We start from the raw sequence: 243,586 nt of genomic DNA, 5'->3' as shown, positions 1-243,586 counted from the left end.
CTCTGTCTTTGTCCTGTCTGAAGGAGATGGAATTTTGTATATGACATCTATCAGTACACTCAGAGTAGTAGCTTGATACAGTACCAGGGAATGGAGATTCTGATTAAACATTACTTAACTTCAGTTGCCTCATTGCGCTCCCCATCTTATTAGCAGAAAGAGACTTGTAATGCTTTTAGCTAGTAACCAGTAATTTTCCTGACTGACTGCAGCCCAGCACTAAGTCCGCTGATGTATTTTGTTCATCCTAAGTCACGTTACTAGCATCTCACTCACAGTTTATATATTTAATCGGGCTCTTCCTAAGGTGGAAGTCAAGATATTAACAAAAAAACAAGCCACCCAAAAAAGAGAAAGTTTAGTTCTGCAAAATTAGTCAATACAAAACTAGGGCATGCTTATTACAAGCTCTTACCATTTGGTGGGATCAGACACCCTTACTTATCTGCATATGTGCTACAAGATACGAGAATTTCCACCTCTGGAGCTCTAGACTTGGAAGGACTAACCAAGAGAGCTGGAGAGCTGAAGAACCTGAAGACAGCTAAGACACATTGAAAGAAGTTTCCTGTTCATAAGCCTAACTTTATACTACAGACTTCAGTGGGAACAGGATCAGTCCCTATACTTGTAACAAACTTCTAGATCTTCACCTTAAACAAGACACAGCCTTCACAAGTCATTCTTTGTTCTAACTTTCTAAGGGTTTGGGGAGGGGGGTTAGATATATTGGCCTTACCCTTTGTCACAGCCTTGATTATAAAAGGGGAATAACATTAAGAAAAACAGTGTAAATTCAGGGATGGAAGCTGGAGCTATTGGTGAGAACAGTGATTTGTTTCTTTCGGTGGAGAGACACGTAATGATAGGCCCCTGTTTCACCAGTATACAACTGGAAAGAACCACAGTGATTCAAATAACTGGAGCCTGGTTAGCCTGGAAGGGGATTAGGCTTTGACAATGTGTATTTGTTGGTGTTTTGTTTGTTTGTTTGTTTTTCAAAAGGTACACTGAAACCTTCTTTTCTGATAATGTCAAGCTTTTCAGAAGATGAAGTGTTAATATTTTGTCACTAAATTTTTGTTACACTTGGGTTATTTGTCAAGTGGAAGTTGCCTGTTCCAATCTCTCCACGTGCCTTTTTTCCCCTCTGAGCTCAAGCATGTTCCAACTTCATGCTGCCTAAGGCAGACAAGATACATTTTTCTGGACTCCATCAACATTACTTGGGAAGCTCAAGGGCTCACAATTAAATGATGCAAAATATATTTTTTGACTTCCTCTATGCAACCTTCAAGTCTCTCCTAGAGAACAGGCTGCAGAATGAATCCCATTCTGTATCATGAGACAAACCTAGAAACAAACTCAAAAAGTTGAGATAAGAACTAACTGCATGCATTTTAAAAGCTAATCTTAACAGTTTTCAAAATCTGCAAAACCTGATCCCATCATGCTTATACTGCAATTAATTCACTTGAATTAAAAAAAAAAAACCACAACAAAACCACTGGGTATTTCATTCTGAATTCAGTTGCCTTCAGTATTACCAAATTTACCCAATTTATTACAAGTTTTGGAAGAACGTACTCTATCATGATGCCACAGCTACAGTGCTTAATACAGTTAACACAGCCTGAAAACTTAGAAAGCTGTGAATGAACTACAAGAGCAACTGAAGATGGCACTTGCTTCTGCAGACCACTTCCTGGGTATTACTTCTGTGTTCAACGCTGAGAGTAGAGTTTACTTAATGCACATGTAGAATCATTGCTGTCTATTTGTTAAGGACAGTCCTTGGATTTGGGCTTTATTGCTAAGATAGATGAATGGAAGTTGGTGGGACAAAGGAAGCCTCATAGAAAGACCAGGAAACATGGAGATATTTACAATATCTGGTTGAGGTACTTACAGTAGGTGCTCTGAATCATTTCCTTGGTGCTTCATTTGATTCTCTCCTTACCAGAAATTCTTCCTGTAGTGATCTGACTTGGGTTTGTTGGACTCGAGAACCCTTAATAAAGAGAAAAAGTTAATTGTTTCAATAAATACTCTATTTTTACCAAAGCAGTTGTCATGTTGGCCAAATTACTAGACTGTGACACAGAAGAAATCCCTAAAATGGTAGCCCTGGTGCTTCTCCTAAGGGTGCTGGGTAGCACTAGGCACAGAAAGGTAACCAACAGTTTAAACTTGGCACATCAAATCGTATCAGATTAATACGGAAATGGAAATGAACAACAATATATAGATTAATTGGCCCAATGCTGACATTTTAAAATGGGAGACCTCACCTTCTTAGGAATGCATTTTCAAAGCAGTTTGAACATTTTATGAAATGTAAATTTATCCTACTGTGAAGGAGGGAGGTTTGCCTCCCAGGATGATATAATCCCTAAATATCTATAAAATGATGTTATCTATCTAGTTGCATGTTCATTTGCACTGTCTTGCATATTATTAAACAGCATTGTTAACTGCAAAGTTTATAGCATGGATTGACAAGTGAGGAAGAGTTCTCTTACACACTGTGAAATAATGATACATTTTGAAGCACTTCATGACTTTTCTAGGTGTAATCTAAAGTGATCGTTTAAGTGTTATGCTATGTTAACATAAAAATAGCAAATAGGTACTAAAATCTTCTATTAAATAGATCTTTAATGAAGATTTTTACATATTTTTAACGTTTTTTTTCAGTAATAAAGATAGGTTTTAACCATGATTTAAAAAAAGGAAAGTTCTGAAGTAATTACTAACTGTGGGTACTCTGAAGGCGTATGTGATGATGCACAGTTTGCATTAAATAGGGGGAATATCCTACTTCTGGATCTGTGACTGGCTTGTATGGAAAAGATTATTTCCAGAAATTGAAGAGAAGCAGAGAGGTGCATTTTCGGACTGATATTATGCACCTTACTTTTACCTTCCATTTTGGTATGTAATTTTCTATAATAACCATCTGTCTGAGTTACTGTCTTCAAAATGAGGTGGAGAGAGAATGTTTGTTAGGGACTTAAATTTAAGAAGTTAAAAAATATATCCTGCTCCCTTTGGGACCCCTGCAGTTTTTTGAGAGGTCAGTTGTAGTACAATACTTGCAGCTGCAGTAACTTCAAAAAGAAAACACATACCTGCCCTATCAAGCTAGGAATATTGCTTTTGGTATATTGATTAAGAAAGAGAAAACTTCCTTATGTACATGAGGCTGTTTCATCACGTTAACAATTTTGAGAATAATACGAATGAAAACATGATTTGCCAAATGTTTAAACAATCCATCTACAGATTATATGTAACTTCCTGTAGATCTGTGTAAACCATACATGCATTACAGTTTATGTAATGTTTGAGTTCTCATTACCTTCAGCACCAAAAGCAGTCAAGTAATTAGAATATAGAAAGGGACAGATGAGAAAAGTCACCATAGAAAACCATGACAGCAAATAGCCTCTTAGTAGCAAATGGCTCCTCCATAGTTAGTGAATCTTAACAGAAATCTTAACTAAACAAAAAACAAGAATAAAAAACCCCACAAAATGGTGTTTCCATGAAGGGCCTTTGCATGTATATGGAATTTGACTCGGTGCTAAGCAACTGATAGAGCTACCCCTGGGCAAACAAAAGCACACCAAGTTGGACACACAGCTATTACAGTGCACATTGATATCTAGCTGACTGGAATGCAATGTAATTAACATTAAGACAGCTTTCCTCTTTTGCTATCATGAGAAAGATTACTTTTTATACTCAAAAATAGCTACAAGTCTCAAATTTGCATACTTATGAGCAAGTCCTGTCATAATTCGCCTAAGAGCACTTGATCTCACATATGTTCCTTTACATACAAAAGTAATCATCACCCAGCTGCAGTAGAAAGATCTAGTAGTTTCTAATAAAAGGCCTGAGGAACCAACTATGTTTATCATTCACTGTAAGAAATGTTCTTGGAGAAACCCGCTTCAATGAGCTCTTAAATATTACACATCACATCTTCCATTTTTAATCTTTATGAGGAGATCTATGTATTATCTGCATAAGGGCACAAAAATCATGATTTAGTCTCGTAAATCTGGCTGTATGATGGAACGTGACTTAAGTCCAGTGCTGTCCCCTACTGTAATGTTCAAATTTTTGGTGCTTAATTTGATTTTGTTGCACTGGAACACCTCAAGCAACGGAGGTCATTAACTAGCAGGATTACATAGCTAGCATCCAGGAACACGCTTCACAGAAAAACAGCATGGAAGACTCACATAAAACACCATTTGCTGTGTCCCACCACTGGAGCAGGGTCCGTAAGTGTACAGACTACCTGTGCAGGGCGGCCTCACCATCCGTCACAGCAGGGCTGGAGACCTCCAGCAAACGTACCTGCCCACCGCTGCTGCTCGAGGGGCTCCTGAGGGCAGCCGGGCTGAAGGGCTGCTCGTCCTGTAGGCCGGGGGTACCGGAGCGCCGTGCCCTGCGGCCCTCTCCTCACTGCCCGGCTACGGGCAAGCTCCTCCGCGGGCACCTGTGCCGCTGGTGCAGAGCTGCGCCTCCAGCCTTCTCTATCTGTGGAAGAACGTATTTGACAGGTTGGTCCATATCACCAAGCCACTCACTTTTTGTGCCATTTTTTGAGAAACTCAGGGGCGCACAAACACGGCCATCACCTCGCCGGCCCCCTGTGAGGCAGCTCAGGTTGTTCTGCCATTACCTCTTCTAACCTCGCTGGGCGCAGGCCGAGCAGGACCCTGCGAGCGGGGAACGACGCCCGCTCTTCGGGGCACGAAGGCCGGCAGGCACGGCCGGGGGTAACCGAGCGGCGGGGGCATCGGGCCGGGGCGGGCGGGCCGAGGCGATGCCGAGCAGAGGCGGGAGGCTCCGGGCCGCCCTGCCGCGCCCCGCGGGCCCGGCCCCCCTGAGGCGCCGCGGCGGCCGGGCTATGCGCCATGCAGGTTCCCGGGCGGCCGGCGGTATTCTCGCGCGCAGCTTCCCGGGCCCACCAGCCGCCTCGGTGTGTGGCGCTGAGGCAGGCACACAAAAGAGCGGCTGCGGCTGCCCCCCGCGTCCCCGCCTCGGCGCAGGGTGGGGACCGGCCCCGCTGCCGCCAGCAGGGGTAAGGAGCGGGGGGCGCAGGGCAGGGGTCCGGCGGCCGGTGTCGTCCCGGGGACCGGCGGCTCCGCCGGGGGTGGGGCGGCAGCATCCCCGCGGGTCCTCTCAGGGGAGCGGGGAGCCCGCGGGGCCGGGCGGGCGCTGAGGGGGCGCCGAGGGGGCGCCACGGCCACCCCTGCACGAGCGCGGACTTCGCTTCCCTCGAAATCGGGGCTGGGGGCCGCCCGCCCCGCGAGCAGCGTCCCCCGCCCCATCCCCATCCCCTGGCAACCGAGCTACCCGCAAGGGGACGGAGAGCCGGGGTGAAGGGGAGCCTCTGCGGCATGGCGTCGCCGCCGGTGTGGTCGCAGGCGGCGGCGGGGGGCTTCGGCACAGGGGGCTGCCGCGCACCCACATGTCCCCGCCGGCGCGGAGCCGCTCTTCGGTCCGCTGTGGCGAGGGGGCGGCGGCGGAGGAGCCGCGCCGCCACCGCCTCCTGTCAGCCGCCGGAGAGCTGGCGACGTCTCCTCGGAGCCGGGCTGCCGTGGGGGGCAGCGGCGCAGCCCGCCATCCCGACCGCCTCACCTCAGCGGTGCCTCGGCGCCTGCTCTCGGTAATGCGGGGACCGGCGGTGCTACATATGCGTAATGTCCGCGCTTGGCGGGGGAGCGGGAGGCTTAAGAGTCTGTTCGTTTCAATAGAGCCGAAAGAAACGCGAGAGGAGCCCTCCTGTAATGCAGCACCGCTAAGAGTTTGTGTTTGTTTCTGATTTCATGCCTCCAGTGTAGCAAATGGGGCAGAGCTTTTGATCTGCTCTTTTCCCGTTCGCTTCATCATGACATCTGAAGGCAAAAAGCTGCTTAATTAAGAATATTTGATTTTTTTTTTAAAATAAACAGCATGAGACATTATGGCATAGCCTGTTTTCCCCTTTTGAACAGTTTTTTGAATACATGAGGGTTTTTTTATATTGCCATAACAAAAGGGATGGGGGTGGGGAAGAGGAAGGGAATGCTGCGTTTGGAGCTATGTCTTGGAAAGGCGAAGGCTGGCTTATTTTGCCTCAGCTAGCAGTCTGTGCTTTCAGATTTACGTACTTCGCATCTTCAATGTCGTTTTGATGGTTGTAGCATGCTCGTGAGGGCATACAAGGAAAAAAAAATAAAGACGAGATCATACAGCGTTCATAGTGCAGAGATAACATGCATTGCAGTGATGTTTTAAGAAAAGTCTTAGACCACTGTGACCACTTTGGGTAAAAAATGCAAGTAGTGTTACAGTTGTATTACCTGGACAAGGCCACCCTATAATCTCCCAGGAAGGGCTGGGAAATACGTTTGCAGAAAAGATATTTCATATACTGTGCCTGTTACCTAAGAATCCCTCATTACTTAACCAGCAGAACTGAAAAACAGAAACAACTGCTATTGCAGTTTTATATGGTTGTAAGCAATAGTGTTTCCACATAAGGTGATTTTAAGAGGGAAGAATTTTAGTGTAATTCTTTATTGCCATTTAAGAAGTAAAAATACAGTATGTGCTGGTTATCTGTAAGATTGAAGTTTATGTTAAAGCATAAGATTGCAATTTATCACTGTATAGTCCAGATTCCCCTCCATATGGGATAGACAACGCTGAAAGAGCTTTTCTTTCTATGTATTGTTCTATGGGTACTAAACTACTAAAGGAGAAGCCCTGTCTTCACTTTGGGCTCCTAGGATTTCAGGCTGCAGACTTGTCCTTGTAAACCTTGATTGTCAGGCTTCCTAAACCTAAATTCTCAAATAGTTTAGCCTGTATCTGCACTTGGAAATATCTAAAGCTATTTTTAAAAATGCAGTGTTGCCTCTAATCAGCAGCTGCATTATTGCTTCCCCTTGATCCTCTTATCGTAAAGGAAGAGAGTTTTTGAAAAGGCCATAGCTGCTCAGCTCTTTTGGACAAAGTCTTATGATTCTAAGGAAGAATCTCGAAAACCATTTTTTGTGCAGTTACTTGGTTAATGCCGGATCAGGCTGGAGACTGGACATGAATTTAAAAACAAGAGCCAGGTCTTTAAAAAGTGACCTTTACTTAAGGTCATGAGGAACATGAGGAACCACTTCAAAAGCATAATTTTACCATCTCTCCAGTTGTTCTGATAAGAACATTTGCTAAGAAATAATTTTTGGAAATACCATGGTGTAAACCTCTTCCAGTTTATATTCCTGTGCTGAAGGTAGAGAAATCTAGCAAGAAGTGATCTGTTCCAGGCTATCAGCTCACGCAGAGAAATACAGAGGATCCTGGTTTTGTCCAGAACAAAATCTTGATTGTAGCCTTTGAACACGTCAGGGTTTAGGTCTTTTGTAGACTTTTTATATCCATTTCCCAGTGTTTAAATAAACAAGGCAATGCTTTCATGCTTTAAGCCATTGCAATGATAGAGGCTGGGGAGCAGCCCTGTCAAGTAGGCCCAGAGGTCCTGGTGGACAGCAAACTGCATGTGAACCAGCCATATACGCAGGCAGCCAGCAGCATCCTGATCTGTATGAACAAGAATGCAGCCCGTAGATCAGGTGAAGTAATTATCCCCTTCTACTCAGCATTCAGTAGACAACGTCTATAACACTATGTCCAGTTTTAGTCCCTCCTGGTACAAGGAAGATACTAATGAACTGGAGTGAGTTCCACAGAGGCCACCAAAGTGGTTGGGGCTGGAGGCCAGGAGAGGGTGAGGCAGTGGGGCTTGCTGAGCCTGCAGAAGGAGAGGCTTTGAGGAGACCTAACAGCAGCTTTCCAGTACTTACAAGGAGGTCTTCAGGTCAGTGGAGCCAGACTCATCACAAGGGTAAGTGGAAGAGAGAGACAATAGGCATGTGTTGAAATGAGAGGTTCAGATTGGATATAAACAAAATCTTTTGCCCCACAAGGACAATCATATATGGGAACAGGTAGCCCAGAGAGGTTGTGTGGTCTCCGTCCTTGGAGTTTTTTAAGACCAGACTAGATAATGCCCTGAGCAACCTGATCAGGCCTCACTGATGACCCTGGTTTGAGTAGGGTGTTAGGCAACAGACCTCCAACATTCTTTCCAACCTGAATTGTTCTATGATCCTATGAGGAGTTGTATGTTTGTGCCTATCCATCTGTGATCCAAGAAGCAGATATGTTTCCAGAAGTCAGTTTTTAGAAAGAACTAGAGCTTCCATTCTAGGGCTAATCCATGCATCTCAGCAAAGATGGCGTATAATAATAGTATGATACGTTGGCCTGTATTACCTGTGCAACAGTACATTACTATTAGTACAAACTAATACCTTACTATAAGCCTCCTAAGGAAAAGATATTTTATTAAAATATTTTTATTTTAATGTGGATATCAAGAAAAGGAAGAACATGCTTATTGCAAGCAAGAACCTTACTACGTAGTATCTTTTGACACTCCTGAGGGGCAATTGAAGCCTTGCAACATTAGCGCCAGAGACATAATGGTAGTTCTTTATATCTGGAGAAAATAAAGCACTGATGCAGTCACATGCGCTTCAGAAGTTAAGAGAAAGAGCAGAAAGCAGAATCAGAAGTCACTAGTTTATAGACACTCTACAAAACATGCAATTGCTGAGTCAAACGTTCATTATAAGTACTTTGGATACTTACAAATGCTTTTAGTCTACTGGAGAGAGCATTAAAATGTGAGACTTTTTTTTTACTGAGGACCCATTTTCCTTTGAGAGCTGTGTGAAAAGCAGATCGAGAAAGCACCATGTTTTTCTTGAAGTGTTCAGAGCTTTAGGCTTGTGCTGCCAGTGGGAGCTGAGCATGCCACACTAGTCTTTATCGTGGCATCCATGAGAAGAGCGGTTTCATTCCAATTCTCAGTTTTGTCTGAACTTAAGTCTCATCTTGGCTAATGATACTATTTTCCAGAAGAAAGGTCCTATACAACTGGTAAAAACACATATAAAATGAACTGTTTGTTTCTCATGCTGGTAGGTAAATGCACTGTCATTTGAGTACATGACATTACTTTCCTTTTTTGTTGCAGTACTTACTGTCTTCACCTGCTGCAGCAGAGGAGAGTGACTTGCACTTCAAGAGGAGTAAGTTAGAGCTGAGCAGAGACTGGTACGGAAAACGCTGGGATTAATAGGTACTTCCACCTGAGCAAAAGAGGGAGAACTAGAAGCCTTGGAGGTTGGGATGACGAGGAAGAAGTGTCATTGTTCTCAGATGATAAGGTTGCATGAAATACTGCTGGAGATGCATACTCGGAAGTATATGCGTGCATGAAGGGATCATTTTCTTTTGAAATAGAAGTAAATGAAGGAGAAAGTTGGCAAAAAGGATACAAAAAGTATTGGAATGGAGAAGTATGTCAATTATAATCAGTGTGAGGTTTGGAGTCTAGATAAGGATTTTCAAATAGCAGTACTTCTGCAATGCAGACACCCGCTGGTATCCACCTGGACTACCAGTGGGAGCTGCAAGGAGGAGTATCTTGAGATAGTTGTCTGTTTTGAACTATTAAGATGAAGTTTCCTTCAGAAAAGAGCCCTTCTAGTTACAGACTTAGTAATGAAGATTCAGCCGCATTAGAATAACTTGTTATTCTTTTATAAAGGCAAATTGACTATTTCCATTCTATTAATTGAATGAAGTAGGTTTTGAACTTAGTTTTGTACATTGATGTTAGGAATATTTGTGAGTATGTCACTAGCTAGTGTTATTCCCAGACTTCTGTTTTTCCTTTTACTTTCTGAAAGATCCTCACAGACGCATTTGTCAATTACACCCTTTGCAGAAGTTCATCTCAAGTCAATTGTGTCATAACCCTGATCATTTTCAAAGAGTGAAATCTGCTGGTTTTATTCCTAAAATGTTTCTACAAGAGAAAGGCCTGACCTTGCAAGTTTTTCCTAATATACATCATCTACCTTTGTGTGTTAAGGGTTCACAGGATCCAGTCCTTGAACAATTTAGTGAAATTCTTTCACCTGAGCACAATGGTTAGATGTAGCTAAGATTTTGTAATGTGTCCGTAGCAGGTAAGTTACTTCTTACTCTCACAAGTATAGCAACATCTTCTTAAAAAATACCAAATAAACAAACAGCTCACAACAGCATAATAGTTTTGTTGTCATGATTTGGCCCAGCCAGCAACTAGACACTACACAGCTGCTTGCTCACCCTCCACCATGCCCAGGGGATGGGGAAGAGAATTAAAGGGGAAAAGAGACAGACCTGTGGGTTGAGATAAGAAAAAAATAATAAAAATAATATATTAATATATATATGTATAATGATAATAATATATACAAGTGATGCACAGTATAATTGCTCGCCACTTGGTGACTAATGCCTGTCCCATCCCAGTTAACGATCCTGAAACAGATTAGTCCTGACGCCACAATTCCAGACGAGTGAGAGGCTCGAAAAGAGAGCGAGAGAAAGATAGCACTCCAAGAGTCCAAGAATGAGAGCCCCAGAAGAACAAAAGCTCTTCTTTCCAGTTAACCCTCAACTTTTATACTGGGCATGACGTTGTGTGATGTGGGATACTTCATTGGCCAGTTTAGCCTTCAATCCTAAGTCTAAGTTCAAATCGTGAGGGGAGTTGTGGACACTTTTTCCTGACCATGCTCCCCGCTATCCTGTTGTGCTCTTGCACACTGGCAAGAACACGGCAGCTGAAAAGTCCTTGAGGCCCTCAGTGCCAACCCTAAACATCAGTGTGCTGTCAGTGTTCTTGTCATAACGAATCCCAGAGTGAAACCAAAACACAGAGCTCTTCTAGCTGCTAAAAAGAAGAACTGTGTCCCAGCCAAAACCAGGACAGTAACACTAACCATAAGTGGTGACACTGTACTGGTGGGTGTGCAGCTCTAGATGCTTGACCACTGTAGTCCAGAATGCCAAGTGATGTTGTCTAACACAGGAATGTAGGGCTTTTTGGGTTCATTTCCATTTTCTCCAGTAAGGTGTTTTTCTTGCAGTGACTGTAGAAGAGTCATCTCTGCTTTCCAGTTGTTCTACTTTGGATTTGTTGTGAGTGACAGCCAAGTGATTATCTTAGCATGACACTGCAAGGTTCTCTGGGGGATTTAGTGAGATAGTAATTCCAGTAAAAATGGAACAGAAAATTCATATTTTAGCAAACAGAAATGGAGAATTCATATTCTTATGTATAGACTTTCATCATTCCATCTTATTGTGTTAAGAGCCTGAGTCCACAGAAAGAGCTTCATTCAGGAGCTGCATTCGTTTTAGGAATGACATCAGAATGATCCCCCGGGATCACTGTGTGATCTGCTCCTCTGGATAAAGAAGGAAACGTAGGAATAAATGTAGGTATTTACATATCATGGGGTTGTTAGAACCCCATTGATGTAAAAAGTTGATGTAAACCTTAGTTGTACTACAAACTAGCAACAGACAGTAGTGACAATATCACCTCAATCACCACAAACATACTGTGCCTATCTTTGGGAGAATCACATGGACAGATCTCTCAAGGGCCTCTGGAAGGGACTCCTTAGGCATCCTGCCATGCAAAAGACCACTGGTGTCATGCAAGGTGACCCTGCAGCACCCAGAAATCCTACAGATTTCTACTAGGTAGACCTATAGGTAGACCTGTAAGTGCTGACTGACTTTAGGAGTTCTAAGTTGATTAGAGAAATAAAATTAGCATATCAGAAAGCAAGAGAACATGGGAGGAAGGAAGGAAAGAAGGAGGAGGGGAAACAAGACTATCTGTATTGTTGTTGGTGATAGTGGTATGTCTGTATATGAAAATTCTCTGAGGAGGAAGAGGAAATGACAGGAATTTTTGAAGTGTAGGCTCAAAAAGAGTGAATGTTTAACTAGAAATAGGGAGCCTGAATGAAACATTGGCTGCAATTCCAAAATCAAGGTGATACTTGCCTCAAATTGTATGAAACACAAGACTATGAAGTCATCAGTGTGTTGTCTGCTATTCAACTAGGATAAACAGTTACCAAGGAACAAAAAATTCAGGCTCTGTGTCTTTTTTTGGTGCTCAATTATTCCAAAACCATTTAGACAAGTATTTCTAAACAGAATTTTTTTCCCCTCTATACAAGCTGTAACATAGAGTGAGAAGCCCAAGTTCCACAAGGACAGTACCTATCTGACCAGTATTAAAAGAGCCTCCCAGAAGGAGCAGCTATGCTTGGCATTCAGTGCTCAGGTTCGGTGAAATAGCTGATCTTTATGTGAGAGAAACATTAATAAAGAAGTAAGATTCCCACGCAGCGCTCCACATATTTACTGCCTTCATGAACTAGAGAGAAACAAAGGTACTTCGGTGGACTTTCTGTCACCTACTGTGCCCTTCAAAATCAGAAGATTGTCTGCTGTACTTTACTGGTTAGCCTGTCTTTCTAGGGAGTGTCAGAAGTGCTAGTTAACGCTTTTTTTCCTGCCCCAGCAAAATGGTAATATATTCCTGAGTGCCTGGTTACTGAAGCAACTGGAGCAACTGAAGAGAATGAGCGCTGCACAGACCAGATTCTGTTCTGGAATAACATACAATTTTAATATATCTTTTTTTTCCTATCATCAAGAGTGATGACATCAAGCAATTGACGTTACTCTCTGGAATCACTGGTTCCAACTACCACAAAAATATCATTTCAGTGCAAGGGCAAATGCACCCTTTTGGTTTAGTCAGATCTTAAAACAGGCCTCAAAACTTATACTCTAAATGCCAAGAGAGATGCCTTTTCAACACATCAGGGAGAGCACATGGAGATGGGATTGCTTGTTTCTCATTTGGAAGCAGGATTGCTTTAGAGCTGTTATACTCAAATCCACACCGGATCTCTCTCCTGGGAATGAAATCTTGTATTAAACACTGTTACTAAGCATATCCTTTTTTTTTTTTTTCCCCCCTTTCAATGTTTTCTTCTAATCTATAAATTTTCTATTAAGGATGGCCATCCTGACTGCTACCAGGTTTCACAGGGCTGCTTTGCTGTCTTGAGTTTCAGAGACCACTGCAACTACTAATGTAGGAATAGTCAAAAATCCAGCTACACAAAGAACACAAGTGTTTCTACTCATAAACTGATCCAGTATGGAAAAGAAGCAAAGACTTGTGTTTGTTCCAAATTCTTACTATGCAGCATAGCCGCGTTGTTGCCATGCTACCAGAATTGCTTGCCTTGATATTTAAATTTATCCTTAACAGATTTACATTTAAAAAGAATGAACTGTTAACAGTGCATTAAAATATAAACTAACCTGACAAGACATAAGCCTTCTCACCAATTAGTTAATGTATTTTTGACCTCTACAGATTTTTATTTTCTGTCCTGAATAAACCCCAACATAATAACAAATCTCAGAGATGAACAGACCAATGAAATATGGAAAGGTTCTGTTTGGTAGTGCAATAAAGGTTTATATCAAGGGAGGAATATAAATTATAGTTTCAGTACTTAACAAAAACATGCATTTTGCCTACCTCAGTAAGTGCCTTTTGCCATCCTTCGTAGTCTCTGATTTAGTACTACAAAGAGAAATCAGAGTATGATATTTTCTTGCTGTTTCTTGTTGTAGAGGAGAAAGGAATGTTATTTTTATATGTGTGTGTGCGTGTATATATATGTCCTTTAGGCACAAAATCTTATGTTACTGAAAGTGAACTCTTGATTAGAGATAAGGCAGCTTTAAAAAGAAACTTATCCCTGTGTTATTCTTAGCCAGTCAATCAGTGTGGCTTTAATTATGTAGAAGTATTTGACATATTATGGCCCAGGAGATAAGAGCTATTGCATACTGGATGTTAGAAAGGGAAGGAGTTCTGTTGGTGACTAGAAATTCCATGCTTAGTGCTGCATCAGAAGCATAAAATGAGCAGTGGAGTAATACTGATTTGCATTGCATTTCTGATTCCAATATTATGAAGGTTGTTGGTGGCAGAATTTGTCATTTCTGGTAAATGACTACCTGCTTTCTTGATGGAAGACTTGCCATGAAAAGATCTCTGTGGTATCAGGAGTGTGTCTTTAAGTCAATTTTGTTGGTTTTTGGGGTGTCTTTTAAATAATAAAGTGTTTTTCTTGTATTTTCAATGGCAGGTGGAAATCTCCCTCTGTTCTTCCTTAAGTAAAAGGCATAGAAGGTGTCTGTTTTGATACTTGCTGTTTTCAGTACTTGGAAGGAGACCACCTTAGGGTTTTTAGCACATCTATTCCACACTCATCTGCAGTGATAATAAATTATCTCTACAGAATGTGTTTCATCTCATGTTTGTCCTCCATTTATTATTCAACTCATACGCATCATAACTGGACCCACCAACTAGCAGACGATCTAATGAGAAATAATGATTTGGGGTAAAAAGGTGCTGTTAAGATTATATTACTCTAGGTGTAAATAACCTCGTGTCAGTTTCACTGCAGTATAAGATGTATGCACTCATACTGTGATTCTTTTGTACTGTCATGCTGGGTAAGATTTAGCATTTGAACTTCTTATCATAAAGTGTCAAAGCAAAGGAAATAAATTTGATGGCCCTGTTTTGCAGATGAGGAGTCACTGAAATGACTTGCCCAGAATCATTCACTCTACCCGGTGACTGAACCAGGAATAATACCAAGATCTTCAGAATAGTTGCCTAAAGGTTGATTCATGGTACTGTCTTAACCTGGTTCTTGGTTTGAAGAGTAGCGTTTAGGAGAATAAACTGTTAGGTGATCTGCTTTCTGTCATACAAACGTCTTTCTCACGTTTTGGTACAAGAATGACTTGCTTTATGAGAACGTACTTTTGTACAAAACATAGTAAAGAGCCTTAGTAATCAGTGCTTTGCTTCCTAGAGACTAGAATGAGGGAAAACTGAGTATTTTGGGGTGGGGTTTATTTGGAGGGGTGGAGGGGTTTATTTATTACAGCAATACTAGCCCTTTGTGACAGTATTTTTTCTTTCCTATGCATATCTCTGTAGTTGTTTTGGAGGTTTTAAATCACTATTTAGTAAAATCTCTGGCTTATTCGTGAACCAACATTGATTTAACTTAGATTTGTTAACACTTTTTAGTGTTGGGAGTCTTATGATATTTAATAGTTTAGTTAAGGCTCCAGCTATTGGGGTGTGAGAATTGCAGCTTTGAGTTTCTACTCACACAGGCTCCAGGAATGAAGGAACTGTGAATGTGTATTTAAACATCTGCAGACAATACACTACCTTTAAATAATTTTGGAATTCTTGTCATTGGCAGTGCTGTAGCTGTTGTGGAAATAGGTTCCTTAATATTAACCAGCACCTGTTTGAATGATATAAGCTTGAGTTACTGGTTTTCTTTGTGATGGTACTTAACATTTTTGTACTATTCATAGTAAATATAAGCAAGCCAAATGCCACCCAGAGTCTCTGAACCAGCTGTTTTATCAATAAATAGTCCATGGTGTTACATATTTTCATCTATATAATGATAATCCTAATTAAATTAATTTAGTAATTAAGATAACGTAGTAACCTACTATAGTACTGGTAAATACCATCACAAGATTGGGAAACATGAAATCTGTATACTGCTGCTCTAAGTTTCCCACCCTCCCCATACTCTGGCACAACGACTTGTATCTTTTGACGGAATGAAATCTGTCTTGCCATGAGAGAGATGATATCTCTCTCATCACTGGATGAACTTGTGACTCTGACTGGGTCTGACAACTGAGGGTGACCCTAGCTGACTGGTTGACGACTTGTAACATGTTGGTCCCATCGACAAAATTACTGTCATCTCCTCAGGCTGGACTGGTAGTAGTCCTTCCTCCTCCTCTCTTCTTCAGACCATCCTGTGAGGCTCAGGAGGAGTGGTTTCTCTTGCTGAGGTGCATGCCAGGCTCCATGTCGCAGGATGCATGCTGAAGATTGCAGAGACCCTCACATATCATGGAGACAAGCAATGGGTGAAGTTAAACCAGGAATTTGAAGTTTACCATTCATGTGGAACTACACTAAAAAACATTAAAGCATCCTGAATGAAATGGAGGTGCTCAAAAAAATTAAAAATCTTTATTGTAGTGGAGCCTACGAGCCAACTAAGTATATAGGACCCCTTTGTGGTAGGCAGTTACAAAGACAGTGGTAGACTTGTCATTGCTGAAAGGACCGACCTATCTAAATAGACTCAATGGTTTGTTACCTTCTGTTTACATTTATCTGATAGAGGAAAAGACTGTTGCAAGAGCATAGAAATGTGGTATAGCGCCAGTAAAACCTCATTTTATGGTAGAGATAGGGTGTGAAACACTGGATTTAGTAACACAGAGACCAAACGTTTACTGAAAACTTGGAATAATAGGTATGTCTATAATTATCAGTTAAAATAGCTTAAATGTGCTTAACTGGAAAATCTTGATTTGGCTTTGCTATTTAGTTGAATTTTGCTCTTAACCTTCTTGCTGGCTCAAACTATGAAGATAAAAATAATTACATTTATAAATGAATGTATTAAATAGTTTGCCTATGTAAATACGAATAGCATGTGGAAAGAAAGTTTGCTGCCGTGGAGACTATAAAAGAATGGTGTTGCAGTTATTACACTATTTCCATTGTTGTTGTTCTTGACTAGTACTGTGTCAGTGTGTGGGGTATGAGTGTGTTTGGTTTTGGCTTTTAAACAAACTCCCTGAAGTCTGCTTCCTTCATCTGTCACCTGTAGCCTTACTTACAGATTTGTAAGCTCTTTGTGGCAGGAACGTCTGCAGAATACTTAACATAATAAAATCGTGGTTAATGGACTTTTCCACAACACACATAATTTAGGATTTATTTGCCCCCAGCTGACAGTTGTTACTATAGCAAATACAAGATGAAGAATTAAATGGAAAGGAAAATATTATGTGACTGTTAAGGGCTTGAATCTGATGGACAGATATCAAAGGCCACAGAAGTTGATTATAGCCTTGCAATGCTAGGCTACATGTGACGGTACAAAGTTGTGTCCTGCAGGGAAGCCTTCTAAGTGCCTGCCAAAATCCACTGAGTAAGGCCAGGAAAGGTCTGCACAGTGATAGGTGGTTGTTGTTGTTTTACAGTTGTGGGCAACTTCTATTATTAAGGGACTGTGGTGTATTTTTGCAATTTAAGTGACTGGAAGCTAACCTTTGATTTGAACTGGGTGTAGCTCAGCAGTATTTCAAGACTTCAATTTTGCTACAAGGTACAAACTTCCCTGCAGTACTCTGGTCCCCTAGAATGTCCCACCAGCCTCAGCAGGACTATAGCTGTGTCTCTTTGTAACGTAGACATTCTGGTTACCACTAGTAGGCTGCCATGGTGTACTTGTTCAGACCATAATAAATACGCTTAGAAAGATGAAACCTAGTTGACTTAATGATAGAAAAATAGGAATTTTTCCAATAGTTAGAGGAATTAGTCTACATTTGACTTTCCCAAGGAGCACAACAGTTATATAACAGCAGTATTCTCTAAGGATCCTATTCTGCCAGCCATAATACTTTGTGCTGTATATATATGTAACTGTGGACAAGATATTACTTATTCTAAACCTGATACCAAAATTTATACACCTGCTAGCCTGAGCATCAGTTGGTGACGAACCCATCTATTTATGAACAAATAATCAAAACACTGAAGAATAAGTATTAGCAAGACTCATATTGTCGTTTACATTCTTGCCTTAGTAGCCACTTACAGCACATTTAGTGATGAGAGATGCAGAGTACTGAACTGGAAAATTCATAGATAAATACAAAATAGACTGACCCACAATGTACCAGTGTGATGCCTCAGGTAAGATGTTTCAGTGATCTGTCAGCTATTTCATTTTGAAAGAAAACACATTGAGTCTCAAAAGTGTTACCCCAGTTTATAGCTACATTTACTGAGAGCCTAGGAAGTGCTTTATTTATTTAAATGCCACACAGAATTATCTTAGGACAAATGAAATAAAATGCAGGGGAAATTCTTGTTTTCATACTAGCTTTTATGTATATCTATCTTTAAAGCTTCTTTAATATTTCCCTAGTCTTTTGATAGCCAGTATGAGACAAGTAAGGCAATAGGCAGATATGGAACATGAGGCTTCCTGTGTGTAGGTGTCTTCCATACTGCTGCCCAGCTATAACCTGCCCTTGCACTGGGGTACAGCATCCTCATACTGCAGGATTAACGCCTTTTATCTGGTAGATCTGTTACATACGTTTTTTTCCATGCGACACCATTATTTTACATGCTGCAGTTAGGCCAACTGCAGTCCAAAACAAATCTCTTGTTTAGGCCAGCTGTAGATCTAATTAACCCTGCTGACACTGCATCTTATTCAACTACAGGATATGCTTACAAATGAGAATGGCTGAAGCTGTATTAATACTTTTTGGAATATTCATGAGAGCAAGTTTTCAGCCTTCTTCCTGTTCCATGCTGCATTGTTGCCTACTTAGCCTGTCAATTACTGATAGGGAAAGTCTATCACATGTGTGTGAAGAAAAAGAAAAAAAGATCAACCCAAAACCCAGGCTTAAAGTCTCCAAATAATCAGGATTTTGGTAGATCACTAGAATTCTCTACCAGAGCACAGCATGACAGAGAAGACACAAGAGAGTCCCAGCTCTTGTCTCCTACGCTTTCCTGAAGTAGTTATTGAGCCTGGAGGACTGACACATGTACAGCCAGAGACTATTCAAGAGGCGTAGTCTAAAAAAGATACAAAGAGCATAGTGCGAACTGTCAAAGGCTCATGCCAATCTGATCTGCAATTTCAGCTCTAATATTTGTGTTTACTTTTATTTTCATGACAACTATGTTTCAGCTTCATCAGGCACCTGTAGAGGGCAGCATCTAGAGTATCCAGTGTTTGAAACAGTTGCTCTCCCTATAATGACTTGGCAAAAGTGAGATAAACATTCAGTTAGGGTCATGAAAGTCTGAAGGAAAATGAATGCTTCCTCAGACTTTCAGAAGACTGATGTTATAAGGGGAACTATGCTCAGAAATGATTCATCTTTTGGAGTTTCATCTCCCAGCAACAGACTCGTTTGATTTTTCCTTGGATCATAAAGATTCCATTGTGTTGTTACAGAAATTACATAAAATCAAGATGCCTTTTTCCAAAGATGGTCAGAGACTTTAATAATAAACTTCCTCTTACCAGAACCACCTAAGATCAGGCGTAAACTAGTGCTTTGTTGCCCAACTTTGTCTGAGAAAGCCTAGTTCTTCAATTTTCAACAGCTTCTCCAACTAGACAAGATCCACATGCCTCCCTTCTCTTTTACAAGCCGTTAGGGTGATAAGACTTGTGCATCAGAGCCTAGGCAGCTAATGATGTCTGACTTCCTGACTTTAGGTGGAGCCTTTTAAACAACAGAGTTAAAATGTACAGTTCAGCACAGAAAAGTCTGTTCGGTCAAGGATGTCACTTGAACTTTGCCTGCAGATTCCTTGAAAAGCATCTCTCCACCTTTACTGAAAAACTTTTTCAAATTAGAGTAGGCAGTTGAGATAGCCAAAGTCACGTTTTTTCAAAGAATCCTTTAACTGCAGGCCGATTGCATATTTTATTTCATCCACACACATTGTGTGTGTTGCATTTGAAGGCAATGTTCCTTTATATCCCAAAGGATGAAAAATAATTTTAAAAATTGTGCTTCACCCTTGATGTTATTCCATACCCTCAATTTTGAACCATTCATGAAGATATTTCATTATTTTCCAAAGAGCAGAGGTGTCTTTTGTAGCAATCGCTACTATTTGCAGAACACTTGAGTGATGGGTTGTCTCTCTGAAACCTCAAGACTTTCCTAAAACTGGTAATTGGATCTGCCTCTGTCTCCTTACCAAAGATTACTGTCAGAATCCATAAAGCACCACCAGTTGTCCCTGTGCTCCCCTCAAAGAGAAACAGTGGCACGTTTTGGAAGTTAGCAAGGACTTAAAAGTGTGTATTAACTGAAAGATGAATGTTGTTTGTTCTTTATGTAATGCCATAAAAGAAATAAAGCTTTGAAAGCTTCTGTTTCGGCAATGAAGGTATGGAGTGAGAAAAAAAATTGTAAAACATATCTCCGTCCGCCAAAATAAAACATCACTCTCTTTGGTATTGCAATTTCATGGGTAGAAATCTGGATAGAGTAGTCATTTGTTTATCTGCTCAAAGCTTTTACATAATTGGCACTTTGTCATCTTCTGTCTGTAAACTATAGGCAGTCATTGGTGAAGTATCTGAGTAACCAAGAAGAGGGTTAACTGCTTTGCATGTATGCGTAGCTACGTACCTGGATCTATGTGAATGTAAATACATACATAAATGCATTCTTGCTCTTCAACTAAATACCTAGAAAAAAAGGCCCTTAATGTTATGCATCTGGAGATTCTGGTATAAATATCAAGCAGGTAATAGGAACCTATTTGGTTCTTTTAAAACAGAAGGAGAGGGCGATTGATTTGGGAGAAAGATGTAAGTACACAAATATAGATAAATCTCAAAAACAAATACAGATTGTTACAACTAAGAATGAAATAGGCAAATTAGGTCCCGAATTTTGCGTCAAGTATTTTTGACTGACTTGGTGAAGAGAAGACCTTTTCCAAAGGTCATTCTTTGCATTGATAATATAATAGTAGAGAGTTTGCATCTTAGAAAACTCAGTCTGGATCGACCCAATTTCCATCTTCTCTAATGTGATACTACAGTAACATTTGGAAATAGATCCTCTCATAGAATTGGAAATAGGCTTTCTCTAAATATTCACCTTACTAATTAACTCTTCCTGATAGAGTTATAAGATCCTGGTCCTTCAATGTACAGATTGTCTACAGCTGTCATGGAAGATTTAAACATTTGTGTAAATGCTTAGTACTTTTTTTTGGAAACTGAAAGGTCTGTCTGTTCAGCATACAAACTAAGCTGCAAAGAACCAGAGCTCAAAAAGATCTACAACATCCTAAAGGTAAAACTCCACTTACCCTAATTCAGGATAAAAGGTGATATCCTCACTTCCACCATATTGGTTACTGTGGATGATCCATCCATAGCTGATTACTTTTCTTTAATGGCATTAAATAATGTGCTGAAATTTGCATTGCAAATTAGAGGATGGTGAGCCATTTTTCTTTACAACTAAATCAAGTCAGTTCCACCAAGGTCCTCTGTATCCAACAACCCAAGTGAAGAGCATTTTGGCCACCCTGTTTTTCATCCTTAGTTTGCTTAAATTGTTTTCTGTTGAGCATAAGGGACAGATATTTTTGTAAGTTCACTTTTAGGTTTCACAGATGTAGGTTTAAGGAGATTATTTATGCTTTAGGATTTAATACCTACCAACATGCTGTTCATTTGCCTGATATCACTAGGGACTAGTTCTTTCATTTGCAATTTATAAATCCTCATCTTCAGACATTCAGGTTTTCAGATAGCTGAATGTTTGAAACATCCTGCAGTTACCAATATTGTGAGTTTTGTCTCAAACTAACAGTGTTTATTTGCTGTTATGTTATTATGTTTATTATGTTATTATGTTTATTATGTTAGCAGCTTTCCAGTACCTAAAGGGGGCCTACAGGAAAGCTGGAGAGGGACTTTTTACAAGGGCGTGTAGTGATAGGACAAGGGGCAATGGCTTTAAACTGAAAGAGGGCAGATTTAGGTTAGCTATAAGAAAGAAATTCTTTACATTGAGGGTGGTGAGGTACTGGAACAGGTTGCCCAGAGAAGTTGTGGCTGCCCCATCCCTGGAAGTGTTCAAGGCCAGGTTGGATGAGGCTTTGGGCAACCTGGTGTAGTGGAGGATTTCCCTGCCCATGGCAGGGGGGTTGGAACTAGATGATCTTTGAGGTGCCTTCCAACCCTAACCATTCTATGATTCTATGATTCAATCAACACTATATTTGCTTTATATATGATAGGTCGAGGTTTCGGGGTTTTTTGTGTCTTTTTTTTTTTTTTTTCATTTAAATAGATTAGATAATACTAACCTAGTGGCTTGTTGAGGAGTCACCTTGGGAGTTCTCTCTTAGTTTTAGGTATGTTTGATGAGGAATGCTGTTTTCTTGTGCCCTCTACTGATAAATTTGGTGATTAGCCTTCTGAAAGGGCAACAGCTGAAGCTCACAAGCACATGTCCTATGCTTCTTCCTTGCAAAAACCTTGCATCTGGAATGAAGTCATCAAATTTGTGCCCTGTGTGCCTAATGAGACCCCAAGCCTTGGCAAAGGTTGTAAACAAAGATGTGACTGAATCTTGCATCAAAGCCTCATGGTACCTGAGATAAGTGACTGTAAATGGGCTTGACTGTAAATGGGCTGCAGTGGCTTACGCGGTCTTACACTCTGTGCAAGCAAGCTACTCATATTCCTGCAGGGGCAGCTCCACACAATATGCTTTGATATATAAGTGCTTTGTTCCCTATAGTGGTCTGGGTGTAAGCTGCCAACTGATGAGATTCTGCCACTTCCTTTCTATGCAATATTCTTCAGTTGCATAGGTCTAGCAGTCAGCGCTGGTAGCTACTGTCCACTGCCCCCATTTGTTGCGAGGCTTCACGTCAGCTCAGCTGTTTCCTATCAGATTGTACCAGTGACAGAACTGTCAGGTCCAGAGAGAACAGGAGCTCTCTGAGACTTGCCATGCAATAAATGATAACCTTTTCATAAAGCTCTATGCTTAAAACATTAAAATGCAAGAACAGAAGGTGAAATAAAAATGTGAGTCTTGCTTGAAATGTCTGACTTAGCTAAATCTTTATGCTGCTTTCAGATTACATTGCCTATTCTTTTATAATTAAAGCTTGAAATTATTTTATGTATGCTGCAGTGATTTATTTCAGAATGAGAAGGCATTTCAAAAATTCCTATGAGAGAAAGCTTCATAATAATTAATAATATTATGCTAGAAATTCGAAAATAACTCTGTTTCTTTCTAAGTGGTTTTCATCCTAGTCTTGGCAAGCGTTTTCCTACGCTGTATTGCTTGTGCTATGAGAGCCATTCTGGATTGCTGATAGGCTCAAAACACAAGCAGTTTGTAGTCAAGTGACCGGATGCCTTGATTTGATCATTCTGGGCTGGGATGCTGTGAGCTATCAAAATGCAGTCTCGCGTTTTATAGAGAGGCTGCAGTACCCCACTGTGGTCTTAGCAAGAGCTCATGCTGTATTCCGTTTTCTTTGAACTATGAAAAACTGACAGAGGACAGAATCTCCCCTTTCAAGTTTTATTATGTTTTCGGTGCTACTAAATGAGAAATGTGTGTTCTGTTATACTGTAATTTTGCAATATAATACATCTTAAGCGTGTTTTGGGTACTGCCAAGTGCCACAAGATTATTAATATTTCACGGAACTTCCTTCCCCCCCTATATTCAGAAAAATAATACTTTTTCTGTCTTGTCTGACATTCACACTAGAAAAATGCAGAGAAACCTTAAAGAGGACCATGGAAGAGGCAAATAGTTGCATATCGTTTCTGCACCTGTGCAAAGGTCATTTTCGTGCACTAGAAAGCTGAAAGACGCTGCAAGATGAAGCCTGCAGCATATAAGAGTGATGAAACAACAGGCAAGGCCGGAGGCAGAACTTCTGGATCCATCTGCTATCCTCACACATGCAGTGGGAAGCTTCAGTAGGTATCGCAGAGCAAGTAGGGGAAAAAAAATTACTTCCGTTCTAGAACGGGCAAATATCCCCATTACACAACAGACATACAGTGCTATACTCAGAGAACATAATTTGACCTTGAAAAAGTCAAAAAAGTGTTTTTCAGAAACCTCCAGAAAATACTAACTCTTTGCATGGAAAGGCACTTGGTTTTGTGCATTTAAAAGAGGAATTTATCCTTCCATGCAATGTCTAAATTTAATTTCTTATGTATTTCAGTGGTGCTTACTAAAATTGCTGATACAGGTATCTTCAGTTGCCATATAGTTGCAGCTGATCCTGACTAGATTTACTCTGTTTTGTTTCATAGTTCTACTAAAGCTTTGAATGAGATCCGTTCGTGAGGCATCTTGTACTACATACAGAAGTACCCCTAGGGCATTACATAAATTAATATTCCATCCACGAATGTAGCTAGTAGTTAATTTATCATTTGGCAGTGAGAAACAAGAGACTAGATTACTGATTAATTATAATCAAGCTGAACAGAATGCTCACGTGTATGCTGACGCGGAGTGTTAATATACTAGTGACGGCCTTTTGCAATCTGCAGTCTATTTTAGTAGTGTTAAATCTATCAGTTTGAGAAACAAATAAGAACAGTGGTAAATAGTACCAGTATTTTTAGTTTAGCTAATTAAAATTTTATGACTGGCATAGAAGATTTGACTTTATGGCATCTTCAAGTTTGGCATCGGGGAAAAAAAAGAATTCTCAAGAGTTGACTTTTGCTGTAACCCATCATATCTTATTATGCTGTTTCCAACTCTCTCTGATTTGAAACAAAACAAACTTAATATTTATTCTTCACTAGAAAGCAGAGGAAATAGAGCTCAGTAACTGCAGACAGCAAGTATATCTGAAATAATACCATGATTGCTGTCAGTGACTGTTTGGAGCAATTGCATCCAATGATCACCCTAATTAATTAGGTCTTGCCACCTGGGAAGAAGCTACAGAAAAATATTGATAAATTACAATAATCACCTGATATATAGTTAGTAAATTAAATCTAGATAAAGACAAGAATATGGCCTCTGAAGCACACATAGGCAAAAAAAAGAACAAACAAATCTCTTCTGTTTGTGTGCGTGCAAGGAAAAGAGATGCTTTTGAGCCTCTTCACCTGGGCTTCAAACATCTCCGCCCCAGATATGTCTCCAGTTATGTTTGTGAAAACATGGTGCGCTACATGAAAACTCTTTTTAGGTTTTATTTTAAAACAAACGTAATTTGAAAGAATGCTATTAGACTTTTCAGTTTTCCTAATAAAAAGGAAACTGCACTTTCCTTGTGCAGTGTCACCATATAGCCTGATGTGAAATATGTCATCCTTAATTGATGTCTGTGGCAAAGACATGCAGTTGTGTTAAGGACAACGCTGATTAGGGTTGGCTGTTAGCTTCAGGATGAGGCATGGACAGGGCCAGTAGTTAATTCCAAAAACCTCTGTCAGACATTGTGGATCTAAGAGAGATCATGGCAGAAAAACCTGACAGTTTTTCACCTAGTCATGTAAACCCATTTCACTGCCACTGTTTTTAGTCAAGAGTATTCTTGGAATCTTCTACTTGTGGGAAAAATGCTATCAAGAATTCTGATAAAAAACAGTGTATGAAATGATTTAGGATTTCAGTGATTTAGGAAACCTAAAAAAACCTGAAACCCTGTTTGGGTGAGCAGTGCTTGGGAAAGGAAGAGGCTCTGGGCCTGCCTCATGCAATTTCAGAAGGGATAAAATGCCATAGCGGGTGTTGATTTACAAAGCACTGTGCAAATTGGGCTTTTCTTTTGCCATTGTTCCACCAGTTGGGATTTACTGTGTTGATCAGTAGATTCAGACCAGCTAATGCTACATTGCTATTTTTGTTATAGAAACACCTTTACATTTAAATGGAAAGAATCCTTTAATTTTTTTCAGAGAGAGAAGAAGGCTGTGAAATCTCCCATATGATTTTGCATGTCCCTTTACCTTAAATAAACAGCTTGTATTGCTTTGGAATGGGAACATTTTGATTATCCTTAAGGTTTGAAAGCGGACCAAGAGCTGCCATCTTTCACTTCCCACTCTGATGACTAGCTGTAGTTTACTGTATTTTCTTTTAGAAGTCCCTGCTAATTACAAATTTCCTCAATGTACGCTTCAATCTATAGGAAGATAGGAGTTAGGTGCCTGCAGTGTGTGCCCCTGTTTTGGAATATATTTTTTTTCATTTGGTTTGCACACTGATACTTTGTACTGCTGGTTTTTAATAGTGTTTTTATTTTTTTGTGTCCTGTAATTTTCTCTTTAATTATCCTTGTGCCTTAATTCCACAAAACCCATTCATTTCTTAATTGATCTGTTGCAAATATATTTTAAAGATATATAGCTATCTTTTTGGCTTGTTCCTGATATGCTGCTTTATACGTATGCTCCATTTTTGTCTCTCCTTAATCAGATGCTCTAAGCCTGCTTCCTTAACTTCACACAGACCTCAGCGCTCCATACAGATATAAAAAATAGCAGTCATGCTAAAAACTGTCTTTACTGGGTTATTCATCTAATTCCTCTGCATCATGTCAGGATTTCAGTGGTAGAGAATTGAGGAAAAAGCTTAAATTCACTTGAGCTTAAATGAAAGGTGAAAAAGTAGAGAAAAAGAAATCTCAATTAGGTCAGGCTTATCCTGAACAAACAAGATATGCTGCTTAGAGGCTGCAGTTTTGCAAGAGTGTAGTTGTAGTCTATCAAACTGGCTAAGAATTGGAAAGAACGTTTTCATTTGTCCTGCAGTATAATCAAATCTGATGCAGATTTGCAGACCTGCCCAACTGTGATAAGACATGAACACTTAGTTTTATGCGGCATAGAGTGTAAACAGGAGTAGTTTGGGGTACAATGTAGTGGATTTTGGCCAGTGTTTCATTTATTGTCTGTAACTAGTGACATGCAATGATTTTCTATGCCGAGCAGCAGCTGTTTTACTTTCTTTCAACTACTTGCAGTAATTGTGTTTCTGGATGCAAAGAAAATATTTGTCAAGATGGCAACTAGCAATTCAAAAATAGAAAACACTTGATTTGATAGTTTAGGCCCTAGCTAGGTAGCTAATCCTCAGCCCTTTGAGCAATCTTAGCAGTTTCACTGCTTATATAGTAAAGGTGATAGTATCCATACAATTAAGGTTTTGCAGGATTGGGCTTTTTCATTACTGAAGCACTAACATTTATTTTTAATAAGGTTCTCTAGTCCTTTTATGCAGACCTATGAAATGTTTGTTCATCAGGCTGCTGCTTCTCAGTTTATGGTGATGTTTTTGGGCTGCAGTTGGAGAAGAATAGGAACATGAAAATAAATAAGAATAGATAGCTCTTGTCATTATGGTTTGAACTTGAACTGATGAAACTGAATTATCTTTGCCTAGCTGTTTAAAATCTGCAGTGTCTACAGTAATATGGATTACAGGCAAATAGGAACATTTTGGAAGGGATTTGGAGAGACATCTCATCATAATCCTAATAGGCTACAAAACAACTGATGATTTATTCAGAGCTACTTAGAACTGACAGAAAAGAATTACATGTATTTGAGATTTTACATTTTAATATCTGTTCTTCCAAATAATGTACATAGGCATCATTTACTTAGTGATACTTGTATGATGTATAGGAAGGTTTATTTCTTATTTCAGTTTATTTCTAAGGTCTCTTCGTGTTACTTCACATCAATCCCTTTCTCTTGAACTAAACTTCAAATCCATATCACCAGCATCACTTATGAAATAACTGATTTCTGGAAAATAATAAGCAGGCTAATTCATTTATCTTAGAATTTCGTTTAAATTCAATTATATGTTGACTTTGAGTCTTCTTTTATGTATAATTTTCTGTGTATGTGTTTTTCAGCAAGTCTTGTCTGTTATAAAATTGATGATAAAGGGATAGTACAAATTGCCCTAGGAAAAATGAATCATGAAGTCTAAGGGACAGACAAGGGTCTCTGTACCAGACTGCTGTGTTAACTGCAGGGAAGTGGAGTCCATGATTTTGTAAGAAAAATACTAAGCCATTTAGAAAGTGAGAATAAAGCAGGCTGTAAACTGTAGTAAGTGTCAGTAGCTAGCTAAACGTGGTCCCTGAAGAGTATGACGTTTGCTTAATGTTCCAACTAGGTCACTATGAAATTAAAGTTTTGTGGTTATGAAATTAGAAATGCTCAAAAAGAAAAGAGATTACGGTAAAATACATACTCCTTGACATGTTTTTATGCTGTTGGTATTTTTAAGAATCTTCCTAGGTAAGAGAATGTAATAGCTATGTTGTTAGAAAAGCAAGACATTCTTGACAGGCTCCAGACATTGTCTCAATGATTTGTGTATTGGGAAATAGCAGTTTAATGAGGAAATGCATTTTTCTACTAGATGTTTTCTCTAGTAGTGTAACAAATATGCATGTGGAGTAATCAGAGAAATTAAGAGATTGATCAGAACTTGTGTACAGTTAAAATTTACGTAAATTTACTATCTAGAATGGATGTAAGTCAAGTCGTAAATTGCTTTTCCTAACAATAGGAAAAATACAGGTTATCATTACAAGCATGCAATCTAGTAGACACAGTCAATGTCAGAATATGATAAGTTTGGGTTTGTTTCCTTTGTTCCTATGTGTGCCTTGCTTGGCAATGGTTTTTTTTTCGTGACTGCTGAAACGTGTCTCAAAAAAACTGCAGTGAAATGAAAGAAACTACAACTGGGAACTTAATGAATGAGCCATATACTCATTCACTGGAAATTCAAATTAAGTCCTGTAATTTCACTAATAACTTGGAGAAAATTAGTCCTCATCACCCAGGAGTAAATATTCTTTAAAAATTAAGCCAGTCTGGTATTCTGGGTTTCTGCGAACAGTTTTCTTCAGAAATCAAATAAACAAGTTGTTAAATTGCTGGTACAAGCGGGAAGAATTCTGTTCATGTCCCAGATATGAGAAATGCTATGAAGTCTGTCTGGTTTTACATAGAGGAACAAAGTTTTAAGATGATAGTTACAAGACCTGAGCTCTTTCTTTAAGAAAACATCTTCTGAATTTAAGCTGAGATGATATGTCAAGTAAAATTTAATAAATCCGTCAAGCATATTTTACATAAATCTATTGAAGAATTAATTCAGATATTAATTCAGATTTTATTTTATATATAGACAAGTAATTTACTATCATGTGATTTTAGAGGCTCATACAGAATTATGCTAAGGGAGGTTTTAGCTACTGCCAAAAATACAGAGCATTTTAAGGAAGCATAATTTATGTGCAATTTATAATCTAGTTTTGGACTACAGAAGAAGCATCATTTAAAATCCTGTAAATGGACAGAGGAGTAAAAGCTGTCTGCACATTGCTCTATGTGCATTTCCCTCCCACCCAAACACAAGTGGAGTAGAGCCTGTTTATTTTTTAAGAAAAAGTACGTCTCTGCTTATTGGAGACATAAATAAATACTTCCCTTGAAGATAACATGACAGTACTTAAGGCGTTTAGCTCCTTACATGATCAACGTAATTTATGTAGTACCAAGCATAATTCCTTCAGGAGACATTTTATTTAGTTCTTTTGATAATTCTTTTGAGAAAAGTCCACATAATACCCTAAGACAAGCAAGATCTCATGAAAACATGTACATACTTTAAGATGAATTGAAATAGGAAAACAGATATGTTTGTTTATTTGGGAGGAGTATGAGAATATTCCAGGGACCAGCTCAGGACTCTTGTAATTCATAAGGTCTTCAAAGTATACTTTTTTTGGTGATTCATCTCACAACTCCAATGGAGTAACTGATCAGAAATAAAATGTCTGCTCTGTCTACAGAATAACTAGGCAACAAGTTATCTCTCCCTGAAGCCCTTTGCTTCCCAAGTTACAATAATTAACCCATAATTTATTACTTATAATCAACTTGAGTTATATATTTGTTGTATGAGTTCTAGGGTACTCAGGACTGCTGTAAAAGCTCTGAAGTTTTTTTTTATATATATATTTTTTTTAAGAAAAAATCCCATGTACTCATTATCTTTACTATCCACTAGGCACGGTTCTTTTGAACCTTTTTGGAGAATGTCCTTTGTACAACATCTTGTCATAGTAGCCTCTATTTGCCCTCTATTAGCTTCCTATTGTAGAAGCAATAGTCATCTATTTTGGTGGTTCCTTTACAACTTCATGCCTCAACATGAGGATGAACAGTTGTTTTTTTGCCAACACAGTACAGTACAGCATAGGCTCTTCTTATTCCAAAAGGGAAGTTATTCCCTGCTTAACCTTTAAAATATGTACTTGCTAAAGCTTTATTTGACTGAAATCTGTGGGGTTGTTCATCAGGTCAGATTTGCTAGGAAACCTGGCAGTATTTCTGTCAATGCTTGCCCTGGAATGCTGCTTATTAATTCAGAGTACATACGTGGTTCTGTGGGTTAGACTTAGAAAATTGCTGCAGTATGGTGCAGTGGTACATCAGCTCACTGCCACCTTTTGGCATTGATCCCAAGTGCTGAATCTTATCACAGCCAAGTTTTGCAGTATTTTTAAGCCCTACTGTGTAAAGGACTTGTGAAAATTAACTGATCCTTAACTGTAGATCTCAAGGACATTATAATAAAATGTAGGAATAGAATAATGTACAGTGAAGTGTAAATGGCAGATTGTATAATCCTATTGTACAAGAAATGCATCTCAATAAGTGGAGAGAATGCGTTTAGAATGCTATGGAACCAAGTTATTATAGCAAGATCAATTAGACATGATTGACCTCAGAGGCCTATTTAAATTACTTCAGTAGGAAGCATTAATATCTTGGGTACAGCTTCTAGGAAACGTGCCACATTAGCTGTAACTTTCACAGACTTTTAATAACTGAACAGATAGTTTACTGAGTGTATTATAACAGACTGCATATCTTAAAGCAAAATAATTAGAATATTAACTTTTGTTTTCGAAATTTTCAGAATTTCAGTTTTAGAAACAGCTCTAGAAATTGTTTCGAGTCTAAAAACAAGCCACTTCCTCTAAAATTTTTAGAGTTTAATTTCTCATTTCTGTTGTTTAAAAACTTGTTTGCATGACTGCAGCAACAGTTGTAGAAGAACATAGGTAGAACTTCTACCAAGTTGCAGGTAGAAAACCCAGACACACTGAAATACAGACAGCTTTCCTTTTGTTACTTCCTGTTGCAATAGTTTCAGCTATTTTCATTATAGAAAGTTCAGAATTGACTTCTCAAGGTGCCTGTAGTGTATAATAAGAGAAGTAACACTATTTTGATGTACATTAGATGTCCTATATAACACCTTTGTAGTCCAGTTTCACCAGGTTTTTTTTTTCACCAGTTTTTTGAGGACTATTCTATCTGTTTGCAAGGCTAGTGAGGGAAAAAAAAAGAAAAAGCTTTCATTCCCTGCAGAGCTGAAGGGTCAACAGAGCTACAAAACAAGTTGGAAAATTTTTCTGGTCCTTAGTGAGAATTTCAATCTCAGCCACATAGTCTTCAGGCAAGTCACCTCAGAGATATTCAGACACATCTGCAAATACTGAAATGGTGGCTACAACTAGATCCCATCATTCCTCAGTCCCTTCTAGTCAGGCAAGGCAACATCTATAGGTGAAAACAGATTTAGCAGACCACGGTACTTGGCTCCCTCAGGGCTGGGAGGAGTCCCACCCTTACTCCGCTAAGCACAGCAGTGAGCTCTGAGAGCACGCAGGTGTCCCTGTACCTCTGCGTGCTGCTGTACCTCTAGTGCTTCAGCAGCACAGCAGGCGCAGAAGTGGCTCGCCAAACCCCAGTTCTGTCACCCTCTAGTAGCCCTATACCATGATGTTATTAAACAACGTGGATGGTAGTAGTTGCATGATTGTTCACAAAGCACTTGGAATACTAATAATATCACTTACTCTAGGTGAAGTTTCTTCATGATCTTAACCAGCTTGTGCAGAAACATAATCTGTCTTCCCTTGAACTGCAGTGTTTCTGCTACCCTTCTGCAGGGATAATCTTTTTAGTCTGGTCTAAATCCTAAAAAGAGGAATAATTCTTAATACAAAGTATTCAACTGCTAAACAGAAAGGGAACTATGCATGGAAAACTGAGATTAAAAGTAGCATTGCAAATAAAAGTACCTAATTTCAACTGCCAAACCACTTTATCACATCAGTTTATTTTTTATATCATTATAGTCTGATTTGTGTGATAAGGATACTTGGTAGTATAACATACGTTCTCTGTGCCTCCTTTTGCCATATTTTATCATACACTTTTACCTAATATTAATGCATTTAAATATGCATATATTGGAATGAGCACGTAGAGTTTTGATTCAGAAAAGAGAGATGTATATGAGCTCATGCATAATTTTACTATTAAAAGCTTGAATTGATTTGTGGGTTTTGTCTCTAAAATAAAGAATGAGTAACACAGAAGTTGGGTTGTCATTAACATAGTGGGTGAAAACACCATTTACAGGTCATTTTGCTTCTTATTTCAACTTCAAATACAACTTTAAGACTTCAAGGTGACCTGAGAAATGCATGTCGCACTGAGAAATACAATATGTTCAGTACAAATCTCACTAACTTCTTAAAATTAATGAATACCTGTTTATTTAATCAAGTGAGTTGTTTTTATTCCTTTTGAAGCTTTTGTTCACAGGAAAAATGCTATTACAAACTTTGTGGAAGAAATTAGATGTTACCACCGTATTTGCAGCAGCACATTGTAAATACTGAAGATTTATATAAAAACTTAAGGATATAGAAGTCTCTCCCTCCCACCCTCCCCAAGCTCTATTCCTCTGTCTTCTTTGACCTGTTCTACCAAACTGCAGTCTTCATACGACACTGCTGTAGAGCCGCTTTCTGTTGAGACTTTTCATTCTGGTGTCAAAGATCAGAAACATTGCTCTGTTCTTAAGTCTTTGACACTGCCAGCATGATTTTCTTCTTGAAATTGTGCCCTCTCCTGTCAGTCTTTCATTGCTGTATCTGTTTCTGTGGCCCTAAATAGTATTTCAAGGCACCTTCCCAAGGAGTCTTTTTTTTTTCCTGTAGAAGTCTGTTCTGCTCTGTCCATTTGTTCTGTCTTATTTCTCTCCATACCCTTTGTCTCAGTAATCTCAAACACAAATTCAGTTGCCCTCTCTAGACTGACAATTTATACTTGTAACTCTATTCCAGACATTATCTTCTAATCAAGATTTTAGATGTTCTCTAGATATTCCTGAAACAGAAATATCCCAGCAACACAGCTGTAAAACAGAAGTCTTTATACCCTGTACTCCTATTACTTCCTTCCTCAGTCACTGTAGACAACACATTTTAACCTATCATTCAGGCCTGCACATAGAATATACCTTTTCTTGTGCATTCTTAAATGCAGCATGTTCTTTCTGTATCATATCCATGTAAGTATACTTTTACAAATTCTAATTAAGTCATGTCTGATTTAATGTTCTCTCTGACCTCAGTGAATGCGATTTCTCTTTTCTTATATCCACTCAAGCTACCACTACAAAGATCATGTTCTCACACCTCTGGTGTGACCACATCACCTATTCTTTTATCAGCACTGCATCCTTTTCCATTACAATAATAATAATGATTAAAAAAACAAGCTGGTTGTTCAAATGAAAACATCTAAAGTTCTTCCTCTCCTCTTTTATTTACAGTTCAGCAGCCAACTAGAGATATAGGACTTCATCCATTTCTTAAATTTTTTAGTAAGCATTTTAGGCCTATTCCCATGCTGGCTCTTGCATCTAGGAGAAGGTGTTATGAAACACTTGAAAAGATTTATCTATATCCTGCAAATTAATTATAAAAAAAATTATTTTGCTGTACTACCTACCCACCCCAAAAAAAGAAAAGGCAGAGAGGCAACTGAAGGCTGGTGCTTACTGTGATTGATCTGGTATTACAGTCTTTATGTTCTACTTTGCAGAAGTCTATTGGCTTGTACTTTGCAGCTGAACCATGAACTTCTTAGGACATGGGAAATCCTGCTGTTCTATGTTTGACTGTCCACTGCAGCTATTATATCTAGTACTTTGTAATAAGAATAGTAAACTGCAGTGGACTCAATTTCTTCTGACTCAGAAACATGGAGGAGAAATGTGTAGATTGTGCTTCCTCTGCCAGACAGGGAGGAGAAATGTGTAGATTTCCCATCCTCCTTAGGAAGGAGAAGAGAGAGAAGTATGATAGAGCTCTTTACCAAATCTACTTCAAGTTATTCTTCTCATTTTTATTATATTAATAATTTCTTTTGTCCAATATGATAACATGTAATTTAAAGTTAACTTGTATCTTTCTCCAGTAAGAATTAGTAAAATGTTTTTAGACTGTAGGAAATGATCCACTTTCTCTAGAAGGCAGCACAATTTTTTTTTTTTATAAAATAAAAAATATATTAAAAATAATTGGATTCTACTGCAAATTTTCAGCTTCTGTATGCATGTCATGTCCATTTTCTTAACCTATTTAAAATTACTTTGGAGGAATGACTGTATGATCTCTAGGGAGATGAATGAGAACTTCAGTCCTCAGAAGTTAGTCAAGGCTTTTATTAGAAACATGGAAATGAAATAAGTTGAACATAGAGAGTTCCAGTGTTTCCTGGTGTGAGATACCTTGCTTATTCTAAGTTTTAACACTTCTGGAGAACAGGTGAGATAATCTGAAACTATCTAAAGCTCCCAAGTGGTTTTACTAAAATTTTTCCTTCTTTCTCATTTTCCCCACATTAAGCATTCAAGTTTCCCCCAACGTATTGCTCCAAAAGTATTTGTTACTTTTTCAAGGTCATGACATCTGCCTTGCTTATAGGCCTAGGTGATTTCCTGTCATTGTTCAGAAAAGATACATTTCTGCTTCTGTATGATGTCAATATAAGGAGTATTCACCAGCGACACAGCTATGTCAAAAGTGAGCAATTTAGCACCAAATTAAAAGGATTTTATATTGTCTGTACTTGAACAGATGGTACCCTTACTCATTTTGTGAGCATAAATTACTACTAAGCTTAAAATAATTTATTCACTCCTTAGAACTGTAGCCAATAGCTTACTATCTAGCTGCATGAGTTTTCACATCCATCAGCTCAACCAGTGATCCAAAAGCAAATCCCAGCTCTTGGAACATTATGTTCCTTTTGTGACACTCCTGGAAGGTCTTCAGGCCTCTGAACCAATGGATGAAGATTCATTTCTTTCATTTGTGAAATAATACTATGGAGGATCGTCTTACTATAAAAACTCCAAGCATGATTCTATATACATTACCAATGTAAATTAAATTTAAGCTACGCTTGTGGAAAAACAGTGTAATAGAAATTGCTTAATGCCACTTCCTATACCTATTGTCATTTCAAATACCGTACTGCTAGTTTCTAGTTTTCTATAATTTTAAAGTTCCTGTAAAGCTGAGGAGATATTTGAAGGAAATTACTGTGTACTTTGTTTTTTCCTGTTCTTGGGTACGTTTTGTGCTCAGCTGTTTGGACAAATTTCAGCTAAGGCGTGAAAATACAGTTGAAGAATGAGAAAATGCTGTTGAAGAATGACCGTAGAATAATATTAAAGTCTTTAAAATCTTACAGGTTCAGGATTTGATAAGCATACAGTAATAGAGGTGCCCTGAGGCAAATACATAGACAACGGACCATTGAAAAATCAAAGGCTACTAATTCATAGAATCATAGAGTCGTTTGGGTTGGAAAAGACCTTGAAGGATCATAGAGTCCAACCATTAACCTAACACTGCCAAGTCCACCACTAAACCATGTCCCTAGAACCTCGTATAGTTGGCCTTGGCCTATCAATCCAGTTTGACCCGATCTCTCTATAAAATCCCTCTGTCCTTAGGGCTCAGCCCACATAACCATCTCAGTAATATTAAAAATAAGCAAAGCCCTTCCTAAGAAAATTGTGGCTAAGATGGCATTTGGATCAAGACTGCAAGACTAGATCAGGATTGTTGTTACTCACCACTACCTCCATCTTCACACTGTGTCCCCACAGTATTTGAAAAGTAGGGCATGTTTGTGTTAAAAATGAAATAAAAACGCAACAGATTGGAAGAAAGCAAGTAATCAGTTTAATAGCAGTACAGGTTAACACTTCAGTGTTGCCGCAGGGGGAAGGAATAAAACCAGGCTGTCTTGCCTGTACAGAAGTGTCTTTCATCTCAGGGATATTTAGGTATGGAGGCTGCCCTCTCACTGGGTGCTACTTCTGGGGCAGTGAAGGAAAAACCTCTCTATTATTATAAATTTGAAATGCTACCCTTGGCCAAAATGAGAGAAAACTCTGCAGGTTCCATGTTAAAGCCTTTGGGATATTTGTGAAGCATATTGATATCCATCTGCCCTTCCCTTTGATTCCTTAGATCCTTCTGTACATTAGAGTATGCTCGTCAAGTTCAAGTGAGGTGTGTCCAGCTGGGTCACTGCCCACACTGTAACGTGCAGACTGATAGTTACTCTGAGCTGTTTTTTTCTTACTAGTCAGAACCTGTTGCAACAGGTTTGGTCAGACTTCTCTGTGAATGTTCAATGGTTGTGTGATGGAGTTATGTTCTTTTGGCTATTGTGGGTTAAATGAGAGAACAAACAAGAAGCTTTTTTTTTCTTTGTGTATGTGACTATCTATGAATCCTTACCTTCCTTAAAAAGGGGCAAATGACAGTTTTTTGTATATGCCTGTATTACATGAAGTCCAAAAGCCCAACCCTAACCCTAGCACATCATGCTAGGAATGGTCAAAATGTAATTAATGTTATTAATTCTTAATACAGAAATATTTTTACTTATGGATACTTCAAATTTCATGTAGGTTTCTCACCTTGTAATAGGCAAAAGCTACTAAGCAGATTGTATCCAAGATTTTCACTGATTAAAAATCACTAATTTGATTGAATTCTTCCAATTCAGGAGAAGGATGTTTGAAAATTACATTCTTTTTTTACCATCAGGCACTTTTTCTCTTTGTGTTGCTTTTTATTTCCATTCTTTCAAACAAACTCAAGAAGGATTGCAGCAGAGTATGTCAATTATTAGTAACAGTCTGTAAAGATGTTTTTGTGGCCATTTTCTATGAATAGTAGGTGGGTATCACAGTGTCTTTTAAATTTACTTTTCAGCTAAATATGTTCCATTTAATTAGGAAGCTGTACACAAAATCTGTTTTAAAAAAATTAATAAAGAAGGGTGAAACTAGGCATTAGAAACCAAAATTCCCAACAGCTTCTGAAAGGAGAGACCTCAATGATTCAGTTTTTCCAGATGCAAATTGAGAACATTTTCCTCAACATATTCTGATGATTAACAAATTAGTGTAACTCAGCATAATGATCGATTAGAGTTGCTTTTCTCACAGAGGAGACACTTCTCAAAGAGAGCCCAGAATAAGTGGTATGACCAGAACTAGATTGTAATGGAGAAGGCAGCCATTAGAACGTCTTAAGTTTGCACTCCTGCAGATTTGCCTAAAGCTTTCTGAAGCATCACGTCAAGTGGAAACTCTTCCTGAGTATGGATTGCAGAATTTGACAGTTCAAAAACCAGTTTCCATTATATAGCTAGAAATAGGAATTTCTATAGCAATTGATCATTTCAGGCTTATGCACTTGAAAAGTGAACAATCTCTTCCAAACTCTGTCATGTCAGTCTGGTAAAGTTTTCTGTCCTAGGAAACTTTAAATGACATTTAATAAATGTTTCCTCTCTCTGCAAATACAGAGCAGTGGGCACCAAGGCTGCTTGACACAGCTAGAACAATAGCCATGCTTGTGATCCTACTACTCTGAGCTGAACATTCCTGTGGAAGAGACCTTCACATTTTGTTTCGTGGAAAGAATAGAATTCCTTAAACTGGGGTAGATCAGAAGGTAACCTGCTGAGAATGAAAATATGCAACAGTAAGCAGGAGATGGAGAGATCTGTTATGATAGTGCTAACCAAATAGTCATAAAAATAATATAAGTAGGAGATGCTCAAAAAGGTTATAACACAAAATAGTAATATTGCTGTCCCTAAACTGTCCAGGTTAAAAATACTTCACCAGATTCCTAATTTGTTTGAGGTCAATCAACACAAGTTGTGCTCATCCTGCTTTTCTAACATTTCTGCTTATATAAACTGTAACTTCCTGCCAATTTATCTGCAAAGAGCACAGTGCATTCTTGCTGGTCTCCGAGAATGAGTATTTGTGCGCTGTGGCACTTTAGTACAGTTTTCTATCACTTTAATTTTGCCTGCAGGACTTGTGCAACTGTGCTGTATACCAGAACAGTCACTGATACTGTACGTTTGTAGTTAGAATTTTAACAGCTTGGGCCTGCCAGCCCCAAACAGCACTGACATTCAAGAGTGAGATTAGAAATATGGCATGGATGTTTGTTTTTCATCTTGGAAATGCACAGTGTGTCATGGCTTTACTCCGCTGAACAGCTAACAGGCAGATCTTCTAAAGATCCTACAGTACATAAATGATAATTTAGGACAATTTGTAGTGATCTTAACTCTGGGGGTTGAATTTGTGAGTTTTGCTAGTGTAAGCCTAAGGACGAGAACGAATGAATACTTTGGTATAGTCTTAGATTACCTGACGCTATAAAATTAATCTTCTACACCTCCTATCATTAGTTTCAACAGCATATTCTTTAATGGTGACATTCTTATCTCAGCAGCATGGGTGGGTTTTCTCATCAGTATCTGCCACTGCTCTTTGTCTAGCTGCAGATCTTTAAGCATTTTCTTTCTGCTTTGCTAGTCTCTACTCCCTATTGCATTTTCCTTTTTCTCTCATTTATCAAGTGCCACATTTTGAGGATATCCACTGCCACGTATCTGCACATAACTGCAATCCCTCTAAAAGACATCTCTGAAATGTAGCAGCTTGCTTACAAGTCTTCAGATATTGCAAGGGTCGCATTTATTCTTTTTCACTAACTTATTTAAAATATGTAAGTTAATGTAATAGAAAATTACAGGATGATTACTTTTCTGAAATACATCAGTATACCACTTTTCAGATATTGTAGGATTCTTAGAGGCCTGCAATTCAGAAAGTGTCATGTTTTCTGGAGCAGATTTTCCTTCACCAGACAAATCAGTAGTAGATTAAGGAGTATTGTAGTAACTATTTCTTGAGACATAGGAGCAAAAACTTGAACTTGCTTCAAAGTACCTGCTTGTTTTTCATGCATTAGTCATACTGACTTCAAAATTTCAGTATGTTTTTTTTCTGTGTGTTTTTATTGTTTGTGTGTGTTTTTTTTAATGAGAAAGAAAAGTTACTGTTTCACCTTAATAGGCTTATTATTAACATTTAACTTTTATTGAAATTAACAGATGTGAAAAACCATATCGTACATAGCTATAATTATTCTGAATGATTCAGGTCCTATTTAGACAGACATGCAAAGAGATATCCAAGAATATTCTCTTGTCTCATTTTGTGCCTGCCTGCAATGCATCTCCTAAAGCACATGTCCTGTTGCTTTGATCTAAAACATAATGACCATATAATGGAAGTAGAGAGAGAGATTCTTTTGTTAATAGGTTGATGGAGAAGGCGAGGGGTATTCTGCTTATTAAATGCTGCTTTATGAAATATGCTGAGATTAAAATTTGCCTATACTAATTGGCCTTATTTGTGAACTCATATCTTTCCCTACTTGAGAAAAGTAATGGTTTCCCATCTGCAGTGCCTGTTTGGAGATACCAAACTGGTGTGAATTATACTGTCTTTGCAGAGAAATGTTGTAATAGTGACAAAAATTTGTTTGCGTAGTGTAATAATGCAGCCTAAACCCAAAGCTAATCCAGCAGGAATGCTTTGATCTGCAGCTATGAGATTCTTCCTGTATGCAGTGTAAGATTAGAATTAAAATTTAATTGTGCAGAAACTTTTACTGAAATAACAATTTGAATAAGTATCCTCATCTGTGAGCGATCCTATATTGGCACTCTGGAACCTAAGTTGTTTATAACTCTAGGATAATGTATAGTACAAACACAATTCTGTCTTCCCACTGCTGAACTTTCCTTCTGCCTCTGTAAAAAGAGTTGAATTTCTGGCATGGTAATGGGCCTATTGAAGGGATAGTAAAACCTTTATCAAGATCGATCTTCCTGTGCTATTTACGTACATCTGTATAAAATTGTTTGCCCTCTTTTGAAAACTGGAGCTCTGCCTCTGTATATCTGAAGGTTATTAATGGATTGGAGCCGAGACTTGCTCAAGAGTGTAAAATCTAGGGTAGAGACGGAAAAAGAGCCCTTTTCAACTTGGTGTCTAAGACTGAGCCCTTTTCATCTTGGTGTCTAAGACTGAGCCCTTAATCTCTAAAATATTCTGAAATAACTCCAGAAGATGCATACTCTCATAGTCAGTGGCTATGCAGTGCAAATGGACTACATTTCCTCTTCTTGAACTGTTATGGATGCTGTGCTCTCATTTTCCCATTTGCCATTTCCCATTACTGCTGATTTGCTTCTGAGAATCAACAGTAGTTTAAATTTGAATTTGCAACCTCCTAGAAAAAGTCATGCAGTCTACCTGTTGTTCCCTTACTGAAGAAGTGGCTTTGAATTGAAGTTTTAATTAGTCTTAACTACAAGTTTTGAAAAGAGTTTTGAAAGATGTTAGAGCCTTTAAAGCTCTTAGAGTTCATTCTGCAGTAATGGAACTATTTCCTCTTGTACATGGATTCTAGTATAGATAAGGATTGTTGCTCATAGCAATCAAATAGCTGCTTTTGGGACTTTATTTCAACCTCTGTTCTTGATTCCTACACTTCTATTGGCACAGTGTCTGTTGAAATGTAACAACATTTGATATTTTTCTTTTAGTTTTTTTTAGGAGGGTTTATTTTAGTCTTTGAAAATAAATATATATCTACGCTATTTTGATTTTGAATGTGTTAATATAATTTAGTAAGTTATAGTCTATTTTAATATATATTGTATTTAAAGTAGGATATTAACGTGATGTATATGGAAGCCTTTTCCCTGGTTGGTTTTCCTGGGAAAGGTAATTTTAGAATGCAGTTACCAGTGATGGCTGCTATTAATGCAAGCAGTGAACTAATCTGCACTTCACACAGCAGAATCCTTTATCAGGCACAACACAAGCATGCACAGAGATAAGAGGAGCAGCAGGTCTCCAGACAGTAGGAGAAGGGTACAGATGGTAAAGTCTGAAGGAAGGTTTTCAAAGTAGAAATGACAGTTGACACATCTAACTTCATTTATGCATTTAAAGTGTACCCCATCTTCTCTAAATCTCAGACATGCCTGCTGTTTATATTACAGGTAACAAGAACCCAAAACTAAAATTGCAGATTTTTTTCAATGACATGAGGGTCAGCCTGAAGAACAGTATTAGTGAAGATCCTGTGGTAAAACTATGCTGATTGTGACTTTCACAGTTTTACTCTATTTTAAAAAAGTTTGTCCCAGTCTGTGACTGTCCTTATTTCTTCCCTAAAAGGTTCTTGTGGAAATCAAGAATAAATCAAACATGGCAGCAATATCTTTTTTCCTCTAGCCACCTCTCCTTCCTCTCTTTGGTTCAGTGCAACAGAACAGGACACACTGCAACTTAGCTGTCCCTGGATCCCACTGCTCAGGGGAACGCTGAGCTTGGTGATTAAGCCTAGCTTTCCAAATGCCTTGAACCAGGCTACGAGCTGGCTCAGGTTTCAAAGCCATTTTCAGTCCCTACTGATTTCTTTGCAGAATAATTTCTTGCATATCTTAAAAGTGCTCTGAATTCTTAAAGCGTTGTCTCTGGGTATAGAGAGGAGTCAGTTGGAACCTCATATTCTGATATTATTTCTAGTATTTTATTTCAGAATACTATATATTAAAATACTCTAAATAATACAACATATTTCTTTTATTTAAACCATTGTTAGTTTTTAACAAATAAGTAAATGTATATTTCAGATCTTGCAAATACTCACCTAGGCAACATTTGCTTGAAATTGAACTAAATTTTTCTCCAGTACAGCCTGTTTTAAGACAACTACATAATGAAATGAGATTCTTGTAGTCTTTCAATTGTAGTTTTTGCTCTGGCATTAAGAGTTGTAATACAGTTTCTGTGGGTAGCTGAAGGCTTCTGAAGTCTCTCATGTTATTGGGCAGCAGCAATGGAGTTTATTACATTCTCAACAAGAGGATTCAATCACACCTATTAGCGTAATATAGGGAGTACTTTTGATAAGAGAAATCCATCAGGAGAAGAGCAGCAAAGGCGAGCCTCCAGGAGGCTCTGAATGCCGCCTCAACGTTCTATCTTTATGAACGGTCTTTCACAAATTTACCTGACCACCAAGTCTTTCTACACTATCACTATGTTTCCACTGGAACAGTAACGATGGAAGTGCAACATTTCAAGTCCCAGGACCAGTCAGTGTTTCATCTACATTCCAGTCAATGTATACTAGATGAATACATATGTGCTACTTCATCTCTGCTCTGGCTTTATTGCAGTGTTTACCCATTGATCCTGAATTGCAGCAAGTCTTTTTCTGCCTGATACAAGCCACGAGGTTTGCTCACAGACAACCACGAGTGCTACACATTCTGTTGGTAATGATTACTCTGAAGAGAGACACAGGTAATACCGTGCCTCTCTTCACAAGGGAAGGGCTTCTTTGAATGTGTCCTGAGGTGAATTCTGAACCTCAGTGCTCAACATGAGACAGTATGATACTCTCTGCTACTAAGCCAGCTGTGACTCTTAACTACTGATGGGAGCACAGTAAAAATAAAATGTCTTGTCTTCTGTTTCATGACAAAAAGCTATGGCCAACAATAGCAGTAGTTCTTCCTACAAACAGTTAATGCGTGTGTGAATCACAAAATTTACATGCAGTACTTCAGAGATGCAATTCAGCAATACATATAACAGACCTTTGTTTTTGCTGATCATTTAAAGAAGAAAACAAATAAACATGCATTGTTTCTGACACACTGAAAGTGAAAGAGTAAGGAGAATACAACTAGGCCTTCTTTTAGTGAAGAAAAAGGTTGTTAGGGAGGGAAGGAGGAGAAAATGAAATCAGAGTTCTCCCATTTAAAAGCGTTGTTAGTCTTGTACAGAATTCCCTGTCTCTTTCCTTTTTTTTTTTCTACTGCAGTTGCAATACAAAATACTCTCCAGCATATGCACAGGAACCACTCGAAGGAGAACAAAAAATACCAACCTGAAATAGCCAACCCAATCAAAGTTTTATAGGCTAAAGAAACACCGGCAACATAGTTTATTTTAATGGACATATTAAGCTTTCACCATCTGCTCTGCCTCTAATTATGAATGCCAAAAGAACATATTTCACAGTTAAATCAGTAAGACGACATTATTCATGCGCTTATATGTTACTTCTACACTAACACTTCTGCAGTGTTCTCATACTGCCTACGCAATTCAGAGCAAGCTGCTCACATCTGAAATTGAACTTCTCGGTAAAAAGTATTTTTCAATAACTGTTTCAGTGGAAGAGTATTTAATATAAAACGTATTTTTAAAGAAAAATAGTGGGAGAATACTTAAGAAAAGTATTAAAAATCAATGTGCTTGAAGTACTCTTAAATACTTTGCTAAATCAAAGTGATCAGATAGGGGCCTCTAACTTTCAGTGGAGGAATAAAATTGGTTATGGATTAAGATCTAGATGCTTGAAGTGGTTTTCAGTATATACGCATGACTTTAGAGAAGGACAGAAGAAACAGAGAAACTAAGATGGAGCTGACTTTGAACAAGTCCGTTTTTCTCTGCTTTCTTGTGTTTTGTTCCCGTTCTCTGTTTAGATGGTGTGTATGCTCTGTGTGCATGTTTACAGTGTCTACTACAGCAGTTGCTTCAAGTGGTGTTGCAATGTACCCTCTCCTGCACCACTCCATAGCAGAGGCACACATTGTCCTCACAGGGGAAGGTGAAGGGGAGCAGCTATTTAAGAAAGAAAAGTTGAGCGATTTATAATGCTCACACCATCAAGTCAAAGATCACCTGAAACAACAACAACTCTGCAAGTGAAGCTTGTTAGTGGTTATGTGAGAGAAGCAAAGGTTTTTGAAGAGAATCAATATTAGCTTAGAACTTCATCCTGTAGATGTATTGAGGGTATGATACAAGAGAACCCTGAACTGTTCTCCCTGCATGAGACATCGCGGCATCTTGGTCAGCTGCAAGGCTCTGCTAGCTGGAACTGTGTTCAACGCATAAGATAAAGCATTAGCTTTATTTTTACTAGTATGATATTACATACCATGCGACATTTGGTATTGCAGATCATGCCATCCTCTATCCCACACTTAAGGAAAATAAAATAGAGAAATCTTCCCTTTTAGTCTTGATACACCATGCCTTGTTTTGGTTTAGCAATTTAGCCCTTAATATTTGCTTGGCTTTGAAAGTGGTAAGCATGGTAGTTGTGTAATGAAGAATCCTTGTTAGAAAGAGAGGAAAAAACATCATTGATGTTACGTGGTTTGCTGAGGCTGAACAAGAGAAAGAAACTTGGCAGAGCACAGGAGTCTTACAAAGAAGGATCTGAACTTTTCTTCTGGAATACAATTTATGTTCCTGAATAGGATGGAAGGGACCACCTCTTTCACTTAGTCCTCTGCAATGAGTCCACTGGATACAGGCGGGTTTTTTATACAGCCATCTAGAAACTGAACCTGTACAAGCTCAGCATCCACAAGCTAATTTTTTGTAACAGCATAACAGCTTATAGGACAAAATAATCAAAATATGTATATTACAAAGTGCTGCTAAGAGATCAGGAGAAATCAAAGAGAAAATTCTCTAGGATGTTGGAAAACTGGAAGGAGCAAGGTGATGCCAGGAAGTGGGTTATTTCCTATGAAATTAGAAAGGGAAGAGAAATCCTTGTTGAAACCTTGTTGAATGTATTTTTTTCTCTTTTTGCTGAAATCTGAACTACTCTGAATTTGAAACTTTACATTCTGTAGCTGTTGACAATGAACATATGGCTGCTATTTAAAAAGAAAGAAAGGATAATACATTCATTTTTCAATCTCACATATGCTTATACATGGACATATGTGTATGGGACTGTGTCTCTGTGGGCATACAGGAAACTATCCAAAAAGACTCCTATGTACATAAGTACATCTGACAGTAAAAAGTATGATGGAAAAGTGTCAGTGTCAATTGAAGGCAACAGAATAAGGTTCCCCAGTATCAATAGGGGCTGAATTAGGACTCAGTCTTAGATCGTAGATCTTAGCTGAACCAATGCACATTCAACCTTTTTCTTTCCACCCCATAATTTTACGCAGAAAAATGCAAACATTTTCAGTGGAAAAAACCCCCATTCAATGAGTGCATTGGACACGAAAGTCTAGATTACTCTAAATTTTGACACAGTATAGGCTCCTACCTTTTGGTATATAATTTTAGGGCTTATGTGAAACTAAGCCTTATGAAAAGCTTGTTCTCTGTGTGCTCCTCAGAAATTGTATGAAACTTTTTTTTTCCTTCCATCCTCAGTAATTTAAACATCAAACCAGTACATGTAACCCCATAAGTCTGGAAATATTATATATATTTTTTCATATGGATGTGGGCAGAAACAACTGGTCACAGAGCTTGTGGATTGTTTGCAATTGGTTTTACCTTCTTTGTATTCCTGTTGGATATTTTAATTTTAACTGAGAATAGAGTATTTAAAGATAAAGTGAAAGTTATTTAGAAGCAGTAGAGATTACTTGTCTATTCTAACTGTCCCTAGGTAAAAACTTTCAATTTTCTTACACCACCATTTAAAATATCCTGGTTTCACAAGTTTGGTTTTTTTTCCTTACAGTCATTATGTATTGATCAATTAAATTCTATGTATCTGATTTTAAAAAGGAAAAAGGAGATTGGTAGACAAAAAGCTGAATAGGAAATATAAAGGTTAAATTTTGTGCACAAAGTTTTGATATAGATACTGTATATGTGTGTTTGTATATGTTAAGTACATATGGAAATATGTTCTGTGTCATTGAGATAAAATATGAACACTGAAAAAAGGAATTGTATTCACTTTTCTAAAGTATCTTGCATATATATGCTGGCAATTATGAAATTGCTTAAATGAGACCTGTAATATAAAAACTTTGGGAAAATACATGTTTAAGTATATCCAAATCCAGTACATCTGTGAAGCGAAATTTCTTCTAACATGGGACAATACTGGAATGTCTTTAATTTCCCAATTTTCATTGTCCTCAGTGATCTGGAAGTCCCTAGTTCTCTTAAAGACACTATGCAGTATTCTTTGTACAGACTCTTAATTACAACAGTCACTAGGAAAAAAGTCTGCTGTCAGTGTGCTACGTTAGCAGGTCCTTTTGCTAGTCACGTAGTACTGAACTGACTGGTGTTCAAACATAACTAATTTACCTTGTGTGCTTTTGTTCCCTGTCTCATTTCATAATGTTGTAGGTGTCTGATACAGATTGTTAGCAAAGATAAAAATTAAATGTTATTAGGAGAAGACGACAGTTTATGCTTTCATTATCTTGAAATAACTAGTAAGGACAGATTTTTCCTTGGTATGTTTTTATATTGGTTTTCTGAAATCAGTGATACTACATTCTGTCATACCACCTAAAGATGCAGCTGAAATTTTCAGGCAGAAGGTGATCTGGAGATGCTGTATGTGTGCTGCACTTCAGGTTCTTCAGGGCAGCCTGTTACGAGCAGCCTATCTGCAGTCAGTTTAAGCCTGCATTGCTTCTGTTTGTCTGCTTTGTCAGCTTTGCTTTGTCAGCATGAAAAAATTCTTTTGATTTGGAAAAAATCGAAGTAGAAGGCATTCAGTGTGTGCATAGCACTATTTTGTGAGTGTAACATTTAAAGTGGTACCATGGCAGCCTATAAATGCAGAAGATATATTTCCCTTTTCTCCTCAAAAGAGTATTTCCTCAGTAGGACTGTACAACATTTATAGATGACTGAAATAAATGGAATAAAGAAGCAGCTTTGATTTAGGGTGGGTCTTTTTTTTCCCATACAAAAATTCTCATTTGACAAGTTCTTGGTTGTCAGCATACATTTTTCTGTAGTTTGTATTAACTAGCCTCATTGCTGCAGGTTCATGAGCTAGTGGAAAAGAAGCCCTTTCTCCTACCTCCTACAACAGGAGGATGCTTCTCTAATTCTCTTCTTCTTGCATATGTTCTTTTCAAGTAGCCCTTGCAAATAATGGAAATTTAAAAAATGAAAAATGAAGTGCTGCTTTCAGAAATACTTGTGGCTACCAGCCAGTCTGTGCAAGACCAAGGACTATGACTACAGTTGGTTAAAATTGGCCAGGAAGAATGTCAGAACCAAGCTCTATTAGAGTACACATTGATTGATAAAATGCCTCCTTTCCTTGTCAGCGTTGTCTCCTGGTTGGCATTACAGCAATAAGACTCAAGTAAACCACTTACTATTTATAAGTAATAACAAAGCTTTTAAAGATACTATGCATGTATCCTGCATTAGCTTAAAATAACATCTTTGCTATGGATATGTGTGAATTAAAGGAAATAAGAGATAAAAGAAGGTTTTGGGGTATTTTTAAATTAACACTGAAGGAAAATTCTATTTCCTTTGATTTATTTGTAGATAGCATTCAAATTAAAATAATTTATATTTATATCTGTAAAATAAATTAAGGACATCCTAACTAAATATTAAAACCGAATTAATGCAGAGGCATAGTACATTATCCTCGATGTTTAAGGAGCTGGAAATGCTTTTGAGAATGCATGTCAATATTCAGGGAAGTTTGAGAGCAAAATAATCATGACTCCTTTTAAACGTAGAGCTTGCAGGCACACTTTTTAGTTGGTATATTTTAGACATGCATTGTTTCAAAGTACTGGTTACTTCCATATACAGGTAGTTTTATATTATTTTAACATTAATAACAGTATTTATTGTTCACTGGAGACTAACATGTATCAGTTAGGATCAGAATTGTTTACCTGACAATAAGCTCATTTAACTCTCCCTGCCCCATCATCCTCACATTCCTCGCCAAGAAAAAAGCCCCCAAACCATATGGCTTCCACATTGCTTGGCAAAATAGGAAAGAATCAGCATGAATTTCCTTCTACTTGCTATGAGAATGTTTACACCTACAAGATATGTTAGGCAATTTGATAGCCAGGCCTTGGTGTCTATAAAGTTTAATTTGCTCCCACAGACCAACTCTTACTTGCTCCACACAATCTAGAAATGGATTCTCACTCTGTTCATTTATTACAAATAATTGTTCCCTTTTTTTGCCTTGAGTAATCATCTTATTTAAAAACTGATCAAATCAAAGAGAAATACTGTGATTTCTAGGTTTGGCGCTTTTTTTAGTGTTATTTCTTACTGTACTTTGCAAGGCAGAACAGAAATTCTGCCCTTTTGTTCAGAAAAAAGTAGTGAAAGGGCTTAGGAAGTCTACTGGAATGTGATGGATCTTATTTAATTTTTTTATTTGTATTAAGTTGGATGATCAGCTTCATAGATGAATTGTGCAAGACGTCCGATTCTCACACAGTATTCTGTGTCGATCCTGGAGTCTCCAGTTTGTTGTATCATAGGTGTGAACTCATGTACAGAGACCATGACAATTAAAATGAGACAAGTAGGATTTAGATAATACAAATTGAGAAACAAAATTAAATTGGAAGCGCCTTTTTCTCACCAGTCCTTTCATTGATATTTCAAGGAGGATCATAGTGGTAGTGTGTGTTTATGGATATTTTAAAAATACAAGTACATGTAAATTCGCTTCTGTGGCCAAAATATTAAACTGGAATTTCAGTTGAATCTTAAATAAGTATTTCTGATTTTATTTCTAATTTCTTTTTAGTTAAGTTTTTTTAGATGCCTATGTGAATTTCATTCAGCAGTATATGTTCTGAGAATACTTCATGTGTTTTATTTAGCTAGTGAAATTCTATTCTTTCTTCAGCAGAATCTAGGGGAGTGTTTATGACTGAGCAAGACTGACATCCAGAGCAAGATTACCACTGAAAGTAGATAGAGAAAAAAATAAGACATTTGGGTACATGTTTAGAAAATATTTGGGAAACATTAAAAGGAAAGAAGCTTGATAGCTAATAAAAAAAAAAATCAGCTTAATCTAGTTCATTCTTATTTCCCTCTGCCAACTTTGTCGTTTTGAATATGTAGCTGCTTCCCCCCACCCCACTGTGATATTCTCTTCTTAGCAGCTGTATGAAAGGCCAAGCAGAAATTGCATATGCTTTAGAAATAATTTCAGACCCAAAGCTGAAAAGATAAACTGAACACATGGGAGAAAATTTTTGCTAATCCTTTTTGGTTAAAGTATTCTTTTACAGGGTGGTAGTTGTAATAGCCATAGTTTTTTTTTTGTTGTTGAAATCCTTCTAAATAACATGATAAAAAAATAAAGACAGCTGTTTGTGAAAGCAGAGTTGTAACATTTCTTTCAGGCATTCCTATCTCTCATCAACAGGCAGTATACCCTGAACATAATTGCTGCTTTGCCACTTAAGATAAATGAATTGGTAAACACATTTTCTAAGTGAGTCAGGAGCAAGTTTTATCCATTGGTACAACATTCTATAAACTCACGGATGCATTATAGATGAATGGTTTTGATCCCTATGCTAAGCATCTAGGCACAAGATAGTCAAGATGTGCAACAGCTATGATTTACTTTGAGCCAACGAATCTCATTATCTTTGTGCTACCAAATGTTAAATCATTGGCTTGAGGCCTATTTTGAATAGCATGCACAACTTAATCATGTGAAAAGAAAAAAAAGATGGGTCTTATTTTGAAGATTTATATTTTGAGACAGAGACATAACTTCAGCAGTTTGGACAACTGTTGAAATTATAAGAAACTGAAGTACAGAAAAGGAAGATGTGTGATAGAATAAGATGTGGAAATGTAAAATCTGAAATTTAAAAACATCTAGTCCATAGCATAAATTACCAGCACACTACTCTTAAGCAAGAAAGATATGATATAGTATGAATAAACCTCACAGAATTCAATTGTTTTGCAGTGAGACCCACTTGTATAGCTCGATAACAAATTTGACAATGACAGAAATAGAATGAAGGATAGGAGAAGTTTAAAATATACTACTAAAAGAATAAAATAAATGTGAGACTGCTGCGTTTATATTTTATCTTTGCAGTGTGGAAGAAACATACTCCCCTTTTCAAAGTCATTAATTCAGAGAAGAAAATGTGAATGAGAAAGGATTTGCACTGAGATTGTTTAGATTCATGTGTCATCTGTTGATGGAATGGAATTACAATGCTTTTGAAAGGTTCTTGGTGCACTCGCCTGAGGACTAAAATACTCTACACATCTACAACATGGATTTAGTACAAGCACTTGAAATAAACTTTTTTTTAAACAGCAGTCTTCATAGATGGAGATAATTTAAGGTGTAAGATGACTGTTAGTGTGCCATACAATGACCATATAATCTTTAGCTTTTTTCCAGAAACTGACTTCAAAGGTTTCTAAGTACTCCTACATACTGATAAGATTAATGCAGACATGAAATAGGGTATCTGTAAGCTAGCAAATAGTACTGCTATGAAACTCTTGAAAAGTTTGGTTTTAATAAAAAATTAAGCCTACTTATTTTTCTGGTTATGTAGTCAATCATAGTTATTAAGGAAAAGATGGTCTACCTGTAACTGTGGTAGTAGATGGAGGATTTCTCCCTGAGAAACATTTTATTTTTCCTTGGTTGAATGTTTCTTGGAGAGAAAGCATGTTAAAGAAGCATTGCTTATGAAAAACAACATGAAATCCTGAATCAGTATAAAGATCTCTTCTGTGTTGTGCTTTACCAAGCAATAACAAAGAATTGCTGTAGCTGACGTTAACTTCTGTAGGGCCCTCATACTGAGTTACCAGATTCCATGGTACTCTCTGACTGCAGTGCAGCACTGCACTCAATGTGTTTCTCATAAGGTATTAGTGTTGTAGAAAGCACACCATTCTTATCTGTTTAAAAAAAAATGAATTTCAGAAAGATTGCTTTCAGCACCTTGACTCTGTAAACAACCATTACATTCTCAAGAGATATCAGAATTTTGTGGAACGTTTCCTTGCTCAGAAGTGCCTCATGTTAGTAGTTTTGTCTTTGATTACTAATTTGCATCCAAATAATTCGACCTCCTGATATATGAGGTGATTTTGTACAGTGACTTTGTCTGGTACATCCTAATGACAGCAGTGATGGGTTTTGTATCTGGCATTTTTGAATGTTAATGAATATTTTGAGTAGTAATTAACTATCCTCTACAGATAAAATAATCTTTAATCTAAATTGCGGATCTCTGCAGATGAGAGGTCAGATTCTCTATAGCGTTGATTAAAAGAGAAAATTTTGACCTAAATGTTTGGAAAACTAATGCATATGAACTTTAGTTTCAAATCAACCAAAATTCAAATTTATATAAAGGATTTATTTTAAAAATAGTCTTAGTAATAATCCCTGAATATGTATGACTAGAGATCGATATTTAGAACTAATACATTCCTCCACATTTATCACCTTAACTTATCTGAAAGGGTAGGACTATCTTAGAGCTCTTTGATGGCAGTTTGACTTAGGTAACACGCTGTGCTGGCTTGGAGGAAGAATCATGAGGCCCAGTATTCCATCTCCCAGAGTGGCCAAAAGCAGATGCTTAGAGAAGAGAACAGAGCAGTAGCTAATGAGAGTTCCCCAGAACTGTTTCCCAGTTTCTATGAGTTTGGGACTCTCTTTCAATTGGTTTTTGCTTAGGGCATCTTTTTTTTTTTTGATAAGAGAGACAGAATTGCTGTCAAAGTCTTCATTTTTAAAAGACTATTTTTAAATAAAAAGACTTTAAATGAATCTCAGAAATAAGTGGAACTTCCTGTACAGAAGCTGCAAGTATATTGTTTTACCTAAGAGACATTTCAAGCTAGCTCGTTTGTTGAGTATGCTCTGACCCCTGCAACATTGTCCGTTCTGCGTTTCTAGATGTTATATTTAGTTATTTATTTTCAAACTTATTTCTTGTAACTTAATAGAAATAAGATGTCTGTGGCTACAGTGCTAATTTGGGAACGAGGAAATATAGAACCAGTTCTCATACTTTGGGTTCTTTTGCCTGAGTCCTCCATGGATGTTAAATGTGCATTTCTGAAATCAGACAGGCAGCTTCATCTTCCAAGGATATGGGTCTTACATGCTGATGAACTACTCTCATTCTCAGAACTAAATGATTGTGTATCTAGTATAGGGATACTGTAGCTTTAAGCAGAATTTCTGCAAGACTGCAACTGAAATAATCCTAACATACAGAAACATGCATTTGTTATCTCAGAATTTTAATTTGTCACTCTATTGTCAGTTGTTAAACTAATAAACATAATGGTGAGTAATAATGGATATATAATTTTCTTTCCTGTTTGCCCCTTCAGTGATTTTTTTTTTCCAAATAAATATCTTGTGTGACTTGCTCAGATTCACAGTAGACACAGCTGAGTAACTGGTGAATGATAAGAGAATTATTTTTTTTGCCTTAGCTACACAGGAAGACCCTAGTGGCTACTCTTGAGATAAGTAGCAAGTCATGTATTTTAATGCCATCTATTTTTAGACGCTGCTCATTTTCACTTCCTCTACACGTTTTCCTTATTTCTTTAAAAATCATTCTTTCACTGTGCTTCCTATGTAAATCTCTTGCTGTTTTCTAATTCTTTGTCTCAATTATGTTAAGCATATTAAAATAACATTTAGATGATAAATTGAAGCTCTGAAACACTAAATAGCACCAAATTTGTAGTTGCCTTTAGCTGGTTTTCCTCCTGGACTATCCCAGCTGTGCTTTGAACAAAGCAGAAGGCAGGTGGAATAAATTAATATGTAATCATAAAAGAAAGTGTGTGCACACTGTGTGAGGGCAAGGAGCTAAGGTTAAAAGGAAGATCAGGAACTTAACATGTTGCTGCTACAATTAACAAGTTTAAGTAACTTCTATAGATATTTTTAATTTGTAACTTCCTGCTTTATTTTTTCACTTAGTGAAAACAAGGGGTTATACAGTTGGACACATGGTCAGTGTTGTATGAACACCAGCTGCCCTCAGCACTGCCGCACAGCCTCTGCAGTTCAACTACCCAACTCATGGAGGTTATTGTATGAGCTAGAGGCACTGGGGGAACACAGACCATCTCTGGTCTTCAAAGACACATTTGGTGGTTTTCTGGCTTGCCTATTCAGAGTGCAAAGTACTTTCTTTCCTTTGGACTTGAGGGAGCCCCAGCCTTACAGCTGCCCAGCAGGGATATTATAGGAAACTGAGTCTTGATAGAAGAGGCTAAGGAAAAAAATACCAAAAGACATCTAACTACAGTGTTGATTTCATAAAAATTTTTTGGACAAACTCTCAACGTTTTCTAAGGACACTCATGGAAAAGAGCAAGAGTCAGATTAAAATAGGGTAATTTTTAATGGAATTTCACAGGACAAAAGAAAAGGCATTTCTAAAGCCTAACTTGGTTCCTACTTGCTGCAAACAATGGTGATTTAAAATGTATTTTCTTACTTGAAGGTCACTGGATTTTATTTTAAATTAAGGAAAAAGATGGAAAATCTAAATAGCACGTTGCTGTTAATTCTATCCATGTTTTATGTTTGCAACTCTTATTTTTAGACCAATATCTAGAAGAGGTCAAGCATGTGAGAGTAGAAATATCTTAAATAGCAAAAGAGCTCATTTAAGACTTGTTTGGCTTCTGTTAGCCCTCTCATTCCTGTTGTAGGTTGGGCTGAAAATTGTCTTGGAAGGAAGAGGAAATAGAAAGGATTGTTTAGGGCATTTAGCAAGAGCCAACAGAAGCTGGAAATTCGTATCTGGTTAAGCTTCTACCTTTCCTTCATTAGAGATATTGTGCTCCTTCTGAAATCAGGGTTCACATACTTAGTCTGCTGTGAGTTACACAGGTGGATCAGGATTCCTGAGAGTAAGGATCCCATTTATACCTGCTTTTAGAAAAGTTGGCAGGTTATCTTGCACTCTGTTTTTGGAGCTCTGCATGATGAATTCTCATGGTCTGTAGAGTCATATCTGCTGCAAAGTGAACACGAAGTTAATGCAGTTTGGACTTGGTGAATCAAACAGATACAGAATCTGACAGTCATGGCAGGCTCATGTTCTGTAATCTGCTTATAAAAATTGTAGTTCCTAGTCTAGGATCAATCACAATTCATCTTGGCTGACTTAGCAGATGGGAGTCTAAGTCTTCTGTAATGAAAGCCTACTGAGAAACATTATTAGTTAGATATTAAAATTGTTTTGAAGAAATTGAAGTGCAATTTTTTTCCAGTTTAACTTATCTGCTTGTTGGAAAAGATACTGGTGTAATTAATGTAAAGTCCTGCAATCATGAATTTTCTGATGCAGTTCTGTTGGAAGATAATAGTATCTCAGTTACAGTTGTACTGAGTAACTTGATAAATACAGCATTTCTAAACATATGTCTGTGTTGAAAGCTTGGGTGGGGTGTTTTGGGGAGGTTGTTTTTTTTTTTACAGCATTCATTGATTATGGATGTATAGTGCTGACATATGGAGTAGCTTAAATCAGCAGTGCATTGAAAACACAGCTCAGCAGCAGAGAAGCAAGCCTATAGGCCGTATGTGCTATAATCTAGCCTCACGCTAAATTGTGTTGCAATGCTAATGTTCCACTTACATCTGAAGATGACTTATAAAGGATAGAGAGTTTTATCTTTTTAGAACCAATTTAATAGCAGCTAGATTGTACTGGATATTTGGGGCAAACAGGAGGTATTTGAACAATTTAAGGGAAGCAAAACTGGCATGGGAATTTTGTTGAAACTGACAAAGGGTACAGATATTTGAAGTGCAGGAGAAAGCAAACTGAGAAGTAGATGAAGAAAGGAACCTGAGCAGGAGTAAGCAGAAGAAAGAGGCCTTGCAAAATAAAGTGAGCATATCAAATTGAGGCCAGTAAAACTCTTAGCTTCACCTATAGGTTGCAAAAGCAGGGCTCAAAAGATCATTTGGCTGTAGAAAAGCATGCAATAGTACGTTTGTTGCCGAAAGAAGCTAACACCCCCCCACAATCCCTTCAGATCACTATGCGTATTAAATGAAAAACTGTCAGAGCTTGATTTGCTTCCACTAGAATGCTATTCAGTTTGTGAATCAAGTTCATATGTAAAGCAGTTCTTTAAATACAGCCAGGAATATTACACTAGGTATTGCATTCTATCACCATGTTTACAATTGTGTGCCATTTCCCATTTTTAATGCTAATTTAATCGGTCTTTCTCCATGTGAAGAAGGCAGAAAGATACCTTCACTACACAGGTGAAAAGATATAGAAGTGTTAAGTTCCATAAACCCTCTCTGCAGCTGTCTGGGATTAGGTGCAAGGGGAAAGCTAACTACTCTAATGAGCACTGATTAGAATAAATTCCAGCTGTAAACCAGTAATCCTGTTTCTAGGAGCAGAAGAGATTGGTTCCCCTATCCATACTCCTTTTTACTGCCACATAGAAATGCAATGTGTTTTCTAGAGATTGATTTCCTTTTCCTCTCAACATTGAGCTGAGGCAGGGAAACTTAAGAAAAATAAAGCAAAACCATTATTGAAAGCAAAACATTTTTATTGAGAACTCTGTGTAATTTGGCCCCTTAATCACTGATCTTGAACAGTGGTAGAGCTTTAGTAGTGTTCTGTATAATCCAGTATTTTCTCCCATTTCAAAAGCATTTTTAGTGAACGGTATGTGAATATTAGCTACATAACCTTCCAACACCATAGATTTCTTGAGGAAATTAAGAAAATTATTAATCCCTGCAGTTGATGACTCAAAAGGCTTCTACACAGTAGACCAAATAGCAGAATGTGGTATCTATTGTAGTTCTCAAAAAACATCCAAGTTCTTTTCTTTTAAAATATGAATACATTGGATTCAGTTAATTGTCATCCACATAGGTAAACTAAGATCTCTAGGTGAGAAGACAGAAGAGTTTTGACCTGTGGTCATCAGGAGCTAACACCTTGCTGTATGACATGAGGCAACTTAGAAAAAACCTACAACAATTTTAGGTTTTAAAAGACTCAGGTTATGGTAAACCTAATGTAAGACTAAAGTACTTTTCTGGAAAACCTAAGAGATATTTTGAAACAGTGGAAGAAAACTAGGCTGCCTTGGCTGTTCTAATATTTGAGCTAAAATACAGCTGTTTGTTTCCTTGACAGAAATGCATGAGCAGCTCCATAAAGAGCAATTCTCAGACTTGTGTTTGAAAACTGGTTAGTAATTCGGATGTGTCAGTACAGTTGTAAAGGTTACATTTCACAGTAGATGGTATAATCAGTGCACATTCAGTCTGCAATTCAGAGGCTAAGAATAATTGTTTCTTTTTATTTTAATGTGATCAGCACTTGGTTTCCTAAAAAGTAGTGCCTGGCTGGGAAGACGGCAACGGTAAGGAAGCCAACTAGAATTGCTGTTCCTGTGCAGAGATTGCTTTGCAACTTCAGTTTCCATAGCATTAAGGTCAGCCTTGCCCCTTATTGAAAAATCAGGCTTATTTTACCTCTACTGGGACCATGTGCCACCATTTCAGCATACAGGGGTAAAGCACTGTCTTCAGTCATGGGCTCAGACTGAATTAGCTGAAAACCAGTTTCCTGTGTCCTTCTAGTATGTCAGTGCTAAGAAGTATAGAAAGGAATTTCTCTCAAGCATGTTTATCACCTATACTCTAATAAGTTTTCAGTCAGCCACTATTTGTTTGAAGTTCTTCCCTTGTGCTCCCTCCCATAGTGCATATGCTGCACTTTCACATGCCACTGTTGGGTCAGACCTGCAGCTGCTGTCATTAATGCTGCCCAGCTGATAACTATTTTCTTAGAGCCCCCAACCTGGCCATTTCCCCACAGCTGCTGTAGCTGCCATGCAGCAGCCCTCCCTCCCTTTCCAGGCTCATGCCCTGTGAAGCTGCTGGCTTTTGGCTCTTAGAGGACATAAGAATGGCTCCCTCTGACATGCACTGTTATACATTATCTCAAGTGCAGAAGATTTTCTTGCAGGTAAGTAACCTCTATGAACATTCAACTACTGGAATTTGTAAAAGGCAGCATTGCAGCGATAACACTTTAAGGCAGTTTCAGGGCGTAGATACTAAATGAAGATTCTTAGATGCAAGTGGAAAAACTCCATTATGCTGTCTGGCTAAAAAAGGGTTCTTATCTCCTTATGCTTTAGGAAAACCTGAGTCATAAGTTTCAAACTGTGCTTGTGTTACATGCTTTGTGCTTCTTTATCTTCAGCTACACTGTAGTGACTTGTGTGCAGGGTCTCGTGCACTGTAAATCTTTAAGTATTATTAATATGGAGAACATTTCCAATGACTAGTAGACTGAGGCCACTGCAGATGAGAACAGCTTTCCTTGAGATACTCATTTGTTCTGTTCTTGACAAGAAATAACTTTCAGTTAAGATAGTTGAGGTGTCTGTAGTTTTCTTGCATTGCCATTCAAAAATGTCTTTTGTAGCACTCCATCTTAACTTGTTTTAGACATGTTTGTATAGTGTGCTTACCCACTCCTGATCTGGTCATACAAGCAATTTATTTTGCTTGTGGGCAGTTTTTTTGCAGCCTGTGCAGAGCATTGCAGTGTTGTGACTAGATTGCTATTTTAATCCAGTGTAAAATGAGTTTTATTTATACTGCAGTCACAGTATAGAAACATCCTTAGTTTGCAGCAAGCAGAGCTAACTAAATCAGAGGCAATAGTAGTGAACTGATGGCTTGTTGTTCTGAGTTTGTTATAGTAAGTAAAGACTCCAAAGTAAGAACTGATAGCTAGCTTATTAAAGGGATCATAGTGGGCATACAACTCATACAGAGAAAGTCTTCTAAATCTGCTAGTTCTAATAGTGAGAAGGTGCAAGTAATCACTGGGAAAGTTTTGCATTCTCTGATTTTCTCATTTAAAACTTCACTTAAGATATACTATTTACTTCAAAGCTTTTTGTCAAGACTAGTTCTGCAAGGCATCAATAACTAAGAAGAGCTTCACATACTGAGTTCCTTTCACGTCCCCTCATATGACTAATGTACATTTCTGCTTTGTATCCCAGAATCTAGAATCTCTGTTTCAGGGAGAGCATAGGTTTGCCATGTGGTACTACTGCACTAATCCACAGATGCATCATATTCCTGGATTTGTCGCAAACTAAGGTTTGGTGTTATCAGAAATTCTGCAGGGATATCCATGAGGTTTTAGGTTACAGTGATAGGATATTTTTGGTAAATTCATAATTCCTAGGAAATCCATCTCTATATGGCTCCTCTAGTCCTCTAGCTCCATGCTAGTTTTGTTGCTCTAGGTGTACACACAAGATTTCGGAAACTGGTTATGTCAAAACAATCATGTGGTTGGCTGACATGCCTTTGTTATGTGCATATAGGAAAGCATGCAGTGCGTGGTGCATTTCACAAGCCTATGTCTGCGCTCACTTCACCCCAATTAAGTAACTGCACAGGTCAAGTTTATCATAAGCATGCAACAAAGAAATACAGAGAAACATATGTACTAAAAGTACATTGCTTCCCCCATCTGAATCACATGCAGATCACGGTTGTCAAGCCTGTCTAGAATTAGCTGGTTTCTTTATTTACACTGTTTTTAATACAGTTCATATAATCTCTGCTTATTTATTAGAAATCCAGGATGTAGACAAAAATACGTAATTAAGAGTAGCACAAGTATTTAAGGGGAAGAATTAATGAGCTTTTATTGTCAATGTGTTTTTTCTCTGGCATATAGATTAGATTGTTTGAAAAATGATCTTGCAGATGGATCTCGCTAGATTGGAACATTGAGCTACGAGTAATGGGAAGAAATTTAACAAGTTGAAATGCCACATTCTTAACCTGGGATGGAGTAATGCCAAGCACAGGTATATCTTGTGAGAGGAGTGGCTGGAGAGCAGCCCTGCAGAAAGGGATCTGGGGGTGCTGGTTGACAGCAGGCTCAGGATGACTCAGCAGTGTGCCCTGGCAGCTCAGAGGGCAAACTGCATCCTGGGGTGCATCAAAGTATAACCAGCCTGTCAGAAGAGATAATCATCCAGCTGTGTTCAGCATTGATGCAGCCTCACCTCAAGCTCTGTGTGCCCTGGGCCCCACAATTTAAGCAGGATGGGAAGGTCCTTATATGTGTCCAGAGGAAGGCAAAGCAGCTGGTGAAGGAGCTGAAAGGAATGTCCTATGAGGAGCAGCTAAGAACTTTGCTCTTGTCTAGTTTGGAGAAAAGAAGGCTGAGGGGCAACCTCATTGCTCTCTACAGCATCCTGCAGAGGCGAAGTGGAGAGGGAGGTGCTGAGCTCTTCTCCATGGTATCTAGTGATAAGACACATGGGAATGTTTCAAAGCTGCACCAGGGAAGGTTAAGACTGGACATTAGGAAGTATTTCTTTACCAAAAGGGTAGTCAAACACTGGAACAGGCTTCCTAGGGAGGTGGTCAGTGCCCCAAGCCTGTCAGTGTTTAAGAGGCATTTGCACAATGCCTTTAATGACGCGCTTTAACTTGGTCAACTCTGAATGGGTCAGGGGCAGTTGGACTAGATTATCATTGTAGGTCCCTTCCAACTGAAATAGTCTATTCTATTCTTAAAAAAATATTTGGTTTAAGAATGAGAGATACTTAATGGCATCCAGCTAGTAAGAGCTAATAAACCAGTAAATGATTTATTTTTTTAAATACTTTTAATACCAGTGCTTTATCCTTTAGTGCTGTATGTGACAGCCAAGTTAATAGAATTATTTTCATTTAGTTTTGGTAAGAGCAGGTGTTTAAGTTAGATTCTAAATGTATTCTTTCAGTACACATTAAAGAAATGCTTAAGCTGACAATTGAAATGAGCTCCTGTTTACTACATAGCAATCAAAGCATGACCCCTTACTGGCAAGCAAAAGAAATTGAAAACTAATTAAAAGGTTCAGGATTAATTATCTGTCAAATTATTCAAATCTGACAGAAGAGATCCTACACTAGAATACATTTAGCATAAATGTAGAACTTTCTCTTTACCTGTTCCTTTCAGTGTGCAAGTTATTACTTTGATTTGATGGTTCCATAACATGAGCATTTTAAAAGTTAGCTGTCTGTGAATCTGGTGTACGTATCTACGAGCACATCCTTTTTATTTGTTAAATCTATCAGCTTGTGTCCTATTAACATCACTGACCTCTACTGATGACTTTTTCCTGAATTTGTGTTTTTTCCATCTTCCCTACAGTAATTGCTTAGAAATGATTGCCATATAACAAGTTGGCTATGGCAAACAGGAAACGCCAAAGCACTACAGCCAGCATGCTGGATCACAGAGTTAGAGCTTGCCCTACTTCGTCTCACAACAGAGAGCCTAAAAATGAAGAAAGTGACCTTCCTATTGAAGATTATGCAGCAAAGGAGGCAGAACTGGCAACAGTCAGACAAGGTAGTCCTACACCTGTGGAACATGAGTGCAATGATCATAGTGGAGATGGTGACTCCAGCTCTGACTATGTGAATAACACCTCTGAGGAGGAGGACTATGATGAAGGCTTGCCAGAAGAAGAGGAGGGGATCACATACTACATTAGATATTGTCCAGAGGATGACAGTTACCTGGAAGGAATGGACTGCAATGGGGAGGAGTATGCTCCCCATGAGGAACACCATGTTGAAACAGATGAATGTCAGGAAGCTGTAGAAGAATGGGCTGAAGGTAAGATTCAGCACCAAGAGGAAAATGAGGTGATGGACAGGCAAGAATGGCAGGAAGGTCAAGACAATGGTGTTCAGATTTTGGAGGATGAAGTCTCATCTTTGGAGATTCAAGACCAAGAAGAAAACATACAGTATTGTCAAAGTGAAGGTGGCTATCTGGACTATTACCCTGCAGAGGCTAATGGAAACTCGCAAGGAATATCACCATACCATTCTAGAAAAGAGGATGCAGAGCTGGAAGAGCAGGAAGAGGATATTGACCAGATCGTAGCAGAAATCAAAATGAGTATGAGCATGAGCAGTATTAATAGTACAGCCGAAATGAGTCCAGAGCACACTGGGACTGAAAACATGGCACATGACTACAAAGAGACTTGTTCAAAGGGAGAAGCTGTTCACAGTGCTAACAGGCATGAGGGGAGGCCAAAATCACTGAATATCCCATCTGCCTCTAAGCACAGTGGAGATGTGCCTAGAGGTTTTAAAGCAAAGTCAAGAACCCCAGAGGACAGACAGAAGTGGCCACAGGAGCAGGTATGCAGTTCTCCATTTAACTAGACTGTCAAAAGCATTATGCAAATATTATGTTAGTAAGTTTCCAAACAGAAAACAATATTTTCATGGTTTTACTCTGTATTGCATTCATAGCTACATAATCATATTGTATGTTTAGAAAAAGGTGCTGAATGTAGTCAATTTAGGTAGAGAACTAGGAAAGAGGTTTTGCACAGAAAACAGACAATTTCAAATAAAACAAGGTATTCCAGATGCATGGGCAAAACTAGTTATTTACATTATTTTTGTTCTGAAGTGTCACTCTAGATAAAAGTCCACCGAGGACTCCTGCTCCATTGCCTTAGTGAGTGATTAGTTTTAGTTTCTTTTGTTTTCAATAGAACGTACATCAAGGCTAGAGTACATCAAGGCTAGAGACTGCATATGTTAAAAGTAACTGCAAGAAGTGCCTGCATGTTGCTGTCTTCCTGTACTAGCCAGACATATCTTGACCTTGACAAGAAGGAAGAAATAGGAGCTTTACTTGTACCAAAAATGCTTTTATCATCTACACCATTCTCACGATAAAACTGCTTAATTTAAACCATGCACGATCTTTCCTTGTTCTAATGTTGAATGCCAGAAAAAAACTGGGAATGAAGCTCAAGCCTTTATAGAGGAACAGAGGAATGAGGTTTTCTTCTTTTTTTAAAGTTTCAAATTGAATGTGCTTGCTTCCTTCAAGAGACATATCTAATTCCCTTTGCTCTAAGGTCAGTTTAAAGCTTTGACTTTGCATCTGTGAAGTTATTTGCAACTGAGTATTAGTTATTTTCTGCAATGAACAGAGATCTAACTAAGAGGTAAAACATAACGTATTTAGATGACAGGCTAGTAAGGATAAGTGAATTATTCTGCCTTATCTTTAATTAAAATGCTTTATTAAACTTCAGAGGTATGTTTCCTGTTTCAGCTTTATCAATTCTATGATTTAGGATTTTTTATAAGTAACTGCCCCACGGTTAAACAATTTCATCTAGATGATTCCATTAAAAACAGACATTAAAATATGTCAATTCCTTTGAAAATCAGTAGAAGGAAATCAGACATTTCAGTATGTGCTGATGAATCAACTTGACCTTTATTATAATCCTGAACAAAAAAATCTTAGGGAGATATTATCAGATTTCCCATACTTACAGCAATTTTTAATACTCATTTCTACATTCTAGTTTCAGAAGTATAATTAGAACTAAATTGTGTAACTTAGTATGTTCAGTGCCTTATTGCCAGCATAAAAGTTCTAGCTTGTGTGAATAAGCTTGATAATCTTGAATGGCTTGAATAGTTACTAGGTACTGGCTAGGAGCAGAGAAGTCTGGTTAGCATGTTGGAGAGTAATGGTGGTCTTTCTGGCACAGTACACCAGCAGCTGCTACTGGGAGTGTTGCTGTTTCTAAGTTTTGAAAATATTTGCAGAACAAAAGAGAAGAGCTCTTGAATTAGAAAGTGAACTCTTCTATGTGCTTAAATAAGAAATTGTTGGGTTTTTTTCCCCCTGAATGATTGCTAATTCAAAAGAGAATTAAACAGACTTTCATTTCAACATCTTTTTGTTCTCTTCCAAAGTTTATTTAGCAGAGGTTGAGCTGAATTGCATTGTACCTTTATTATTCTTGCAAGACTGCGAACAACTTTTTTTTTAAAAAAACAGGATATTGATATAACTGCCACTGATGTGAGAATAAACAAAGGGACTAAGTGTTTCTGAGATGCCTGTTCAAGCTTTTACTGTTATTTCCAGTCAGTCTTTGGCCAATGCCTTAATCTTTTTCAGTAGTGGAGGAAGTGCTACTGTGATAGGTGGCCACTGGCTGGCATGTAGGCATTGAGTTTCTACAATCTCTTTTCATAGAATTCACAAACTGTTGTCCAATGGATAGAGCCTTAAACAATACATAATATTTCATTCCTTCAAATATGAAGGGAGATAGGGAGGTAGAGCTACAGCACAGGTATCCATTTCAGTTCAGCATGAGGGCATAAACAAACTGGGTGACAAGATATGCCTTTTATTTGTAAGAAAGAAGACGGGGCAAAGCTGCTGTGGGCATCTTCACTGAAGAGCACATAGACCTTCAAGGCATAAAGGTGTGAAGCAGCATTTCTTATGGAGATAGAGGCTCACAAATGGAGACATGAGGAGATTCCCCAAACCTCCAGGGATATAAAAGATTGATTAAAAAACAAGTTAAATAATCTTTGGCAAGCATTACTTGACTGTTTATCGTAACAAGACTGGTCTTGCTGTGTTTTGTTCACCTGCTGCAGGTTGCTTATCATCCTCAGCTTTGTCTAAAAATCAGGCTCATTGTGGGGGCATTAGAATAAGAGTCTAGTATTCATTTCTGCCAAATATATACATTAGCAGGAGGTGTGGCTAGACCTTTAACATAGCTATTGGACTCAAAGGATTTAGATAAAGCAGAAAGGATTTTTTCTTTTGGGGTATTCAATTCTTTTAGTATTTACTATAAAATGTCTAAGGGATGGATGCAGTTAATGTACTGTCTAAATGAACCTGTGTCTCATTTGTGAAACTGAGGTAGTCATTATTTTAATTACAATAATTAGCGTTCTTGCATAGTGAAAGGAGAAAAACCCAAGGCCATTGTCAGTCGATTTGCATGCCAAACATTGGTTGCAGAGAATTTTCTTGAAAGATCCTCGATTTTGTCATCTTGCTAAAAGATTTCAGTTACTGTAAGCATGCATCACATAGTACAAAACAACAGGGTGAGAGGGATGACACAGAAGCACACATGTTGCAAATGGAACACTTTTGCCCCAATTCTTTAAGTAAATGTAGATTTGAATGCTTTTAAGTTAAACCAAGATACTATGTGTATGTCAGTTTTTGTAAAAAATAAGCAAACAGCAATGTTTGTGTGCATTGCATAAATGTGTGTGCATAAAACACTGTGGTTTTATGCACACACTGTGCTGTCCTTAGCTTTTTTGCGTTTCTGCTCCTTGCCTCCTTTCCTGCTTCCCATAGGTGGTGATATGGCTGCATAAAATTTCAGGTTACTTAACAGTAACCGGTCACAATACATTTTTACATACCTTTAAAAATATATAGCGATTAATTATTAGCTCATGATAAATGCTAGCAATTATCTTGCATATGAAATTTAAATAACCAGTAAACAAATGCAATTTTAAAGGTTCCAGTTGCTAGGATTGCTTTCAGCAATTAATCCCCAGAGAATAGTAGTCCGTTTAAGAAAGATCCAACAATCTACAGAGAATAGAAAACAAAGTAAGCATCTTGGTTTACTTTCAACATGGTCAGTCTCCAGTCTTAAATATGTGTTCATCCTTGAAAACTTTGGGGATATATGAGCTTGCCTGTATGAGCCTTTATTTGTAAATACCTCTAGGTAAGTGGAGAAGAGGATTTGCACTAGACAAGTCTGAGGGAAACCTAGAATACATTTAGAATCTAAATTTGCTCTAACTCATTGCTTAGCACAACTTTTATTTCTTGCAGGTTTTCTATGCTTACATTATTTAAGAAAGGCATTACATCTGTGAAGTTGAAACTGAATATTTCGGGCATTTAACAACTTCCTTAAGCTAGGACTTTCTGCCACCCCCATTTGACATCTTAGTCATCTCAGACTGAGCCAATTGCTAATGTATTTGACACATGAAGAAACTTTCTTTTTGGTTTATAATTTCATTTTATATGTTTCAGCTTCATGCAGAGAAGTCAAATGTGGTCAGACACCCTGTTGATGTAATTATCCTGAATTATCATAGTTTTTATTGTAAAATAAACATGAATTAACTGACTTAGGTATATCTTTGGGTGGAGTAAGGAGGAAGAGGAACTGAATGGCTCATTCAACTGATACTAGCATACAGTATGACTAGAAATTTTCAATTGATGTGGTGTTCCTGTGCAAAAGTAGTTGCTATTGACTTGAAGTTTTTTTTCTTTTTGGAATTCTATTACATTTGCATAGCTCCAAGTTTAGCTAGCATAATGTTTGGCACACTAATAATCAACCCAGGAACAGGTTTACTAGGAGGAAAATGATAGTAGTCTCCTGTTGCAGATGAGTGCTTGTGCTCCATAAAATATGAACAAAGGCCTGGTCTAAATCAAAACTTGAACCACAAAAATCTTGTCTTCAGATCAGTTCACTGCAACGTATCCTGTCTTGCTTCCTTCCAACAAAGTATGGTATGGGGCAGTTGCAGGCCCATCCTGCTGCCCCCCGACTGCGTTTGGAACTTAAGATTCTCCTATTGCAGCCATAAGACAACTGCAGAGAATGATGGCATTGTCTTATTTAATTCATACTAAGTTAATGCTAACTCTATACAGTCAAGAAGCATAATTAAAGAATGGTAGAAGCAGTGAAGAAAAAGTTAATAAAATATTGGACAGTAGCTGAAATAATACTGATGGAAGATGTCTTTTGCACTAATGGGACTCAAATAATTGCTCCTCTCTGGAATCTCACATATGGCAGAGTTTACACTTTTCATCCCACCCAGAGCCATACTTTTATGGACTACCTGCATTGGCATGGCCTAAATGCTACTTGAGATGAGTAGGGACTAAAGGTGACCATAGTACTCAACACTTGAGCATTGACCATCTAAATCAGCCGTTTGTTCATGTCTCATCTGTTTAGATTTCAGACTGCAGACTCCTGAGCATGCATATTCTCTCCTACTCTATTTAAATGGATCTATTTACCAACAGTAAAAGATAAACAGCATCAACAGCCTACCTTCACCTATGCTCTTTTGGAGAAAGGGATTTGCCATAGTCACCATTAAAAAGGAGAACCTTAGAGGGAAGTCTACTTTTTAATGATGCTGCCAGTGACACATGAATCCTATTGCTTCTCATTTCTCAATCATACTGTTATATCACTAGCATACATTTGAGAATCTAACCAAATATGCTTATACAAACTCCCCTGGTAGAGACCCAACAAGCTTCTGCAGTGTTAGTCTCATTTCACAACTTCTATATAGGCTACGCCCTTATACTTTTTCAACATGGACAGAGACAGATAAAATATCACTAACAAAAAATTTGTTGAAGAAATTTTTACAAAGTCTTCCTTTTTGTCTCAGTTTGTTCTCCAACAGCTTTGCATACATCAGTGCTGCAACTGTGTTTTGTTTACCTGTACCTAGTAGAGCTCAGTATTGACAAAAATAATTGAGGTTTATTCCCTTCTCTTGCCATAGGCACAGTGCCCTTCTGCTGTAAAGAGTCCAAATCCAGGAGTCTTTTGCCCATAAAAGATCTCACCCTTAGAACAGTCTGAAGCAGCTAAGATAATAGACATTTTAGAAAACCTGTATCTTAGGAATGCCCTAGTGGAATCCAGTCCAAGTATTGTGGGACACGTTTCATTTGTGGAAAACACAAATGAGTGTAAATAAAGAGCATTCAAAAAGCTTGCTGCATTCTCCCATGCATTCTAGGCAGCTGGGGGGCAGGAATATTAAATATCTATTACTGAGTGACAGTTGCCAAACTTAGTGAGTGTAAGTACTTGCTGAAAAGTGCTAAACAGTCCAAACATTCAGTCCTGGTTTCAGCTATCACCAGTGTGCTTTCAGTATTCTTCTTACAACAAACTCTGTACTAATCCAAAATACAGAGCTATTCTAGCTACTAAACAGAAAAAACTAACTCTATCGCAGCTGAAACCAAGGCACATTATCAAACAAACTCAGTTTCTCTGTGCTAATTGGCTGAGTCATGGGGTTTAGTGATAAACTCTTCACACCAGGAGACAGCAAAATCCACACCTCTTACCTAAAGATGCATTACTGACAGAGTCTTCTCTGGGAAGTGTAAAGCAGAAGGCAGCACGCACTCCAAGTTACAGCTACGTAAAACCGCACCATTCAGCACAGCTATTTCTCTGAAACTCATGGCTGGTTCTCAATTTTAATTACATGCAAGGACAAAAACCCTCTTAGTTCTTTAAGACAATAAAAATCTATTGGTAACTGTTTTAATGCTTACTGAAATTGGATAGAGTATTGAAATTCTTTTGTGGAATGCTCAGATCTCCAAGCTTACTTTGACTCCTCTTTTCACAATGCCAGTTCCGTACACTAACTTACTTGAAACTACTCCTTTCTACAAATATTTTCCTCTTGAGTTCTGACACATGCTAGGACTACTGCTAAATTAGCATGTAGGCAATGGAATAGAATCTTTGTGAGAGAACAGAGTGTGAATTCTGGCCTTTTTTTCCCCGTGATCAAAATCAGAAATCCTTCAGCTAGTCAAGAACCACCTCATTCAGATTCTGTCTTTGTAATTGTATCCTGCTGGGTCAAAATGCTCCTACTGACAATCACGTTACTGATGTTACATCAACTAACGCAGCAGCTCAGTAAGGGTACATTAAGCCATTCCCACTACACATCACCAGCATCTATGAGGGAAGTTATTTCAGTCATGTAGTTTAATAGGAATAGTACTGCCATAATAGACTTGTTACTAGGTTACCATCTCTTGATCTAAAAAGATGTTTTAGATGCACCTTGATGTGTTTCTATAAACGCAGTGGTATTTAAATATCAGGAGGACGCATGGTCCAATAATAAACTGTCATCGGAAACCAACAGAAGACCACAGAAGTTGAAACTAGGAACTGAAGCTTTGTCCTTAAGTAACAAATAACAATACCCATCTGTTTTACCTTTTTTCTAGAGAGAGACAACAAACCTGGATGAAAAGTCAGTTAAATTGGTTTACTTGTGCAACAAGTAGCTTAATGATCTAGTCAACCTACACAAAACACTTTTTTTCCAAGAAGGTTTTTTCTTCTTGGAGCCTACCACAAGGAACCTCTTTCAATTGAAACCTACAACAAAACATCTCTTTTCTAAGAAGCTTAGTAGTCTTCAAAATGAGTTTCAAAATACATAAGCCAGTACATTGCTTTCTCAACACATTGTTTGACAGTATTGGACCAGTATTGCTAGTAAAGAGATTGACAAATATGGCTCATAAGCCTCATTATTGAAATGCTTAAACATAGTAATAAAGCCTTACCACACCTGTGAGCTGCACTCAGTGCTTGCTTACTAATTCTTTGCCAAAAGTGTTAACAATGCTGAAAAAATACTCTTTCATTCCTCTCTCAGACAAATTATACCTCTGAATAACTCAAGAAAGGGACTAACCTGTCAGTTTCCAGCAGAATGTTCTTCAACGGGAAAGTGCTTCATCAGCACTGAGCACCACAGCAGCATTCAGGATCACAGGCAGCAACTTTGAGGAGGACTACATGGATGAGATGAGCTTTTGACTGAAAAGCTAAATAGCTTTTACTGGAGCATACAACCAGTAGCATTAAGAAACAGCAGAACTCAATCATCACCAGATCTCACCTCTAGCTAAAAGGGCCTTCATACTGAAGGAAGGGGTGGTTATAAAGAGGAGCTGATTGGCTGGGAGGGGCCCTGCAAGATTGGTGGGAGGAGGGAGGCCCAGGTGGCCCCAGGTCTGGCAATTAGCCATCAGGACAGAGCTGGCCAGGGCATGGGTACAGCTGTAGGCTTACTTTAAAAAAAATACATCTAGATGCTTCAGTGACCTCAAGCAAGTAGAGTCTGATCTTCCTCTCGGCCTAAAGATGGCATTTTCTGCTGCTTCATATTCCTTCACATGATGCTGGACACTGCCTCATTACTTGCTCATAGGGAAAAGTATTAATAACACCACACCTTAATGTTTTTAATAGCTTTCCTTTGCAGAATCTGTTCTCTTATCAGAATCTTATCCTAGGATAAGAGACTTTTAACATAGCTATACCTCTGTGTTGGTGTGCAGTCAGTTCCAGATTTCTGGTTTAGCTTTAGGTAAAAAAGCAAGTATTGAATATGATAACTTATTTGACATTAGTCATATCACGTGGGAGCACGAACCAACTTCCAGCCCATGCTGAATACAAGAATTTATGTGTTCTAAAAATGATTCCATAAAGAATCTCCAAAACAGTCCCTTCATCCTTGGTCTAGAACCATCTCCTTCCATACATACACGACTACATGGTTTGTAAATGCGTATGGGAGATACAGCCGTGCCTGCTATGTATAGTTCTCTCCTTTGACACTAAGTCTTTATGGAAAGAAAGGGAAGCCCTTCTCTCTGTACCTCTTTCTGCCTTTTCCTTCTGGGATACCATGTTAGCAAACATTTATTCAGCATGAAGATCTCGACCCTTATTTTGTGAAGGGTCGTAACAGCCCACATATTTGCAGACAAATTTTGGGCACAGAAAGTCTCAGACAGGCACAGCTTCCCTTACTGACTGCTTGATACTTTGTGCTGCTGCTGAAGGAACACCGGATGTGCTATACTCCAAAGCTGAGAAGATCTCAAGAATGTTGTATTATACTCAGCTTTGTTTGGAAAAAGGGCACACAGAGACACCCTCCCCATCACAATACTTTTAAAGAACAAAGTATTAATAGATCAGGCAGAGGTGGAACATATTGTGTACACAGAGGTGCATGAAAGAAATGGAAGAATTTTTTGTACCTGAGATTCTGCAAAATTAGGCGGGCTCCTAAACACATAGGTGAAACACTGGGGGAAAAAAAAAATGGCCTTCATGTACAGACACCAAATAGTAAGTAAAAAACATTCAATATGTTCCATGTAGAGGTGATGCGATTGATCCCAACTTGTCATGTATTCTGCACAGACTTCTGTTTGGAACCCAGCCAATGCAGAATAACAACATGTATACTACATATGTGGCACATGTATACTACATATGTGACTAGGAAACAATAAACAAGCAAGACTTGTTTGTATTCCTAAAATCCTGAAAATACGACCTCCAGTAAATTACAGCTATGTATAAATCAAAACCAAAATGTCATCCAAGTGTTTAGGCATCTTTTATATGAAGACTATATGGAATTATGTATGCAGCTAATACCAAAGAGCATGATTGGTGTTATGATCCCCAAGGCTGAATTAGTCCATCGACATGTAAGATTTGTGACAGAGACATATTTTGATGATGTTTACGGCACCCAGGATATGCTTACTATACCAAAGAATTCTTTCTTTATATGCAGGTGCATTTTCAGTTCAGTCCAATGTGTGGTAATCAGAACTGACAGAGCTTTAGAAGTATTAATATTCTGTTGTACTTACTGGAGTTAATATATTTGCTGTCACTGTTTACAGTTTAATGTATCTTCATTGTGGCCATGCCATTTTCCCTGCTTAAGGCATACTTAATCTAATCCTACTATTTTAGGTAATAATGTATGATTATTATGCTTGTTTTATTAAAGCCCTCTAGATATTTGTTTACCTCATTAATATATTTCACTACACATCAACACATACTGCTCTGCATTGGTTTAGCCATGCAATATAATTAGATTTGTCTTGTCTCAAACAGAATACCATTTATAAGCAGGGATATGGTAAGCTGCTTAGCTACTACAGCCATGTAGACAGAGCACGAGTCAGTAGATCCTCAAGACTTGGTGGTCTGTGTGTATCTCAGATAGTATTTTCTTTCCTAAAATTCTGCTTACTACTTGGGTGAAATTTTGCTTTGTGTATGTTGTCTTACCTGAGAATTACCATTACTGAGCTAATAGCTCTAATGTGCCTGCTTCATTAGCACATTTCATTCAGCTGATTAAAAACTACTCATAGGGAATAATTTATCTAGAGATGAACACGCGGACTTTCTCTGATTACAGCTACATACTGCATTTGAAAGCCAGAAGACAAGGAGTTATGTTCACATGTAACAGTCAGACTGACCCTTTGAAATAATAGTGGCACAGTGTTTTCCATTTGCACAAGTGTTGATGCAAATTCTTATTTGTGAAGCCTTGCAATGACAGTGGCATTTAGGCACTCTTTTTATACATAATGAGAACTGAGAAAAAAATAAAAGTGAAATATCCTAAACCATAAAAATTTGTTCCAGAAGTCACATTGGTTCTCCAGATTTCCAACACTGGAACTCTGAGTTATATAAACTTCACTTTCTTGGTACGTATGGGTCATGGGCACTCCTGGTGCTGGGTGCTGGTGTTCTATGACTTGTGTCAGATCTGGAGAAGAAATTCTGCCCCTTAGAATATTAGAACTTACAAGAAAAAGAGTGTTCCATAGTTTAAAAGACTTAGTATTTTCCTCATTAAGGTTTTGTATTTTCCCTTTTACATCTCTTCAGAATCCCAAAGCTGTGCTGCCAGCATCCTGTAGATCTGCGTGGCCCAAAAGGAAGGAGATGCCATAAGGTGTCTCCCATGAACAGAGAATCTTATGTTCAGTGCTAGGATTCTGTTTTTCAGATCAGAGGTGGCCATTAGGACTATTTTGATTTTGTCCAGTACTGAGAATAAACACATTTTAAAATTCTAACTTTGGTTTCTGAACAATTTGAACACGTCAGCATTTGGCTTGATTTCATGTAAAATAATTTAGTTTAAATCAGTAGTGTAACTGCTACTTAATGATAATTGAGATGTCTTACAATTTATATTAAAATAGATCTTTTATTATAATTAAACAGCTCAACATTTTTATATTAATCTCATAAATGCTAAATTACCATAGGAAATTCCGACTATTATATCACCTTATGATATTTCAGTATCAGTAATGAATATTGATTGCACATAAATAACTACATACAAATACATATAAATAACTGCACAGAATAGCTTCATGACCAATGACTGTCATAAAATAACGAAGAACATGATAAATACAGTGTCATAGTTAATGTTCTATGATTTTTATTAATATTTTCTGAATGTAATTTAATCTGGTGATTATTTTCTGACTATCTTTGCACCATTGACTTCCACTGAAATCTCTACTTTGTTTTGAAGCCTTTCAGAAGGCAAAAGAATTTGAAATCCTTTCTCGTTTCTTATAGATGTGCAATGGTGTAGAGCAGCCGAGGAAGCAACAGCGTTCAGACCTCAATGGACCAGTTGACAATAATAATACACCCGAGGTAGGTACGTTAGGCCATTCTGCTGCCTATCTTCCTGCGGTCGGGCTTCCAGGAAGAAAAGCAGGCACTGAATTGTAAGCTCTGTCCCTCTCACACACACTTACTTAGGCTCTGTTTCTTTTCCTGAACTAACAATAAATACCGTCTCTGCATATTCTGAAAAGACTTTGAACTATACCTGTGAATTTTTTGCTGCCACATTGATTTTACATAACTGTCCATGGCATGTACTCAAGCCTAAAATTTTCTGATGACGTACAGAACAGGGAGCACACTTCAGAAATTCTCGTTTTGGATTATTGGAGAACAAAAGTAGCATCAAAAAGAAATTGGCTTTTGCTCTCCTCCCATCCCTGTCAGTCTTTGAAACCGAAGGATGGCTTAGTTTCCACAGGAATAATTCTCTTTAAATAACCCCTAATATCAAGCACATCATTCAGTGCTGAGAGCTCAAATGATTCACATCTTTTTGAGTGGCCTCTCTGCTAAGATGTGTCCTGGCTTAGTCAGCTGTGAAAAAGATGCAGTGATAGTCAGACCTGCTCTTATCACTGAAGACTGAAGCAGAGAAGACATCTAAGAATGCAGAATGAGGTTATGCTTGAGGCTAGACACAATGAAATGAAATTCAGACTTAAAAGCAGAAGTCTGTTATCTCAAAAACATATAACACATTTAGCCTGTCGCCTGTTACATTAATGAAGAGAAACATTTCTAAAGCCTTTTCCCATAATGGAAATTTCTGGAAATGGGAATGCCTGAGGAGGCAGGCAAGATGAGCAAATGCAAGGACTACATCCGTTTATTGAGATAAGAGATAGCAGCATAAAAAGAGTGCTGTTGTGGCCCCTGCTGAGATTAAGTGTAATGCTATTACTGTGCAATCAGGGACAGTTCTTTTTATTCACTGACTGAGAATCCTGCTTTGTAAAATATTTTTAAATGTGCTTAATTGGAAATTTGGGATAACATTAATAGACAATGTGATCTAGTGGACAAACTTTTGGACTAGGAATCGCTGGTTTGTATTGCTCATTTGACAGCTGACTACCTAGGTAATTTTCATGTTCTTCCCCTCACCATCTCTTATTTTTTTGTGTGGTGGAATCTGCTTAAAATGCTTTGAGATTCCAAGTAAACAGCACTATGTAACAGTTAGGTTGGGATAATTACTGTGATGTAATGCATTTTGCTGTGCTAAATAGTCACTATGCAGAAGTTATACAAAGAATTTTTTTTTAAGCAATGGTTTTAAAAATAATACTAATTCACTTCAGTTTGTGAAAATGATTTTGTTACAGCTATACCATTTTTATTTCTCAACAGACAAAGAAAGTGTCTTCATTTCCAAGTTTTGTTGATGGTAAGTTTTACATCATCCATAGTTAAAGTAGGATAAAATGGAAGCAAATGCTTTAATGTATTTTAAACATTGCAGTTCTAAAAACTAGTCAAACTCAAGAGAATACAACTGAAAAGTTATTGAAGTATTGAAGTATTTTCACCACCTCCCCGTGGCAATGGGAGCCTGGTGCGATAAACAGGAGGAGCAATTAGAGCCCTGAGAAGGATTAAGGTGAAGATGGAGACAACTACAAATCTGGAAGCTGGTAAAAGTGGTAACAGTGGGCCTCATTAGGGTGGAGATTTATGAAGGTATAAGAGCCCCCTGTTCTTCATAGCCTTGTGATACCACTTTGATGTGATGCTCGTTATTGCACTCTGGGAATCTCAGTTGTTGGCACAAGCGGAAAGGTTCTCCTGATCTGACAAAAAATTGGTACTCCAATCCTCTGTTTAGGACAGCCATGCTTTCCTGTGTTTCTTCAGTCTCCTTTGCACTGCTATCATGTATTTTCTGTTTGGAGAAAAATAAGTAATTTATTAACACAATAAGGTGGAGAGAGATAAAATGGGATTATACTGAAAAATATTATCATTCTCTGATTCACAGACAGCTGAAGAACTTTGTATCGGGAAAATGCATACAGCTCTTCCTGCAAAGGAAATGTCTGCTGTAAAGTGAGAAAAGACAGTAGGAAGCTTCTAAGGATCTAACTCCTTAGATCTGCCATGAACACACTTTTTCCCACAGTGGAAACCAAAGATGAATGTTAAAAACTTGATTGCTAATGCCATTCCCAACTCAGGGAAAACTTGCAGTGATTTAGAATAATATTAGAATGTCCAACACATTTTTCTTCTATTCCCTTGTCTCATCAGCTTGACTAGCAACTTCTGGTTTTAGTCATTTCCTTGAAGAGCGAGAGCAAATGGAAAGTTCAAAGATTGCCCCTTTTACACAGATTGACAACTTAAGGAAATTACACGTAACGCTTGGCATGTACTGGTTAACAGGCCCTAAATAGAGGTAAATTAAATGCATTCCCCAGAGGTGGTGGAGACAAGAAAACTGAAACTTTGTAATAAGCTCTACTTATTGTATAGTGGACAGCTGTAAAGGGAGGCCAGCATGAGCAGAGCTTTAAAACAGACTAGAAAATTCACCCCTCCCAGCACTTGCAGATACAACTGCACGTTTTATTTTTATTTGGATGAAAAAGTTATGTCTTTTTCTTTTCTTACCAATCAGCTCACTACTCTTTTAGATAACATAGTACTTCTTTTTTAGTTCAGTCATTTTGCTGTCTGTTTTGTTCTCTACAGTCGCGCAGTATGTGAGGATAAGCTATCTATTAGACTTTTTCTATTGCGAGTATTATATGGCATTGTCTAATACGAATAGATATATAGCTCACTAGGAGCTTATGATAGCTAACGTGACTGCTCCCTGAATTCAAAGAAAAACACTGTTTTTATTAGTAATTTGTATGTAGAGTCTGAAAAGGAGCAGGTCCTTACCGCACATAGAAGATTCTGTGAGCTAACACTCCCTGTTCTTCCCTGAGCTTTGACGGTGTACCACAACCATGTTCTGGTTACGTTAATATCAACCGTTCAGGCACTTACCTTTCAGCACAGCTCCTTAACTACAGCAGCTGTATCTGTATCTCCATTAATACATGGTATTTTTCACATGCCATGTGGACATAAAAAACAAATTAGGTAACAGGCACCAAAAATACTGGAAATGTGTCCTTTTGCTATTAGAATTGTTTCAGTAGTAGTACCACTACATGCTTGTAGTTGTAATTAGTTCAATGTTCAAGGCTTCTGGCTTTTTTGCTCTCTGTATTTGTCCTGTTACCATAAATGTCATTCCTTTGCACAGTAACAACCATGATGAAGTAAAGAAATCAGCCAAAATACGGAACTTGTAGATAGCCATTCTGCAAGGTGACATATGCCTTGTGTCCATTTACTCCTTATGGAAAATCTGCTGCAGTGCCACGCGCTCTGAGGTCTCAGTGACTTCATGGAGTATGATGGTTCTCAGCAGGAAGTTGAAACTGCTTCTGTGCTCTGAGTGCAGTCTCTTAAGTACTGTCTGAATCCTTGGTTTACATATGATTTTAGATAAATATAAAAAAATGTTCCTAACAGATTATTAAATTAAAATATGCTTGATTATTGAATCCTTTTCTTATTTTATGAATACAAAAGATAAGGTAATTTAAAAATGTTTAGACCTAGTCTTCTTAGTCTAGAAATATGTTTATATTTGTTGCATTAATAGATCAGCAGAAAACCAAGTGATGTCTGTTGCATTGATAAGAAATTTACAGTTAGATTTTTTCAGAAATAGTTATCTATTAAGCACCAACACTCAACATACAATTTCAGTCTCTGTTCAGGTCGAACTAATCGAGTTTCAAATCTATTTCTTTCTTCTTCCCTCCCTCATCAGAAAGCCTTATACACACTTACAGTCAAGGGCATGCTTAAGTGCTCTGATGAGCTGGGACCTCAGCCAAGTCAGCATTTTTATTTTGTTTAAAGCAGTCAGAGATAAGGGAAGAAGACACTCAGGTAGCCCAATCTGACCCTGGCAATTTTCAATATCATTGCATCCTTCCAACAGATGTCTTATTTTACCTGACAATTGCTTCAATTGCTTACAATGCCTTCATGATGGGAAATATTTTCTACCCAATAGGCCTTTTCTTTGGTTTGTGCTTTTTTTTCTTTTCTCCCATATTAGCTATTGCTATAAGCATTTTGTACATGCTGTTGTTTTATACATGCTGTTGCAGAATTTGTTGTTAGTATAATGATTCTGCAAAAAATCATTTTCTAATGCTATAAAGAGATGATGAAACCATATCCAACCAAAAAAACCCCAATCTGCAAAGAATCAAAATAAATAAAATTAGGATTATAAAATTGCTTAAAGTCCTAGGTTATTTCAGGAAGTTTTTCAGACAAATTAGTTAAAAATACCATTAGTTAAAATTAGTTTAAAATTATTTAGTGACTATTTCTGTCACCAACCAGCCAAGACATGAGAAGAATTTGTTGTTTCCTTTGTAACATTCATTAATTTCATAGACCCCTAAGATATGTTTCATGCTTGGAAATGCTATCAGTGTGTACGCAAAAATAGAACTCTAAACATGTCTTTGAAAGAAAAGTGCCTTTGACAAAGCCTATCCATGACTTGGAAATCAAGACAAAAAAGTCTTGCTCAAAGACGTACAAAAGCACCGATATAACCAGAAGTGGGCCAAATTCGACATTCTTGAAAATAACTGAAGAGAAAACAAGCTTTCCTGAGTTCAGCCGGAGCTTTTGGGGTGGAAAGGAAGTAGATTAAGGGACTGATATCTTTTAAATAACCAGCACAACTTTTTTTCTTAACAAATCCTGCAGGCTCTTAGAATTTTGGTCTTTGCTTGATGTAGTAATGACTGTATTAGAATTTGTACCAAGAATTGCAATTTTACTTGTCTTCAGATACACAAAATATTTCAGGAAAATTAATCTAAATTAACTACTAAAGGAGGTTGTTTAAGCTGATTTAAACATTATGTGGGTAAGCGTATTTCAGAGTTAAAGCAACCTTGATTCAATTTAGCCTGATTTACTTAGCCTGAAGTGAACGAAGGAAAACAAAATTAAAGCCACGTTAATTTTGAATGAGTGTGTTAATGCAGGTATCTAATGAAGTTTTGCTAACTTAACATTAAATTCACATCTTTAATTAATATCTCTCTTTGCTACCCTTGAAATAAGATGTCAATATGATGCAACATTAATATTTTGTTGCATGCTGAAAGAAGTACAGATGTATAAGACTAAGTTTTAGGCCTGAAAAGGTGTATGAGTAACATCATCAGAAGAGATACCATATTAAATACATCCTCCATCTGCTGAAAAATGTAATGGTGCAGAGATGTAGGCAAAGAGGAACAAAAATATAGTAAATGGAGTTCCTGTAGAATTTTAATTTTCTTTGATTTCATTCAGAGAATTAGTGCTGCAGAAACAAGAATCGTTTTTTGAGCTATTGAAAGAGTTTCAGTGACTTTTTAAATTAGTAGCTTCCCGAGGGTTAATTGAGGGTTTTCACACTTTCGGTAGAGATTGTAATGATATTTTTTTTATTATTTCCCAATACTTTGAGAATTTAAATTCCACAGTTCTGAGTTACAATGAAGATCCAAACCATTACTGGATTTGTATGGATGTGATCTAAAGCAAAATATGTCCTCCTGTGGTATATAATTATCCTTTTGAAATTTGAAACTACAGTGTTTCCTAGCAAAGCAGATCGCTCCATTTTGTGTGAGCATTATTAATTTATATCAGGTCTCTGAAGAATGCAGGAATAGTATACATATATATATGTGCTAATATACTTTGATTACTGAATTACAAAGACTGGGTATTTTGCTGGAGGTTGAGATTTCCAGCAGGCAAATGTGAGGTCTGTGTGGAAGTATGGGTGTCAGCAACATTGCTTGAAGAAGGAAGTAACTTCTTTTAATCAAGTTTATTTTCTGTTTGAAGAGTTTTTCTAAATTAGAACAGGAAAACAAGAGATAGGAATGCTTACGAAAAGATAAATGTGCAAACCACTACTTCAGTAAATTTCATCAGCATAATACACCATATATTTTTGCTTCTCCACATATTATCTTCCACATTCAATTGATTATAAATAAATCAAACTAATCCACTGTATAGTAAAACTTTTTTTTTAAATTAGCATCTCCCTTCAGTGTCATTTTTCTCTTCACACATGAGATTGATGTACTTCAAAAAACTATGTTAGCATCTTGGCAAGTTGATACAGCTCAAAGCAAATTTCTTTTATAAAACTGTTGAGGACGAGAAAATATTCACTGTCAAGAGATTTCAGCCAAACTCTGGAATGACTGTTCTTTACTGTTGATCTAATCAAGCTAGATGTAAAGCCTAACAGGTGACTAAAGGGGATGATGAGCATAGTCCCAGTGTGATATAAATACTGTCCTTTATTCTCTTCTCCCTGCCCCTTCTTTTTGGAAAGAAACAACTTGCAAAATGCAAGTTAATGTTAGAATCTTACTGAAGCCACTATGTAATTAATACCAAGTGTATGCAAAGGCTTTTGTTGAATGAAGGCTAAAATTTAAAAAACATCAAGATATTTTTAAGTTCGACTATTTTCCTCTCTATTTTAACATGAAATTTTTCATACTCTTTCCATGTGCAACTTTTCCACAACTGCCTTCTGTGACTTCCCTGCTTTCAGAGGAAAAGGCTGTATGACCTGTGGTGCAGATGCCATTGATTAGACCATGAAGGTTTTATTGAACTCCTGTACTGAAGCATGTTTCTCCAGCTCTCAGTTTATACAATCTGTACCAGCCTGGGAACTGTATTGTTCTATCAGTCTCTGAATTCAGGCCTTACACATGACCAAACAGCATGAAGATGCCTTCTTTTCTTCTTTCCTAAATTTCCTTAACTGTTAAGTTTCGGGGTGGACTTTTGCTGAAGCAAAGCACACCTTTGTGCCCATTGTTCATCAGTATCTTTGCCAGAGATAACAGGGACTGTGTACTTACAGAAACATCTCAAAAAACTGTGGAAACACAAATCTGTATTCAAGCAGAAGTTTAGCTCATGCACTGTAGCAGTCATACATACAAATAGTAAGAAAGTTACGATAAAGGAACCTATCAGCGTTTCTAAAACTTGCAAATAATTCCAATGTGTTTATCAGTGCAGCACAGCAAAAATTTTCCAATTATTTTCCTCCAGAATTCCACAGTCAAACCATTATGCAATGTTTTACACACTGAATGTTCAGTTAATATGTTTTTTTTGGGGAAATAATTATAGGGAAAAACATAGCTTGTTTTGCACTGGATCTCTTCGCCTGTTTCATATTAGAAAAGGTATTTAAAAGGTTGTTCAAGCCTCAATATCCTTTATTCAATTTCACATCTCTCTACCCTCTGTTGAAAGGCAGTAACTGTAAACATCTCATGTCAGTTCCAGGACCTTGTGAACCTGAAGACCTCATTGATGGAATCATCTTTGCAGCCAATTACCTGGGCTCTACACAGCTGCTCTCTGAGCGCAACCCTTCCAAAAACATAAGAATGATGCAGGCCCAAGAGGCAGTGAGCCGTGTGAAGGTAGGGGATTTTAATGGTCTGTAGAACACTCTCTGATCCTTGACAGTTGGTCTCGAAACAGTACAGGATCTGCAGCTGCAAACCTATTCTGAAGGGCACGTCGTGAGCATAGATCTAGTACGGCAAATATCGTTAGTTTCTAGTGCTTATTATGAAAATACATACAGCATCTCTGAGGAACAAAATATAAATTATTCCAGAGTCTGTTCAAAATTGTTTGGAAGCTATATGAAGACCTCAATTATTACAGACAAATTGCAGATTGCAATTATGAAATATTCCAATGGCAAAGCACAGGGTATTTGTTTGACTGGTTTTCCTCTTATGTCAGTAATTCCTTTAACATACTACAAATTGTGAAGATTACTGTCAATATATTGGATTATTGCTTTTTTAGGACAGGAAGATTCATACTATTGTGTTTGGATTTGGTGTTACTTACAGTGAATAATTTCTGTGTAAATAACATAGCATGGACTGCTTCATACAGCTGTGTAAAAAAATGCTTTTTTTGGTTAATAATCCAACTGGGAGATTTTTCTTTTACAATTTTTTGTGGATCTGCTATAAATACCTCATCTGAATAAACATATGGCTAGAAAGAGGTAAATTTAAATGCTAATAGAAAAATAATGTGTTTAGTCGATAAAATATTTAATTGTTAAAAATTGCATGTTTTTAAAGGAAACCATTTTAGGAAAATTTAAAGGAAATCATTTTTAGGAAAAGCATTTAGGTCCAGTGCTTTAAGCTTGCCAAACCTTTGCATTTCTGTTGAGCATATTGTGATGTCTCAAGCAGTAAGGAAGTGGTGGTTGCAACTAACTCCCTAAAAACTGTTTTGAGTATTAATAACAATCCTAATCTGTCAGGGATACTTGACTACTTCAGAAAGTCATGGAAGGGAGCTTGAGTTATGTTCTGTTCGACGATTACATGTAGACATACGAATAATACGGATAGAAAACCTGGAGTTTAAAATAGTGCTTGTACTGTCATTTTAGGCTGCTGTATATTTAGCAGTATAGACGTTACGAGCAGCTGTTAACAGACAACACTTTGGTACCAATTTTTTTGTAATCAGTCAACAACATGCATAACGCCATTAAATCTAATTATGCTTGAGAACTGCATAAGATATAAACAAATCTTTCTCTCACACACATCCTTCTCCCACTGCCCTCAGTTTTTAATTTTTAACAGTCTGGATTCATAGTCAAAAGGTTTCCATGACTTCCCACACTGTCTTTTCTCTTTCTTTGTGTGTACATCTGTCTGCATTCTTTTTTTATGCTACTCCTCAGAGGATGCAAAAGGCGGCTAAAATCAAGAAAAAAGCGGTGTGTAAACTGTTTTTCTTGAATGCTAATGTTTACTTACATTTTTGTTGTTCTCCATGGAGTGTTGTGTCTTTCAGTATGGGACCTCATAAAGTTGTCATTTTCGTTTCTTCTTTGTTAAGTACTACAACACTGGATGGAATAAAATGAACTCATTTTCTTCATCATTCCTCTGCTGCTCTTCTTCTGTTGAATACCTGTGATTTGTTTAGTCCACATATACAGTCAGTGTTATCTGGGAGATTTTTTAAAATGTAATACTTATTTCTATTTTACTAACCAAAGCAGTAAGATGTATTTCATGTGCCTGTGACTTACTGTGTAGCTATTAAATTATTGTCAATATTTAAAAACAAATAAAATAAATTTATCAGGTAGGAGCTGGAACAATTAATATAGGAGACAATTCATTCCGTTAAAAACTATACTTCAGTTAGCTAAATACAGTTATCAAAAATATCACTGAAATTAATCTTGCTCTTTGTGATGGTCTTGGATGAAAGCAATGCAAGTAATCTCTGCCAAAGTATGTGCTTGCTTTGTATTTTGCTGGATGAGAATTAATTCAAATAAAATTGATTTGAATGAATTATAGGCATAGCTAAGCCTTTATAATTACAGAAAAGAGCAGCAAATACATCATTCGTCCTTGCACTGTTTCATCAAAGAACCAGTCTCTGACCTGGAGACTGGTGCCTGCCTTTAGCACAGGGTGATACAGTCTGTGGCCATTTTATTCTGAGGCTGCTAACATGGGTGCTGCTAGATACCAGTTGCAATTGTTCACTGTGGACAAGTAGCACAGAAGAAGAAAACAGGTTCGTGCTGGAACTCAGAGTATTAGGTAAGCTCTTAGATGATGCTTCAGCGGGAGGTAGCAGCTGCTTTACCACTTTCTCTCCCGTTTTCTCACATGAGCAAAGCCAGGACTCACACTTACAGAAACCATGTGGTATTACACTGTAATCCCACTAGCTCTGTGGCCATGTTTTCTAATGGGATATGGAATTGTGTCCCTAGTGAGCAGTACTGCAGAAGCTGAGGTCTAAAAGTCAGCTGATGGCTTTCTGTGATAGGAGAGAAATATTAGTTCACCACTGAGTTCTTTATTTTCTGGAAAGGAACTAAAATAGAAATCAAAAAAAAATCCATAATACCCAACAGAGTACTGAGTACGAGCTTGCACTATTTTGGTGAGCTTACTGAAGATGGCAAGGGCTAAGCAGCTGATGGGGAGTAGGTCACTTTCTTGTTTCTCCTGCTTTCTCAATTCCAGTGCCTCAAGTACTGAAGTGCATTGATGAGACAGTGAGGAAGAAACAGCCATACTCTTTCTCCTGTTCCGCCTCCAAATAGAGATTTGTAGTACTTGAGTTGCCAGTCCCACAGGCTCCAAAAATTCATTCTTACCCACAAAATCAGAGTATGCTTCAGTCTTTCTGTGCAATAAATGCATTCTTTGCATGTATTGAGAAACACCTTCGAATAGCCGTCTTTGTAGTGGTTCAACAGTGTGATTGCCTCACATCACATTATGCTTGAAGCGATCAGTGAATTTGTCATTCTGAAGAGGAAATTAAAATTCCCCTTGTAACAAAGCATCTGTCTTTCAGACTTCAGAGGGAGATTCCCAGGCCTTGACTGAAGTAGATCTGTTCATCTCCACACAGAGAATCAAAGTTTTAAATGCAGACACACAGGTAAGTTATGATTAAAACTCTCCAAGAATAATGTTGAATTAGGCTGCGCTCTTGTACTATTAGTGGGAGACTTTATAAATTTAGATAAATTCACAGTTGTGAGAACATTCAGGAAGAGCGGTGTTAGACCTGCTATTGTCGTAACACTCGCCATTTGCCAATATAGTCATACTGACACCAGTTTTGCTTATTTGATGTATTGGAAAATGTCTGCATGTTGCTGAGATCTATAATTCAATTTAGGAAAAGATTCAGAAGTCTTTCAGAATCCATGTACGCTGTTTCTCTGAAACACTTTCAGTACCCAAATTTACGGTCTAACAGGGAAGTCGTTTGCTGCTTTGACTAAGCTATTCATATCTTGCCATTTTTAACATTTAACCTCCATTTGTCCCATAAATCACATCTGAGCTACCATCCTCTTTGTCTTAGGTAAATTATTAATTATTCATATTAAAGAAGCATCTAGAGACCACAGCAATGATCAGCCTCATCTTCTAGGAATACATATATATATTCAATAAGAGGCGATCTTTTTAAGAAGGACTTTTTAAAAGGAATTTAGCATTAAATACATATAACTTATCCATGAATCCCAACACTTAGTATAATAATCTCACAAGATCTCTTAGACTTAGATCATACTTGTAGAAAGTCTTTAAAGCTTCATTCTTATGAGAGGCTTTGAAAAGTGGATTTTAGTGACTCTTTTGTTTTAGTTTTCACTAAAAACCTCCACTGTATGCAGCTAATAGCAGCTGAAAAATGGTAAGACCTCAAGTAGCATTAAAGAACAAAACATTCAGAAAGTGCTTACTTAGGCTAAATATAGCCAAACTAGAAAATTCATCTTGTAGTATTTGGAAAAATGGTTGGAGTGACCTTATGCTGTCCTATCAATGATACTCTTCCAGAACTTAGGAAGGTAGTATTTAGTCTTTTTTTTTTTTTTTTTTGAGCAGAGCAGACCAATGATTATAGGTAAGTTTAACTGTCATAAAGATATCAAAACAAACCCTTTGTAGGCAGTTTGTGAGTGCAGATGTGCAAGAGTCAGCACAGATTTATCAGAAGTAGATCATGTCAAATCAATCGTTTTCTTTTGTGACGAGGAATATATTTGTCCATGGCACAGAAGCAGTGCACATCACCTATGGACTTTTATCTCATATAATAGAGGCTTTTATCTTATCTTATATCTTATCTTATAAAAGGCTTTTATCTCATATAATATTTTCTAGACTGTATGATCTAGATACAAGAGATACAAGCAGGCTAAAAAATTTCTAAGAGTGTACTTACTTCTGATATATTGCCATATAGATGGCAATATAAAGAGATAAAGAGCAGAGGGAGACTCACAAGCGTGTTTCTTTGATGCAATACTGTTCAATATTTTCATAAGCAACTTGGAAGATGGAAAGAGAAAATGGTTACCGAACTTGTATCTTGGTGTATAAGATCAGAAATATCATGGCTAACTGAAGAAATGAGTTGAAACTATAGGGGATCTTTCAACAGAGATAAATGTAGCACTCTACGTTTAGGATTTTCTTTTGTTTTCAGTTAGTATGTAATTTATTTTTCTAACAATGCAAACCATGAGGCATCCCCTTCTTTCTGAAATTTAAGAGAGCTTTACTATCTTTTAATGTGACAGTGATGGTAGTGTCTCCAGGAAACGGATAATTTTTCTTTTAACATGAACAGATGCCCTTAACGTGCCACTAGAACTCCCAAGAGATGGAGCCAGATGAAGATCAGAATATCCCATCTGACATGGGCAGCAGTATTTACAATCTGCCATCCGTAAATCATCCTGATACTGCATTTCATCCATGATAACCAATACCACTGTTTGTTATGGCTCAGCATTTTTTTGATCTCACAGTAAACATGCATCATCCAGAGAGTATATTATCAAAGCTTATGACTACTTTTTACATCAGCAGAAAATAAAATGCTAGCAATTATCAGTGTAAAGATGACTGGAGACAATTATTGAACAGCTACAGTTTATAGTTGGAATGTATGGCAGAAAATAGGTAAGCTCTCTTTGTTGAGTAGGGATTAGTCTTAGTGGAAGTCACTCCCTTCTTTAAATAGTTCAGCATTTCAGCTGAACACCAACCCTTTTAAAAATAAAAAGGAGACTATTTTAAAAATAAAAAGGTCTGCCCTCTCTTTTGAAGCAGACAATAAACACTTTGTCAGAGTAACTGTTATCTTATTCTTTTGATTCCCCTGAGATTTCTAGTGATATAAAATGCAATGCAGCATGAGGAATGGTGTCTAGTATGTTCAACTAGATGAAAATAGCAATCTTGGAAATTATTATAATACCAAGCTCTCTGGCATTTGCCCTCGATTTTTTGCTTTCTTTCTTTTTTTTTTTTTTTTACAGTGAGTCTTTCAGAGAGCTGCAAGAGGTGTTATTCCCATGACTTTTGAGCATTGCTGTGGGCATGCTTTTGCATTTTTGGTTTGGTAATATTTTTCTGTGCTAGTGAAGTTTCCTGACTGGTGTAATTACTGTAGGTCTGTTTCAGCTGGTGTGGCAGCTGGCAGAGACAATCTGTTCTTTCATGGCTTTATCAATTATATGAAACCTATTTCTGCAGCGTGCCATCCGTGTTGTAATCCATCTGTAGTGTTGTATAGCTCACACAAGGTAGCAGCTGATTTGGAATGTAAAATTCTCAGTTAGAAAATGACATGCAGCAGGGTTCAAAATGCCGAGTAGCACCAGTGAGATGCATTTCCATGCTGACACAAAGGCAGCTCTGGTGATCTTCTTGCCCTCAGCAACACCAGGAAGCGGCACCCTTGCCGCTTTTTAGTGGCTTATGTGTTTAGGTGCTGACGACATTCAGCCCAAGGTGACCACCTGTTTAGTACATGTGGTAGAAGCAAACTCTGGTTTGGCCACGCGCCTGCTTTGTATGAGCACAATTCTTCCCCGTGCTGCAGCTTTGCAGGCTTGCAGTCAGTGCATGAAAACAGCACAAATGTCACAGCAGCCTCTTCCATCTTCCTGCTCATTCATTGAGGAGAAGCTGGAAGTGAAGCAACAGGAAAAACTAGCAGAGAAAAATAAATATATAAAGGTCATGTGTGTGTGCAGAGCCTCTGGTAGATGACTGGTTCTGTAAAATCATCTGACTCGTTAGGCTGTCTAATTCACACTCCCACAGAACTAACATCACTTGACAGCTTGGAAAAACACTTACTTGAAGAGGAAAACCTCCTTCAGGTGTTTAGGTTTCAAGAGGGACAACGAACAGGATTTTGAAAGAGTTCTTTAGAAAGGAAGGGAGATTCTGAGAACAGGGAATCTGGACAGGAGAAGACAGAACAAGGGTTTTGAAAAAGGCCAAGAGAGAGGCTGAATTTCTAAGGACAAATATAACGATAACAAGGATGGAATGGATGGAACTAGCAAAGGGATGAGGGAAAGAATAGAGAAGCAGATGGGCAGAGATGGAGGGGTTCATGAGAAAGTAACAACAGAGGAGAGAGCATGAAAATGAGAGAATGGTAATGGAAAATAGAGTGGAATGGAATATGGAGTGATAAAGGAAAAAGTCACATCACGAGTAAGTCAAAAGTAAAGATGTGTTTACAGTCACTATATATTGTTTGCCTTATTCCTAATTGTAATTGCATCAGACAGGAAAAAGGTGGGAGGGAGTGGGGAAATAACTACTTTCACCCCTACAAGGGGAAAATAGAAAAAAAAAACTTGGAGTAACTTCTGCGAGATGATAAGGACAGAAAGACTTTCTTGGCAGGTGAGATTAAATGCATTCATTTTCCCAGTCCATTCACTCTTGTGCACACTGCATGTATGATTACACCCTTACAGAATGCTTAGTGCAGACTGCTGAAAAGCAATTATCTCTGCAGAGCTCCCAAGTTCCTGCTGAGAGATGTCCATTATAAAACATTTTTCCATACTGAGAGAAGTGCTATAAATCCTCCTGAACCCCTGCAATCCTTAGGGACACCCTCCAAACCATCTCTTAACCATCATCACTTTTCATAGTTTAGGGATAAGCATAGAACATTTTATTTCAAGCCTGAGAAGAATCATTATAATAATTTTATGGGTAGTGATTCTTTTCAGTAAGACAGGTGGTTTTAAGAAAGAATGATTATTTTTGGTTTTTTCTCTCTGTCAAGTTAAATTGTACTGAAATTCTTAAAACAATTACTCTTGTCGACTTGAAGAACAATCTTTCTCTCTTAGGCCTTAGAGATTTGTTCAACTAATGGTAAACTAATACCTAGCTGTTTATATAAAAGATGCTGCCGCTTATATAAATGATGGAAATCATACATTATCTTACACCACATTATAGGTTTTTTTGGAAGATCAGCTATCGAGGGAAACCCTGCCACTACAGACACAGCAAGGAGGGTATCTCAGTCATCTGATATAATTTAGATGAAAACTGATCTCATGCTGCTTAGCAGGATATTCTGAAACAAATCAAGAGCCACTAGCAAATAATTCTAAAAAAACCAAAACAAACAAACCTGTATGCAATTTTTCTTTCTTCACAGTAGAAATATCCACATATATATCCAAGCAGATGCCAAAAGCAGCAGAGACAACCTCAGTCTTGGCTAAGAACCAAAGATGTTTTAGACACCAGAAAGCAATTTACTGACTTAAACCTAATAGAGATCACAAAGTAAACCAAAACAAATTGATTCAATAATAAATATTTTTTTATTCCAATTCAGGCAGAATTTGGTGAATATTTTTAGCTGTTTGGGCAGGGGCAGGGGTGGAAGGAGACATCCTCAGCTAGTTTGATCAATAAAACTATTATGCTTCTGGTTGTTTCCAGTTGGAGCAATAAATAAACGTCTGGAAAACCCTCCAGACTGACCAATGACCCCAGCAAGAAGGAATTTGCAGATGGGCCCTTTCTGTTTCTTAAAGAAGAGAACAGTTCATCTCTACCATGGCAAAACACGTAAAGAAATGAAATGATAGAAAACGAAGCTAACAAAGCATGGTTTGGAGGCACTTTCTTGGTCTTTGTTTCAGTAGAAAGCTTTATCTTAATTAAAATACGTACTTAGCATAAGGTTTTCAAGTAAGAAATATCCAGTTTAAGAAACTTATAAAGCTCAGGTTTGAAATGTCCCATAAAAATAGGATTTGGACTCTGTTTTGCCTTAAAACAAGGATGTTCAACCAATGGCAACAGATTGGATTCAGTACAGCACACCAGCCACGTCTGAGAGCTGAATTAATTCCCCTGGCAGCCTGCTATTGAAGTTGCCTCTCATGAGCCTCCTGCGGCCTCCTCTTTGTCCCACAAGAAGGTCCCCCATCGCGTGACCATTCTAACAGGACACAGGTGTTTGACTCGCGTGATGGCAAAGCAGAGTCTGGCTTTGTTTGGAACTGAGAAGGAGCAAAGGCTGACGGCTCAAGTCCAGAGAACGAGCACCTCAAGCCAGATGGTGCTATGTGGGCAGCCGCAGGGTGAGGAGGGACAGCACAGTCACGTGGTGAACAACAACATGCAGTCCTTGAATGTCTCCTCAGGAAAAAACGTAAATCATCACTGCCTTAAAATACCGTTTTACGGCTTCTGTGGGCCCTTATAGCTAGGAGGCTTTTTCTAATATTTTGTCCAAATTGTTAAAATATATGCCAGACCAGCATTCCTAACATAAATTATATTACCTTTTTTCCCTAGGAATTTCTCTTCCTCCATAATTATACACAGATTTCAGGAACAGTGGGGTTTTTTTTTTTCAACGCACTTAAGGGAAGTACAGTCAACCAGTTTACTTGATTGCATGAGCATTCCTAAAACTCTCATTTTAAACCTAAAAGGTTCTTACCATTATGGAACATCTTGCATAGCAACATGCCTTCCTGGGAACTTAGAGAAGCTGTGGCTTTTTTTTTTTTTTTTTTAAAAAAAAAAAAAAAAGAGAAATCAGGTTACTTATACAGTATCTTGACTAAAACCTATATGAAGGTACAAATAATTGTCTAAAAATTAGTGTTAAAAAAGCATATAATTTTGTCTTTGCAGTCCTAAATATATCAAAATCCTTTAAAATTATCACTGTAGCAATGTCACATAATTGTTTTATTAAAATAACATTATTTTACATATAGAAACCTTTTAATGAAAATGATACTGCTAGCTGTTGAGCCTCATTAATTTACTCATACTTAATGCTGAGTTCAGAAATAATAAAACTTATTAAGAGTTCATCCTTAGTGGTGCACAGAAACTGTTATGAAATGTCCTTGAAGGTTCTTCCTTCTGGAACCTCATTGCTCTTTTATATAAGAAACAGTTGACAGAAGAACTAGATATGGAAACAAAAGCTAAAATAGCAATATCTGAAATAAAACAAGTTGAGTGACCAAACATATCCTTCTCCGACTACAAACATGCACTCAAGCTTTCATTTGTCCAAGGCAACTCAATACTTAATCAAAGTCACCGGATAATGATATATTCCTGTGAGAAAACATTTGGAAGTAGTAGGTTGGGATTTCCCTCCTAATAGCAGAAAGTAAAATAAGAGTTTAAAAGACTAAAGTAATTAGAAAGCTGCAGAGCTCAGGGATTTGAGTTAGAGTCAGGAAGTTTAAAGACTTCTTATATTCAGTACTCCTCATGTGCTCTTACATAAGAAACGTTCATTAGGATGAAGCTTGGATAGGTTTCCACAAAATCATTCTCATAGGCAATGGCTCCTCTGAGTTGTGTTCTTCCAGCACAACCAAACTGGCAGCCTAATGACATTGACTGGAATAGGATTTTGACTGTGAGCCCAGACACTAGACCGCTTCCCTCCAAACTGATCTGAGATGTGTAGGTAGCCAGAAAAAAGTATTAAAAATTCTGCCTCCAGGGAAGGTGAAATACTGCCTTCGTAGCTCTTTACAGAGAAAGTATCACTTTGCCATGTATGAGAAAATGTTACCTGAGATATTATTGCTGTTATAGGACATGATTAAAACAAAATAATAAGGAAATTATAATGTTTTCTCATATATTTATATATGCCTTCCCTAAAACTTGTTCTGTCATTATGAAATACATCTGCTTCATTCAGCAAAACCAATACAAAAGGGAAACAAAATTTTCTAACAGCATGAAAACGTTTATAAACATTACTATAGATCTTCATTATTGCTTTACAGTGTCAACCATGTTGTATTTCCTCAGGCAACGCTTGCATTGAAGCCAATTTCTTGAACAGTGACCATGCCTTCAGTTAGAGTTCGAGCCCATTGACTGCATAGGGAGTGTCAGATCTGGGCCCACAGGGAGTGTGTCTGTAGCTTTTGTCATTCTCAAGCAATAGGCCACGAAGAAGAGGGAAGATGCAGCATTTGTAGAATAACAGCAGGCACGAAGAATGACTTTATTTCTCTTTGCTTTATGTAGGAAACAATGATGGATCACGCGCTGCGCACCATCTCGTATATTGCTGATATTGGTAACATCGTGGTTTTAATGGCACGCCGCCGCATGCCAAGGTCAGCTTCTCAAGACTGTATTGAAACAACTCCTGGTGCCCAGGAAGGAAAGAAGCAGTACAAAATGATATGCCATGTCTTTGAATCAGAGGATGTAAGTAAATGGAATTAAATTTATTTAAACAACGCGTGTCTTTTAGAGGATCTCTGAAATTACAATTTCTTGAATGAATTTTTGCTGTCAATAATCTTTTCTGATTGAAGCTACAAGTAATCTGTGGAAGCATTAGCCAGTTGTTTGTTCATACTCATATCTCTTTTCTGTCTCCACAATTTCACGTTGCAAATTCACGTCTCCTCTTCGGTCCCAAAATACCCACTCTTTGTCCCATGCGTTACAGAATCATTTGTGTTGTTTCAACAACGCTTCCCCACGTGCTTTAGTACCTAATTATTTGGAGTTGTCTGGAAGTAGACAGCCATTCATGGCCAAAATTAATTTATGGGCTATCAAATTGATCATTCATCTTGGATTGGATCCTTTAGTCCAGCAGGTTGGCATATAATCCTCCAGACACTTGGCAATGAGGTGGAACCATTCTGGACCTCTTTCAAACTGAAGCTAAGTTGCTGAGAACATCTACCAACTTGGTGGGCCTGGCACATGTTGCCCTCTACCCAGTCCTTGTTCCCTTACGGCTGGCTTACCTGTAGTTGATACACGTACTCTCAAACATGCAATTTGATCCTTTGATGTTTAAGAACACATTCAGCTGTTTATTTTTCAGTTATCTTTTCTCATCTCTAGCAAAGATTATGAATTAAAAATTTTATATAAATGCAATAGAGCTAAGAAAGTTTAGTTCTCTATATTTATAGAAATTTTTCTTCAAATTTTAGCAATTCTTAAGTAAAAGGCTAGGAAGAACTCACCCTCACTACTCTCTCAGAACATCAGTACAACAGAAAGCATAATTTCAGTCATTTTTTGCCATAAGATACTCTGAGATCCAATAGCATATTAGCCCCAAACCACTTTTTGTTAAAATTCCGTTTAGAAAAGGAGGGACCACTTCAGAATTTAGTTCAAATTTTCAGTTGCGTCAGAAATACCAAAAGATGAAAGAACCTTGCTCTACTGCTGTTGTATATCCAGGTTTGTTTTTGTAGCGAAATAGATATTTGTGTCTGAAGTGGCAGACCAGGGGACTTCAACTTAAAACATTTACGGAACAAAATACCAAGCTAGTAAAACAGAAAAAGCAAAAGTTGTTGTCTGTTTCTAACTTGACAGTTGAGATACAGGTATCAGTAAGAGGCAGTACTAAACATTCCTGACCATCGTTACATAGGAATAGCTTTATAATTTCTGTCATACCAACTCAAAGAGAATTGAGTTCTTCAGTTCAGACAGTCTTAACTCACAGATTGCATGTTTTTTGAGCTAAGCAATAATTTTCATTATTTAAAAGCAATTAAGCCTGTGAAGGAGAACTGGCATTGTCTAAAGGTTAGAGTGCTAGACTGGGATTGTTCTCAGACCTAGTTATCTCAGCTCTGCCACTGCTTTGCTGGGGTGACCTTTTCAAACAACTTAATTACATTATCTCCAAGTTGTGCATAATGCTGAAGGCTTCCATAAACATTCATAAAAACTCGGAGATACAGGTAAAATTAAGATGGGAGAACTGGCTATTACTAGCAGTAATAGAATATCACATCTATAAACATGTTGGTTTTGAGAATGTAGAATAGAGGTAAAGGACTAACTACAGAGAAAACAATGGCACTGGAGATGAAAAAAAGAAGTCAGTAAGGACTGATGATAAACTTGAATAATGGAACAATATAAAAATGTTCTCAATGACTTCTGTACTACTGTACTACTACAAACCTATTGGTATATTGGTAAGATTCAAAAAGATATTTTAAAATATGAAGGAACGGTTTGTGACTGGCTAGGCTAATTATGTCCTTGATGTGGTAAAATCATTTTCCAGTCAAGCAGATTGGTGCTTTTGTGTTCTGCAGCACAAATGAAATAAGAAAACCACCCTTTAGCATCAAAGAAAACCCTGCGTAGATGATTGGTAGATGGCAAGATTTAGATTTACAACGTTGTCCAGACTACCCTATCCATTCATAATGCATTTAGCACATACCTGCTGTCTAAGAAAGCATATTGCATTTCCAAATAGTTTTATAGGTTTGATTAGTAATATTTTAAGAAAGTTATGTTGTAAGATGCAGTTAACTCCTCCTCAGATCGCTGGGAGTTACTCATATCCCCTGATGACAGAACACAGTTCCTGAAAACCACAAATATACAAAATGCAACATGGCATTCTCCTGTGAGCTGCAATAAACTCAGAATAGGAAAATTACAAAAAAATGAAGGGTAGATGTTGACTACAAATTCCTTTTCCTTATGCCTACTTCTGTTTCTCTGTGCTCCATTGCCATCTAGTGGAACAAGAAAGTAAATTTTATGGCTGTTAAGTAATTCTTCAATTAGTTGACTTTTGCAGTGTGCTGAATGTGCAAAGTTGTTAGTAGTATCATCATCGGTTTCATAGATTTCTTCCAATGTATATGTATTTCTGACACATCCAAATACCAGTCACTGTAATGTTTCCTTAATTGTACTCACTATACAGCCCACTGTAATGGGAAGTCACCTTTTATCGCACACTGTAGTAAAATGCATGTGCAGGTAAGTGCTCCAAAAATTCATAAAGACACAGGGGATTTTGAAGAGTTGTTCTTAACATTAACAAGCTATAATCATGGCTCTGGCTGCATTCTCGAAAGCATCCCTGACATTGCTAGTCAAGGTGTTAACGGGAATAGCTGTCATAGATGTGCAGTGGTTAAGTAGGGCTATTACTGGTTTGCTGAGAATACGAGACAGGTATCACGGCAGTAATAGGAGAGCAGATGGTTTTGTTGAAGCAGTGTTTTCAGTCCTATAAAACCAAGGTGGAGAAGCAGCAGGTGACACAACCACCCAAATCACCAGTGCATACATGTCCGTGGAGGCATGTGCAAGCAGAGCATCCGTTCTCTCATCACTCCTGCAAATATACTGTGATCAGAAACAGGGTTTGTGACAGTCTTTTCTTAAGCTCTGTTCTGTATCGGTACAAAGCCAGTGCTCTCCAGTGTTCCTTGGAACGGGTACATCAATAGCATATGGCTGCTTGCTACTGCCAAGTACTGATGAGAGGAGACCAGCAGGGATTTTAAATGGAGTTTGCAATTTGATTTTCGATGTAAAGGATTCTTTCTGTACAACTGACCTTAAAATGACTTTATACCCATACTAACGTAGCAACTTTACAGGATCCTTTATTTTGACTTTGTCTTAAAATCCAGTCTCTCTCTTGTTTCTCATGGTTTCAGTGGTAAACTGCTTATCAGTCCTTTCTCTGAGCTGTGTTTTGTTCTAACATTCTAGGCACAGCTGATAGCTCAGTCAATCGGTCAGGCTTTCAGCGTGGCTTACCAAGAGTTTTTAAGAGCCAATGGAATTAACCCAGAGGATCTCAGTCAGAAAGAATACAGTGACATCATCAATACCCAAGAGATGTACAATGATGATCTCATACACTTTTCCAATTCAGAAAACTGCAAAGAGGTAAACTAGTTTTGGAATTTCATTTCAGATTGATCCATTTTTTCAGAGGAATGTAGTTCTCACGGAAATATCTTTTTTATGTTTTACCAACGTATTGATACAGAAACAGAGATGACAATCCATTTTAATGCATGTTGTAAGTGATTTCTTACCTAATAGATACAAGGACCACGAGTCTGGGATGCTGTTGCACTGAGCAGGCCAATTTCTCTTCCTCTATTAGAACACCAGCAAAACTGCCGCATGAAATGGAGTTTCACACTCATAATGCATGAAAAGGCATGAATTTCCCTTAAGTGCCCCAAATTACACAACTGTAACTTTACATTTGATTTTGGATGTAATGGATTCTTTGTGTATGACAGCATATATTTCCCATTTTGCATTTCATACGAAAGTCACTGTAATACTGGGCACTGCAAACCAGCGTGCGGCAAGTGCAGTTGCACCCACATCTGCTTTGTCTTACTTTGCTGCAGCGGGATAGGGATTCGGCCTGCGTTCCGAAGGTCAGAGTTTCTATGATGAGTCCTAAAGCAATCTGACTTCGAGAGGAACTGCAAATTGCTTAATACTTCAGTCACAGCTTTCCTACTTATATTCATTTCTTCTAGCATTTCAGGGTCTTTTGTACAGCATGTGTGTTCTTGGGAAGAGAGCGTTTTTCACCTATACCTGCAGACAGAAAGGTTATGATTTGATGTATAGTTTTATGCATTTGCAGTCACGGGGTATCAATAAAGTGTTTTCAAGTCGTCATTTACATTACATCAGCAATCTTAGATTAACATGCTATGCACAAGTATATCCAATAATGTTAATAATAATAATAATAATAATAGTAAAAATAATAATAGTAATAACAGCAACAATAATAATCAAGAGATCCTTGCCTGAAAATAAGGACAGACAAACCGTGAGATCAAGAGACAACTTGAGCAGTGATGGCAGAAGCGGAGCTGAACTCAAGCCTGTGTTCCAGGCCAGAAAACGAGAAGGATAAAAACTTCTTTGGCATTCATTTATTTGGTATTCAGTTCCAGTGCATTCTATAGAGTTAACCAATGTGTTAGTTTTTTGCTTATTATACGAACCTATATGACCTTCAACAAACAAGTGGAGGATACCCCTGAAAAGAAATAGGTACGTGTTACACAGTTTTAACAGCATTTTTGAAGTCATGTTACTACAAATAATAGAATTAATTTTGTAATTTTTAGGTGTTACTCAGGAACTACTGAGATGCAAGTGCTCAAATTTAGATGAATCAAAGCAAAAAACGTTGTTGTTTTTTTTTTTTTCTTCTTTAATTGCAGCTCCAGCTAGAAAAACACAAGGGAGAAATTCTTGGGGTAGTGATTGTGGAATCTGGATGGGGATCCATTCTACCCACCGTTATCCTGGCTAACATGATGAATGGAGGCCCTGCAGCACGTTCAGGAAAACTAAGCATTGGAGACCAAATTATGTCCATTAATGGGACCAGTTTAGTTGGTCTACCTCTTGCAACATGCCAAGGGATCATAAAGGTACCCCAAACTTACAACTATATGCTGTAGATTGTAAGCCAGCAGAGATGTAATATTCTGACAAGTAACCCTGTAGATTTCCAGCAGGTACAATTTTTCATATCTCTGAAAAAAGAAAAAATAATATCTGTTGTTAACAAAAAGTAGAATTAGAAACAAAAGACTCGGGGGCAATAACGTACAGAAAATTAGGACTGGAGAACTTGACTGCAGCTTTGTTACTGGACTACAACAAACGAGGCCAGGTCTGAAAAACTTACGTAAATTAAGTTACTTAGCTATCTTAAAGTTTGAGGCTTCCTCATAGCCTCCAATTTAAAGTCCGAGGATTAAAATCTACTATGCTTCTTTGGGCTCCATGTAGATGAAATTGATGGAGACTGGTAAACTACAGGACAGATCAAGTGAGTACACGAAGATTCCCCAGACATGATGGAATCTCAGAACGCACTGCCTTTTGTCGCTGAGACTAAATGTAATGTCTGTGCAGATTCACCAAAAGCAGCAGCAGGAGATTAACTAGCCAGATGCTGGTAAAGGGTGTGCAGTAGTCAGCTTTGTTTTTTCTTGAAAACGTCCTTGAAGTTTCTATGGAAACTAAAGACAAAGTTTTGATATGTCTTGTTGGGCCAAATAGCTTAGGAAAGAAATGAAACAGAAAAATGTATCTCTAAGTTAACAACAGGCTTCTGTTAACTTTAGTTGTTCTTTCTCAGATCAGCTGCTTTGCACTCTTGCAATTAGGAAACCACTAATGAAAGAGCAAATTAAGATCTATTTCAGAAATATTAACTTTTCCAATATCTCACAGGGTCTCAAGAATCAGACGCAAGTCAAACTGAACATCGTCAGCTGTCCGCCTGTTACTACTGTCCTCATAAAACGGCCGGACTTAAAATACCAGCTGGGCTTCAGTGTACAGAATGGAATTGTAAGTTTCTGTGCTCAGTGATTGTTTTGAGGTTTTTTCTTTTTTTTTTTCTTTCAAGAAACACACTAAAGTACTGAAAAAATCCGTGCACATGACCATGCTTTTTGTACTGTGATCCCTTAATTACAACCTTATAATCACATCTCTGAGTAATATAATGCAAATGAACAACACCAGGAGAACAAGCACTGCCATTCTTGAGGGATTTTCTTACATAATACAGCCACAAGATTTATAGTCCAGATTGTTTGGTGCAGTATCTGGATCAACTAATTCATGTATAACTCTGTCATTAGTGCACCAGAATTGCAAAGAAAACAGTTACGCTGAAACAGGTTTTTACAATTATAACATTCTGATCTTATCTCTAATCCTGTTTCTCTTTTTTAAACTTCAGCACACACTCACTAAGACTTAATTTTTCTACTGCTGTGCGTAATTTATGTGGATCACATGGTAGTGGGCAAGGGAATGTAGTTGTGACCTCCTGTGGTTAAAACTAAACACCTCTCACTACAAGTAATTATATAGGTGGTGGCCCAGGTTTCCCTTCTCTGTATGCTGCCGTTTCCCTGTAGTAACAATAGCAAACAGGAGAATGAATGTGGCAGGTAACACTTACCCAGGGCAGCTTAGGGTCCTCCTCTTGTGGTTCTTCCTTCCCAAGCCATTCTCTGACACCTTTCCAAAGCCAACTCCCAACACAACTAGCTCAGGTAGTCACATGGCCTTTCTGGGGGCTGATACTAGCATTAGGGACTGTCTGTAGTGCAGGACCATCACCATCTCCTCTTCCTCCAGTCTAGGAAAAAAAATAATCAGGCTGCTCACACAGAAAACCACATCACAAAAGACTGTGGGCTCTGGTCCCCTGTTCTGTGAAACTCATCGATTGAAGTTGCCAGATTTCTGTTTGCCACCCTTGGAAGAGTAGCAGGTAAATCCACAGGATATGGTTTATGGGTCTTACCGTGCTTTAGCAAACAGATGGCTCATTAGTGGATCTCCAGCTCTGGTAGCTATTTCCAAGTTATTATTGTACCTAAGTTTTAAGTGTTCCTACCTAAGATCACACATGATGTTGTGGTCATAGCAGAGACTGGTATAAAGAACACCACTACGAGCCTTGCTCCAGCAGGAAGCACTCTGACATGATACTGACCCCAGGTTGACATCCTTCAGAAGCAGAAGTTTAAAGTATTTGTCATGTTTGAGATTAATGCTGACACGTGAGTAAAGAGAGGGCCATGAAAAAATACAGAAAAATCAGGTGTGTGGTATGTTTGTCCTCCTTTGCCTGTGCCCTTTCACCCACATGTATGGATATGTTAAGTGGATATGGTTATTGCTGGTAGTTCACTCTGTGTTAGCAAATCTCAAGTCTTGGGATAAAAAGGATGAAAGGGATGGCATCTGGTTTTACAAGTTACAGAGTCAGTGAGACTCTATTCATCTTGTCCCAGCTAATCATCTACATAACTGGAGCCTTACTTGAGTAAATTCTGCAGACGGTGGTTGCTTTCTTTCGTAGCGTGCCCACTCCGTCTGCTGGCCGTTTGTCATATTCACCACACTGGATGGTCATAATTCATTCCAGTTAAATGAGCAACATTTTAAATGACATCCAATATAAAGTTTACCAAATTCAGCATAAAAATCCTTCTCAGATAACAAAAAAAGCAAGCCTTGTAAACACGGTTCATTTATGAATAGTCCGTGTTTGAACAGGAAAGCCAATGAACAAAGAGCAGAGATGAGCATCTTTCGTTAGGCTGCTGTGTAGACAAGCTTGTGGGCCGTAAGTCCTTCCTCACATAAACTCTCCCTCACTTAACATTTGAAAATACAACTCTGCGAAGTGTGTCTCTCTGGTAGTTTGACATTGAACTTTTATAAAACCGGTTTTGTAATCGCCAACAATTGTTATAAATTATGATGGGACTCAGAAATAACATCCTTATTCTTTGTTGGCTCAGCATTAGCGCAGTGAAGAAAGAAAGGGCTTGCCAGAACGGGTATAATTAAATGTCTCCTGCTGCTATGCCATTACCTCATTATGTGTGCAGCTGGTGCTTATTTCTGTGCCTTTTCTGAGAGCACTTTTGCAGTGGTTCCTTTTCACTCTGCCTACCTCATCTGTGCAGGATGTTCAGCTATTATTATATCAGTGAACAGCCCGTAAACAACCTGGATGTACAAAAGTGCTGTCTGAGGTGGGTTTTGCTTGCATGGGGTGTCAGGAAGATGCAGCAACTGGGCTGCTGCAGGTGACTGTTTTAGTGTATCCTGTATAGTTTAATTAATGCAAAGCCTGAAGTTGTGCTTCATGGAGCACTAGGAGTGCCAGATTTTGGAAGTTCTGGTTAGGGAACAGAACAACATAAACTAGAGTGATAATTTTGCAAAATTCTGCTTGCAATAATGATGCAAATAGTCTTCATGGCTCTTGAAAGCTACTGATGTAGCTTCATCACATTTATAAAAGGAATCTAAAATTTGAACTGTAAAACATTAAGAAAAAAAATATTGTGCATACATATGAAACAGGTATGAAAGTTGTGTGATGAGGAGGTGAACATAAGGTGACCTATCAGCCACCACCTGAAAATCATTGTATTACACTTCTTTTTAAAATTACAATCTTTAAATACAAGTGGTCCTCTCATATCACAGCATTATCTTGTTTCCTAGATTATGAAAAAATCTGTGTACTACCAGTTGTATTTTTACTGTTGATAATGCACCACTTCTCAGTCTGGACCTCACAGCTCAGACACTTCCTCCAAGAAGTGTATGTACCCCATCTCTAGCCTAGCACAATTCTATCTAAAAATATAGTAAAGCGAGGTCAAAACTTAACAGAATGGACAGTTACTCTTCCTTCTTTGTTTATATTTATTGAAACTGTCTGAGAAAAAAAAACATACAGGGTTTAAATAGAGTAATATAGGAGTGAGATGAGGAGAAACCTGGTCTAATAGGGTATAGTTAAGGCATGTACACAGAATAAACAGTTAGTTTGGCTTTTGCACTGTTCTGTCCTTAATGTTTTGCTACACAATGTGCAGCTGCAATAAAACTGGTTGTGAAGCTACTGAAGTTTCACACGTGATGCACCACAGCTTGTCTAAGACACTGCAGAATGAACTGAACCAGTAGTTTACACCTTTCCTCTTTTTTGTTTTCCCTTCAGCTTACACAGTAAATGGAGTACAGCTGTCACCATGTTGAAGAAGTATAGCAGGCTAAGCAATCCTGGCTGATTAGGATCGTATTTACTTTGTGGTACTGCTCAGCTTAAACTCACCAGCGTGCTCTGCCACAGCTCCACTGGCTGGAGACAAAAGTGTTAAGGCTGCTTTGAGTCAGCCACTTGCAAATACAGGAGCCACATAAACGTTTGCTTTAAGTACAGTGTATTTCTTTACATCCGCATTCTGTCCCTACCGTAACGGGATCTGCGAGGCCAGAGAGCCACTTGGGCTCTGTGTCTCTTTTATCTTCCTACCTCGTTAAAATAGTTAATGCTTGCTAAAAGGAAGCCGACTCCCTTCCCTGGAGAGAGATCCCATTCTTGAATGCAGAGACCACTTCCTATGTCTGAGGCTGTTAGAAAGAATAAATTCACTGACGGTATTAAAAGTGCTTTGAGAGCCACACAATGAAAGGTGCTCTGGCTAAACACGCAAGCCGTTATCTTTTCCTGCAATGCCAGTGGGGTGAGAGGTCACATTTCCATTTGCTCTGAAAGCTTTTATTTCAACTGGCTGTATCTATTAGGATATCTCTATATTTTCTTTTATACTGTGAAAAATATATTTTACAGGGGTTCTTTTGGCACATTCGGCTTTTTGTCCTTTCAGATTACTGCACACAATCCCCAACAGCAAGGAGCAAACTCTAACAGCGAGTTAATTGAGAAGCTTCCTGTAAAAGAGACGATCTATGTAGTACGCTTGTCAGCTGTATGATTAGAAACAATGCATTGTACATGACTGAAATTCAAGACACAATTCTGAGAAGGGTCCTGATGGTGCCTCTATCCATAAAAGTTCATCAGAAATACTTTATGAACCACAGTAGGTAAAACTCAGCTACTAGTGATAGAGTGGTGGAAGAGAAGTCTCACTGCATGAGAAAGTGGTTTTTTAAGAAGGCTGAGAAAGGCCATATATTTTCACTCCCCGTATCAAGCCAAACCGAACTTTGAGTAAGAAAGGATTTCGTTTTTTATAGCATTGTTGTTTGTGAAGAGGAATTTAAAGGAAACTGATAGTGTCATACAGAAAAGATTCTGGTCAACCACAGACAATGTTTCACCTTCAGTGTATTCCGGCTTGGCTATCTCCCTTCCTACTGTGTTTCTGAATTAGATTACAAACTCACTAGGACACAAGCCACTTCTTGTCGTACTTGTATTTACCTCTGAGCAAATTACCAGATCTCAGCAAATAATTATTCTTGGGCATATGATTCTAACCATTGACAGTAACTGCAGAAACAGCCATTGCTGGATGCTGTAGCACTCATTTCTTTTCCTCCAAGAACAGGTTTTTCTCAGTAAATAAAAGGTAAATCTCAGCACTGCTAAGCTCTGTTCCAGAGATTCAAGCTATACACTATCTGCCTCATGTGCCACATGAGCTTAGTCTTTTGAAATCATTTCCCAGCCATTTCTATCCAACATACCCCCTGCACTGTCGGGGAGGGCCCTGTCGCAGCACAGATACTGTTGCTGAGGAGGAAACATTCTTTCAGATTCTCCATTCTGGACAGAGATTTTTCATTCTGCCTGCACACCATGCGTGGCAACCGCAGACTCATGTTAAGTAGCAATGTCTGCTGGGACTGTGCCTAGTGAATGTAATTCTTCTGGTGGAATTATTCCCGTATTGTAGGGGACATGAAAGTCAAAACCCGTGCATAGTTCTCTACTGGTACCTGCAGCTGCCAGTTGAAACAGTGGCCTGACTTGCCTCTTCATCCTAAGCTCCCTATGGCCAGCAGCACTGTAAAACATGGAGAAAAGTAGTGGCTCTGGAGACCAGAGTGCCCTTTTCCAACCTGCAGAGGCACAGGAAACAAGTTGCCATACTTCACTATGCTGAGAACAGCCTGGAAAAAGAAACGGAACTTGCACAGTTCATAGATTCATAGAACAGTTTGGGTGGAAGAGACCTTTAAAGATCATCTAGTCCAATGCCCCTGCCACGGGCATGGCCATCATCCACTACACCAGGTTGCTCAAAGCCTCATCCAACTGGGCCTTGAACACTTCCAGGGATGGGGCAGCCACAACTCTGGGCAACCTGTTCCAGTGCCTCACCACCCTCAGAGTGAAGAATTTCTTCCTTAGACCTTTGAGATAGATCTTTCCTTATATCTTCCTTGTATCTTTGTGGCCCTTTTGACAGATCAGCAGCTTTCAGTACAGAATGTCTGCATGGCGTCATCCTTTCCAGCCTAAACTAGCATTTGTGCACGGTTAAGGATTAAGCTTTATATCAGTTTTTTTCCATGTAAGTGAAAAAATTACTGTTGTAGATTAATTTTTACTGTAGCACTGTTTATATTTCTCATTATTCAGAAAGAATAGTATGGTACTTTGCAGAAAAGAGTCCAGGTGGCACAGTCAGAAATATTTAAAAATCACTTTATTCTCCTATCTTGACTGTACATAAGACTTCTCTCTTCCCCCTAACTCCGCTTTTGTATGGCAGCTACCTGTATCACTGTGTTAGGTATTTGTGTGTTCCCAGCCCATGAGAATGAAAAAAATTGTAATATGCGGAAATTTAAAAAAAAAAAAAAACACAACCTCAACCAAACCAACATTAAAAAACTCACAATATTGCTTAAGACTTTCCACAAGTATTTTCTGGAATCCTTACAGTGTCACCACTCATTATTATGTATTACATCCTAGTAACTGCTACATTAAGGCATTTCTTCACGTTAATAAACTTGGCTTTCTCTTGGCAGATTTGCAGCTTGATGCGAGGTGGAATAGCTGAGAGGGGAGGGGTGAGAGTAGGACATCGCATTATCGAGATCAATGGACAAAGCGTTGTTGCTACTGCTCATGAGAAGATAGTACAAGCATTGTCTAATTCAGTGGGAGAGGTAAGAAAACAATTAAATACTTTATCAAGGAATTAAAACTGTTGAAAGAATATGTTTCAGTTGAAAAGAGTGTCTTAACATAGTTAATTAAAACCACCGCGTTTTAACTTGAAATTGAGCACTAATAACAAACAATTAACAGAACATGTTTTTTAACAATTAGATGCACATTCACTGCATTTTTCCACTTGTTTTCAAGAGTTCCTGGCATGAGTCCAAACCTCAAACCTACTGTTTGAATTACACCAATTGCTCAAGCATGTTTGCTATGAAAATGTTTCTTGGCTTATCACTACAGCATCTGCCATAGAAATGAATCAATATTCAAAGAGCTGAGAGATTCAAATTGATATGTATTTTAATAATTTCATTTCCACTGAACATTTCCAACTTACCTTGGGGATAAGTTAAGACATCTCTCTCCAGTAATTTTAGAGAAATCAACAATGAATGAACAAGATCCTTCAGTTTATCAAAGTCCCTACTGAATTTAGTGGTAGTATCATACGCAACCCTGGCCAGATCTTCCACTAGTTCCTTTGCCAAAGATCAAAGATAACTTGTTTTCCTGTGGAAAACGATATTGGAAAAATAATACAGGGTACATGCATGTTGGCAGGAACAAAGCTGTAGATTTCAGCAGAACCTCTGTGCCTTTATGGTACCTCTTGGCTGCAGAACATCTCACCAAACATATGAGGGCAGTATGAAACTTTTTTCAGCATGAGGAGACCAAGATATCAAAGCAGCGTATGGTGCGGGTCTGTATTATCAGTTCACCTTCCTTCCTCTTGCGTTATCCAACCGGTACGTACAGCTGTCACCACGTTTCTGAGACAGCTCCGATTACCTGACGCCTTTAATCCTGTTAGTCTGTAAAGTCCCTCTGACACTTACCACAGCTCTCCTTGTAGAAAGAACTTAAATGCACTAACCATGAGAGAACCTGTTCCACCAAACTGCTTACTGGCATTTAAATACCAGCTGATAAAGTCCAAGTTTTGTGTTCAGAGGATCGTACTCCCATTAGGTGAAAATATGTATGAACTGGCACTCCCGCAGGGAAGGAAGGTAGAAGAAAAATCCAAGTTCAGTTAATACCAGAACAGCAGAATGACTTTTCAGAGAGGTTTGTGTTGCTTCTTTTTTAAGGGCTGTAATTGGAGTATAACAATAGAAAGTGTTTAGGTGTCTTTTTAAGCTATATGATGTTTCATCCTGCTGTCGTCATTTAAAAAAATAACATACAAAAATGGCAAAGACAGAAAACCAGCTTGTTAGAAGCAGAGAACTTTGAACCATTCACATCTATATAAACTAGGACAACAAATGCACTTACACCACAGGGAGAGGCAGATTGGGCTTTATGGATTATTTTAAACTGGTAACAATTCTGTTAATGTCTGTGTAAATCAATTGACAGATCCATATGAAGACTATGCCAGCTGCCATGTTCAGGCTTCTGACTGGGCAGGAGACACCCCTATACATCTAGCACACGACTCTCTTGCAGCAAAATAACTAAAAGATGCCATCAAAGCTGAAGCCCTCATAGCTGAAGAGAATTTTGTATTTTGTATGAATGAAAGGCCTTGAAGCTGACCTGAGGACTCTGAAACAAGGAACAGACAGGTGTCTCTGCCTTTTCTCTCCTTCCTTTTTATTTCTTTGCCAAAAAGCGATGAGAAGGACGGTCAAGGACAATAATCACTGACAAAAATCTTTGTAAAACATTTAAGTATTTTGCAACATCTTCTAAACTCTTTTCTCATAAAAGTTAAAACATATTTATTTGTAACCTTTATGTGGAGTGATGTATGTATGTCTGTCCTGTTTGATAATGCGGTGAATGTGAATATTTGATGAATGAGACTGCAGGAAATGGCAAAGAGAAGCAATTAGTGAAAGTTATGGCTGCCTCAAGTTTAAAAAAAAAATCCCAGTCCCATAAAGTGGTCCAATACTGATGGTTTTGCATAATTTTAAACTGGTGCCGAATAGATGGTATTTCAGTGAAAAGGAGTGTGTGCAGTTCAAACTTTTAGATTCTAATGTAAAGAAAACCACTGTAGTACTCGGTATTGTTATGACAAGTGTAACTGTTTGGCAAGGTGTGAACATAAACATGTAACAAGTGTTTCATATGCTAAATAAAGAATAATTGCCACAAGATTAAAATCAAAATATTTATTTAGATACATATTTATTTTTAATGCTTGTGATTTTTATGATTTAACAGAGTTATTTCATGGATAACTTATTGCACAGGTTGTGTAACGTATGTGTTGGGCTGGGTTTTTTTTTCTTTTATTTTTGCATATTACCTTTTTGTTTATATTAGCTCAAAATGGGAAAGCCATGCTTACCTGCTTCTGTCTTTTATAAAGCATTCTTATTCCTAAGGCAATGTGTTCTGAATGTAAATTGTTTTGACAAATAACCTAGCACCATCAGCAGTATTAGAATGTGTGTAGATAAAAAACCTAGTAGTAAAGTTGTATTCCTTATGAGATAAATGTTAATTGGTGTAACTTTTTGTCACTTTTTTTTTTTTTTTTTTGGCCAAGGCCTTGAAGAAAATACACTGTGACTTAAGAAGCCTTACCATGCAGTAACTAAAGAGCTTTAGATGACTGTACTTCAAGGAGTAATGTGTTGCATGCAACTGACCTTAGGAAAGAATTAACCGACTATCACCAATAAATCTGAAATAATAAAGGAAGCTTGCTTATTTTGTTTGTTGTGTAAGTTTACATAATCAAAAAATCCAAGTGGAAGATTATTTAATTCTTCATCTAAGTGCAGTTGCAAAGGTCATAGATTATTCTTTTAAAAGGAATTAATCTCTTGAATTAGGAATTTGTGTGTCATTATTATCGTGAGAGTAGATGCTTTCCATTAGCGTACCTGGTTGCCACTGGATGTCACTGTAACTTCACATCGATACAGAAGCGTGCTATAATTAAAATACATTAAAATGGATGATTCTGTAAAACTTAAACTACCCATCTTCAGCTACATTCCTTTGTGACCTTTTCACAGGATGTCTGCCCAGCTCAGAGTGACACAAATGAAACCAGTATATGATTAAACCTCAAATGGAAACCAGTATATGATTAAACCTCAAATGGAAACTTAACGCTACTGACAAGCACTGCTGCAAAAAAATTAAAACCCTGAAACGTCAACCTGTGGTAGGTTCTTTATGAGAACCTTTTGTTTAAGGCCTTTCCAGTTTCCTCTGAGAAAGCCAGGATGAAGCTTGCACTGGAAGACGTTGCTGGCAGACCTGTGTTTATGCTGGTAATCGGAGTCAATGATATTTACTTTTTGATTATTTTTTTTCAAGAGCAATGTTAAATAAATCATAAATGCAGCAGTACTACAGGGACATGTTTTAGTAATACAATTGTCAAAACTACTAATTGGAGTAACAGTTCTTTTGAAAAAACGTGCAAGGCTCTGCTAGATAAAAATTCATCTAACTTCCTCTCAGATGGTGTTTGTAAAAAAAGTTTGTGAAATCTGCTTTCTGGAAACGCAGAATTTCAGAGTGTTCTTCCCTAATGCATCTTTTGGTCACAACTCACAGAGTACTTAAACGTCAGTTTTCAATGCTACACCATGAATAAACTCACGAGCATTCGGAACAAAGCAAAAATAAACCACGCTGCAGCCGTTACTGTCAGTTAAACGGCAACATCTGGGGGGGCGGCTGTTTTCATAGGACAGACCAGTTAGCCTGGCATGAAAGACATTGGAAAAATGGACTAGAAGCAGTACTGTATGCGTGTATGAATCACCTTTACATTGCTATCCAAATCAGTTGTTGAAAAAGCAAAGTCCAGAAATACTTTTTATTAAAACACTTATCATAGTTAAAACACTTTGAGGTACATTAAATAAATACAACTTTTAAGTTGTACAGCCAGACCCTGGCGGTTTTGCAATGGTTTTCAAGAAATGCTCGGCAGCATCAGCAGCATTTCTATAAAAGTACAGTGAAATAAATGCATTTCTGGTTGGGAAAACATTTGTTATGACTCTACTAATAAATCAGTTAAAATTTTGCAAAAAATCAGGGCTGAAATTGACATTCAGAAAAACAGCTGTTCTCCTCCTGCTGTTAGAAAAAAGTGGAATTCCAAAGGAAGACACTTTTTCCTTTTTAAGTCATCGACTACTTGTATTTCTCCCAGTCCTGGTTTCTTCCTTAATTCTCTTTGCTGGAATCACGTACCTGCGAATATTATCAAAGGATGGTCTCCCGGCAAACTCCAATTAAACTGTGAGGCCTGTCCCGCTCTAAACTGCGAGTGAGATGGGACCTACGTAAGAAGGCAACTGGAGAGCTCAGAGCACCACAGCTCTGAAGATGAAGATCTTCTTGAAGTCGCTTTCTAGAGGTATTCACATTCTGCTGGGAACTTGTAATCACCTGTTTAAAAGGGCAGGGATGGAGAAGGAAAAACAGGGAAAATGGGGTAAGAAATGCTTTCATGTAAAAGGTTCAGTCCCTGAATATTATTTCATTTAAGTGATCTAATGCTGGAACTCTCCCAGAGGAGATGGGCGTTTATGCGGCCATCCAGAGACGCCCCCGCTTCCCGTGTTCTTACAGGGAGGCACAGTCAGGCTTGGAAGGCATCAGGCCTCGGATCTGTTCCGTAGGCTTGACTCCACGAAGGCGCAAACAAGTATTTGTTTCTCTCTACACGAATGAAAAGGAAACCTGTGGAAAAGCTGGCAGCTCTGCCTTATCTTTAACAAATCTAAGTCTGGAGCGGATTAAACTCATCTGTTTCTTTTAGGAGAAAGAGATGCTTCACTAGCTCTGCTGAGGGTGGAAGAGAAGTAAAACACTGTAAGCCTGGTAAACATTTTGGTGTTAACAGAACCGTCGAGCTACTTCCAAATCTGAATTATACAACTATTTTACCAAAAATTCTGAGACTTCTTAAGTACATTGCTGGGATACCCTGGACTTTCACTAATTAATAATGGGGTTTGTCTGTAAAAAATAACTACTAAAATTATTTCTTTAATGTGAAAAAAACTTATGTCTCCTAGGATCTAAGAAATTGACACATGATAAAAATTGGGCCATTGGTTTCTGGTTTTATGATCTACATAAACCCTCAAATTTTTTTATACTGTTTTGTTTTGTGAAAAACTATGCTTTTTTCATTTGAAGAAAACTGTTTTCAGCTTTCTAACCTGGAGTATTTAATGACCTATAAATTTTGGAAAGCAGCAAAAGCGTTAAAATTTAATTCCATACTGACACTCTTAGGTATGTCATGATAGGACTGCTTTTCACCCGTGTGACTACAGACGTAACTGATACGGTGCTGCTTCCTTGTTCTACCTCATAGGCAGCAAAAACAATCTTGCAGCCCCTTTACTGAGTGCTGTATGTTTCCTGCTACACATCAAACTCTCTCACATGCTTAACTCTCACATAAGTGTTTTTACATCCCATTTTAACACTTACCCAGTTTCCCTCATTTATAGGAAACAGTCCCCAAACGTGTATCCTAAATTGTCTGTCCAGCTCCATGGAAACCCTACAGACAACCTGACTGTGGCTAGGCAGTGCTAAGAGCATTCTGCTTTTCAAACCCGACAACATAAACGGAACTTCATTTCTATAGCTGTCATTCAGGTAACAACACTAGCAAGAGGTGATTCATCACCTTTCTTCCTGCAAAAAAGATGTATTATTAAACATGCATTAGATAATAAAAGTTTCTGCCACTACTAATTCCCTTGTTTTATAGGATTCCTTCCAAGCCTCGCGTCTGTTTTATTCTCACTCAAGGTGAGAAGATGCATTATTTCTTCATTTGGAAAAGCACAATTTCTCAATTCTTTTTGTTAAAAATAGCTGTGCTGGTTTTGGCTGGGAGTATGAGTCTATGTTTTGGATTTGTGCTGAACTGAACATCCCAAGGCTGTTCATATCAGCTGCTATGAAGAAAATTAACTCTATCCCAGCCAAAACCAGGACAATAGCAAGGGTCATTCTCATTCTTCTGGCCAGGAGTAAGGGTAACCACACTGTTCTGTTTTGGCAGATTGTGGCCCTGCTTGTGTATCTACCCATTCTTTCCACCTAGTAGCTTATGCCTGAAAAATCAACAGATCCAAGTCAGTTCTGTGTGTCTCTGTTTGTAAATACAAATTCACATATGGAACAGTCACAAGTGCAGAAAGACACTGGAAATGAGAAAGGATGGTTATCGATGTGTAAATCAGTTCCCTATAGATCTCCTTGGATATTAAAGGGTCCAGCTGAAGAATTTTAAATGCATTTATGAGCGTTTCAATGTAAAATGCATTGCTGCCCAATAAATACTAATTATTTCTCGCTAAAGCTGCACCACTATAAAAGAACTTTTATAGGAATTGTCTGAAGTACTTAAAACTGTAAAAACATTTAAATAAAGTTCTATGTCTATCATGGTGGAACAAATCTTTAGAACATAAATGGCCTACCTGGTCTATAATATTGGCACTGAAGATGGCTTCTTCCATATGTCTCTCATCGGATTTTATCACGGATCGTATGCTGTTCACTACGTGACGTACTTCTGGAGGGAGATTACAGTTTGAATGTTCCAAAAATTTCGCCACTAAAATTTTTGTGTCTTTATAGGCCTTAAGGTCCACTAGAGAATGTGGTCGCTCTTTTGAGACTGTGTGCAAAGCCTTTGGCTTTAGATGTAGACCAATTTTCCTTGTATCCCTCTGTTTTCCAGTTGGTGGGAAACTGCTCAAAGAATGCTGACAAGCAGAGGCAGCCATATGAGAACCAGAATCAGGAACTAAAAAAGGGGGGGAAGAATATCTTTAAAGTAATAGTTAAAAAAAAGGAAAAAAAAAAAAAACAACAGAAAAAGAAAAAAGCAAAACAAATATTGTCACAGAAGTTTTTACTTTGTCATCAAACGTCTGTTTTGTCTGAAGACTAACAAAAACATGCAAAATGGGTAATTTTAACCAGGGGTCAAGAGTAAGACTCTTTCCCATGACCAAGGACTGCATTTAGGATGAGTGGTGGGTAATTAAAGTACTTCATAAATCACAGACATTTTTGTTACCTCTGCTTTCAGGGACTCCCGTTGATGTTAATGGTAAGGGGAAACACCACCTGCTCAGTGTTACACATGTAACTTGCAATGGTTTAGGCCCAGCCCTACCCCCTTCCCCCCAGCTGTAAGGATAAAGTTCCCCTTATTTTTAGGCCTCAAATATTGTAAGCAGTGAATAATACAAGAGAGATTAGTAAGAAATACAGAGAAAGCAAAAATGCTAAACAGAATAGAGGACTTATCTGCAGCATTTATTGTCACTCAAAGGCTAGTCCCATCAGCATTGTACATCATATATGTGTGCTGTTAGTAAGTGACTTTTCTGCCCCAGATTTTCTACAGTTTGTTTCTCTATCAGAAGCTTTTAACTCTTTTTAAAACAAAAGAAGGAAACCGATACGATCCTGCTTCAGAAAACTGATCCTCACCTGTTTCTAATGTAGCTGGAGATAGTCCTGCCTCTTGACGCCGGCTACATAGAGGAGTCCAGGCACAATTATCACCTTTAACCAAAGAGAGAGAGACAGAAAGAGCACAATCAACCCCTGCTACCCTCTGCCTAAAGCAAGGAAAAATACATTGGAATCTTTTATTACCTCCTTTACAGAATTAAACTACTCAGAAGAAACACTACTTTCAAGATGTCCATTCATAAAGAGAAGCTCCTACACACAGAAATGTCCTAAATAAATACAATTAGAAAGACATAGTTCCTGCTTGAGGTTTCCTCTCTGTTACACAGCTACCAAATCCTAAATATTTCGGGCCTAAGCCCTGAAGCTACAGAAGGCTCCCTGCTAGGGGCAGATCTCAGACTTTCCTGTATTTCCTTGGCAGACAGAGTTTATCTTAGAAATGGGAAAAAATAGAAAGCTGAATCCCTCTGATTTCTACAAAACCAGCTTTTGGTCAATATTTCTATCTTTTTTTTTAATAGATCTCATTCTTTGCAGCACAAATGCTATCCACCGCTGATTAAATTAATGAGTAGGTGACTGCTGTGGTTACTGATGATCCGATCGATAACAAGTGGTTACAGAGCATCTACAAACAGTTCTGGAAGTAGTTCCCTTCTAATGACAGAGTTTCCGGGATGCTAGCACAAGGATCAATGATAATGAGATCACATTATGGTAATTGCCAGTGCTTCATTTCAAGCTTGTGACAGTCAAGATGGAATAAACCCTCACATGTTATGCTCAGGCTGTTTACATCTATTTCCAGGACTGAAAACTGTTTTGAACTTCTAGATAGATTAGAAGAGGTTGTCTTCCATATCTTCAGGGAAAGTTTATAATGAAAAGCTGGTATAATCCTCTCTAGGAGAGTGAATAATTAAATGAAGGAAAACAAACATAAGATGCTACAAACATAGAAAATCTGTAAGAAATTAAGAGACAGCTTCGATTCTGTCTTTAATTTGCCTTATTATGCTGAAGTACTGCAACACATGAATCACAGCACGCTTATTAAGAGGAGATACTTCAGAGGTTTGTCTTCCCATCCATTGTTATACTGCTTAATGTACTTGTAGCACAGTCAAAACTACACCACTAGACATTATCCTGAATTATCTGCGTCACGGACACTACAGTAATCACTCAGGCACTTAAGTGATAGAGCCACAAAGTCTCTCAGATTTGTTTATAAATTAAATTTGTTGTAGCAAACATCAGTGCTAGAAGCTGATTTTGTCCTCCCCTTTGCTATGATAAACTTTACAGGGAAAAGACAGAAAAAATGTGCAAACTACTCATTTATAAGTTGTTTTTTTTAAGAGGGAACTATTTCTTACAGAGATTATATGTGAACCCACCATACTTACATTGTACAGGGACTATGAAAGCACCTGTTAAACTAAACTTTCATCTGTAATTTCTCTACCAGGAACAATAGCTATTGCAAAACAAACAAGCTCTCTTTCAGCATTAAAGAATTAATGGGAGAATTACTGACTACACATATCATAAAGATTCCATCATGTCAAGATGTGCTTGAAGCACATGAATTGTGTTTTATTGACCTAGAAGCCCAGAGTTTTATGCCAGCATTAAAATTACCAGATTACTAGTTTATTAGATCTCATTGCTGTTGTGTCACTACACTGTTGCACATGTGCAACATCCCTGTGTCAAATAATTTATGTTCCAAACCACGTGCAGTGCAATCTCAGTAACATTCAAGACCCATTTAACAAAACTCTACACGGTACATTTCAAGGTTGCACTTTTAAATCTATTCACATTGACTTGTATAGGGAGGTTAATCAGAAGATAAATTATTAATTTTTCTTGAAGTAGAAAGACCAGGTTCTACGACAAAACCAAACCCCACTTACCAATCTGACCACTGTATTTTCCCATTTTGTGAACATGCCTGAAGCTCCCTAACCCTCAGTTCTCCAAAATCCACAGTATGTCTCTTACACGAGTTATTAGTATTAACACCACACAGTTACAACTCTGTCTTGCGTATGGTCAGTCTATTCGACCAGATGTTCTACTCTGGGACAATTTTAAAAAATAAGTGTATGTTACTGAAAAAAAACACTATACACTTTTTCTTCTAGGTTGGTTAATTGATGGAGCTCAGTCAGTTCCCTTTATCTTTGCCTATTGCTAAACTCTGTGGGTGTATTCTAAAATTCTGCAGCAGATACCAACAGCCAGTCATGACAAATGTAGATCAAATGCCTTTTTAAAGTTACAAAGACGATAAAGAACTTGAGCTGCGTGTCACAGCTTAGGAAAAAATAAGCTTTGGGGCTGCTACAAACAGCCGGTACATGTTATTAGAATTGCGCTGCTTCTAACCTATGTATGATTTCCAAATAAAGTTCCACAAAAAGTCGAGGAAGTGGAAGTGATGTGAAGTTGTGAAAACCTTCACAGAGTAAAATTTTGGAAACTGCAGTTTGCCAAACGTACAAATGAAAGAAATAGGCACATCTAGACTCAACTGCTTCTCTTAAAAATTTCATTTTAAAGAGCATTCTGTAGGCAGGAAAAGAACAGCAAAGTAGGTTAACACACACATTCCCTCTGAGTTACTACTTCTCTCGCGCCCTCCTCTGCTGTGTGTATATCAGTATCTCTAGAACCATTTCTGCTCCTTCATTACAATCTTTGCTAGGCCCAGTTACATCTCAGTAATCTTCAACTCTAGTCCCTCAACTCATGTAGGGCTAAGAACTTGAAAATTAGTCAAAATAACTCCCATAATGCCACTTCTCCAGAAAAGATGATGGACATGTTAAAAAACGAAGGCAGAGCATCTGTTCTACTAGGTGTGCCAGCCGTCAGCTAGAACACGTAGATACGGCTGCCTACAGTAATCTCTCTCTCCAACAGTACTCAGAGCAGCAGAGTACTGAAAACTTGCAGAGTGTGATCCAGAAGAGGAAGGGCTGTTGTTCTTGTCTTTGGCACAGCAGAAAGGAGTCAGACATTCCTACTTATTGTGTGCACGTGTATCCTAGCAGAATAAATTTCATAAAATAAATGCAGACTTCTAGATCAAAGGATGCTGAGGCTAGATTTCTACAGGTAAGTATGAGGTCTCTGAAATTCATAGAAACAGAATAATGACACAAAGAGTGTAATAGAACCAACACGTCATCTTCCTAGATGAAACCAGTTATTTCAGCATTTTGTCTGCTTTTGTTTGAGCTAGTCACATGATTTTTCCTCTAGATCCCTTAGAAAAGCCAGTGAACACATCTGTAACAGCACAATCTATGACATCTTACAAAGCTTCTAATCTTTACTTTCAAACCACTTCTCCAGGTTATCCCTTTGAATCCCTCTAAACAGCTTACATCCTTTTGTAAAACCTGCACTTTTCAAAGGCTTTAGTCAGTTCTACATTCCAGCTATTATCTGATCAAGCTGTTCTCTACTAAATCAAACATTTCTTTTCCATTAACAAGAAGTTTTCTATGAAGATGGACCGTTCAGCTAACAATGCCTTCTCTCTTCTTCCCTATTTGTCTGCAAGGAGATTCATAGCAGAAGACACTTATCCATGATGGTCAAAAGCTTTCCTTTTCATTTATTGTTGTCATGTGCCTCATCTTTCATGTCTTTGTCCTTTAAAACTTTTCACTCTACAGTGCTACTTGCCACTACAGGGGCACACTGACTGCCTCTGACAGGCACCAATACTGTCAATGTCAGTGTCACCTTCAGGAAACAACCACCTGCTGTATTACAAGCATGACAGCTCCGTTAATCATCTCCTGAATAGACCCCAGCTACCATTCAACTTCTTAGTTCAGCTTCTCAATAGAATAGGAATAGAGAGGAGGCAGCAGCTACCCAAGAGATGGTCTTCTGAGCAGTGCAGAAAAGCTGGTACAATTTAGGAAAGCCAAAATTGATTTCACTCTGTCACTTTTCCCATTTCCATTCTTAAAAATTTTCAAATTGAGAAAACATGCATGGAACTAAAGCCTTCACACCTAAGTCAACCCCCATTGGAACGTTTCGTATAATATCCAGCAGCACCAACTGCTGCACAGATCACATACCACTCGTTTGTTCCATGCTCCATCAGCCCCGTGGTACTACACCTACCTTCTGTGCGAGACGAGCATGACACAGGGTCACTAGTTGATCGGACTATATTTGAAATTCGGTACTTTGTAACGTGAGGTTGCCGGACAGTGCTCTCGTGGCCGCTCATGTGGGATGAAGTATTTGCAGGCCCAAAGCAGAGGGAGGTCTGGGAAGGGACAGGAGGCTGGCTAAAGTCCGTACAGGAGATTTTCTCTTGCTCCAAAGGCGGCGTGGCATTGCTCTCTTCAGCAGAACTCTGCAGTTCTCTTTCCGAGGGGCTGAAATCTGCTGAGGAACAGTCCAACGACCTGTTGTGGGCACAATTTTTTTCTTGTCCTTGAGACCTGTCTGTAGAGGCTCGGCTGTGGGAACCGTCATCCTCATCAGGAAAACCCTCTGAGCGAGTTCTGTGGAACCTGCAGCAGGTGCTGTGATCAAAAGTGCTGCAGCTCTGGTCTGTAGCTGCTTTGGGGGTTGTAGAGTAGGGAGAAAGATCTGCAGAACGGAGAGATCCTTGAACTTCCAGCGAACAAAGATCTTCAGAGGAGTAGCTATGGTCTGGGATATCAACAGCCTCAGAGACCATTAAAGAGGTGCTCTCAACAGAAACTGCAAAATGAGATTCAGAGAAAAATAAAGACTTCTTGCCCCTCTCCCATTCCCATTCCCTGGCCCTATTTTCAATATACTGATTTAAATTTAGTAATTGACAAGTACATCAATAATTACTTAAAAGCTTTCAGATAAAAGAATGCCAAAGCAAAAAAGACTGAAGTCATTTACTTGTTTCTAGTGTTTTTCAGCAAAGACAATTTGTGCTGTCCTCGAGTATTTTCTTCAACTAATAAGCATGCTTGAGCACTGATACCAAAGTATTATCTGTAACTACTTTTGGATAGGAACAGTGCTTTCACTACTGGTTTCTCTGGCAAACAGTGAGAGATTGCCTGCAGTAGAAAAAGTAAAACTTTACGCAAATGCTGTAAAAACATGGCTCTGATCACTTTTAAACCTATTGCTACCATCAGTATTAGCTTTGCACCTAACACTTTCTATGAAGCCTAAGTTCTTTACAAATGAGAATTCACCATCATATAACATCTCTGGCAAAAAAATACGTGACACACACTTCAGGTAGAAGCTAAACATTGTATGCAAGGTCACCTCATCTTTGAAGCCCTTTGTCTTAAAAATTGAGATTGTTATCACTTCCTCTGTCATGTCTACAAAGATACGTTATGTATGAAAATAAGTATTTGGCACTGCGTTATTCCCAAAGTCATGACAAAAATAAAGAAAATACAACTAGATACTACAGTCTCCAGGCTCTAATAATATAGACCACACTTCTCCCATATCGAACTGGAACTCCTTAAAGTCCTACATCTAAACTAAAAATATTTACGAAATAGAAATCACGTAATTCTATTCAGCTCAGCAGCCTTTGATGTCCTTTTCTGCATAACAGCTGTTGTGAACCATATTGATGAGACAAATGTGTTTTAACTGTTTTGTTCAGGAACAGAAAAATAGGATCTTTTAGTGAATTACAGAACTTTTAAGTGCTCCCATGTTTTGGGGTCTAAGAAGTCGAAAGTATAGGGAAATGACAGTATAGGGAAATTAACTACAAAAATGAAAATCAAATATTCATGAGGTTGGATTTCATGAAGGACATTTTCTTCTTACATAAAATGAATCACAACAACTATTTTCTTTTGGAGCTTCCAGGAAATAAATTTGTAACACTTACAAGGCAATCATAACATTGCCAAAAAGGACCTAATAATCAATAATGGAAATACATCTATACATCTACATTATGCTAAAAATGCACAATATGCACCGCTTATTATATGTCAGGTGCAAAGCTGCAGTGGTTTACGGGACCATTTATATTTGTGATGAGTCCCCAGACATTTTTTACCTAGTTAGATTCTTTGTAACATATTCCCTTAACTTAAGCTCTGAAAGATCTAGAAAGTTTGTATGGGTAAATGAAAGCATCCAGTCTGTGTCTTGTCTTCAGAGCACAGATCTTCACTGTCTAAACTCTCTGATTTGATTTGATAACTAGAGTGTGGTTATTTGTATCAAATGCTACCTGGACTCAAGGGCCTTAAAACTGCATTTACAGCTTCTTACTACTCTACTCTTCCACTGGCATGATGTTTCTGGTACTACAGATAGCAGAAGGGGCCTGAAGCAGATGAGAAACAATCACTGCTCAAAAGACAAGGAATGGTGACACCCGACTGATTTTACCTTCCTAGTTCCCTTTCATATGTGCACAGCACAATATGTAATGTCAAAACCCTGTCTTGAGAGCTGGTCCATTCCTTCCCAATAGTCAAAACTCTAGCACTGGCCTGAAAATTTAGAATACGTGGAAGTGAAGTCTAAATGTACTTGTGAACTTCAGGAGCTAGCTCTGTAGACACAGTCCATCTTAACAGCAGCACTTAAAAACTAGTCACCTTCAGTTGTCACACTCTGTTCCAATTGCCAAACATGAGAGGTTCTTTTAAAAAAAATACTCATATTTAGCAGTAGTTAAAGGTGGCTCTGGAAAGTGAAATCCTACTTTACAGAACTGATACTCTGTATGTGTTGGAACAGAAGCTCCTCGCTAATCTGAGAGGCTGTCAGCCCCATTCTGGACACTAGGCAAGAGGACCATGTGTTTCTTGGACCATTCTGCTCATAAGTGTCCTAACTGAGAACATCTGCCAGTCTATTCAGTAATACAATATGAATATGATGTGGAAAGAGTATTTACTGGAAGTTTATTACTAAAATCATTGTTTCATACGAACTGCTCAACATCTTCTGATCCACTGAGGCTGTAATGTTTAAAAAGCCCTCCATATCAACCAGCACGGTAAAGAGGTCTATTCTAGCAACTTTTAAACTTTAAACAAACAGTCTCTGTCCTGCTACTCATCTACTTGCATTCACGACATCTACACTTGAGGCAGCAAGCTTCCTATTCAGGCTTCTAGAAGACATGCAGGAAACGACTATATGGAGAAGGCATGTGGACTATCAGGAAGGCACGCATGGTTGCTGACAACAAGAAACAAACTACCAGTTATGTGCATGACACTTCAAAGAGAAATGGCAGTTGCCATATCTCCTCAAAGGGTTTTACAGAGCATGCCTTGTTGAGCAAAACTCTCCTCTGCATCTCCAGTCACATTTCCATTTCCTCCGCATTTCCAGCCACACCAGTTTATGACTGTGAAAAGGTTCTTCTTGCCATGAAGAATCTGAAAGCAAATCCTTCTTTCTCCACTGGGAAGGGCAGAAGAGAAGGAATCTTTCTCAAGCAGACAAACACAACGCTATGATCACCTTGTGTGCTGAAGTCCAGGGTCGTGTTCCTCTCAGCCAAGCTTGATTCGGACACTTGCTGATCAGTACCAGCGACCTAAATCAAAACCGTTGAATGAAACAGCACATCAATCTGCGATCTACCAAAACCAAGTAGAGTGCTGATGATCTTAAGAACACACCTGACAAGGTGAAATAACTACCCTATAAGCTGCTACTCAGATTGAAAGCTATTTAAAGATACAGGATTTAACAACGTCTTTGGCAGGAACCAATGCAGGGCAAAGGAACATGCTTAATGCAATTTTTCACTTTTCCAGAACCTATAAGCTAAATTCATCTTGAATTCACAGGCAGCTAGGGCTGCAGGCCCACATTACAAAACTTCATGTCTGCAATGCTTAAAACTAGTGATTTTATTACAAGCAATCTCTTTTTCTACAGTCTGCATCTTTCCATATTATGCTTTTTTCCCCCCACGTTATATCACACCCAAATAGGATAGAGAACAACAGAAACCATGAAAACAAGCACAAAAGCTTTGGTTATTTGCTGAGATGTGAACACCTAATGTATTTTTAAGCCTTGCAACATTATTGCCACCCAAGGTGGCCAATGCAGGGTGCTCTCCAGCCTATCAGAGATTGCTGAAAGGAGATAATACTAGGATGCAACTTTTTTCTAAAGAGCTGGTTCTAAGTGGGTAACTTCACTTCACTTCCAAGAATCATGTGAACAAAATATAGAATCAGTCTTGCTTGGAAAGACTTGATCCATAAACACCTGAAATTTAGGAATTTTTCTTTCTACTGATTTAATAAGACTTTGGATTGGACTTTGTTGCCAATCTCATTAAATTTTTGGCAGTTCTTTGGGATTATGATTATTTAAAAACTGGTTCCAATAAATGGCTGGTAACAATAAATGAGAGAAGTATAAACAGAAAAGTCGAAGGGAATGAGACTGATACTATCTTTAGCAGAAAGCATCATATCTGCTTCTCTTTGTAGGGCCACAACTAACTAGTAAAAGCTTATTATGGTTGGTGACAGAGTCTAGAAATAACCATCAGTCACCTCTGTGAAAACCTTTTTGTCAAGAGCTTAAATCGTATCCGGCCTTCTAAAACATTGAATGTGACACTATTACTCTGAAGCTATTAAGGAAAGAGCTTCCAGTGCACAAGCTACTGTAGATTAATGCACTACATATATACACACAACTTACTGTGCTCACTAATTTGTTTTTCTTTTTCTATCTATCTATCCCTAGCTTACCATGATCAAGTGATCAGGAAACCTTTTCTGATACAAATTCAGTTTTTGAAAGTGATTTTAAGTCTAAAGGCTAATGAATACAAATCTAAACAAAGAACAGTACCAGAAATATTTTAATTCAACTAGAGATGGATAGAGGACTGAGAACCAAAGGTGAAATCACTCATATTTTTAAACAATTTGCTTGGAAGTTTCTGTAAGGATCTTTATTGAAGCAGAACATTGCATCTGTGGTAAAAAAAAAAAATAAATAGTGGCATCACTCAAAATCGCAGACCATTCCTGGGAACTAACTGCAGAACTGCTGGGAACTAAGTGGAAAAGCAAGAAGTGTTCTCAAATGCTCTTTGTTGCTGGAGAAAATTAAATCAGACTAGCCACATTTTGGAAGAAATATTATAATGTTTTAAGGGTGTTTGTTTCTTTTTAAAAATCGAAGAGTTCTTTTTAAATCTAGGTAGTTTCATAAATTCTTTATCATTGATAGGAAAACATCTGCTGAATATTTGTGCTGAAACATTTATTGACTTTCAACATTCTCCCAGTCACTCGGCAGCTCTAGCGACATTGTGTCATGGTTTAACCCAGCCGACCACTAAACATCACGCAGCTGCTCACATCCTCCCCCACCTCTGAGGGATGGGGAAGAGAACTGAAGGGGAAAACGGAAGACTTTTGGGTTCGTATAAGAACAATTTAATAAGTGAAATAAAATAACATTAAAAGTAATAATGATAACAATATACGACAATATATAAAAGTGATAATAATATATACAAATGAGTGATGCACAGTGTAATTTCTCACCACCCACTGACCAACGCCCAGCCTGGCCCTGGCTGGTGATCCCAAAGAAGAGAGATCCCAAAACTGCAATCCCAGAAAAGAGAGTGCCCCAATGAGAGATCTGAAGAGAGAGCAAGCAAAAGAGCGTGTGCTTCCCAGCCAACCCTCATCTATATACTGGGCGTGACATTGCATGATATGGAATGTTCCATTGGCCAATTTAGCCCTTAATCCTAAATCTAAACTCAAACCCTAAATTAGGAGTTGTGAGTCCTTTGCTCCAGCTCCTTGCGTACCTGCACACTGGCAAAACACAGAAAGTTGAAAAGTCCTTGCTGTCTTAGCAACAACTATAAACACCAGTGTGTTATCAACATTCTTCTCATACCAAATTCCATGCTAAATCCAAAACACAGCACTATTCTAGCTGAAACCAGGACACATTGTCTAGTACCTGTAAAACGGCCCTAGTACCTATAAAGCGAGTTACATGCAAGCCTGAGGTTTTGGCAAACCAGTACTACTGAAAAAGAACCATTTGTAGGTTTGATTTGCAATGAGATTTTGTATCAGTCTTTCTCATCCTTTGGAATTTAGATGAACATAAAAGTTCAGCCACCACACATCACATCCAATTGGCCAATGGAGTATTCCATATCATGCAACCTCATGCCTGGTATATAGATGAGGGTTGGCCAGGAAGTTGGGAATTCTCTTCTGTGGGACTCTGTGTCTCTTGGAGTTCTGTCTCTCACTCTGTTTTTGGGCCTCTCACTCATCTGGGATTGCAGTGTCGGGACTTATCCATTTCAGGATCGCTTGCCAGGATGGGACAGGTGTTGGTCACCCAGTGGTGGGGAATTATTAAATTGTTCTTATATCAACCTACGAGTCTCCTTCCCTCTTCCCTTTTAATTCTCTTCCCCATTACCTGGGGTGCGGAGGGTGAGCAAGTGGCTGCATGGAGTTTAGCTGCCAGCCAGGTTAAACCATGATACCATATTTTGCAAAACATAAGCCATTTAAACTTATCTGAACAATGTGTTAATTTTTCCTTTTCCCTCCCTTGTTCTTTCTCCATTCACAGGAGTAATTGTGAATGTATTTTATATGCATTTGGAATTGATTAACCTTCTTGCTTGGGAGAAGGAGAACCGTAGTTTTAATTGCAGGAGGTAACACTGACAATTTTTCATCAGGTCAGAGTTTTGGTTCAGGCAAGGATGGCACATGGTTTCACACAAACTCCTGCACAGCCTAGGGTAGCAAAACCTTATTGACTTGCACATCCTCAGACATAAAGCTGGTGAACAGAGTCACTAAGCTGTCAAGAGGAAAAAGAAAGAAAAATTATGCTTTCAACAAGCCTGCACAGCCTACAGGTCAGTAAACCTTATAAAACAGTCACTGGTATAATTCACTCAGAACCCTAATCTGTTTGTTCTTGTCTTTTCTATATCCTTGTCAATACTTTGCATGGAAAACAGTGCGGAAAACACTTTTGGGAATTCCTAATCAGTACAGATGACAACAGCAATTTTTACTTAGATGCAACCACTTAAATTAGCACTGACATTTGTTGTCCGTGAAATATATGAAATATTTAGTCTGATTTGATACAATTAGATAAAATTCTAAGGACCTTAATCCATTTAAAAACAAACAAAACCTATTGCTTGATGCTCAGCAAGAGGTTTTACAATTATGACATTACTACATAATGGTTCCCAGAAGCACTTCCGTAGCTAAAGCTCTGCCATGATCTCCATTGCAAAGTCTGCCTTTGAGGGATTTATAAATCTGCTTATTTCAGTTCATACTGTACTGTAGCTTGGTGCATATTATATGGGAGCATTTGCGTCATGTAAAAATTTAGGACTCCATTTTGTTCCTCTTGTAGACCTAAAACTGTCTTAGACTTTGGTTCCATTCCTCCATCTACAGATCGACTGGGCCATTGAATGCGAAAAAAACCACCCCACCATGTTAGGGCTTTTGTTGTCAAGAAAAGTACATGGCTACCAAGTCACCGTGTGGGATTTCGTTAGCGTTGCCAATATACTGCACTTCTGACACTCAGCACCTGTTGTTATTTTGCTCCTACAAGCTCTCTGAACCAGCAACTACCAGGCATGTGTAAGTTCACGCCTGGTAAGAAACTATACAATTATCACCATTTAGAAATTAAAACCACCACTCAGTTCTCGCTTGCAATTAGAACAAACACTTCTGGAACCCAGGTGGCCAGAGACAAATAGGCGAGGCATTGACACTGACCGCAGATGCCAAAACATAACAGTCAATACATCTCCTTATTAAAGCTCATGCTCTTCTTGCAAGATTTATTGCAAGAATAAATCATGTCTTGTTAAATTATATTTTTGTTACATGCTGGTGCAATTGTGCTGCTGGATGTTGATGCTCATGCAAAGTGTAATCTCAATTACAAGAGTGCTCAAAGTGATTTTGTGCTTATGTATAAATAGACTCTTTTCTAAACCTTACTTAGTACCACATACAAATTCTCATCACAGATATGATCCTTCTCTCCCCCCCCAAACCATGTATAATTCATCTCACTTTTGCCAATTTTTGTTTTAATCACTGAAAAACATCAACTCCTCCAGGGCTTGCAGGTTTCTCTGAGTTACTGTAAAGGAAAAAGGATGGAATTTGGATAAAAAATATTTTAGAAAGGAGATGGCCTTGGAAACTTCAATTTTTCTGTTCAGAAAAGAACTTCACTCATAAGCAGTTTATACTGATTCGTTTTATAATAGCCAAATAAATCAAAGGTAGTGCAATGTTTGGCCTGCGGCAGGTGGTGAAGGGTATGATACAAGGCAAGGATTAGAAGAGTTGTCAGAAGTTGCTTTGTCAGTCATAGAAGCTGCAAAGTTATGCATATATTGAAGTTTTTAAATCGCATTTTTGTCGGGGACTGTGCATCTCAGTGTTCTTTTTTTCTCAGACAATTGTCTTAGTAATTGTCTTAATGATCTTCTTGAATATAACAGTAACATATAATTTATTCAGTTTTGTGGTTTCAGCTGTGGTTTCTCCCAATGTAAAAAACTTTTCAATGTTATATTTTGGGGAAACACAAAGTACCCCCTCTGTAACGTGGGAGCAATTCGGCAACCTGAACACATGTATTTCCACAGTGCACTATTAACAACCGATAAGCAGTATCTAAAATGTTTGAGACTGAGTTTTTACTGAAGCCTGCAAGAAATTACAGTTTCTAAGAGCAATTTTAAGTATTTTCCCATTCGTGACAGCTGATTCAATTATTACAGATCATGCAAAATTTTGCTCAAATGAGCTTTGGTTGTACCTGCAGATACATTATAATTCTAGTAGCAGTTGAGTTGAGACTGTATAGTAAAAAACAAGGCAAAAAGTGTAATGTTAATATGCATCTGAGGTCTACTGGATCCTTTCTCAAAGAACAAAGGTGTTACATGTTCTCAGGAGTAACTGTTTCAGCCATATAACAGCAGAAGCTATTAAAAGCTGTAACAGCCAAAAGTATAAGCAATAGAGAACTAGTCATTCTCGTTTCATAGGAAGAACACGTTTCTATCCTTTTATCGTTCAAATCTCTGCTCTATATGGTTTCTTATCAGCTGATGTAACACTGAAGCAGGAATTAGTTTCTAGCTCCTTGGTGCCTGATAGGAGCCTCCTTACGGAAACTGTATCTTACAGCTACTAAAGCATAAATTTGGCACTGAGTTCAAGGCATGCTGTCCAGACTGGAACACACCATTATAAGAACCTATACTATTACCAGATACTCCCAGTACTTTTCTATGACATGATCTGAAATCTGACATAAGCGGGGGACTGCAAATGTGTATTTTTACCTTCGTTAATCTGAGGTTATTTACAGAGATTTTTGTTAGGAATTTTCAAGTACATGTTCTACCTACACATAAGAATTTAAAATAGGAATTTGTAACTATCTTGGCTCAGATCACACGCAGAGCAAACCCGAATTTCCCATGAGCTCTATGCTATATACACACATACACAAACACACAAGTTATTGGCATTACATGTCACAAGATACACAGTTATCTTTTCCATTATTAAATCTACACTATTGTACTGAGCTCCAACTAAATTAACATACTAAAGTGTGGCAAATCCACTATCATCATCAGCTGGAATAAAAAATATTTTACAGCTGTAGGGGTTTTTAGAAAACAAACCTGCTTCCTAATCAAGATTTCTTGTTACCTATAGAAATCAAGAAGTACAATCTAATTTTAAAACATCATTATCCTTTTCAAATAAGAAAAAACACTATGCTTTGGTGATTCCAATCCATTCTTCTGGGTTTTTACTTACTGACAGTGCAGTATCATACAACTTTTTTAACAGATTATACCAGCTGAAATATTACTCCTCACATAAGCATTTGTCCAACCGTGTACAAAAGCATAAGGAGAATACACACTAAGTAAAGTTTGCTAGTTAAACCCTTTTAAAGAGAATGGTCTGAATATGTGTTTAAAGAATACAACAGTTGTTCCCCCAAAGTACAATTAACTCCTAAATTATTTTAGATCATTAAATTTATCAAAAATTGTTTCATAATGAAAATTTGAAGATTATGTAAAGAATTTCCTTTGGCTTTCCTTACCTGGCTGGCAGGTGTCTCTCCAATCACTGCTTCATAAGGAGGGGGCAGCTCAGTTGGATACAGCATTCCTGGGCTGTTAATGGTTACTTCATATAAAGCACTGAACGGGGAATGAGGAAAGTCCAAATGGAGACCTCTGTTAAAAACACAAACAAGCAAACTTAATTATTAGGAAATTGCATTGGATTTATTAGGTAAACTATTACCTATGTCACAGTGATGTAGAGCTTTCTCTGAATTCAAAGCCAATATACTACAAAGAATTACTTTGGAATTTATTACACAATCAAAACGAAGCCCTCATTCACAGGGTAGCTTTAAAAATTGTGCTTCATTTTGGATGCCAGTCATCTCTACCCCCCATTTTGCAGTCAGTATGTCCTTTGCTACTCCACAATAAAACACATTAATTACAATGATTTCCTTAGAAAATTAAATTTCATATTCAACTTCAAGTGCATAAGGTTAACAACTGTGAAAGGATTACTATATGCTGATCTCTGCTTTAAGTTCAGATACTGTTATCTTTGTCTTAGCTAAGTTCAATCACTTCTCTATTACAGCAGTGCTTTTACACAAGTATTTCCAGGTGCATCCTAGCAAGTTTGCAAAAAATGTATGTAATCTGTCTGGGAAAGAAGCACCTAATGTAAGCGAAGGTCATTACTTTGCTTCGTATTCTTTGAAAGAACTTCATAGTCTATAGCTCAGAACTATGTGATGACTGTAACTACAGGGAAGAAGAGTCACCTCTGCGCCTCTATCACTGGTGTGCAGGTATATTCTGGTGGGTAGTAGGGTGGAGGTGGTATCGGTGGTATGAACTCATCAAAATCCAAGGTTTGATGCAGGATAGTTCCATGTGGAGTCATGCAGTCAGGATTGGTAGAATGTGGCCTCTGTGGCAGAAACTGAAAATGAACAGGTCAAGTTCCTTCTTGATGCTAGAAACATCATCACCAATAACAAAAAGTTTAATAAAAGGTCAGTATTAGCAACCCTGACCAATATAGAACTGCATTAATATCCATACTGAAAAGAAATAGTCACTTCTGAAAGCATAAAGATATTTGAGATCAGCGAGGAGCGTGAGTCAAATTGCCAAAATAGAACACAAGGTTTTACTAAAGACATAGAGAGGCCTGTGCCTCAAAGTCAGTCACTCTTAGGATACAGAATCTAGATATTTAAAATTAAATAGCTTTTCAAGAAATACTTCTCCCTTGCAATACAATTTTATTATAGCACTACATAATCTGTTGTATCTTAATAAATGACAAACAATAGATACAAATACCAAAACTACTATTTGCATTTTTTTGTATCCAATCTGAAATGTTCATAGAGAAAAAAAAAGAACTCCACCAAAAAACCCAAACAAAAGAAACTAGAAACAAGCTACAGATTCACAAAATTTTGAAATCGTCACCTAAAAATATCCCACCTATCTTTCACTTCCAAAATAAGAGCCATATATAACTATTCCTTACTATTCTTGTGAAATAAAATATTCTTAATAGCCATTTGTGGTTTGGTGATACAGACACTGCACACTTAAATGCAGTTAAAGGTTTTAAATACTGTACGAAAGTTAAGACAAATATTTATTCCACATAAACATATCAAAACCAAAAATAAAAAAACCACACTGAATAATAAAAGTAATAATACTGAGAACTACTGCCAACATTTGTGACAGGAACCTAATCAGCTTCTAGCACAGCAGTGATATCAAGAAGCCATTCTGATACCTTCGGTATCAGAAACACTGTAACTTAAGTCTTCTAGCGAAGGCTTAAACTACTTCAAGATCAAGTATGGACTGTTCTGCAGATCACATATCACATAGAATGCAGCCACCTTGACCTGTCTTTGCATGGTCCCCAAGGATAAAAGGGGATCAAAAGACAACCCAAAACCACAGAAGAATTTATTCTCCAGGCAAGCTTCTGCTGTCAGATCACTTTCATTGGATCAGTAGATGGCTTGGTCTTCAGTTCTTGCCTTTTAAAACAAGGGAGCTAAGAAAATTTGCTGAAAGAATGCTGCTTTTTTTTTTTTTTTATATTGGAACAAGAGAATATATGTTTTTGCACTGTTGTCTCATTACATTATTATTTATTTAAATCCATGATAAAGACTTCAGAAGCAGTGAAATAAAAGGGGAAACACTTATGCTTAAGAGATCCAGCAAATAGAAAGTAAATTACCTTCATTTTAAATGTCAGGTTTATATTTCTCACTTTTTCAAATTTTATTTGGTGCAGTTATGCTGAATTTACATTACCATAGAAGTGATACTGGTCTTTGGTACGTAAAAGGTTGAGTTACGTCTTAATTCTACTGAGCACGCTCCGTGTATGTTGTTTCAAAGGTCAAAGCTGTAATACTGCAACACAACAGAGGGTCTGGAGGACCAGTTTCAATTGTTTGTGAAAATGAACTATTAGTTACTTACTAATCAGCTCTCTAGAGATATTTTCACAAGTACCTACTAAATAACGAACCTTCTCTGCAGAGTGTGTTGTATCATTATATCTTACAGCCAATCAATGACTTTCAGCCATTGTAATCTATTGATGGTACAGGAATAAAAGACGACATCTATTTGATTTACTTTGTTACATAAAATGTCTGGCGCTGTTAAGCGCTCTTCTTCATATGAGATGTGGTGCTGTTATCCTGAGTGTACTATCAGACATTTCTACAGGTTTGTCTTACAGAATAAAACTACATTTTTGTGGTTATTCGGTCTAAATTCACCTGATCTTTCTACAGCCATTTCCCAAACTGTAACAGTACATTAATTATTAAACACCAAACTTCTGCCCTAAGTGATACAATCATCAGCAATCATCAGTCTGCTACCACCTCAAATACATTGAAGAGTCTTTTAGGAAAAAAGGAAACAAGACAAACTTCAACTTAGAGACCTAAAAGCTGTATAAAAATTTAACATAACAAAGACAGATATCTGTATACTCTGGCTCATATTTTGTACCCTACTTGATTCCATCAAACTTGGGACTACACTGATTTTCCTCGTAGAGTTAACAATTTGGGTCATTTTTACAGTCTGGAAACAAAACAATTTTTTTTTACAACTTTCTTTACCTTCTCCCAGATTATTTCCGTACCCTGCCATAGAACCCAAGGTTTGATTTGCACCAGAGAACATGTAGCTCCATTGCTTCAGTTCTAGAGTTCCCTTGTGTCATTCAGTCATGTACAGGGAGCGATGCTCTTACCACTCTTCAGAACAAGGCAATTAAACACACAGCACTTTTACAGTGAGTGAACTACCAGCACACATTTAGTGGAATGTGACAGAAGGGAAAGGTTTTACACAGGGCAGAGAAGCTGTGGTTCAAGGAGGAAAAGACCTCATGTTTAGATGCAGTTCGGCTTAAGAGTAGAACCATTTACATCCCTTTCAGGAACCCGTACTGTGAATACAAATCATGGCAACGAACTCTGTGTGACCAACGCTGAAAATGAGTGGCAAAACAGACATGAAAGATGCACATATTCGGAGGCGTGTGTTCACAAACAACAGTTTACCTGTGTGATATCATCCTGCTGGAAGGCACAGAAATTAAATTGAAAAAGGCTGTAAGAGAGAGACTAGCAGGAAATGAAACAATAGCAAATATAAGGGATTATCACAAAGAGCAGACATCCTTGAGAAAACAATCAGAAAGCTATTAAGTAGGAATTAAATCATATCGTATTCCATACTACCCTATCTACTAATCTCTACTAGCCTGCAAAATTTTATTCTTCCTACAGTAAAATGTGTTTTTAAATTCTTTAAGATTTAGTCTCAAATGGTGAAAGCTGGCAGAGACTGAGCTCATACAAAGTCCATATGTAAGAAAAAGACAGCGAACAGCTGACAAAGCTGGACTAGGTGGAGGAACACTGACAAACGCTTTACAAGGAAACACACGTTTTTGGTATTAGAAAACAGTTTTTACTAAATAATCAGTCTCAAAATGTTGATGGCAAGTAGGATAGGCAATAACAAGGACTGCCAAACTGAAAACAAGGGAGGCCCGTTTGGTCACAAGTATAAACAAGATCAAGTGGCATTCAGCGTCATTTCAAAACTATAGCTCCCACTATGGAACAACTCACAAAGCAGGTCTGGTCTCCAAGTCAGGCTTTTAGGATTAAACCAATGGCCACTGCAGAAGCAATGGACAGAAAACAGTTGCAGACTCAGATAAACAGCAAACAGCACCGCTGGTAAACACTGTACACAGCCGACACTGTCAAAAGCTTTGCATAACTTTATGGCTATCAATAGATATTTTGATCATATTTTCTAGGCATAAATAGATATCCCCTGGCTCTGGAAATCCCAAATATTCAAGCGTTTCTATTGACCGTCTGGAGCTGTTGCATGCTGGGAGCTTTCAGAAATCTGACAGGCAATGAAATGCAGATCTAGAATTTATACTCTTCTTTTAGGAAATAGCCACTTATGTTTGAAGCTTGGCATTCAAACTACTATACAAGTGGATTTTTTTTTTCCTCATCCCTGGACTAAAGATAGCCTTCCTTCAGCCTGTGGCACCTGATACCTATTAGGCATTATACATAGGCCAGTACACGTACTAAACGGGTGTGCAACGTAGTGCACACATTGCACACACAACTTTGTGTGCTTTATTGGGCACACCTGAGTTAAACAGCCCTCATCTTTTTTTTTTGTACTGAAGACTACTTAATTGGTTACTTGGTTTGCAGTTATGAGGGAAGAATAAAACATGCTATTTGGATGCAGCAGGGTAACAAGGAAGCTGTACAGCTTGGACCTGAATTCAATACAGAAGTTAGCCATGGCATCTGCAGCAAGTTGTTAGCAAGCAGAGAATCAGAAACACAAATGTTAGAAGCACACCACTTCCAGTGGGAGCAGAAGAGGTAAAAGTTTTCTGACAATGCAGTTATGCTCAAGGGTCCGTGTGACATAGTACTGAGAAATCCACACGGCCAGTGATGTTGGGCTGGATGATAGTGACCTTCTCAGCAGGCTTAGAACCTGTATGCAGCAAGACATATGCTGTCAGTTCCCAGTGAAGAAGGCAGTACTTTGTAGAATAACAGAATTCTTCCCTCTGTTTTCAGCTCTTCAAGGTGAAATAAAACCCATTAGATAGATATGAATAAGATTGTAAAACTTTTATTGTCAGATCAAATTTCCAGCTCTTCACTGAAAGGTCATCTAAAAGGTGGTCACTGAGGTGACCAGAATGACTGGAGTTTATTATTTATGTTCTGAATATTTTGAGTATATGGAAGTAAAACATGACGGAGGAGTCTCAATTAAGGAACTAAAAAAAACAGCAGATGAGGACTGTAAATATAATTTTCTGGTGAAACAGTTACCCAATGTGATACAATGTGGTAAGTCCTTCTACCTGACATCTATGAGACTAAGAACTCTTCATTGGGATTTCCAGGTATGGGGCAGCCCCACTAAACATCAACAAAGACATCCTCTGTTGTACACATATTCTGCAGCTGATCAGCACTATTGCGTCCACGTCAACGACAGTGCTGGGACTCACTGCCTAGCGACTATGACATGCATAAACCAGTAACTGTCACACATCAGTACGTGACTAGCTCTAAGGGAATCTTATCTACAGTATTTCCCATATCTGCATGTAATTACCTCTGCCTTCCATATCACATCTAATAAATTTACTTTGTAACTTTGAAATGAGTCCTTGGGAGACTACAGGGTTCGTTATCCTCATTTCAGTCTCTATACGTCATTTATAAAAATCTGCTAATTCTTGGGAATGGGAAATAAAAATTTCTAATTCCATATAATTAAATACTGGCATGTTATCTATAGTAAAAGCTCTTTGCAGTATACTTGGGTCTATAATTCTGTTTTCAATTAACTGTCCTCCTAGACAGGCTGCTTTTTGCCTTTTCTGAAACACTGAAATCAATATATCCTGGATGGAGATGTAAATACCAATTGTCTGCAAGAACAGATGTATCATGGTTGACTCTTCTAATTTGTCCCTGATCTTTAAGTAAAATTGCAACACAGAATCTTATTTTGATAAGGAAAACAGAGATTGAAATTTTTCTGCTCTGTTGTTTCCAGTTGCTGTTCCTATAACCATCATAAGCCACTAGCTCTGAAGTCTCAGAGGGACTGGTCTGTGACGTTACATCTTTCTTTAAGTATTGAACATATTTTAAATAGTTTTAAACACTAAACATTCTAACTTTACCAGTAAAACGTGAAACGGAAAATGGTACATATTCTAAAAATGCGTAAAGCTTTCCTACACCGAAGGTTTCTATTTTACCTTTTTATTTATGGCGGGGGTGACAGGAATATTTATCCAACCATACTTACATTTAGGATGTTTCTATGCATGTATGTCATTTGCAATGTGTATTTCTAAAAGGACAGTCATCTAGGCTTTCAGTGAGCTTTGTGCAAAAAACGTAATATTTAGGTTTAGATATAATTAGGTTAAATAATAAAAATTATGCAATGACTTAAGACCAATTCTAACTTAATGTGAAGCTTCATCCTGAACTGTTTTGTTTTGGTTTTGGTGTTTTTTTTTTACTGTTTCACCAGGACAAGGGGTTCAACAATGTCAGCAAGATATCCTCCTAGAGAGGTGCTTTATTTGAGGTGTTTGAGTAGAATTATTAACTACAGTCTATTAAGTTAATGACACACTGAATTGTCGTTATGGCTGATGAAAACAGTAATTAAATGTTACAGCTTGCATGTGTCATCACTACCTTATTTCCTTTACAAAATAACATTGTTTTAGATATCACATATCATGAAGAACAGTTACTAACAGTGATAGTGATAAAAACAGGATACACTGAATGGTATCAGTGCCACTGCTTCTAGGATAAGTACTGTACAAACATATTTGGACTGGAAGAAGGACTGGATTAGGTGTACTTCACGCTTTGGCTTGGTCACAGGGGCTTAATATCTTGTATTTCTGTGTTTAATTCAGGCAGTTACCTTTTGAAGAAAACGAGGTGAATTTTTGCAGTAGCCATTCATCAGACAAGATGCAAACAAACTGCCTTAGGCAACAAATGAATATCATGGAAGTGACAGCTTGGTTATTAAGAGATGTTCCTTCACATTACAGAACCTTGATACAATCTGATTTGATTCACATTTATCTGCTGGAGGGGTGTGTACACAGGAAGAACAATTCTAGGAAGCCCTGTATTGCAGCCTTAAATTGTCTGAAGTAGTGAAACACATAACAAATGCTATTTCAGTCTTTAACTGAAGAATCACTTACTCTTGCAGCTTTAGTACAATTGGTAGATTTTTTTTTTTTTTTCCCCCAGAAAAACTGTGTATACTTAAAAGGGTGAGAAAGGTTAAAGTGAGGTGAAAATTTTGGGGTGCTTTCTGAAACAGTGAGCTCAAAGTAGGAACAACTTAGGAAAATACATTTTTGTGTCTCATACAACAGTACAAAACTAAAAACTAAAGGAAACAAAAATTTAACACAATAAAAATAGTTTGTAATATTTTGCAGTATTTTTTTCCTTAGTGCTTGAAACCAAATGTTTGTTTAGTAGGATTATTTTTAACCAAAAAATTCCCTTCAAATTCATTGGAAAATTTAATCTGCACTTACTACAGGACAGCTTGCATTTATATGTTTCAGGGTGTTTTTAATAAAAGATTGGTACATCAGAAAGTAGCGGTTTCCAATCAAATAACGTCAGTTTGCTTGTACAAGTCAGATACTCACTGTATGCAAATGTTAGCAAGAAAACAGACACTCATGAAACACTGTTGCATATTTCCTTGCCAGTGTATTATACACCAGCTCTGTGTTGCTAGGCAATAAATACCTGAAGCACATAGAACAGCTTCACGCTAGAAGAAAACTTAAAATTATTTGAAATTTGAAAAATTAACCATTCTAACTTATTAATTTCTGAGACATGAACACTAACACAGCACAGGAAATCACAAAACTGATGACCTAATGACAACCTAATGATGTCCGAGGAGGATGTTCTCTATTGCAATATTGCTAGGAATTATATTCTTATGCCTCCTCTTCCTACAGAAGAGCCTACATAGCTCTTGAATACTGTAAGAACAGAGTAAAAGAATCAGCACAACAATTAAAACGTTTTCATCTAAGAGAGGCGGTATCTCTTGCTGCTGCTATCTTAAACTTCCAGCATGGTACAACCCTGCTAAGAGATGACGCATACCTCAGTGAAAAGTAAAAGGAAAAAAGCACAAATCAAGCATTAACAAGCGAGAAAAAAGGAAATAAATCATATTTCTGGCTGCAGGAGAGCAAACGGGAACTGCAGATCATGGGACAATAGACTGAAAATAGTGAAAGAGAGAGAAATCTTCAGGTCAGAGTTCAGCTGGTCTAAGTCAGCGTAGCCTCAGAGAAGTTACGCTCACTTAGGCCTGGTAGGAATCTGGCTCAGCAACCTGAAAAAGGAAAGGGAAACACTTCAGGATAAAGAAGAAAGATATAATTCCCTTCTGTGGAGAGGGAATAAAATTCTTGTCAATGGAGCTGAAAGGGTGGGAGAATGGACAACTAAGAAGGAAGACAGAAAGCTGGAAGCATGAAGCAAAAAGAAAATGATATAACGGCAGCATAGTCAGGTGATAAAGAAAAAATTTTAGGAAAGAAGTGAAGAATGAAGTGGCAGAGAGAAAAATGACATGCTTTTAAAGTATTTGACTTCCTAGGGATCACTGCTTCTTGCACATGCCTGTCAGAAGCACTTTAATGTTGTTCTTCGTTCATTGTCATCTATGCATTTTTATTCCTCTTACACTGCTAAATACCATAAAATTAAGTATAGGGTAAGATTCCTGGAATATGTACAGCTACACTTCTAGAGCACTGCTACCATTGTTATACTAGAGAGACAGATCGTTCCAGGTGTGATGATCACTTCATCTCCCTGTCATCTCTGCAAGGTGAAAAAGATCTTTATTCAATGGGCATTCTTGCAGCAAATATCATAGGGAGAGGAGTGTATGAAAAGAAAGAATACCCACAATATAATAAAAATCCTGTAACGTTTGAAACGCAATGTTTCAGTCATCAGCTGACTGATGATTATTTTTCTCAAGTCATCAGCTGAAATGATTATTTTTCTCAAGTCTGTTTGATGTCCAAATCAAAGTTATTAAATAAGCACTGTTTACAAGCCTCTACAAGCATGCACAATATGAATACATAGAGCGCTATTGGAAAAAATGCATTTATGTACCATTTGTAGGCATTATGTAGATATACGTGCCTAACTTCTTATATCTGCTACTACGTGAAGTAGCAGACCACAGACTGAAGATATTCTTTAACTAAGTTTTTAACCCAGTGACTGGAACACTGGTCTAGAAAGGACAGTCTTATCTCAAATTCACGCACTTAAATCAATATCCACGGAAGCTAGTGTATTGTTTATTTGTTTATTTTTAAATCAACCACACGCCTGCAGGGCAGGTTGTACAACTTTTTTCGCTGTGTAAATGGTTTGAAGCTAATTTGCTGGGCCAGTATTCCATCTACGTAAACTTTTAAAGTATGAGAGATTTACAAATGACCGGTGTCAGGCTCGTGCGCTTGCCCTCTCCTATTAAACAAAGGATGATTTCCTAGATTAGCTGGTAACACGGCTGGGTTGGAAACAGTGTACCTGGCCTGCAAAACTCAAAAGATGTTAATTTTTTCGTGTTTGCTTCAACATTACATTGAAATCTGGAGAATCACAGCACTCATTTAGGACAGGAAAGCTGTCTTTGTCCAACCAAAACAAGACAGTATATCCTGTAATGCAGCTGGCTGTGCAGAAGACTAATGATCCTCTTCCCTCTTGTTTTAAACATAAGTGCTATTCTGAAGCTGAACATGTTTTCCTTATGAACACACTGTTATTGGCACAGGGCTGTGAAAAGTTCGGATTGAACCCAGGTCTCATACTCCATAGTTGTCATACCAGAAAATTAGTGAAAAGTAGTATCTCAAAGCTAAGTAATTGCTCTGGGTGGTGTGGAAACTGAAGATAGCAAACATGTAATGACAGAAAATTTAACATGCATATATAACTGAATCTTGTTAATAAAAATAGCATATTCCAAATTGCAAAATCCTCATTATAACTCTCTAATATAACAGGTAAACACTTTAAACACATCAGCTATCCACACACCTGTATGCTATATCTAGGTACATGCACGCAGATAAAAAAATACACGCATGTACACACACGTTCTAGACACACAGACTTAAGTTTACACACAAAGAGTAGGTACAAACAAGTACACACAGATAAGGACAATATGTTATGTTGGACAATATTCTGTGCTGTCACTGAAACATACTCACCATTTGCAGAAGATCAGAAGAAACCATCTGCATGCAACACATGGCCGTTGCCAAAGCACAAACAATGGTGGAGATGATATTGAGAGCGCACACACTGAACAGCAGGTCCTGTGAAAAGACATGCATCAGAATATCATCTCTTATCTCAGGGAGACAAAGGACAGGAAATATATTTAGCAATGTGATAATAAACACTGTCAACTGCTATCAATTGGTACGGTCTCAATTATCTGCGTAGAAATCGTTCAGCTCACAGCAATTTTTTTTAAACCAGTCTGCAAAGGGAACAATTACAGAAACAAACATCTTCCCTTCCCTGTTTCTCACAATATATTTGGTGTTATAGATTTCCTCAGAAATATTGATATTTCAAGTTTTCCAGTTCCCTGAAAGAAAAATTACTGCTTTCGCAGTGGACTCCAAGCTACAGTTATCACAAGAAAGATACTATGAAATAGATTTCTCATTTTAAAAAAATAAATACAGAATTTTCATTGCTTTCAGTAGTTGAAATCTGCAAATTAGGGTTATGTATTAAAAAATTTAATGGAAACTCTAGTATGAAATAGAGATTATTATCCTGTATCAGGTACTCTATGTATCTGAAACATTTTTAGACATGTGAGAAAAGCAGTGACTACCATCTGGGCATTTCATTTTGTGCTGATGAAATAAGTGCATATGGCCACGTTGCCTTTTAAAAAAAACCCAAACATTTAAATTAGAACATAAAGTATTTCTGTTTACTAGGTAGATAAAATAAAAGAAACATCTGAATTTAAATTGAAACATTTTTATAGCAAAGGTAAAATTTAAAAAAAAAGCATCCATCTCTTCCAATCACTGGATTTTTATTTACTTTCCCAACAGCCAGTGAACAGGAGCACAGATCTAGCATGCTGGCGACTCTTCAAAACTACTACAGTCCTTCTATAGCAGTTGCATAGCGGTTGTACTTTGACAATTACATGACTCAGTTAATATTCTGAACAGCCAGTAAAAGTATTTGAGAAAAAGGATCACAGAGAACAGATGAAAAACAAAATCAAAATTGTTACTATATCACGAGCAAAATCACTCACTGTGTAAAGAACATTATTTAGAATCTAAGTTTAAAAGAGTATTTCGGTCTCTGCCAGTGCATAAAATAACTTCCATGCTATAAAATCGATGCATTGCTCGCTTTGTTTTTTCCAACAGTACTGAAAAAATGAAAAGTGCAGATTTACTCCTGCTGCTGTAATTGCATGCTCCTCAGGTGACCTTCATTTGAAGATGGAAATGCCAGCCATGGGAACCAGGCAGACATTAAACGGGTCAACAGGTTCTAGTTATTTAATAGCTTACACTGAGCCTGATTTGCTCTTGCTCATCTGGTCAGTAGTTTTCTGTCTTCTTGACCAGCCCCTCAGCCAGGGGAATAATGAATAAACAGCATCAACAGCAAAATTCTGGAATGCCTAAGACAGTCTTAGGGGATGTGATGTTAGTAGTTTGTAGAAAATCTGAATTCTCGAAGCTGGTTGTGAGAAAGGGTTTAAGGTGTTCCAGGTTTAACCAACATTGGGTATTGTTTTCCTGATACCACAAGTACATAAACTCCACACCTCCCTAAGCAGCTTAGCTACAGAAAAGATGTTGCTGCCTACAAATACCAAAATCATTCAGAAGTTAGGTTTCCCAGTACTTTCAGGTACACAAGCAAGCAATGCTGGCTACACAAACAGAATACCTATACCTAAATGTACGTTACTGTTTCTTTTGCTTTTTGCATGTTTCCAGAATCAAGGAAACACAACCTAGCAGAGGCCTCATACTGAGTTTTTTTGTGGATGGCACACAGGTGAGATACCTGAGATACCTGTAACTGCTGCTAAAACTAGGCCACTATTTAGAAAAGTAAAAAGACTTAGAGTACAAATTGCGTAAACTGCAATTCAAAAATTCTAAAGTTCTGTCTGTAAGCCCTGAACATCAAAGCAGACAGAAGTCATGGTTTGCATTGCTGTGTTCTATCAAGCACTGACAACAGTTAGCCAAACCCAATCGTGCAGTAACAGCCTCTCTCCAGCAAAGTGACAGCAGTGCCATTCTTTTAAAATCCTTAAACTTGGCCCTGTAAAGGGATCCCCAATGCCTTTTTTGGACATCATACATGTCATTTGATCATTCAAAACATGTTTACTTCTCTTTAATGGAACTGCTTTTAGACTTTAGCTGATGAACGTAAGATGCCCAAGATGTAATCTTTGCAAATAAGTGTAATCTACAGACTACTTTGCTGACTACATTTCTCTACCAAGTAATGGAGAAAATAACAACATTGCTATCTTGCAGACCTTCAAGAAACTCTGAGTTTAGAGAAAATACACCAGAAGTCAACTTTAAAACACACCGTTATGCCCTACATAATAATCTCCAGTAAATTGGCTCATTTCTCTTGAAAAGAGAGCTAATGAACTGTCATACATCCAAAACAGGCACCCAGAATATTCCTCTAAGAAGTTGCAGAATTCCTTTCGTCCAGGTCTGAAATGAAAATTAGGACAAGGTTGTATACGTGTTAACATTCAAAATAAACATCATTTAGTGAAATCTTGTGTCAAAGTCCTCCGTGTTTCAATTAGCATCTAGAAACCAAGTGAGTTTTCTGTTTCTGTTACCTCAGTCCAAAATAGGCATCATGATGTTTTACATTCACTGCTTGGAAGAGAAAGGAACAGCCTATTTTCACATTGATGCTTTCAAGGCGTGAGCTAACAATTGCATGAGCAGTTGCTTACATCCATGATTTGTTAAATATTAGATGCCTATTTCCAGATACTTTGGGCTTTTAAAAGAGAAGTATTTACACAGGTAAAATTCTTTTACAGAGGATGTTTTCTCTCCTTAATCCAAGAGAGGACACTCAGATTTTCTTCAACTGTAGAATGACAAGTTAGAGAAAACAAGTACCCTTGTTCAACACAAATTATACTCTTAAAAAAAAAGTTAAAGTTCTGACACTTAGATTAACAGTCACAGATTGCTTTGCAACAATAGCAAGGAGTAAAGTTCATGAACACAATCTGAGAAAACAATTACTGCTCTTCCTGAAACTATATTCAAGTATCCAAAAGGAAATTCAAAAGAAAACAAAATTCCCAAACAACACACGGAAAAATATTTAAGCACTACCATACTACCACTTATACTAAAGTATTTAGGCTTACATTTCTCAGTCAAGTATTACTGAACACCTAAGAAGCAGAAGATTCCTCTTAAAAACACCTCTACTGAAAAATGAAATGAGGAAGAGACTGATTTGAATGACAACGTACAGCATTTCAGTGGAGTTGATATTCAAAGGGTGATATCACCTACTGTAGTTGACACTGTAGAGAAGAATCCAATGTCAGCTTTATATGATAGGGCAAAAAACCACACTAAACAAGAAGCAAACCTTGAAAAAGTTCTGTAGTTTTTAAAGAAAAAAAAATCATTTTAGAGTAGGTTAATCTCCTGTCATGATCCACATGGACAGAGGGTCCATGACAGAGAGCCAGGACAGAGGGTCCACAACTCCCCTCATGATTTGTATTTAGACTTAGGCTTAGGATTGAGGGCCAAATTGGCCAATAAGTATTCCATATCATGCAGCATCATGACCAGTATAAAAATGAGTCAGCTGGACAGAAGGGCCTTTGCTCTTCCAGGACTCTCACTTTCCAACTTTCAGAGTGCTCTCTGTCTCACTCTCTATTTTTGGGCCTCTTGCTCATCTGGGATTGCAGTGTTGGGACTTATCTGTTTCGGGATCATTAATTCGGGACGAGACGGGCCTCGGTCAAGGGGTGGTGAGCAATTACACCGCATACCACTCATTTGTATATATTTATCATTGCACATATATGTATACATTCATAGCAGTAGCAGTAGTAGTGAATAGTTCTTATCTCAACCCACGGGTCTCTTTCCCTTTTCTCCTTTAATTCTCTTCCTCATCTCAGAGCGTGGCGGAAGGCGAGTGAGCGGCTGTGTGCAGTTTAGTTGCCGGAATGGCCTAAACCGCGACAGTCCTTTGTGGCACCCGACGTGGGGCTCAAAGGGTTGAGATAACAAATTCCGGTCAAATCTGTCGTTAAAATAACGTTAAGTTCTATAATTTAGCACCTTATCTGCCGTATATGCTATGTTGGAATTCTTTCGCGGTTTACTATCTCTGAGTGTTGGACTAGGATGAAAGGCATTTTTTCACTCATTAAGAGTTTTGCTGTGCTGTGCCTAAACCATGACAACTACACAGTCGTTTCTCAGTTGAATACTACTAAGCTGTCAGTACAATTATCCACTATATATCAAGAAACTGAATAGGAAACAATTTTCTCATTTTAGAACCAGAGCTTCTTTGCACTGTTGAACAGATTTAGATATTGAAAGTTAATAATATTATCTGAATGTTGTATTTCAGTATTTCCATTCTACATTTTAGTTTCTACCAATTGTAGCTGTAGCAGCTCCTGGTCATGCTAGGGAAGGAGCAGAAAGGAACAGTCTCCTCCTGACAAGCCTTTCTCCAGAACGGAGCTGAAGTTTGACAAAGCATAGGAAGATTGCCTAAAATAAAGATCCTCTCCTCCAGACAACATATAGATATATTACTTATTTCATAGGCTTCTACATAAGAAATTTGTTGTGAAAAGAGAGTACCTGCGGTTCCCTTCAAAATCCCAATTGTATTCCCAAACATCCAAGGATCTTCACCGCTTTTATGCCAGTGAGCTCAGACAACATGAAAAACAATTACAAAACATCAGTGCCTTAGGTTGCTGAGCCTTCCCCTTCCCTTTAACCACCTTAGGCATACTCAACCCTTGAAACTCTGTTCCTATGTCTTTATCTCTTTTCCATATCCCTCTGCATCATAGTTTGCAAGTGATTGCTGAGGGAAGTAAACGACGGGGGTTTTTTTTGTGATTGGCGAGTGACTGAAGGTAAAGGAAGAGACACTGGCAAAAGTAACCGAGTTTCAAATTTTATCAAAATGAAGATTACCAGCAGCTACTATTTAAGATAAATTAAAAAAAAAAAAAAAGCAAATCACACTCAGCACTGCTACACATCATCCATTTCTTTTTTGTTGCACAGTCTTAGGAAGACATAACCTACATTTCCAAGTGCACCACTTTTCTGAAAAGTGACTACATAAAAATACACGTTCTCTACATCTGAGACTATGCCCAAAAGCCTACAGAACACATTAAAACAGGAGCTGTATTACAAAACCTGAGCATTGTTAAAAATCTGAATGTTTAATTGAATTTTTTTATATATATTTTGTATTCCAATAATATAATTTTAGGATGTAATTCAGTGAGAACATCGTATGAAAAAAACTAAACAGTAATATACTGAAAAGGTAATTTGTCCTAAAAACTAACTTTCTTTGTTTTCAATCGAACTGCTGAGTGACAAGGTAATCAGATGTTTTTAAACCGGAATAAGGAAAAAAAACGGTCACTGATTTATCACCTCAATAACTCAACTGTAGAAACAATCATTTAACAAAGCAATTTAGAACAGCTGTTAGCACAAGCAATTACCTGACAGAACAAAGAAAATATCTGGAATGAGATAGAATCTAAAACAAAAAAATGACAATGGCGAGAGTCCCCCATTAGTGATGGGAAAGGTGGCAGAACTGGGTCCTTTATAACCAAGGAACACTTCACTGCAAGTGTATTCACCCTGCTGAAATTTTCCCCTTCAAAACCTAATTTGTAACCCCTATCACAGCAAATATAAAGCAAAACTGGAACACTAACAATTTGCTCTAATGGTGAGTCATATCCATAGAGTACCTTCACCTTAGCAAACAGTTATAATTTCTCTCTACCACCAGTTGCCTTCCAGAATCAGCTGTAGAAAAGTCATATCAGTCAACCACAGCTGCAATACATGCATTCAACATTAACAGCAAAAACTCAGTGTAATTTTAGGTATGGAATGGAAGTACTACATGACTGACAGCAGCCTCCATACAAAGCCAGGCAATAAGGTGAACTCCTAAAGAACTTCCCTTCTATACACGTAATGTTTTCAAACTCATAGCTATGAAAAAGCAGTAAGACATATTAATCTTTTGAATAACAGTGTTTCATCTTGTTCGGACAACACTTCATTCATCAAATGGCTAAAGCATCGAGTCAAAACCCAGAAATTTTGTCTGAAACTTCCTTTTGATATGGAACCACCTACCACAAACTACTGCTTTGTAAGGGTTTGGAACAAAGCCAAGTTACAATGATCACACCAAAGGACTGTAGCATAAGCCAAATAAAATTATATGCTTCAGGACAATTGTTATTTGGGAAAAAACACTGATGGCCTTGCTTAATCCACCTCTTTTTAATAAACTATTGTGAGTGCTCCCTAATCCCTTTTACATACCCACTAAATACAGACTAAAAGTAAGCCAAAATAAAACAAGAATCTCTGAACATCTTCACAACCCAACTCAAACACAGACTTTGGTAAATATTTAATCACTCCCTTGTCTCTTCATAGCACAGCAATGAATTGCATTGTCAATTCAGTTACATGCACGAATGTCAAACCAGGGAGTCTGGCATTCAGTGAAGACACATACCACACAGATGAAGTGCTATTACGACAAAATATTAATTCTTTCTGTCGAATATTATATAGAAAATTATCCAGCTGTGCTGCTTACACAGAATTAAGTGTATTTAAACTTATTTTGCTATAGATAGAAACAGATCAATGCTTCTTGTCCCGCACTTATTTCTGTTTCCACATTTATTACAATATTTTAAATATTTATTATTTTTTGTGAAATGTGTTATTTATGTTCATATTGCCAAAAAATAAGTTTCAGAGCACAAACCCAGTACTTCTCAAGAGCTCTAACCTGTGCAACAATATTGAAGTGGCAACTCTCTTTACAACACACGTTTTGCTGGCTCAATAGATTGTTTTAACCTGTGGAAAGAAAGGGTTCATAATCTTTGAGGCTCTTAAATCCTTTGCGCTTTTGAGAGCTCAGTCAATATACAATAAAAGGAGTAAAATAAGCTTACTGATGTGTAAAAAGAACACTCTCTAATCAGTAGCCCTGAACACATGGATCTAAACATCCACACTGATCAAGGGCTAAAACCAGCTTCACTGTTGCCATTCTGTGAAGATGATTTCTTTTCTCCTTGATTGACTTCAATTATGGAGCCTCGTTTCTTATACTGCTATAACGTGAAAAGAGATAATGAGCAGTAAAGCTTTTTCACCCATGAAATTAGTGTCTGCGTACCTCTTCTTTGGGAACTCAAGGACAACAATCCTTTTAACTCAAATTATAACTTCTAACTGGATATGTCTGAAAAACACTAGAAAAAAATAGCTGCTCTAATACTAGGACGACTGTCTTTGTTTATAAAGAATCAATTCAGAACTATATGAGTATCAAATGCACATTGAACTGTAAACGGAGAAATGGCCAATGTTTCATAAAATAGATTTAAGGTATGAAAGTACAATATGCTACACTATTTTATATGGGTCTAAAATATTTACTATACTTTTAAGGAAGCAGTTCACAGCTGCTGCCTAAGAAAAACAAACTCAAAAAGGTCTTCTCTGACGGATGCCAGTTTGCATCATCAACTCAGGTATCTACGTTAAATTTAGTACTGGAGAGAGTTAGAGAGCCCTGAAAGACTAAGGTTCCACAAAATAACTGGACAAGTATGTAATAAGCAGTCATTCAAAGAGGCAGCTTTTCAGCCATGAGAGAAGTTCACAACTGTATTCACTCATTGCCCGAGCTAGGAACAGAAACGTTCATGAGGAAGGAAAATTACGAGCAGACTATTTCTGTTACACAACTGTTACTTAGAACTTTGGAATACTTGCAGCTCAACTATTCAGACTACAAAGCCCACACTGAACTGCTCTATGTTTGATGGTATCTAGTACAGTAAATACACTCTGAACATAGAGAATATTTTCAGTTGTCTTAAGGAACATGAAACAACTGCAGCATCTGATAGGAAGTTATTTATTCTACATTGAGCTTTATCCAATTTTAAGCACATTAAGAAGTCTTTTAGGTAACTCATTCAGCAAAATTAAATATTTTGCATTTGGTCATACAGCACATCTCAGGAAAGTCTGTTCTTATAACTTTAAAGAACATGTTAGGAGTCATCCTCCTGTTTTCCAAGTGAAAGAACATTCTTCTGAATGGAAAAAAATTTAAACATATAGGTAGGCTTGGTCATCTGGAAACTCTGTAACAATAAACCTGGATTCAAAGGAGGGGAAAGGAAGATTTATACAAAAGACTGCAAGAACTTTGAGTTACATAAATCTCTAATAATGATGCCCAGCTTACAAACTAATTAGTGCAATCAGTAACCTGAAAAAGACATTTTCTATTTTTATTGTACTTTAATTTTAGCAGCTCCAAAACAAATATATATGCTGAAAATAGAGGGGGGAATCAGCTTTTCCCTTAGCCTGTTTAGTCACAAAACCATTCTACAGAAGCACTTCAAGTAAAGTAGGAAGCAATTATTTAAACAGTGAATTCATAAATTAGCGTACATGGCTGCAGGTATTTGGGGCTGTGTAAGCTGTTAAAGTAATAAAAATACCCTAATGGAATATTACTAAACCAAATCAGCATAACATTATCCTCTTACGTGCAAATATCAGATAGTAATAATACATTACAAAATAATTCAGTCTTCCAAATACCTAACTTCATCCTCTCAAAACACAATCTCAAGAAGATAAGCTTTGTTTCATGCATGTCTCTACTAAGTTCAAGATATTCTGAGTTTAGAAGGAAGGAATAATTTCCATAGATGAAACCTGTCAGGAAAATTCAGTCCTCGTACTTTAATCAACATTAGAAGAAAAACTCAGTTCCTTAAAATTTCATCTAAAACCCAACACATTCAGTTCAGACTACTGTGTCAGCATTTTACACTCACTCAGAGGTAACGCTGTTAAAAAAAGGCATCTCATTCGTATTGCTCTCATCTTGGAAAAGACTCAGGTTGCTGCTATAATCAGCAAGGTAATCCAGAGACAATACGGTTTAATAACTAGTCTGTGTGTGTTTCTTAATATACATGCATGTTCGTATGTATAAAAAAGATTTACCCTCCTGCATTTTTTCTGGTTTTACCTGAATAAAAGCCAACTTACGCAGCAATATCAGATGACTGAGAGACAATCAAGAAAGTATTACACTGCTGATAACACCTTGGCTAAACTGAGAAGCCTTTTTATGTAATACACGGCTTTTAAACCTTCATCAGTTTGTGAGCCTGTAAGAACTTTTCCAGTGGAGCTTCTGCTCATTAATTAATTCAAGCTTACTCATAATAGGCTTGTGTTCCTGTCCTATTTCACAGTTCCCTCAGTAGTTTACAAACCCTGGCATCTTTGGCCATAAACTAATGCTTTATGCATTAGAATCACTCCTCTCTTGTTCAAACAGAAGTTAAGAGAAAAATGAGCTCAACTGAAGTCCTTCTCAGGAAGTGAAAAATTATTCAATTGCTTCCAAGCACAAGATAAGATGAGGTTGCAAAGTGTTATTTGCACAAAATCTATTAGTTCTGGCAAACAAATTATCTCAAGTGACCATTTTTCAGATATTTAAATATTGAGCCTCTTATATTTTACCCAAGAGATTTCATATGTTGGTATTTTAAAATCTTAAAACATCCAAGTTCTGTAAGATTCAATTAATTGTCAAGTAAGACAATTCATATATCAATGAAATAAAACATTTTGCCATAGCTTCATGCTTCAGCTCATATTTTTCTTTTAGGAATTTTACTGCAAAAAAGTTCTCTCTCTACTGCAAGAATAATGTTATCTTTTCATCTTCAATTCAGTTCATAAGACAAAAGTAAGTTGCTACCACCAAAAAAGCACAGATGACTTAGTGGAAACATGAGATTTTACCTCACTCTCAATAAAGAGGAGTGTGAAACCTACATAACGTTATACGTAAAGCTGCATAATCGTAACTGGTACTCTACACTTTCTCTCCCTCTGGCTCCCCAAACAATGAGCACAACTGAGCTTTTGATACTAAAACATCTGTTCTCTTAAAATCAAATTGTAGTTGTTAATTGCAGTTAAAGAAGCTGAGCCTTGTCACTGTCAGTTGTTTACCTAATGAGCTGTATTTTTTTTTTTTGTTACAAGCTTAGAAGGATGCTAAAGAATTCTTAAATTTACAGCCAGGAATACAGAGCTCTGAAAGTCAAACAGAAAGCAAATGCAGATATAAAACTGAAAAAGACTTAAGAAACTTCCTCGAAAAGTTGTTTTCCTAACTGCCTTCTCTTAAATTAAAAATTCTGAACACACTTAAGTAAAACTGCACTCAGACCATACTCATAGGAACTCCTTGTTAAATCAGTTCTCTGCTAGCGCAAGCAGATATGTCATCAATTTCTTTTATAAATGACTGAGTTATATTTTAAAAGAAATCATATTTTCTGCTTCTATTCTTATTGTCATATTGGTTAGAAACCTTACCCTGATTTCCAGCATACGTCACTTCTCACTTCATACGCTGACAGTGTCCTCAAAGACACAGTTATTTTCTCCCTCATTAAAGTTTACTCAGCTGACATATTTACAGCAAGCAACCATATGCGCCTCAATCTTTATTTTCACGGGATCCGCAAGGCGGCTTTCTCTGTACGACAGGTTCGCGCTTTTGCATCTGTCACACTTTGAAGAACGTCTTTCTGAGAAGTTATTTTCCTGCATTACCTTTTTGTAACACATTTCGCTAAAACTGCACCACTGAATACAGTCCTGAACTTAGCATTCGGAGTAGTAGTTTGTTATTTTTTGACCAGCAACGTCAGGTTACACTTCTTTTCCACTTACTAAACTCCTGCTACCCAGTAGGTTTTTGCTCCCACAGCCTCCTTTATCATCCTCACTAAAACCTGAGGCAGAGGTCTTACTTATTTTGGAGCCATATCAAATTGTTTTAATTTCTACCTGATCCTTAATACTTAGTAGTCATTTTTAATTATTTTTTTTTTAACATAGCTGAAGAACATTTAGATATTTATTATGTATCTTTTGCAGGATTTTTACCTTTCCTGAACTTCAAAATATAGTTTCAGATATCAATATAACTTAGCATTTTCAGGCCTCACACTATAGTCTAAATCACTAAGATCCTTATCACATTTAATTTCACTATTTTAATCCATTACATTATATTAATTTTATTAAAATATATACTTTGAAATTGAGAGCCACAGATGCAGTGTTAGTTCTGTTGATCATTAAATTAAATCTAAAATGAAGCAGTATCTGTCTCTCAGGCTAGGGTTCTTTTCTCTGACCAATTCTTTCATGGATTCCTTACTGTTTTCCAAACCAACATGACACTGTATCTTGCTATTTTGGTGACAATGATGTGGGCAATTACATTTGGGATATAACTCAGTCATACAATATTCTTAATATTTGCTCTCAAATGTTTATCTGGCTAGTTGTAACATAAAATGCTAAAGGATTTAAACTTCTTCTAATATTGCACAGCAGTCTATAAGCATGATTCCAGCATTATCTCGAAAGAACATTTACTACTCTCTCCCAAAGTAACTGAAATCTGAAATAATGGTAATACTTTGTGTTAGCAGTACATCATGAAATGTTTCATCATTCTGTAATACTTTGTGATTCTTTGCAATCTACCATAACACTACTAAACAGTGGCAACCACCTTTGATTTCAGCTTTCTTGAACAGCAACATGAAAGATACCTGTTCTTATACCTTCCAGCATCAGTAATAACCAATTGTAACTTCTGTTTCTTAATATCTAACAAAAAATAGTAACCTATACAAATACAGCTATTGTGTGTAACATAAAACCATTTTTATGCATAGAAAGCACTAAACTCTGCTGGATGAAGATTTTTTTTTTTTTTGCATGTAAGAACGTACAAACACAGAGAACACCAGCTACTCCTTCTTTTATCACACACTTCTGACTTGCTAAGTACTCACTACTAAAAACTGAAATAAACTGTTAATTCTTCTCATAACAGACCTTTAGAGTCAGCCTCACAACATTACACTCCTGCAGAGGGTTCAGTTTCAGCGTTTCTCCCAAGTTACTGCAGCCTGATGTTTGATGCTGCATTTCACAGCAAACACAGACACCATCACTGTCGAATTTAATCTGTGGAGGAAAAGAAAAAAGAAAGGTCAGAAAAAGTATAAATCAACAGAAGTACACTTCCTAAACATTGTATTTACACTTACTATGACAATCATGACTACTAAACACAAAATGAAAATATCTATGCAGAACATCCTCAAGCAGAATGCCTTCAATTGGCTAATATAAGCTATAAAACCAGGTAAAATACAGAAAGAGGATACAATATCAAAGGAGTGTTACCTTTTATGCCTCTTTTTGAAAAGAAAATGCTTTACAGGGGCAGACGAAACCAGAGTAACTCAACTGAAAAAAAACATCAAATCATACTCAAAGGGGAAAGACAAAAAAAACAGCAAAAAACTCAGAAAATACATGAAGCAGTCATGATCACAAATGTAACTTATACATACATGGAAAAATAATTACGAGAGAAACCATGATGCATACTTCAGAAAAGAGAACATAACATGAAGAAAAATTGGAGGAAGAGGTACATGTAATTTTATATATATTTTTACTTTGGAAAAGGTTTGCTCTCTATTTTCCCATGTTCAGTTTGTCTTGAATACAATAAGCATTCAATGTTTTCACATTTTAATAAGCATTATACGTTCTATTCCATTCTTCAAAGACTTGCATTAAAGCATGTCTTGCTAAGAATACTGAACCCTGATCATTCTCAAAAAGTAAAAATCTCTATGAGTGATTCTAAAATAATCCCATTCAGCTCAATGAAAATATTCATTATACTGATTCTGACTTCCTTATTTATAGAAACACAAACCCAAAACCAACTCAAAAACAAAGGAAAAAAAAAAACAAACCCAAAACCATAGCAATGTTTATTTTTCTGCTTCCAACAAAGACTTTTTTAAGTCAAAATTTAACTCCGTAGATGTTTTTACCTAGCCTGTTAATATGAACTGTCATTGATTTAAAATTTCTCAATTCGATACTTCTATGCTTTCTCCATTGCCATTTTTGCAGGTTTTTTTTAAGGACTAACAATGAGATACACCACCTTACTTCTCCAGGTCACTAGTTGCAATTCAGTCTGGGTTAGTATTGATAAAAGTAGTTAGTGTCACATGGGAGTTCTTTGAACTATGAGTTTAAAAATACCAGATCCCAGGCTTCCATACTCCAATAATCAATAGTAAGAATGACACTCATGAGAAACTTCCATGGATCTTCATGTAAAGAATAAAAGATTCAATCTACCATTCAGGCATGCTCAATCAGTCCTCTATTCCTCCAAGCAAAGATGGAAGCATCGTGGCTGGGTGGCGAGAGATCCAAACACAAATCCACAAAAAATTTCCTAATGCAAATATGCATTTATTATTTTTAATTCAAATTATCTCTAGGATGTTGCCAATTTCCTGAGCAAAGACAGCAGCATGCCTTGCAGAATTACCTTGCATAGCCTTATACGTAGAATCACTTGAGCAGAATATTTTCTTACTGCTTAAGACCTTGTAGAATGTTTAAATTGTTCATATAAACTGAATAGCTACATATTTAAATATATGTATTTTTTAGTGTCACCTCTATAAGGCTTATCTAGTACTGTCTGCTTACGTGCTAGTCACCAGAACAGCAGCTGGAAAAGCAGAAATAGAGAGTCCACTAAAAAAACATAATAAACTTTACCAGATGAGATGAAGATGAATGAATGTTTCCCATACACAGTGATGAAGGTATGCTCAGGGCAGGATGCTATCTCAGTGGGTTTCAACTCCTGAGACTCCAGATTGCCATCTAGCCAGTATAATTTGCAAAAAGGCTTTAAAAAAAAATCTGGGTATGTAAATTATATCATTTCCAATATACTCAAAGGTAGCACTGAAAATAATTGTCTATGGTAACTCAGAGACTGGTCATACCCTAAGCCATAGACTCTGTAAAAGAAATAAAGAAAATAAATATAGTTTGAGCACCTTTATAATAGTTGTGGTGTTTATTTCTAATTAGCATACAATTGAATTCACAAAGCTGCTTTAACAATTTCAGACAGTGGGTTTTTTTCAACTCTTGTCATCTTTTAATACTCTCTTAAAAAAGTGAAAGATCTGAGCAAAACCCAACTACGGATAACCTCAGCTCTTCAACTCAATGGAAAATACAAAGCACTAAATGTCACTGGGAAGGTCTTGCTCCTGAACCTCTCTGGCAATGTTACAAATGGTGTCAACTGTTAGATAGATGCTACAGAGCAAGTCTGAAACTTAGGCTTTGAATTTAGAGCTGTGTCAAATTCAGCGTGGCCAGAATGCTGCAGCATACCTGCTGTATCAGCACCAGGCATACAGCAAATCAGTACAGTCTTCAGCTGCTAAAAAGTTTTTATAATGAGAAAAGTGGACTTCAGAAAAAGCTATCTACTGCAAGATCATTTATTCTCTGATTCACGTGCCCCTGTTCAGTGAAAGATTGTCATTGACTAATGACGGGATGTATTTGACATTTCGCATATGAAATACAGGTCCCAAGTCTACTTTTATCTCATGTAATGAACAGGTGTCACAGAAATAAGGCTAAAAAGAGAGATACTTTCTTGGTCAAGATTCCCCATCTATGAGAGATTCTCAACTCATTCCGAAAGATGTTCCATAACTTTCTACTGTCCAGAAACGCTCCCTTTAATTAAACTCTTAAAAATAGTTAAGAGAATTGTTTACATTAAAGTTCCTGCAAAACATAAAAACATCTTAAAAGTCATAGAATAATCAAAACCACCTAAGATCTGCAACTAGACTGCAAATCAAAACTCTGTTTCTATCTTAGACATACATTTTTTTTGAGAGCTTTTAACAATTTGCCCTATTGTGCACCTTTTCTTTCAAATGCTTGAGAGGTGGCATCTTTGCTAACTTGTGTTTTCGTAACACCAGCAGCACAAAAGGCTGAGCATGTCATTGCATTTGTGCTTTCAACATCACAGCAGCTGAAAGCAGTTTTGAGCCCTTGTACTCCAGAATGCTCATCCTTGCCCTACTGCTGTCTCACTTGCACAGACAGGATCAAGAATTCATACAACTATCCTGTGACCCAAACATTGTCAAAACTAACTTTTCTTTTTTTTTTTGTGGAGGAGTGGTTTATTTTCAGTCCAGATCAGACCTCAAATGCCATTCGCTGTGTGCTTCACAAATACAGACAGTAGCACAACAATGGAGTTACATTGGTACAGGGAGGAGGAGTTGAGATTACTCCTTCCAGCTGCAGGGCTGGTGTTTGCCAGCCTCAAACACCATTATACCAGCAGTACCTCCAACACTATGTTCTTTCTCCTACCTCTGCTGTGTTTAACTCTCATCTTGGTTGGCAGAGCTCAAGAATAAAGCATCTTTCACTTTATCCCCTGCACATACTCCCCCCACCATTCTGTATATATTTGCGTTCCATTTTGTGATTCTTACCCATGCTAGTAAGCATATCCAGTAATCACAATATAATTTGTGTACGTTCATATTTATGACAGTTGCACAGTGCATCCTCATCCAAACCATATTTAAGATTTCAAACATCAGCCTGAGCTGCTTATATGCATAAGTCATCTTTATTTTGTCTTGCCAAAAAGCAGTATTGTTACTTCAAAAGTGAAAAAAACATTAAAATCTGACTTTTATGAAGCAAATTATCAAAAAAGCAAAGGATTCTCCAACAACAAAGAACACAGAGAACTTCAGACTTATTAAAAATACATAAATACACACAGAGCCCCTTATGTTACAATAAAGTAACAGAAATGTGCACAGACCAGATTTTTTTTTCATCTACATCAATTCATCAATCTATCTAGGTATTAAAGGTGTCTTCTTAAAGAAGAAATTACTGCTGAGTGCACACACGTTCTCACCAAAAGGGTAAATCATACATGAATAACAGTGTTACTTTTCATTCTACCCTTTCTGTATTGCAAATGTAAAACTTCTAGTAAAAGTAGTAATAGATTTTATTTTATATTCTAAATCAACCTTCAGGGTTTTTTCTAGGAAACAAACCCAGCAGGACAAAACATCAAAACAAAATATAAAATTTCAAAATTTGAAAACAAGGCACTGAAGCACAAGAAAGCCTCACTGGTATGTTTATAAGAAGGAACTTTAGTCAGTTACAACAGCTTGTGCAAAGAGAAAGAGAAGGAGGATCCAGTGATGAATAAAGTTGAGTGGTAGGGAAATACCAAGGGAAAACCTGACAGGTGAATAAGAATAGAAGAAAAATATGTATATGTTCCTGGAATTTTAAAAATTATTTTTCAATATGCATGAAATTGAATGTAGCTACAGCACAAAACGGAATACAAAGAAATCTCCGTTCTGGAACTGGGCTATGCCGTTCATCTCTATGTGAATCTGCACTTGCTTGGCTTTCCCTTGCTTTGTCTATTCCAACTAAACATAATTCAGGAAAAAAGGAGTCTTCCTTACATATGTTACTATAACCACAGGCCAATTTCAGCTGTATGACTGAAAAATAAATTATAAGCAATCTTTCTATACAGAGATAGATGCTATCACTATTCTTCTGAATAACAAGCAGCTGTAAATTTGATTAAAACTAGAGCATTTATTTTTAAAAGAATAAGCAATTTACAGTAAGACAGGTACACCCAATAAAGACAAATAAAGACTAAGAAATAAAATGTCACTAACAAAATTATATCTTGTGCAGTAATAGAGTATAAATTAAAATACACAAATTGCTTCATCCACATATGTTAAGGACAATTTTTAGAGATTAATTTTTTGGAAAAGAAAATCGTAAGACAGAAATGTTCTCATACACACATTAATGAGCAGCTTGAGTGTGTAACTGCCCTGTACACACCCTACTCTCACTGACTTAAAGCAGTATCTTGAGGTTTTGGCTGTAGGATCTACAGCTAATCATGGGGAAAAAATTTCAATTACATTTTCATAACAAGCCATTAAAGCTACTGGTATTTTTTGTTCCTCATTGTTGTACGTTGCTAAGCTGCAGGGTGAAGAGCACAAACACTAAATTCACAAATTACACATTCAAAATGCTGACATACAGCGAGCATGTTCATATTCACACAAAAAAACATATATTATGGAATCTACAATAAATCCTGAGTGTTTAAAGCAAAATAAGACCCTGTCTCTCAACATTTTTCTTCAAACAACTAGTCTACGTTTCTGAGTTTAAACTCCACAGTACGGTAGATACTATTACCACTTTTAAAGCCACACATTCAGCATGAGTGAGTTTGACAAAAAGTCACTGCAAGTAAAACAGAATTTATTTTGAATTTGACTTTTGTACTGTGCTTGGAAATTTACTAGTATATTTTTGTCTGGTATAGTTAAACGGGATGTTAACTACATGTCATACTGCATGGCTAGAAAAGCTGGATTTTGATGTCTAGAGCTGCATCGCTACACAGTTGTATCCTAGAAGGCAATTGAAGGACTTGGAGCCCTCTGATAATGTACACCCAGTCACACAGTGCAGGACTGCACAGATCTACTACACTAAAGTCAGCCATCAAAGGAATTAACATGAAATCTAAGCTTAGAGCAAGCTGTTATGAAATTAGTATTTTTTCTTTTTGAGTGAAAAACAGTAATAAAATAATTAAATATGTTCAACATAATATATTACCAAATTCTGAGTCAAATCTTGCACCTAATCATAAAGCAGTACTGTTCACTACAGTGCATCTCTCCCAGTGGATGGTCTGCAAGAACAGAACTCTAGAATTTCATACATATAACCACTTCAACACTGCAATACAATGTATTCACGTGCAAGTTCCCAGCTCGATTGAAATGAGGTTTTGAGTAAGGAAAATCTAAAAAGTAAGGTCTAGGCAGAAGAAACTGTATTTTTTCGGAAACAATTATGATATGATAAAAAGTCACAATGAAATTTAATTGCCCTCAACCAGTACAACACACTGTGGCAAAGCTACTTAGTATTTCATCATGCTCTGAAAACTGAAACTAGCAGATTGAAAATTTATCTTCTTTTGTCAGCTCAGTGTTCCACTAGTCCAGAGGAAAATTTGCACATTTCATCTATAGCAGGAATGAAAAGCTCAGGGAAGTACAAATGAAACTTAACAGCTGCCTTTTCATCTACTAGCCAAAAGAAAAACAGTATTTGCAAGATTCTTTCCTAAATGACAGTATTCCATTAATCTGGAGAAACTAGCAAAGGTTTCCTTTGAATTCTGCCACAAGAGTACAAATGGGGAAAGTACCCCCTCAAGAAGCACCTAGGTGCCCATCCACTAAACCTCTTCATGCCTAACCCAAGGGCAAAGCCTTCTTCCACCTGCAAAGCCTCTGCCTGCCCACTGAAAGCCTTTGTTTGATATCACACCCTTCCGTCACTGTTGAGGAGAGCGAGACTAGAGAAGGTAAGACAAAGGAGGGAAGAAGGAGGGCAAACATACAGCTAAAGAACCCAAGGCTATTTTAAAGTTCAAATCAAATTTGGTCCCATAAAATCTCTAAAATTTAGGATCTTTTGAAACAACTTTGAATTTCCAAGTGGAAAATATCCCAAACAACTGAAACACAATTTTTTCAAAAAGCTGAAGAAAGCTTATACAGTTAAACATTTTGATTGGTCTACTGACAGCCAGTTTATGCTAAAAAAAAAAAACCACTGATGCATATTCATAAACATTCTCCAGTCTACTTGTCAATCTCCTAATAGAAATTGTTTCTGAATTGGGGGGGATGGGGGAGGAGAATAACTGTTTTATTATTTACTTTAAATCAGAGATTTCAGACATGAGTTTAGTTCTGTGGACACCTTCATAACTTTAAGTCAGAAAATACAATAGAGTTCAATATAGATGTACTTTTATCCTGACATAAAATCATAAGGACTTTAGGTATACTGTACCTTTTAATAATTTAGAACATGCCACATCAGGATAATTTTTATTATTCTGTATTTTATTTAACAAAAGCAACATGTATTTGCTTTGGAAGTTAAAAAAAAGAACTAATTTAGGTTGACAAATGAAATACTAACATACACGCACCAAAACATTACTATCAGTACATCCGTGACGCACGCTGGCTGTGTAAGGAGGTACTGGGTACTCCTGATACCGCTGACATCAAATGGTAATCAGTGCACTGCTTTGACGTGGCCTGTGTTCCACCCATTCTGTTTAAGTGTCATTTGTATCGTGACATTTACAAGCAAGTCTTTCTAATATTACAATTTGATTTTTGAGGCTACAAAACACTGTAAATATATTAGCAGTTTAACTCTCAAACTTTTCTCAACATGATTTTTCATGTTGCAAGGTCTATAGATGGCTCCACTAAACACACACTGTTTTGAAAATTAAAGGAATACATGTATAAAAACCAAACAAATGAAAAACATAATCCATTGCCCTTTACAAGAGACTTGGTTTTCATTACTCACCAACTGACATCCTTCCAGGGACTTTACCAGCTGAGCATTCTGACAAGAGAGAATGGAACCAGCCAAGTTCAGCATTACGCACACTGCAGATAGCAGCATGAAAAAGGTTATCTGGAAAATACCAAACAGCCTATTATTATTCACTGCAAGAAAAAAAACGAGAAAAAAGATATCATTTACATGTTCAAGAACTTCCAGCCTATCATACAATTACATAGATGGTAACATTTTATATCTTTTAAAGAAGAATTCACATCAATTTTGTTCAGTCTTAGGACCATATCTAGACATTTGATGTAGGTACATTTCCCCGCTGTGCTGGAAGAGTTATACTTCCCAAAACTGCAGAGGAGAGACAAAAATAAATTTACAATTCAACCAATTTCTCAACTGATTACTCTCTATTCCTTCAGAATTTGCATGCCCAAAGAAAGGCAACGAAGCTGGTGAAGGGTCTGGAGCACAAGTCTCATGAGGAGAGGCTGAGGAAACTGGGGATGTTCAGCCTGGAGAAAAGGAGGCTGAGGGGAGATCTTATTGCTCTCTGCAACTACCTGAAAGGAGGCTGTAGCATGGTGGAGGTCAGTCTCTTCTCCCAAGTAACAAGCAATAGGACAAGAGGAAATGGCCTCAAGTTGTGCCAGGGAAGGTTTAGATTGGATATTAGGAAAAATTTCTTCACCAAAAGGGTTGTGTCAAGCATTGGAACGGGCTGCCCAGGGAGGTGGCTGCGTCACCATGACTGGAGATATTTAAAAGATGTGTTGATGTGGTGCTTAGGGACTACAGTTTAGTGGTGGACCTGGTAGTGTTAGGTTAACGGGTGGACTCGATGATCTTAAAGGTCTCTTCAACTTAAATGATCCTATGATTCTATGAAAGCTGGTAGAATGCAGCAATGTAACAAAGGCTGCACTAGTCCTGTGTTATGGCAGAAGATCTGAAGAGCCATCCCAGGAAATATGAAAGGGTAGAGCCACATGAGGCTCCCCTTTACACTCCCTCACAGGCAAGAGGGAGTGTAAAGGGGAGGGCTTTAATTTGCATTACTGAAATTTTGAAATAGAATGGCATTAGCTTAAAGCAGAAATGATGCTCAGAGCAACAGTACTGAACATCATCCTTCAAAATAACAAGAATCAACCATTAGATTATTGGGGTTTTTTCCAGATAGGAACTTTAGTAGTAAGACTCTTTAGTGAAATGATACAGTACAAAACAAAACCAAAAAAGAGCCAAGTATCTTTCATTTCCTCCTTCTACTGAGTGAAGAAAGAACTGTTTAGGGTGCAGGACTCAGGAAATTATCAACCATAATGCAGCTTATGCTGGAGGAGAATCACAAAACAAGAACTTTCATATTTTTATAAAACAGAAGTGGACTACTATGCCTTCAAGGACTAACCAGATTGCCAGCCACCAATATTTATGAAGCTTATCTTTCTAAGTGAAACAAATACACTGGCTTATTTCATTCCTTCAGCAGCAACAATCAAGAAAACAGAAGAGAGCCGTGGGATCACACACAGTCCTGCTGTTCACCCTGCCCACAACACGTTCATACAGAACTAACACAACTGCTTAATCTCATCCCCCTTTTTGTGTTAACTACTCAGCATAAAAAGAAACATAAAGCATTAAGATGAATATAGTGAAAAAAAAAAAAGATTATCACAATTCTATTCATGTTTCTTCAAAAACTATATACATATTCCACATATTTATGCTTTTATGCATACTCTTCTGGAGTATTGCAAATGCTTTGAAGTGATTCCATTGTGTTTTGATCACAGGCAAAATTAAGATCTACTATCTAGATAAAGATTGATGTCTGAGGTAGGTACATTGCCTTTTAAGATAAAGAAATTAAGCATATTGGGTTATTTCATACAGAGGTCACCTCTAGACAGTTCTTTACTAGGTCAAGTATCTCTAAAGGTCTTCATCTGACTGATCAGATCACTGAACAAACCATAAATAAAAGAACAGACATGCAGGATCACAGAAGACTTTTTTATGTTCTTCAGTAGAATGAACATCTCATTAATTCAAAGGTGAATTACTTTAGAAGCAAAGAACAGCAGACACTGCCTTTTAGTCATTTCTCTGTCAATTACTCTGCTTCTGCACTACTTGAAATGAATGACACCAAGAAAGAGCACCCAATGTGCACGAGTCTACAAACGGAAATACCACATTCTGGGATTCTAACAAGGAGGCAGTTAGCAGCCTCTGCCCTAATGCTACCAATTCAACTGTAATGAACATACTTATTCCTCTGTAAATTCTCTTTTGACATGACCTCTCTAGCAAACAACAAGGATTACTAGAGCAGTTGATCCCAATCAAAAGAAAAAGCTTTAATTACCACAAATGCTCTGATAAGCCTTGATTATTTCTGCAATATCAACCCGACACAAAATGCAGTGTATCCATATTTCAGTTCATTAACTGACTCTTCTTTTTGTTCCATATGTGCACAAAGACCACACTATACTGTTTCCTTTCAAGCAAGAAATCAAAGTAGTCCAAACTACAAAAGAAAGGAGTTAGAGAGGGAATACATACAGAAAACTCTTCTTAAACTCTTAACTACTGGTAAGTAACTCTGTTTTCTTCTCAGTGTTATTAATATTCACTTTCTGAATAATTTAAAATACTATCCTCCTCTACTACCACAAATTACACAGAGATGATCATCAGAGGTCTCCAAGTACAGCCAATCACAGGACAATTCCACAAACAGGAGCCCAATCCCCACAGCTTTCTGTAAAGATTGTGCTAGATAAAAACCTGAATGGCATCTCAAATGACAATTTTCTGCGGGTGTCAAGGATGAAGGCTTTTGTCCGTAACAATACCGATACACATTGAGACCCAGCACAGTTAACACTGCACACTGGATCAGCATGCAGCCAGTGGTCTCATACCAGGACTTGACATGGTCCAAAATCAACTGATACCTATAGAGAGAGGAGCGCCTAGGGATGTAACAAGTCAGTGTGCACTTCGAAAGTGCCAACTCTCATGCAAGTAGAGTGATGTTTTCCTGACAACCAATGCCTGAAGCGATGCTTCAAAACTGTAGGCAGGAAGTTTAGATAAAAAGTGGTTAAACTAGCTTCCTTACAACAGGTTCCATGATCTCATTACAAGCTATCTTGAAAAAATAATTCCTTTCTTCTAAAACTTGCCATTTTGTTTGGTACCACCTTTTGCTAAGAAAAAATATGAATAATTATGCCCTGCTGATCTTTTCCAGGTCAGTAATGCCTTTTGTAAAATTGCATCTGTCTTATTCAAGACAAAGAGTCATCACATCTATCACTGTTCCTGTCACCTTTCTCTTATGCTTTTCCAGTGAGGTATTTGGAACTACGCTCCGCATTCAATACATGGCTTTAAACTGTGACATACATTATGAGATACTATGGCTTGTTCTGTATTTGCTTCTTAATAAAAACCTAGCATTTTATGTGTATTACTGAATGCCAAGTATTGAACTCCTCTGTCACACAGCATTTATCATAATTCAACTGTTAAGCCCTCCTCTGTAGCATTTACACCACTAGCAATAAGTCACACACATGATATCCAGTACATATATTTTTGATATAGCAACGCTTATGCAGAAGGCAACACTGGAAGGAAGTAACACCAGGGGAACAAACAGATTTCCCAGGGTAGCAGGTTTATCTCCTCACTCTGGCTCTGCTAATAACCAGCCGTTTGGCCTCAGGCAAGCTGCTTCCACTGAATGCCTTTTCCAGACATGTGAAGTAAGAACTTCGAGACCATATAACTTTATAAGTACCTTCATGCATCTGACATATTATATTGCAAAAAGTATGAATCAAGAATTTATGTACCAGAACATAAATGAGGATCTCCTTCAGATTTCTGCAGGTCCAGTCTCGTAAGCTTGAGCTTCAAAAGTTTCTTTTGGCAACATGTTGAATCTTACTGTACCGCTTCCTATGGGCAAACATCCACTTGTTTTGCTGACCAAAGCACATACAGAGCATTTTTCTGTTACAAAGCCCTTTAAAGTGTCTGAAGAAAAAGTTTCAAGGATGAATAGGCCATTCCAGAATAAGCCATCTTCCAAGGAGTAGTTTGCACTTTCACTTTGAACTGAATGTCAAAATAAGACACAATCTCACCTCAAACACAGCTGTGTGAAAGTTGACTCACTGAAAACTTCAGCCATAAGCAAATGTACCAAGCATGCAGCACCCCCCCCCTTCTCAGTACCTGATACCAAGGAGGTGCAGATACCTTTACGCCAGCTATGTGGAAGAAAATAGGCAAATGTGTAAAGCAAAATAACTGCTGCATATGAATAAATCGGGAGCACGGTAAGAAGGAAGAGTATGCATTAAATACTGTTTGAACTGCGACTTACTACTACAAGGAGGAAGAAGTCTATGGATGGAAAGTAATTAGAGCTCTCCAAAAGGGATGTAAATATTGTATCAGATGAAACCGAATTTGTAAAAGCAAGCTTTTATTTCTTTCCTCAGACTTTCATTTTGGAAATATACACAAAACAAGATTTTCTTTTCATTGCTGGCATTTCAGTCACTACTTCCCCTCATGGTTTTCAGTGGTTTGATAGTCAAGGCACTAACATTTAGAAAATAATACCTTCTGTGCTGATGAAACACCACTCAACACCACTGTGTAGCATACTTCGAGAAAAATCAGGAATTGGGATGCTGAGCTTGCTTCTGCAAACCTGCCAAGCTTCTGTACTTGTAATACTGTGTCTGTGTGTTTTTTCCTGTTAATTCCTGTCCTGTAGTGCCCTGAAAGGTCATGAAGTCATCCTTGAATGAGCTTTTTTTTTTTGTATTATTGAAATATTTTGTAGAAAGCAAGTTTTTTGAGACACTGTAGTTAGACATTAGATACCGCAGACTTTTTCCAATCATATTAAATACGTAGGATATATTTGATGTAGTTTAAAATATATACATTTTAACATACACATTTATGATTTGTGAAACAGCAACAATAGCCAGAGACAAATGGGCTTGTTTCTGTCAACTACTGTATCAGTAGATCAAAAACTTGCAGCACCATATTTTGCTTACAAAGCTTTGGCTTACATGGTCTACACATAGTAACACTATCATTTATTCTACAGAATTTATAGTTTCCCTGATAGAGACAGAAGGACACAACTGAAAATTTGAGCACCAAGCATTACGAAGCGGTGAGATCAGTAACTGTGCGGGTACTAAGCTAGTGCAGGATTATCTGGAGCCCAGACACAACCTACCTGATGGATCAGCCAGACACTGCATTGAATATGAAGACTTCTGACTTTTCTGTGAAGTCAGCTTCTCCACAACAAACACGTGTGCATTCCCTTTCCCCACAGAGCAGACAAGCAGCTCACCTCATTTCGCCACAGGATAAATAATATTTTTATGGCTAATGGTGCGCTTGTGGGAAACTTATGTGAGTAGCCAAAGCACTGTACATTCATCCCTCTCCTTATTTCAGACTAACATGTCTTCTTGACTATTTTACTAAATAATCACACCTCTAATCAGAAGTAGGATGACATTTTAAGATGTCATACTGAGTAACAACTAATAGTCTGTATATATACTCTCTTCCAATAGTCCCTTTAAAATCTCTATAGAAAATCAAAAATTTATTAACATATAACCCTAAGAATACAGGATCACTTCTCATCAAATCAAGAAGTAGTAATTACATTTTATTGTTGTTACTATTATGATTAATACACTATTATAATTTACTATTATTTTTATCTTAGTGACCTAACGGATATTTACATATTTCAATATATCCGACCCCATTTTTTCCGTATTCTCAAATCATTCATCCAGGAAAAAAGAGTTCAGACTAAGTACACTCAAATTTTATCTGCTTCTGTAATCAGAAATCTAAGATGGAAAAAAAACCCACATAAAAATCTCTTAAATCACAGAATCCATAGACTAAAAGACTTGATGGACAGTGACTCTTACTTCTGTTCAGCATGGTGCTATGCGCATTAAGCAGCACCTGTGTTAAGCAGAGCCTGTCCCAGATGAGTAAGACCAGTTGCCCAGTAAGAGAAAGCTCAAGGCAGGGAAGATTGCTCCAACTGCAAGATCTGGGCCAGAGGGTCTCTGCAGGGAGCAGAGCGCAAGGAGCAGGCAGAGCAGGCAGTAGCAACCAGGCTGCACAGAGGACAGAAGGAACGATGCTAACCTGACAAACAGAGCAGTGTGCTGCCACTCAGAAAATTGAGGAAAGCAAGGATTCCCCACAAAGCTACCTGGATTCTGAGAAGATTCCTATAAAGACTCTTCAAAAATTTATATCCTCTTTTCTCTAATTCCATTATAAAAGGTAACTATCATGGTTTATATTTGAAGAAAAACTGGTTTTAAAAGCATATTGATCTTCTCTACCCAATTCATTATAGGAGAATGCCTAGACAGCTCTACCTCAAATTCCTGGCCAGCACAAGGTCCTACCATGAACAAAAAACAAAATGCCACTCTTCAATTAGGGAAAAAAAAAAAAAAAAAAAAGCAGAAGCAGCTAGTAACAGTGGGAAGTCAAAACTAGACTAAGCTATTGATTTTTATTAAGATATATTAACCATTGGAATACTGTATCTGTAATGAAGTGTTCATCACAAAGGCAACATCAGATAGCCTTTCTTGAAATATTTTTTAAAAAAATAAAAAATGTTGGACTATATGCCACAACTCCAAAGGAAGTTTTACAGTTCATGATCAAAGTTCTTTGGCCTATTATTTTAAGATGTCATAGTACCTGATTTTATTGATCCCATCGCCTTTGTAATTTATTCAGCTATAAAGTATACAACACAAAAATATCAGAAGATAAAACTCAAACTTCTTTTAATTACAGATTACAGAATTAAATAGATAACTCATACATAATTTTAAAATGAGCCCATTTTAAAAACTTCCTACACAGAAATGGCCATCAAACCGACACTGTTGACCAATGGCTTGCAAGGGCACGAGAAACAAGAGAAACGATAAAATTTAGCTTCCCATTATTTGCCTCATAAGAGAGACTATTTTGTTTCATGAATCAATTATATCACTTTCAAAACTATTTGTCAACACTTGCTAAGAAGAGACTGGTAATGAAAAAGTGTTGGTATTTCAGATCTGTTTAATTCATCATTCTATGTCTTTTGCCTAAATTAAAATAAAGGTTTGAACAAAAATATTTTCTCTAGGTCTGAAGCAATGTTCTGTATTAAACAGGCAAAAATATTCCCTGCTGTGTGGCACAGCATCAGGTTAAAGATTTTAATGTTTTTATGTGAAGAACCATAAATTATGTTCTGTTTTATTCTCAAATATATCGAACCATTCAATTCCAGTTATTATTAAATTAAACTACATTTCCTCCAGATAAAATTATTTTTGACTAGGTCTAATGAGGCTATTTAACTTTTTAAGAGAAAGCTGAAACCTAAGTACAAATATTAAATTACATGCAACTATTTCTAATTTCAGAGCTAAATATTTCAGATTAAAATTTCTAAAATTAAACTTGGTGTACGTGATTTTATTGACTATGTTACAGTCCTATTAACTTGTTTTCATTCAAATAGATCCGGTAATTTAATTAATTTGTTACTAGTTGGTCATATCTTCATTTCTATATTTCTTTATAAAAATTTTCTGTGGAAAATCCTAACTAGAACTTCAAAAAATATGCCACTTGAGATCACAATAAATGCTACTGGTTTTAATTTACAAGAAAAAATTATGTCTCTCTCCTACTGTCTTATTTATTGTTAGAGTAGCAATCAGCTTTGACCAAGAGTCAGTAAGTCATATCTTCAAAATAATTATCTGAAAGCTGTTGACAAGAGCACAGTGAACAGCAAGGGGCACTGTATGTTTCCAGTAGGATTTGCATCACAAACAGCATGTATTCAAAGACCAGAAGTAGTAGTTTCGTTTCTGCCTATATTACTGTGCAGTAAATAACAATAATAACAATAAAGTTAGGGATTTGGTAGTTGCTTTCCAGACTTTTGAAGAACCCTGGAATCAAAAATGCGACCTTGTCTCTGTACACACAAGTACAGAGCGACAGATAAAGGGAAAGATCTATTTATTTCAAAACAAATCTCCTCTAATATTTCATAATAAGAGTATTCCATTCAATACCTCCAAGAAATTCCCTGTCAGTAAAGGCAATTCGAATAGGTGAAAGTTCTAATGGCCATACAAATTACACCCTCAAGTGTGATCAGATTGAAGAACTGCAACACAACAGTGAGTTTAACATTGTCATATTCTACATACGACAATACATGTTTGTTATTTCTGCAATGCTATATTGCAGCAGTGTCAATTTACAGGTTTTTAAAATATTTTTTAGGAAAGTATAACGAGGACCTGATTTAGTAATAAAGCCCTCGTGCTCTCAGCACGAAATGAAAAGCTTAGTCCAAACAGATAGTTTTATTAGTTGCTCTGCAGGTTATATCATCTTCCTAGCATTCTTCGCTGGGCAGCAATCAGTTCTAGATCTAGATCTGCAGTAATTAATTTTGATATGTAAAAAACTTTTCAGCCTGTTTCAAACCCTTTTCAGGCCCTAACAATAATCCATTCCTCTCGTCCCCTCTGCCTTCTCCTCCACCCCAGTGAGCAGCACCAGAAGTTAACTTGCAGGTTTAAGGCATGCTTGCTTCTGCTTTTCCGTTCTTTGCTAAGGTGCTGATTGCAGCGACAACTGAAGAAATTCTGACAAAGCAAAAAGGAAAAGGATTTTGCAGCCACACTGCAACAAGATCCTTTCCAAAAGCAAGCCTCATGCTCTCAGCACTGCTTTGCCATGCGAGGATGAACACCTATCAGGCAAAGGCACTACCACCACTCTGTGCAAATTCGTACTGAAACTTTTACCATTTGCTTTCAAGACCTTTGCACCAAAGGTTCTGAAATGGATAGATCTCGTGTGTCTGCTAGGAGCCTTGAGCCTATAATGCGTTTAATTGTGTCAATCTATTCCATGAGTGACAAACACATCCCTTTGCCCCCGCAACGTTTACACGCTGAAATCAGTACCATCAAATTCTCCAAGATTCTGCATGTTGACCCTCACTACAAACTTTCCAAACTTTCAAGGCTTCCAATAAATACACAAATATATAGACATACATAAGTATAAACCAACAAATTATATTGTAAAATATAAATTACATGATTACATAATACATATAGTATATACAATATATTGTACTATACTGCTAAAATATATTTAAACCAGACAATATGACATAGTTCTTTTCACATTGACCCATTTTAAAAGTGCATTTTATACTTATCTTAACATCAGTGGTCTACAGGCTACTGCTATATAAGAGGAACAAGAAGGGGAGCTTTGCTTTTTTGCAGATAGAATTCAAGCTCTCTCTTGAAGTATTTCAGTAATGGAACAGACTTCCAATAGCAATTTTAACAAAGCAAACGTTGCTAGTAATTATTTTCATAGCGGAGAACAAGTTTGAGGTTTGTCAAATAGTCTATTAAAAGGGCGAGTAACAGTTGGAACACTACAAAACCTCATACAAAGTTTGCTACACGAAAATAAGCACTCAAAATTATCTTTCAATGTTCTGCAGTTAATACCACAACAAAATTAATCAGGTAATCTTTACTATATGTGCAGGCAGTCAATGGAAGTCATTTTGATGGAAAAATTTTTTTATATAGTCATATATATTGTCTAATTTTTATCACTAGTATTTCCATTTATACATGATAGCTTTCCTAAATAAAAAAATCCATATGTATGAAATCTAATTTAAAATATTATTTTGATAGAGAAAGAAATCAAACAGCACTAATTTATTTTAATACCACTCAAAAAGTTGTCAATGCTTCGAAATGACTGCTCCAGCTCTACAATCAGGTGGAAAAAGCAGAGTTTATATCCAGTGTGATCATGAGCACTTCAAACAAATGCTTTCTGAATAGAACTGTGATCACGTAAGCCAGATTTAGAACTTGCAACTATTTCAGTCATACCAGCTTAATTTTCCTTCCAACGTATTCTCTGAGGAAGTAAAAATTGAAACTTTTTTAGATTACTGAATAAAACTCTATTTCTCAAAAATGTTCCATGACAATATCAGAACATGGTTAGGTTAGGAAAGAAGACATATTTCTAAATCAGTTTTGTATATAACAAAACAATCCATATTGAAAAAAACAGCCAGCTAAATCAGTAAATAGAAATTTATACATTTTTTAAAAAGTGTAAGTAGTCTAGTAACTTTAAAACAAATCTATGTAAGACTGAATTTATACTTCCATAGCAGCTGCATTAATAGGGTCATCCATATATACAATATATTACTTATTGCAAGTGTCACATTGCTGGAAGGAGTCACCTCCGTGGAAGTGTTGGTGAAATGCTACTCTGTATAAATTAACCTTCCATAACATTTGTAGCAGAATACCCTGAGGAAATAAAAGTCCATGTTGTCCTGCTGACAAGGACAAGCATCAAAAGGCTACGCAAGCAGCCCTTCCTAGCACTAGCACAATTACAGAGAAGCGGACTGTAAAGGTCAGATACACAGACATTTTGCATGTCTTTCTCAAAATATTAATAACGACATCTCATGTGCAATTATTCTTACTAATGAACAACTGGGTGGTCTCTCTGAAAGCTATCACACCAGGAAACTTTCACTTTGGTCATTAAGGAAGAAGGGTTCCTTCAGGTAAGCAAGGTCAGCAAGCCACAACTGCTAAGTTATCTCAACAGCACAGAAGCATTTTCAGTGTCGATTGCTGGCAGCTGTCACTCGTTTCTATTAAAAAGCAAATCCCTATGTATATAAATTACTTATATGACTATACAGATTATAATATGAACGCAAAACAAGCAGACAGAGTACAGCTTCATAGCTTTGGAAAATTTTTGTAGTGGATACAACAATTATGCTTTTTTTGAAATCATATGGTAAAACACAGAGACAGAGATTGGTAACTTCATGATACGCTTATCTCTGTACATCGAAGTACACTCAGAAATGTGTCTATGCTGTGGTCACTTTTACTACCCTAAACTGCTGGTCTCCTCAAACAGAATAAAGCCACTGAATTATTCTGATAGGCTGAATTTTCATTAAAAATGCCAAATTAAAAGAAATGAGATCTCCTAATCCATCTTCAACTCAAACGGAAATAAAAATGTCAGCAAATCGACTTTTTAATTACATTGCTCTTTAAGAAGACCAAACATGATAACAGTATTAATAAACAAGCTAGGCTGATGACCAAACACAGCAGCTGAAGAGAGATCAAAATAAGTCAAAACAACCTCAATTGCTTTTTCTCTTAATCAGCTTTTAATACTGTAATGCTACGGAAATCAGCAAAGAGAGAACACCTGTAAAATCACAGGTTAAAAAAAAGCAAAGAGACTGCTTCTGACTGCTGCCCATGTCCATTTCCCTACCTCACTGGGAACAGAAATCACAGGAGCGAAAGGATTTTGGGACTCTGTAGAATAAAGCCACTATTGCCACATCTCAGAGGCGATGGTCAATTTGTGTTTTGCTGCCACACTCAGAAGCAGTTCAAGGCTCTGGAATACTCTGAGGGGACAATTTTCATTGCTTACTGTCTTTGAACAGAAAAGACGTCCTTCTCCTTCCCGGTCCTTTTTGGAGGTGGCTCTATTTGATCACATACAGCACTGCCCTGAAGAGCATGGCTATATCAAACTTAAAGTCTGGCCAGTTCAGAAAATGACAACTTTTTTTGGGGGTGGCAGCTGTTTTTTTTGTTTCCTTGATAGAGTTTGCAGTGCTTTTTAGCTTATCCTTCCTCCCTCCTGCCCACTGAAGAGGTACGATTCTTTACTTCCGGTGAATAAAAGTCACACATTTAGTAGAAAATTTCTATGTAACCATAAAACATTTGAAAACAAAAACATTTAGGAGAAACTAAATTAAAAATTTTTGTTTGCCATGTTTCCTTGGATATTAGGATGTACTGTCTCTTTTCCTGAGCATAAAATGGATACATGCCATTTAGAACTAAGCATCTTACGACATAGATTTGGATAAATTATTATTACTGCTGCTCATGGCTATATAAAATCTACTATATGGAAGAAAACTAATCACCACCTGGTTCTATCTAATACTACATTAGATCCCATATTTTAAAAAGTGTTAAAATGATTTGCACTTCTACTTTTGAATAGTTACACCGATATTAGCAGTCTTTTCCTTTCCTAATATGAAAGAGTATTATGACAACAATGAAGAAATTTGAACAGATCCTTTTGAGTGAAACTCCCAATAAAATATAAAATACGACAAAATGCAGAAAACCTTTTTTCTGTTTCAGACAGTGTTCAACTCATACCTAGAGACAAACTATACAGTTCCACCTCTAAAACCGTATTATCTTCTGGTGTAGAAACGGAAAGCACAGCATGCAACTGACCGCGCTCAATTCCTGTTTGCATTATTATAGATTTGTGCAGCTTTTCTACCCAAAGCTTTTGAAAAATAGATATTGCAGCATATGAGCAACTAAAATGCTGAACCATAAACATGAGTTTTCTCAAGCTGAGATCCAGGTAAGTCTGCTAGGTCATTTTAAGGTGTCAGTTTAAAACAAACCATAAAAAACAGGGATCAATTGAGTTCAGTGGAAACCTGAATCTAGTAGCTGTAGGAATTCAGTAGGAAATGAATCACGGATAGCAAAATCGCTTTTGCTTCTATTATCAATCTGCTTCTACATTACACTGCGTGTAATCACTTTCATATTGGTATTCTACAAGGCAGAGATGTCAAAACTAGTAGAAATGTGAAAAATTATTACAAGAAGTTGGTTTTGCACTTATTTTGTTCAATGTATTTATTTACAATTTTAAAACATTGACTCCTTTACTCCCAAAGCTCATATCTGGCTTCTTTTGACTTTAGAAACCCTTCAGTGCTTCCAAAATTCTTGAGACTATGTCAACTATCAGGGTTCAAAGGTTGATATTTCATTTTTGTAATCTGAAAACTAAAAATATAATAATTTATCTCTCCATCACCTCCACACAATTTCTAATACAGTGTAATGAATTGTCTTACTACTTTGTATTACTTTTAGAAACCTCTACAGCTGTTAATGAAACTGCTGGAACTGAAACTTCATTTTTGAATACTCAGCATCAAATTATTAATCGTATTTAAAAAAATAAACCAACCAACCCACACCAAAACCCCCACTCATCTCTCCCTCTACAGGTTTCGTTTTCGCCTTCTGAGTCCCTCAAACATTTCACATTTCCTACTAACTGTCACAAACTCCTTTTCTCTATGATGTGAATAGGTTTGTTCTTGTGGTAATATCCTTTTTTTTGGTCACTATCATTCATATGCAAAAAAAAAAGGCACGTGCAGGGTTTTACTTGCCATAATACCAAGAGTAAAAACATATTTAAAGTACCTTACATTTAACATTTACTCTACTTGAAGAATTAGGGGCTTGCTTTCCCTCAGCAGTTTTCTCCACTTGACATGTCTGATTGCACTTTTATGAAATATCACTCAAGAAAGCAAACAATGTCCTCTTGCTGCACATCTCAAATGTTTTACAAAATACATATTAACAATTAGATCTGTTCCTTTTTATGAAGGTATAATTTTGTAAAATGAGTGACTCATTTTTTAGCCTTTTAACATTTCTATATTTGCATTTAGTCTTTGAAATGCCTCAAATTTTCTTGTGCTGATATAGTTAAACATTTCATATTCATCTTGTAAAATGCATTTAGCCATAGTTGTACCTAAAATATAAAGCCATATCCAACTCTCAGGGTTTAAGGGTAGTTAACTCTTTCATTCCTTATGGCTTTATGGTCAGAAGCTACACATGGTAAAATTAAGACTTTAATAATCATAATGTCAAAAAATTTTCACAGATTTCACAAATTATGCAAGACTGAAAGGAAAGTTACTTACAGAAGCAAAGGTAAATAACGTGACGTTTCCAGCATATAAAAAAAAAAGTGAGCAATAAAGATGACTGCAGAATTCTAAAGAACTAAGTATTTTAATGAAAGATAGACATTCCTCAACAAAAATAATTTATTTTCCTCAGTGCTTACAAAGAAAATGAGATGGATGTCAGATTAATTTAGCAAGGAGGAAGAAGAAATGCTGAAGGAAACCAGACTTAGACCAAGAAAGAGCTGAAGAAATTAGACTGTGCAAAGGCTGCCAAAAACTCCAGGACCAGATGGGATGCAGCCTACATTTCTAAAAGAAGGAGCAAATGAGATGGAAGAACCATTAGCAGATATATTTAGAAAGCATGTAAAAACAGGGGAATCACTGATGGACTGAAGAGAGGCAAATGTAGCACCTATACCATACTCTTCATTATAAGCAGCAGCAACGATACGGGAACTGTGACAGTACCCTATTGCACGGCACTGTGCTAGCATTACCTGCTGCCATGGCAACAGGATGCAATGGGAGCAGACGAGGAGTAGGAGGGTCTGTTTAACGGCGATTAAGATGTGCTTGTTTAGGAGGGGGCAAGTGTTATGCTCCAGCAGGCTTTGTCTGCTTTTCAGGAAAAGCTGCTTGTGGTCTTTTAAAATTTTGCCACCGGGGATAACTAATTAGCAGATGGATGCTCAACAGAAAAGTCTAGATTCTGACACGGGTGACAGCAGGTGGCAGCTGGGCCCAGGAACAGGCAGCCTCTGTAGAATGGGTAACACACAGATGCAGACAGACAGACCCAGGCAAGAAAAAGCTGTAAGAAGTGTGAGGCTGTAAAAGGGGACATAGAACGTTCATTGTAAAGAGATGCTTCATTCTGTGACACCTTTTCTCCCGCTTTATAAGATATCTTTGATTCAATTCCTCTTTTTTCATCTCAAGTGTCATTTCTTTCTCTCCCAGTTCACAAATTCACTGGGTCATTCTCCATTTTTTTCCCTCTTCCTCTTCTGTCAGGGATATTCTAATAAAATGGCACTGGGGCTAGGTTTTTCTGTCAGTTGTTACAATATAGTAGAGAAGGAGGGAATCCACGGTCTTAGAAAAAAAAAAATCAACCAAAGCAATAGGTGAGACAGCACATTGTTAATATCTAAACGTTTATGTTAATCTACATGCAAAAAGCAACTTGGGACATGAATGTAAACAGAGTTCACACACACTCTAACTGCAAACTTTGAAGACCACACTTTCTGAATCCCCCACTTCGTCCAAGAAGAGACATTAATTCGTGGCCTAAACCAGCAGCTCATCCACTGGGAAAACACCTCTCAGGGCAGAGGACACAGGTAGAAACTCCGGCCAACCTCTGACCTCCCCACTTCACACACACACGTGCGCACACATGTAAAAGCTCTTCTTTTTGGCAACTAAAAGTTGCACTAAAGCACAAGACTTACATTTGGTGACAGAGAGGAAGACTGCAGAAATGCAAGACTGATAACTTAAATAAGAGGAAACGAGTCAATAACAGTGTCTCAAACTAATAAATATTCAGAAAAGGTCCATTCTAGAAAGAAAACAAAACAAAACCTTCAAAAGCCTCAGATTTAAGGCACAAACATATACGAAGAAGATTCAGATGGGAAAGCTCACCACATTTGCCAGGCTACTTTCTAGCCACCCAAAGTTATTCAGAAAAACATCAGAAAAAGCCCAAAACAGCATCCAGATGTTGTAGCACTTTTACCTAAGAATAAAATTAAGCTTAACTGCACTGTCAGAGTTTTAGAGAAAACATCATTTATGTTAATGCACAGTAAATAAAATACTGTATGCTATTAATTTCTACAGACTGATCACAAATATCAAAGTTCAAGCTGGATTGTACAAGTGTGGTTGATCAGATAACTTCTATTTTCTGAATAACTGCACAAACATCACTAGGGCACCTTCCTGTATATGCACATCTCAAATTCCATTCATCTTTTACAAATATCTTTGAAATCTACTTTCTGAGAAGCGCTCCAGTAAAATCTGATCACTCAAATCTTTACAGAAAAACAAAACCACAAAAACTAGTACAAGTACAGTCAAAGCTAGTTGCTAAATCTAGCGTATCCATATAAAATATTTATAATTTTTACCTAGTTATGTTATTTATCAAGGTAATTTATGTAACAAAACCCTAAGAAATCCCCATTTATTTCTCATACAGTTCGCTATTTCCTCAAGTATGTGGAAATTAAAATTTATACCTAGAGCATAAAAATCCCTTAATGAAAAGGAAAGAGTAAACATTGTGGCTGTCTTGCTACTACTGAAACTTTAACTGCTGCCAAAAGCTGAAGAAAGAAAAAATTTGAAAGATTTACAGCCAACTTTTGCGGGAATGGCTCAATCAGGATGCAGCTAAGGATGCCTAAAGCAGACCCATTCAGTTGTAGTTCTGTTCCTATTCTATCCCATTCCTCTTCAGCTGCTCTCTTCAGTGAAGCATCCAGTCCAAGAACAGCATTCAGTAAATTAAAAATGCCCTCCTAGGAGCATCTGAACACTTAGCGACCCAAATTTCACGAGAAGTCACAGAGACAACCACAGCTTCTGCCATGTGTTTCACATAGGGTGCTGGGATGTAGCCAGATACAAGGCAAGTACTCGTATTTCTCTCAAACAGTCTCCTACAGACCGCTGGCAGTTACCAGAACCAGGGTAGGAAAGGTTCGTACATCCTTGGAAGCAAGGAAGGAGCAGGAACAAAAGAATGACAGTTACTGGCTGACTGACAAGGCCCCAGAATCTGATATTCACTAGCCTGGTTTGGTGGAAATTTGTTTTTTCAATAGGGACAGACAAGTTACTACCAAAAAAAAAAAAAAAAAAAAAAAAAAAATTCACTCAGGTCTAAGTACTCTGAGAATATGCTTGGAATAACTAACAAACAGAAGCAGCTTTGACAGAAATATAAATATATTTTAAATCTGCTTTCAAATTGATGTAACCTGGAATATGGTACATTCACCTCATTTTTAGATACTGTCTCACAGACTTTTGGTATAACTACAGTCACACTGAAGCAGCATGCAGAGACAGTTGACTAGTTTGGTTACCAAAGCAGTACAGCCATGGCAGTGCTTTAAACAACTAGCCCTCAGTGACGGGGAGAAGAGGAAGGGAAGAGACAAAAGAAAACTTAACTATGCCCGAGAAAAGAGGTCAAAGAGAAACACTCTGCTCTCAGTTTCAAAGCCTGGGTTCATACTCCAGTCCACATCAGCTCTGAGCAAAATTTACAGCTTTATATTAGAAGAGCTATTTGTGAACCAGCACTGGATTTGCTTTGCAAGTAGTAGCGATTACGGCTTTCAGAGTTTCTTTTCAAAAGCAAGCAATACTCAGCATTCGACCATATCCCAGTTTACCAGAAACGTTGCAAAACTCTGGTACATAAGACACAGATGTTTTTATCCAGTGTTTTGCTCACCTTTAAACTAATGCTTCAGCCTCAAAGACAACTGTTTGTCTAACAGCAGGGTTCCTAATGAACATCTTGATCAATGAATTCAAAGACTACACACGCTGAAATGATACTGCAGAGTGATCAAGGGATGTGTTAAAGCAGAGCGACATTCCGCACCTCATCTCAACATCACACAAGTGTCAAAGCCAACAATGACACACAATGTGACAGATGCCTCTAGACTCTGCCATTCTCCCAGGTGTGCATCTTTCCCCTTGTCTCTCTCTTACAGTCTCAACCCATTTATGCCAACATTGTCTCACCACTACATAGATTATCTCTTTATTCCATCTACCAAAACTGAATCTCTGCTTCGGGAAAGAAAGAAAAACAGAAAAAAAAGACTTTTTTCTTTAATTCAAAAATTTCACTCAGATTTCATCTGAAAGGAAGCTGTAAATTCTCTTACCAGAATTTAAAAATACATGTCTTATTACTTCGGCCACTCTAGGACCTCGGGTTAAGTAGTATGGCCACATCCCACATCACTTAGAAAAATATGGGAAACTTACTTAAACATTATTTCTGCACATTTTATGTATCATCTGTTTCCTGGAGTTTGGTTGTTTCTGCTACACTCAGCAATAATATCTAGTGATAGGAGACAGTAAGTGAGGAAACACTTGGACCAGTTTTACATATCCATGCATCTTGTGGGGCAAGTGTATATATGGATGTACTTATTATTGATTTCTTTTTTACAACAAGTATAAATCTTTTTCTATCGATTTTCATTGAAAAAAGAAACTGATTTAAGTCTGATATTAAAATAGCTCAAGTCTTTCACAGGACTTCTAGAAAATCTCATTTTGCAACAAATTACCAAGCTGACTCACGATGAATATCTTCTAACAGTCATTTCAGTATTTGACTGATTCTTACCACTGCAGTGTGAGACCTTGCACAACAGTTCATCCTTGTCCCTGATGTGCTATTTACGATGTCTCCTCTTTTATTTTTCTTAAATGATGAAAATTCTATCTGCTTAGCAAAAAAAAATTAAGCATGAAGTAATGGTTCATTCGAAGGGATAATGCATAGAAAGAGAGTGTCCTCTTTCATTAAAGCTGAAGGAAATCAGAAAACATCCTGAAAAACAAATGAACAGACCAGATTTTTGAGCCTTTAGACCCAGACTAGTTACTAAAGATATATGCACAGATTTGCACGTTCACTGATGCATGGATCTATCTGGAATGCAGATTTCACAGGAAATGCTTTTAAATAGCTATTGTGAGTAACCAAATCACTTATTTATAAGAAGTATTGTCCTGTGTTCACTGACATTCACAGACATTAAAGAAAAAATCCACATTTCTGTTCCTTAAAAAAAATACTAAACCTATCAGTTTAGTTTAAAAGCTTTCAGTTAGAAATGTAAAAATATTTTTTCTGGGATCACCCAAATGCCAGATGGCAACAGAGAAGCTTTCTACTCAATTCAGAGGCTGAATTGATCTCCTTTGCACTTACCATAGACTGTAACAGAAAAATCATCTCACTGCACAGTTGAAAGTTTTGTATGATGTAATTCAACGCCAGGTGCTACACAAGCTCTCCCCAACTTTCTGACAAGTCCATAAACCATGAGGAAATAAATTCTATTCTAACAGAGCATTTTAACCTGGAGCAGTGGTACTGACTGAGTCTGCACTTAATTTCCAAATACTGGACTCTAAAGACTTCTCCGAAGTACTACAAATTCTCCGAGATTTTGTATTTAAAAACAGACAAAGTTTAATGAGGAAACATCTGAAAAACATGGAAAATTCTGTTCAAAATTAATGCATAGGCATTTTAAAGATCTCCTTTGCCTAGGTGTCTCCTCTAGTAAATACAAATACTAGTTTGATAACAGATAGTGATTCTGTGTACGTATAAAGCATTTTGGCTAGATAAGCAACTGATGGCTAGGGGGTGACCTGTAGGAGACCAACATAGAAAAACTGTTACAATCTAACACCAAGGCTAACTTGTGACCCCTGGAACAAAGAACTGTTTGCTCAGAAGGGTGCAGACAACGGCGGGAGACAAAAACTCTGTAAGGGCACAGGGTGGAGATTCCCTGAGGCCTTCCAAGGAATGTCTCAAACACTCACAAGGTGCAAAAAACATGAAGCGAAACTCTCTGAGCTCAGCCTTAAGACTAACCTGCCACCTGGCCAGAGGTGCAATCCGTAGTGAACAGTGGGCATAAAAGGGGAGGCAAGAGCCATTGGGTTGGGAACTTCTGGGGAAGTTCTTGATGAGTGCTCCTACACGAGACCCCTCTGTTGGTGGGACCAACACTGGAACCCAGACCGATGATATCTCTCTTTCCCTCCCCTATCCCCTTCTCCTTCTTCTCTCTTCCTTTTTGCTCCTTTTTTCTCTAGTAATTAACGCAAAGCATAAAATCCCCCACATGTGGTAAGCAATAAGTATTTCTGCTATCCATTTATTTACTGATGAGCCTAAATATGAAATAAATGTTTTTGTTTACCCACGGACCTTCAGTGCGTTCTCACCTTAATCCACACAGAGGGGACCAGCAAATCTAAGTCACCTCTCTCTCCTTTTTGCCGCTATATCTGCGGACCCATAATTGCAATGTGATGTGGTCACAGGCAGGTATTTGAGATGTGACATGACCAATAAAATTCAGAAAAACTAACAAAATAATTAAGCTATGCAAAGACACTTTAGCATGAGAGCTTCTATGTGTAATTAAATTTCTGCATATTAATACCACGGCAAAATTTCCTTAGTAGGTACATGTTTGTAAATCTTTTACTGAATGTGTAATACAAAACACCACTCATGTTAATGTCTTGTAAATACACAACCATTCTCAGTTTTGACTTTGGTTCCAAGGTGGTAAACCATGCAACCACCCGCTCATTTCTATACCAATACTACATCACACGTTTCTGATAAAATAGTCAGAAGTCAACGGTTGATGAACTAGTATTTGTGTTTACTGCTTAACTTCCTCTTTTTGCCTGCAGAAAATAACACATTTGCAAACAAAAGACACCGCACCTGTGAAAAAAATTGTATGAATACAGTGGTGAGCAAATCAGAATCAGTAGTATGAAGGGCTGACCCTGGCCAGCAGCTAAGCACCACAGAGTCTCACTCGCTTACTCCCGCTTGCAGCAGGACACGAAGAAAACCGGAAGAGCAAAAGTGAAGAGACTTGTGGGTCAAGATAAAGAGAGTTTAATAAGCGAAGGAAAGAGGAAGGAAAAAAACAAAGCAAGTAATGCAGAGTGGGAAAACCAGAAAGCCTTGACACTGTGCAAGTACTGCTCAGCAATAGCCAAAACACTGGTGTGTTATCAAAGTTGGTTTTGTCACAAATCCAAAACATGCAGAAAACCGGCACCTTAAAATACTATCAGAGTTTCACCAGTTTTCAGAACATCACAGATGGGGTATGGTTTAACTTAATAAAATTTTGTTTATGGCTACAAGTGATAAAGCTATCTTTCTTTTTGTTATTGCTCTCTGCAACACCAGATTTTGTAACACATTGCAATAAAAGAGAGACACGTATATTGTAATCAATTATACAGTTGTTTATAATACTATAAATTAGATTAAAAATTATTAACTATACGTATTCTGCATATATATTGTATAAGCAGATCACAAGAAATAAGACTCCTTAGCGTGTTACAGTAATTTGTGCTATGACGTTGTAAAGTTATACAGTGTTAATTGCTTAATCAGAACAGTCATCCTGCACACGTGGATTCCAACTGCTAAAAGGCATTTACAATTCAACAAGGAAAAATGGACATTATGCAGCCACTGCAAAACTATTAGCACTGGCTATTGCACAGCTTAATCACACAGAGGCAAAACCCATCATCCTTGTCCCTGTTCCTCCAACTGATTATTATACCACCACCAAGTGTCAGCAGAGAAAGACAGAAGAAAAACAATCAGGATCGAACTCATGACCTGTAAGTTTATTCTTGGAAATAAATAATTTCCCTGAGGAGATTTGAGGAAGGTAAGCTGTGCTGAGAGTACTAATGCAACCATGCACTATTTCTTCCCTTTTATATTTATTTCCTTCACTGGTACTGACCACGACAGCCTATTTACAGCTCATTGAATGAACAAAAATCTGAAAGCCTGGCTGAATTTACAATATGCAAGTGTTCAGGAATCAAAGCAGCCAAACCTCCATAGGCCTGAAGAGCATTTTTGATGCATGAATATTGTTTATTCCAATGATGCAAGCAGCAATTACAGTTGCTTACGAGCAGCTATTTTGAAAAGTGTTAGGTATAGTTAGATTTCACAGTTATACAAGCACTCGATTCAGAGGAATTATTTTAGTTTTAATGGTTTGTAATATGTGAGCAATAAAGTGTAACATAAATGAAAATGAAATGAGATTTGGGTACCAAACATACGCTTTCATGATTCTTTCAGTGTCAGGAGAACTTCTTATTTTGAAGTATTTCTAATAGGTAATATCACTACAATTCTATTTAGTTTAATGCAAAGAGGCAGCATTCCAGGTACCAGGTAGACAATTATTAACAAAGTCTATAAGGTAGAATAAAACATACTGAAATAAAAACAGAAACCTGCCTGCTACCTTTCTCATGGGCTCTCATTAGATTCACTAATTTGCTTCACTTTGACCTCATTTTGGACCCATTTATCTTGCCATTGGGCAGCTTTCTACATCATACAGAGTTCATCTGTTGGTAAAAATGCCAACCAGTAAATCAATACAAACTCAATCTGCCCTTTCTTCAACAACAATGAAAAGTGAATTATAGAAAGGGAAAGAAAAAAAATATGCATCAGAAGCTCAAACATTACTGGTTTAGTTCTTAATACTCAAAAGATATATCTGAAGTTCTAATTAGGCTTATTAATACAGGTCTTTCCATTTCATACTTTCCATTATATTCCTTTTTCTTGGGACTATCTTTAGTACTAGCTACATTAACAAATGTTAACATTACTATGTTATATATGCACACTTTTTCAAAGGCAATATTTACCTGTTAATACATCCTTATTGACACAGTCGTCTCACTTTTTTTAGTAAGATTGATTTGAATTTAATATTGTTTTGTGTTAATAGGTTCATTTAACCTCTATTAGCACGCATATACAAACATAAATTACATTGTTAGAACTTTAACAATGGCAAGGAAGGGGCAGTAGATATCTGCACTCTTTATTAATATTGTCTTATTAAAGCCAAAACCACTGGGAGTTCCTTTCACAGAATCCATTAGTCACTTATCTAAAGTCTGTAGAATGTGATTAAAGCCACATTGTCACTCACCACAAGTGAAAGGGGCCTCTTCCATGAAACAACACCAATCAGTCCTGACAACAGCACCTGCAATAAAGAGAGTAGAGTCACCAGAGAGATATGTGGTTTATACCAGTGTCATCAAAAATAGGAATAATAAGTATTAAGACAAAGCTTAATACACAGCCATTATGTGTATTTCCAGAGTGCTGGAAATCAACTGCTAGAAACATAATGTTTTCATTCTATTCTCAACAAAAAATAAACAGAAGTACTATTAAGCAGCTTTTAAAACAAATTTCAATCCAGCTGCCAGATCCAGTTAGTTCTGATCAGATCACAATACGTCTTCAAACATCTCTCCCAGTCCCAAACGTTATCAGCACTAAAGGACAATAAATGTTCAGGGTAAATTTTCTTGTGCTCTCTTAGCATCATTGAACATTTGCTCACAAAAAAAAAGAGTAAAAATAGGACAAACAGAAAATCAGCCAGAGTATCTGGCTAAATTAGCAAAAAGGTATTTTTTTTTTTTGCTTTGTTCCACCCACCCACCCACATTACTTCATCTTATGTTTGAGAAAGCCCCTATACATTAATTTAAAACCTATATTTAACATACAGATACATTACCCCTTCACTACAAGCAGAATTCAGACCTTGATACACCTAAGCTGATCTTAGGTACTTTAAAATAACATACAAGTTACAGTTCACCATAAGCTTTACATACAGTTAAAAATAGAGAGAGGAAAATAGAGAAATGGAAGGAATGGAGCGAGAGATATTGACCCAGAGGTGGGAAAAAAAAAGGCAGGGAGGAACTTTTTCATTAGAACATTTAATAACAAAAAATAGTAAAGCAGAATAAATGCAGAGAGAAAAATGCATGATGTATTTATTTCTTGAGTCTGCAGTGTCATTTTTGTCACCACAGCTTGAGTGAAGATTTTGTGCAGCAGTAACTCACACACTTCACGAGTCAGATGCGATCATTACGAAACCCTCCGGCGACTGCTCAGAACAAGCTCTAACACTGCTATTGCTCACCACAGACCTTTGATATCCAAAAAAGAGGAAGCTAATGAATACCCTTTCTCATAAAATTATATTCAAGGCTGGTTGAAATGCAAATGCCAGAAAGTCACCATTCCCACTATGTCATGCTTTACTAGCAATTTTCTAGGTATAGTAATAGTTGAGTACAATAATTAAAAATGCATCTATATGTAGCCACTACAGAAGCAACGTACACTGCACTGGGAACAAGGCTGGAAACACTGCCTACTGATGCCTGGTGTGAATATGAGAGAAAGAGCTGTTGGTTACACGGAGAAGTTGGGTGGTGGAGCATCCAGTTTAAGATTTAACTATGTCTAGTCCGTGGATATTCATACTGTGAGCATGTTTCTCAACTTGGTAATATTCACAGCTGCTGCAGTTGTTGAAAACATTATTCAGGAAGACAGCATGTTGGAAAACACACATTTTGATATTTTCTTTAGCAGCTATGCCATTAAAAAAAAAAAACTCAAATGAGGTTTCATAGTAAAACCTTGATGCTAGTTTTTAAGCCAAGCATCATAGAATGGGTTGGGTTGGAACAGACCTTCAAGATATCTGGTTCTAACTCCCCTGCCATGGGCAGGGACACCTTCCCCTAGATCAGGTTATTCACAGCCTCATCCAGCCCGGCCTTGAACACTTCCAGGGATGGGGCATCCACAACTCCTCTGGGCAACCTGTTCCAGTGCCTCACCACCCTCATTGTAAATGTCTTCCTTCCATCTAATCTACATCTCCCCTCTTTCAGTTTAAAGCCATTACCCCTTGTCCTATCACTACACGTCCTTGTGAAAAGTCCCTCTCTAGTCTTCTTGTAGGCCCCCTTTAGGTACTGGAAGGGTGCTAGAAGGTCTCCCCAGAGCCTTCTCCAGGGTGAACAAATGCAATTCTTTCAGCCTGTCTTCATAACAGAGGTGCTACAGTCCTCTGAACGTCTTTGTGGCCCTCCTCTGGACCCACTCCAGCAGCTACACGTCCTTCTTACATTGGTGGCCCCAGAGCTAGATGCAATACTGCAGGTGGAGTCTCACAAGAGCAGAGCAGAGGGGCAGAATCACCTTTCTCAACCTGCTGGCCACGCTTCTTTGGATGCAGCCCAGGACACAGTTGGCTTTCTGGGCTGCCAGTGCACATTGCCGGCTCATGTTGAGCTTCTCATCGACCAACTCCCTGAAGTCCTTCTCCTCAGGGCTGCTCTCAATCCATTCTCTGCCCAGCCTGTACTTGTGTTTGGGATTGCCCCGGCCCATGTGCAGGACCTTGCACTTGGCCATGTTGAACTTCATGAGGTTCACACAAGTGGACCTCTCCGGCCTGTCAAGGTCCCGCTGGATGGCATCCCTTCTCTCCAGCATGTCCACAACATTGCACAGCTTGGTGTTGTCAGCAAACTTGCTGAGGGTGCACTTGAACCCACTGTCCATGTCACTGACAAAGATGTTAAACAGCGCTGGCCCTGATACCAACTCCTGAGGAACACCACTTGTCACTGGTCTCCACTTGGACATCGAACCGTTGACCACAACTCTTTGAGTACGTCCATCCAGCCAATTCCTTATCCACCAAGTGCTCCTACCTGTCAAATCCGTGTCTCTCCAATTTAGAGACAAGGATGTCATGCTACAAATGCAACAGATGAGATTGCATAAACACACAGTAAAAAGTGAAACTAAATCAGGATATGGATACCAAAGACTATGCAGATAATCTCTACATGCAAATGTACTTAGTATGTATTCTACAGCATTTCCTAGAGCATAAGAACCACATCCTTCCGGATGTTGGCCAAGCCAGGGAAAAGCTAAGAATTTCATTTTTGCAGTTAATTAAACCTGTTCACACAGCTGCGTTAGCGTACTATTGCTGTACGATAACTGCCTCTGGGCTGATAGTCCTGTAATGTGAAACTGCACTCAAGAAGGTAAAATGACAGGGTGAGCTAGTTTATCTGCAGGCTGGACAGCAACATGCTCTCAATTAAACAAATGGGATGGTGGAAATTGTGAGGTTCTTAATGAAAACCCTTCAGGAAAAATAAGAAGTTGCCTTCCAAAATGGAATATGCATTGATACATAAAATACTCATACATAAGCCAGTACTTCTCAGTCACCAAGTCCTATGCTCAGAGTCAAGATAGCACACTACCTACGAGTAGCAAACCCTTACTTTCATTTACTGTGCTACCTCCCTGTTGTGAGTTAAGCCTCTCCCCTTCCCATCTGATGTATTAGTGGCATTGTGCATCCCTGAAGATGCAAGAAGGGAGCTGATCCTTTTTGTTCAGCTGAATGACTGTGCTTGACCTTTAAAGAGGCCTTGCAAGATGAAAGAGGTACATGTGTTTTTGTTTAGAAAAGGAGAGCTTCATGGCACTCATCATACTGGCTCACCATGCAAAAGGTCAAGCACAGTCAGGACAGTTGACAAACTCAATATGCACTGATGATAGACACTAAAACTCTGGGTTCCACCTGTGCCTTTAATATTGTCATTATAAGAGTTCACCTCAACAATGCTGTAATGTAATTTTCCAAACCCCACTAGTCCCCAGTATCACTGTGGTTACCTAAAAGCTTATTTTGCTTTGAGATGTAGTTATTTCTAGTGCCAGGCGCCTTCAATCCTTTAGACCACAGTACACACGACTATATAATCAGGAAAAAAACACACAGAGAACATGACATACCAACATTTGTTAGAATACACCAAATGACTCTATCAAAGAGAAATCTAAAGATTTCTCCTGGTCTCGCAGAAGACCAGGAATTTAAAAGTTAAAAAAAACCAAAGAAACCACTCTGAACACTTTGTTTTCTCTTCAGTTTTTACTTATAAATACAACGTCAATACTGAATAAAGTAAATAGAATCACAGTAGGTTTATATACAAAAGTAGGAATTACTTGCAAAGTAGTATGTAACTGACAGGCCTCAAAGACCTTACAATAATTGTGCAGAATATCCAACACTTACTTCAGTGGAAGTAGTATGTAAAATACATACTTGGTTTCACAAGGTTACGAGCCAAGAATCACTGGCAGAAGATAAGTGAGTTATTTCTACACCAGTAATTAAACCACCATCGTTTCCTAAACACCAATAGCTCAACATTGCAATCTATAGGTCTTCTAATGTTTTCAAAAATCACTACATCGTATGTACGCTGTGCGCAGGTTTTTTTTCTTTCTTAAATCAAAAGTAAACTGGAGTTTGACAACTTTAACACCTTACCTACTAAACTTTAGCAATATGGTTTGATTTCAGAGTCTGCATAGCACATTCATCTAATATCTTGGACCTAACATCTATCTGCTGAATTGCAGTGAAACCCTCCATCATATAATAACCAAAATAAACCAAAGCTACTAAAAACATGTTCGAAAAACGCAGATTTGCCAGCTTCCTTAAGGAGAATTCCTACAGATGTATGTGCCTGCTGACTAAAACAATGGTGCTGATTCATGGCACAAAAAATAGAATACATCAATGTTGACTTCTGCAGCATTAGAAACGCAGTAACATTAGGTACAAACACCTTCCAACAGATGAAAACTCCATTATCATTACTGCAAGCTGTGCTCATGCATGAAGACGACGTATTTACTTTAATAGACACATAGTGAGGCAGAACAAAACCAGAACGTAAAATTACTTTCCAGTACAGAGACAGCAAACAAAGGATATTTTTAAAAAGCCCTCAACAGTGTCTTTTCTGGCATTTTCAACCATAGACACTCAGGTAAGTCTCTGGAAATTTATAGGGCTCCGATTTTGAATATGGGACATATCAGATGATGCAGTCTCTCGAAGTATCTTAAAACATCCTTTCCAAGTCTTCATCTCCGAAACAGTTGTTGTAATATACTCTCTAGTATGTTTCCTTTAAACTTCTTTTCTGAACCACATAAAAAGTGTATTTATATAAACATTAATTTAATTAAAACCACATTGAATATAGTGAAACTCTGTCAAAGAGATTGATAAACATAAAATTACTGATGATTATGTGTTTATTTATTTAATAAAACAAATTATCTCCTTTTTTCTCAGTGCAACTTGGGATCTTGCAATGCTTTTCTAGCCTAATATAGAGCACACGAGTTACAGGAAACTCAGTTTTATTGTCTATTCTTATTCTTACTTTCTTGTTCAGGCTGATACACCATATGTCAAATCATCCACTCCTTTTCTGCAAATTTAAGGGCTCCTAACTTTTACAGCTTGTAAACATGAGACAAATTCTCCACACAATGGAGTCACTTACCACTAAAATAAGCATCTGAGTAGTTCGTGTTAATTGCAGAAACTCATTCTTAGCCTTCTTCTAAGATACTACTCAAAGCAAATAGTGGCTATCCTTAGTTCCTATATTATCTGAATAAAAAGAATCCATAGCCTCGCACATCCTATGTATCTGCATTGCCTTCCAATCCAAACATAACAATATGCACAGATGTCAATTCAAACACATGACAATTAAAATATATTGAAATAAACTAATTTTAGAAGGAGAAATATTACAACATAATTGTCCTACTGAATGCATGGAGTATTCCTGCAGGGGGTGGGGAGGGAAGCCAATCCCAAATGTATAAATGATCGCTAGTAATAACTGAAATTTAAAGAGACAAGTCTTTCCATTTAATTTTTAATCACCTGTAATATATTACCAGGCTAGGTACAATTGATAAAGCAATATCAATCCCTTTATTTTGCAGTATAATAGATACTGTCCTACCACTAGGAAATGCAAGTTATTCCCAGTGCCTTAGAAAAAACAACGTAGCAATATATTGATGTAAATAGAATCATAGAAATAAAGGCACAACTACATAAGTAGAGCTTAAATGAGTTTCCAAAGTCAAAAGGGTCCCATTGAGGGACAGCGAAAATAAAACAGCTGAGAAGACTATTCAAGCACCACCTGTTCAGATAAGCAGAAAGGAAGGTGCCAAGGACTCTTAAAAACTCTCCTCCTTCTTTGGACCACAAAACAGAGTAGTGGCTGAGCTCAGGTGCTCAGATAACCCGCCTCACCATGAAAGGCATACGCCCTTCAGTGCCAGGTAAGGCCATTCCTCCTCTGCACAGAGGAAATTCAAGGCTCACTTACACAAAGGAAACAGTAGAGGACAGTATATTCCTGAAACTCTTAACTACTGGTATGGCTTTTCGAAAAACCCTCAGTCCTTCGACAGTGCAGTCTGAAGTGAAAACCTGACACATGCAGGCGCCCTGCGAGTGGTTCTTTGGAATCTCAGAGGGTGAATAACTTTGTGTACACACATATCTGTCATGTTCAGCTTACCTCTATTTGAACATTGACCATGCATTCAAAACTAACGGAGCAAACACCATTCTTGCTGCTACCTGACTATGAATGACCAGATTTCAAGACTTTAGAATCAACAAAAAAACTGAAGAGGAGGCAGTAGTGTTTGGAACGATGGTATGCGACAGCTACACCATACTGCAGTGATCCAGTAGTGTTATCAACCAGCACAAGTTACAAGAGCTTTATGGAGTGTGATCAGTTTCAGATAAAGTCAATTTCAAGCTATTTACCTCTACCTGTCAGCAAGTAACACGGTACCAATTGCAGTGTACTAAAACCAAGAGACAGTGAGAGAAGATGCACAATTCTTATCACTCAAGTCGTACCATTTTTACTTTGCTGTTAATCAAATAGTCATAAAATAGAAGGTCAAAGGACGACCAAAGATTTGCAAGGCTTCTAGATACCACCTGTGTGTCTCAGAACCAAGACTGAAAGATATGCTGCCTTCCTGGTGACATTCCAGCTTTTGGAAAGCATTGTGGTTTTGACATCTAATCGTATTTTAAATTACAGTGCAGACTGTTGTTTGGTTTTGTTTGGGTTTTTTGGTTAGTTTTCTTGTCCTGTTTGTATTTTTTTTTAAATGTCCTTTGAATTCTGAAGATATTTTGGACTTCTAATGCATTATTTCAGAATTACTTCATTATTTCTGTATCTACATATTATATACCACTTTATGGAATTTCAAAGTATTTACAGCCCACGGAGGTGACACTTAGTACCTACAAGACAGCCATGATCTCCCTTGTATCAGACACCTCTGTCTGAAAAGAGAGGATGGCAAATAGCCATAACAAGTCAACTCACACCAGCAAAGTGCATGAGAAATGTTTACAGATGTGTATGTATATGCCTTCAAAAATTATTGTTGTGAATGTATCTAGATAACCTAGAAATCATTTGTACATGTACTCCAGGACCTACCAACACTGTCACTGTCCCCACAGGAAATTTTAGGGTTTTTCCCCCCAGACCCAGTCTGAAACTCCCGTTTCAATTTACACCCATTGCCTCTTGTCCCTTGATGTGCTGCTAGAAAGAGCCTAGTATTAAGAAGAGTATTAAATAGGCACAATTACAAAACCAAAAAAAATCTTCAATTTTCATCTCAATCTAGATTAAAAAAGTAGGTTGCAAAAATATTACTTGTCATTCTTTCTTAAGAAAGGCTTTTTGATATTTTGTAACAGCAGATTTGTCAAGCTGGCTTGCAGAACAGTAAGACAAAAGGTAACAAAACAAGTGTCAAAGAAAGGAATACTTTTACAAATGAGGAAAAATGTATACAACTGTCAGTCATGTTTAATTATTGTTAATAACAGGAGTTGAAGTGCAGCTAAGAAACCATAAATCACTCCTCATCACAATTTCAGTCCTTGCAGCTTCCTGGAACTCAGATTTCATTTTCTTTTTTTTCTCCTGAGACGTTGAGGAGATCGATTGTCAGTACCGTAATTCTTCAACAAGTCCAAGGGTATGTTTACATTTTGATACTGTATTTAATCTGCTGTACTCAAAGTGGAATAAACAAAAAAATTGTATGTTGGTGTAAGTTTCTGTATCATTATTTTCTAACATTTTTCTATTGCATGCTAGAATTTTTCTATTTTCTGTTTACGTACTCTGGAAAATGAGAAGCCGTGCTTAGGAGGTCTTCAGGTTAAAATAAGATTTGACAGAGATGTCTTATGCAAAATAAAGATCTATACTTCTAACTCTCATTTTGTGTCATTCTCTAGACACTTGATTTGAATGCATCTTTTTAAACAATATGCCTGTGAGGAGAGGTTGAAGTAAGCTGGTTTTATGCAAGAAAATACTGATATGGAACATAACAGCAGTTTCAAAAATAAGCAAGATTGTTACAAAGAAGAGACTGGTCAATTGTTCTTCAACTATGCTAAGAGCTGAACAAGAAATAATTGATTTACATTTACACTAACGGGGATTCAGGTTGGGCACTAAGAAAACCTTTCTAATGCTCAAGAGATTTCAACACTGGTTGAAGGGGCAGGTTATAGAATTCCATCACCAAACTTTGTTAACACATTAGACAAATATCCCTCAAGATGGGTCAGGAAGAAGCAGGCACAGCACAAATAAGCACAAATAAATGGAGAGGGCAGAGCAATAAGCAGTCTGCCTGATTTACTGTACCTAAAGAGGTAAATACCAGCACTAGTATCATGTAGTGCTTTCTGTCAGCAAAGCGCTACAGCAACTGTTTCTCTTCAGAAGTGCCTGAAACCCAGTAACACTTCCCAAGGTTTCCCTCTCTCTTCTACAGGAGTACAGACTGCTGCAAGGTTGAATTTTGCCAACTCAAATGTTCCTGAAAGGGTGAAGTTCAATTGCACCTGAATAACTAAGAAGTATTGATATTCCCCCCAACTATCTTTGGGTCTAGATGTACCTCACGCAGAGATGCTAAATCAACAGCTGAAGTATCTTCAAGGTTGAAGTTTCTGTGAAATCTACAGCAGTTCTTGTAACAGGTAGACAATTATTTAACAAAACATAAGTATTAAACGTTGCAGGACTAATGTCACAAATACCACATACTCGGAGATTACAAAAGTGTGACGTTAGTACCACAGTACAAAATATTCTTATAATAATTCTCCCTGCATCATCTGCAATCCATTATTGCAAAATGATAGTAAGTGAAATACAAACTGTAGGAAAAAGAACTGTGACAGCATGGGAATAAGCTAAAAGGTACTAGAATAATCTCCCAGTAATACTACTCTGCATTCCAATTCCCAGAAGAATAGTGAGGACAAAAATCTCTTGAGGTGAAGGTGGTGGGAATGTATTAGCAAGCATCAGAAGAAAGAAAAAAAAATATATATATTTCTATATGCATACACATATGAAAACTGCATGGGCAAACACAGACCAGTGGCATGATTTTGGAATGGTCTTTCAAAAAAAGTCATCCTAAATGGCGGGGTGCTGATAAAAACCGTATCATTCCACTACATTCGAAATACTGCAAAAATCGGACATATGCTAAGGAATTTTTAAAACAGTTAAAATAGCTATTTATTTGCAGATATGCAAACTGACTTTCAACATACAGTTATGACTAGAATCCAGGGACTGTTCTCGTGTTGAAAGACGACATCGCTCTGAGCACAAAGAGCACAAGTATCACCGGGCTGCCTAGCCACACCAAAAGGTCTGTGTGCCGTACGACGAACACAAGCAAGGCAGCAGCAACTGAAAAAGCAGCAACTTAAGCACAGTTTTGAGCTATTTTCTGAAAAGACTCAGTATGTTTCAGACTAACAAACACTGTATCATAGCTTACTCTCTCTCATTTACCCACTGTGAACCTAAAACTAATCTAATTCTAATTGCCATGGAAACAGGAGCAGAGAAACAAAATCCCTTGGTGCCCTACAAGAACAGGACAGTAAAATTACCTAAACCTTGACAGAGCTACCAGAATGTACTAACAGTAAGCAATTTTGATCTCATTTTAAGCCCTAGAGTGAACTTTTGGTTTTTTTCTTTGTTTTCCTATGAAACACGCTCTATACCCATCAGAAATCTGCTTGTCTCACATCTGTAGTTTGTTTATTGAAGTGACCAACAATTATTATACAACTGCAGTACACTCTCTAAATATTTTTGCAGAAAAAGGATTAATCCAAAAAGATTTTTTCTTTGACATACAAAGAAAACAAGGGCTGGTGGAGCACATATATTATTCTGATGTATATTTTCCAACTATGAACAAAAACCATACATTCTGTATTTGTTACTCTTCCAAGCAATTCAGATCTGTTATGCTCAACTTCACTACGATAAGCAAACTGTATTAAAAGCAACGGACAAGGATTTAGATAAAATATTATGCACAGAGCTGATATGCCAGTGACTCACAATACAGCCTTAATTCTAATCTGTTTTTTATTAAACACATTCACAGAACACACTAGTACATTACTTTATACATCTCAATGTAATCCATGAGTATTAATAAGGCACACAATCATTAACATAAGAGTATTTAAAGAGAAAGGAAACTATGGAGTTTGGTTGCAAATTTATTAGATCATTCATAAATAATGTTGAAACAAACAAATGACTGAAGACCTAGCTCTAGAGGAGCTTTAACACAGAATAAGATCTATTGAGACATTGTGAGAGATTGCATAAGAAGCTTTTGTGGCCATTTCTGTTTTGGACAATTCTCTAAAACCAAAATGAGGCTCCTCACAAAACTTGAGCAACTTCCTTCCTCTAGAATGACCTATAAATGAATGAAAAGAATACTACTACTTTTGAGTAACACCATCAGCAACACTATTGCGTAACCAATCACTGAATGTTTCATAATGTTCAAAAGGAAAGCTAAAACAAGTAATTCTTTTAAAAATAATTGGCTGAAGAAATTTTCTGTCCATACATGCTATTCAACATCTCTACAATAGCTCAAGATCAACTCTGGATAGCTTATCGACCCTTTGAAGCAGGAAGGTTTTACTGAGGCAGCAGTCAAAAGCTTAATTAAAATGCAGTGAACCAAAGAAATGAGTGAAATTCGAAGCAGTTTGTCCAATATGATAGATCGGTACATAGGTACGGTGCACTGAAGTGTTAATATTTTCTCATCTGAATATTTATTTTCTTGGTCTTTATGTGCAGTCCATATGATAGATTACAAAGATGATTTCTAAGAGGGGAAAAAACCTTCAAGCCTAAAAGTATATCGAATTTCCTTTCCAAAAATCCTGGTACATTTTAAATTCTTTCTAATTTCATTATAGTTAAATTTCTTCAAGTGCTGAGAGTAGGCAAACTTTATCTTAACTCCAAAACCAAAAGATTCTATGATTTTTCCATTACAAAGGCAAAGATATTACCCAGCTATGAGGACTTCACTTCCAGAATTTTCATTTTATGTTTCAGTTACTAAAAAAAAAAATTATATCCATCATGTTGCTGTGACAAAGAAAAAATATTGTAATAAATTTGTTTAGACATTTCCTAATCTGTTTTCACACCGATCTTGACTACTATCATTGACTCAGTACAGAATATTACTCTAGAAACGTTGTTTTCCAGTAGCGTTAGGAAATGACTAATCAGATTTTTGCTGCTGGGCTCTTTCAATAATTATAAGAACGAAGACTGAAATTGCTTTAGATAAGCGAAATGAGATGATGGCTCTTTCAATTACTGACACAATTTCTCAAGAGATAAAAGCTGAGGTGCATTGTAAAGTGATCTAAACATCAAAACTAACAGTATTTTATTTGCCTCAAACTCAGAAGAGCTTCCAAATGCAGATAAGATGCAGTGCTTCTGCATGTCACTAGTACACAGTAAGCTCCAGTCCCATAGGTCATTTGGAGCTATATTCCTAACTGCACTGCCGCAAGGGCACACGGAGAAAGGTTAATCAAAAAGTAATAAATCTCATCCTCTAACGAGCATGATTAGTGGTTTGCCTGAGGGCCACGCTACCAGATAAAAGTTAAAGTTAAGGATGCACAGACTGAGGCCAGAGATAGAAAGGGACAGAGCAATCACGAAATGTCATAACAGATACACACTATCTCCATCCTTTGCCTACTGGCATTTGTCACCCTTTTGGTGAAAGCTGTCTACACTACTGCATTTATCACCTTTTTTAAAACACCCTTCCCAGGCATCTATGACCATGACGGACTGCTAGTCATCATGTCCAAAACAGTACTTAAGAGAGAAAGAACAAATGATTTATGTAAGCACAGGCTTAATATCGGGATACATACATGCCTTCCAAACACCCTGACAATCCAAAGATTCTAAAGATGAATTTCATGTCTCTGACATCATGTATCTACCTGGTAATTTTAAAAGTTATTTTTTGCAAAGGATCCCACTATTCTAGAAAGTATATTCAAGGTAATTTAATGCTTATTCTGCTAATTAATAGTAGATTTGAAGCCCAAAGTGCTTCTCTTGTTTAAACTTAATTTCTGTTCTTAGAAAAACAATTAGTATAATTAATACTTAGTTAAATTACATATTAACAGTAAGTCTTCTTGAATATCAGAAACTCAACTAACATGCATCTAAAGGTTAAGCTATTAAATAAAGTATAGTTAGGAAAGAAATGATTTAAATGGCAGGTAGCAAGGACACTAATAAGACTCATTCCAAAATCATCACGTTTATATGATACTTACAGCTTCTTCCCTGACACGATAACAGAGAATCAATTGCAACTTAATAGGATTTAATGATACAAATGCACATACTTTCCCTGAAGCCAGGTAAATTTTTTTTTTCAATATTACCAACCTCCCTGTGTTTTACTAGCTGAATAGCTAGTACAAATCGTCCATCATCTCTGACCTTCAGAAGAACTCTGTCTCGTGTCAAAAATATTGATACAATAACTTCATTGTATCAGGAGCCACAGTGCAGTAACTACCTCTGGACCTGAAGTAATACATTCCCTTTTAGTCATTATGGCTTCTGTTATAAATGGTTACATTTTTAAAGGACAAATTCCTAGCTCACAGAACTGTTTTACAATCTGATGCTGATTATTTACTAACAGTGCAGGTAGTAATTCTTCAGCCCTCACCTTAGTATCCTGCTTAATGTCTCTCAACTACCACCTGAAGAGAGTAATCAAAGCCATATACCCATCCATCCATTGGTTTCACTGCTGAGATGTTTCACATTCATGCTAGCTGTTACACTGCCTTTTTTTTTATTGAAAGTTCAAATTGAACTTCACACATTTTACAAAACCTGCAGCAAACTTCACGGGGTAATGGAATCTAGGAACTACAGGTGTGGATTATAACCAAAACTCAAACAACTCATAATCCTATTACAAACATGCACTCTCATGACAGTAAAATGTCTTATTCCATTTTAAGGCTGTCACTAGACACACACAAGTGAGAAAGGCTTTATTATAAGCCTTGCTCTCTAGAGTAGTTTTAGGAAATGTAGTAAAATTACTCTCCTCTCCCACTAATTGGTTCAAGATCAAAACCTAAATCTTCTTTTAATTTGGTTTTATCCCAAAATACTCTGAAGACTGCAAGCTGTCTAGCTCCTCCTCTATTTAGCAGTTACCTTCTCAACTCCATAGAATTCTATACACCGGCTCCCCCCTGCAGTTTTATTTCGTCTTCCTTTTCAAAGAAGCCTCACTGAAATAGTCTCTCATTTTTCTTTTCTACTTCTTATTCCTCCCTTCTGTACATGCATATATACAAATATGCAGCTATAAACCAGAAACGCAATATACTGGGTGTGTTCCACTGCTATTCCCTCCTTTAAAACGTGTAGTAATGAGCTACATATTTCACATATGTAAACATATTTACAGGTTTATAACACATGCACAGACATATAATCAATATAATAATTTTTATTCATAAACTTCATGAGAAAAGTTATTAACAAAAGCTCTATATTTAAGAAAGAATCCTATGTGAGTTCTCAAGCACAAGAGCTTACATAACTAGCTAGTTTCTTCCAAATTTACTAATCAAAAAGGATGAGAAGAGGCAAATTTAGCTACTCTTTAAATTAGATGTTTATATTTAACAAAGTTTTGTATGACTTGTCAATCTTCTTAAGCTTTCAACTTTTCTGTCCATCTCCCTGTTACTGCAATTAAGAATTCTCCCGAGTACCGAGTATCCAACATGTGAAACAGAGGTGAATTCATGTTGCAGACTGTTGTCACAAAAAGTCTAACGTAAAGACCACGAAAAGCTTCTGACCTCTGACAGACTGAAGACATACTTGCACTGGTAACCAGTGTAATTTATTTCAGAAATAATAAAAATAAACCCAGCTTAAGATTTTGGCCCATCTGAACCTCTCATCTCTTATTAAGCACTACAGCACAATAAACCACACGCGCATGTTTTTGGCTCATCTATCTGCAGTATATTTTATTATTAAATTGTTTTTCTGAAGGCACGGAAAAATGCAGTGTCAGCTAAAATTGCATGGAACAAAAACATGAATTTATCTTCCAAAAAGTTCTATACTAAAAACGGGATGTGATCTGGTACCATGTCTGGCAAATATAAAAAAGCATGTTGCAAACCCACAGAACTGGAATACAGTACATAGCTTCTTTAAAATCAAAGAAATTCACTAAAACTTGCATTTAGTAACAGTTACAAGAGCAGTCTACAGAAACGGTTGAAACACCAGAAGCTGTTACAGCAGGATATTCCTTCGATATTATTCTACAGGCCACAGCATGACTAGGAGCATCAGGCACATTTTCTACATAAGTGTCCTTGTTTTTCCCAATTATTATTTAATTTTCTAGAGATTCATGCTATTTTATGCTTCCAAAAGAAGACTGAATGAGAAGGATCTCCAGTGTACTCCTGGGCTAGCAAAAAAAAAAAAAAAGAGTCCAAATTAACTCAAATTTAGATGCAAATGCTAAGACTGCTCAAACTTTCATTAAATTTTCACAGCTTTGCACTGCTATCTGCATGCCAACACTCTCTCAAGTTGTTTTTGACACCCTGGCATACTTGCAACTACTCAAGTTAATGGTTCAAATGGCCATTCAGACACAACTCACTCTCACTCTACAGAAAACCTTTCTCCACTGGAAAATTAAGTCCTTGGAGTCCAAAGGCTTATTCCAACTTGACTCTAAGGGCAGGACTTCTTTTAAATATAATGGACACTTGGTGTCAAAACATCAACTACAAGAAGAATATCTTGTAGTAGGGAGTAGTTATATTACCACTAGATAAAAAACATTTTGTTCTAAAAATCTGTTCCCATGGGTTACACAGAATCATTCTACATCAGAAGAAACTCAGACCTGAAGAAACTGCAGTTCCTTACTGCATCATTAATAGGCAAACAAAAGGTAAGTTATACAAGACGCATCTGTATTATCACAGATGGAGAAAGCAAAACTCCAGAAAAAGTGATTCACACTGCAGTGTTAAGCATGCTTGCTTAACACGGATTACAGATTAACTGGCACTACATACGACCTTTAGCGGTGGATCCACCACTGTGACCAAAAATTAGTTTAAATGAATTTCACACAGTACAGCCATTCACATATGGGCATTAGGCTGAGCAGCATTAGATTCTCTCTGTAATAAAACCCACTTTAATTCATCTTAGTTAAGCCGTGCAAATAAAGTCTTGCGCATCTTATTTACAACTTGTATCTTATTTACAACGGAAATGTATTCGTCCAGGGAAAGAAAATTCTTACTGTGTACGTGCCATAATCACAATGAAATCTAGAGAGCTCCAACAATTCTGTCGCTTCCCCATCCCTTATATAAAAACTTTGCTCTTTCTTTCTTAATGAAACATCTGTATCACTATACTATGTTCAGAGTAACTGGGAACAGAATTGATTTATGTTAGAGCTAGATCAAGATGTCTTCACTTACATTTTTTTCCAGTTCCCTGTTCTAGTAATGCGACTTGTTGAACTCTCTTGAGAATTCAGTGGCAGAAACTTTGAAAGACTTTAAGTATCTCCTGAGAAATAACTTCATATAACATTTTAAAAGGATTAAGCTCTAATGTGACCATTTTCCAACTTCATCACACACTGTCAAATGCCTTCATTTTAACAAATTTCACAGGGTCAGTGGCAAAGAAAACTGAGTACACAGTACATCAAACTCGATTATATTTCAAAGACCAGCAGGGCCTCTTTGGTTTGTTCTACTTGTCTCTATCCACAAAAAACTCACAAAGCAGCTTTGAAATTACCATCCCAGTAAGATTCCCACACTCTCAATGTTTGTGTTACTGCAGCCTCGCTGACCACAGACTCAACAAAAGAGTAACATACTGACTTTCATAAAAGAAGCTATGTCCCTACTTCAGTTGTCTGGAAATATTTTATTCATTAAGATAGGAAAAACTGAAAACAAGACAGGCAGACTAATACTTGCAAGTGACTTAGGACTAGCACATTTTACACACCCTGACACACAGCCTAAAAAAAAAGTCAACCAAGTCAGGAATATAAAATTCCTGGATTTTTAACACAAGAATTTTAACTTGTACTTCAAAGTAAATTCGGCATTTAGACTCCATCTAAAATAGGCGTTGAAAATTCGCTCTCAAAGTCCAAAACAGAATGGGATGGTATTCTAGGAGATAAGGTGTCACGTGTCTTTTCAAAAAACATGCTCCATTTTATTAAGGTTAAGCTTATAATAGAATGGGCTGGTAACTTTGCATGTAATATCCATTTCTAGAATTATCTTATCTTCCCATGTTAATTGTCCAGAGTCACCACATGAGCAGATGTTTTATTTTCAAGCTGCAGAATGCTGAGAGATGGACCTCTTCAAACACTGGCCAGCAGATTTTCTTTGTACTTATTGATAAATTTGACAGGAAAACAATGATAACAATAGTTGTCCTAACATAAAGCCATCAAGTATCAAAAGGACTTAACAGAAAAAAATTGGCTTTCTAGCAATATCGAACAGACTGAGGACCACACTGGAGCTTGCTGATTCACTGATAAGTGAAATTCATGAGTTGAGCTAATCTCAAACAGCTAGCTGGCAGCTAATGTGCAGACAAAACAGCCTCCGAACTCCATTGCGGTCAAGGAAGATTCTCTCAGGTTATTGCTATTGATTTGTAGGAACATGACAACCTGTGCGTGGTGTTTCAGGAGTCTTTTGTTAGGGGGTATATCAGATACTGGTATCTTAACTAGGGAAAGATTCTCTACAGGATAATTTGTAACACAAATTATACCCATCTTGTATGACAGAAAACACAATATGGCAAAAACTAAGAACTATGGCAATCAACTGCAAAAATAGCAGACAGACAGTGTTTTGGGTTTCGCGGGTTTTTGGATTTTTTTGTGTGTGTGGTTTTGTGGGTTTTTTTCAAGAAGGCAAAAAAAAAATCAGTGCAAGTATCAAGGAATCTGGCAGAAGGGACGAGGATGAGGGGAAAATAGTACAGCAATAAAAAGAATAACTCTGTGAAAAATACAAAAATAAAACGGGATTGAAAAATGTGAAAGCCACACTAATAGAAAATACAATGTTATGCAAATAGTCTGGTATTTCTTTTCCATTCCTAGATTCGGGAAGTGTGAGATTGCTAAAAAGCATCTACAATACTACTGATTCTCATTAGAAAAAGAGTCAAAGAAAATATTCAAAGCTTACTGAATAGAATGCAAATTTCCAATAGCTTCCACAGCTTTTATTTCAGAAAGTTTCCCCATATACAGGCAGCTGGCAGATCCCAGCTCAAAATAAACTTATACATCTGAGATAGCACATACACATGCAATCTAGACTGGAAATCTAGAGCTGAAACTCCTCCTTTACTCCCACAAACCCTAGCATAACGTGATACTGGCCGGTCTAAAATTCCTATGCATGGACACACATGTACAAGAACTCTGCACGCTGTAGGCATATGTGCAGTATGTAGCCATACGTCTGATGTGACTAGATGACTGCAGGTTAGAAATCAATGCGATGCAGCCACATGGTTATAGACCAGACAGGCACCAGAAATGAAAACGCAGTTTATGCAACCAGTATATCCTGTCTTCTCTTTCCCCTCCTCCTTCATCTACTTGTTAGTTCAGGCAGTTCAAAACAAGATATGAATGCAAATAACTGGACAGACAGTGATAAGGGAAAAAACAGAATAAATTAAGCATGAAAAATAAAAATAATCCTTTCCTGCAGCATGTACATACTGAGCACATAACCATTTCAAGCTTCCCAGTACTTCATGTCAATGAACAAGGGCAAAAGCACAGAGCTACACCCAAACACCTATGCATTTTGCACTTTCAGAATGACTTATGGGTGTTGCTCCTTACGGCTTATAGTAAAATCATGGTTCTCCAAACTTAAGATCTGGTTTTAGAGCAATCAATTTACTCAATTTTCTAAACCCAATCAAAGCAGTGCTAATACTATTTCCAAAGCAGCGCTAATATTTCCATGTAGTTATACATAGCCACCAGCTGCAGGGTGGTGATGCAAGCATGGACTTTACTGGGATTTACCATTTTTCTTGGCATGACAGGAAGCAGTATACACTTTCTGTCTCACCACAGGGCTGCAGATACACAGTAGCCCAGTGCTGCCACAGAATGGGGTTCAGCTACCATTGAACACAGCAGAAGAGGAAAAGACAATGTGGGAGATTGACTCTAAGCACGTAACTAAATTCCTTCATCTCCCATACTGTCAGAAGTGATAGGCTCCTCTAAAGGATGCAGTTGTATTAGGACTCCACTTGGACCTAATCTCTGGAGGCACCTACTGCTATGCATTGACTGCACTTGGAGCCTAGGGAAATTAGACTTTTAACTTAGCTAAGCTGGACAGTGTAAACACCTTTTCTCCAGCTTGTGTTCCCACAGGATGTTAAATAACACAGGGATTGTTATTCCATGACCTAGCTGAAAATACTCATTTTATTGAGACACAGCCACAACACTTCCAGACGAAATCACACTAAGGTCATCATTCGTATACTAGGTCTAAGGGATATTTCACAGCAGGGAAAGAAAGAAATGAACAAGCAGGAAAAACTCAGCATCTAGATTCATCATAAAGGTCTCCAAGGGAAATGTAAATGCATGAGAAGAACAAAGAAATAGCAAGTTTTCTTGAGCTGTTTGTTACATTATTTCTCAGGAAGAGAGAACTGTAGGTATACCAAAAATTCTAGGCAAAGCAGATGATGTTGTTTATCACAATATTCAGGAGCTTTTAAAATTACTTATTTAATTGACTGTATTTTATGAGCTGGCCTTTATAAGAATTCGATATACTTAAAAAAAATAACAACAGCAAAATCTAAAAGTAAAGATAGCTATTAAACTTGGAAATCCAACTGTTAGGCGAGGGCCGCGCTATAGTCTCACAGGACAACTTCTATAGGAGCTGTGGTAGATAGACTATGTACTTAACATTCTTCATTTTTAAATCTAGTGAATTCAGATAGACAATCAATGGATTTCAGTGGAACTTTTCCAATTTTTAAAAGGGCAAACAACAAAATAATTTAGCCTCCAGTAAGATAAAAAAGGTCTCTTTTTACTAAACTGGATCCAAGTACTCTTGAGAAATCTGTTAATTTTATACAGAATTTATTCTTACACCTGTTAGCAATGGATACATAAATTTTTAAAAGAGATACACTTCTTTGAATCTATAGAATCATTGAAACTTAAAAATGTGCAACAATGATGCTGCTGTGAAACAGCATCAATGAACAGCAGAAAATCAGCTACAAACCTTAGTTTTAATTATTTGCTACTTCAGTTGTATGCACTATTACAAAATATATATGAAAAATTAATAATTACAAAACCAGCTGAAAAAGGACATTTTTAGTATCACTATGCTTATAAAAACAAGCAGAGGACATTGTTAATGTCAAAGTAACTGTTACATTTTGTCATTTGATGTCCTTTCTCTAGTATTCATAATTTTTGCTAAATTTTCTTGGAATCATTTTTATGACAAAGCACATTTAAATATCCACTATTTATGCTTTGCCAGGAATGGCAAATGTGAGAGTTTGCCAGAATAATGCATCAAAATTCAATGTTTTCAGTAGTTCATATGGGAGTATTTCAGCCATTACTGGAAGACACAAACATTTCTTATCTCTTCTCTTTCCCTCCATAGCAGCATTTCTGTAACAAGAGCTTTTCTCTACCCTTGATGCAACAGAAATGAAAACAATTCTTCTCTGAGCATTCCAAAAATAACTGTACAGGTATCGTTTTTTCACTATTACACTCCATGTTTGTCACAAGCGGCTTGTTACTCAAGTTGTCTGGTGCCTAAAGTACTAATGCAGGATTTAGAAGATCAGTTTAAAGCATCTGTCTCCTGTCATTGTCTCCTGGCTTATTGTGGTGTCAAGTCAGCCTCTTTATACTCCACATCCTCACTTACAAAGTGGGCACAGAAGCTCTCAGTGGGGCAGCCATATTTAAAATAAGCAAGCAGGCAAACCAAAACATGCACTTGGGAAATAATCACAAATAACAGTTAATATTACTGTATAGAACTACAAAACTGGTAGAGCAGCAATATAAAAATCTTTCTGCAAGACAGAGGAATACAAGACAAACAGATATGAAGCATTAGTTGCAACACAACTACAGAAAAAAACACCATCAGATTTGCCCAGCACACAGGTATAATCTTTCTACACACCAAAAAACAAACAAACAAAAAAAAAACCAAAACAAAAAAACACAGAAAGAAAGAAAGAAAGAAAAGAAAGAAAGAAAGAAAGAAAGAAAGAAAGAAAGAAAGAAAGAAAGAAAGAAAGAAAGAAAGAAAGAAAGAAAGAAAGAAAGAAAGAAAGAAAGAAAGTTAGTTAGTTTGCTTTCCTTTCAGAGATTGCTTACCAGCAAAGTTTATCATCAACAGTTGGGAATTTCTCTAATGACTTTTCTCCTCCCACAGGGAAAGGAACTCCTCAAAACAGATCTCGTTTTTTCCTCTAGGGAAACTCCTCTCAACTTTTCCCAAGACCAAAACAAAAAAAACCCGTGTATTCTGTTTATCTGACATATTCAGTGGCAGCTCCTAGTATGGATTACTTTGCTTTCCATGCTTTCAGTCTGGCTTTCAATCTGAAGAGACTTTGCTGCACCGCCACTAAGGATGGAATAAAACAAAGAGTGCACAGGGCATACAGAACAAAGTGCATCTCTTCATTTTATTTCGCAATCATTTCTTAACTTTCTTCTCTCTCATGCTGCTGAGGAACAAAAGCATAAATATTTCCCCTTAAACTAAGTGCAGTATGATTTGATTTGAAGTTGCAAAAAACTCTACACAAACAAGTGAAGCCTCTGCGTTCAGTCAGTGCCTTTACCTCTTCAAGCATACAGAAGGAAAATTTCAGTGACATCTTCAATATGAATATAACTATCAGAATGTTATCTCCCAAAGAGAAGAGGAATAACAATTCATTAAACTAAAGGATTATTACCTCAGCTTTAGATAATTTCCTTTAAATTATTCACATTTCAAACAGAAAAGAAGAATACTTCAGACTTGAATGAGCCCTGACAAATAGAAGTTCAGACTGCAGGAAGAACAATGGATAGAACAGACGCAGTCATAAACATACCGTTCTAACTAAAGGAAAAGATCTCTTTTTCTTGTTTCAGCCTCAAAATACAATCCAAATAACATTACATCATAGAATATTTTAATACAATTCTCATTTGAGTCTTCATTCATTCTATAATGAGCATTCATTAGTAGTTGTTCCAGAATTTAGAGATTTCTTAAAAAAAAAACCCAAAGAGGATCCTTTCAGCAAATTCAATCACTTAGAAATATTGATCCCTAGAACCCCTCAAATCTGTATCAGCTACCACAAAAATATCCAAGTCTCCAAATATCAATATTTCATTCTGATTTTCAGTAGGAAGCAGCAATATAATTTTATTTGATTTAGAAATTCATTATTTATTATAGACTATCCAACTGCAGACAGTCCCCCAGCCATCTGTGATTTCTATGTAATTTTACAAGGAAATAAAGCAAATTTGCAAGCCATCAACATGGCCAAGAAATATTACTACCTGTAAATCACAGCTGCTTAAAATTATCTTATGAATGTTTGCGAAAAAAAACATTTCAGTTATCACACTAAGAAAAATAATGCTTTTATTTATTTTATTTAAGCTTTCACAAAGGAAAAAACAGGGGTTTTTTAATTGATTTTAGGGTGACTTAGTAATCGCAACTGAATGACTCTTTCAGAAGTCTTTTTCTCTATGCAACACCAGTGACAGCAGAAGGTAGAAAGTAAACTCATCCATAACTACAATGCTCTTTTCATAATGAAGATAAATGTCAAAACAAGAAACCTAACTAATACTTCTAGGGAAAATATTTCTACACAAAAAGAAAAAAATCATGACGAAAACTAAAACTAAAAGAAGTGAGAGGAATTTCTGAGCTCAGGTCAACTAAATGAAGTTTTTCATCTTATCAAAAACTTTTTATTTAGTTTATGCCACGTTATATACAACTACTTTTATATTCCTTTCCAATTAGAAAGAAAACTGTAGGATCTACAGAAAAGAGAGCAGAGATCCTAACAAACAGGAACTCAGCAACATCTGAGATCCAGAAAAATGAGTAACTTGTCCAGTATATTAGTCAGAGATTTTTCCTCTCAAACTCATCTTTATTTATACAGCATTCTGACTAGGTTACAGGGAAATTATCTTGGTGCAGACAGAAGGAAACATAACAACCATAAAGCAATCTGTAAATCAATTTTAAAAAAACTCCTCCAGCTCTATCCTTAGAAGAGTATAAAAGTGAGACTACAGACAATGCCAATAAATGAGCTTCAATACAGTATATGGGTGCACATGCATAATTTGGCTTTTTTTTTTTTTCTAAATGCATTTTGCAGAGCTGACAAGTGCTAAATTGGCCTGAATACCAAGTGACTCACTTTATAAGAACAAATAACCAAAACATGAGTGAGATTGCACCAAAGCACTAGACCTGGAATACGTGAGCCTTGATGAAACACCCTGACAGAATGCCAGTGGAACATAAAGATATTTAAAATATCTCAACAGTGCATAGACACTTTAAAAGACCCAGTACACTCCCCAGCAACCCAAACTGGTTGCAGCCACTTGAGTCCCTGTAGAGAAGCTAAATCAGAGATGGATAGCATCTGTATGAGTATGAAGCCTTGGTATCCTAAGCCAATTTAGCAACCTCAGTGATTCTCAGTTGCAGGACTAGATGCAAGATTAGCCCAGATAGCAAGATCAGAATATCAAAGACCAAACAAAATATATTTCTGCTGATTCTGGAGTCAAAGAGATCTTCAGAAGAGACCCGGAACACATTGAAATTCAATTATAACTCCCTGTTTCTCTTTGATCTCTAAGATGGCATGGACATCAATCAATCAATCACAGCTTCTACTTCATTAAATACACCTTACAGAAGCAATGAGAAAGAAACTGAGTAGTAAAGAATGATGAGGGCTGTCAGGAACAAAAGACAATGATATCCAGCATTCAGTCAGTATTAATGTGGACTGGAAAAATTTTCATTTTAGCAATTCTCTCGATAAATAATTCCAGTTAAAAAAAAAAATCAGTTACTCTTAAAATGACACTACTTTTGTTTCCTGAGGTGGAAAAAAAAACCCAAAACACTATATTTTCAGCCATGTTTACATTTCAGTATATAAAGGAACTTTCACCTATATCTTCTCATCCCACTTTCTTCAGAACGTTCTACCTACTCACTGTAAAAGCGCTCCCAGACAGTACAGACTCTCCATAACAACACACAGCATAAAACCTTGGTTTAACTTCGCACTGACAAAACCAGTATCACATGCCACAATGTTATTTACTTTTCTTCATAGGGTTATGAACAGTCAGACGATTAATGACTAAAGGCATCACTTAAAACTATTAGAAGGTCTAATGACATGAAGAAAAAAATAAGACAACCAAAGAGAGAAAATAGGAAAAAGCTGGAAAGTCTGGGGTTTTTTTTTCAAATAATAGGTTTCCCAGTTTCTGAAAAGCACGTATCTTTGTCACTTAAGTAGGTCATTTCACCTTCCCATGCTTCAGGCTCTCCACAAATTAAGACAGCTCTTTGCTAATTCACTGTAATGCTGCAAAATTTAATGCAATTGCAATAAATTTTTGAAGTGCCTTGAGCACCTTTTACCATATGTCAGGTTCTCCTTTTAATAAGTTGTAATAAACAAGTTCTACGTAGTTTTTCAAAATAATTTCAGAAGAGACATCCTTATAGATCAGTAATTCATCCCAGCAGTAGTTATATAAACTGTTCCTAATCTGTATCCTGATGTCCTCCCTATGGAGACTGCCACAAAAATTCAGTGGTGATAGACGGACCCTCACTCATGTTCTAATGTGTTTTCATTACCTTCTCACAATGCTAATAACTGCTTTGAAGGACAGAAAACTTCTTTTGTCATACACCGGTAAACAGAGCCACCCATGTGAGAAACCCAGAGAAACACAATTTTTTTCAGTCTTTGTTTTACAGCAAGACCTCAGAAACAACTTTTATTCTAGAAATTCCAAGATATAGCTTTATAAGACACAGTTCTGCTGAATATTATTGATTATTTTGCAGATTAGTTGCATCCAGAGCACAGTAAAACCGCAGGAGAGATAGCAAAATTGCTACTTCTGTTCATAGCAAGAAGAAAAAGAGACAGTAACTCTCCCGTCTCTTCCCTCTGACCCACAAGACTTCCCATCCTACTTCCCATCATAACAGACACTGAAATCAGCAAGAGTAGCAAAGCAAAGCGGATTACCAGGACAGGAAGCATACAGCACTGTCAATCAACAGTGGGGTCTGTTTTTGTCGTTGGTAGTTTTTTGTTTGTTTTTTTAAACGCTGAAAGAGTAAAAGCAGTTAACTGCTTAAACAGGGAGATGTGCAGTAGACAGCGACTGGGGAAATGGGATATGAAAAACAGAGGGCCAGAGTAGTGACATCATAAAACTTCAATGGTAAAGTCAGAAAAATGTCATGAAACAGAGACCCACTTTAAAACCAGCAGTAAAACTAAAAGCAATGTTGTAACTATTAATACAAGCACAGTGAAGTGCATCAAATTTTTCTAGTAATCAGCAAAAAAATAATAATATACTTGAGATATAAAAATAACTGCAACAACATTTAAAATATTCTGTTGCATAGTTGAAAATTTATCTTTTTAAAGCTGGAAATCTGTCATGAAAGCTAAGTTATGTCTTATGCAGACATATTCTGCAAATATGTCTGAATGGTCAGTGAACCTAGAGAGAAGCAGCAGAGAGACTGCACGGCACAATGCACAACTCTCAGAGGAGTAATTTGTTTATGTCAAGGGATGCAGACTGCAAAACTTCATCGTTACTGTCCCAGCACTTACGCAGACCATGCTTAGTGAAACCCAGCACTGACGCCTGTCCTGTTAACACTATTACTGTCTCAAAGAAAAAAATCACTACGTTGCTGCTCTTAAAACACAGAAGTAATCCCTCGCTACATCTCAAGATACAATAAAGTTTACAATGGTTTGTTAGTCTGGTTTTTACTGATTATATTATTAAATATAGCAAAGGGCACTCCAAAACTTTAATTTACATGTCAAAATGCTAAACCACTGCATATTCAAAGGTAGCAAGCCATTTTTTTTCTTTAGGATGCTTTTGGACATTCCACTAACTACAGAGACCATAGGTTTAGAAAACAGGTAGCTAAATTAAATCTCTAAAGTTAAACATAATGAACATTCCTTGTCCCTTCCCACCAACCTTCCTTAGCATTATGCTACATCTGAACTTCCAAAGACATGGTGCCAGTACTACAATATTGACAATGGCTAGGAAAGAGATCTTACCATGTCTCCTAAGTTACCTGTTTACTACAGAACTATTTGAGACCTGTCATCAGTAAAGGAGAATTCCTGCCACCCTTCGTGAAACGGTAAAGCATAAATTGTTCTGACATACACTGCTTACTACTGTTTGTACCCAAGAGACTTCATTTTCAAAACGATTAATGTGATACATCACAAGTACATTTATCTTTAAGGGAAATATCACAATTCATGTAATGCAGAAAAAAAGTTACTTGTAGAAACATAATATATCACGTGCCTTGATAAATCCAAATATCATACACCTGTCTAAGCTTTTATAAAGTAACAGAGAGCTCCAAAAAAGGGCAACAAAAATAAACGCAATTTGGATATTAAAGAACAGATTGTAGTAACTTTGTGCTGTGCCTTACAAGGCATGAGGAAGTAGTCTTGGAAACATGAAGAGTGGGAAATTCCCACATGCACTATGATATATTCCATGCTTTTTTGTTTGTTTTCATTTTAACTCAAACAGCTTCTATAGTCTTGAATTACGTAACGTATTTTTGAGACTTGAGTGCAGTTCCAGTCTACAACAATCAAAGAAATGTTGCATATTAACATAATCTACCTAATATTTCAACTTCTTCAATGTAAAGGAACAGCTATCTGAAAACACAGTTTTATTTATGAATGGTATCAAGATGAATTATGCAAAAAAAATGCAAATAACTAAAAATATCAATAACTTTTGAAGAGTGCTAAACATGATTATTAAAGATGTGAATTCTAGACACAAGATACGGGACAAATCTATCTTCTTCGACCAAACGGCCCCAGACATTACTTAAATCAGCATTTTGAAACACAGAGATGCACATAGTTGTGCCTCTGAAAGCTGTAGTACCACTCTGATTATCTATCTTACTTTCCAACAGGATAAAAAAGCAACAGCTTCGTAGATGACAAAAATAAACTTTTGAGAACATTTCAGTTGAATAACATTGTGGAACTGGCAAGAGTGTTAATACCATCAGTTTAGAAACAAAATAACCAATCCACATCCACCTCTGCTAAACCCCTGCATGTATATCCCATTGTTCAAAGAAGTGCCCTCAACTACCATTAAATTTGTCAAACTTACCATGAAAGAGTTCTGTCACTCCCCAAAAATTACACTTGGACACTATCAGCAACCTCTCTCTGCCTTTCTGGAAAAGGAAAAACACCCAACCAAACCAAAACCCACACCACTGTCCCACTTCTGTAAGCGCGTTCTACAGCTTAATTCATATGCTATTTGAGAAATACAAGAATTCTTTCAGATAATATCTAGCACAAAAATAGTAAACTCAAAAGTAACATCCAGCTTAAGCTTACGATGAAGGACATTCTATGCTACTGACATAGTGATAGCAGAGAATGGAATAACCAAACTTTTTGTTCCAGTACTTCTCAGAAACAATGATTTTCTGGAGGATTTGAAAGTCAGCACTCCATTTTCCCTAGAGCTTTAAAAACATGTATTATTCACTGCAACATAATATTTTCGGGCTTATAGGCAATTAACAGTTTTACATAGGTGTTTTAGGAAAAATGTAAGTAAATGAATAGTCAGAAAACGTCAACTTCCCATTCTATTGGTGTGGTGCAGAGCAGAACAGTAGAGTCATTTTGTTGTTGATGTTAGAAGAAGGCATTCTTAATGAAGAGATTTAGGAGTCAGGTACAATATTAATCAATAAAGTTAATGCATTTCCAAAATGTCATAATCAAAGCATTAAATGCTTCCATCACGCTTCATTTCAAAAATGCAGGTCAAGAAATTAAAAATACTTTATTGCCAGTTGAAGTTTCCCAGGCACTAAATTTTAGTGCAGGAAATATAATTTCACCAGAAAAATTAACCTTGTTGCCTGTATATCTTAAAAATTATCTGAAAGACTTGATTTTCCAGCTTTCTGCAGTATCTTAACAGGGCCGTACTTTTTCAGAGGAGTTGAAATTATAATTTTTAGTGAACTAGTTAGAACATTACTAGTAACTTCTGTATCAAACACATTCAAATTGTCAAAGATCATGTGATTGACCCGACTCTGGAGATGTACAACCTGGTATAGAATCTGCAGCCTAGGCTTCAAGTTTGGAAAGCAGCAGCAGAATGTAATCGTTCTGAAACACAAGCATTAAATACACAGCACTATCTTTCTAACCAAAACATATTCAGTAAAGCAAATAAGGTTCAAATCATGGTAAATTCAAGATGCAACTCGGCTTGTATGAATCATTTCAGCGTTGCAGTACCATAACTCTGAGACAAATAATTCAAAACAATTTCTTTTAGAAAATACAAATTAATTAGAGAACAAACTTTCAAGGTTACATACATCAGATTACTAAACGAAAGCACTAAACAACAGCTCTTTTGGAGTATTCCCAGATGAACATTTATATTGGCAGGACTACTTGAAAAGCCAATTAAACTAAAAACAACTCACGAGTTGAATAATGCTGCATACACTGAATGCCGGTGATTTTCACTCCAATTTAGACAATTAAGTGGCAGAGTTGACATCTTACGATTGCTGAGAGTCTCCCAGTTAGGGCTTCCTCTGTGGAGGTAGACAGGGACTGAGAACTTTCCAATGCATATATAAACTCACACTGGCACATTAAATGGCCTACAGTAACATGTTGAATAATAGTGATCCAACTTACGAAGTTTATTGGTGTCATTTGTGTAAGGGCTGCATAAAGCTTACTTTCCTTCATGTGAAAGCTTCATGAAAAACGATTTGTGTTTTTAAACTCAATACAGTTTAAGAACAGGGCATCTGAATAGCTCTGCGCACGAGAAACAACAGAATTGGAAAAAGAGATGTTGAAAGGAATTAATGACGTATTTTCGGTATGATAGGTAGAAAGGAAAACTTCTTGGCTTCCCCTTTAAATCATTTTAGAACTACAGAACTCACAGTATGAGCAGACAACTATAAGGTTTAATGCCTTAAGGAAGCAGTTAAGGATAGGACAAAACTCCCTCCTGCTCAAAAAAGATAGGTTCTGTTTGAAAACAAGCACACTTGATAAAAATTTGTTTTGCTATACTTTTGTATAGCTTCTAAATTCAATGCTTAAATCTCTTATTTATTGGAATAACTTCCATATAATTTTACAGTTAAATTCTCTGGATCAAGTATAAAAGTAAAAAAAAACCCCACACTGAAAATCCTATGGACAACAATAAAACTGCACTGGCTCCCGTCAGCACTGAGTAAACCTTACTGCTTTTAGAGATCCTTACATGAAATTTTGATTCAGCTTTAAAAAAAAAAAAGTTTTCAAAGTAGGCCATTTTAAACCTAAAGAAAAGAAAAGAAGTGAGAGCACAAACGAGTGCACACAATAGGGTTCTCAGACAACTGAAAAAACATTAACATATCTATTCATATATTTCATGAGCATTACTATGCTAAACCTACAATCCATCACACTGTTCAAGAAGTCCGCATAAACCAACAGAAATCAGTATCATCCAATACTTGTTACTGAATCCCAAGTATATTTGTTTCCATCATTTAAAGTTTTGCTTCTGAGAAAGTTAGTAGATTATGAAGCACTTCTTCATTTTCCTGAAAATTAAGAGTTCATTCTTCAGCAGTAAAGCTTGAAAAAAAAAGAATGAGCTAGTGGTGAATGAGGTCACTCAAATGCAGCTTCTCAAAGAAAACTGGTTGCCTTTGATTATGTTTTAGGCAGCATGAGATATCTGCAAGAAGCAATAGAAGGTGAAGATGATGAGCGCCATAACAAAAATGAACTACTAGGAATCAAAGTACAATTACTATTAGAGCATGGCTAAAAATTCTACACACCCGGTTTTGAAAGTAGTATTATCTAAATATTATGCAATGGTTCTATTATGTTTCCATTATATTGTGTTACTTTGTACAAAGGAAATTAACCTAGCCAGTACTTTTATGTAACAAACAATTTCAGGACAAAGTAATTGGATTGTATCAAAAAGTAAACGCATACAGCTCTGAAGTATCTGTTAAATGTCTGAACTAATCTGGACACAATGACTTCCACAGTCTCACGCAACCAAAAGATACTGGATTAATTACAAAACATACTATCAGTGCAAAGTAAACTTAATGCCATCATTCTTCTCTCACACAATCAATCAAAAACTGCAACAAAGCAGATATTTTTAGGATGTTTAATTTAAATTTATTACAGTACATAGGCAGAAAAATTTGTAAATCCTTGGATAATTTGTGGAGAGGTATTTCAAGCACCTAGATGCAATCTGCTTAAGTCACATGCTAAGATTCGTAAAACCAACCTACGGCATTTTTTCTGAAAAATAAATGCATATATTACTGCTCACATTACAGTCTGAGAGCAAATTTCAAGTATAGCCTCAAAAATCTTAGATTAGTCTCTACTTATACACTACATATTCCCTTTTTGAAGAAACAGTTCAACTTCAAACAACAATAATAAAACCTGACGCAGATGTATTCTTTTGTCAGCATATTATGTTTTGGCTCAAGGAAGAACTAGTATTAGTATGTAGGATCTTCCAGGCACAACCACTGAACTTTTGGCAACAAATACAAAACACATGCAGAGATTTCAAATGAAAACATTGACACTGAAATCAATAAAGTTGTGTTACAGTCAGTTCTAAACCAGACAAGTTCAGTGTGCTCTACCAAACTAATTTGCTTTGCTTTACTCATTAGATTATGAAAATGAGTTTTCCTAACACAATACTGGAAATACTACAATCTCTCTAAACTGTAGAAAATATACTGGCATATATGTTGCCTCAGTCTCAGTGAATCTTTTTAATTTTTGTTCTGTGTGAATGTAATTCAAGACTTAATTATTCCTCTGAATATAAAATCAGAACTAAACAATTAAAGGAATAAGAATTTTTGAAGTTACTTAGAGATGCTCAAATAAATATCATCTGAATAAAAAAAAAAAAAAAAAAAAAAAAAACACACCAAAATTAAACCCCTGCCTATCATTAAATGAAATTACAGTACCACAAAAATTTGGCAATCAGTACTATTCTTGACAACATCCATAAGCAATGGAAAGCTTCGCTGTGAAGTCACGGACACAACTTGTTCCTATTAAGTAACAAAAGTATTCCCATGACACTATCTAGAGCAAAATCCCACCCAAAATGCATGTGATGCAGAAAGAGTAGTTGCAAGGAGTAAATAGAAATACTCATTATTAGGACAGTCCAACACTGGTTCTTGGAATCTGACCAAACTAAAAGATTGACCCTCAAATTTAAAATGTGCATACTTAAAAAAAATAATCAATCTGAAGAGATTAAACCCCAACTGTTTCTCTATGTACTATACACAATTTTCGTTGAATAATCTAAAACAAAGACACAAAGACAAAGTTGAAATTCTAAAACATACCAGTTTTTTTCTTACTCTTTCAAAGACATTAAACTGAGTGTGGTACACAGAAAAAAAAAAAGAAATTATATTTCATGTTTACTGATACCTATTCTTCATATTTGCTTCGTCATATACTCAAGAAACCAAACCATTTAACCTGCAACTACATTATTTAATAGACGATTTAAAAAAAACTGCAAGCAGATTGAAGCTCACAGTTCTATGAAAATTTATTTTTTCATAAGCACATACTATTTTAAGAGACACACAGAGTCTGTTCACAGGAGGAGGTGTGGCTATGAGCCACAGCACTGTTTCACTGAACAGCAATTCTGTACAAACCAAAGTCATAATTATTAAGCAAATCCTTTAATTCCTAAAGTTTAAGAGAGGCAAAGAAAATTTGTTACAAGAAAGATAAGTAAAAATCTCCCACCAGCCAAAACCTGCACTCAGACACTGATGAAATAAACTCAAGATTGATGTACAGCCTGTGATATTTCTGAGATCTAGAGAATACTCCCTGTCAAAAAGTAAATTCCAAGAATAGTGATTCCCAAGATTCCCCTGAAATTTAGCAAATAGTTCTCAAACCACTAACAACCGATTGTGTTCTGCCCTGCTTTGTCCTGGAGGCCCAAAACAAGCTGGCTTTTAATGTCCAAGATTTCAGAATGCAGATGGCATCAGTGGCTATGGAACCTTATCTTGCTTCATAGGAGGCTTTTTGTTTTAAAAGAAGTTCTAGGAATTTATTTACAACCTCTCAAAGAACATTAACACAACTACCTCATCTTAAGCTCAAATTTTGGAACACTGTCACCATTTTTGCATAATTTGAAACGGACAAAATCTCAGCTCAGTAAGAACTTTTTAATTTTGTGATTCATTCATTGCCAATACATTATTAATGCAGCAGAATAGCTCCTTCTGCTCACAAACATACGCCAAAGCCCTCTATTCCCACCACAGGTACCAGCATGTAACCTTCAGTCAGTCACAACAATTAACATAGATTCATAGTCAGCATTTTAATTTTCTATCTTGATTGTATTTGAAATATAAAAATCAAGAGTCAAAAAATAAACAGCAGTTGCAGCAGTTATGACTTTTCCAGAATTACTAATCATTTTTCCCTAGCTATATGGTACTTCTTGGAAAAGTTCCAATAGGCAGTTTTTTGCTAAATGGAGCATGCATCTGGGTTGGGTTGGTTTACTCCTGCCTGAGGAATAATCAACACCTCTTTTCCCCAGGAGAAAAAGCCAAGTGGGAGGGCAGAGCTGGCCAGCTGCTGTGCCCAGTGGGAACAGAAAGGCTTCACCCAAACAGACTCTACAACAGTCCAGAGAAAGTGACAGGAAAAAGTGGGGAAGGCAGCTGCAGAGCAGTGAGGTAGTCTGGAGCAGATGAGCTTAGAAGTATGATCCTCTTGTTAAGAGTCTGGGAGAAGAGATAGAAAGTCCAAGATTTAAATGAAAGCGAATTGAGATGAGGAGAGACAAGTTGGAATAAGGAGGCTACGGATAACTGGAAACTGAAGACTCTACTGGGAGAAGAGTTCCACGACAGTTGGAAAAAAAATCAAATGCTGCAGGTTTAGGGATGGAAAACCCTGATGCCTTCCCACAGGCTCTGTGCATCAGGGACTGCTCAGTCAGGAGGAGTTCGAAGTCATCACTGTTAGTCCTCCAGCATCAGCAAGACTCCAAAAGACTCTCTACTTTTCCTCTTCCTCTCTCTCATCTACTTCAAAAATATCTCTGGGCCTTTCCACAATGTTCTTGCTTCTGCTTTTAGAGATGATAGACTTGGATTACCAGGTCAGTAACTGGTAGATCTTAAATCAATACTTCAACACGCCTACAAGACATTCTACAGAAAAACAACTACTAGATTAATTTTAAAATGTATTCAGAAGGAAGCTTAGAATTGTATGTTCCAGCTTTATACATAAAGTGTTTTATTTGGCAAAGGGAAGGGGGTGGCTGAAGAGCTCAATCTCAGGCTTCTAAGGCTGTTTGTTAAAAACTTCTCATTCGAACATGCTACAGGCTCAAGTACCTTACTCTCCAAATACATCCTAACAAAACTCTTTAAAAACTAGTCTTACAATCAACTATATAAATTTTTATGACTTCTTCTGCAAGGTATAGGTGGTAACATGTTTCTGTGTTGAAAAGGACTGTGAAAAGAAATGAAAGTGAATATCTGAAGCATTAAATCAGAAATCAAACATTAATCTTCTCATTTGCCACCTGAATCGTGCCACTCTCAGGAGATCCTTCCTACCCTGGAATAACCAACTCCAGTCTTTTCAAGCGGTCTTCAACGCCTAGCACAGCTCCTGCGATACCTCCACCAACTGCAGTAACCTTCCGTTTTGCTTTTAACTCCCTTACTGAAGCTTGGCATTCAGATTCCGAGAGCCTTGAATTCTTGTAATACTAGTTTTCCTGTTTACACCATACGGTTCATGTCTGAGCTGTAACTATTGATTTCAGCATATTCATTTTTCTTTTTAAACCATAAAATACTGAAGCTGACTCTGCAATTGAAGGTAAAAATTCCCATCATTAACATTCAATTACAATACAAGCTACGCCTACATCTATGTAAACACAACCATGGTCAGTATTGGTACGTATGTGCAAATGTGTACAGTGATTTCCTGCACACCCAACAGCATCTCATGCTATTCTTGAAACACCCAAACACTGATTGAAAAATAATTTCCTGTTCAGATACAATCAAAAAATCAGTTCGTAAAAATAAGACAAAATAATTGCATTTAAAGTTCTCAAGTGAGACAGTCTGCAAACTGTGGCCTCTTTTTGTCAGGTTAAAACCAGCTACATCTGCTTCGATGACCTCAAATGTTTTCCTTCTGGCTTACAAACTTACGTGAAAAGTACAAGAAAAAAAATTATTTTTAAAAAATTCTGATGCAACAATAATACGGAATACATATTTTCATGTCAGAATTCTTCATTTGAAGTGTGCAAAGCTCTTGTTTAAGCCAGTTCAAAACTCTGTAAAACACTCTCAATTCTGATCTTCTGCTCTATCTTTTCATTCAATATTGGCTAGAGTGACCTTTGTTTTGTAAAATCTTACTTTCTACAAATAAAATCAGGAATTGCAGTAGTACAGAAATATAAGAAAATAGACTGGTTAAATCTCCAATAAAATAATAAATTATAAGTAAAATCACTGGATATTTAAATATCAGCTAAGATAACAGAGATGTTACTGCAGCTCAACAGAAATGGGGAATATGTTCTTCAGAACATTGTTTCATTTCAAATCTAAATTAAAAAGCAAAATTGCACACAACTGTAAAAACTTTGTATCACACTTGGAATAAATTTGGGCAATAGCCCTGGCACACTAGTCAAGCTCCTGTATGGGAAAAGGCCTGCAATTTCACTTGATTTCGTTTTAAACAAACATGATATTTTACCTCCTGATTTCAATCGCTTCATGTATTTCAAGGAGCTAACATATGGCTGATAAATTATGTCCAAAAGATGAAAAATACAGAGTTTATAAAGCATTTCACAAAACTCAGAACATAACATTAATGATGGTATATTAAAAGGATCCCTGAGTGAAGATAAAAATACTCATCTGAAGAAAGGAACTGAAACTCCAGAACCTTTCATTTCTGTGATCTGTTACCCCAAGACTAGATTTGCAAGCTATTCACTGGCATGACAATACTTAACTCCATCTGTTAAAAAACCACTAAGCCCACTCACAAGGTGCTGTACCAGTTTCAGCAGGGCATAGGCACCAAGTAGAAATGTGTTTTTAAAAGTGACATCTTCTGCCAAAAAGATTATTCTGATGGCACTTGGTGCCAAATCAGGCCCGCATATTTCAGTATGTGTTATACACCGTGCTTCAAAATTCAAGATTTCTTGCTATCTCACTGACAGAAAATTAATATAAAAAGTCATTAATTTCCTAAAAACGTCTTCCTGAAATAAGAGAGGTAAAAGCCAGTATCTGGTGTGCCCAAGCAACAGAAATCCATCCTCACTTAATCTCACATTCCCATATCACTGTTACTCTTATCTTTATTGAAGATATTGTCTCCCTTCCTGACAGAAAGGTTACGAAAACAACAAAAAAATATAAATTTTTTTAAATCAGTCTTTATCATAAAGAACTCTGACAATGCAGCTATCACTCATTCTGCAGCTTCAAAACTCTACAACCTGCTGCACTGCTGCTTTGATACATGTAAGATTTTAAAGCTTCCTATTTAGCAATTATTAGCCAGGGAGACAAAATGTAACGATCTTGGTTTACAAATATTCAAAGGAAAAGCAGCCTGCCACATTCTTAAATACTCTCTGATCTATCAACCGATTCTGTAAGTAGTAACAGAATTAAATTACTTTAATCTGGTCTGAAAAGCTCACAAAGTGATTTACAACTTGAGTAAGCTAAAGAAACTCAGTCATCTTCAACCTCAAGATGTCTGAGAGGTGGTCAGCAAGAGCAGCTTTCCCAAATCAGCCACATAAAAAGAAGCACATATCTCAAAATATCCAGTAGCAACACACTGCGACAGCTCTAAAGCAAGAACACTCTTTTACCAAACATGATCTCTTACAGATGGCTTACAAATTAACAGCATTGTGCTGTATTTTTCATTTAATCAACAAAATCAGCTTTCATGTAGATATCCTTGAGATCTAAACTGCAAATATCAAAAGCAGGACAAATAATAATGAAAAACACTCTAGGGTTTGACCTTTCTATACCACTGTCACTCTGGTACTCCTAGCTTCCTCCACACAGCAGAAACATCACTTGCATGATTTTATGTTCCCCAAGTACACAACCTCTCAATAATCTATTTTTTTTTTCCCCTAATGGCTCACCCTTTCTTACGTCTTCAGTCTGCAGGAAGTACTTTTAATAGTAAAGAAAGCCTGAGCTCTAGCTAAGCCTTCATACTGAGCATTTTAATGAGTTAGTCTGCACAGCACATCACACTTAAGTGCTCCTCTAGAACTCACAGTCAATATTTGGAAAATAAAAATATACGTTTTACCATGCATTTAGACAGGGAGGCAAGTAAACTGTCTTTCTGTATGCTGCTATGGCTTGCCATTTTTAAGCCATTAAAAAAAAAAATCCATCTCCACATTTTACAGGAGAAAAATCAGTAACTTAAGCCTTGATATTAGTCAGAATATAGTCCTAGCCTGGGATTTCCAAAGCAGATGAAGAAAATGAGATTCAACATGGAAAGGAAATAACAATTAATACTCCCAAATTATTCTGAAAATCCCAACTTAATTTTTCAAAATGACAAGCTACATACATATGTGAATTTATAATACAGCTTACCCTTCAACAAAAGGCTGTAATTTGTTCTCTATTGCACACCAAACACCTTTAACATCAAAACAAAAGTCTTTTGACTGGAAAATTATTTAATATTCAGTCATTTTCTGCTATAGGTTGAGTTAAACATGACTTGAGTTGCATAGTGCCAGCTTCCAATTTATAAAGCTATTTAGAAGTGTTATATAAACTCAAGAGAAAATAATTTTCTCTAAGTATTTGTACAGCAATTCCTCCGAGGAACAGCGATAGAGAAAATAGAACCAGAAAACACACGCAAGTATTCATAGCTGGCAGATTTACAAACATGAAACATCCCACATAGTTGTTACAAAAGTAATTTCAATGACAGCCATTACACCTAACGAGGGCAGCTCTAATCAACTACAGACAGTCAAATTATTAGAGGATAGCAAGAGTATCATGTAGGGACTAAACTAAAAAGGTAAAACTGGCTAAAACTAAAAAGGGACACGTGAGGCTTGTTCTAGCAATGCAAAGTGAAAATACTAGTCCATTAGCTAATAGGAAACATTCTTTCATGAAAAACTCTCTTACCTTTTCTATAAAAATACCTTTCTGGTATTTCAAAAAATTATGGTTATGACCAGATATTTAACACAATTAACAATGCCAGGGTAGGAATGCAAATGAGAACACAGAAAAAAATATTGAGATGAGTTTGAGTCCTTCCACTAAGCATGGCACATAGAAACGGACAAAACACTGCAGAGTGGCACAAACAACATACGAATCACTAGCTACCACCTAAAAGTTTATACCACTCAAAAAAGTGTTTATGTGAGATTAGTACAGTGAATATGTACAGTTTACTGAAACGTCATATTCCTAAGAACAGTGTCTACACTGACAAGTAGTCTAGGCCAACAGAACTGAGCTGCACAGTGAACAGATGCTGTGGAGAAGCTGACATCCACACTATCCACATCTCAGGGCAGCACTGTTTGTTTGGAGAGGTTTAGCTGTTTTGGTTTGGTTTGTTTTCTTGTGGTGGGGTATGGTTTTGTTGTTGTTGGGTTTTTTTTGTTGGGTTTGTTGTGGATTTTTTAAACAGAAAGAGCTAGCTCTAGTCTGAGCCCATGGATTAAACGCCCATTCGCAGCTAGACAGCATTAGATGCTGCTAGAGCATACTTTGCAGTTTAGTGTCATCCAAAAGGAATCCAGTTTGCATGCTCCGATTGCTCCACAGAGCACAGTGTGGCAACGATTGCATAATTCATTCTGAAAGGGCACATCTGAACCAATACATTACTGCGGAGGCACGCTGAGATAGTCGTTCAGGCATGACCTAAAGTTGGGAGACATGATGGTAGAATGGCCTAAGAACCTTGATAAGTTAAAAGCAAGTATTTCAAACAGAAAATTAAAAGATGTTTGCAAATGATGAAGTTCTAACACTGTTGAAAATTAACACACACAAGAAGAGAGTAATCTTCAGCATGTAAGGGGCTCTAACTGGCAGAATAATGGGAAAAGTGCAGGAAAGGACTTGAGAATTAGTTTAACCAGGAATCAAAATATAAATTTAAAAAATTATAGAGGAATATTAAAAGACGGACAGCATCTGGGAACAAATTAGCAGGGGTATTACACGTACGAAGTGAACAGCATACATTCTGCTGCGACAGACACTGGCAAAGATCCTCAGCAAGAATTCTCTGCCCAGCTTGGCCATCCTATTTCATTAAAGACGCTCAGCTGCTGTAGAGAACCCAGGTCAGAAAGGAAGGTGCCAAGAGATTTAGGAAACTACTTATAACTGAAGTTAGAAAGACCTGAAGAACAACAAAAATTAAACTAAAAAATCAGTTGCCCTTGTGTCCACCAAATATGAGAAAAAAAAAAAAAAAAAAAAAATCAGAGCCTTAACTTGCAGCAAAGATTTACATTACATATCAGGATATATGCAGTTAACGTATGAGATTCATAATAGCACAAAAGAGCTAAGTGCTGAAAGAGGTTACCTAACATGTTTCAGTTTCCTTTGTTACATAAATTTAGGAATATCTAAACAAACACTCAATTTGAGATGTTGTTTACAGAAGGATCTCTCAGTGAAAATGGAGTAGATGAGCTGCTGAGACCCATTCCAGGTACACATTTCTATAATTTTCTATTTCTGTCACAAAAATACATTATTGATGTTTTATTTTAGTGTGTGTATACACATATATATACACATAGAGTATGTTTGTGTATGTTTATCTATATTTTTAATATTAATTTCTTTTCAAAATTATATATTTCAAAAACATGCATGTGTTCTTACCAGACATTACTACTCATTAAGGAAAAATCATCAAAGTACACAGTTTACCACTCCTTTAGTACATTTAAGCAGCTTTGCTTGGGCACTTACAGCGAATAGGAAGCAAGGAAGGTTTCTTTGTACTCTCCATCTCCAAGCATCACCAGTATTCACTTCGGGATTTACAGTTATTACCATGCCCTTCCTAAATCTTACATCGATGTCTACAGTTAAAGACTTCTGAGCTTCCATAATTCTTTATCAAATAATTTGATGGTAAAATCCAACTTAGGTCTACAAGCTGAAACACAATTATCAATTAATCTCTAAATATAGAAAGACTATTAAAGGACCAGCTGGCATTTAAAAATGATGAAAGCCAAAACTGTTCTTTGGCATCAGCCCTAGCTGGTGTTGCTAAGCTACAGACAATTATATACCATCAGGTATTTAACTCCTGCAGGCCAGTGGTCCGAAGAAAGAAAAACAAATAGAAGAAAAAAGCACTCAAAATGCATTTTTATAGCAGTAAAGCTCAAATCTTACCAACTGAGTCTATGAAGTGTTAATATAGCTTGTGTCCACAATCAAACAATAGAGAGAGAAAAACAATTAGCTTTTGGTGCTATTTTAGAGTTCACATTATCTTTATCTGCCCTGTTCATTTACTTAGGTTTGGTTTTGCTATAATGTGACTACAATGTAGTCAAGTTTTTTAATGTTATTTATCTCCATTTTTTTTTCCACTTTTGATGTGCGCATTTTTATTTTTGTCAAATAATTGCCTTGATAAAAATCAGGAGATTCTGCTCTGTGGGCCAACGGAGGCTAACAAATGGAAAGAAACCATCAGCAAGTATGATAATTTTGAGGGCAGTTAGAGCCTACGAAAACAATATTATTCAGTATATGATCACTGTTCAAAAAATTTCTTTTGAGTTTCTGGCAGTTTCCATGAGATTATACTAGCAGTTTTTTCCTAATTCTTTCATCACTGACCACACTGGTGATTCGCAGCTTCCAAATCCAAACCTGCATTTACTCTTTATAAATTAACCTAGCCAGCCTGGGTACCACCGTTACACTATATAACAAAGGAAGCGTATTTAAAACTGGGAGAAGACTGCCAAATATGCTGCTAATCACAAACAGCACCTCAACAGTGCTTTTCCTCTGGCTTGATTTCTTTTTTATCTAGGACATTATTTTTATGCCCTTACCAAAGCTGTGTCATTTGGAAGTCAGGGTTTTATCTGTTGGTGCAGAAGGAGATAATTCTATTGGTAGAAAACGATTTTGACCTCTAAAGAATCATATCCTTCTTTTCATCATACACTGTAAGCACAAACTTTACAACTGCGATGTTTCTTGCCTTCCTCATATAACTAAACTAGGATCATTATTAAGATCAATTACAAGTTTAATGCTCTCTGGTTTCTCCCCCTCCCCATGGTGAATGCACAACTAGTTGAAAAACTATGAAAAAACATGAAAAAATATTTAACCATTTTTTAACTATCAGTCAAGAATTATCATGTAGGATTCTGCAGAGACTTTTCTCTGATTAATAATTTCAACAAAGGAGCTAAATGATGAAAAAAAGAGCAATGGAAAAGATCATAGGTCTACAAGAACATGATGGAAAGACTGCACACGTTCAACTTGCTGATAGATGGGACACACTAGCTGCCTTCAAACATATGGAAGATTATCACAAGGTAATAATTTCCAATGTCCACTGGGAAGAGAAGAAATGGCGAGCTTCAATTGTATGAAGGGATACTTGAAGAAGTAAAAAAAAATAATTTTTTCAAGATAGGCATAGTTAACAACTAGAGCGGTTTATCTAAAAAAACCCCATCAAACCAAAACCAGACAAATGCCTGCCAGAACCAGTCCTACTTCAATATACTTGATCCTAATTCGAGAATGAATAACGTACTAAATTGAAAGTCATGAATGGCATATGCACAGGACAAGAGCTAGTAGTCCAGGCAACGTGACAAAACCATTGATGCACAGCTCCTGGCTTCTCAACACGGGAACAAGGGACCATTACCTTCACAGACAGAAAAGTTACTGCCAAAAATGTGATAGTCTTACCTCATCAAGGATAAGCATTTTCTCACTCTCACTAAGTATTTTTCCTGAACAACCAATCTCAAATTTGTAGGAAACAAACAAATGACCCCCACAACATGAGCAGTCCACTCTTGAAAGATCAGCTGTCAGCTTACCCCCTTGTCGTGGTTTAACCTGGCCAGCAACCAAAGGCCACACAGATGCTCGCTCACCCTCCCACACTCCCGGGGAATGGGGAAGAGAATTAAGGGGGAAAGAGAAGGAGTCTCATGGGTTGAGATAAGAGCAATTGAATAATAATAATAATAATATAAAATTAAAAGTAACAATGAAACCAAAATCAGCACATCTCTTCTAGATTGTTCCAACATCATGTTCTAGAAATCCCCACTAAATAAATATCCAAAAAAAGAACCCACCTAAAAAACATCAAAAAGCCAACCCACTCAAAACCCAAACCAATTAAAAAAAACCCCAAACCACCAAACAAAAACCAGTAAAAGACTGGGTAGAAATTATTTTTAAATTTAAGAGAGTTACTTCTGTATGTTTGTAATTCCACACGATTATAAATCATGAAGCTATAATCTACTAATGCTACTATTATAATCCTAGATTTCAAAAATAATATTCCTTGCATTATCTGTTAATACATTCCCTAAAGCCTTGCTACAGATCACCGGGTCAGTGAAACAATTAAATTCACTGTCTCTGTAACGTTACAGTTATTTTTGAAAGCTATGGGTAGTTTAAGTTAGAAGTTGTTTTAATTTCTCAGGCAAAGAAGGGCAAGAACTTATCACTATTATGATTATTACAATTCTCTCAGCGCATTTGTACAACCTTGTTATCTAATGGTACGGCATATTTATAGCTTACTAAAATAACAGATCATCACATGTCAGATGCTGAAATACAGAAGGAACAGATAGCACATTTCTTGAGAAAGCACTTTTGGGATTGAGGAGGTGTGAATCCTGTCTGAGAACACACTATTTGCTTATCCTCATCTTCCCACTGCTCAGGCATTTCAAATGGCAGTTGGAGGAGCAAACACTTCTCCCAGTTAGGTGATAAAAGCATTATTTAAACAGACATCAAACACACTGGTTTTTATACTAAAAATACATTTTCTCGTCTTACACTGAAGTTATAAAAAAGCTAATGCCTGCTTCTGAGAAATCCAGTGAACCACACTTCATCCAACTATAATTTTACATCCTAAAATAGCTACATGAGGTATTTTTTTTCGTGATAGAGACCCCACTTTTTCTAATATACAAGCCTACCTTTTCTTTTTCAGCTTATTCCTTGGTAATTTAACTGGAAAAGAATGGAATCCTCTTTGACAAATCTATGTTGGTAAAATGATAAAGTCACTTTTCTTCTTCAGGCTGATCTGCTCAAAAAATAATTTTTACTTCATCCAAAGTATCATTATATGCATTTATACCATCAAACCTCTCATTTTCACAAGAGCTTACTGATTAATATAATCATTGTACATCATTGTCAATCTGCAGGCTCCTTGTGGGCATCTAACAAATATAATTGCAGTGACTGTGGAATTTTCTGCTTTCAGAAAACAGAACACTTCAAAAAGCATCATATTATTTTTAAGTATAAGCTTTTTACATCCCATTCACCTTTAGCATTTTCTATAGTCTAAGCTGTTACTCAGAACTTCCCATTCATCTGCTTTGTTTCATCCTGTAGGACTGCCTACAAGGTAGGGCTTAATATAACTCTAAACCATGAAACCTATCTCTGTTTGCTATTAAACAATAACACAGGAAACATGCATAGTCTGACGTCTACTTTCTAACAGGTAAGACTATAAGACTCACTTTTGCAGCATCTGGTGCCTTGTGAGATGTTGCTTGGATTTTTGCCTGCTTTCATCAGACCACTCCTGGCTTAGAAAGATTTAACTCATTGGTCGAACAATTGAAACAGGTCAGTTTCATTGTTGCATTCTATAGTTCCTTTACTCAAAATCTTTTTGTAAAAACGTACTCCTAATATTCTGTTCCTTTCTACCTTCTTAGACTCTACAGAAGAATTGCATCAGTAACAGCCTAAACTATTTGTCTGAAACACTTGATCCTGAAGCACTTACACTGCAGGCAAAGAGATAAAAATTTCTTGGGTTTGCTTCTTTGATGTACATCAAAGATACTGAATCAAGATAACAGAAGTATTTCCATACCTTTCTGAATTAGGGTAATACTACTTAAAAATATTGCTGTAATTTCTAAATGAGCTAGTTTTCAAGAATTTGGGCTGCAGCCCATCCCTACATTTCACTAGAGCATTCAGTCTGGCACCAGATCCTTATTCCTGAATAAGTCAATTGCAGTAGGTACAAGGAAACGCATTGTTTGAGGACTCTCATACAGTTCCTAGAACATATCTAACTATAAACAAAAAATCTAATTAATTCTGATCTTCCAGTAGCTCTAGAGTTAAGCACATGTAGACTTGTTTTCATATGGGAAAAACTCACTCTTCACAGATCTATCTTGTTTCATTGATGTTACATAAGTAAAAATAGACATGGATAAAGGGAAGAAATTTTCAGAATATCAAGAAATAATCATCCCCCCAAAACAAAAAAATTGTTTGTTCCAGAAACATTCAAGATTGAAAAATAAATGTGACTCTCAAACTGTGACTCTCAAACTGACTTCTCTTTTGCCCATTACTTCCTATCTTCTCTGATTTTTCAAAATAGGTTAATTAATCAGATAAAGCAATATAATTACTTGTGTAGCTTTAGAACCAAAACAGCTGATCTAGACAAAACCTCGAGTTAACCCCAAACAATTCATACTCGAAGGCAAGCTTTTAAACTATTGGGACACAAGAAGGTACCATCAAGTGGAAGGACATCTACAGTTTGTCTAGTGCTGAATTACAGTTCCACAAGCAAAAAGTGTACTGCTTCAGAGAAAGGTTCAATGTCAGAAACAGCAAATGGTTTTGCTTCCTTCTACCTTCCTTCCAATTACTTCAGATTCACAAACCAAGGAAGGATATGACTGAACACTCCAGACAACCTCATCTAGAACTGACAGGCATTGTCACTGGGGACGACTTTTCCTAACAGCTGGTCTGATATTCAGCCTTTCGAACACCCGATTCACAGTAAGTTAGCTTCAGGAAGATGAGCGCACGGTCTATGTTAAGGAAGACGAGCACATGGTCTCTGATGGAAGCAAAATGCCATTCTGATGCCGGTTATAGTTATTATCTGTATAACCCTTTATTGTTTGTACTGTCATTATTGCTTTTACAGTAAAGGTTCCTTTCCACTCAAAGGGCAAATATTACGTACCAACAAAAATTAGTCTGTCAAATCACAGTGCAAGTTTTTTTTAAAAAGCTCAAAGGCAAAGCTGCAATGACTCTTTGTACTACTTACAGCTAGCTAAGAAAACATTTACTGAATAAACATCAACTTCAGAAGCAGATACTAGTGCTTTAATATTGTTGCTAGTTACTGCATACTGTAATGCTGTTCCACAGGATCTGTCTGATGGTGAAGCTTTTTTCAAATCTGTGATCTGATTTCATGAGGAAGGAAGGGAAATTTTTAAGGGGAGGAAAGGAAGTAATTCTTAAAGGAGTTCCCAAATTCTTTAGGCCCAGAGTAACCCCTGTTATACAAGCATAAACAGGACAAGAGGTATGTCTTTCAAGAACTCTTTGAAAAGGCTGATGTCTCCTCTTCTACCAGAACAAGTACGAAGAATTTGGTATATGAAGGACTTGGGCCTATATATTAAATCTGACTCCTACCTACCGCAGGAACATCACTAATGTCCTTCTGAAATGACAGCCATTGCTGGTACAATTCCTATGTTCATGCATAAAAGGCAACATCGAAAAGTTGTTAACATTTTGACCAATCTGTAAAATGTTATCAGGGAAAGAAAGTGCACCTGTCATCCCATCTGTCCTCTCTTCCAGACTTATCTTCACTACTCTATCTCTGTAGCATGCAGCAGGTTCTCTGGTGGTAGAAGTGTCAGAGATATCACGTTACTCAGCTGTAAGAGATTCCTACATGTACAGACACAGCAATAATGTGGACTCAAGGGCATGAGCTTTTTCTTTCTTTTATGTTTTTTTTTGTTTGGTTGTTTTTTTTTCCCCTAATTATGTTTTGTGGCTTGCTATGCTCGGGTTTTATTACATTATTTGAAGCATGAAAATTATTTATACCACTCAGATGTATTCAAATAAAACTCCATTCCCTAAGTCAACTTTTTTCAAGTATCCTTTATAACCATATATTTGCAACTAAAGCTCTGAGAAATACTCTTCTTTGATGCCCGCTTTTACTCTTTATATGTAATGAAAATATATTTCATGTGAAATTCTATTCTGTTTAAAAGTAATGTAAAACAAAAAATTCAAATCTAACACATCTCAAACTAACATTGCTCTTTCAGAAAGGAACTATAAAAGCAGAAAGGAGTGTAAGGGCATCCATTTGGTTCAAGAGATAGGTTGATCAATACACTTTCCTGATTACTACCATTTGCAACAGATACAGTAACCTTTCGGAAACAAAACACGTACTTCTCAGCTGCCAACGTGTCTGTATAAGCAAGCAGAGGAGGCTCCACTATTCCTCAGCTGGAGATCCCATACTTTCATTAAGGGTTTTCTAAACATATTTTTTACTTTAAGATCCGTGAACACCAAACCTGGAACTTCCCACAAGAATGTGTAAGTGGTCTTTTCCTCCTGGGAAACAGGCAAAATAGTAGCTTGATAGTCCAGACCATCGGGGACACATGAGACAGACTGAGTTCCCTTCACGCTGACACAAACATGGGACTTGAGCCTTTGCCTCCTTCACCCCTCATGACCACTACACTCCTAGCTGTATAGAAAGGCTGCAGCATTTCATTTTTTTCAGTCTGATTTTTTGCAAGTTTTCAAAAGGTTTTGGATTTAGCCTCTGGAAAGATAAAATTTGTTTCAACCATGGCTACTTTCAACATATGACAAAACCACTTTCTACCAGTGTTATTTTTAGAATAACATAGCAGTCAGTATGCTAGCCACATGTTCACAGTGCTATTTTAAGGAGTGTGTCTTTCAAAGTTCTTGATGATTGTACAGAGTTAGAAATGGAAAACCTCCGATTTTAGTACCATTAATCAAGAAATGCTTTCACTGTTATAACAAATAATACCATTCAGTTTAACTTTTCTGCTAGAATCACAATTACTCGAATGCATAGTAGACAATTACTTGGGTTTTATTGATAAATGACATTGTCCACTGGCTCTCTACTAATGAATGCTGAAATAATACTTTTTGGTCTGATTTTTTTTTTTTTTTTTAACTAAAAAGTAGTCTTACTTTCTGTAACAGAACAAAAATCTGCCAGGAATCTTAAGGATAGCTGCATTCACAATTTCCATCTAGATGAAAACAGCTTTATTGTCTGAAGAGTGAATGCAAAAGTGACATTATAAAGCTACATGTTTATTATCTCTCTGCACCTCTGGATTAAGCGTATTCATCTTAAAAACACCTGGTTTTATCTTGTCTGGCACTGAAGGCTTATCTAAAATCTTTGGATTAAGCCATGCTCTTTTCTGCTACAAACAGTAGCATACGTAAATTACATCCTCACATGAAAATAGTTCTGCTGAGATGGACTCTTAATAGGTGACAGGAATAACAAACCTGCGTATTTATCAATGAGGACATTATTTGCTTGCTCTACAGAACCCAAATTACTCATGATGATGGCATCTATAAAGGAAGAAAGTTCATATTCAAAACTGAAAGCAAGCTTGCAAAGTTAAGCAACTTTTACTTCATAAACTAGACACAAAAGTTTAAACTTGTAGTGCTGTTTCAACCATCCATGTTTAAAGCAAGTTTTTGTAAAGATTGGAAATTGAAAAGTTACACTCAATTTTTCTCCTCCAGACCAAAAATAGACATTCTTTGAAATGTTTACATTTTCTCATTTTTATCTGGATACCAAAACTACAACAAGCAAGTCTACACTTGTTAAAATAATGCAAAATTATTCCTTTTTTTTTTTTTTAAATCACAATCTATCTGAAAACAATGTCTCACTGTAAGTGATGCAGCAGTAATGTGGAGACATATTTCTCATTTACCGCAACTTAGCTCAAAAGTACTCAAAATACTCAAGATACTCAAAAGTAACACACACACAGCACTGGCATCTGGTCCTTAGAACTGGCTATTTCACTATGCAGACCTGCATCAAAATACTAACATAGATGTAACCAGTATGGAGTAAAATTCTGCCTAGCAGAAAGGATTCCTAGTAATTTGTAAGGGGCCCACATCTTCTACACAACGCAGTTTTCAGATCGGCCTTACAGGTTCTACCTGAATTAGCAAAGAGGAAATGGAACAGGAGCAAATCTGTTCGCAAAAGAACCGATTCTTCAGAAGACAGCATCCACACTACACATCTACTGGATGGGTGACTACTTCAGACAAGCTCTCTTCTGGTCCTGAAACTTAGCACCTACTAGCAGTCAGATTGCATTTGCTATGCTCTTCTATGCATTTGGTTTCATTTTATCCCCCAGGAAACAAGTTTATGTGCTCTGAGAACGTTCTACGTGGAGGAACACTGAGTGGGAGCACGTACATCACCAGAACTAAAACACAGATATGGACACATCCACAGACTACCGAAAACGACAGTGACGAATCACACTGGGACGAGGACCGAAGCTTCAAACAGCATCAGCAAGTACTTTTAAAGGAATTCTGAACACACTGCTCTCACCAATCCAGACTGTAGCCTCTGGTTATAGGATAGAGACTGTGATTCTGGGACTTTGCCAAAAAGAGAAGGCTTAGCTTTGGAGCATTTTGATCCTAAAATATTGCCTGCACATAAGTTGTGATGCTCTAAACACGCAAGTACTGCTCAATCACAAATTCCCTAGCTTTGTCGCATTTGCATAGTATTCCTTTAAAGCAGTGTGGTTACTCCCACAGAGAAGAGGTAATGACCACACCATATTCTGCTGTTCTTTCTTTAAATACGAAGAAAGAAATAGTTATATTCCTGAAATAGTTATATTCCTGAAATAGTTATATTCCTGTAAATTACATATTTTCACGTAGTTCACACCTCACAGAGTCCCATTATCTGTTTTGCCCTTTGATTCCTGATGGCACAGGAGTGAGCAGAAAACTGAATTGTGAAAAAATAGCCAATTAAGCATGATAATTCACAATTCCTTCCTTCAATAAGTTGCAAAATACAACTAAAATGGAGGTGTAATAAGTTCAGCAGCTTCTAACGACTGGATAATCGACCTTGGAAATTCCCACTTCAACTAAGCTACTTATCTATTCCCAGGTTTCTCAGCAGACTGTAACTGTTCCACACAGCTAGCTGTTTTAAGTTCCAGGGCAAGTATTTACTGTTGTTACAGCAAATGCTCATACATTTCCAGCATACAGAACATCTGAAAAAGAAAACCAGAATTCAGAAAAAATTTTCACTCCTAAAGAGACTGTAAAACACACCCATCTTTCTAGTAAACATTAAAAAATAAAACAATATCTTATGCTGACAACAGTAAGAGATTTACTCAACACATAGTATTGTTATTCTGCAGTCTGGCTGCCTACAGAAAAATAAAGACTTCAGAATGCAAATAATTTATAATAATACAGGATTTAAAAAAATTGATGCTATTTCTTCCCTACAGATTGGATACCTTCCCCCCACCCTTGCCATTATAATGGGGCATCTTTGCTTTCTTCAACTATTCCTTTGTGTAACACAGGAAGTTTTTAAATGAATTTGCATAATCGATTGCTTCTCAAACTCATAAAGCTTAGGCAAGACAATATCCTCAGAAGCAATAAAAGCTGATGTGCCTCATGAAACAAGTAATGTTGGCTTCCGTGAGCCTGCTGTTTTCCAGTGCACTGAAGACAAGAAACCTCAAGCTTACACTTGGCCCAAAATTCTCAGGAAGTCAGAGAGCCATTTTACCATGTATAGTTCAAAGCACAAAAAAGGAACACTGTCTCCTTTCTAATTGTTCCTCTTCCCAGCTGTCTAATTTGCTATCATTCCATCTGCATATGGAAACAACATTTTCATCTGTGCATCCACTGTTCCAAAGCCCTGCCTTATCAGGGGCTCCAGAAGGTACAGAGAACATACTCCAGGCTTCTTACTCCATATGATTATATGATGCGTATGATCTCTTCTTGTACACCAACACCACGGGTTTTAACTGGCGTCCAATAACATGTTAGAACAGCCTGGTTCCATTTTTTTTTTCGTCTGTCACACAATATTGTCATTATGTACAAACCATAGAATCACAGAATGGTTTGGGTTGGAAGGGATCTTCAAGATCATCTAGTTCCAACCCCCTGCCATAGGCAGGGACACTTTCCTCTAGATCAGGTTGCTCAAAGCCCCATCCAACCTGGCCTTGAACGCTTCCAGGGATGGGATATCCACAACTTCTCTGAGCAACCTGTTCCAGTGCCTCATCACCCTCATTATAAAGAATTTCTTCCTTCCATCTAATCTAAATATCCCCTTTCAGTTTAAATCCATTGCCCCTTGTCCTGTCACTACAGGCCCCTGTGAAAAGTTCCTCTCAGGCTTTCTTGTAAGCCCCCTTTAGGCACTGGAAGGCTGCTAGAAGGTCTCCCTGGAGCCTTCTCTTCTCCAGGCTGAACAACTCCAGCTCTCTCAGTGTGTTTTCATAGCAGAGGTGCTCCAGTCCTCTGAACATCTTCATGGCCCTCCTCTGAACCTGCTCCCACAGCTCCGTGTCCTGATGGTGGGAGTTCCAGAACTGAACGCAGCACTGCAGGTGAGGTCTCACAAGAGCAGAGTAGAGGGGCAGAATCACCTCCCTCGACCTGCTGGCCACACTTCTTTTGATGCAGCCCAGGATACAGTTGGCTTTCTGGGCTGCTAGAGCACACATGTTGAGCTTTTCATCAACCAGCTCCCTCAAGTCCTTTTTCTCAGGGCTGCTCTCAATCCATTCTCTGCCCAGCCTGGACTTGTGCTTGGGATTGCCCCGACCCACGTGCAGGACCTTGCACTTGGCCTTGTTGAACTTCATGAGGTTTGCACAGGCCCACCTCCTGTGGGATGCCCTTGAGCTTCACATTCCCCACCAGTCTCTCCTTGTTGATGAGAAAAAGGTCCAGCATAGCACCTGTCCTCGTTGGTTGCTCTGTCACTTGGAGAAGGAAGTTATCATCAATGCATTCCAGGAACCTCCTGGATTGCTTATGCCCTGCTGTGTTGTCCCTCCAACACATATCGGGATGGCAGAAGTCCCTCATGAGGGCCAGCGTTTGTGAACACGTGGCTGCTCCCGTCCGTCTATAGAGGGCCTCATCTGCTCAGTCAATCAAGAATCAAAAACGCTAACAAAATTAATAATCATCAGTTACCTAGAGAGCACACGTTGCAGTCTTCATGAATTTTATGAAGGTGAGCAGCAAGCCCATGCAGGTGACTGACAATTTCTTACTAACCCTGTGTACCAGCAACATACATGCCTAGTAGGCTTTCCTGACACACAAAGTTCCAGATAGTCGACGTCCTTCTCCATTTGCTCACATTTTGAAGCCCTGAAAAGCTCACAAAGGAAAGGAAAAGCATGCCTAAGGTGTTAGTAAGTCCAACCCAGGTGGTAGAGTCAGAAAAAATAGGAACTGTGGGCTAACTAAAGGACTCAGCAGTAATAGACAAAGTCTCAAAGAATCAGAGTTAGTTAATTCTTTTACAAGTACATGTACCTAGAGGTTCCATTACAGGTAACTAAAGCTGTTACCATATATCGCAGTTCTTAAGTGAGGAGTTAACAGTGATCAGTACACACTGCACTGCTTTCTCAGATTTATCATCCAGTCTAGCTGCTCTCATTTTGTGACTATCATATCGGCTAAAACCTACCATGAATTGTTAGGCAGATCCCTCAGTCACTCATTTATTGGGAAGGAGACTGCGAACAGGCAAAAGACAGGTTAACAAATTGCTTGTAGGATTTCTGAACTGATCTATTTCCTGGTCTTCTAAATTTAATCAATCTGAAGGAAGAAACATTGAGATAACTGTTCTAGTGTGAGTGATGCATTGTATTCCAGGAATGACATAAGATCTTCAACAGCCACATAGGGAAATCAGTTCCATTTGCTCTCTGGATCCAACTCTATTTGATAATCTGTATCAGAAGTCTGATCAGTCTCCTGAAGAGGAAAACTTTTTCAGTGCAGAAGTTTACCTACTCAATTTCCAAAACGGCATTACCAACTACTTCCAAAAGAAGCCTGAAAGAATTGGAATATTTACAGATACAGAACATTGTCTGAATCAGTAGCACGCTTCAAAGAATAACTAATCATCATGGTCGTGGAGTCCACAGATTTGAAATCTGTCATTAGAACAATCATTTACAGAGCAGAGATCTGGTCGGACGGTATTACCCAAACAGCTGATGATCTCTTTGGGGTTATAACAGACGTGCAGGCATGTTGCCGATTTACACAAATTCTGGAAAAAAAATGAGTTTCATCTAAGAAAGGTTAAGCACTCAAGCTGTGCGTGATAACAAGGGGTACACAAAACAAGCAGCCCATACAACATGCTCTCATAGAGAAGCATGTGGCACACAGAGTTGCGATAGACATTTCAACCCAAACTACATGACCGCCATGCTAGAGATTCACTTGTACCTACAGCACATGGACAAGAAGGATACCATTTAAGTCCTAGATATGAGACGACCAGTTCTGAGACAAATAAATGATATGTGTTAGCAGATTTTCAAGTTCAGTATACACAAAATATATTACTCAATGGTAGCAGTAAGTTTACTTTCTCTCAAACAGCTTAGGTCTGCTTTCGCAGTAACAGACTTTTTGTTGGCAGCAGGCTTTTCATACGAACTAAAGCTCATTCCTCTGAGCTACAAATACCATCACTCTAGAATCTCCTTTACCTGACTGTTCACAAGCAATAATGGAAAATCCCAAAAGGGAAAGAAGTGGAATGGAGGAATGATAAAAATCTGTACCTGAAGAGATAAACACAATCGCTAACAAATCATCTTTCTTATAATCTCCCCTTCACTCCCACAATGATTCTGCAGAGACATGCTTAAACCAATCTGCTGCGTGTGAGGAAGTCACAGACTAGTAGAAACTTTCAAAAGTTAATTTCTTTATGAAATTGACTGAGAGATTTAAACCTATTTTGTACAACGTCATTGAAGAATACAGAAAAGGCTCTCCACTCAGGTCTCTCAGTTAATAATGTAGACAAGTATATCATCTATTTCACATTTTCTATGAGAGAGAAGTTGAGTCTGAGTTCACCTTGACAATCACTCTCTCTCTTTCTCTTCTTTCTCTTCTCAAAGAACACAAAAAAATGCATGTATGTCATGAACCTTGAGGACATGATATATGAAAGCTGCTTTTAAACTAGAGTACTTTATCTGTTTTGAACATGGGATATGGATGAAAAGAGGCAGAATTGAGAAGAAACTTAATAAAACTGAGAGGCAGCACAAGATCTTCCAGCAACATGCTTCTACACAAAAATACAACCACTGTCAAATAACTATATATAAAAGAAGAGATAGCTTGTACTTTTCTGAACGTTCTTCTAAGATTTCTAATGTCATGGTATGATTTTAGAAACCTGGGTAATCTTATGATTTAACTTACAATTTCGTTAATGTTTTCCTATACTAGAGAGAACTCTAGTCTCTGAGGCTGGTAATTTTCTCTGAATGCTGGGATCAAGGTGTGGTGGGGGATAAACATCTAAATAATTTCAAGAAATGACTGCAGAAAGCAAGATTTGCTTGTCTAGTCACACCAACATAGAGCTATCAGGCCTGTGGTCCACTAGTGTCCTAACACTGATACAGTAACCACAAATATTAAGCCCACTTAGCTGATGCATTACAATCAATCTGAACATGTACAAAGTCTTTGAATTACAAACTGCTGTATGTTTTGGATTCTAAATGACAAAGAGTGAAGAAATATTTACTCATTCAAGCAACTAAGTAAGTACAGAAGAGACCAAGAACCTTCTCAGTGCTTACACTTTTGGGAAAAGTTTCAGTGATCTACCAGAATTTTGAGAGCTATTCTTCCATGATTGAAATGAGGCTAATACTCCGTTCTTTATGTTCTTAAAAGGATCAAAGACACTTATGTTCCTATACTGTATATGAAAAAGCATATATTTTTACCCAGCTGAAAGAACGTGAAGATGAAATTGCCATTCTCCAGAATGAAAGACTGCAACGGGAACAAAGTGCCTCTACATTTCACCACACAGTTTCTAAGATCTTACCGATGATTTCCGCCCATGCAGAGAATCAACCAGCGCTGCTCATCTAACCTCCAAGTTCCCTTGTGCCCAGTGAGGTAGACTCTCATTATTTACCTTAAAACGTCTTAATAAAAAAAATAGGTAAATATTTTTTCTCTTCTTAATACGATGGTATAAAAGATAAGATAGAGCGAAATGGTTTAATTTATGGGATAATGTTTAAATAAGCTCTGAATTCTTCAAAGTTTTATGGAAATTATGGTGTCTTGTTCTTTAAATAAGCTCTCACTGGTACAGTCACTTGATTTGATTCCAAAAAGAGAGTGAGAACCTTTCCTTGCATTTGATTAGAGAATTTTCTGTAAGGAGCATAATATGCATCCCATTATTTATTTATTTTTAAATCAGCTAGAACATTATAAACATTGGGAAATTACTTTCAGAAACATTTAAAATATTCTTAGCAAATTTTTGCAGTCTTCATTTATGTTGATAGGACAGTTGGTGTCAAAAAAAAAAAAGCTCAAAAGTGACAATACCAAGACTACTCTGTTTTAGGATGTGCATTTCTAATTAGTAAAAACAACAGTATATTATCTCCTCCCCAAAAAATAAAATTTAGAATTGCTACTTGACCATCAAGCAACTCAGTTATTGACTTCCAGGGAGTAGGAGGTGGGGAGGGGAATAGTTTGAAGAGAGTGAATATTTATACTTGATTTTGGCACCAAGTAAAGAGAGAAAAGATACTTAGGTTGTTTTCCTCTCACGTCACTCAACTCACCTTTAGTTACTTCTTTAATTGTATTTCCCAGAGGCAAGCTAAAACCATTCAATCTTCCACAGAAATACTTCTCAGCTGTGAGTGACGACATACCTAGTTTTTCCTGAACTCACTGAATACCTCAAAAGGCTTTTAGAAAAGGTTGTATGAGCAACTAAGCCTCAGAAAGTCCTTTAGGGCTCATCGTACTTGAAAATTGCTCTATTTTTCCCTTATTTCTTGCAACATGAAGAGATTAGGAGGAAAGTATGACTCTTCTTGTGCTCTGATAGATCATTTATAAGGCAGAATTATTTTTTTAAAAAGCTCTTAATTTAGGAAACAACATATACCTGCCTCATTCTGATAACATAGAGCAACAAGGCTTTCTAGTCAACAGTCTTGCAATACTTTCCCTGTGCCTTCTATCAATTCACACCACAGGCTGGAATCATGGCTCTCTTCTCTATGATATGCAGGGAATATCCATGAAACCTAACTGGAAAACATACTTTTCTATGGGTTACATTGCACAGAGAGAGGGGTAGAAGGCATCCACAATCAGAAAACCAGCGTATCTTAGAGCATACTGATAACTCCCAAAAGTCTCTTTTTACAAAGATTACAGGATTAAGGTGTTATTGAAAAAGTTGTGCTTACTGGAATACACAATCAGTTGTGTACATTCCTGCTTGGTCTATCAAGATAAGAAACCAAATCTGCTTAAGCTGTGTTGTTTTAGTAGCACAGTAATATGTAAACAGCCAGATTCTTAATTTAAAATTCACACCTCATCACAATGAACAGTTGCATGTTGGCTTGCAGAGGTTCAAACTCAAAAGAATGGGATTATTATCAAGGCTACTAGTATCAACTGATGTTTCTTTTCAAGACTACAAAAAATCTTGGCAAAAATCAAGAAAAACGTCTAAAGCCATTCCTCTATACTCTGAAGGACCGAAAAAAACCAATATCAATACGCCACATAAGAGCATATTAAACAGTTATTTTTTAAATTACACCATTTCTACCACATGCTCAGAACTGAATAACCCAAATCATCTATCTAATAGTTCTGGTTTCTAACAAGCGCTTTTAAAGCTGAAAACTCTCTGGTCCATTAAAAGAGCAGAAAAGACATACTTGAAACCAAAAACGCATTAAATGAAATAGCGCAAACCTTCACCAATAACACAGAGTCTGTTTCTAGTGCCCTCAGAAACGTCTCATTCTTCGTAACTGTCAAGTTGCACTTTGCTGCTTATGAGAGAAACTTTCACAGACCAGTATCACACCAGTGCACCTATAGGTACATTGTAACCACACACACCTGCAAACACTGATAATCAGCACTAAGCAAGGCCACCTGAGTAAAGCAGGGTATCAACTCATTTTTTATTATATTTTTTTCTAACTTGTGCTAGCAGGACACAACAGAAAGCAGACAAGGAACTCACACAGGAATCAGGACCTAGATCTGGCCATTTACATTCAGAAAAAGGGAGTTTTTCCCTCAGACACCCAGTCCCGTGGGACCAACAGCCTCTCCCAGGGGCTCGTCCCAGGACTTGTGGGTGCCCCGCAGCCGCCGGCCTTGCAGCACTCGCGGAGCTCTCCCGGGCAGAGCGGTGTTCCCGCTGCGCGCGTTCCTTACCACCCGCCGCCGCTGCGCGCGTCTTGTCCCCCCCACCCGCAGCACCGCGCGGCTCGCGGCCGAGCTCGCACCTGAGCGCGACCCGGCGCCGACGCCCGAGGAACGGCCGCGCCTCGGGGCGAGCCCTGAGAGGGCGCGAGCCAGAGCCGGCGGCGGCGGCAGCAGCCGGTGACACACACCGACCGCCGAGCGACGCCAAAGGTTAATTTGTTATCCCGACTTCCATCCGGCGCTGCTGATGAAACGTCAAACCGCCCCGCAAACCCTCCCAAAGGGGACAACGGAGTGCCCTCACGCTGCCGCCGGGGCGGAGGAAGCACCCGACCCGCAGCGAACACGACGCGCCCGAACGAAGCTTTCTTACCTGACCGCCCCCGCCCACACGCGGAGGCGCCGCGAAGGCGCCTCACCGCCAGCCCCGCTCCTCAGGACCGCCCGGGCGGCGAGGGACGAGGCCCGAGAGCGCCGCTGCCGCCGCCGCCCGCGTCCCACCTCAGGCGCGGACTCGCGGCGCTGAGGCGCTGCCGGCAGCCCCGCGGCGCGCGCCCCGCGGCGACCGCTGGGCCCCGCGAACGGCGGCGCGGGCGCGCGGCGGCGCCTCCCCCGCCCCCCCCCCCCGCCGCGCTCGCCCCGACTCACCGAGAAGCCGGCCCAGAACGGGCACGAGTGGCGGACGCGGGCCGAGGTGGTGAGCGCCAGGGCGGCGAAGCTGACGGCCACGATGAGGCAGCCGAGCACCATCTGCGCGACCCCCAGGGCCAGCATGGCCCGCGAGCGGGCGCGGTGCTCGCGCAAGCGGGACAGGCTGCGGGACAGCGCGGTGGGGCTGAGGGAGCGCGCCCCGCCGGGGGGCCGCGCCGCCCCACCGCCGCCCACCGGCATCCTCCGCCGGGCCCCTCACGGCGCGGCCGGGCGGCACCGCCGCCTCCTGCGCCCCGCGCCCGGCGGGGAGGGCGCGCTCCGCGGGGCAGCCGGGCGCGGGCGCTGCAGGGCGGCGGGCAGCCGCGGCGCATGGAGAAGGAGCTGCCCGGCCGGCGGACGGCAGCCGGCGGGCCGGGCACGGCGGGAGAGGGGCAGCCACCACCGCCGCCTGCTCTGCCCGCTGCAGGCGCGGGATGGGGCGGGGGGGGGCCGCGGGGCTACAGCGCGCCGCGGCCTCGCCCGCAGCCGCCGGCGGGGGCGGCCCCGGCTGCGGCCCGGCCCCGGCGCCGCTGGCCGAGCACACACACGGGGAGAACGGGAGCTCCGCTCTCCGGTCCGCCGCGGCTCCCGTCTCTCCCGCGGAGGGAGGAGGAAAGGCAGGGAGGGGAAGGGGGAAGGGTTGTTTACGGCCAATGGCGGGCGGAGGCAGCGGCAATCAGCGGCGGCCGCCGCCGGCCCTGCGGGGAGCGCGGCGTGTGCGAGGCGAGCGCTCGGCGGCGGGGCCTGGCGCGGCCCCGCCCGGGGCGCCCTCAGCACCGGGACAGCGCCGAGCCGCGGCGCGCGGCAGGCGGCGGCAGCAGCAGCACCCCCACCCACCCCCCCCTCCGCCCGCCCGCCGGCCCCCGAAGGAAACATCTGCCGCACCTGGGCTTTGTGCAGCGCGGCCACCTGGCGGCCCGCGCCCCGCCCCTGGCACCGAGCCGTAGCGTCCAGGGGCGGAGGGAGGGGAGAGCTATTTCTTAGTGCTATACAAAAGGCACGATACTCAGGGTCATTTTAACCTTTTTTTTTTTTTTTTTCTTCTTTCCCCACAGCGAACTACAACCAAGCCTCAGCTTGCACCATCCTTACTGCCAGAAATACAAAAGCCACCATAACGAGCCTCTATTTATGAAAACTTCCCTGCCCTGCTGCTGCTCATGAGACAATGTCCAGCATGGTAAGGCTACTCACCACACCTGAAGCACATTTAAAAGCCAGTTTTCTGCAGAAGGGAAAACACAGTGATAACCTGTTGCCTGCAAACGCGTAGGCCTGCTTATGAAAAACACACCAACAGAACCCAAAACCAAGAACATCATCTCCCTATACAGCAGTATAGTTTAGGTAGTAAAACTATTCCACGGTTAATGTTTGTAGCACTGGAATTGGCTAGAGTAATACAAGTTTTTTTTATACAGGAATTGGTAGGTGTAGTCTACATACCTGTAACACTGCAACATTCATACCAAAAGAATCTCAAACACCAAATATAAACTAGGCTTAAATCTTTGTTCATGAGGTCCTTTCTCTTTTTCAAGAGCTGGTCTTTGCATAAAATTGTTTCCCAGGGAGGTGTTAGTGGGGAAATGTGCCTTGACAGGAAAACATCAAAAGGTTAACTCTCTTCTTTTTTCATACAACATTGAGATATTTTACTGTAACAGGAAAAAAAAAAAAAAAGCAGCTTGCCATTTTTAACTTAAATTGCTGTCTGTGCCACAAAACAGTTTAGGATAACAGACAATAGTGCTGTCACCCCAGTATGGCTAAAATACTGCTCCAGCACAAGTGCAAGTAATATTTTAATAAGATCCAAAAAGCATCTTTCAAAACACTCCACTGTAGAGATAGCTGGTTTGCTACACGTTTTTAATCTAATGCAGAACAGTACTAAATACTACTAGTAATCAAAAGAAGAGTTAGCTTACCATGTCTTAGTTTCTCAGACTGGGCATGAACAGAGCAGGAGTCAAAACCAAAACACCATTATACCCACCCCCTTGGCTCAATACTTAGCCTCAGCTGATACTCCTGAAATACTTGCTGGCACAGGAGTGCTACATCCTGTCTGAGCCCAGGTGGAACACCTTGATGAAGGCAGGTGGGGATGTGTGGTGATAGATCACACTGAATTTTTGTTCGTACCAGTTCACATTAAAACTAACTTCCACTTGTTTTTAATCCAATAGAGCTGTTTGCTACCCAACATTGGAAATATTACTTCAAAATACACCTTTCAAAGTCAAGGAAGAGTTTGTGTTATAATATTCTGCCAGACAGAGTGAAAGGGACTATCAAAAAGAAACAAAACAAAACCCAGATCCAAATTGAACCTGTGCAGTCTTTGTGATTAAGCAGCTCATTCCCCGACCAGCCATAAATGCCTTAAGGTTATTCAACAGAAAGACAATTAGAAACCTTATAAAGAATAAGTGCATTTAAACCTCTATCTGGGTGCTCTCATTCAGGAGTAAGATGGCCCTAGGGCTTGGAGAAATTAGGACACATTACACTGGGGTGTGAACTTACATCTCACTAACTCCCTGTGCTGATACTATTGTATGCATTAAGTACAAAGCAATTTACTTTCATTTCCAAGGACTTTCTAACTGGCACAGCCAGACAACAAAAATAATAATAATAAAAAATCCATATTTACGGGCATTCCAGAGGAGGATATGGCATTGCAAATCCACATGCTCATCCACTGTCCATAAGCCTCACATGTGGGTAAGCTCTCAGGTAATCAGTGTGTGCACTGCTTACAATGTAACAAACTCATCAGAAAACAACTATTTTGGCTTCCAGTAGGAATCCACAGGAGTTTAGATCACATTTTGTTCACTCCAATTTTCCTAAGCATTCAGGTGTAGATAAATATTGCTCAAGATCAGAATTAACTCTGGATACACTTCTTAGCTTTCTCTGAAGGCTCTTAGTTGCTGGATTTGTTTGAGAATGATTTGATGGCAATTTGGGAAGTATTATTGTTCCTAACTTTAAATGCAGTTATGTTCCTGAAGAGATTTTTTTAAAATACTTTCATTGGCATTTTTCAATGCCATATTGTTGATTGTAACTGAAAGTGGGATGCAGTACTGAAATTCCTTCCAGAACTGTAGTAACAAAAGCTTTGTAATAGCCATATTTATATTTGAACACTATAATACACTAATTTTTAATGTAACAAATACTTTGATCATTTCCTGAAGGCAGCCAGAAGGGCACTACATATCAGACCTTATTATTAGCCTATTAAAAAACATCAGAACTCAGAAGCCAGCATGCTAGTGATCCCACCTCTATGGTAATTGTCTCATTACTGTCAGTCTTTACTGGCTCCCAACCAGTTCAGAAAGCAGCTTCATGCTTTATATTAGGAACTATATTGGTGGATCAAAGTTTGTGTTTATTATACCTTACTTTCAACTTTAGTGAATTTCGTACATCTTTATCTCTGCAACTGTTATTTGAAATTAAGTAAATGACATTTTCAAGTATGACAGAAATTTGTTTGATTTACAGGTAAGTGATTTAAAGTGTTTAGATTGAAAAAAAAAAATCAATAGTCCCTCTGCTAAGTGTCTTGCTGAGATTGTGGATTTTCTAGTAAAGAACATGGAATCAGAAATTAATCTGCTTGTGGGTATTTACGTATTCTTCTTAAACATGCACACATTACTGAAAAGATGGAGAGAAAGAATTAACATATTTCCAGTCACTACCAAGTAAAAATAATCAAAATATTAGGAAAAACTTTCGAAATTTTGTCTTCATTGATTTTTCCTTTTACATAGGCTTTTCTTTTGATAGAAGTCCTAGTTTTATTGGTTCCATCACAACTATTTGGTAATGGGACCTGGCAAAAAATAAAGCAGCAATAACTCTGATGCTTAATTTCCAAATTAACCAAACAGTATGGTACAAAAATTTGAAGACAAAAACCCCCTTCTCATTTAGCTGGATGGATATGTTTTCTGGAAAGTGGCTTATTAAAAGAACTCAGTCTTTCTAGTTGTCATCTGTAGATGAGTACAGTTCTAAACACAGAGCAAAAGGATCTTTTTTGGAGAACCAGAAATTAGTGTTTGGTGGCTGAGAATTCCAGTTTTATTCAGAGGCATAGGGTAAGTAATCTAAGTAAGTTAAAGGGCAGCTGAGCTGCTCATACCAATTTAGCTAACACCCACACTAGATGAACACAGCTTTTTCTAGTTTGGATAGTTGAAGTAATCAGGGAGTATTCAGCATAGAAACTCAGGTGAGCTGAAGTTAAAGTTATTAAAATAACATTGGTTCTTAGATGATATATAGAACATCTATTTCATATGAAGTTGCTACTGACATTTATTAAATCAGTCTCCAACATAGTGTATCATTTTGTCAATGAAATTTTCTTTATGAAATGCAGCTGAAAATCAGAAGGCAAAATTGGCTGTCTGTAAGCATCTGAAACACATTCAAATTAATTCCAAGTCATAGTTTCATATTTTGTGTAATGATTGACCATACATGATTAGACACATACACTATAGCAGTTTTGCCAGGTGTGAAAGGGTTAAACTGTATACTAACATACAAAAAAAAATGTATGAAGAAGAAACAACTCAGAAAAGTCACATAGTTTTGTCACATTAGTGGAAAACTCGCATGTGTAAGTTCTAACAGCCCTCAGGCAACCTTAAACTTCTACAGCTGGCAATTAAACAGCAAATCACTCCCTGACCTTGGCAATACTCCAAGGGTTAGACTGCAATAGAGAGACTCAAATCTATTTGCCACAAGAAGTCTTCCTTCATAACACAGGGCTTCAACTTCCATTTCTAAGGCAGGCAAACTTGCTTCACAGTATTATCCACCTCTAATACAGTTGCAATGTTCCTGCAGTTCTGAAACAGGTCTGTCAAACTCATCCTCCTCCTTTGGAGACTAATGACCTAGAGTAGAAGCAACCTTCTGGTGATATGAAGCCCCTACCCCTTTGTCCCCTTGCCCCAGACAGAGAAACAGCAGGGCTAGATTGCAAGCAGAAACCTGCAGATACTCGTATAACATTGTTTATTTTAATTCATACCCTCTTCTTCAGTCAAGTATTTTCCACCAGCACAGATAAGCTTCCACTGACATTTACGTATTTGCCTTCCTTTCCTTTTTGCTTACCTAGCCTACGTGACCCTCTGCATTTCTCTAGTCTTCCTAAATACTTCCTAAATACTTCTAGCCTTCCCTAAGTAACTCTAAATAAATAAAATGTTCTCTATCAGGTTTTCAGAGTGACAACACACAAAGTGAGGAAAATGACATCACTGTCTGTAAATCTATACACTGAAAGTTTTATTAGGTTACTATAACCTTTTTGCTTTTTTCTATTAATTCCATTTTGAAAGCAGAAGACTTCAAGAAAGAAAATGTCTTGCTGCCATTTGTTTATTTGAGCATCATATGCTACTATAGCATGAATTTGTTATAACCACTGATGAAATACAGGATGTATTTAGGATCAAACACAGCAAAAAGCCTCCCTCATAAAACAATCTTTATTCTTGCAAGCTAGCAAGTCTTCACAAGCCATAGAAGCAATGTGAAGAACTTTCTTGCTAGACAAAGTTATGCATTAGAGCTAGTAGTCCAGAAACTGAGACAAACACTACTTGGCTTCCATTTGCATTTTTTATGAACTCACATTTAGTCATGTCTACCATATTTATTTCTATTCTATTTAATATTTCTGCTTCTGATCCCCTACAACATCAACAGCTCTGCTGTAGTAATAAACACACTGTTTTCATGTTCATTAAAGTCAACAGCCTTAAGTCTTGATGAAACTGAAGCACAATTACACAAATTGTAAATCATTAGCCTGGTATTTTAGAAATAAACACATTCTGCCTCAAAGGATGCACTGACATGAAATGACGATTTTACAACAATTTAGTTTACCCTGTGCAACTATTAGGTGGTCTCTTACAGTCTAAAGTCAGATGAATTTGTTTATCAACCTACAAATGAGAAAGAACTTGAAGAAAAGCACTATCTTCTCATAATTTTAAGCAAAATTTTGGCTTCAGATTTTGCGTGTGTCAGTTTAAAAGGAAAGAGAACGGGGTGGGTGCAGGGGGGAGGATCAACTGTAAGCCTAAACCCTAGATCCATCAAGGCAGGGAAGAGTAGATGCAGAAATGTCCTGGATAGCTTTGGGCATTAAGATGCAGAGGAGCAATGAACTGCAGAGCAAGAGATGATGCATGCAGACACCTTATCTGTCATGTACACCATGCTACCTCCTCTGTTTTGATGCATTTGTTACAGGTAATCTGTGCTGGTACTAAGGTTGCCAGATATTGAAATAAAATTAAGACAGCTGGAAGCTAGCTACAGCTTTTTTTTTTAATCAGGTGTTACAACCTTTTAGGGAGCACAGAGATGGCTAACAAGATGTTCGAAGTGTCATACAAAATACTTCCGATGCTGAAATTTCTGGGTTTAAGTGCTTATTAGCTCAGACTCATCTAACGACCTTTAATAAGTTTCCATGCTACCCACAAAACTGCTAAATACTTTTAGTTTGATGCAGCATTTTGATTTTTTTTTTTTTCTTTAATACCTTTTACTCTGGAAGAATAATCTATTGCATGTTCAGAGCACACTTAGAACTTTGAGAAAGACTGATTTGCAACATAATGCTGCCTATATAACAAACGTACCATGCAGCAATACTTAAGAGATCAAAAAAAATGCCAAGTAAATACACTTGTGAAAGGCCAAATATTGGACAAAATTTGTCACACCACTGATGTTCAACATAGTTTCTCACATATTACTGAGAATCTAAAAACAAAAAGCTCTTGTTTTGGATGGCATGAATCAATGATTTCTCTGAATGCATATAGTTTTCACAGGAATTATAAAATATAAGTAACTTGACAGAAACCTCTTTTTAGAGTGCCTGAGAGAATGAGATTTCCTACCTTGGAAATAAGAAAACACTTTTCTTGAGCTTTCTTTGTAGTGCTACCTATTCTTCATCCAAGGATAGATGAATGTCCCTGCCTGGATGAGAGCTTGAACCAATACTTGTCCCACTTTCAGTCACACAATTTCAATGGCCGGTTATAAGAAGAAAAGTTTCTGTAATAGGCGTACAGTTCTTCAGCCATTCTTTCTGGAACTCTAAGGTTACACTGTCTGGACTTTAAAAAGAATTAAAGAATTATTTTTTGTTACACTAGGGATACAGATTTTTAAACCCAGTTAAGGAAATCACTTCTGTTCAGAATATAGCATTGATCTGACTCACATCTATAGTGTGGAATGAGCAGATCACTCCAAGCAGGACATCTAAAGCACACATGCTTCCTTGTTGCCAAGTCAGTGTGGCAGGTGCTGGCCATGCCAGCTGAAAACTATTACTAATGCATTTAGAAGGTTCTCTTACTGTTCTTACAAAGAGTAAAAACCTTATGTATTCAAATGATCACACCTAGTAACATTTCTAGAAGCTGGCTTCCTCAAAAGGAAAATAAACTTTTCTATAATTTCCAATACAGCGTTTCTTCTGTCTGAACAACTGAAATTCTCAACAGTTGTCTGCTTATGTACCATTTAGATGACAGGTGAGAGGCATTTGTTCTTTTTAAAGGAACACTGCCTATGTCTTTTCAAAACTAGCTTACTGTTGGCCTGAAGAGGGAGAGAAAAAGGAAATGAACACACACAAAAATCGATGTGGTGTATCAGCGCATACCGAGCAGCGTACTTTGCCATCGCTGCCTGGGGAACAGCGCTGGCAGCATCCCCAGCCACAGTGGCCTTGGGTTTGTAAAGATGACAGGTGGAGTTACAGTCTCCCTTTGGTTTTGGCAGTGCAAGATAAGAATTATTCAATATGCTGAAGAATTTTATTCAGTCACCAACCTCTGTTTTTCGTTTTTTGACGTCTCAAAATAGTTTTTTTTGGGTGAAAATTTAAAAAATACAAAATATAACTTACACATCCTTCTTAAATTGTGTGGCTGTCAGAGACTAGTACAGGAAAATCTAGCAAAAACTATATAGGCAGAATGTAAGCCAAGGGTATAAATTGGTTTAGCAGAGGGAGAAATTCCCTGGAGGATTTATAATAAAAACAATAATATGAAAACATTAAATAGAGAGGTGTACAGAAAATGCAATTACTCTAACAGAATATTAGTTACTATGACAAGCTTTTTAAAACAGACAACTGCCAAAAATAATTGAGCAGATCATCTTGCTGCCTTTCAAACAAAGGAATTTTTGAGAAATTTCATTAAGGCTTTGTGATTCTTTCTCTAAGAACTAGAAAAATTAACAAGGTCAGCTTGAGTGCAGCTAGGATTATCTTCATCCAGTATTTTAGCGCAATTCTTAATACTTTTTCTTTTTAATCTCCTTCTTGTTAAAGCATTTCTTCCCAAGGGGCCTTTTTATAGTTTGCCAGATTGTCCAGTGCCCTCTCTTTCACCCTGCAGCAATAAGCATTTCTCCTGCTGGCACCACCAAAGATAGAAAGGGCCAGATTTACCTCTCATTGTAACTGGTACAATTTCATACACATCTTTAGCATCATACTGATGTAGCTGAAAGGACATTGGGGCCTGAGAGATACCAAGAGCAATTTGGGGCAGTTTTTCCATTACAGAGTATATGAGACTTTGTTGGATTCTTATTTCAACTTTTTTCCGAATATTCCAGTTCCCTGGGTAGGAGTATATATTGTATTGTGGTATTGAATAATTCAGAAGAAAGTCCCTTAGGGGAACAGCTGTTGGATAAACACTTAAAGAGAAACCAAGTTCATAAAGGCCTTTACATTTATTATTTTTTCCCCCCACTAAAAGCCTAGTTATCACTCAGTAGTTCAGAAGATTTTGTTTAAATCTAACAACCAGTTAATCGTCCTTGTCCCCCATCACACTACGGCCTGAACAGAGTTTCTGGTGCAGTAACTGTTTCTGAGCAGTCTTGGGCTAAGATTTTACACGTTAGGGCAAGCTTGCTACTATGTTTGGCCGACTTCTGGATTTTACAGAAACATTTCTTGCAATGGCAAAACATCTCTTACACTGAAGGAGCAAAGGTAGCCAAAGCCAGAGAGAAGTCAGCACGCAAGTTTCCATTCGTCACACATATAATAGTACGTACTACAATAGTTGAGTGAACAATTCCAGAATTGTGCATCTGCTGTTTGTAGAAGAGGCACCTTTTAAACAGGTTCTCTAAACAGACCTCTTGGATGTGGCAGGCCTACTCAAAATCGGAATGTAATCTCAAATAATTTATAGCTACTATAAAAGAAAAGGTAATACAACACTTGACAGTGCTTCTTAAATTATATATAGTATGGACAGAACTATTTCATTGCTATCCCTGAAGAAACTGGAATGGAATGACATAGCAGTGAAGGTGAGGCATATCTGCTGACTGCAGAGTAACCCAAGATAAACTTATCTGTGATCAAGAACCAAATTCTGCCTTATTTTCACAGATAACAAAACATAATAGGACTGAGGCTTCAGCAGCTGTGTAACAGCATCCTGGAATCTCACAGTTTGTTTTTGCCAAAATTACATTTTACCTTGATGAAAAAGAGTCTTTGCTAATATATGTAATTTATTTGTATATGCATTCTCAGAAGAGTATCATTTTCCACATGAGAAACATTGTCCTTGAATGCATCATTGTACGACTTAACCTCTCAGTACTGTATTCTTTCTGGCTTTTTCAAATGAGAACATTTAAAAAATTCACTAAAAATGCAGTCAGTCCTACAGATACAGTGCTTAATAAAGTGAAACCTGAAAAAAAAAAAATAGAAAAAGCCCAACTGCTTTGAGATGTAGACATCATGAAGTCACTAAAGTGTTGACTTTCCTAAAACACAAGTAATAATTGTTATTATGGGATAATGTGTAAATTGTTCACATTAGACAATGTAACAATTCTTCTAATCCATTTGGGAACAAGTGTGCATTGTCACTGACTGGTCTGTTAGCTTTAGTAAGGTCACAGTGTTCTGACTATCCAATTCAACTGAATTACTGCCTAAGACAGGCATGTGCTAGGCACATATTTCACATAAAAGCGTTTGTTAATGTGATTTGTCCTTACAACAACCTACTCAACCAACATAGGCAATGCGGAGGTTAATTACCAATTTTAAGCAAAAGAAAAGAATAATTGGGTAATTTACAAGAATTAACCAGTCACATTCATGATCATAACTTTCTTCCTTGAAG

At 37.6% G+C, this 243,586-nt stretch overlaps 2 protein-coding genes across 6 annotated transcripts; one reads left to right on the top strand and one right to left on the bottom strand.

Annotated features, from left to right (window-relative positions):
- The first annotated feature begins 9,185 nt into the window (after nt 1–9,185).
- Nucleotides 9,186–103,995, top strand: APBA2 (amyloid beta precursor protein binding family A member 2). Of its 2 annotated transcripts, XM_086620073.1 has the most exons (13): nt 9,186–9,208; nt 60,090–61,096; nt 72,040–72,120; nt 73,447–73,483; nt 79,504–79,649; nt 80,954–80,989; nt 82,603–82,689; nt 90,129–90,314; nt 93,618–93,797; nt 95,114–95,326; nt 96,138–96,257; nt 102,240–102,380; nt 103,804–103,995. In XM_086620073.1, the coding sequence occupies exons 2-13, from the start codon at nt 60,128–60,130 to the stop codon at nt 103,873–103,875; spliced, it is 2,268 nt and encodes a 755-aa protein (XP_086476199.1). In that variant the 5' UTR covers nt 9,186–9,208; nt 60,090–60,127; the 3' UTR covers nt 103,876–103,995. The 2 variants fall into 2 exon arrangements, with proteins under 2 accessions (XP_086476199.1, XP_086476198.1); XM_086620072.1 differs by lacking the exon at nt 80,954–80,989.
- Nucleotides 103,996–106,632: 2,637 nt separating this feature from the next.
- Nucleotides 106,633–233,528, bottom strand: ENTREP2 (endosomal transmembrane epsin interactor 2). 4 transcript variants are annotated; one of them, XM_086620457.1, is made up of 13 exons: nt 233,286–233,528; nt 176,946–177,002; nt 154,122–154,232; nt 146,583–146,714; nt 134,481–134,588; nt 127,639–127,701; nt 124,828–124,988; nt 124,078–124,213; nt 117,385–117,460; nt 114,049–114,639; nt 109,903–109,977; nt 108,879–109,207; nt 106,633–106,818 (listed from the first exon to the last, which is right to left on the bottom strand). In XM_086620457.1, the coding sequence occupies exons 1-13, from the start codon at nt 233,526–233,528 to the stop codon at nt 106,633–106,635; spliced, it is 2,268 nt and encodes a 755-aa protein (XP_086476583.1). The 4 variants fall into 4 exon arrangements, with proteins under 4 accessions (XP_086476583.1, XP_086476585.1, XP_086476584.1 ...); XM_086620459.1 differs by having other exon boundaries at nt 127,639–127,656; nt 233,286–233,411; XM_086620458.1 differs by lacking the exon at nt 127,639–127,701 and having other exon boundaries at nt 106,633–106,820; nt 108,872–109,207.
- Nucleotides 233,529–243,586: the final 10,058 nt, after the last annotated feature.

This window comes from Tauraco erythrolophus, chromosome 14 (genome assembly GCF_009769465.1).
Source record: "Tauraco erythrolophus isolate bTauEry1 chromosome 14, bTauEry1.pri, whole genome shotgun sequence".
Classification (NCBI taxonomy): domain Eukaryota; kingdom Metazoa; phylum Chordata; class Aves; order Musophagiformes; family Musophagidae; genus Tauraco; species Tauraco erythrolophus.
Note: the sequence above shows the minus strand (reverse complement) of the source record. Positions and strands in the feature narration are given on the sequence as shown.

Bases quoted from the DNA above. Each gene is read 5' to 3' on its own strand.
- APBA2 (XM_086620073.1), top strand. From the start codon at position 60,128: ATGGCAAACAGGAAACGCCAAAGCACTACAGCCAGCATGCTGGATCAC. The intron at 61,097-72,039 runs GTATGCAGTTCT...CGTTTCTTATAG, and splicing joins AGAAGTGGCCACAGGAGCAG to ATGTGCAATGGTGTAGAGCA. The intron at 90,315-93,617 runs GTAAGTAAATGG...CTAACATTCTAG, and splicing joins ATGTCTTTGAATCAGAGGAT to GCACAGCTGATAGCTCAGTC.
- ENTREP2 (XM_086620457.1), bottom strand. From the start codon at position 233,528: ATGCCGGTGGGCGGCGGTGGGGCGGCGCGGCCCCCCGGCGGGGCGCGC. The intron at 109,208-109,902 runs GTGAGGATCAGT...CCCCTTTTTTAG, and splicing joins TCCAGCTACATTAGAAACAG to TTCCTGATTCTGGTTCTCAT. The intron at 106,819-108,878 runs GTAGGCCATTTA...CCTTTTAAACAG, and splicing joins GTGCCAATATTATAGACCAG to GTGATTACAAGTTCCCAGCA.